Source organism: Mirounga angustirostris, unplaced genomic scaffold, assembly GCF_029215605.1.
Source record: "Mirounga angustirostris isolate CCGP_5_RB_7025 unplaced genomic scaffold, mMirAng1.0.hap1 SCAF_3, whole genome shotgun sequence".
NCBI classification, from domain to species: Eukaryota; Metazoa; Chordata; class Mammalia; order Carnivora; family Phocidae; genus Mirounga; species Mirounga angustirostris.
This window is the reverse complement of record NW_026991711.1, coordinates 55,719,616-56,007,973: the sequence shown is the minus strand read 5'-3', so window position 1 is coordinate 56,007,973 and position 288,358 is coordinate 55,719,616. Positions and strand designations below refer to the sequence as shown.

General features: G+C 41.5%; 4 protein-coding genes across 10 annotated transcripts; 3 read left to right on the top strand and 1 right to left on the bottom strand.

Annotated features, from left to right (window-relative positions):
- Positions 1–15,601: 15,601 nt before the first annotated feature.
- RUBCNL (rubicon like autophagy enhancer) lies at positions 15,602–53,944 on the top strand. 4 transcript variants are annotated; one of them, XM_064586097.1, is made up of 15 exons: positions 15,602–15,758; positions 23,625–23,760; positions 30,295–30,891; positions 34,138–34,220; positions 34,710–34,920; positions 38,196–38,297; positions 38,775–38,835; positions 39,280–39,412; positions 40,574–40,719; positions 42,281–42,345; positions 48,444–48,682; positions 49,643–49,704; positions 51,015–51,168; positions 51,705–51,795; positions 52,994–53,944. In XM_064586097.1, exons 3-15 carry the CDS (start codon positions 30,387–30,389, stop codon positions 53,104–53,106), a joined length of 1,965 nt encoding a protein of 654 aa, XP_064442167.1. In that variant the 5' UTR covers positions 15,602–15,758; positions 23,625–23,760; positions 30,295–30,386; the 3' UTR covers positions 53,107–53,944. The 4 variants fall into 4 exon arrangements, with proteins under 4 accessions (XP_064442167.1, XP_064442166.1, XP_045725415.1 ...); XM_064586096.1 differs by lacking the exon at positions 15,602–15,758 and adding an exon at positions 17,123–17,568; XM_045869459.3 differs by lacking the exon at positions 15,602–15,758 and having other exon boundaries at positions 23,158–23,760.
- Positions 53,945–91,772: 37,828 nt separating this feature from the next.
- LRRC63 (leucine rich repeat containing 63) lies at positions 91,773–138,451 on the bottom strand. Its single transcript, XM_045868560.1, has 9 exons — positions 138,367–138,451; positions 129,038–129,721; positions 128,496–128,564; positions 125,164–125,324; positions 105,719–105,817; positions 105,340–105,476; positions 102,386–102,469; positions 97,230–97,469; positions 91,773–92,016 (listed from the first exon to the last, which is right to left on the bottom strand). The coding sequence occupies exons 1-9, from the start codon at positions 138,449–138,451 to the stop codon at positions 91,773–91,775; spliced, it is 1,803 nt and encodes a 600-aa protein (XP_045724516.1).
- Positions 138,452–139,683: 1,232 nt separating this feature from the next.
- LCP1 (lymphocyte cytosolic protein 1) lies at positions 139,684–223,678 on the top strand. 4 transcript variants are annotated; one of them, XM_045869461.3, is made up of 17 exons: positions 167,860–167,992; positions 169,682–169,794; positions 190,546–190,632; positions 191,203–191,366; positions 191,535–191,664; positions 193,613–193,745; positions 195,991–196,072; positions 197,901–198,066; positions 199,408–199,550; positions 202,999–203,094; positions 205,283–205,478; positions 207,749–207,827; positions 208,607–208,721; positions 209,635–209,768; positions 216,045–216,168; positions 219,092–219,216; positions 221,960–223,678. In XM_045869461.3, the coding sequence occupies exons 3-17, from the start codon at positions 190,569–190,571 to the stop codon at positions 222,090–222,092; spliced, it is 1,884 nt and encodes a 627-aa protein (XP_045725417.2). In that variant the 5' UTR covers positions 167,860–167,992; positions 169,682–169,794; positions 190,546–190,568; the 3' UTR covers positions 222,093–223,678. The 4 variants fall into 4 exon arrangements, with proteins under 4 accessions (XP_045725416.2, XP_064442165.1, XP_045725417.2 ...); XM_045869460.3 differs by lacking the exons at positions 167,860–167,992; positions 169,682–169,794 and adding an exon at positions 139,684–139,755; XM_064586095.1 differs by lacking the exons at positions 167,860–167,992; positions 169,682–169,794 and adding an exon at positions 139,734–139,752.
- Positions 223,679–238,413: 14,735 nt separating this feature from the next.
- On the top strand, positions 238,414–288,104 carry CPB2 (carboxypeptidase B2). The gene is made up of 11 exons (XM_045867531.3): positions 238,414–238,533; positions 254,768–254,843; positions 257,179–257,303; positions 259,037–259,145; positions 260,899–261,000; positions 263,227–263,331; positions 270,817–270,927; positions 273,927–274,020; positions 279,908–280,110; positions 284,028–284,115; positions 287,920–288,104. Exons 1-11 carry the CDS (start codon positions 238,460–238,462, stop codon positions 288,102–288,104), a joined length of 1,272 nt encoding a protein of 423 aa, XP_045723487.1. The 5' UTR covers positions 238,414–238,459.
- Positions 288,105–288,358: the final 254 nt, after the last annotated feature.

Below are 288,358 nucleotides of genomic sequence, written 5' to 3'. Positions count from 1 at the left end.
TGTTATTGCACACTTAATAGAATACAGTACTTTTATATACGCTGGGAAACTAAAAAATTCATTTGCCTTGCTTTATTACAATGCTCACTTTATCATGATGGTCTGGAACTGAACCCTCCTATCTCCGGGGTATGCATAAGGCAAGCCGTGAGGTAGACGAGATATGAGTTCACTAACCTTATCCTGCTTGATTTCATGGCTTTCAATGATCAGTATTCTAGGAGACCCTATCTTGCCAGGAACCTCTGCAGGTAGGCTACTGACAAGTAAGATGTGTTCCAGACATCTGTGGAGGCCAAGGGACTTTTCTCCGCACGGTCCACCTCTGTGTACTATAAGCCCAGGACAACTGGAATATGGCAGCCATCCTCAGCAAACAAGAGAGAATCCAGTAGTATCCTCCAGCTTTGATGGGCTGTGACATGCTTCAAGTGGTATGTTAGAGATCACAGTGAGAACCCCAAACCAGAGATCTGAGGCTTCCTTGGGGAAAAGACAGCTGGCTCAGGAAATGGAACTGTGTGTCTTGAATTAAGAATTTTCTGGCTCTGAGGCCTGGCTTTGACCTGACATGTTCTCTAGAATCGAGCTCCAGGTCAGCAGCCCTGCTTGGAGTCATGTTCTCTGTTGGGCTCTGCCAAGCTTGGGCCCCCAACTTTGATAATGGGTCAAGGACCTCAGCCCCTTCAGGACTGGGCTCTTCTTAATCTTTCCAGTTTTCCCAGGTAGCCAGTTATCCTGGCCCTGAGCCGTGTTCAACAGCTGGACCTTAATCACAGATCTCATCTCTGCTTCTTTTCTGTATTTCTGCACTTGACAACTTTTCCAGGCTGTTGGTGACATCTCATCTCATGGTCTTTCTACTTGTCCTTCCTCCAGAAGAGGCTTTCTCAACATTCTTGAGTACCAGCCCCTCCCTGACCATTCCCCACTATCCTGTCTTATTTTCTCGATAGTCCTGTGTAGAATTACCTTTTAGTTGTATAATTACTTGTTTATTATCTGCCCCTCTTGCTCCTTCACTACCTCTTAGCTCGTAAGTTCTAGGAGGGCAGAGACTGTTTTGCTTACACTGAATTTCCAATTCCTAGGATAGAATGTGTCCCATAGTAGGCTCTCAATAAGTATTTGAATGACTGAATCCTTAGGTTAACCTGCCTTTCACTTACTCAGTCATCTCTTACATTGCCTTCCTCTGGGACCCCAAGAGCTACTGCCTTCATAGTAGGTATGTGTAAATTCGAGTTCCCACCCGTCTCTCCCTCCCCAGCTCTGTTGTGCCCATGGAAGGAGACTAAGCATCACATCTCCTGAGCTCTAAGTTTTCCTTCTGAAAACTTGCCAGTATTAGTAGATCAAAACCCTCTGTTTGAGTGCCTAGTTTTGATGCATAGCCTTGTTTTTTTTATTTTAACTTTTATTTATTTAAGTAATCTCTACACCCAATATGGGACTCAAACTCTCGATCCCGAGATCAAGAATCGCATGCTCTTCCAACTGAGCCAGCCAGGTGCCCAGATACATAGCCTTGTTCTTACCACCAAGAGCTCTGCCTTCTTGACCTTCGGTTTCCACTGTGACCTCTGGTCTCCCTGGACTATACTATGCCTTCTCCTTCATCTTGCTTCCCCATCTTTTGCTGGGCCTTCCTCATTCTAGTTCCTGCCCTTCCTGCGTGTGGTCCCCAGACTGCCATAGAGAAGTCAGTATCAAGGTCAGTAGCCCTTTCAGCCTCTAATCTTAAATATGAAGGGCTCTCAGGGATCTCTAGGTGAGATTTTCATACTAGGATAATCCGGAGTATACCAGTTACCAAACAATCAGTAGCTCCCAAATCTCGTGTTTATCTTCCTAGGGATGATTAACATTGCCTTTTTTTTCCATATTATTTTTTAAAAACGTGAAATAAAACATGTACTCAGAAAATAAATGTATGAAACACGTGTGTGTCATTTAATGAATCTAGCAAGGGCACCACCTGGATGAAGAAATAGAACGTGACCTGTAATCACGAACTACCTGGGCATAACCATCCTGCCCCATTTCCTATTGGGAACCACTACACTGACTTCTGTGTTTATTTCTTCATTTTTCTTTCTAACTATACTACTTACGTATATATCCCTAAAAAATAGAATTCAGTTTTGTCAACTTTGAACTTTCTATGAATGGAAGCAAAACATATTTCTCTTTTTGTGTCTCCTCCTTTGATGGTGACTCTTTTGTATGAGAAAATTGTTCTTAAAATGCATGCTCCTTTTTTTTGTCATTCTGCCTGTACTAACAGGATCTAGCAAGAATCATTATTGGTAGGTTTACTCTTGTGTCATTCCAGCCTTCTTTGGAATGTGACTTGCAGTTTCCAGACAGGGTTTATTGCTATGTTTTCCAAATTGCTTGGTAGTAAACCCAGTTCTGGAGTCCAAACCCTAACTCCCTCCGAGCTGCCTACCGCCTATCCCTTCAACCAAACAAAGAACGTAAGATGCTTTCTTATCTCTACATTTGCACATTTATAGTAGAGATGAAAATTCTTAATGATTTGAGTTGGAATGTGGTATGTAAATATATAAGCTCTTATTCTATAGAAGAATAGGAGAACTACTGAGGCCATTGTCCTGTAGTAGGAAGAGAACATGGAAGATTTGGCCAGTCCTGGATAAAAACAATCCACGTGGAACAGTGAGCCACTAATCCTTTGTAAAGAGAAGTTTTATCTAGAGCTTCCAAAAGGAAACAAACTAACACATTTTGAAGTACCCCAATTCTAAAGCACATTCATATTACTTAAAGAATATTGAGTAGTCTAATTCTAGAATATAGTGATTTTTAAAACATAGTGATATGAATGAGTCTTTTGATTCAAGCTAAATCTTTTGGAAAGCCAATCTGTGCAACAGTTTTGTAAATCAGGCCTGAATGTATTCTCTGCTTTGAAATGAGTCATGGAAGTCGTGTGCCTTGTTGGCATTGTTCCAAAGTTGGCTCTCTGAATCAGTAGTATCACCCAGAACTGATTTATATGTTGGGAGTGGTCATTCTGAGGCAAAGAACGAAAGAAGAGGAGAAAAAACAAACACCTCCCATTTTGGCAATCCGGTCAGAAGCTTCCACTGTGGTTCTGAGATATTGCATAAATCTACCCATTGTTCTGAGCTCATTCATAGTCCACGCTAGGGTGGTTTGGCCTCCATGTAGCTAAGTTACAAAGGGCTGCATCAGCAGGTTCTATTTCTTACCCTTGCTCCCAGCTGCTGAGGGCTGAAAACGAGTGCGTGCGTGTGTGTGTGTGTATGTGTGTGTATGTGTGTTAACAAAAAGGAATCTTGCTGGGACCTTTGGAGGGGAGGTGGATCTTAGCAAATTACTTTCAGGAGTTAAGTACCCAAGGCCCTGAATGCTCAGGCACACCAAAACACCCCAGTTGCCTCTGTGTTTCTACCCCTTGTACAGCAAAATACTCTTTTCCCAATAAGAGAGAGGAAGAGAGAAAAGCTGAGGTTACGTTCACATAACCATTTGAGGGCTTTCAAATACAGGAAAAAGGAGAAAATAAAATGCAAAGTTGATGACAACCTCTTGGTGCTCAGACCAGACCTCATGGCAGGACATTTCTTTCCCCAAGAGAAGTCCATCCAGGTGGCCTGGTGCTGGAAAGACCGGGTGATGGCAAAAAGCCGTTGAAAACTCTCTTGTGGACACTGTCACGTGACAGGGTCTCATGGCTTCTGGAGCTGGAGTGTCACACACAGAAGAAATTAGGGTAAAAGTACACTTCGCTGAGTAAGTACAGGGTGTGCAATTTTGGAACGGATTTTACTTGTGCAACCCAGCCACATACCACGCAAGGGGCTGTGAGGTGGTTCTTTTTTGTCCTCTTCTTGACTGCCATCGTAGAGAGAAAGAAAAACCCTAGCACAAAGTTGAGGTGGGAAACAAAGGCAAAAGAAATGTAGCTTAAATGAAAATCTCCTTACAGCTTGCAGCCCACAGATACCTGAACATGCAGAGCGTGACCTTCCTCGAGGAACTCATGGCTGCCTTGGTGCCTTCATGTTTAAAAGGAACCTTATCTTGGCATCCGCTGGCCCCTCAAGGTCCTGAGAGTCTTGCTTCCAGATTCCTTGGAGACTTTCACTATCCCTAGCCCCCACTAATTAAAAGGTATAGTCAACTCCTCACAATCCCAGTATAGCCTTTCTGCCCACAGATCTTGTCCCGTGAGTAGGGAAGGGGTTAAGGTCTAGGCAGGAGAGATAGGAGGCCCCTGACTCCCCTGACTGGGCTCCGAAACTATTCCTGGAAGGTGGAGAGGCTGAGACAGAGCAGAACAAGAGATAAGGGAACAAACCAAGACACAAGAACCTCAAGGCCACAAGTTTCCCAGCCAGTTCTCAAGAAAAGCCTGCCACTCAAAGCCCTCAGTGGCAGCGTGTTTGGACCCCTCTCACTCTAGAGAGCTTTTTTCTTTCCTTTCTCTCTCACCTTCACTTAATAAACTTTCACTTCACTTCACCCTTTCATGTCCTCGAGATTCATTCTTTGGCTCTGTGAGACAAGGCCCCTGCAATCCTGCAACTAAGTGAATAGATGTCCTTCCTCGGCCTCTCCTCACTCCGTCCTGTCCCTCCCCCAAACAGAATTCCACTTCGTTTCCAACTGCCCTCCTCAAAACCCAGTCCATATACATCCCTCTACCCCACCCCTCACTCCAGCATGTAGTGTGGCTTGGGACATGGTTTCTTCCAAGTGCTTTGGATCAGGATGCCGTCGGTGGTGGTTTATAGTCCATTATTCTTGCCCTCAACTGTTTCATTAGTAACATGGATCCTGATAACATGGGGGAAAGAAGCAGAAAAATATTCACCTTTAGCGCAGAAGACTGACCTATAGCCTGCATAGTTTTGATAAGGATCAAATACATTCTGGTTGCTACATTCTAAAAGGGTCTCATGACTGCCTGTACATCTCATCGATGGTTAATATCAAACTGAATGATAAGCACCAGAGAAATCTTGAAAAAGTCTTTTTACGAGTAGGAATTTGAAGACATTTATGATCTCATACTCCCTGCATGTCCCCTCCCCCTTGAGCACTAAGCATATAACCACCAGCTTCATACAGCCACAGTGTAGCTCTTTCTGCACACGGGTCCTGTCCCCGTTCTACTAGAGTAAATTTATTAAGATGCACCATAAAACATCTCAAGAATTCTTTCTCGACCGTCATACTCAGTGATCTGGCAACGCTGAGACCAACAGTGAGCAGAAGATCTTTCATAAACCCATCCTCAGAGAGCCAGGCGGAACTCACAGCTGGGGTGGCAGGGAATGAGGGGGTGGCATAGGCCAGGGAGTGTGTCTGGCTCAGGGCAAACCTGTGCAATGCCAGAAAAACATTTTTGATGGAAGAAAGTCAAATGACATCTCACCTTTGGAAATACAAGGAAGAGCTAAATATGTTTCAAATTTATGGGAGAACATAGGGGAAGGGAAGGAAAAACAAAATAAGAAGAAAACAGAGAGGGAGGCAAACCATAAGAGACTCTTAACTATAGGGAACAAAGGGGGGGAGGGTTGGAGGGGGATGGGGTAACTGGCTGATGGGTGTTAAGGAGGGCACGTGATATGATGAGCACTAGGTGTTATATGCCAATGATGAATCACTAAATTCTACCTCTGAAACTAATAAAAAAAATTTATGGAAGGAGTTTACATTTAAATTAGTTTGAATATCCCTTTCATACAGTTGTAAATACAGATCTCTTCTCAAATTAGAATTCATTTGTCTCCAGCCCGGCATGGCCAAGGGGAATAGCAACATATGGTAGGATTTGAGTTTATCGAGGGAAAAATAATTCATTTATAAACAGAGCTTTTACTTCTTTAGGATCCTCTGGAAATACGTGAGTGAACAGCTAAATATAGGAATCGAGGTAATGCACCAAGTGTTTATCTTCATAGACAAACACATCAGTGACCACATGACCTCTGTCAGGCAAAGTGTACAGGTGGTGAGAAAACAGAAGATTCGAAATTCTTATTTGCTGTCATTTCTTGTATATCTGCCACGTGAGGTACTTAAATCTCCAAGGAATTCTTTGATGTCTAGCAATATAAATAGAGCTTGTCCCACCCTTTATATTAAACAAGTGAATTGTTTCCCCAGGAAGATAATATATGCTAGGCAGTACCCAAGATGGCTTTCTTTCCCTTTCATAAAAGGGAGTCCAGCAGTGGGATGATAATTTTTTCATCTGAAGCAGTGAGCTTTGGTTAAATAAGTCATGGATCAGTTATGTGGTGCGCTATTACACAGACACTCAAAATCAGGTTTTTTGGAAGATATTTCATGAATTGTAGAAATGCTGATGCTATAATATTATTTTTTAAATCTGGGTCATGCTGTATATATGAGGTGATTTTCTATTTTGTAATATATGTGTGTACATATACATATATAACATATATGTACATATATATGCAAAAAGACAAAGGAAATACAGCAAAATATTAAAAGTGATTGTCTATAAGTTACAGGATTATGTATGATTTATAAATTTAGAGTATTTTTTCATTCCAACTATCCTACAATAAATATATTTTATTGAAAATCAGAAAAAAAGCCCTATATCTGAACATTTTTAAGAATTGTAACTTCCAAAGCGTCCAATATGTTTCCCGGAACATTCGCAAATATGATTAAAATAAATATAGGTGAGTCGAAGAAGATAGATTTGATCATTTTGCAAACTGACTGTTTACTTCAGTTGCTTGGCCACATTCTACCCCAAGTCAGCAGCGCTGTCTATAAATACCAGTAACTGATGACTGCCAGAAAAACAGCTCGAAGTCCTTTTCCTTTAGTGGGTCAATGGTGCCATCATTGCCAAGAGGGAACTGATGCTCCAGAGTAATCTGAAGATGCTCGCTTGCTTACAACTCCATTCAACACCCTCTCTAACGGTGAAAGGCCATGGGCTGAGGTTGTGGGAGTTCTTCCTAGGAAGTCTAGAGGCCTCTGTTCTGGCCCTGGCTCTGACTCGCACGCACAGTGTGGGTTTAGACAAGGAACCGCACAGACCTGATGACCCTAAGCTCAACTTCGGCTCAACCCGGACCCACACAAAGGAATGATGAGCACTGGAAATGGGGATTACATGGGGAAATACATGGCACTAAGCGGGCCAATAGGAAGACTTTCTTTCTTATGATTTAAATATCTTTAAAAGATAATCAGTTTGCGGGCACCTGGGTGGCTCAGTCTGTTAAGCTGCTGACTCTTGACTTTGGCTCAGGTCATGATCTCAGGGTCCTGGCATCCAGCCGTGCATGGAGCCCTGGGTCCTGCTCCATGCTCAGTGGGGAGTCTGCTTCAGGATTCTCTCTCTCCCTCTCCCTCTGCCCCGCCCCCTTCTCTAAAATAGATAAATAAAAGATAGTCAATTGTTTAAAGCAAAGCTAGGACTGCACTAAATATTCATATTGTCTCTTTAATTTTCATAATCGCTCTATTTGAAGTAGACACTCTTATCATGTACACTTTACAGACGAGCAGACTAAGGCTGAGGTCAAATAAACACATTCCCTAGACTCTTGCTTTACGTCACTGAGACAGTACACAGTTCCATTGCTAAAAGGAAGTGGCAAATGAATTGAGTAATTGCTATATTTAGTTGCTTGAACAAATGCCTCTTTGTTTAAAAAAAAAGACATTTATTGGGACACATTACCATGTTACTCATAAATCTAAATATGAAAGTCGATAAAAAAAATCATGTCTGATTCACAGAAAGAGAAATGCCCTTAGATCCAATGGATTATGATAAGGACTAGATGGGTTTTATGAGAATTTACGTGGCAAGCAACCCGCTTTTGATGGCAATAACTGGAGGGGAGGGAACAACACTATAAAGGAATCTTTGTGTTTCAAACAGATTGTGTCGTTTATAATTTCCATTTGGATTAGAAAAAAAAATGGATACAGGATAAATAGCTTCTGTCCCCCCTCCCCCACCAAGTAGAAGGCTATTCAAGGAAAAGAATACATTAAAAAGAATATTCATTTTAAATCTATCAATAAGTTTGATGGTACAAATCTCTATGACCGGACCTGAGCTTTTCAAGCAGTGCACAGGTTCATGAAACAATGTATAGATTTCTGTCTGCTTCAATAGTATATCAATGAGGACCAGTGAAAATCATGCGTGTGTGTGTGTGTGTGTGTGTTGTGTAGCCCTGGTGAAGCAACCAACCGACAGAAGTTTGTTTCAAAAAACTAACATTTATTAAGTTCTACAGTGTATCAGAAATGTACCACACATATTCTTAAATATGTACATATTATCTGCAATATAGTGGTTTCTAAGAAATAGAAATTTTGGTCATTCAGATGGCCAAATAGATTTCTCAGATGTATTTGGTCTTCATCCACAGTTCCTGAAAACACTTCGGAGGCATAAAGGTGAAATGGGTGTCTTATTATCAATGAAAGTGACTTTTGGACCCACCCAGGGGTGGGGGCTGGTTGCCAGGAGGACCAACCATGGGATTTAAAGGTTTGGAACTTTTAGACCCACCCCTGGACCTCAGAGTCAGAGATGGAAGAGGGACGGGAGGTTAAATCTGCCAATGGCCAATGACTTAGTCAATCATGATTATGTAATGAAGCCTCCATTAAAAACCCAAACTGGAGTTTTTTGGTCTTCTTCAGTGATTTTCTACACTTGGGAAACCAGAATGCTTCCTCGTGCTACCAAGCCAGCCCCCAGGCTCCATGAGGACCAAGTTCCTTTGTCCAGGACAGCCACCGTGTGCATCTGTTCATGGCTATTCATCTGTATCCTTACCATATTCTTTAACAAACTGAGAAACATAAGTGTTTCCCTGAGTTCTGCGAGCCGCTCTAGCAAATTAATCCAACCTAAGGAATAAGTCACTGGAACCTCCAGTCTGTAGGCAGCTGATCAGAAGCAGAGGGAGCAGCCTGGGACTTTGAGATTGGCATTTAAAGTAGGGATGGGGTTGTGGGCAGTCTTGTGGGACTGAGCCCTTAACCTGTGGAATGTGATGCTATCTTCGGGTGGATAGAGTCAGAATTGAGGAAATTCTTGGATGCCCTGCTGGTGTCCCAGAATTTCTTGGTGTTGTATGTGGGGAAGTCTGCCCCCATGTTGAAATCGGACTTAGGAACTCTAAAAGATTATCCCATTTAATCTTCATAAAAACCCACGTAATAGGTGTTATTATCCTTTTTTACAGATAGGAAAAATAAGTTATAATGAAATTATCAGCATTAGTAATAAATAATGTTCTAAGCATTTATTATATAAGTTGTACTAAATATATTGCCTATTTTAATCTTCATAATCACTGTATTGAAGTAGATACTCTTATCATGCAGCACACTTTACAATTAAGCAAAGCGAGGCTTAGAGAGCTTAAATATCTTACCCAATGTCATATAAACACTCATCATTGATACTATCTGTTGCTTTGTTTCCTTGGCAAAGTACAAACATTAGTCCCCATTAGTTCTAGCATATCTCTGAAAAATACATACCAATACCAAAGAGACACATTTCAGCAAGGTACTTTTTCATTTATGATCATCAGTAAAAGGCTGGCATAAAGAAGATCCCATGTCTTCACTCCTGCATCTCAGCCTATTAGGAGGGTGCCTCTTTTTCCTTAGTTTCCATAATGTGATGGAAACTAATTTGGGACCCTTGGAAGTTAGATGCTGGGAGTGAGGAAGAGTCTGATTGAACATGAAGTGCTTGGGGGATGGTCCTTAAGGAATATGAGTGTAGGGCAAAACCAGAACGTAGCTCTGCTGCACAAAAGAGCACAAGGGGAAGAAATCAAAATGGATTACACGCTACAAAGAAGAAAAGTCGATGAATCAAATGTGTTACATAAATTGTAGCTTGGAAAAAAGCAGTTAAAGTAATATGTAAGCTAAGAATCCTGGTGTCGCAAGGCTTCCAGAAACTATCTACCTGATCACCCTCTTTTCTGACAGAATAATCCAATGTATAATCGCACAAATGAAGGTCTTGCATTTTATTCAAAGACGTTCCTGGAACTACCAACCTTTAATGTCAGTAAGCTCATTCTTAAGTCTGACTTCGAACTGCTTGCTTAAAAAGGTTTGAAGGCTGCCTGGGTGGCTCAGTCCGTTAAGCATCTGCCTTTGGCTCAGGCTCAGATCATGACCCTGGGGTCCGGGGGATCCAGCCCTGAGTTGGGCTCCCTGCTCAGTGGGGAGTCTGCTTCTCCCTCTCCCTCTGCCCACCCCACCCCCACCCCCACTCATGCACATTCTCTCTCTTACATTTCTCTCTCAAATAAATAAATAAATAAATAATCTAAAAGAAAGGATTGAGAAAGAGGAGATCATTGCTCCTGTGGCTGGGAGGGTCACATGACCCAAAATAATGCCCACATCTTCATCAGGAGCTCACTGCACCGACAGCCAGTTTTCTTTCTGTGCTGCCATCTTTTTAGGGGGATTTTAAAAGCACCACTGAGACCTCTTTTTTGTTCTCTTTTACAAATCATTAGCTGGGAAAGGAACTGGTATTTTCCAATTGTAATGCATCTACGAAATGAATGTGAAATTTAAGGTTTTGTGTGTGAGTATTTGGATCCGGCTGAGTCGTCATTCACAATACATTGTAAATCTCGAATAAATACAAATCGTAGCTAATATAAAAGATACGGCTAGACTGTAGGTATTATTGAATATATTATTTCAAATACCAATTCTATCTTTTATAGTTAGCGCTTCCTGTGTCCTGATTAAGTAATCTTTACTCACCTCTAAATCACAAAGGTATTCTCCTATGTGTGTTTCCACCTTTCACATTAAGGTCTGTGATACCTCTCAAGTTAATTTTTGTGTATCTTGTGAAGTAAAGATCAAGGTTCAGTTACATCCCACATGGTACCAAATTGCCCAAGCACCAGTTACATGAAAGAATCGTCTTTCTCCCACTGAGCTGCAGTGGCCCCTTTGTTGCCAATCAAGTGGCCATGTATCTGAGTCTGTTCAAACTCTCCTTTGTTCTATCAATCTATCAGTCAATGAAAGCCTTGAGCATTAACTAGTGAATTATCCTGTCTTTCTGAAGTTGGAAGGAAGAGAAGACCTAAGTTTAATGCGGTTCAATATAGTAAATCATAAAGCCATACACTGGATGCTTCCTGAGTACCAGACATTATGCTCAGTACTTTACATTTATCATGTCATTTATACTATACAATGGTGTATGGATATGCTATACTGATGAAACAAAGGCTTGACAAGTCCTGTGTTTCTCTCTGCAATATCAGTTGAAACAGACCTAATTTATTTTTCTGCAACCTTCCTTCACATCTCTCAATCATCCAAACCAAGGCACGATGATCCTTTTTGAAGAATCGGATGTTCTTGGCTTGATGTCGACCTCAAGAAATGGAGAAGTCAATCCTGCTTAAGACGTTAGGAAAAAGGAATTCCAAAGCCTATTTGTAAAGAAGCACACAAAGAGCAGGACGAAGCAGGGAGTTCTGAGCTGAAAGTGCAGAGTGTCTGACTAATGGTCCAGAACAAGCGAAGGGCCCAGAAAGAATGACTAAGGATGTTGTCATGATGTTCTCTGCCCAGGCTATTAGGTCACCCCAGGAAAACACAGAGCTATTTGAAGATGGAAAAGAGCTTTATGTGTGCCCCCCAGCTGCTCCCTTGCCTTCTTCCAGGCTCTGAAAAAAATCAATGGTGGATGCTCACAAGTGATTCTGTTTAGGCCTTTGCTACTCAAAGCGTGGTCTGCAGCTCAGCAGCCCCGGCATCATCACCTAAGAGCTTGTTGTAACATCTCGGGCTCAGCCTGAGAACTGCTCGGTTAAAATTTGCATTTTTTTCAAGACTCAAGGGAATTCCCATGCACATGCAATTTGGAGAACTTGATATTAATATCACCAAGGAGGGAAAATGCCAACATCACCAGGCTCCCAACCTGATCATGTCCCACAGTTCAGAATCCTGTAATAGCTCCCCAGCCCTCAGGCTAAGGCTCCAACACCTTAATGTGGCCTTAGACTCTCAGCTCCAGCCTCCTCCCCTCACTCTTCCCTCCTGCGTTCCACCCAAGCTCAATGATGGACATTAAGAAAAGAGGTCCCATGGCCCAGAGGAGCCCAGTGAACGTGCATGTGGCTCAGTCAGTGCGTCAGCCCCATACACAGCTGAATTCAAGAAGCAGAGCTCTCCCCAGGGGGGTTCTTGAGTCAGCAACTTTCAACTAATGGCATTTTTCAAGGGACCTTTGTGTTTACACTGGGTTTGACTCTCTGACAGAAGCTCCAACCCCAGAGAATGACAACAGGACTCTTGGGAGCCTTTCTTAGTTGGCCAACTGTTGTAATGCTTCATTGAAATGCTCTACTTGTTCTTCCTTCTTCAAATAGGCCTAGTGTTGCTTGTTGTATGTGATATGGGTGTCAGCTGTGTTGACAAGAATGTCACATGCTCTCTCAGCAGCCAGCCTGAAGAGCTTCCTCACGCCACAGAGGAGAAATGAAGCTTCCTCTTGTGAGGGAAGTCAACTGCTATCTGCTAAGACTGGCATTGATTTTTTTTTTTTTAAGATTTTATTTATTTGACAGAGAGAGACACAGTGAGAGAGGGAACACAAGCGGGGGAGTGCGAGGAGGAGAAGCAGACCTCCCTCCAAGCAGGGAGCCCGATGAGGGGCTCGATCCCAGGACCCTGAGCCAAAGGCAGACGCCCAACGACTGAGCCACCCAGGCGCCCCTGGTATTGATTTTTAAATTGAATCCACATTTTCCTCTGTAAGCAGAAGAGAGAACGGGGTATTATCGTCACAAATTTCTCTCTTACTTCAAGTTCATATAATTTAACTACCAATTTCTTGATAGCAGAGGCATTTGTTCACAACTAGCTAGAGAGAGATGGTTATCCTTAAAGTTCCAGGCTATCAAAAATACACCAATCATGGCTCACAGACTCTATATTTTGCCAAAATTTATTTATTCAGCAGATATTTTTAAGAGTCTCTATTATGTTCAAAGCACTTTGATGATTAGACAGAAAAAACGGAGATATTTCCAATGGAATCCAGGAAACCACTTGGCAAGGATACTACCTTGCCACTCCAAAAACTGCATTTCATCAGTGAGACCAAAATTACTCAGTCTCTTGGGGTCTGTAACTTAAAACAACACAAATTTATTATCATGCAGTTCTGGAGGTCAGAAGTCTGAACTGGGTCTCACAGAGTTAAAATCAAGGTGTCAGCAGGGCTGTGTTTCTTCTGGAGTTTCCACAGAAGAATCTATTTCCTTGTCTGTTCCAGCTTCTAGAGATTGCCTTCATTGGCTCCTGGCCTGTTTTCATCTTCAAAGCCAGCAATGGGCTGGATCTTTGTCCCACTGCATCACTCTGACTCTCCTGCCTCCCTCGTTTACTTGTAAGTACCCTCGTGATTACATTGGAACATGTGAATGGTCCAGGATAATCTCATCTCAAAGTCAGTTGATCAGCAACCTTAATTCTATCTGCAACCTACATTCCCCTTTGCCATGTAACATGACATAATTACAGGTTCTGGGGATTAGGATATGGATGTCTTTGGAGGACCATTACTCTCCCTTTTACAACTCCCTGGAGTTGATTTAATTTAATTTGACCAAACTCACTGGAGATTACTATGTAAGGAGGAATGATAATTTCTTACTATTTACTATGAAAAATATAACTTTGGGGGAGTAGAGTAGGTGGGAATACCCTTGGTGGCTGGTCAGCACCTTCCTTCCCTGGAGGCGAATTGATACAGAAAATCTACTTTTACATAGAAGCCAGCATGGAGAGCATGAACTTAGAGCATCAAGTCAAGCTGAATGGCCTAATGGCTGGTGAAATGAATCAAGAAGAGAGAGGTTCTACTTGCCCAGCTAAGGGCATCTTCAAAGAGGAAAAGTGGGAACTGTGTACTGAGGAGAGGAGGAGGGAGACTAGGGACAAGGTTTACTGATTATCTGTCAGACTGAAGGCACATGCCCTTCATCTTGTCATCTCCACTGGAACAGGCTGACCCTGGGGGTCAGGGTGTGCCTGAGGCGGCAAGGTTGTATGTCTGGTACTCCTGGTTGACTAGAAGCAAACAACATTGTCACCAGAGTCCACAGGCCTTTTGCTTGTTACAAAAGGAACAACGGGCCTGAAAGGGAGTTGCTTGCCCCCACAAGAGGAAACCAAGACTTCATTACGCAGCGCCCCCCCTACTCCCCCCCCCCCATGTGTCCTTCAACCAGTCAATCTGGAAGGAACTGATCAGTGCTAGTGAGGTTAGTCTGCATGAGAAGTAAGTCCCCGCCTTCCGCCCAGAGGAAAGTGATCTTGCTGGAAATAATCTTTCCTTTGTTTTTGACTTCCTTGTCCCACCCCTGTTCTGCCTTTAAAAACCTCAGAGCTCCCTTCTGTTAGCAGGAGGGGCTGCTGCCTGATCCATGAATCATTGAATCAAGTCAATTTGATCTTTAAATGCACTCAGTTAAATTTTATTTGTTTGTTTTTTTCATCTGTTTTAGCTTCCTTTCTCTCTGAAAGGTTAAGAGCCTCTTGCAGGACATGGCATTTCTGAATGTGCCCCCAAGCTACCTTTCACAGGCAAAAGCAAGTAGTAAAATGGCAGGATTACTCTTCCTTCTGAATGACGAGTGCAACAACCCCAGAGCTAGGCCCTGTCACCCCTAAAGGAAAGCAAAATGAGGCAAGACAAAATTCAAGAGAAGAGTTTCCAGGGGCAGAAGCCATCTCTAAGCATATTGCTTTCACTTGGGCTTTTACTCCAAAGAAGTATTACATCATGATAACAGATCTTAAATACACATATGTAATATATATACTTATTATAATATGTATTTATAATATAGCACATATTATATTTAACTTATATAATATATTACATATGTAACATTATAATACATATATTTTCAATATATATTTACATGCATGTATATACAGATGCACATACATATATACTTCATTATGGTAAAATACACATAGCATAAAATTTATTATTTCAACTATTTGTAGGTATACAATTCAGTGCCATGAAGTACATTTACAATAATGTGCAACCATCACAACTATCCATCTCCAGAACTTTCTTCTCATCCCAAACAGACACTCTACCCATAAAACACAAATTCCCCATTTCTCCTCCTCTAGGCCCTAGTAACCTCTATTCTATTTTCGATCTCAATGAATTTGCCTATTTAGGTTCCTCATGTAAGTGAGGAACATACAAATTTGTCGTCTTGTGGATAACGGATGTTTCCAGCAGACAGAAAAGAGGAAAAGAACGAGAAACAAGCCAAATGCAGCTTCCCTGGTTTCTTTCACTCCCTGTCGCATGTGTTGACTTCTCTGCCATTGCAGGATCAGGATCATCCCTCCTTCCCTGAATGTCCATCATGATGTCAATAGGCTCCTTTTTGTAGCTGATTATGCCATTCATCTCATTTCCTTCCTGTTTTGCACAGAGACTGAGTTCTCCTTTGCTGACTTCATTTGCTGAGCTCAAAAACAGGGTCGGATCCCTGCTTATGGCACAAATCACTTCTTGTGAAGTCTGGCTGGGTTGGGGCAGGCAGCTGCCAGGCCTCTAGTCTCCTATGAGGCTGTCTTGGCCACAGGGGAGCCTGTGTGTGACCAGTGGGTGCTGGGCGCGAGCCTGACCAGCTGAAGTGGTGAGTTCCTGATGCTCTCACTGCCCTTGGGCCCTGGGGCATGGAGGGTACTGTGACCTGGAAGATGACCTTCCCTGTGAAAAAGAAAAGCAGCCTCTGCTTTTCCCCAAGTGGTTTTTGGCTGGTAATTATTAGTGACTTTCTCAGAATTGAACAATTGCTTAGGCAGTCTTAGAAAACCCATCCTCAGCATTGAGTACTTGGGGAATTCTATTTCCAGAATTCTAATCCCAGAGGTGACAGTAGGTTTCCAGTGAATATTTCTTATTTGAAAAAAATCTGTCCTTGAACTTTCTTTCTGAGTTGTAGAGATACTCTTCCAGAATGTGGGCCTCCTTTATCTGTGATTGGTGAATGTGTATGTTCAAGTTTATAGGATGTCCCCATAACAGGGCATAGGCCGGCCTATTTACCTATTGGTAAAGATGATTTCAAAGTGACTTCAAAGGGAACCGACCAAATCTTACCATCTTGGTCTAAAACCTCCTAGTGCCTTAACAAGAAGGCTTTTCTTATCTTGGACTTGTCCAGGCTACCACCTAGTACAGTTTGTTTTTGTATTTTGAGGGTTTTTTTGACTGGCAGACTGACTGATTTACTTTGCATGATATTCTTTCTCTCTACTTCCTCTTGATTCTTCTCTTTTAAATATTCCTGGGAAAGGCTCTTGCTTTGCCCCTCAAGTTCATTATTTTTCTGTGTCTTGCTAGTAGCATGGTGGAAAATGGACATAAGGTTTGGTGTTAGAGACACTGGTCTTTAAAGCCTGACTGTACTTTACTAGGGGGGGTGCGATGAGGTTGGTTTTACCCTGCAGAAGGGATTCTTTTAAGTAATCCCAGACAGGCTCACCTGCCTGTTGTTATGGGGACAGGTAACTCTGAGATTCTTAACCCACTCCGCTGCTGGAGTGCGTTGAAGCTCCCTAGGGGCGAAGGGACATCGTGCACTCTGCCCTAGTAAACTAAGTCAGGGCTTAGGTTTCTAGTTATGAAAACGTTGTTTTGGTTGGCAGCTTCTCCCCAGCATCCACCTAGATCTGGATGCCACCTGTAGCATAGCTGTGACTGAACTGCAAACCCTCGCTTCTAGAGTACAAGGTGACGATTACATGGGACGGAATCCAGGGAAGTCCTCGGAGCCGGGCTCCGCGTGGAACAGCCAGCTGAGGTCACGCTCCGGATAAGTTTTAGGTCCCCGCTGGGCGTGCAGAGTTCTATGCAGACTAATCCCAATTACTCAGGAGGACCGTTCCCCATTTCAGGCAGTTGCATGGATGCAAATCCCGCCGCTTGGGGCGTCTGGGGCCGGGAATTCGTTGTCCTCCAGGTCTGCGTTTTTCTCCGGGTTTCAACCCCTGACAGCGCGCTTGCGTCTGGGCCCCCAGCGAGGGCAGGGGGTGATTTCGGGAAGGAACCCGGGGAGAGCTGAGCACGGCTGCTCCCGGCTGTCCCAGCCCACGTCACCCAGGGCTCGGAGGTGGGGGCCTGGGGCACGGCCGCCTAGGGTGGAGGAGCGCGGGCGCCCAAGCTCGTGCCGGCTCGCGTCCTCCGCATCTCGCAGCAGGCAGCCGGCTCGGGGGCTGCGCTTCGCTTCCCCGGGGGCCTTCTCGGATTGCGGCGGTAGCCCGGGATTCCGACGGGGCGGGGAGGGGGGGTGGTGGTGGCGTGGCAGCGTCAGGGCGCCGCTTCCCCCTCCGCGCTCCCCCTTTCCGCCGCGGTGGCGCGCGCTGACCTGGCACCGCCGCCGCGAGCCGCGCGGACCCACGCGAGCCGGGAGCCGACGCGGTGCGCTCACCTGGCGAGCCGAGGTGAGGCGGCCGGGGCTGGGGGCGCGACGGGAGCCCGAGGTGGGGGCACGCCGGCAGGGGGAGGCTGTCGGAGCGGCGGGGGTGCGAGGGGTGCCCGAGGCAGGGGCTCGCCGGCGGGGCGAGGCTGCTGGAGAGGTGAGGTGGTGCGAGGGGCGCCGGGGAGGCTGGCGCGAGCCCGGGGCCGTGCGGGGGCTGGGCAGTGCCGAGGCCCCTGGGTGAACGTAGGAAGGGGCTCCTCTGCGGGGGTGGAGGATTTTTATGGAACTTGCAAGAGGGAGGGCCCCTGTGCTCCGCTTGGATGCGGAAGGCTCAGGAGCGGGACCTCCGGGCACTTTATCGCTTGGCGACTCTCAGGGAGCACAGAGCCCGCGCCCTGCGTGGACCCAGGTGCTGTGCTCCGGACGCGATGGCTTTTCTCGGTTCCCCAAAAGCGCGCCCACAGATGGCGAAGGCCCGCGGAGGATCTCCTCCCCAACACCGAACCTTGGATATCTGGTGACAAAAGCCAAACTTTTTGGTACTTCACCGAGCTAGGCTAGAGCGTGAGAGCGCGGCATATCGGGTGGTCGAGCGCCCGTGGTGAAGTCCACCTGCCGAGATTGCAGCGGGGAAAGCGGAATTGCTGCATTTCACCCCCACCCCCTCCAGCCTGCCTGTCGCCGCGCGGTGAGGTTTGCCACCCCCCCTCCTGCGACTACTGATGCTGTCAGCTTGGAGAATGTGGAAAACCTTCGGAAGAGGGGTTATTCAGCCCTAAGTGGGAATTAAGACTAACGGGAAGGGGTATATTCCATAACCGTGCTTACGGTATGATTGCAGTGGAACTTGGAAGGATCTTTGAATTGAAGATGTGGTGGGAAAGCTCGAAGGGCTGAGGGTCGGCAAATTTGGGTTTCGTAGACTCTGTCCTAAGGCCGAATAGCAGTGAGGTTTGGGCAAGTCAAGAAACCTCGTTGAACCTCAGTATGCCTGTGTGAGAAGTGGGGGGATAATCCCTGGCCCACCTCCCACCGGATGGTTTGGAAGGAGGGAGGGTGTTTTGAAAAGTATGAAGTGTGGTTTCTATAAATTAAGATTATCCCCACACTGCTGCTCACACCTCCCTCCTGGCCACCAGCAGAACCTCCTTTGGAGCAGAATTAAGGCAGCACCATCCGGGTAGTGTGGGCATTTTCCTGCTTCCCTGTCCAAAATGTCGCAATGTGTCTGTTTCTCGGTGTGTTGTTGCAGTTCCTCTTCCCAGCGCTACTACCTGACACGGCGCATCACAGTGTGCCATCAGGGGGTCAGGGGACAGGAACTTTGCCTTCCCCATCTTCTTTAGGGCCTGAGGGAGATGCTAAGAAAGTTGAGGAAAATTGGTAGTGGCCAGTGGCGGGGGGGGGGGGGGGGGGGGGCGGGTTTCATTATTTGACATGCTCTTCATGAGACCATTTAACTCTGAAAACATTGTTGGCTTTCCGAAGTTGGAGTTCTTGTTTTCTGATTGGGGAAGACTCTGTCAGAGCCAAGGATAAATATGCAAGAATAAGCATTTTTCATTCGAATGATCTTTAGAGGAAGATAGTAAAGAGCTAAAGAAAGAGTACCATTGCTTGCTAACAGGTTTTCCCCACCTGTCTGAGGGCACACAAATAATAGCATTGCCAAATTTAAATAGTTTCCCTTGTTACTAAATTTAGATTCATGTTTCTAATATGGAAAGGAAAGAGTCACAAGGTTGGGTGGTGTTACTGTTACAATTTAAGCAGTTCTTTTTAAATAAGCATGTCCAACCTTCCAGCCATTATAAACATGAGCAATCCTAATGCCTGTATGTTATATTGTATATATCTTTTCTAAAAAGATAAATAAGGTAAGCATGTCAATGTCACCAAACTCTCTGATTGGTTTTTCATTTTAATTAAAAGGAGTTGAGAGGTGACTCATTTATGAAGTTGGGAAATAAAACTAGCTCTCCTTAGTTGTGCTGTTGTATACTGAACTGTAAGTTTTTATTAAATAACACTGATGGTGATGATAAAGCTAACTTTTATTGAATATTGTGTGCCAGACTGAGAATTCATTTAGTTCTCACAACAGTCTGTAAAGAAACTGAAGCACAGAGAGGTTAAGTGCCTTACCCAAGGTCACACAGCTAGTAAGTGAGGTATTTCTCAGATTGACATAAAAATTATATTTGATTGGGACCCTGGTGTTTTTTTCTTAACTTCTGCACTGTGTTTTATCCCATACATACAGGCAGCATGATGATGAGATTGGGGTTCTGGAGCAAGGTTCCATGTCCCAGTGCTGAGCTTGCTGTTGAGTTGCTGTGTGGTCTTCACTTTACTTCCTTTTCCTGGGCCTCAGTTTTCTCATCCATAAAATAGTCATAATAATCCTATATTGAATGAATGTTTTATTTCTCACTGGAACATGAAGCGTGAACTGTGAAAGAGAAACACTTCCATTATGTAAAAGGAAGTGTTTTTGTCATCCTCAATGTAGGCTGGAAAATGACAAAGGAGAAAAAGCCGAAATAATCTACACACTTAAATGTGATCTGCCCAACAATTAATGTTTGGAAATTACTTTAAGAAAATACTTTAGTTCTGTTCTTGGATCCTTAGTTTTACACTTATTAAAAGAGATAAATGTAAATTAGACCTCAAAGTTTTGGGGGGGCAGGTCAGGTTGAAAAGCACTCAGGACCAGCAGATGCTTTTGTCTTCTTGATTTCAGGAGCTGAAGACTGGAGGGCGAGGTGGCCTTAAACTCTTCCACATTCTTTTATTTCAGCAATCTGTAGTGGGTCAGAAAACAACTGTCCAGGAAATACATGTAACGTACTTCCCTATTCTCTCCTTCTTTATTTGGAGATTTTTCTTAGAAGCCAGCTCAAGGGATGGCTATTTTAAATATGGTAGGTCAGGAGAGTTGAACTTTTGTTTATGCACATTTTAAGGGTATTTTAAGCAATATGGCTGTCGTCGGATCATTTGAACTGTCCTATGACATATATAAAATGTGTTTTTGTTTGTTGGTTTTGGTCTCATTCTTAGTTTAAACTCTTGGTCCCTGTGGAGATTTGGGCCCAGGGAGGTAAGCATAAGCATGTCACTAACATTGCCGGCAGCCCCTTCGTACTTGATCAGTTTTGATATTCTGGAGAGATGTTTGGATCTGTGAAATTTAAAGGTCTTTCCTTTATCCCTGTGCTGTCACAGGTAAGAATGTGAACTTGGGAGCAAGACTGCCTGGATGTAAAACACTCCAGTTACAAGTGGTGCCTCGGGTTCTAGTGTTGTTATATCTACTTCATAGATTGTTAGAAGGATCAAGTGCGTGTGAGTGTAGAAAATCTAGAACAGTGTCAGACACATAGTAAATGCCATGTGTTAGTTATGAACTGATAACGATGGCTAAGATAATAGAAGAAGAGTGCTCTGGGAAAAAAAAATAGGGCAGTAAATGAGGATAGCGTACACCTTAGGGATGCAGTTTTAAAAAGGGTGATGAGGAAAGTCTCATTCCAAAGGGAAATTTGAATAAAGAAGGGAGTGCAAGTAGAAGAGTATAGAGGGGTGTAGGGGTGCAGAAGGGTATAGAGGTGTAGGGATGGAGAGGTAGTAGAGAAGGTCAGAGAGGTAACTCAGGGATACATGGACAGATATAGCAGTGTCGACATTTTTTCTTTTTTTTGATTTAAAAAATTTTTATTTCATTTTATTATTTTTTTAATTTAAATTCAGTTAATTAACATATAATGTATTATTTGTTCCAGAGGTAGAGTTCAGTGATTCATCAGTCTTATATAATACCCAGTGCTCATTAGATCCCATGCCCTCCTTAATGTCCATCACCCAGTTACCTCATCCCCCCACCCCCATCCCCTCCAGCAACCCTCAGTTTGTTTCCTATGATTAAGAGTCTCTTATGGTTTGTCTCCCTCTGTGGTTTAATCTTGTTTTATTTTTTCCTCTCTTCCCCTATGATCCTCTGTTTTGTTTCTTAAATTCCACATGTCAGTGAGATCATATGATAATTGTCTTTCTCAGATTGACTTATTTCGCTTAGCATAATACCCTCTAGTTCCATCCACATTGTTGCAAATGGCAAGATTTCATTTTTTTTGATGACTGCATAATATTCCTGTGTGTGTGTGTGTGTGTGTGTGTATCACATCTTTATCCATTTATCTGTCAATGGAATTTTTCTTTTTTTTTAATTTGTTTTTTTCAACTTTTTTTTTGAGAGAGAGAGAGAGGGCACACATGTATGCAAGGTAGGGGTTGGGGGACGGGCAGAGGGAGAGAGAGAATTTCAAACAGACTCCAGGCCCAATGTGGAGCCTGGCCTGGGGCTCAATCTCACGACCCTGGGCTCCATCTCACAACCCTGAGATCACGACTTCAGCCAAAATCAAAAGTTAGATGCTTAACTGACTGAGCACCCAGGCGCCCCTACTTTTGTTTTTATTTTTTGTTTTTTGTTTTTTTACTTTTACCTAGGGAGTTTGCTTATGGAAAATTTCAAACTTAAAAGTAGAGGGACTATCTCCCACTCTCCCTGCTTGTGTTCCCTCTCTCGCTGTCTCTCTCGCCATTAAAAAATAAATAAAAAATCTTGAAAAAAAAAAAAGTAGAGGGAATAGTACATGTACCCTCCTCCCATTTTCAACAATTATCAAATTATCAACATGACCAATTGGCTTTCATCCATATCCCCGGCTGGCACTTCCTACTGGATTATTTTAAAGCAGATGTCAGAAATTCCATCAATGATTTCTACATACGTCTGTATATATTTCTCAAAGATAGGCTCTTAATCACACAGAAGCACAATACTTAACTGTGTTGACTTTGTTTCCCATCTATAAATTGGGACCAGCAGAACCTCCCTTACAGCCCTGGCCTGAAGATGAATGAGGGTGGATGCCTGGACTGCCCTGTAGGGTCCGGCAACTGGTGCCCAGGTGCTGGTTGCCATCATGTTCATGATGTTGTAAAGACAACATCTTTGTTGTTGTCAACAGACAACCAGCCCTTGGTTTTTGTTTTTTTCTCTTTTCTTTTTCCAGATAATTCAGTTGTGGCAATTTCACTTCCACTTCCCCTCTCTTCTCCGTACCGACTTTAGGCACCTATATTCTGTATTCCCTTTATCTACGCTCCATTTCCCCCTTAGCTTTCAGCACCTGTGTTTGCAGCCTGACTTACAGCCGGAGCTCTTCTGAACCCCCGACCCCGGAGCCTGTGCGATTCAAGCACTCTCTAGGCTTCCTACGCCTTTTTGAAGGGAGATGGGAACTTCTTCCCATTTCATTTTTTTGGACTGCATTATTGAGATAGAGATAGAATTCACATAACATGCAATCCAGCCATTTAAAGCGTACAGTTCAGTGGCACCTGGATGGCTAAGTTGGTGAAGACTCCGACTCTTGGTTTCAGCTCAGGTTGTGATCTCAGGGTCGTGGGATCGAGCCCCACCTCAGGCTCCACGCTCAGCTTGGGGTCTGCTTGGGATTCTCTGTCCCTCTGCCTCTGCCCCTCCCTCCTCCCGCTCAAATAAATAAATCTTTAAAAAAAATGCACTTTTAAAGTGTACAGTTCAGTGGTTTTAGTATATTCACAGATATGTGTCATCCTTTCCACAGTTGATTTTAGAACATTTAGATCCTCAAAAAGGTACCCTGTACCCTTTAGTTATCACTCTTTATGTTCTCATTCTCTCTCCTTCCCCCGAAATACCACTAATCTATGTTCTGTCTCTATGGATTTCCCTATTCTGGACATTTCATAAAAAAACATCTATCAATATGAAATATCTTTTGTGACTGGTTGTTTCACTTAGTATAATGTTTTCAGGGCTCACCCACACTGCAGCATGTCTTAATACATCACTTCTAATTGTGGCCAAATAATACTGCATTCTCTGGTGGTCACACACTTTGCTTACCCATCCATCAGTTGATGGACATTTGGGTGGTTTCCACTTTTTGGCTATTGTGAATAATGCTGCCATTTACATTTGTGCACATGTGCTTGTGTGAACATCTGCTTTCATTCTCTCAGGTATATACCCGGGAGTGGAATTGCCAGGTCAAATGATAACTGTATGTTGAACCATTTGAGGAACTGCCAGACTGTTTTCTGACATGGATCCCCATTTTATTTTACTCAAACATGGGAACCTCGCCATCATTCAAGGGTAGGTACCTACCCTTACTTTGCGTAAATGTTTGTATTAATATTTTTGTAAGTCTTATTCAGTTGTCTAATATTCATGGATACATAATTTTTTATTCATTATTGTTTTTATATGGAGAAGGTTTTACTTATTTGAGTGGTGGCATATAACTTTAGGATACAAGATGATTTATTGGAAAGGAAGAACAGAGTGCTATTTTTATGAATTTTTAAGTTACACAATATATTAGAATAGCTGTGCACATATAAGGTTTATAAATAAATAGTCCCATACTGGAGATGTATGTACAATGATTTTGTTTGTTTTTTTATAAATAGGTATAATCATAAAATTCCGGGCATGGTGTTCTAAAAACATGGAATCAAATATAGTGGTGTGGCTTTTAATCCTTTGTTTTGTGACAGATCTCATGGGAAAATTCTTAAAATTACTTTGCCAATGAAATTGCAATTATCCTAATATTTATGGCACACATAAATATCAGTGGAAGGAGCTTTGGATCAGGTGTCAGACTTGTTTTTTGTTCTACTTCCGGTAGTTATTCATGCTGAGGCTTTGGACAAGTCCCGTAACATTCTTTATTTCAGTTCCCAGATCAGCATACTAAAACCTGAAATATTTCATGTTATCATCATGTAGAATGAGAGTGGTAAGTGTGACATACGCAGTGACCACAGGAAGTTAGTCATCTGTGTATCTTGGGCAACCTTGCAATTTTCTTAGGCAAAATATCTATGTTCCTTGGTCTTTGCCTTTGTTGGGTCTTCCCCTTCTCACCACACCCATTTGTCATAATTGCTTTCTGTCCTTCCTCTGGGTTCTTTTGACAGCAGACCTTCAAAATTAGGGGTCATTTCAAAGATCAAGTTGGTTGAAGAGGAGTCCGCGCGATGCATTGTTTCCTTCCTGGTGCTTCTTGTGCCAGAACACAGAGTTCAGCATGTGTTGTGGTGAAATTGCAGCTGTATGAAAATGGCGGTTTACTCTGATTCCTGGATGCTTTGCAGAAGCTGTGGAGTCACTTGATTGGGCATCTTAATGGTTTCTCTTTGACAAATTATCGTGTGAGTCTGTCGCCATCCTTTGGGGATGTGAGTCTGTTTAAAGTCAAAGCTTGAAGGGAAGTAGATACGGAAAGATGGGAAGAGGACTGGGGAACTGCGTTAACCCCAAATAGCTGACACTCTGTCTGTTCACTTGCATTTGTTTATTATTGAGCACGCGCAGGAAGCCACCCGAAAATCGGCATAAATGAATTTTATCTTTCACTTCAACTCTTATTTGTGATTTCTATTCTCTAACTTCCTTTATTCTAAGGAAGTGGTTGACAGAAATTTTAGGTCGTGATCTCCAGTTTCTTCTAAAGGGTGACATCTATTCTAGACTTTCTTTCTTGGGAAACAGAAATAACCAACAGAGCCATACTTAGGTACTGTTTGTTCGTTCATTCTTTCATTCATTTTATTCACACTTGAAGGATGTATTTGCTGAGCACCTATTATGTGCCCCTGTTCTACGTTCTGGGAACAAAATCGTGTCCAGGTAGAATTTTTTTAAGAAGTTACCCTCAAGAGATTTTACATTCTAGAGGATGTTAATCTTTGAGATTAAATAAGATGGGGATTCGTGCTAAGGAGTAAGAAGAAAACTAGAGGTGGGTGGGGGAGAGGAATTCCTGGCTGAGGCAGTTGCCATGACTTATATGGGGGGACCATGGAGCCATTGCTGAGAAGGTAACATTTAAGATGAGTCTTTAATGCTCCCAGTAATGTATTCTGTCAGTAGTTCATGCTGGGGCAGAGAAAATCTAAAACCCTAAATCTGACCTGCTTGTGCCTATTCATAAGATTGTTAGGGGTCTTAGCAGCTAAAAGCTGCTCTTCTGCCATCAAAGTGCTGGCCGGTTATGATCTGAAAGACTTTTGTGAGGTCACTATAGAGGTCATGGTGGCTCATGCCCAACTGAGTTGTCCACAATACTCTGGCTCTGAGGTTGCCCTCGTAATGCAGTCCTTCTTGACAGAACCACTGACTTTGAGGGCCAGAGACCCATCCAGAATGACTTGGTTGGGGGGGTGGTCCAGGAGTCTCTCTTTTGTCTAGGACCGTTGCTCCTGCATATATGTTAACCAGTAATCTGGCCCGTGCTCACCCTCAATAGGAAAATCTCAATAGAAATGACGGTAAGCTTTGCAATTTGATTTCTCTTCCTTTAAAATGTTTTTGGAAATTGATTTTATCTTTGTATCTAAGCCTCTTTGATTCCCCATTTATGATAGTCGGGAACATTTTGGGAAGACGCCAGCCATCACTTAGGCCCATATTACCTCCTGCTTATCAGCACTGAAATGTATGAATGTGTAAGGTTAGTCACCATGTCCCCTCTACCAGAACATAAACTACTGGAGGAATCATGGAGCTTATTTTACTCCGGTGCTTCCAGAACAAAAACCATGCCAGTCAAGTAGTAGATGCTCAGTAAATATTTGCTTAGTCGAATAATTAACAAACTATAAGCAAGGTGACAATGAGCAATGCAATGATATGATGGTATCGCATGAATTATCTGTTGCCCCAAAGATCAAGCAATGGAGATGTTGACCTTGGGGACCAGGGCCTGGACTTTGTTTTGAATCATTACTCTCCCCTGAGAGCCTCCCTCTCAGAGAAACTCATGCTCCTTAATGACTGTCCAACCCTCCTCATCATCCTCTCTCTGCCACTACTCAGCTGGGTCCTTAGACATGGCTTTGAATCTCTACGGGCCTATTCCAGCTCTAACATGTTCTCATTGTATAACCCAGAAAAGCCAACGCCTGCTGTTTATTTGTGTGAAACAAGAACATCTTTCTAGAAGGAAATGGAGCAAGCACCTGCTTCTGAAATTACTTTTGAGAAGAAAGTCTGTTTTGTTCAGTGCAGTTAAGTCAATTCCATATGTGGAAGGCTCATAAACAACATCATTCTTTTTGAACTAAAAAACACAGGGATCACTGCTACTTACCATTGGTTAGAGGCTGTGCATTTTTATGTGATTTCACATCTGTACTTATCTCCCCCACACAAGAACAGCTATGACATGTAGGGAATTGAGCATAAAACATGACTCATAGCTTCATTCTCTTAGAAATACTGACATTATCGGGGCGCCTGGGTGGCTCAGTCGTTAAGCGTCTGCCTTCAGCTCAGGTCATGATCCCAGGGTCCTGGGATCGAGCCCCACATCGGGCTCCCTGCTCCGCGGGAAGCCTGCTTCTCCCTCTCCCACTCCCGCTGCTTGTGTTCCCTCTCTCGCTGTCAAATAAATAAAATCTTAAAAAAAAAAAAGAAAAGAAAAGAAATACTGACGTTATCAGGAACTATGGACTCAGAACTAAAATTGGAACTTGTAAGAGAAGAGATCTAGTGGGAGAAAATCAACAAAAAGCAACACAAAGATGTTCATTGCTGTATGTTTTATAATAGTGAAAAACTGAAAATAAATTTCCGTCAATAGGAGTCTGGCTAAGTAAATTTTGATACATTTATACTATAGAAAATGGTAAGATAGTGAAGAGTGATAAGCACCCTCAAGACCTTGTTGAGAGAAAAAGAAGGTTCATTATAGATTCTGTCCAGTATGAGCCCATGTGTATGGGTCCCCTCTTCTGATCTGACATATGTATGTTAACTCATAGGAAGAGGTTAGAAGGGATAAAGTGGTTACCAGTGTCCTTTCTGGGCATGAGGTGGGATTGGCGGGTTTGGGCCCATGTGTGTGCTTCACTCACTCTAGGCTTCTGTGTTTGGGGCATTCCATAAAAACACAGTCGTGGTTCCCATCTGTAATGATGACACCCAAAATTATTGGAGAGGAGAAGATGGGCGACGAGAAATCGGGGCACCAGGTGGATGTGAGGTTTGGAGAAGGAAGACGAAGCACTTCAGATGAATTCTGGCAGTCGCCACCATAGCCCGTGATACTTGGTGGGCAGTGATTTGGAGCTTATGCAGTACTGTGCAGTATTATGTGTATCTTATCTATGTGTATGTGTCACTTCAAAAGGTTTGACCTAGAAAGAAAGGCCCCCAAATCAAGAAAACCCAAGGAATTGTGGTACAGTTTTCCCATGTACCTTCCTTTGGTCTATTTGAAAGTGTTGGGTGAGAAAAATGTCCTATCTTTAGGAAACATGGATTCACTTCTATCCCTGTATGAATAATTCTGCCAGAGTAACAGAACAGGTGTATCTATCACAGAAATCTTCTCTCTAGCTCATGACACTATTTCCATTTTGTTGGATTTGCTCATTCAGTCCATAAGTTTGTTGAGCCCCCATAGGTGGCTCTGCATCTGGCTGAGAACAGACAAGGTCCCTGCTCTCATGGACTTATAGGGAGGGGGTGGAGGGGAATGACAGTGAAGAGGTAAAAATATATCAGGAAGTGAGGCGACTATAATGAAAATTAAGCAAGGTGATGTGATAGTGAGTAACTGGGGAACTACTTTAAGAGAGGTAGTTAGGAAAGACTTCTTTGAGGAAGTAATTTATAAACCAAAGCATGCAACAAGGCAGAACGGAACCAGATGTACAATCAGTTGGGGGAAGAGCGGTCCAAGCGGAGCACCATTAGGGTGAGCAAGAGCCCGTGGGACGTAAGAGTTTGCTGTGTGATCGGGACTTATTGGGGGTGGACAGAGATAAATGAGCGTGGTCTGCACTCTCATGTCATGCCTTAAGGACAAGGTAAGGATTTTGGATTTTATTCCAGATTCGATGGGATGGGGGTGGGTGGGTGATTAGGGGACTGACATCTGATGTAGGCTTATAAAAGATCTTTGCGTACCTCTTGATTATAAGTTGTCAAGAGTAGAAGCAGGGAGACCCACTGGGCAGATGGAAGGAGAAGATGGATGGGAGAAGATGGCAATTTAGATGAGGGTGGTAGCTATGGATATGAACTTGCTAATGGATTAAAGATAGAGAGCTACAGAAAGATAGGATCAGAGATCACTTCTAGATTTTGGGTTTCAGCAACTGGGAGGTATGTTCCCTGGGATGGGAAAACCAGGGAGGAGCAGATTTGAGGGAAATTAGGGTCTGTCTGGATGTGTTAGTTTGCGATGTCCCTTGGATGAAGGTCAGAAAGGCAGTAAGATATGCTAGTCTGTGGTCCCAGGGGAGGTCAGGAGCAGGGATCCAGGTGGGAGCCATCTGTATACATAACACTAGTATTTAAAACACTGAAACTGACTCCAGAGTCTCAGCTCACCACCTGGTACCTCTGTTCTCCACCATTTCTTTAAGCTAAGCTCACCTAAGCCGACTGCTTCCATCTCTAGGCCTTCCCCTTGCTGACCTCACTTTTGCTGTTGAAGGCTGCCTTGAGCCTCACAGGGTGAAGGACAGTGGGAACAGTAGGACACACGCTGGGCCTGTGATTATGGTGACCAGAGTGCTTCTCTTTGGAGTAGCTCTCAACATTTTAATCATGACTTATTTACTAGAGCCAAACACTGAGCTTAAATGTGAGCAAACTGGGACAGACGCCTGGGTGGCTCAGTCGATTAGGCAGCCGACTCTTGATTTCGGCTCAGGTCATGATTTCAGGGTTGTGAGATCAAGCCCTGTATCGGGCTCCATGCTGGGAATGGAGTCTGTTTAAGATTCTCTCTCTCCCTGTGTCCCCTCTCCTTCTCTCTTTCTGTCTAAAAAAAAAAAGAAAAAGAAAAGAAAAAATAAACCCTAGATTCACAGTGTGTTCTTTAGATATTATAAGCTAATCACAGATTTCTATACCTATTATAATTCAGTATTATAATCTAAATTACATGAAACAAAGTTTTTAGTGCTAGTGGTTGTCCTCAATTTCACATACCACTTGTCTACTTTGCTGAAATACAAACACGGACTAAATAGGAACAAGAAACTAAGAAACTGCGAAAATGTGTCTTTACTTCCCAATGGTATTCCCATTTGGGGTTTGACATTTAGTTTTATTGGAATAATGCACCGCTGCCTTATACTTTAATCTGTTTTATCAACAGTATGCATATATGACTTTATCCTTAAAAAAAGCAATCTTCAGTTATCTTTATGCCTTGAAAACCCTTTCCTGTCCCAAAGTCATGCCTCCTGTGTCTGCTGCCAGTTGTATTGCTGATTGATTGATTGATGATTGATTGATCTGTTTGTTTAGTTATTTCTTGTAAATCCAAGTGGAATTTACTGTATTGTACAGGGTGAAGTACAAACTTATTTATTTTTTGTTTCTTCTCCTCAAAAGATTTTGGAGTTAAAAATATGACTGGGGCCCCTGGGTGGCTCAGTCGTTAAGCGTCTGCCTTCGGCTCAGGTCATGATCCCAGGGTCCTGGGATTGAGCCCCGCATTGGGCTCCCTGCTCGGTGGGAAGCCTGCTTCTCCCTCTCCCACTCCCCCTGCTCGTGTTCCCTCTTTCGCTGTGTCTCTCTGTCAAATAAATAAATAAAATCTTTAAAAAAAAAAATATGACTGCGTTCTTATTTATCTTGAATGATTTTTGCTCATTGCAGATAAGCTGTCTGGCCCCCGGCTGGCCTCCTGGTGAGTTCAAGGCCCTAATCCAGTAGCACAGTGGAACTCACACCACCCTGAGCCTGGGAAGATGGTGTCACAGTCTACAGGCCGGCAGGATTCTCCCGTGGACTCGTGGGAAAGGGACGGCAATGACCCTGGCGACATTGATGGTTCTCCCAGCCTCCTGGACACTGACCAGTCCCCTTGCCACTCAGACGTCAGGTTCATGAGGCACAAAGCTTCCTGGATTAACCCCCAGTGTGAGCAGCAACAGCTGCAGGATTTGCCCCCTCGGGGGCCGACAAGGGGGTACAGTGGGAGCCACTTTGGAGGGAACACCGCCTCTCCCCTCGGCCCCTCACCATTGTCTCTTGGGGACTCCACGGTGGAGACATCACTGTCGAAGGATCCTGCAGACTCTGCCCAGGGCTCAGGTGACAAGAGCGGCGCCCTCTCTTTTACCTCCACAGAAGAGCAGGCGGTGCTCCTAGGACACTCTCCTCAGATGTCTCTGTTCACAAGCTCCTTTCCTGGTCCTGAAGCTGACCATGCTTTGCTGCAGCCTTCCCAGCTGACAGCTTCCACCGATGAAGGTAACTCCCGTCGGGAATTTACCTCATTCCCGTCTGTTCCCATGCTGGCCTTGGTCTACAGCCTGTCTTACTGGCTTCCTCATGAGAAAAAAGTCACGGCTTTCCACTTTGATCAGAGGCCAGTGCATTAGCTCATTTACTATTATTGTCCCCGGCCCAGCTACCCGGATGGTCACACTGGGTAAAATCAGGCATTTCCGTTCTTCGATTGCAAGGAGGTGCCATCTTTGCTCAGCTCAGCTGATAATCAGTGCCATCTTTGAGCTGGTGTGTGCCTTCAGGAGCTTCCAGCTCATGAAGTTGCCTGCAAGAGAGAGGATTGGGGGCGCTTTCAATTCAGTGTGGTGGGAGAAAAGTGTTTCCAGACAGAGTGGGCTCCATTTTACACAAGTACTTTCCTAGGAGATAAACTCACCTCACCTCTCCCTGAACGGCGTGTGACTAGAAAATAGTAAGATTTAAAAATAGTAATCACAATTCCCCCAAAGACTATACAAAACCTTTTTTTTTTTTTATTAAAGCCAGGGCTCCCATTGCTACGAAGTAATGCACATATTCTTAAAAACCTGGAATTCCTAAAATAAGATAATGCATGCAAAATGCCGCTCAAGAGTCAGTAAGTTATCTGTTACTGTTACAATTTGTGACATTCTAATTTTTTAAAAAATATTCATTATGTTATATTCACTGCGTTAATTTATATTTCTCTTAGAGCCCTAGTTCAGACAATCAATGAAGTTCTTTTCTTTCAAAACAGTTTGAAAGCTGCCTGCCTGCCTGTGTGTGTGTCTGTATGTAGGTATTTATTTATTTCTTACTAGCAACAACCAGTCCTCCCTCTTCCCTAAATTATGGGGTTTATTTGTTCTATTGGAAAAACTTTTGAAAAGTCAAAGATGATGACAATCTTTAACATATTATTCATAGCTTAAGAATAGCAGATTTGGGGGGCTCCTGGGTGGCTCAGTGGTTAAGTGTCTGCCTTTGGCTCAGGTCATGATCCCAGGGTCCTGGAATCGAGCCCCACATCGGGCTCCCAGCTCAGCTCCCTCTCCCTCTGCCTCTCGCCCTGCTTGTGCTCTCTCTCTCTAACGAAGAAATAAAATCTTAAAAAAAAAAAAACAGTTTACCAGGGGCGGCTGGGTGGCTCAGTTGTTAAGCGTCTGCCTTCAGCTCAGGTCATGATCCCAGGGTCCTGGGATCGAGCCCCACATCGGGCTCCCTGCTCTGCGGGAAGCCTGCTTCTCCCTCTCCCACTCCCCCTGCTTGTGTTCCCTCTCTCGCTGTGTATCTCTCTGTGTCAAATAAATAAGTAAAAATCTTAAAAAAAAAAAAAAAAAGAATAGCAGATTTTGGACAATCTTAAAATGGGCTAGTTTTGAAATAAGAACCAAATTTGAGCAAAATGACACACTCTACAGCAAGTGGTTCTGCAATTTAAAATTATCCTGTAGCTTTGTCTTTCTCCCAGAAAGAAAACAGGTACCCCAGCCCCTTTTGTCCTAAGCCAATAACCCCCAGCAATTTCTCTAAGTTCCTCCTTTAAAAACTACTCCATCTTAAACTTGGTAGGAGGATGTAGCCCATGGGATTAAAAAAAGAGGTCCCCAGCGATCTGGTCTTTCTTTGCTGTGGGACAGCATTGCAGAGAATAGGCATTTGCCTCTAAGACAAGGGATTTTTCCTGTGACTGCTTCGTCCCAATGACAGCAGCATGGTATTCCTTTTCTAGATAATATGGTAGAGGAAGAGCCACCCACCCACTCCCCCAGCCTAGAAACATTTCCTGAGGCCCCAAGAAACAAATCCACAGATCCTTTTGCTTGCAGAGGACTTACTCATTTATAGAGCACACTCACATTCCTGGTCTCCTTCAATCTCCTAATAGCTCCCTATCCCAGTGTGAAGGATGAGGACATTTCAATGCAGAGGCCCAGCCAGCTGGTGTAGAGAGAGCTAGAACTGGAATCCACAGTTTGACTCTTCTCTGTCCCTTTTCGTCTATACTCGGGGTCCAAAAACTATGACCTGTGGGCCAACTCCGGCTGGCCTCCTGATGTTACAAATACAGCGCTGTGCATGTTGCTCACAGCACCTCCCTCACCCCAGTGGCAGAACTGCATAGTTGCAACAGATGGCCCCTCAGATCCTACAGTATTTACTTCCCAGTCCTTTTCAGAAAAAGTTTGCCCACCCCTGATGGCTTCTGAAGCTCAGAGACTCAAGGTTCTTCATGGAACAGTCACTTTCTTGAAGAAGAGGCAAGGGATTGGGCGATCCTGCTTGCATCGCTCTTCGTCACCCTGAGAGCTGTATGATCCTGAAACCATCTGTAGCATTTTGGTCTAATTTGAACAACTCAGCTCTTGGGGCTCTCACGGAAATGTTTTGCCTTAAATGCTGCAAGAAGAAATCACATGACCAGAGTCGTTTTGTTTTGATGGTGTTCACTGCCAGTAATGGAGTGGTTTTGGGGTGGGGGGGCAGCATGGATGAGTCAGCTGAATCTACCCTCTGTAGTTTCTTCTAGTTTTTGTCGGCAGGAAGACCATTTTAGAGAAGCAATGCTGGCCTTTTTCAGACAGGTTTAGTTCTGTAAACAAGAAGTTTTGGGGGGCGCCTGGGTGGCTCAGTTGGTTAAGCATCTGCCTTCGGCTCAGGTCATGATCCTGGGGTCCTGGGATAGAGTCCCTCATCGGGCTCCTTGCTCAGTGGGGAGTCTGCTTCTCCCTCTGACCCTCCCCCCCCCATGCTCTCTCTCTCTCTCATTCTTTCTCTCAAATAAAAAAAAAAGTCTTTTTAAAAATTTTTAAAAAGAAGAAGTTTTGGGTCGGTTGCAGTGCATGGGAGAAGAGATCCCATAATTCTTATGGCCCTGCTTCTAGACTATTCTTTCTCATGCTTCTCCATCTCCTTTAGGTAGTTTCCATGATCCTCTTCTCCTTCTACCCTCTTCACCTCATCGGTCTCCTCCATTCCATTGGCTTTCCCATCCCTTCTCTGAGGATTCCTCCCAAGTTGCTCCAATAGGTTTTTGTAGAAATGACCCCCATTAAGGCAATGTCTGCAAAGCCTAACACCAGAAGGATCTGTCTTCTTCTGGCATCCTAATTTATTCTAGAATTGTGCTAATTCAAAAACAAACACCCTACAATATTTAAAAGCCACTTCCTAGCATTGTTTTGTTTTCTTAGGGAATCTTTGAACTTTTTTTTCTCCGTTTTTAATAACTTGCTGCATTGGCAGGTGCTGTTCAAGTCAGTGGAAGAACCACTTTTTCGAATTCCTTCTCTCCAGAGGTATTTCTACTCCCAGTCGATGTCGAAAAGGTGAACACAGCTTCTTTTTTCTTTTTTTAAAACCACAGAGAATGTTGATTCCTTGGATGGTGCTGTTGTGATTTAAATCTGGAAACTTCACTTGATGAAGCCTGGCGGATAGGTGGTTGCATTTCAGCCTCTGGCAGGAGCACTGAGCTAAGAAGGGCTCTGAGTCAGTGCCTGTGCGCGGCTGGGAAGTTTTCCATGACTGATGCCTGATGTCTACCCCTGGGCCACCACCAACCCGGGGTCTCATATCATGAAAAATTCAACTTGGGGTGTCTGTTGGTCGCAGTCGAGTAAATTTTATGTGTCTGGGAGATATGGGCTATACTTCATATAATGACCTGTGAGCACTCAGTTAAGTGAACATTTATATTTCTATGGATTAACTCCACTTAAATACAGCTTCTTGATTTTTCAATCCAGTACACCCTCAATGAAAAACAGTCGACTATGCTTGTGAGTATTTTAACAGGTACTTTTTTTTTCCTGCAGGAAAATGCCCACTTCTATGTTGCAGATATGATTATAGCAGCAATGGAGAAAATTAAGTGCAACATCCTGAGTCAACAGCACACAGAGCACTGGGGTGTGGAAGAAGCCAGTGGGGCGCTCGGGAATGACCACGCTGACTCTGAAGTCACCTTTTATACCAATGTAAAGCAAGAATCTGGGTCTTCCAATTCTTCTGACAGTGGCTATGAAGGCAAGTGGGGCAAATCAGAGAAACTTTATGCTGTGTTCTCCACTTACATCTCTTTTCCTGTCACATCCCAAAGTAGATCTTCAAATCCTTTGTCTAAAACTTTCTAAAACTTCCTGAATAACCTGCTGCACAGCTCAACCCCGTCTTGCAGGACCCCGGGTCCACTTTCCCAGGGAAGAGCGCATGAGGGGGCCTGCTTTGATTGGGTGTCCCCAACTGGTCAGCCAGCCATGGCCAGGGGAGCGAGGGAATGTGATTGGATCATCGTCCCCCTGAGGCCACCGGTGGGGAGAAAAGAAATGATTCCTATTTCAGTATCCCATTTCTGTGCTTTATCTTTGAGTCTTTCTTTTTTGTGTGTCTGTTTTTTGGCCCCATTCCTAGTGAACAAGTCATCCCTGACTTCTGAGTAATAATGACACATCCCCTCCATCCGTTCCCTATCCACCTTTGACCTGGACCATCACACTAGCCTCCGGCCAGTCATTCCGTAAGAAGTGCCTTTAGGTCCTCAAGACACATGTGCTGCTTTAATTTTCTCTTTACTTGCAGCCTCTTCCCCTCATCGATCCCACACACATCTGTCTTCCTAGAACAACTTCTACTCCTCTAAAATGGCCTGCTGAGATTGCTCCATATTTGATTCTGGGATTTTTAGCCTTGTGGGATACAGCTTCCCAACAGGCATCTCCTGATCTATGTTGTACCATGGGCTTTAGTTACACGAGCCTGGTAAACTTGCCCACAGACATTTCTCCCAAGCCTCTGCCTCCCACCCTTTGCTTTGGCTAGGCTCCCTGGAATGCTGGGTCCCCAGGAACTTCACATCAGTTCCTTGATTCTTCTCATTCTTTGCAAGCAGTCCCCCTCCACCAGCACTGTGACATGCTCCCAGGTTGCATCACAGGGCCAGGGCACCATTCATGTGGAATGAAGCCTAAGTTGTGCTCCAGAATGCTCTATGATTATCTGCGTGCATGCGTCACTCCCTCCTGGAGTTGTGCAGCATGGGGGCTTGCCTTCTTAAGGCCCATGGCATGCAGTTGTGTCTTCTCATGGTTATGTGTGTCTGTGTCTCAGCTCCCTTACGAGGTTTTAAACTCTGATGGATAAGCATTTGTCTCATTTGAATTTGCCTTCAGCATAAGCCTTGCCAGAAATAGTATTTTAGAGATATTTGTTGAATGGCTGAGTGGAAGCTCATGTCTAGCGGAAATTTTTTTTAAAGATTTTATTTGAGAGAGACAGAGTGAGCATGAGCAGGGGGAGCATGGCAGAAGGAGAAGCAGACTCCCCGCTGAGCAGGGAGCCTGGTGACATGCAGGACTCCACCCCAGGACCCCAGGATCATGACCTGAGCTGAAGGCAGATGCTTAACTGACTGAGCCACCCAGGTGCCCCTGAATATTTTTAATATGAATATAAATATGTTAAATGAAATTTTAAAATATTTCTACCACCCCAATAAAAATATGCATTTTTTAATCACATATCTCTCTTGTGACATTTCTCATGGTGGATATTACTCCTTTGAGGTAGGTCAGCATACTTTAAGTTACAGGTTGGTCTTGAGAGCTTTTAAAAACAAACAAACAAAAAGAATAGAAAGTATCAGCATTCAACTCACTTAGAGGGAGCCGTGCTTCCTGGAACTTTTTTTTTTGAATCAGTGAAATATATTTTTGTGTTTGTACTGAGTTGCAATGCAAATGTATGTTATTGTGGATCGTGGTCAAAAGAGGGCGGGGAAATACAGAGGTGGGTGAGGTTGCCCTATCATACCCAGGAGGAAACCAAAGCTGAGAAGTTGATTGTCCACAGTCACCCAGCTAGGATGGGGCAGTGTTGTTGGGGTTTTTTAAATTTTTTTTTTTAAGATTTATTTATTTATCTTAGAGAGAGAGAGAGCACTTGTGGATGAGCAGGAGGGGCAGAAGGAGAGGGAGAGAGAATCCCAAGCAGACCCCGCACTGAGCACCGGAGCTGGATGCAGGGCTTGATCCCAGGACCTGAGATCATGACCTGAGCTGAAACCAAGGGTCGAGTCAGATGCCTAACTGACTGCACCACCCAGGCAGTGCAGTTTTAAATCCTGGCCAGTTCCCTGTGAAGCGATTTCATGTAACCTCTGCATGACCTTGAGTACAGTTTCATTGTGATTACATACTTGTATTAATTAATTAATAATATGATTACATTATATTAACAGTATTTCATATCCAGTTTGTCAAGTTGCTACAGTTTTCACATTTTTCCGTGATGGTATTTCTGGAGTTAATAACATGATTTGCAATATCAATTTACTATTATTTGGCATGTAGGTAGCTTTCAGTATTTTAATATTTTAAATGGACTGCAGCTAGCTCCTTCTGATCAAAGCCTGCGTTTTTCACCTTTTTTTTTTTTTTTCTTTTTAATGACATTCTTAGGATAATTCCCCAGGCTAGCTTTCAGGATAGAAAAACATGGATATATTTGTAGTAGTTTCCTTAGGTTGCTGTAACAAAACACCACAAACTGGGTGGCTGAAAACAACAGAAAATGTATTTTCTCTCAGTTGTGGAGGCCAGAAGTCAACAATGAAGTTGTTGGAAGGGTTGGTTCTTTCTGGAGGCTCTGCGGGAGAACCTGTTCCATGGCTTCTGGTGGTTACCGCCGGTCCCTGGTGTTTCTTGGCTTGTAGACGCATCACTCCTGTCTCTGCCTCTGTCTTCACATGGCCTTCTCTGGATGTCAGTGTCTGTGTCCAAATTTCCCTCTTTATAATATAACTAGTCATATTGGATTTAGGGCTCACCCTGAACCTGTATAATCTAAGCTTAACGATCATATCTAATTCCTCAAGACCCTAATTCCAAATAAGGTCACATTCACAGGTTCTGGGTGGATATGAATTTTGGGGGGACACCTTTAACCCAGTACAATGTTTATGTTACCTCTACTCTTTGACTCACTGTGAAGCTGATTTTCACCCTCTTTCATTTTTTTAAAACTTTGCATTATGGAAAATTTCGAACACACATAAAAGTAGGCAGCTTACTCTTATGAACCCCCTCATCATCATAGATCCTCATCCGTCTGTTTCATTTAATCACAGTGAATGGAAGAACAACACAAAAATAGCTCCCTGCATTTTTTAATTCTTCAAGCTGGATTTTTAAACTCTTTGGATGTAAACTCTTGGCCCATTTTATTTCCCGGTTTCTAATTAGTTGGCTGTGACAGGTTTTCTTTTTTCTTCTTGTTGGTGAAACCCCCTTCATTTCCTTTTTTAGGTTGTGCGGTGCTACAGGGCAGTCCCGTGGCTGGGACACCCACTTACTGTGATGTGCTGAAAGAAGCCTGTAAATGTGACTTCGATGACTTTGTTATCATAGGTAAGATTTGGAAACTCACCAGCGACGGCTCGTACTTCCCCTCCCCCACACACATATGGACACGCATCCCATGCGGTACCACGTTATAATGGCTTTCAAAGAAACTTCTCCCAAGATCAGATTATGTCAGATTAAAAAAAAAAAAAAAAGATGTTCTTATTCCAAAGGTCTTCATAATCAATCTCTCATCTCACTTGTAGAATTGAATGCAAAAGCAGATACTCATTATAGTCTGAGATCTGTTTGGCCTCTCAATTAAATTTTGGTGGAATTTCAGGTGAGTGTATTTTGAAATCCCATCTTTGGTCATTAGCTGTAGTCTTGTAATAGAAACCCAAAGAACCTGAAGTATGGAGATGCTGAAGAACTAGTTCTTTCTGAGATGCAGGGATTTATTTTTGTGTTCTTATAGAATTGAGTGTGAGTTAGCAAAACAGACTGAAATACTTGAATACCTTTTCTTTGATTTACTTGCAGAACTTGGTGAGTTTAGCAGTATCACAGAAACCTGTGGATGTTCCTGCAGCTCCTCTAAGAGGTATCTCTCCTCCGTGTCCACCTGCCCCTAGACCCCTGGGCCATCACCTCCGATATATATATATAGTGTTTAAAGGCCTTTGTATACATTCTAATTTAATCAGGCTGGGTGGTTTTTAACCCCATTTTTATAAATGTGGAAACTGAGGCTCAGACTAAATGTGCCTCAGGACATAATGCTGGTAAATGAGCAGAGATAGGACTTGAACTCAGGTCTTCGGGTTCCAAATCCAGTGCTCTTTTTACCACATTTCCCAGTCTTGGTACCCTCCATAAATAAAAGGGGCTGTGTTGAGTAAGACAGCCAGTGGGTGGGTGGTGCATGCTCCCTCATGTGACACCTCTTCTGAGTTTTTGGAGTGGGAAGGATGATTGAAAACATGAAGACTCACAACATACTCCTCACGAATGTAGTTTTCCACTTTTTGCATCTCTTACCTTTCAGTGTCATTTATGAGCCAGACTTCAGTTCTGCTGAGCTAATAGCCAAAGAGTTGTACGGAGTATTCCAGAAGCGCTGGATGTTGTCAGATGTTAATCATCAACTGGCAGATTCTCTAAATGCTGCTGGCTCGAAAGTAAGTATCAAAATGAGTTGGCCTTGAATTGAAAGTTCCTAAACTCTCATCTTTCCTGCTGTTCACTTCAGACATTTATGCATTTCTTTGTATGGTCACTGGGTGTTGGGGGAGACATGAAATGAAGGATGAATCTGACATTTATTGAGTGTTGATTATGCGCCAGGGAATCCAGCATTTCACATTTTCATCATCAGTATCCTCTTAAGTGGATGCTGTCGTTATGTTTACTTTAAAGTGTTAGTTCCAGCCTCTCGGCAGGGCTGGTCAGTGGAAGAGCAGGAGTCATGCCCATCCTGGTCCCTTGTAGACACACCGCCTTCTGACAGCGCACATCCCACTGCGGGGAGAGAACTTCGCGGCAAAGCTAACCTAGGGGTAGGAATAAAGCACTCTGCAAGTGCAGAGAAGGAGCGTTTAATTTTATCAGGGGACTTGAGAAGGCCAATTGGAGATCTCAGGACTTGAAAACGGTAGCAGGTAGAAACACATGGAAGGGGAGCTTGGCAAAGGGCAGCAGGAGTAAAAGTGATGGGGGCGGGGTGGTGGTGGTGGCGTGTGGTATGTTTATTGAGCAGGGTGGCTTGCTGTGGTTGATAGCGTGTGTTTTTGTGTATCCGTGTTGAGCTTCCTGGGAAATTAGGTTTGAAGGATGTGGTCACATTGTGGAGGACATAGAATGCTACTTTGAGGAGTTTGCATGTTAAATGCGAACAGGAAAGTTGAATGGGTCAGAAGGAAGCCACTGGACATTTTTAAGCAGGGGAATGATCTTAAAAGAGCAGTTTCGGGGGAAGTCTGACAACAGCTGGGGGTTCTGGTGGGCAGCATCTGGCAGCCTATGGACTAAGAGCAGTAAGGCTTCTGCTGTGAATAAAAGCATTCTGGTCACAATGACCTACTACTTACAGTAATCTGAAGTCTGGAAACAAATGAACTCCCCAAAATACTAAGAAAAGTGATTTCAGCTGGATGGTGTTTCAAGCAAGTCTTCTGCAGATGGCTTTAGATACAGGGAGGGCTCCTTTCGTTCAGTCGAAAGCAGTTTTAATTTTTCATGGCAAATTTTCATGCTGGAGACACACTTGAATGTTCTTTTTCTTTCAGTTCCTGAAATATGCTTGTTTAGGTTGCTCTGCAATCCTCTTCTGTGTTATGCAGGTAGTGAATGAAGAGTGGGTCCAAAAAGACTTTGAATCCAGTGTGGATGTCATTCAGGAAATTACCCTTAAGTCGAAGATCAGAGGGGCTGAAGACTGGGAGCCCCCCAGATTTCAAATCATACTTAATGTTCATCCACCACTCAAGTAAGTCTGGGTTGTTGTGTGGGCCTCCAATCCAGGTAACAAGGTGTGTTGGGTCCCACCTCTTTGTGGAAGTAGGTGAGGGAAGAAAATTACACACCGAGGGATGAAGGAAAATTTGTTTTAGGAATAAGGAAAGTTGGGCATATTTTTCTGAGTTAGCTTCTTAGCTCCCTGTTTATCATGGGTTTTGGGGGGCTCTGTAAGTTTGACAAGTTGAGAATTTAACTATTTCCTTAATTACGTACATTACATAGCAATTGAAAATTAAGTAGGTTTAAAGGGGATTTTTTTTAAGTGGCTAATATTGAACCTTAAAAATCATATACAATAATTTTAAAAGACCACTCTATTCACCAGTACAATGTGAAAGAAAAATCAATGGATAAATTTTTTTAAAAGGGAAACTCTAATCCTGAGGAGGGCTCCTAATAGTTAAAAAATGCAACAGGATGCAAATAAAAATACCTTTGTTCTCTAAGAAGTAACAAAATCCTGAAAGACAAAACAACAAAAGAGGATGCAAAAGAAAAAAAGAAATAAACTCATTTTTATAAATGTATATGTATAAATAAAATATATAATAATTTAAGGTAGAAGTTTAATTTGTTTCTGAGAGTATATGACATTACAAGGGGACATTTTAACCAACTACAATTTCTCCATTCCTCTTGGCTTATATTTAGTGTGTTCCCAAACTGCAGCATAAAGAAGGGACTGGCAAAGGTTCTTGCCTTTGCCCCATGTAAGTGTCCTATAGGCTCTGTCTTGTGTTTTTCTTTTGAGAGAATGACAAGAAGGTCTCTGCGGTGCTTGGGCAGAAGAGCTCCTTCTCCAGACTTGGGGTGGGGTCACTCTCCTTAGCCAAGGCTATCTTTTCTCGAGAATTTCCCTATATCCTCTCTAAGGGAGACAGGTAGGGGTCCACACAGTTTTACGTTGGTCATTTTTGCTGACCCTAAGTTGTAATAAAATTTTGCAATTTCCTTTGTATTTCCAAATCACATATGAAGTTGTGGTGTCAACAGTTCAATAGAAGACACTTCAGTAGACTATCGCTCTCCAAATATGTTTGATACTTAGGTCTTACATGACCTCTTACTCATCCAAGTTTCTTTGGATCCATTTGTGAACTTCCCGGGCACATCACCTCTTGGTGTTTCATCTCCCTGAACTTTCTCGCACGCGTTGTGTGTTTCCAGTTTTCTCTGGTGGGGGTCCTGTGCATGCACAGTGAGCAGTCTCTAAAGATCCCATGGTGGAATAGTTATTCATGATACTGACTTCGGTTTTGGTGATAGCAGGGGTTTTTAAAAGGCCCAGAGATCTCAAAATAAACAAACAAACAAATAAATAAATAAAAATAAATAATAAAATAAAAGATCCAGAAATCTCAACTAAAAAACTCTGTTGAAGAATGTTATTTTTTTTTCCCAAATGAAAAATGACAAAATTAAGGCCCCGAGCCAAGAAAAGCACCATGATGTCGGTTTCTTTTCCAGTCAGTGAAAAATGCTCCATTGGCTACTTCTGAACTGTAACTGTGATCATTTTCTGTACTCAGGAGGGAACTCGTGGTAGCAGCCCAGAATTTTTTGTGTGCTGGTTGTGGAACTCCAATAGAACCTAGTAAGTATGAGCAGTGGATTACCTGTTGAGTATGCTGTGACGGGGGAAGAATAGCAAAGTTGGAGAGTGCACTGTTTTTGTGAACGATGCCTTTGATGAAGTTGTTACAAGAACTTCACAATACTGCCCTCTCTTTCATGAAGAGGCCATCGTGACCTATATATAAGGCTACATGGCTGGCCTGTTACCTCTTGGACCATCTCCTAGTTCTCTCCCCATTGGGCACTCAGCTCCAGCCACATGGCCTCCCTTCTGGTCCTTGAAGGAGGCAGGCTCACTCCTGACTTAGGGATTTGCATTTCTGCTTTTCTCGCCCTAGAATGACATCCCTATGGCTGGTTCCCTTACTTCCTGCACATCTTCACTCAGAATTTACAAGGTTTTCCCTGGCTGCCCTATTGAAAATGTCCACCTTGCCACACTCCTGGCCACAAACATACACGTGTACACTTTACCCTTCCTTATTTTTCATTCTAGTACTTATCTTCCTAAAATACTCTTTTAGATTCTACTAATTTTTCTTATCATTGGTCTGCGTCCCTGTCTAGATTCAAAGTTCCGTCAGGACAGACATGTTGTCTGTTTTATTCATTGCTCTATCCCCTGCTCTTTCAAGAGCACCTGGTGCACGGTTTCCTCTAAAGAGACTTGTTCCATGCTTGAATGGCTTATCAAGGAGCTAGCCAAACTCCTCTGAGAGGGTTTGAGGAGGTGGCCTAGAGGAATCATTCCTGGGCCAGCTGGGGACTAGAAAATCAGACTTCTTCCAGTCAGAAATGCAAATTGCCCACTGAAGACTCTGAATCACTTGTTCTGCTTATGAGGGCATCCACAGGTCTGACCTATAGAAGGCTGGGAAGAGGAGCTTTGCTGGAAAGGGTTCTCTTGGCCTTTGATAGGAAGTCTTGGAAGGAAAAAGACTTTGAGGACCTCCACCTCAGGAAAGAAATACAGAAAACAGCAATCTGTCTGGGATTCCTTCTATCATATTGAATGACAGTGCCCGCCATTCATCATAGTTGTAACTGGTTTCAGTTACAGGACTCATCCTCCCAGCTAGTCCGGTGGGGACCATGTTTGTTTGGTTAACCACTGTATCCTGGTTCCTCAGTATCGAGTGCATGATTGAGTGCATGAGTCAGAAACTATGAACACGTGACTGTGATTCCACCAACTTTTAAACGATCTCCTTAAGTTTGTTCAACTACGGAGATGTATGCCTTCCCTGGTGGCATAAACATGATCCTTCCCTCATGGAGCTTGCTTACAGGAAGGCAGAGTCATCAGCCAAGTGAACAGCAGGGATGATACTTGCCATGAAAGAGAAAGTCAAGAGTGCTGTGGGATTTACCGCATGGGAACTGAATCTGGGCTTGGGGGGCTGGGAGGGAGAAGTTCTGTAGGGAAGTGATTATCCCCAGAAGCATGTGCGTGTGTTTTGCGGGGGTAGGGGTCACCCCGAGCAAAGGGCCTGCAGCGATTGCAGAGAAGTCCTGTGTGACCAGAGAGTAATAAGGAGAGAAGAAAGCATGCTCACAGTTGCCCAGGGCACAGATGGTAGATGCGTTATCAGCCGCGGAGATAATTTTGGACTTTTCCTATGAACTTCCTATATAGTTCTTAGGATATATTTTGACTTTTTATTTCTTTAATTTTTTAAAAAAGATTTTATTTGAGAGAGAGAGAGCAAGCACAAGCAGGGTGAGGGAGAAGCAGACTCCCTGCCGAGCAGGGAGCCTGACTTGGGGCTCGATCTCAGAACCCTGAGATCATGACATGAGCTGAAGGCAGACGCTTAACCGACTGAGCCACCCAGGTGCCCCTTGACTTTTTATTTTAAGGTATTTTTGGACTTACAGAGGAGTTGCAAAAATGGTACAGAGATATTCTGTATTCCCTTCATCCAGCTTTCCCTTCTGTTAACGTCTTATAATCATCAGAGTATAATTACTACAACCGAGAACTTTGCATTGGTACAATCCTATTCACTCAGCCACAGACTTATTCAGATTTCACGCATGACCTTGATCTGCTCCCGGGTCCAATCCAGAATTGCACATGGCACGTAGTTGTCAGGTCTCCTTTGTTCCCTCCAGTCTCACACATGTTGAACCATTTGAAAAGTAAGCAGACAACATGACAGTTTACCCTTTAATACTTCAGCATGTTCTAAAAATAAGGATGATGAACAGTTAGCACACCAAAGGAAATTAATAACAATTCTCTAAATATTCTCTCATACTAGTCCATATTCGTTTGTTTTTCTCATGATGTCGTTTATAGCTAATTTTTCCACCCAGGTTCTAACCAAGTTTCATACACTGCATTTAGTTATTATTTCTCTTTAGCCATCTTTATTCTATACCTGCACAATCCAACATGGTAGCCACTAGCTCATGCGGCTATTTAAGATTTAATTTAAATTAACTAAAGTTAATAATCCAGTTCCTCAGGCACACTAGCGACATTTCAAGTGCTCAGTAGCCACATGGGACTCGTAGCTACCACATTGGATGGTACGGGCTTAGAACATTTCCATCCTCCCAGAAAGTTCTGTTGGACAGCACCGTTCTAGAATTTGTCCTTCCTATTTTTTTTTTTTTTTCTGTGACATTGACTTCTCCTCCAGTGAGAAACAGCTGTGGTTTTAGAGCAGGGCTTCTCAATTTCAGTACTACTTGACTTTGTTGTACGGCTGTCCTGTACATTCTAGGACACTCAGTAGCATCATCAGATGCCCCTGGTGGCTCCCCAATTACGACAACTGGAAATATCTCCAGATATTTCCAAATATTCTTAGAGAGAAAAAAAAAATCACCCCTGGTCTAGAACAGCTGGTTTAGGATGCGTCGTTTGGCTCTGTTTTAATTAAAGGACTCAAGAAACCGAAAGAAAGAGACATAATTTATTCTGTATTAATAGTGTAGTATTTAGTAGATAGTCAATGAAATTTGATGAATGAGTGACTGGATATTGAAATGTTAAGATTGTAGATTTTAGGGAAAGATGAATTACATCAGGAAAATTTATTGGCCCCGTCTGTCCCCCTTTCTCTTCCCATCTTGCTAAGTTTGATCAGAAATGTAGAGTGCAAGGGCCAGAGCATACCTTCCTTTGGGCCCATTTTATAGAAAATGTATCAAGGCCCTGTCACAAGCAAAAAAATACTCATTATCTGCCAAATCAGAAATCTTAATCCGGGGTGGGAAATAGACACATACAACTGACTTCTCAAGATCTGAAATTTAAGAACTCAGACATTAAGCACTTAACAAGTTCTTAACAATAATTCGCCAACCCTAGTTGTGTGTACTTATAGTTGAACCTGGTTATTTATGATTCCATATTTGCAGATTCATCTATTCGATAAAATTTATTGGTGACCACAAAATCATTACTCATGGTGTTTTCATAGTCATGCCCAAATATGCACAAAGCACCAAAAATTTGAGTTGCCTGAAATTTGAGTTGCCTGATGCACACGTTTCCAGCAGAAGGCAATGCTCTGCCTTGTTTTATTTCTCACACTTTAAATAAGGCCTTCTCATGGTTTATTGAATGCCTTTTTTTTTTTTTACAGTTTTGCATTTTTTGTTGGCGATTTAGCTGTTTAAAATATCCCCCACATGTAGTACTGAAGTGCTCCTAAGCACGAGAAGGTTATGATTTGCTTTATGGAAAATATACATGCATTAGATAAGCTTCATTCAGGCATGAGTTATAGATAGTTCTGTCGGCCCTGAATTCAATGATATAACTAAATATAACAAAATAATATATTGTTGGTAATGTATATATAAGATTATTATTGTTGGTATATTATTGGTAATATATATAAGGTTGTTAAAAATAAATTATAACAAAATATATTAAGTACAGTGTCTTTAAGCAGAAAACACACATGAAACAAGGTTATATACTGACCAGTTGGTGAAAATGTTGTTACCACAGGCTCACAGAAGCCTAAACCTGTATTTCCCTCAGGAGCATACTTCAGTCTTCACGAATTTGGTGTTCATGACAACTTTATAGAGCATAAACTATTGTAAATAATAAGAATCAATGGGTGCTACCGGGGTCTGAGGGATAATTTGGGCAAGCGCAAAGGCATTAGCTCCTCGCCCTTGCCCTCCGTCGAATGCGGCAGAGGATGAGGGGGCTATGATGGCCACAAGCTGGAGCTTCAGGCCAGACGTGGGTGGGAATCCCACTGGCCTGCTCCCTGTGTGTCTCTGGCATAAGCCGATTATTATTCCCTGTCTCTGCTCTCATCAGTGAAATAAGGGAAGTAATAGCCCCAGAGAATGACACAGCGTAGGTGAGACTTTTAACCAGAGCATGACACAAAGTAAGTGCTCAGTAAAGGATTGCTCTTGCAGTCACTCAGGCCCTGTTGATTGATTGATTGATTGATTGATTGGTTTTGTTTTATTTTATTTTTTTGGTAAACATATGTGCAGAAGCATATAGGACTAGCAATGTACTTAACTCATTGAAAGCTCACGTTATTCAAGTAACATCTCCTTTCATTAAGATATAAGTGGCCTTGTTTATTCTGGAAGCTGGTATGAGGAAACTAGATTTAGAATCTGCAGTGTCCCAGGTACTTTGGTAGCTGCTTTCCCACCCAGCAATTCATTTCATCTTTGCAGCATGTATCGTCTAATATTTGTATTATACCTTATGGTATTTTCATTACAAAGAAACCCGTGAGTCAAAGGGTGAATGATAAATATCATCCTCGCTCGTCTTAGACTCAGATGTTGAGGGAGGGACACAGGGGAGACTTAACTGAATTGCTGTCTTTTTCTTAAACTTGGTGGTGGGTACCCAGGGATTTGTTGCCTTTGTCCCTATACCTTTTGCTTGTCAATATATTTTGTTAGATATATTTCTGAAAGCAATGCATGCTCATTTTAGCAAATTAAAAAATGCAAAAGAACGAAAATCCTTTCTCCCGCGCTTTAGAAGTATTCACTACTGGCTTTTTAGTGAGGATCTCTTGGACGGTGTATGTGTATTTTTAAAAGCAAAATCAAGATCGCAGTATACCTATCTGGAACTGGATGTCCACTGCCCACACTCATCCATGAAATTCATCGGTTCTCTGTCATTTCATTGTTGAGTACACCATACTTGTCTAGCCAGTTGCTTCTTAATGTATCTTTAGATTGCTGTCCCCCGCTCCCACTATAAATGTGCTGTATGAACACCTCTCTGTATCTCCGTGTGTGCATGTTAGCATTTCTGTCTGGTGTCACAGAAGTAGGATTCCCACTACACACTGAAGAGTTAAAAGTATATCATGGAAATGTCCTCCGAGAAAGTCCCCTCCTGTCAGCCCTGAGAGTGAGTGTCCGCCCCTCTGCACCTCGCCTGCTCTGGGTCCTCTACCTTTGTGAGAGTTTGATGCAAAACCAAGGAGTTCACTCTTTCAACACGCACGTCTTTGTTGTCGAGATGGTTTTTCACATCATTCCTGGTCATCGGCATTCCATGTTTCCACGTCTCGCCTATTCCCATCCTTGGTGCATTTCTGTAATGTGTTTCCCATGGATTTATCCAGGAAGTCTTTGGGGTGCTACTCCCTAAGAGCGTACCTGGCGTGCTTGACAATTTACCAAGCACTTTCGGTCCGTGTGATATCCCAGAATCTAGTTCTGAGCTGCTTTTTATGGCCTCAGGCTACTTGGCCTGAGGAGATTCCCACCAGCGCTCAGGCTGCCTGCCAGCCCAGCCGGAGGCAGAGGGTGGCGCCCACCCGATTGCTAGACTCCAAATCTCATGTTCTTTTGGCTACAGCGCAGTTTACAATGCCCGTCTTCCAAATTCAGGAGTACTGGTGCTGGGGTGGGGGGGGCGGTGTCTCTTTTTTCTGACTCCTGTTTTGGGACAGCAACACTCGGGAGTGGCCATAACAGACGGCCTCCAGTCCCCGCCCCAGCCTTCGCAGCTGCGGCGGGTCCAGCGCAAGCCCAGCAGTCCGAGGCTTGAACCCCGGTGGGAATGGGAAGCGGGGGGCGGGGGGCGGAGGGCTGCCAGCCGAGGTGAGCTGTGCTCCCCTCCCGCCCCCCCCCCCCGCCCTTGTGCTCTTGCAGAGTTTGTGAAGCGCCTGCGGTACTGCGCCTACCTGGGGAAGTATTTCTGTGACTGCTGCCACACCTACGAGGAGACCTGCATCCCTGCCCGGATCCTGACCACGTGGGACTTCAGGAAATACTACGTCAGCCATTTCTCCAGACGGCTGCTGGACAGCCTGTGGCACCAGCCCGTTTTCAATTTGCTGAGCGTTGGCCCCGGCCTGTACGCCAAGGCCAAGGAACTGGACAGAGCGAGGGTGAGCAGCTGCCTCCGCGGGGGAGGCGCGGCCGGTGGCGCCGAGGGCCCTGGCCGCCAATGCGCCTCGCGCCTTCTGGGTCTCCGGGGGCACCCAGGCGGACCCTCCGCGGGGCGGGTTTACCGCCAGCCGCTGGAGCTTTAGCTTCACGGCCCCCCTTCCAAGGCCGCGTACCAAATTTCCTATTTACGCATAGTTTGGCATTTATACCTAGCTTTTGAAATTTATTTATTAGTAGTTTTAAAATAAACTTGTTTATGTTTAAGGTGTGCAGCATGGTAATTTGATATTCAAATGCAAGTGAAATAATTACTGGTCAAGATAATTAACATATCCAGCTCCTCGCAGTTACGGGGTGTGTGTGTGTGTGTGTGGGTGGGTGGTGGGAGCACCTGAAATGTACTCTCTTAGCAAATTTCCAGTCCTCAATACAGTATTATTAACTATAGTCATCATACCATATATTAGATCTCTAGACTTACTCATCCTACACAACTGCACCTTTGTTCCCTTTGACCAGCATCTCCCCATTTGCCCCACCTCCGCATCCCTGGAGAGCTCTGTTCAACTCTTTGCTTCTGTGTATTTGTCTTTTTTAGGATTCCACGTGTAAGGGAGACCAGGCAGCTTTTTTCTTTCTGTGTCTGTCTTGTTTCGCTCGGCACAATGCCCTCCAGTTTCATCCATGTTGCCACAAAGGGCAGGATCTCCATCTTTTATACATAGTTTTGTGTTTTCCTCAAAGAAGGCCCCCAGTGGTTGTGTAAGCTTCAGGCTCCACTCAACTTGGGTCCCTCCTGGACTCAGTCAGGAACCCCTGCTATATAGACTGTTTACTTCAAAGGCTTGTCTTACAGAGTTGTAGCATTTCAAAGTTAGAAATAACATTTAAATTTGATTTATACATTTTCTGTGCCGTCGATCGCATTAACTTTTCCCCCGTTTGGTTTCTCACATTAGGAAACCCGGGAGCAGCTTTTTCATATCAAGAAGATGTTGAAGACCTGCAGGTTTGCTGAAAGGTACTGGGGTTGGCTGGGCCAGGCCCGGCCTGAGGGGCGGGGAGGGCTCGGAGCCTCCACACATCTGCCAGTCCCCTGGGTGCCACCTGGTCCCACCTCCTCCAGTCCACAGGGCCCCTTAGCACAGCGACTCCCTCGGGCCTCTCCTTGGTGATGCAGACCCTGCTTTTGAATTAAATTTCTTGGGGAGGAGCATGTCTCCTGTAGTTATCTGGCCTTAAGCTCTACCTCATGGCGGTGGTGTGACAGGTTAATTACTTCTCAGGCTGTCAGTTTTCTTGTCTGTAGCATATAACATTCCCCACAATTACTGTCTACAAAAATTTCTTGAGTATCCATTCTGTGCTTCAGATAAACAATCCACAGTACTCATGTTACATCCAGGGGGAAAGCACACACCCATCACTGCCGGACTGTGTGTTAGACATAGATGCACGGGGCCCTGAGGACACAGAAGAGGCAACATTTAGGTCCTAAGGGCTGGGCGGGGCCCCTCTGTGGGTCACAGAGCTTCTTGGAGAAAAAGGCTGAGCTTGAAGAGCTAGTCGGACTGAAGAAGAAGTGTCAGGGATCCCCCAGCAGAAGGTGCAGTGTGAGCGAGCATCTCAGGCCAGATGGAGAATTCAGCCCAGTTTGGCATGACTGGAATGTCAAGTCCAGTGTAGGCAGTGGCTGGCTTGGGCATGCGTGCATGGTGATGCCACTAACTGATTTAGGGAATTCAGGGGGAGATCAGTAGGGGTTGGAGACAGTTACAATCAGTATGTGAATGTCCTTGGGGCACACAGGTGGCTACGATCAGCTCACAGTTGGATGCTTGGGTCTTGTGCTTAGTGCTGGACTCCTGGATGGGGGAGTCACGCACCTGCCTACAAGCAGTGCTTCTCCTGTTGGCTGGACAATAGTCAGCATGCGGATGGACTTGAAATTGAGCTGGAATGAATAAGGTAGTCTTTTTTTTTTTTTTTTTTAAATCTCAGTACATGTTTCCAAGACTTGAAAAATCAATGTGCAGTTGTTTTTTGCTCAGTATCTACATGGGCAGACTGCAAGAGATAGGTTTTTCTGCTGGTTCAGCTTTTTGAAATCCGCTTTTATGGAATTTTTTCCTGGCTTCCAAACAGACTTGCAAAATGTCAGACGGTGAGTCAAGTCAACTTGCTCTTGGGGTTTGGTTTTTTTTTTTTTTTTTGGAGTTCAAAAAAAATTAAGTGTGAGCGCCAGAGAAAACCACTGGCTGCTCAGCCTTCTTGTGTCATGGCCTCTGCATGGGTGGCTGTCTGAATTGCTCTTTGTTTCCTCCCTGGCAGCGAGCTAAAGGAGTTTGAGCAGGTGCCGAGGCACTTGACTGATGAGCTCCACCTGTTCTCCCTGGAGGATCTGGTCAGGGTCAAGAAAAGGCTGCTGGTGCCCTTGCTCAAGGACATTCTAAAAGCTTCCATCGCACATGTGGCCAGCTGTGAGGTAAGGTGCACCCGGGATCGGTGTGTCCCTGAGCTGTCCCTTACCCATCAGGACCTGGGATGAGTGTTCTGCACTTGACCTCATTTAACCCCCACCAACCAGGAGGGAAGTGTGGGGAACACTATTTCCAGATGAGAGAAATGAGGTTCAGAGCTATTCGGTAACCGCCAAGATCGTCGTGCTGGCAAGTGGCAGGGCCGGGAAGCAAGCCTGGGCCAAGTGACTTCTTAGTGTCGGTGCCAAGCCCTGCTCGGGGCCTTGCCTGACTCCCATCTGCCCTGACGTGCCAAGGACAGCCGTGTGGACTTGGGATCCAGGGCTGTGAAATCTCTCCAGGCAAAGCAGATGCACACACACTGTTCGCATTCGTTTACCCTACTATAGCGTGATATAGCATCCCGTTCCTTCTAGAGGCTGGGGTGCCGGACACTTAAAAACAGATGTTTATAAAGTTCTGTAAAAGTAGTGATTTGGCTTCTCCATCCAAAGAAACGTTGCCAAGGAGGATTTCAACTTTTTGGGCCCTTCTCTTGCAGCTGTGTCGAGGGAAGGGCTTCATTTGTGAATTCTGCCGGAGTACAGCCGTCATCTTCCCCTTTCAGACCGAGACATGTAGAAGATGTGCAGGTATCTTAACAACTTCGTAACGTCAGCTTGATAATAGCTTAGTAACTGAAGCACAAAATTAGCTTAATGGCAACTTAATCATTTAAGCGCAACGTTGTTTAAAGTATAATGATGCTGGTGCGTGCTTGCATGTTGGGTAGGAGCTCGTGGAGTTTTGGGTGCATGGGGAGGAGTATTTGGGTGGGGCGTGGATGAAGGGCGACGTCTCCCCATATAGTGTTTGGAGGCAAGAGTGGTCCCCCTTTTGCCTGTGCCCCCGTTCTTTCCCACCAGGACAGGCCACAGCCACCGCCCCAGTTTTAGAATAGGACCATGGTCATGCCTAAGGCCGAGGTGCTGTCTCTGGCACCTGTCGCACTCCAAGGGCAGTTTGAGTCGTTGTCACGGAAACCATGTACCCCGAAAGACCTAACGCATTTACTATGCGGCTCTTCACAGCAGAGATTTTCAGACCTTGTCTGACTGTGTGTATTCATGCTCGAGGAAATCCCGTGATCTCTAAACTGTTTCGTGGGAGAGATCTGACCGTGCATTTCTGCCTTTACCCTTGAGAAGAGCCATTCTTCCCCTGAGACCACACCAGCACTTAGGCAGGGTCCTTAGGCAGGATCGCAGGAGAGGCTCCGGGGCACGGATGTGCATGCAGAAAGCTCCTGGGGCGTGTTCGCAGGCTCCACACCTGTGGGGGGTGTGAAGTCAGCAGGACTTGGCAGAGGGAGAGGGGGAACCGTGATGTGGTAGCAGGCAGCAAAGGCTCAGCACATCCCACAGGGCACTCCGAAGCAGGATGGCCTTTCGCGTTGTCACGTACTGGGGACGGGGGCCAGCCAGACCTTTAAGCCCCACGTTGATCAGTCACCGGATGTAGGCCAGTGCCAGCAAAGGGAGATGACCTTGAGGGAGGGAGGGTGGGAGGCAGGTCTCTCCAGTTAGGGTCATTTCCAGTTAGGGCCGCCTCCTGAGAGTGGGATGGGGGGGGGGGGTACGGCAGCATCCACCGCATCAGACTCTCTCGGCCTCGTGTTCGGACATACCGGGGACTTCAGAATCCCGCGGTTTCCACAACCTTCCTCATTTCCTGTTGTACGACTGGTTTCTGGATTCAGACCACCTCTCTCCCCCGGGTGGGGATGAGCATCTGTACATATGTGAGAAGACGAGATAGGCCGCTCGCTGATGGCTGTCCTCCTACTCGTAGGGTGCAGAGCTTGCTTTCACAAGCAGTGTTTCCGGTCCTCCGAGTGCCCCCGGTGTGCGCGGATCACAGCTAGGAGAAGACTTTTGCAGAGTTTACCTTCTGCAGCAACATGATGCCCTGAGTGTCGTGGAAAAGACTGTTCAACATGCCTTATAACACCGATTCGTGTCTATTATTGATCATATTGTTTCAGATGCTGAGTATTGTATGTTAAGAAAAAATGGCCAATATCGTTTTTTATTATAGATATTTAATGTTTTAAAAAGAATGCACGTTTTTTTGTTATTAAGCATAGGTTTGTTACTGGTGGTTTTGTTTACAGATGTTCAGTGTTTTTGCTGCTACTGTATTTTTTTAAAGAGTTTTTTTTTTTTTGATACTTCTTAAATCGTATTTGAGTGGTTGTATGTAGCTAATATTGGAACCTATTTTTGTATGAATTGTAACTGACAAGACAAATTACTCCGTTCGTCTTTCTATAAAGCTTGTTTTTGTGAAACGGATTGGTACTTTCAATGAACAAAAATGCAACCATTGATCCGTTTACTCCCGGTTTTTTTCCGACTTAAATGCCATTTTGTAATTGTGTCTGTATTACGGATTTTCCTTATTCCAGGGTTGGTATAGAGAGTACACATTACTTCTGCAGGTGCATCGATTACAAGAGGAGCTTGAGTTGCTTAGCGGTGCCTGGAGCTGCTGGTTGAAGCTGTTGACTCTCTGTAGCTCTCTTCGAGGTGCACAAATCCACCCTGCATTTGCCATCTCTCTTCCGCACACTAAGTCAAGGGAGGCACCGCTGAGTAGAACGTCATCCCTGCCCTTTAGGATTTCGTCTCATTGATATAAAACTGAATATAAGGTATTTACAGACTTAAATTGTGAGAAACTACTGTTAATGAACAATGTGATTTTAGTAATAACAATAAAATCATAGACATCGATTAAAAAGGTAAGGTAAATCACTAAACCGTTATGAATTTATTTTTCCTAAGATTTCTTTTATTTATATGCTTTCTTGAGACATGTGAGTCTGGTTTATTTTCTCCTACCTCCTATATAGTGTCTCCTACTTGAGAAGGGTCCTGGGCCCGGGTCCCTTCCTGGCACATCTTCAGTCTGGAGCTTGGGGGTCATATCCCCCGGGACTCACATGCCCTAACTAATCCTATTCCAAATGAACTTCTCAAACAGTAGGGGTAGGCAATAGAGTGGTACTCGTTCTCCCCTAACCCCGTCCAGTTGTGTGTGTGTGTGTGTGTGTGTGTCTGTGTTATTCAGTGGGATAATATTGAGCACATGAAAGAAATGAGTGTCTCCTACCAATCTGGTATCTTCTCATCCTGTTACTTGTTTTCACATCCTGGATGCATCCAGAGCTGTGCTCCCATTCACTATTTAAGCCAGGTCTCTCTCTCTCTCTCTTTTTTAAGATTTTATTTATTTGAGAGTGAAAGAGAGACCACAAGCAGGGGGAGCGGCAGAGGGAGAGGGAGAAGCAGGCTCTCCACCAAGCAGGGAGCCCGATGCGGGGCTCGGTCCCAGGACCCCGGGATCATGACCTGAGCCGAAGGCAGATGCTTCACCAACTGAGCTACCCAGGTGCCCCTAAGCCAGGTCTCTTTTAAATAGAAATTTAGGTACATGGGATACGATAAATAAGATCAAATTTAAAGGAGTGTTTTATTCTTACCTGTAGCTTATAGTCCTTCTTAGGAATCAAGAGTCAGAGTGGTATGTTAATATTCCTTATAACATCTCTATGAATTTATGTCAACATCTTCATTTCACAAGTAAGACAACAGGCTGAGAGAAGAGAAATTACCTAAGTTCCCACAGGTCGTGCCCAGGAGAGCTGGCGTGGGCATCTGAGTCCGCCTGCCTCCAAAGCCCATGTTCCTCGCCCCTACCCATGTGCTATCTTTTTGAGATAATACAAGCAAAACCAATCCTGGCTTGTAAGTGCTGGTCAGACCTTAGCTAGCAGCATTGGGCTGAGGGCTTTCTCACTCATTCTCTCGTGCTGCTTTGAAGAAGTTTCTGCGGCTTCTGCCGTGTGCAGGCTGCCGTGTTTGCGAGGCACTGGGACGTGCACGTGTGAGCCTCCTCACTGGTGTTGAGGAGGGAAGAGAGCACCACCGCCGGGAGGAGGTGAAGAAGGTGATGCTTTTGATTTTTTATTTTGAGGAAGAATGAGTCAATATAAACAGCCACTCAATGGGTTTGGCTGAGACGTGGTCCCTCCACGCTGTGGTCATGGACGCTTCTTCCCAGTGAGGTGCCCCTTAGAACCCAGAAGCGGCCCCAGCATATGTGCAGCGCCCTGTGGGGAAGTGATTGGTTATGACATATATTGCTCTTTAACGGGACTCACTCACTCTCCTGGTTTTTCCGGGCAGCTCATCCCTGGCTGCCAGAAGGAAGATCGGGACTTGGTCTTTCCCATCAGACTCGTACCCGCTGTGAGGTATCAAGCTGCAGTGCTGTGGTCCCAATGATCAGTTTTGCCTTTACACTGTTCACTTGGGACATTCCAGCAACATGTCCCTTGCAGTCACGATTCTCAGCTGCAGTAGGGAGTTATACCAGGGGACGTGGAGCGAGGACGGGTGAGGCCTCTCGGAGATGTGCTGGTGGGTTGACCTGGGAGAGAATTATTGGATGCATTCCCAGATCTGCCACTTCGTATTCGTGTGACTCTGGGCAAGCTACTTAAACGCTCCATGCCTCTCTTTATAAAATGGGGGATAATAAATATATGCAGTTGAAATGAAGATTAGACATGAAAATGAAGCACCCAGCAGAGGGCCTGGTACAAGCAATTATCAAGTGGTAATACTTAGGTCTAGACAAATTAAAAACTGAGTCGTACCACCTATTTTCTGTGTATCTCTGAGTAAGTTACTCTGTGTCTCTGTTTAGTATGCAGATTAGAACAATACCTACTATTGTGGGTTGAATTGTATCCCTCTGCCAAAAAAAAAAATGTTGAAGTTCTCACTCTAGGTACCTGTGAATGTGACCTTATTTGGAAATAGGTCTTTGACGATGTAATTACGATGAGGTCATACTGGGTTGGGATGGATCCTGATATAATGACTGGTGTTCTTATAAGGAAAGGGAAATTCGGACAGAGACACAGACACAGAAATCACAGGGAGAATGCCATGTGAAGGAGACAGACCCTGGGGCCATGTGTCCAAAAGCCAAGGAACACGGGGTACTGCAGGCAAGCAGCAGATGTTAGAAGGGAGGCGTGGAGCAGTCTCCCTCGCGGCCTCAAGAAGGAACCAACCCTGTGGACACCTTGGCTTTGGACTTCTAACTTCCAGAATGGTGAGAGAAAAAATGTCCGTTGTTTTAACCCCCTCGGTTTGCGGTCATCTGTTGCCACAGGCCTGGGAGACCAATGCACCAATATTCGGGGTCATCAGGAGGGCTAAATGGTGAGTGAGTGGCACGGTTCCTGGCATCCTCCGTGTTCTCGATCTCTTACCTTCAGGCATCAAGACACAGAAAATGGACTCTGAACGGTAACAACGGCACGGAAACTATACCATCTCTCGATCTGTGGGCGTCTGTACGGGTAGAGATCCCCACACACAGAGCAATGGCGACTGAGGCTACCGCCGCCTCTCCTACTCCCGTCCTCGAGCAGCGGGGAGAGCCGCCCCCCTCGGGGAGTGGGGGTAGCCATGAGCTTGGAAGGTGCTGCTTTGAATCATTGTGGGGGTGGCTGGGGAAGTGGCTATTACTTCACATTAAAAAGCAAATGAATCCATCTTGATGTTCAGATTTCACAGAAATTGGAGTATACCTTCAGACCAATCTCGAGGGGGGCATCGATTGTGAGCATTAAAAAGGCCCCTCCTTTCCCTCGTTGCCTACACAGGGTGCTCGCTGCTGGCCACACTCATGGGCGTCTGCGTGTAACGGGGACAGATTCTAGCAGCCCTGCCCCATCCCAGGTCCCTGTGGAGGACCTCAGAGGGGGAGAGAGACTGCCAAATAGAAGGTGTTGTGGTGTCCTATGGAATAACTTTGGTTCTGGACAAAGGAGGTTACTTTCATAGACCTTTGCTCTAGGTGCTTAGAGTGTCAGCCTAAGGCTCCAACTTCAGATCAAGTCTGAGGCATCACTGGACACCCATCAGGCAGAGGAGAAGATCCATGTTGCTGTGGAGAAAGACCCATTACAAAGGCCATGAAGGAATAAGCAGAATATGGGTCAAAGTATAAACTGGAGCCGGAGGTTGAGGGCAGGCCAAAGTGTCCTCAGTGCCGCCACCCAGCCCCGGGCATGGGGAACAAGGCTCAGACTCACGGGACAAGGTGCCCACAGTCACCCCTAGGGAGGCAGGCAGGGGCAGGGTGGCAAGTAAAGTAAATAGAAGTCGGAGAGGCAGGTTTAGTTGAAACACTGAAGGAGTGGCAGGATCCACTTGGGACACCACCATGAGAGCTCATGGAAACTGATCCTTGAAGGCTCAGCCAGACTCCACAGTGAAGGCAAGGGAGGGAAGAGGCCCCAAGTGAGGAAGGGCAGCCCAGAGGCAGTGAGGCAGACCGCAGGCTTCTCTGGGGAAGGGCGCGTAGACGAGCATAGAACTGAGGGATTTGGTCGGGGAGGAAGCCAGAAAGGTTAGCAGGACCTAGAACGTGGAGCCTAGTGAGGCAGGAAGGAGGCAGGAAGCTTTGAAGGATTTGGGGAGAGAGAGGCTCACAACTCAACCTCTACACAGGAAGATAATGCTGGGTCCAGGTTGAGGATGGATGGGAGCCGGGAACTGTAGGCTGCCCAGCTGATGAGATGAGGCTCTGAGCCAGGGCTGCCATGGAAGAAATGAGAAGGGAAAGATGCTTGAAAAGGCGGGGAAGAACTGGCGGGAGGGGAACGAGGCACTCGTTCTCAGGCATAAACTTCGGGGGAACCTGAAAACTCAAGAGTCAAGAGAAATCATGTTTTGTGCAATATTTTTTAAAAATTAATGTCAAAAAACTCATGATGAACAAAATATCAACATTTCAAATACAGAGAGGATCCTATGGGGCGCTGGCTCACCTCGGCCTCATGCGGCTGCCCCGAGCCCCAGCCGGGGTAGGAATGGGGGGCACGCAGGAGACACTGTGGCCACGGGCAATATGTTGAAAATCGAGGCAGTTGGGCGGGAGGTAGGAGGGGAAAGGCCCCCACGAACTTTGCAGAACCCATACCAAAAAGCAAATGCAGGCCCATACACCAGATAGTTAAATATGTAAAAATTACACAAGATTTCTTTTATCCTCCTACCGTGATGAATTGCTCTTCATCAGGACCCGGGGAAGGCAGGTTCGAATTCAGAACATCCCACTCCTTGGTGCTGAGGCCTGGCCTCTTTCCCTTGCCCTCTCTGGCTCCATCCCACAGGTTGCTGCTCCCTGGTCTGGTGGGGACAACACAGTTCGCCTTCAAGAGACTGGACCATGGGCAAGGTCCTGACTGTCCTCTGTAAGTGGTCTGGGGCCACAGGGCATGCAATTTGGGGGTGCCCCGAGCACCGTCTGAAAGGGGAGGGGCAGAGGCTTTGTTCCATCACCTGTGGGGAGGGACAGAGCCAGAGGAAGGCACAGGGCAGGGCACACAGTGACCACAGGCAGGGGGTGCTCAGGCAGTCAGCAGCAGCTGGGAGGCAGGAACACAGCAAGATAAGGGTGGTAGGGGCAGCCCTGGGACCGAGAAGCCTGGAGACTCAGGCAGAGGCCTGGAAAGTGCAGAGGAAAGTGCAGAATGGATCTAAGCTCTATGGCTAATTCCTTGGATTCTTAGTCCTCTTGACTAAGAACTGCCCCTAAGTGTGGAAGCAGAAGAGGTGGTTTTTCTGTTTTACACTGAGGTTTCCCAATTATGTTTTCAGTCTACCTGCGGCGACGTCCCTCACAAAAGCACTATTTTAGTTTCTGGTGGAGTGAAAAGGGCCATTTCTCCTTTCACACCAGTTGGGGAAATGGTTTATTTAAAGATAGAGATCCTTCAGTGTTCGGTTTCAGGAAGCGTGCTTATAAAGATGTTGACAGATGAGACACTGTCATTCTCAACTTCATCCCCTTTTGGAGATGAGCCCAGAAGGCTCGTGACTGAGGGTTTCTCTATGCCGTGTTTGGCTGTTGTTAAACCAACTGAGACCTGGTGGCAGGCCTGAGGCCCCAGTTCCCCCCGGACATGTCTGCAAGGTTCTTTCAGCAAGAAGAGGAACCCGGGGTGTAGGGAGGCGCTGAGTGGAGGCATTAGATCACCAGACCTGGTGTCCAGAGTGCCCTTGCACACTAGCTTGCCACTCACAGACTTCTGCCACCACCCCAGGCAGGGGTAGAGAAGCTTCTAGTTGCTCATTTGAGGAGTGTCCCCTTCTGCAACCTCCCTACCCGTATTACATTGATCTCATCCTCAATCCCATTCACTTTAGCAAATTGCAACATTAAAGACAAAATAACGAAGCCATTCAGTAGCTCATTTATGGAGCAAATACCATTGCCAGACACATAAAGATGCCTTTGGCGAAGGGCTTGACTATAGATCTGAAGTCTTTCCCCTGTACTCTGCTTCTTACAGAGTCCACAAGGGTCAAACAAGAACACGTTGCCTTACCACCGAAGGTGGAAAGCTCTGGGGGACAGCTTCTCTATCAGTTTCCAACAGGAAATGGCTTATTAATAAACAGACCAGGGTGTGGGTAACTGGAAGGATGAACGTGTGTGTCGGTGTGTGTGTTGGGACGGGGGGGGGGGGGGGGGCGGTGGACACAAGCCAAACTCGCCCACGTGTAACGATTTCCTCGGTCTTCCCAGCTCAGTGAACTTTTGCTAACCGGTGATGTGCTCTCCCAGTCCTGTACTAACTTCAGAGCTGGGGGCAGGTGAGGACTGCAAACAGTAATTCTTTATGCTCATGGCTCTGTTTGTGTCGACGGCATCCGAGCCTGTGCTGTCTGGTAAAAAGAAGGAAATTAATATTTATCACATATCTATTATGCAGCAGAGACTGAGGTTTTATGTTTTAAAATAAATGGCCAGAAAAATGTCCCTGGGGAAGTGACACTGATACTAAGTTTTAAGTAACACAGAGTTGACAGACTGCAAATTTGGGTCCAGAGCATCCTTTTGGCAGAAAGAATGGCAAATACAAAAGATCCCAGATGCAAAGGAGCCTTCCATGTGCAAAAAACAGACAGAGGGTCATGGCTGCAGGAACCGAGGGAGCGATCAGAGAGCGGGCAGGAGCTAGATCGTGTAGGGCTGCCCAGGCCATGGGAAGAGTCCGCATTTTTCTCTGTGCGCGACAGGAACCCACCGGGGGATTACATGAAGGCGAGCATGTGCTCTGCCCTCCGTCGAAAGGGATCACTTGGAGAAGGACGTGTGTAGGCGAGGAAATGGTGGCAGGTGATCAGCTGGAGGTGGCTCGAAGTCCAGGGGAGAGAGAATGATGTCTGGAGTGTCAGTGGTGGCGGTGGAGGTTGAGGGAAGTCTGTTCTTCAAGCGTCAACAGACCTGGAGAAATATTTACGCTCTAATGTGAGGTGAACCAAAATTATGTCTTTGGCCATGATCACAAGTGGGCACCAACTCAACACATGCGGAGATGGGTTGAGATTGAAATCTCTCTCCTTTATTTCCACAGCTGTTAAATTTTCAGGAAAGACGAGGGAAATCATCCATTTCTCCAGCAGGTGGCAGCATTGCTTTGCGTTCCACACACCACGCGCCTCAAACAAAGACGGATGCCTGGTCTGGCTACCAAACCCCTACTTGTCCCCCTCACCTTGGTGTCCGTCCGCAAGGGAAGAGAAGCCGCTGATCAGTCTTTATCACTCTAGAATACCACCCTTTAGGAAGGTGGCTGATCAGATTCTGCTTTAACCGTGTCATTTTCCCATAAGGCCTTTTTAAAAGGAAGAGTTGGTTTTTCCTGTCTTTCCAGTCGTTACCAATCACAGACCGTGCCCTGGGAGGTTTCCTGACCAGTCCACAGTGTCTTTATCACCTTAATGGCAGGGCTCTCAGAGCTGTGCTTTCAGGCATGTCGGGGGGCTGGGTAGCGCAGAGTTTGAGAGCCTCTGGATCCAGACCACCTGGATTTCAAAGCTGGCTCTGATACTTACTAGTTCTGTGACCTTGTGCAACTTACTGAACTCTTGTGTCTCCGTTTCCTCGTCTGTAAATGGGCACAATAACAGAGCCTGCCACCGGAGGTTGTAGAGATGAAACGAGTTATAAGTGTAAAGCCTGCTGGGCAGTGCCAGCCCCATGGCAAGCCCAGTAGGGGTGACACCTAACATTGTCAACACCGTGTGTGTACTTGGTGGGTGAGAACAGCTTTGCAGAGCACCGAGTGGGCATCGCCCCAGACTGGAAGCCAACTGGCCCCGGACTATCTCTTTAGTCTTCCAAAGTTAACATCGAGGTGGTTGAAACCCAAGGCTGCAGTGGACTGAGAAAGGCCTAAGGTGTGTCCCTGCTTCTAGAATGATCCATAGGCCAGCCCATGCAGAGGCAGGGTGGGTACTAAATTTGTACCTAGTCCAACTTCCCCTCCTGTGGGTCCTCCTGACCTTAGGATTTGGCCTCTGCTTGAACACTCTAGAAAGCACAGCATTTGCTCTCTAAGACTCCATCTGACCCTCTACCATTTACACCCCTGATCCTAATTCCACATCACATCAGCCTCAATAAGTGGAAATCTGCCCCCATTCCAAAGGTTCTTCAGGGAGAAGAGACACAAGAGGTCAACTTTGGCCCCCAACACTACCATTGTTGGGAAATCCTTAAGGAAAGGGGACTTCAGAGAAATTGATTAAGGAAAAGGGATCCTCTCTGAACTTAGCCTCCCAGTGCTTTTGGTTGGAAAACAGAAATTCATTACAGTATGATCTTGACCGCAGGGTCAGCCATGAGCTGGTCTTTCTTTTGATGAGTGTCTAAGTGCCCTGGGTCCATGAGCTGCATCAAAAAAAGGAAAAAAACAGGGCTAGAGAATTTGAATATCTGCGGAACAGTGACCAAGATAGGGCTTTGCTGAGCTGAGTGAGGCCTGCCTCCATATTCCACCCCCCAGCCCCCATTGTCAGAGTCACCCAAGAGGTGCTAGGATAGGGATGAAGCCCCTATGGAAACATAGCTCTTACGTGCATCACTCAAGTTATATAACTGATGTGAGCAAGTAACCTCACCTCCCTGGGTCTTCATTTCCTCCGCTACAAGGTGAGCATAAGTGAACTAAAGTGGTGTTTCCAGAAGTGAGTTTCCTGCAACCTGAGTCCTTTGAGTTCCTCCATGAAGAAAAGAATTCTATGGCCTAAACAGGCGATTCACCAGGTGCATTTTTGCCACTCATGTGACATTTGGCAATGTCTGGAGCCATTTTGGGTTATCACGATGTGGGGGGAAGGGAGGTGTGCTACAGGCATCTAGTGGGCGGAGACCAGGGATGCCGCTAAACATCTTGCAATGCACAGGAACGTTCCCACAGCAATGAACTACCTGACCCGAAGTGTTCTGAGGTGGAGGAACTAATGAGAAAATAATGAGCTGGGGATATATGTGGAGTTCTATCACTTTCTTTCTCATTATTCTATCTCATTCTTTCTTCCACATTAGCATAATGAAGGCAGGGAGATGTATCACCATAAATTTTCTTTAACCCGGTATTTGTCCAACTTGTTTGATCTTGGAACATTCTGTCTCTTCACCCCCACCAACATACACCCACAACATTACCACAGCCTGTGAAACTGTCTCTAGATAGTGGGCCATTTGGGGAAATGTGGCTAGACGATCCCTAAAGTTGTTTTCCATTGTAGAAACCATTTAAAGACATTTTCCAGGGCGCCTGGGTGGCTCAGTAGTTTAAGCATCTGCCTTTGGCTGGAGTCATGTGTCAGGGTCCTGGGATGCAGCCCCGCATCGGGGTCCTTGCTCAGCCCCGAGTCTGCTTCTCCCTCCGCCCACCACCGCCCCGCCGTGATCTGTCTCACCTTTCGCTCGCTCTCTCTCTCTTAAATAAATGAATAAAATCTTAAAAAAAAAAAAAAAGACATTTTCCTCTGATCTGGCAGCATATGTTGGGTTCTGGATAAAGCTTGGAATCCCGCTGCTTGAGTTCTGGGAGCTGGGTGACTTTGGACAAGTGACTTCTAAAATGGCAGAAGTAGCACCACTCACTGCATGGGGGTGCTGGAAGGGTGGTGAGAGGTCATACTCATGCAGTTTGCTGGTCAGCATCCACGCCCTCCATCCAATGTCAATCATTATTATTTAAGGGTTTTGTTGTTATTTTTATTTTGTAATTTCCTAAAGACTCAATTTCCTGGCTATGTTAGGTGTCAGATCTTCCCACAAAAGGGCGCTGCCAACACAGCCTTGACTGAAAATGTTTTCAAATCTTGGAAGGCCAGGCAGCTTTGGGGTCTCCTCAGTCTGATCTCCCAAGAGCTGCGGAACCACAGATTGCAGAGCTGGAAGAGACCCTGCAGATGATATAATCCAATTATCAGATTTTGCAAATTTAAGCCACAGGAGGTTAAAGGTGGAGCCTGGTGGGTGTGACTTAGGAAACCAACGTAGTCCCAGGAAATACAACTTCAGGTATGTTCTCTGTGGAGTTGGATGGTAGGACAGAAACTCTGTTTTTCTGGAAGCAAGGAAGACATCAAATGGGTTAACAGCAATGCCAGGCTGAAGGGAAGGGAAGCCACTGGTGTGGCCTCAGGCGGAGAGGGGACCATGTGCCCTTGGACCACCTGAGGGAAATGCAGGGCTGCTGGTGCATAACTCCTCCACTTTCTTCTTCTTCTTCTTCTTCTTCTTCTTCTTCTTCTTCTTCTTCTTCTTCTTCTTCTTCTTCTTCTTCTTCTTCTTCTTCTTTCTTCTTCTTCTTCTTCTTCTTCTTCTTCTTCTTCTTCTTCTTCTTCTTCTTCTTCCTCTTCCTCTTCTCCTTCTCCTTCTCCTTCTCCTCCTTCTCCTTCTCCTTCTCCTTCTCCTTCTCCTTCTCCTTCTCCTTCTCCTTCTCCTTCTCCTTCTTCTTCTTCTTCTTCTTCTTCTTCTTCCTCTTCTCCTTCTCCTTCTCCTTCTTCTCCTCCTCCTTCTTCTCCTTCTTCTCCTTCTTCTCCTTCTCCTTCTCCTTCTTCTCCTTCTCCTCCTTCTCCTCCTTCTCCTCCTTCTCCTCCTCCTCCTTCTCCTCCTTCTCCTCCGCCTCCTCCTCCTCCTCCTTCTCCTCCTTCTCCTCCTTCTTTCTTCTCCTTCTTTTCTTCTCTTTTTGAAGCAGTTTGGGTCTCTATAGTTTTCTGCAACTAAGTTGCTTAATGAAGACAACAGAAAGTTTTGAAGGCCCTATCAGATTGGAGACCTCGTGACAAAGGCAACATTCAAGGTGTGTGTTTAAGGAGTGGGAGCTCATTGTAAGTGAGCCTGCAGGGGTGTGTAAGTGTTGAGAGGGAACAGAGCAGGAGCTGCTCCTCCTTCTCTCCCACCTCCTCCTCCTTCCCCTGCCCCTCCTCCTCTTCACCCTCTTCTCCCAACCCTCCCCCCTCCTTTTCCTCTTTCTCTTTCTTCGCTTTCTCTTCCTTCTTCTTAGCTCTAACAGTAAAACCCTTTTTATTTTGCAATAGTTTCAAGAATTACAGAAGTTGCAGAGACGGTATAAAGCTTCCCCAAATGTTGGAATTCTACCAACACTTCTCAGAGACGCTTGTGAAGAACTGCCAAAATGATGCCCTTTTACCTCCAAGCATTGAAGTGGATAGTTTCAAAAAAAATAAAGACATTCTCTTACATAATCAGAGGTCAGTGATGAAAATCAGAAAATGAATATTGATATAATGGTGTTCTCGTCTCAAAAACCTATAAACCCTATTCAAAATTTGCCACTGGTATTCTACTCCAGAGTCATGAACTGCATTTATTTGTCACACCCCTTCATCTCCTTTAACCTGGGTCAGTTCCTCCGTTGACCTTGACAGTCTACTTATTCTGTAGAATGTTCTTCCATCTGGGTTTGTTTTCTCTCAACCCCCACCGTGTTCTCTGTTTGTGGCGGGAAAATCACAGAAGTGAGGGTGTGTCCTGCTCAGTCAGGGAGACGCACACTCTCCTTTCTCAGCTGCAGGGGAAATGCAGCTTCACACTTTCCAGCCGAGTGCCCAGCGCTCTGGAAAAAGCTGGGTTTCCTGGAAGAATTGGCCCTTGAAATAAGTTTTGAGGAATAAGAAAAAGCTTTGAGATAAAGACTGAGGGGAAGTAATTCTGGAGGGAGGAAACAGCTCACTTGCTTGGGGGTGAGAAAGTGTATTGCGTTGGGGAGCTGCTGGTCATCTTGTGTGGCCTCTGCAGAAGCCTGCACACAGCACCGTCTCTCACCTCTGGGCTCTACCCTCTCCCTGCAGTCCAGGCCACCACCCCTGCCGCCACAGGGCCTCCCAGCCATCTGGCCGATGCCCAGGAGAGTCCCTGCCACCTCCAGAGGGAGGCTGGCCAATGCCACCGTTGCCAGGCTCGGGGAGCGGTGAGCTCCCTTGGCTGCTTCCTTCTGGGGCTCCCCCAACGTTCTACCACCCCAAAGCTTTCCACTGGGCCTCTGCAAGGACCTAAGCCCATGAGGGCAGGGACGGTGTCAATCCCAGGACCTGGCAGATACGGCTGCTCAATAAATATTTTTTGAAAGATTAAAAAAAAGAAAAAGAAGAGACCTGCACACAGCACGGTCTCTCACCTCTGGGCTCTGCTCACCCGTGCTCTCCTCTGCCTGCTACCACTTCCCCACCTCTTCCCTGGAAAATTCCCACTCAGCCTTCAGAACCCAGTATGTCCCTTCTCTGGCTGCCAGAGAGTGGTAAAGAGCATAGGTTTGGAGTCCAGTGGGCCTGGGTTCAAACCCTGCCTCTATCATTTTAGCAAGTGAATAATCTTGGGCAAATATTTAACCTCTCTGAGACCCAGGTCCCTCCTTGGACAAACGAGAGGTTGTAGCCGTCACAGGCGTGGCTACTCCGGACACGCTCCTCACTTCCAGGATCGACAGCTGGGCAAGTCCTTCTGGTGATTTCTGAAAGTTGCTGGGCCTTGGTTCTCCTGCTTTTCCCTTCTTGTAAATTTCCACACCTGTGTGTGCTGCCATTTGGCCTTGTGTTAAATCCAGCCATGCGGCTCAGCTCCTTCACCATTTTCAATCAGGAATTCAGCATACTCACCACTTTTGAGCTTAGTAAGGTCACTGCAGATTTGAGGGGCTGTGGGGAGATGCCATGTGGCCCAAGGACCCGCTTTCTGCCCTCTTGGGGCCAGTGAGCCAGCCCCCTTGAACTCTGCCTGCTCCCAAAGCCCAGGCATGCTGCCACTTTGGCTTAGTCGTCTAGCCAAGCTTCCACCTTCCCACAGAAGATTAGGAGGAAAAGTTGGATCTCAAGGTGGCTGATTTGGAGATGGCAGGACAGGTGGCCCCATCGTGGCCCACATGGCTGCCAGGCAAGCAGCTTGTAAGATTCATCCAGGCCCTGTGTCCCAGCAGATGACCCACCCTGCCCTTTACTTTCTCAACCCTCTTGACTACCCACTCTTTTTTTTTTTTTAAAGATTTTATTTATTTATTTGAGAGAGAATGAGAGAGAGCACATGAGAGGGGGGAGGGTCAGAGGGAGAAGCAGACTCCCTGCCGAGCAGGGAGCCCGATGCGGGACTTGATCCAGGGACTCCAGGATCATGACCTGAGCCGAAGGCAGTCGCTTAACCAACTGAGCCACCCAGGCACCCTTGACTACCCACTCTTAAAATCCTAAGACACTGTCATCACTAGTAATAGTGTCACCTCCGAAATATTTTTTTAAAGATTTATTTATTTGAGAGAGAAAAGGACTGTGTGCATGTGTGGGGGGAGGAGGGGGCAGAGGGAGAGAGAATCCCAAGCAGACTCCAAACTGAGTGCAGAGCCCATTCCAGCACTCGATCTCACGACCCTGAAATCATGACCTGAGCCAAAACCAAGAGTTGAACGCCAAAATGACTGGGCCACCCAGGCTGTTCTCACCTCTGAGATCTTAACTTCAAGCCTCCTGTTGTCTGAGCACCATCTTTTGACCCCCAGACCACTTACTCCACTGTAATGCTTAATTTTATGTGACTAGATCAAGAGATGCCCAGCTATCTGGTTAAACATTATTTTGGAGGGTGTCTGTGAGGGTGTTTCCAGATAAGATTAGCATTTGAATTGGTTGACTCAGTATGTTACGGAACCTGGGCTGGATCGCCCGATGGAAGAACCAAGCGACACCCGGAGATCTTGGAGGACAGGAGGTTTATTTAATGCCGGTGGGCTCAAAGGAGCATGGTCTCCAAAAGTCTGAGCCCCGAGCACAAAGGGGGAAATTTATATACTTCTACTTCCGCACACTCGGCACTTCTGGCGCGTGCGCAAAGCGGGGCAGGGAGAAGACCCCGGATTGGCGCGGGAAGCAGAGCAGGGAGGAGAACCCGGAAGAGCCCCGGGGCAAGGACTGGGACTCTCTCGCCGGCTCGGTTGGCCATCTTAGGATAAAGATTTCCCTTATCATTCCCCCCCCTTTGATGCCCCTCCAAATACCTACTTTAGAGGGCACCATCTTCATCTTCTAAGGGGTGATATAGTGAGTAAGGAGTAACTGGGGTCTGATTTTAGCAATTTGAGCAGTGATAAACCTAGTAAGGGCATTAAGAATACAAGGACCAAATGCCACTATGAGGAGAAGCAATAGGAGGGGGCCGACGAGGGAGGCGAACCAAGGGAACCGTTGTGAGAGGGAATCCCACCAAGTTGTCCGCTGGAGTGTTTCCCACTGGCGATGTACTCGTTCCTGTAATTGGGCCAGAGTTTCTTGGACCACCCCCGACTCATTAGCATGGAAACAACATTCCTCCTGTAAGGAGAGGCAGAGGCCCCCTTGCATGGCCGTGAGCAAGTTGAGCCTGCGCCTGTTTTGGAGGACCACTGAGGCCAGTGAATCGAGTTGGTGCTGCAGGACCAGGGCCGGCTGAGTGAGGGCTGAAAAATCCGCCGTGAGTTGTTGAGTTAGCCCACGGTACCGAACCTGAGACATCCTGACACCAGTGGTGCCGAGGGCAACACCTGATGTGGCCAGCAGCCTCATGATAGGAGGGATGGCCGCAGGGGAGCATCGAAGGTAGCTAGGAGGTCCCCATATGAGTGGGGCGTTGCTCCCAGAGGACTGAAAGATCAGGTAAGAGACTGACAAGCGTGCATGATTGATTGCGCAGGCTGAGGCAGATGTATACACCTTGATCACAAGCCAGAAAAGTGTTGTTTGGTGCACAGACCCAACTGTGGCCCGTGATGGGAGAGGAAGAGTTGCCATACAGTGGTACCGGAGCCAGAAAGGGATAATCTGAGGCCCCTGGTGCTGAGGTGGGAGGTGACATGGTAGATTGGTTGAGGATGACACCTAGGTATTGGACAGGACCGGGCTTTATGCAGATCCAGCAGTCAGACGCTAGGGGTGGATTCAAGGGGTTAAGCGCTTGGTGGGAGGCATTAATCATACCTAACAGTTGTGCTATAGATGCTTGCTGCGTGTGGATGGGGGACCCAGGGATGCACCAGGGTGAGTTATTTCCTGTCTGACTCTGGGGGTTGACTGTAAGGCTTGGAGTGAACATGGACTTAATCATAAATTTGGCCATGGGGTCGGTCCCCCTAGGGTGATATTGGCCCAACAGGAGAATGATTCCTGTAGCCCATGATGTGGCATTGGGTTCTAAGACTGAGAGGGTGAGCGGTATACAGTGACTGTTAGGGCAGGAGGATGGGGAGGTATTGCAAGACAAGGAAATCTGGATGTCACTGCACTGTTTGAGGCGCCACCAGGTGGACCATCGTTCCATTCCCGGCCAAGTCGCCACCCAAGACTCACATCCCCAGGCTTGCAAGCAGAACTGAGGGCAGGTGTTTGGCCGTTGAGGCGTAGGGCCCCCACAGATGTAGATATCTACCAGCTGGTAACCTGAGTGAGGGCCATGGTAGGAACACCGTCTATGAGGTTCCCAGAAGGAATCAAGAAGCTGGCATCCATCAAAATGGAAGTTAACCTTCGGTGTGTGCCCATCCCAGGTGGAAGAAGTCAGTGGGGGCGCTGGTGCAGGATTGAGGGGGATAAGCTGGTAAGTCCATTTGCCAGTAACGGTGATACGAGAGTTTGCCCCCCTTCCCTGGCCAGGCAAGCTAGAGGCAGTGAGGAGGAACAGCACACCAGGGAACAGAAGACTGGGACTGACTGGGGCCAGAAAAACCGTGGTAAAATGTGCTCAGGAGTAGACAGCAGAGGGCCAGTGAAAGTGGGGTCTACGACCTTAGTTAGAGGGAGCCATCATAGCTAACCTGACAGCAAATGAAACCTGTGGACAAGTAAGTGTAGTAATACACCCTAGGGTCACCCAATAAGCAATGACAATAATAAGCCTCTGGGGGAAAGTCCAGTCAGGAGGGGCAACAGTGTAATGTCTGACTCCCAAGATGAGGGAAACCACGCCGATGAGAGCCAGGGACCGCAGTGAGCAGGTATCCATCAGTTGGTGGGGTCTCGTCGAAGGTGAAGCTGGAGCAGGTTCATGAGGTCTGGCTGGACTCTCCACTGGTGTGGCTCCTCATCCAAATGATGAGCTTTCTTCACTCTCGAGTGGTGGCCCCACGGGGTGACACCTGAGACCTTGAGGGCAGTAGGGGTGGTTAGAATAACAGTGTGGGGCCCTGTCCACTGCAGTTTGAGGGGGCCTTTCTTCCAATCTTTGACCCAAACTGAGTCCCCTGTCTGAAAGGAGTGTACATGAGACCCTAAGGAGATTGAGACCCTCTCAATGGTGTACTTTTGTAATTTATTTAAGGTGGCCCCCAGGGCCTGAAGCTGCTCCTTTATCCTTTGATCTCCAACCTGATGTAATTTTCCTGGAAGGCTCTCCAGGCACGGGGGAGGCTGTCCATATATTAATTCGAATGGGGAGAAACCTAATGTCTCAGGAATGCAGCGAGCACGCAGGAGAGCTAGGGGTAGCAGATCCGGCCATGGGAGGTTAGTCTCCAGGCAAAACTTTGCTAAGGTTCCCTTGAGGGTGTGAGTCATTCGCTCTACTTTCCCTGAACTTTGGGGCTGGTAAGCGGTGTGGAGTCTCCAGGTGATGCTGAGAGATTTGGTCAAGACCTGTACAATGTCTGCCACAAATGTGGGTCCACTGTCACTATGGATTGTTAATGGCAGGCTGAAACGGGGCATGATCTCCTGCAAGAGGACTTTAGCTACTTCCTGGCTTTGCTCCGTCCTGGTCAGGAAGGCTTTGACCCACCCAGAGTATGTGCATACTATTACTAGGAGATATCTGAACCCCCTGCTCGGCTGCACATCTGTGAAGTCTACCTCTAGATCTTCAAAGGGGGTTGCTCTCATCCTCTGGACACCTGGCGGGGGCCGTGGTGCAGACTGAGCATTATTTGTAGCACATGTTATGCATCGTTGACTCGTTGCTCGGCATAGTGCTGGCAGCTGACTGATGTAGTGCTTCTTGAGAAGGGCTCTCATGCAGTTTTTCCCAGCTGAGTGAGTCGATGGTATTCCTTGACTAGATGCCCTTCAGTTGCTGTTGGAACAAAGATGCACCCATGTGGCATCATCTATCATCCCTTTTCAGTCAGGGTGGCTCCCTCAGCCATGGCCCATTCCTTTTCCTTTTTAGTGTAACTGGGCAGAGGGACTTCTTCTGGGGCTGTTAGAGCCATGATGAGGGGAAGGGGCTCTGTCCATGTCCTCACTGGCTGCAGTCTTGGCTGCCTCATCTGCCAGATGACTTCCCCGTGCTATGGGGTCATCTCCTTTCTGGTGTCCCTTACAGTGCAGGATTGCTACTTCCTTTGGAAGCCAGACGGCTTTGAGGAGTCTCAGCATCTCCTCTTTGTTCTTGATAGCTTTTCCTGCTGCAGTTAGGAGGCCCCTTTCCTTGTAGATGGCTCCATGTATATGTACAGTAGCGAAGGCATACCGAGAGTCAGTATAGATGTTGACTCGCTTACCTTCACCGAGTGTGAGGGCTCGGACTAAGGCATATAATTCAGCCCGTTGAGCTGACCATCCAGCTGGTAATGCCTTAGCTTCTAGAACTTCAGCGGTTGTGGTTACTACATAACCTGCTGTCCGGGCACCCTCTTGTAGGTAACTGCTGCCATCGCTGAATAGCGTGAGCTCTGGATTCTTTATGGCTTGATTCCACAAATCTGGATGGCTGGCATAGACTTCATCAGTCACCTCAGAGCAGTCATGGTCTGGTTCCCCCTCTTCCATGGGGAGCAAATTTGCTGGATTTAATGTCCTTACTGTTTCAAGGGTGACCTGTGGGTTTTCGCAGAGGAGCCCTTGGTATTGTGCTAGCTGAGAGCTGGAAAGGAAGCGGTGTCCCTGTGTGTTCACGAGGGACACAACTGTGTGAGCGACCTTGACGTTAAGTTCTTGCCCCAGGGTAAGTCTGTCTGCCTCCTTGATGAGTAGGATTGTGGCTGCCAGCGCCCTGAGGTATGGTGGCCATCCTGCTGCCACAGGGTCCAGCTTCTTTGACAGGTAAGCAACTGGCCGTTGCCAGGGTCCAACAGTCTGGGTGAGTACCCCAAGTGCTATTTTTTCCTTTTCATGCACAAAGAGATTGAACGGTTCTTCTACATCTGGTAGGCCCAGGGCTGGAGCCCGCCCTAGGGCGGTCTTTATCTCTGTGAAAGTGGCTTCTGCTTCCTCAGTCCAGGCAGGGGCCTCGATTTGGTCTCCCTAAGAGATCATAAAGTGGTCTTGCTATTGCCGAGAACCCAGGCATCCAGATGTGGCAGAATCCTGCAGCCCCCAGGAATTGTCATAGGCCCCTTTTTGTCTGGGGCTGTGTCAGGGAGATGATGACCCTTTTCCTCTCTGGCCCTAGTTCTCTTTTCCCTTGGGTGAGGAGGAACCCAAGATATCAGACCTGTTGTTGCCAGATTTGTGCCTTCTTCCATGACGCTCAGTATCCCGAGTCTGACAGGAGCTGTAGGAGGGCCTTTGTGCCTTTTGTGCAGTCTTCTTGTGTGTCACTGGCGAGGAGGAGGTCATCCACATACTGGAGCAGGGTGCATCATGTGGCCTCTCTTGGGAAGCTGGCGAGGTCCACAGCCAGCACTTCCCCAAAGAGAGTTGGTGAGTTTTTAAACCCCTGTGGGAGGCGCGTCCAAATCAGTTGCATCTGGCGCCCTGTATCAGGTTCAGTCCATTCAAAGGCAAATAGTGGCTGGCTCTGGGGAGCTAAGCAGAGGCAGAAGAAGGCATCCTTCAAATCTAGGCACGTGAACCATCTGGCCGACCCTGGGATTTGGCCGAGGAGGGTGTATGGATTTGGGACCACTGGGTGCAGGGAGATGGTCACCTTGTTGATGGCCCATAGGTCTTGAACTGGTCTGTATCTCCCACCTGGCTTCTTGACTGGCAGGGGTGGGGTATTCCAGGCCAACTGGCACTTGACTAGAATACCTGCTTCTTTGAGTTTGGTCAGATGTTCTTGGATGCTGATCTTAGGTTCTTGCGGAAGGGGGTATTGCCTTTGCCTCTGAGGTTGGGCTCCTGGGATCAGTTCAACAATGATAGGGGCCCGATTCCGGGCTAGTCCAAGTGTGTTATTTCATGTGAACCACTTCCTCATGATAAATTCCTTTTATATCCTATTGTCTCTGTTTCTCTGGAGAATGTTGACTAATACATCTCTATCCTCACTCCAGCAATTCTTCAACATTATTGAGTCCCTCACTATCTTGGCCCTAATACTTTCTCATCATCAATCACCCCACATATTTTAGTCCTCTGACCTCATCTTTCTCTCCCATGTCCCCAAGGGCTGTGCTTCAGCCACACTTGTTTCTCATATCCTGGAAAACATCTAGCTTTTCCCATTTTAAAGCCTTTGTGCTTGTTGTTTCCTCTGTCTACAATATCTCCCTGCTTTTTGTTTTTAACTAAAAGCAATTTTTGATGGATACAATACATATCATGTTTAAAGAAAAACAACATACCTTATATTCATCATCAGTCATTTACTGTCAACTCTGTGAGATCCTCATTGATCCCAGGCCTTCTTCTCCTCACTCTGAGATAAACTCTAGCCTGAATTTTGTATGGAGCATGCTCTTGCTTTTCTTTATGGTTTGTTTGCTTGTATCTCTAAACAATACAGTGCTTAGATTGCATGTTAACGAAATCATACTACTTCTGCCATTTGTTTTTTTTTCACTCTGCTCTATGTTCCTGAGGTTCATCATGATGTTGAATGAGGCTGTAATGCATTCCTTTTTGCTGCTATATAGCATTTTATTACATTAAAATATCAAGATGCAATTATCGATTTTTATATCCTACCATTGGTGGACATTGGAGCCTATCCCACTTTTTGCTATTACAACAAAACTACAAGCTTCCTCAGACATATCTCCTAATACACATGTAAAACTTTCTCTACAGTATATACTCAGGTATGGACTAGTAGTTTCTAGGATATAAGTATGTCAACATTTTCTAGGTAACACAATGTTGTTTTCAAAGTGGTTGTACCAATTTGTACTGTCTTCAGCAATGAATAAGAATTCCTGTTGCTCTATATCCTTGCCAATATCTGGTATCACCTAACTTCTAAATTTTTGCCAATCTGACAGGTGTAAAGTGACATCTCATTATGCTTTTAACTTACCTTTTGCTGATTACTTGCCCTGATCTCTGCAGGCTGGTTCCCTCTTGTCGCTCAAATATGAGCTTAAACAACCACCACCTCGAGCCATCTTTGTCACTCAGCTACATCTTATTTTAATTCTTACTATCTGATATTTTCTTTTCCCTCTTTTTAAAAAATATGTTTTTTGGTCCTTTTTACTTCTTTTGCCCCAGGGCTTGTACATTGTAGCTGCTGAATAGATTTATTGAATATTTGTTAAGTGAATGAATGGGCTAATTTCAATTCTGTTCAGACCAATATTTGCTGGTTAATGGTGCTGGCTTTCTTTGCGTTGGGTTCATGTCTCTCTTTCATATTGCTTTCAATCTCCTCTCATACCTTCTCCACTGTCTTTCTCTCCATTACTGTCTACTTTTCTCTTTGTTCTCCCTCTTGCTAAATTCTTTCTTCTTGGCCAGGTCTCTCTCTTGCTTCCACACTTGTTGCGGGTTTTCAACCTTCAGGAGACCTTACTCACATCTTTCAAAATACATAAGTCTGATCTGTACCCAGCTCCCTCCCACCTTATTTGGCATCCACTTGGGCAATGGTCAGTCAGAAGCAGTTTGGATTCTAGAAGACAAAGAAAATAAGAGTCACTTCAAGTCATCTGCAAAGAACCCAGAGAAGGAGCTCTGTGGGTCCATGTCTTTTATTAGACGTGATTAACTCCAGAGGCAAAAGTTACATGCTGTCTGGAACTCATTTTGACTTTAGCCTTCTCTCATATATGCTGTCAAATTTCACAACATTGGTATTGCAACAGCAGGAAATGAGGATTAATGTACCTGGAAGATAAAGCCATATATCACCCAACAAAGTTTTAAAGACAAGTGAGGTGAAAAAAATTACTCTGAGTAGTAGAGGTAATCTCAATTTTTTGTGTGTGATACTTTTCTGAAATATACAACCATGTACTTCTATATTTAAAATTCACTAGGACACAAATTCAGCTTTCATCATGTATTTCAAATGTGGTTCTAAAAAACAATTACTGAATGCTGCATAAGCATGGCAGATTAACAACATACTCCTTTCCCCTTCCCTCCCAGAATCCTATTAAAATGACTGTAAAGGAGGGGCGCCTGGGTGGCTCAGTCGTTAAGCGTCTGCCTTCGGCTCAGGTCATGATCCCAGGGTCCTGGGATCGAGCCCCGCATCGGGCTCCCTGCTCTGAGGGGAGCCTGCTTCTCCCTCTCCCACTCCCCCTGCTTGTGTTCCCTCTCTCGCTGTGTCTCTCTCTCTGTCAAACAAATAAATAAAATCTTTAAAAAAAAAAATGACTGTAAAGGAAGTAAGAAAATACATAAGTCCAAGAGGACAAAGTGAATTGGATACGAAACAGCATGAGATGAAAGAGACTTCAACAAAATTTTGGGTGCTGGAGGATTTGTAACTAATGTTGGTGGCTACTGAGAGGGAACATGATGGGAAGTCAGGGGTTCCTTTTTAGACCCTCAGAAAGGCTCTGCACAGGTGTGAGGTGCCATGAGGCAAAGGGCTGAGAACAAGGAATTACCTGGAAATCTGTCGGGAGCAGTTAGACACCCTCCCCTATCCTCGTGAAGTTAGGCAACTGCCTTCTCACTGGATTGGGAGACTGGAAGCTTGTTCTCATTGACTGGAGGCTTATTGTCTAAAGAAATTGAACTTAAGAAACTTGGGAGAATTCACAGTGAAGGGGGTGGGGAGAGATGGGAAGCTGAAGACAAGGGCATTAAGTGAACATCTGTCCATGGAATAGTAGGCTCTCCACTCCCTCCCACACTCTGCTTTCAGGAAGTTGGCAGCCAGGCTTCCAGTCCTCCCCATCCCTGGGGAGAAGATCAGAGGATTCTGCACTGGAGCTTCCTAATGAACCTAGAGGAAAGATGCCAGGCACTGACACTGGAGGATCCTCCAATGAAAAAGCAGACTTGCCAATGATCTCACTGTGGTGAGGCCCCCAGATACCCACAGCTGGGCTTCATGCTCAACTATGAATGAATAGGCAATATTGCCAGACATTTGTAAGTAGCTTCCAAAACGAAAGAGATGAGAGAGAGAGAGAGAACACTGAGGAAACATATTATGCTGAAAATAGGAAAAAATAACTTTAAAAAATCAATATTCTATGGTGAAAGAGGAAAGATAAGGCTAAAAAGGGGTAGCACAAGGGGGATCTTAGTGGCAATGCATTTTATGTGATAAAATGACAGAGAATTATGTACACACCTTGCACCAATGTCATTTCCTTGGTTTTGGTATTATATTACAGGTATGTAAGATGTAACCATTGGGAGAACTAGGCAAAGGGGAAACGGGTGCTTGGGACCTCCGTGTATTATCTTTGCAACTTCCTGCCAATTCTAGAATTATTTCAAAACAAAAAGTTAAAAAACTAATATCCCCAATGAGTTAAGAGAAGATACTGCATCCAAAACAAGAACGAGATACTATAAAAGTAAGCAAAGGAAGAAACATTTCTTTGAGGTTAAAAATGGTACTTTTCCAAAAAATTAAAGAGCTGCAATATAATATTGAAGAAATCTCACATAAAATAAAAGTGAAGTTACAGTAGTGGAAAATATGGGAGAAACATAAGGGAAATAGATCTGTCTAGAATGTCCAATATGACTTTCATACAAGAGAATAGACAGAACAGGAGGAGGAAGTAGTGAAATGAGATAAAGCAACACAATGAGATAAGCTCTTGGAACCGAAGGACTGGGCTCCAGGTGACAGAGTTCACAGACTGCCCAGCACAACAACTGAAGAAAGACTCATACCAAAGCTCATCATTATGTAGTTCCACAACGCAAGAGATAAAGATTCTAAAAGCTTCTGGAGAGAGAGAGAGAGAAAAAAAAAAAAGGCAACAACAACCATCTGCAAAGGCTCATGAGTTAGACCAGCATCAGACACTGGACAGCCACACCAGAGGTAGTAGACAAGGCAAGGAGCCATGTTGAGGGATGGTGCTCTTCTACCCTGAATTCTATAAACTACACACATTGAAGTTAGAACAAAGGCATTCTCAAAGCCCTCAAAAGAACTGTCTTCCTTTTATACTTTCCTAGGAAACTACCAGAGTCTGTGGTCCAGCAAAACAAAGGAATAAACCAAGAAAGAGGAGGATGTTGGTCCAGAAAAGAGAAGATCGAACACAGGAGAATGGCAAACAGAAAGTCCTGACATGGCAGTGGACAAAAATGGCGGGATAAGACATGTGCCCCAAGCATGAGCAGGAGACAGGCCAACTTGGAGCAGGAGAACAGGGCTCCAGGGAAAAACACTAAAATTAGCTGATAGGTTTGAGTGCCTGGAAAATGTTACTGATGAGCCCATGACAATAATAAGGGGCATTTGGAACACTTAGACATGCATTTAGTGGACCTGTTCTGCAGCATAGTGGTTTCACCTGTACCATTACTCAGTCTTGGAATTTTAGAGCTGGAAGGTGTCTTGGACATCATACAGTCCAAATCTTTCATTTAACAGTTGAGGATCCCAAGAACCTGCAAGTTTTAGCACATTGCCCAGTTCTGCAGTGGTTGCAATGCCATATGAAGTAGAGGCAAATTGTCCCGACTCTTTGTCATGGCTAGTATTCCTTGAAGATGAATTCCATGAAGATGAATTTTCTCTGAGGTTCCTGCTGAGGAATCTTTAGGCTCCATGTGGTGTAGGGATTCGGTAGAGGGGCCAGGCTGCCTCCTGGGGAGGAACATAGCATGGAGGATGAGCATGGGCTTTCAGAACAGATCTGGGTCATGTTCCAGCTCTGTCTCTTACTAGTGGAATACCTTTGGAAAAAGTACAAAGTGCTTAAATTCTCAAAGTTTCTTGGTAAACATTCTACCTTGAAGGTTGCTATGAGGATTAGAGACATATGACAGAGCTCTCTGGTGTTCTCTCTTGTGGTAGGCAGAATAATGCCCCCGCCCCAAAGATGTCACCATTCAAATTCCTGGAACCGGTGACTACGTGATGTTACCTGGCAATGGGGCAATTAAGGTTTCAGAGGGAATTAAGGTTGCTAATCAGCTGATCTTGAGGAGATTATCCTGCATTATCTGGGTGGCCCAGTGTAATCACAAGGGTCCTTAGAAGAAGGACATAGAAGAGGAAGAATCAGAGAGACGGCAGTGTGAGGATTACTGAGCCTGCCACTGCTGGCTTTGAAGACGGCAGATGGGGCCATGAGCCAAGGAATGTAGGCAGCCTCTAGAAGCTGGAAAAGGCAAGAAAATGGACTTATCCCTAGAGCCTCCAGAAGGAACATACCTTTGCTGACACCTTGACATCAACCCAGTAAAACCCATTTTAGACTTCAGAACCCCAGAACACTAAGATAATACAAGTGTGTTGTTTTAAGCTACTGATCTGTGATAATGTTACAGCTGCTATAGGAAATGAATAGACCTTTCATCTGAACGTTGTTCCTGCTCCCCCTGAGTGGTCTCTACATCATCATTTTTAGGAAGATGCAGCTTTTTGGAGGACACGCCTCATAGTGGTATTCTTTGGCAGAATGTTCTCAACACAAGCCAACCAAAACAGAAAGGCTGCTCCTTTGGACGGTGTAGCCTCTCTCTTGCTGCTTCTCAATTCCTTTTAGCTAGTTGGGGTAGAGCTGAACCAAAAGCAATGATTTGCATTTGGGACCCATCACACTCAGGAATGCAAATGTCCTCAAACATAGCTGGCAATCTGGTATTTTTTTCTCGTGCCTGATCATACATTCTAGTTAGAGCTGCAGTCTTTCCAGAAAGTGCTGCCCTCTTGCAATGCGTCAGATGTTATTTACCAGGAAAGGGTTGAGAGAGAAGCAACAGTGAGCTTCCGTGGTGACTGGTGGTGGTGGCAGACGGTTTGTGGTCTCTGCCCCTTGCAACACCCATCATCCTGTTTGACACAACCCTTTGATGCAGCGTGAAAGCCACTGCAGCAGGAGTGAGCGCCTCCGTTTGACCCACTTCCCCTATAGCCAAGTACAGCTATTGGGATTTGCAGGTTTGACGAGCACGTGTTCATTAAGATCCATACAATTCTCAGCATGCGGAGACACCATGACATGACCACTGCCAGTGAGGAGTTTCTATGAGGAGAAGAAGCGGAGTGAGGCTCCGCCTCTTTCCGTAGGTCCCTCCGGGCCCACAGGCTTCTGGTCACGTGGGTCAGCGCGCTCAGCTTCTCCATCTCCAGCGCTGCTGGTGCTGATGCGGGCGCTGACGTGGGCTCTGGAGAAGGGGGGCAGAGCAAACTTCCTCCTGGTTCCTCAGCGTGAACAAGCTGTTCCTACTTCTGGAACGAGCTGTGGAAACGTGGGTTGCTTTTAGCTTCTCCTTTTTCTAAATTGTTCCTTTCCTTTAAAAAATAAAATGGCTAAGGCTGGTTAAGGCTGGCTCCTGGTAGAAGAGGGAAGCATTTCATCATTTTTGTTGAGGATTTCTGTCATGTTGGCTCTCCACAGAATTCAGAAGGATTACAAAATTAAACTATTAGAAAATAGGGAATTTCAAATAAAGACCATTGAAATAACCACAATAGGGTACGGTTTTCCTCTGTCGACTGATTAACTACTTCAAAAGACAATCCTCCCTGTGTTGGTGAGCGTGTGGTGTGTACATAGGTGGGAGGTACAGATTTTCCAGAAAGCAAATTGGCTTCCTGTATCTGGAGCCCTAAACATGTTTATGTTTGTAAGCCTGAAATGATACGGTTCAGAATCCATCACTTTAAAACTCAGGCTTTCAGCTTCCTCACCTGTAAAATCAAGCTATTAATAGAAACTATGGAGTGATGTGAGAAACAAAATAATGGAGAACTGGCACACAATGTGTACGTGACAATCATTAGGCATCATAAGTGATGAAAAATAAGACTGTTTCCAGATAAAAATTACTGCAACATCGCGGCATAGTAATTTCAGGCATTGATCGAGCTGTGTGCTTGAGCAAAGTTAAAGCTTTGGTTCACCCACTTCCCATTCAGCTCTTGAAACAGATCACTTAAGATGTCTCAAAGTTATGTAAATTAGAGATCTTGATTTAATTCAGACATACTGTCATAAAAAAGGGTAAGGACTTCTTTGACATAAGAAAACTGCACATATTATTTTTATGGGATACTTCTGCACCAACTTAGTGTTCTCTTGAGGGAACATTCTGGTGAGCTCCCTGTTCCTGGAATTACGCGTTTAGCATGGGCTTACCAACCTTTCTCAGCAGACACTGCTATAGAGCTAGGATATGGGTCTATTTGAAGGCTTTCAAAGAGCTTTGAAGACGGAACTTTCTGGGCCCGCAAGGAAAGGGAATCCAGATTGGCTTTGGCTGGGATTTGTGGGCTGTTGTTTAGATATGGAAATCACGTTCTCTTATGAAGGAAAAGGAGAATACAGCTGTTTGGGAAGGCAGTAAAGATGGTGTGCCCCAGGAACTCACAGAGAATAGAGAAGAGAGAGCTCTAGTGGTTATGGGATGGAGACCCAGGGACTTGGGCCCTGAGCAAGAGAGAGTGGTCAGAATGGGGAGGAGAGACTGTCAGGGGGGTGAGAGGAAGGTCCAGAGGTGTAGACTGGTAGGCCTGTGCTAGGGCCCTGGCATGTACCCAGAAGCCACCTTGAATGGTATCTTCATCCCTGACCACCCAGCCTTCACCCGTATGGAGACCACTATCCCCTCCATCTCCAAGCTGCATGCAGGAGAAAGCTGGCTGCCCCTGCCCCTGTGCCTTGCCAGCTGCCGGATTAACAGGGGCGACCCCTAGCAGTGACACAGGCTTGCTTCTGTCGCTGTGCAGACACCTCCCCACAACTTCCCAGGATACCTGGAAACCCAAAAGGAGCATCAGGGGAGCTCTCTATCCTGTGCTTGGGCAGGTGTCCTGCCAGACTGAGCAAGATCTAGACCCTCAGGCTGAGATAGTGCTTAATGGCATCCCTGTTACCTTTATAAAATAATATTATTTTCCTACTTCTTTTAAGCTTGTTTGTCTTTACACAGGAAATACTATACACTCAGTGTCCACTGAGAACTACTAACAGCTGTAATTCTACTTGCTCAGTCAAAGGCCGGGGGGGTGGTTGGTCAGGCAAGGAGCTAGATCTAATAGTCATGATAACAAACACCCTCTATTATCCTAATGGAATGAGTGCAGTTGGAATCCAAATACAGGGACATTTGAGGGCTCCTTGAGCTTCACCAAAAGGAATACAGTAGATCATTTTGGCATATTGCCAAATAGAAGGGGAAATGAAATTGGAAAGTTCCAGTTAAGGCAATTCTTTCTATGATGTATGATGTTACAAAGAAATGCCCGTGTTTTAAGGACTGTCTATTATGCTTTCTGGGCCAAGAGAATCCTCGGTTAAGGTCAATTGGAAATCTGGTGTCTGAGCAGATATTTCCCAATTAGATAATGACTTCTTGTAAACTGTCTCTATATCTGTCCTAGGCTTTATGGAGACTATTGATCTGGTTGTTGAGCCAAATTTTGCATTACTATAAATGACTTGGGTAATCCTTACTTTTTAGTGCCTCACTTTTCAAATTGAAAGGGTATGACAGAGGCAAGAGTGACTCAGGGATCAAAAAATGCAATTAATGTGCATCTCTTTTTAGTACAAAAATGTATACAACCCCTAAGCTATGTGAAACTGAGCTAGAGAAAAATAAAGGAAGAACATCAAGCTGTTATTTCTACAGTTCTAAGTAAGCCCATTGTTCTCACCAAACTTTAAAAAATTATGATAAGTGCCTGGCTGAGTTCCTGAGGAATATGCCCATTTCTCCCATAAAAAATCAACTTAAGAGAAATCTAGTCATAATCCTATTTTGCACATATCCATGGCTTCTGCAGAATTTGAAACATACTGAAAATGTTAACTGGTTCAGATTTTCCCAGTGATGGAACATATCCAGCAAGTTGCTGTGGAAATGTTGAGGAGGGTCAGACATTTCAAACTTGATGTGACACTTTGAGGACGCTGACCCCTCTTCTTCTCATGCTCCAGGTGTCAGGAAACATCCATTCCAATTTTCAGGAGCAGCTAGGATAGAAATTCCCTCCAAAGGGACAGGTAGTTCCAGTGCCCTGGACGCGAGCATTGCCTGTGGCCACGAGGGGCCGAGGGGCCGGATGGTGAAGCTGGTGTGGCTGCTTTTCTGAGCAAGGAGACCCGGTGAAGGGTGGAGGCAGCTGGGGGCAGCATGGAGTAACTTGGCCCTTTCTTTCCCGGGCCCTTTATAACCTCTTCTAAGGACTGGTTCTTTCCTGCCTCTGCATGAAATCTCTGGTAGATGCTGGAAGTCCTTCCTGCCCTTTTGGGTCAGAAGAGCTTTGTCACAGCAAAGCACCCAGTCCAGTGTGACAATCACACAGGAAGCTCTTAAGCAAGTGAGAATAGCATTGGCTCAGGCCTGAAACCCACAGTGGGGGAAGGTTCCGGTCAACTGGGCAGGTCACCCCCTGGCTGCCCTCCTCCAGCATGCTCCCCCATCGCTTAGTGGCAATTTCTGACCCTTTCCAAAAGGGATCGGGAGAAGAGGACACACTCTTTGTCACTGGCACTGTCGTGATCAGGCATTGTGCCTTCTGGCCTTGGTGGATGCTCAAAGCTGACTCTGTCTGGGGCAGTTTTGTGGCTTTCTTGGAGAGTCCCCCACTCAGTAGGGATCTGCCACTGCAGCTGGAACTAGCTGTCACAAATCTGGTTTTGATTTGTTTTTAAAGATTTTGCTTATTTATTTGACAGAGAGAGAGAGAGAGAGAGAGCACAAGCAGCAGGGAGGCAGAGGGAGCGGGAAAAGCAGAGAAGCAGACTCCCCGCTCAACAGGAAGCCTGATGTAGGTTATGATCCCAGGACCCCGAGATCACCACCTGAGCCCAAGGCAGATGCTCAACCACTGAGCCACGCAGGCGCCCCAAAATTAGTTTTGTCCACCTTCTTTCCTAGCTCTTTGATTTGGAATGTTCTGTATGATACCTCAATTTGGAAACTTATCATTTTATTTTGAGCATTTAAAAATGGAAACAGCAAGAGTCCCATATTAGCATCCTATTACAGTTACTAACCAGCACCAAACAAGAGCTTAGCAACCTAAGAAGAGGTGATATCAAATACATGCATAAGGTGCTAACATGTCAACAAAGAGAAGCTGTCTGGCAAATTATTTTAACAAGAATTCAGAGGCAGAAAAGGGTGAGAACATAAGGGTTTTGCTTAGTAAAGTCTGCAGTGAGCAGGGACTATGATGAGGTGGGGCTAGGCATTTTTATTCTAGTAGATGTTGGACACTCAGAACAGAGCAGACCTTACATGCTTACATGCTGTTCCTAGGTTTTCTTGGTTTGTTGGTTTAGAAGACTTCCCCCCCCCCCTTTTCAGAGGTATACAGAGTACAAAAAGGAAAATAATTTGACCAGAAGTAGTTGATTTCTTCCTTGCCCATAGGGCATATAGACCAGTGTCTGACGAGGTTGAGCTTCTAATTCTTGGTTTTGGTCGTGATCTTAGGGTCCTGAGATGAAGCCCACATTGGGCTCCTCACTCCATCAGGAGTCTGCTTAAGACTCTCCCTCCTTCTCCCTCTGCCCCTCCCCCCTCTAAAATAAAGAAAGAAATCTAAAAAAAAAAGAGTAGCTAAGAGCAACTTGAAAGGAAAAAGAAATGAGCTAAAAACACATTACTCTAGTAGAGGGACTATATGACTCTTTCCTGAAGCAGTTGATGGGAGTGTATTACAAGCTGTATTTGTTAGATTAAGTTTGGCTGGAGATAGGAGAAAAGCCCAAAATATTGGTGGTTGGTGACTAAAACAAGATAGAAATTGGGTTCTTTTCACGTACAAGGTGGGCATACAGGTCTGATATTGAGGCTTATGATGTCATGAAGGACCTAGGCTCCTACTTTCTATTTTCAAGGTCACCTTATGGCCCAAAATGGCTACTGGAACTCCAGCTATCCTGTCTGCATTCTAGGCTGGAGGAACGGGGAGAGATCAAATCAACCTGTTCCCTTTAACCAGCCTTCCTGGTATCCTACCATTGCTTTCACTGACACTGCATTGCCCTAAGTTAGTGACTGGATCTAGCTTCAAGGGAGCCTGGGAAACATAGTATTTTTATACTGGGAGGCAGCTGTGTCTAGTTAAAAAAGCAGGATTCTATTCCAAAAGAGGAAAAGGAAAAAGGAAATGTGGCGGGTAATCCATCTTCCATGACACACAGGTAATAACTAAAAACATGATGGCTTTAAAAATCCCTTCTTTCCTTTGGTATATGAAAGTGCTTGGCAAATTATAAAATATTTAGACAATGTAATCTGCTTTACAATGAATAGTATGTAAGAGTCTGAAGTGATGCCAAGACATTTCACTATTTGATGAGAGATTAAGTGAGCAAATTTGGAGTATTCAAATCTTAGTGTCTTTTTCTCCTGATAAATAACTTAAAGACTGTGAGCAAATATCTGAATTGTTTTTTAAATGAGAATATATAGTCTGGCATCTCATCTGAGTCTGACAATAGATCAGAATATTTAAAATTGTGAAGTCATTTATGCAAGATATTATGAGAGTCACTTTCTGTTTTGTGGAGAATTTTTTCAATTGAATAAATATATAGAAAGCCCCTGCCATGTGCCAGGCACTGTGCCAGAAAATACCTTAAAAACCGCAAAAGGGAAAATAACATACCCTATTTTTTAAAAAGAAAAAAAGGGACAATTTATTAGAATGCAAATTCCATGAGGACAGGAACTTTTGTCTGTTTCATTCACTGCTACCGTTGGAGTGTCTAGGACAGTATCTGGCATACAATAAGAACTCAAAAAATATTTGTGAACTGAATGAATGAATAAATAAATCAACAAATAAATGAATAAATTCATCTGAGAAAATATTGACCTGCCACTTACTCTAAAACAAACAAACAAACAAAAAACAGTGTTGGAAAAAAAACCCACAAATCAACTCAAAAGTATGTATATGTCTGTTTTTATAAAAGAGGTATATTTCTGAGGAGCAGAATATTAAATTATACTTAGAGCAGACTATTTATTTTTAAAGATTTTATTTATTTGAGAGAGAGAGGGAGAGCACAAGTGGAGGCACGGGGTGGCATGGGGCGGGGTGGGGGGAGGCAGAGGGAGAAGCAGCCTTCCCGCCGAGCAGGGAGCCCAACTCTGGGCTCCATCCCCAGGACCCTGAGATCATGACCTGAGCCGAAGGCAGACGCTTAACCAACTGAGCCACCCAGGAGCCCCTAGAGCTGATGATTTAAAGGTGTCATATAAAGATTTATTTTACGAAACAAAGAATCCTTTTACAAAGAGAATAATCACCCTTGTTTTGTTGGACAGAAGTGACATTTGCCTAAATTAGCCTCAATTCCACTTTAGTGTCCAGAAGAGAACAGAACATGAATTAAAACCAATATGCAGTTTTGAAATATCATATCGGTTCTATAAAATTGGTTTTTCTTTTTGTTTTTTGGGCTTTTTTGTATGACAGTTATAGGCTTGGTGAACTGAGTGGAGTTAAGATTTTTTTCAAACTTCTTCCTCCCATGAAACAGAAATCAAGGGAATCATTCCAGGGGCTCCCCTTCTCCTTCATTCCCAACATCCTTTCTGCCAATTTTACATTCTAAATATTTCTGGAAAATTTTTCCTCCCTACTAGTACTGTCATGCCTGGTGGAAAACCCCAGCACCTTCTCTGAATTTTCCAGTCTATTTAAAATACACATTTCATCATGTTATTCTTCTGTTAAAATCTTCAATGACTCCTTAGCAGCTAATGACACTTCTTAGCACGTCGCGTGAGAGCCTCATGACCCACCCTGTTCATTTCTCTAGCCTTAAGCCTCGTCTCCCAAAATTCTCTGCTGTAAACTTTACAACATTAACCCTGTTCGCTTGGCTTGACAGATATCCCCTTAGGAAATCTTCCTTGAATCTCTATAACTGACTCTGTGATACTTCACTGTGCTCCCACCATGCTGGGTACACCTCTATCAAAGAACATTCCACAGGATACCTTATCCAAAGAGCCTATATTTCATGGCTCCTGGCATCTAGTAGGTGCTCAATAAATCACTGGTGAATAGAACTCAATTAAAAAAAAAAAAAGATCTCCAGGGAACACTAGTTTGAACGTTTTATTCAAATAATGCTAATGTGATTATTATTTTTCTTTCTTCCACTACAAAACAAAGCATCTTCAGGTCTCCCCAGAGGTATGCAGCAGAAGGGCCCTTTGGCCTCCCACACATATGTCCTCCAACTACCATTTTCTGATCAAACATATATCATTTCTTATTGGTGAAAAACAGGAATTCCTGATGTGTTAGAAAAGAGTGGCTAGATCGTCAAATGGGTTGGCATTCTTGATTTGTGCAGTTATGGATTTCTGAGATTAGTTGTCTTTGGAACAGTTGCGTTGTTTGCTAGCCAAAGGAATGCTATTTAAAGATTAGAAGTGCTTAACTAAGCACAACTTGGGGAAAATAGAAAAAAAGAATCAATTTTTGCCATTAATCTCTACATCCTCCCCCTCCCTTAAATGCAATGCAAACAACAAATAAAAAAAAAATTCAGAGATCTTCAATTGACATTCAATCCATTGGAAATGTCCTTCTGCTGATAATTTAAAAATAGAAGAAATTGGAGAAATCTGTGTTTAAAATCTATATAAAAAGACAAACCATAACACCCTTGAAGGCAGCCATCATGGTATAGGAGAAGGGAGAATTGGGTTGAGTCTGGGAAAATACACATTCTGACATTAAAGATATGAGATACCCTTTTCAGAGCACCTGCTCTGGGCCAAGGCCTGCACTAGGTACCTCGTTAGCCAGTCCTGTAATGCACCGAGGAGCCTCAGCCACGTCACTCCATCTCTGCTTTCCTTGACCTTATTGGAAGTAAGGACCCTGAGTTTGGGAGTTTGGTAGGGATGGAGCATTACCAAAGAGTGGTTGGCCTATAAAGGGCCCAGTCACCACTTTGAAACAGGACTCTCAAGCTTCCTGAGCAATCAACTCTGGGGCCTCAGGCCCTTGACCCCAGAGCCTGCAGGAGGTGCAGGTCCCAAGTGGTACCACCTGGAAGGCTCACTGCAGCTGCACCAGCCTGGGCTGGAGAATGCTCTGGGCTGCCTTGGTTGAGGACCGGTGCTCCCCCATTTCCACCTCTGGTATCTCTGGCAGACAGTGACACTGTGGAATCCTTCAAATTGTCACGGTGTGTTGTTGGAAGGGCAGTTTATGAGAGACAGACTTGCTAAGCTTAACAATATAAGACAAAAACATAAGGGAATAGATTGATTTTGACCAACATCTGCCCATTTTCCCTAAACCCCAGCCCCCGGTAACCACTATTCTACTCCCTACTTCTGTGACTTCGACTTTTTTAGACCCTGCATATATGAGAGATCAGACAGTATTTTTCATTCGGTGTCTGGCTTATTTCACTTAGCATAACATCCTCCAGGCTCATCCATGATTTTACAACCTAAAATTTAAAATCTTCATGTCAAAAAACTCCCCACTTTGAATAAAAATTAAAGGCCGGTAGTAAATGGAGAAAAAAAAACTTTCACCATACATGACAGAAGGTTAATATTCTCAACATATATAAAGCATTACAAACCAACAAGATGAACATATCAATAGAAACGTCAGAAAAAGATATAAAGAAAAAAATCACAAAAGATGATAGACTCATGACTATTTAGCGTGGAACTCAAATCAACTTTATTAGTAATAAAAGAAAGTAGATTAATCGTATATGTTTTCTGTCTATCTAATTGGCAATGAATATAGTTAATTAGTTAACTAAAATCAATGACGTTGTGGGTTTGGGGAAAAGGGCATCTCACACACTGCTGGGGAAAAGCTAAACTGATATGAGGGTAACAATTTCATCCTAAGAATAAAAAGCTTAAACCTCTGCACAAAGTCCGTCTAGCAATCTTAGTGTCAGAAATTTTTATTAAAATCAAACCCAAAACAAATCTAGATTTTGGCAAAGATTTAGCTTTAGTTTTTATTATATTTGTTAAATCCTGTTGTTGTTTACAATAGATAAACACTGAAGATAGTTTATTGAACAAGAGAAGTTTAGATAATCAAGTTAAGGCACTCCCATGACGACTTAACAATATTGGATATAAATAACCTCAAAAAATGTTTTCAATATATGATCGAGGGAAGAAAGAAAGAAAATGTCACCATTACATGATCCCATTAAAAATGAAAATATTTTTATGTTTGTTAGAATAATGCATACTTAAACTGCAATTCAAACAAACTGAAGTGGAAACAGTCACAGAGTAGAAAGTACAGGATCTTATTCCCAGCCCCCAGATTCCAATTCCCAGAGGTAACCAGAAACCCATTGTTTATCATCCGTACCGCTTCTCCAGCCCTCTTCTATGTATGCATGGATACATGCTCACACACGCACTTGCTGTTATAGGATGATTTAGGATTATCTTGAGTATTTACAGGCAAACTACTTCAGTGATCCCTGGTCCTCCTTCATGTGTCAATTGAATTAAGCACTCTCTACATCGGGAATGAAAACAGGGAAAAACAGAGGCCCAGAGAAAACAATGAAAGGAGGGAGGAAAGGGGAGTGGAAGAAGAAATGGAAGGCAAGGCAAGTGAAGGAAAGCAGAGGGACCAGGACCTGCTTATTGAGGTGTTTTGGACAAGGATAATGAACACTAGAGAGAGAAACATTCACCTGTCTCTGTTCTCCTGCCTCTGGTACTCATGGAGTTCTGGATGTCCAGTGGCTTACACTGATCAATTTTTGAATGTTAAGCTCATCCTGGGATAACATTCCTGGATTATTTTTATAGGATGAGATCTCAAGGATGACAGTTTATGGCTGAGACTAAATGAGAAGACAATAAAGTGCATTACACCAAAACCCACACCTTTTCTTTCTCCGACATCTTGGTGTGAGTCTTCTGACCTCTGGAGACCAGAGAATCTGAATGTTAGTGAGCGGCAGAATCAACTGGAGAGAGTGATTGTGAAGATTCCTGGATACCATCCCCAGAGATTCTGATCCTAGTACGTTTGGGGTGGATCTGAGATTCTGCATTTCTAAGAAGCTTACAAATGAAGTTAATATTGCTGCTATAGAAAATGATGCAAAACATTTCTTTTAAAAACATACTAGAGTAAGGAAGTTTCTTCTGTATACAGGTCTGTGCTTCTATGTGCTTAGAATTTCCCTGGAGGCAAACACAAGAAGCTGGCAGCAATGTTTGCCTCTGAGAAGAACTGGCATCTGGAGGAAATTAATATGAAATAGACTTAATTTTCACTCTGACCGAAATCTTATTTGAACTGGGTATGATATGTTAGTATTACCTAATCAAAACTGAATACAGTAAATATATATTCCCCCAACCCCCCACTTAAATATAAATGCACATGCCTTTTGATCCAGCAACTTCACCTTTAAGGATTTATCCCACAAATATATTTAAACATGTGCAAATGACAAGGTTATTCATGCAACATTTTTTTTTCATAGCAAGAGGTTATGAAAAGCTGAAAGTTCATTTGTACTGAACTGGTAAAATAAAGTATATATGTTTCTTGATGGAATAATATGCAATCATAAAAAATATTATAGGGTAATAATGGACTGATGTGGAACTACCTCTGTGACATCATATTAAATGGAAAGGTCTAGAAAGGAGTATATCTATTTGTTAATATTGTATAAATAGTAGGAAAGAAATATATTTACTTATTAGCTTACAGATATATAAAATATCCTGGAAGAATACAAAAGACTTGATATCACTGATTGCCTTTGAGATGGGAAATAGATGGCAGAGCATTGGGGTTAAAGAATTTTTAAGGTCTACTCTTCTGTACCTTTTGAATTTTGAATTATGTGATTATATTATCTAATAAATATTTTGCTAAAAATACTTGGAAATATTTTTCCACATCAGGGAAAACAGAACTATCTAATTTTTTAAATGGCTGAATGATATTACTTGTTGGATTTACCATATTTAACCAACTCTCTACTAATGGAAACGTAGAATGTTTCCAATTTTTCACTATTATAAATATCCTTGGATATATTTTTGTACACAAATGCAAGTATTCTTCAGCAATAAATTCTTATAATAATGATGATGTAAATATATATATATATTTAATTTTGTTACAACTATTTAAAGATTTAGTTCATCTTTTTGCTATTTTTTTTTAAGATTTTATTTATATATCAGAGAAAGAGCGAGAGAGAGAGCGTGCTTGCACACGAGGTAGGGTGAGAAGCAGAGGCAGAGGGAGAAGCAGGCTCCCCCACTGAGCAAGGAGCGTGATGCGGGACTCCATCCCAAGACCCTGGGATCATGACCTGAGCCAAAGGCAGACATGTAACCGAATGTCAAGATGGTTATCTCTGGTTTTCACTGAGTGGCATTACAAGGGGAACTTTGTTTTCTTCTTAGGTTTAGTTCTATTTTCTGTGTAATAAGTATGTCTTAGATCACTTAGATTCAAGGTTTACACTAACCATGAGGAAATAATGAGATTGGGCTCTAAATGTATTTTGCATTTGTTCAAATGTCTAGGTATATTCATTTTTCTGCAGCATCTCTAAGATATTGTAATTTCCTTTGAAACCCGTTCTTTCTTCCCTCTCTCAATTTATTTTATTCCCTATCTCAATATGACATCACCTTGTTACTCAAAGCAAAAATCAACATTTTTTAAATTAAAAAACAAATGTACCTTTTCCTCCAAGAATCATTTCAGGGACAAAGGTGAGTATTAATAGGCTATATGCCACTTGGATTTAATCTTATTTTTTATCTTGTTTTATAGTATGGATATATTACATTTTAATACATGTATTTGTTATTATGCTATAAATATCCCCTTCTGGATTACATGTGTGATATGGTAGTTACTTCTGTATAAATAATTTCATTCTTTTGCTGGTGAATATGGTGTATACCTCTCAAGCAATGTTTTCTTATTTCTGCTTAAAATCGAACTGAGTCTCAAAGAGAAGAATACAAGTATTCTAATTTATTGAAATCAGTAGTCAGAAAAAATATTTGCCTGGTTTATTTTATCTTTGATTTAAATATTACTAAATGAAACACACACACACCTGACATAATGTATATTTTCTGATACTCTCTAAAGATAAGATACCTGTATAAATTTCAATCATTTGTTTTTATCAAGTTTTGTCATTCGCAATGACATTCTGGATTTAAGTGCACATAAAAAATATGCCAAATATGAAACAATTCTATGCCACTCTAAAATTTCATTGTTTGTATATCAAAATGCTTTTACCTTTCTCTTACCAAACACGAATTCTTAAAGCCTCAAGTCCTACTGTATTTGTATGTTGCTTTGCAATGTAATTTTGTAAGTTTTACTTTATTTTCTTGCCAGGCTCTCACTGAAGGCTCGTTGAATGCTGGCACCAGTCTATGGAATCAGGCTTTGTAAGATGAAGGTCAGGATAACTGAGAGATTGTACCAGTTTTCTAAGAGCCTGGGTAGTGAATTCAAACAACTAAATATAGGACTGGAATGAATCTTTTATTCCCTAAAACAATCTGCAATTGAGACGATTGGCACTGGATGGATTTCCATAGAAATTCGCAAAGAAAACTTGACTTTGAACCCATCTGAGCCCATCTGAGACACAAAGCCCACTGATGACTTTGAAATGCTATCACATCACTTGGAATGGATGCACCAAAATGCAAGTTTTAAGATAAATCCTTTTTTGCAAAATTTTCCATCATTTCTCATTTTACAGCAAACATGCTCTAAAAGAAATTTTCTAGATTTTAGCTGAAATCCAAAGACCTTTACTAATCCTTCTGAAGTAATCACTCTGCAACAATTCCCTAACAGTCACAAACTTTCATAAGGAGCTGGGATTACAAAGAGGAGTCACAGAAGAAAGAAGCTGTACTCTCGAAGAAATGAATTACTATAGACATAAACCCTAATGGCTTTTAAAGTGGGACTCCAAAATCATTGCATGACTTATCAAATCAGAATTTAGAGTTACTCTTCTACTAGGAATACTCTCTGAAATAAAACTGCTTTCCTTTACTTTTCTATAGCAGGAAGAAGAACAGACAAGAAACAAAACAGGAAGGTGTGTTGTTCCAAAAATGTCACAGGACTGGATGACTCGAAAACCTTCACCAAACTTGGGACCTTGACACCATTCGCATCTAGATGCGCTGCAATGCAAGACACATCAAGTCAATATTTAGGAAATCTCTACCGAAGAAAAGACATTGTGCTTGATGCTATGTGAGACTCACAGTAGTATAAAATACGGCCTTTGTCATTATTGATCTTACCATCTAATTGAGCTAAAACATACACAAGTAAAAAATAAATGCTAAAAAATAAAGTAGATAAATGTATGTACAGCAATTCTAGTTTTCAAAAACAAAAAAGTATAAATGCATAGCAAGAAACACTCTAAGGATAGATTCCAAGTAGAAAATAGTAATTATTCTTGGTCAATGTGATCACAAGAAATTTTATATACCTTTATAATCTTTTTCTGTATTTTCCAAATTTTCTATAATAAATATGCATTATTTTTATAATTCAAAATAAATATATTATTTTTAAAAATAAAGGGACTATATTGTAGCCTCGTAGAGGATTAGTGTCTGTATATATTTTTAAATGCTCCCAAATCAGTTAAAAAAAAAAAAAAGACATCAACCCCTTAGTCCATTGACATTAGCACATGAACAGACTATTCAGAGAAGAAGAAACTTGAATGTCTAGAAAACATTGAGAAGTGGAGCTTCTCAATCTTATTAGTAATCAGAGAAGCCAGATACCACTTCATAATCATCAATGGGCAAAATGGAAAAGTCTGACAGTAAGAAGTTTGGTGAGGATGAGAACCACCAGGGAAACTCATACTTTCATGGTGGTGTAAAAATTGGTATAATTTACCAGTTTTAGATTTAAAAAATAAAAATGTAATGTAAAAAATGTATACATGTTCAATTCTATGTATAAAATCTCAAAAGAGAGATTTAGCAAAATGTCTTGGACACCTTTCTATTGCAATACATTTTGTTTCGCTTCATATTAATAGCATCATAATATTCCACAATATGGATACACCATAATATATTTTACCACTTTTTAATTGATGCACATTGAGGCTGCAGTTATCATCCCTATACCTAACTTTGTGTTCACTTGTAACTATTTCCATGAGACAGATTCTGAAGATTTACATTTCTATTTGAAGGGGTAAATAGGATACTGTCCAATTGCCTTCCACAAAGCTTTCACCAATTTATAGCAACTACTACTATTATCATATAGTATATGATAATCCAGTTTTGGGGTATCCAATGACAGCATTTAATGTCAATCTTTTTAATCTTAATAAAGCAGGTAAACAAAAAATCTGTTGCTGTTTGATATCACAGTTCCTTGATTATTAGTCAGATTTAACACACTTCATGTTTATCAGCGATCTCTGTGTCCTCATCCGTGAATTGCATATTCCTAACATTTATACACTTTTTATTGGTTATATCTTTTCTTTGATTTGAAGGAGACATACATATATATGTCAACAGCTATACCCATTGCAATATCTTCTTAATGGCTTGTCTCTTAATTTCATTGACAGTGTCATATTACATGGAATGATTCTACTTTTGTCAAATTTATGAAACTTGGCTCTACTGTTTATATATATATTTTAAAGATTTTATTTTATTTATTTATTTATTTATTTGACAGAGAGAGAGAGAGAGCACAAGCAGGGGGAGCAGCAGAGGGAGAAGGAGAAGCAGGCTCCCTGCTGAGCAGGGATCCCAATTTAGGGCTCGAACCCAGGTCCCTGGAATCATGACCTGAGCTGAAGGCAGACGCTTAACTGACTGAACCACCCAGGAGCCTCTACTGTTTATATTTTTTGTTTTGCTTAAAGTATCTTTCCCTGTCATGAAGTCATACAGATTAGTCTCCTATACTTGCTTGTAAAGGCTTTAAAGTTTTGCTTTTCATATTTAAATCATTAATCCAACTGGAAATGATTTTATATGTGATAGTGACAAACAGCAGGAATCTAACTGTACATTTTTCCCCTGTAGGTGACCGAAGATCTCAGTATCATTTATTGAAAAGTCTCCCCTTTCCGTACTGATCCACAGTGCTATTTTGTCGGATACCAAGTTTTCACATATGCATGAGAATGTAACTAGACTATGAGTTCTCTTCCACTGGTTAATTTGTCTTTCCTTGCATTTAATACCACCTGTATTACTTTCTCTAACTTGATAATAAGTCTTTATATCTGGTCAGCAAGTCCCTTCATATTAGGCTTCTTTCTCAGGCTTATCTTGGCCATTTTGGAGTCTCTGCTTTTCCATACATTTTATAACCAGCTTACCAAGTTTTTCAGAAGACTCTGTTGAGGTTTTGACCAGAACTACATTGAATATACAGCTCTTTTTAGGGAGAACTGATATATTTTGGCATTGAATCTTATTATACCTGAATATGTATCTTTCTCATTTAATTCAAACTTCTTTACCTTTTTGTCAAGCTTTAAGTTTTCTCTCCATAAATACAGAGTATATTTCTTTCTGCTATTATAAAAAGTATCATTTAAATATCACATCTCTCTTTTTTTTTTTTTTTTAGAGAGTGTGTGCACATATACGAGCATGCGGGGGAGAGGCAGAGGGAGAGGAAGAGAGAGAATCTTTTTTTTTTTTAAGATATTTTTTATTTATTTATTTGACGGAGAGACAGAGAGCACAGGTAGGCAGAGAGACAGGCCAAGGAAAAGGGAGAAGCAGGCTCTCTGCTGAGCAGGGAGCCCAATGCGGGGCTCTATCCCAGGACTCTGGGATCATGACCTGACCCAAAGGCAGTCGCTTAACCGACTGAGCCACCCAGGCGCCCCAAGAGAGAGAATCTTAAGCAGACTCCCTGCTGAGCACAGAGCCCAATGTGGGGCTGGGTCTCACAATCCTGAGATCATGACCTGAGCCAAAACCAGGAGTCAGACACTTAACCAACTGAGCCACGCAGGAGCCCCATATCTCTAATTTTTTGATGTCTGGTTTTAGTTAGACCTTCTTTTTAACACCACACCATAGGCATTGTTGTTACTACTATTTCATAGATCATAGAGATCATGTTTGTTTATCCACATATTTCTAATATATTTTCCTTCCATTCCTTCTTACATCCCAGGACCTGCTCCTGGAGTCCTGATGCACCACCTTTACAAGTTCCTTTAGTGAAAATCTAGGGCAAGTGAATTATCTGCTTTCTTTTTTCTGAAACGACATTCTTTCTCCCTTGTTCTTGCAGGTTAGTTGTGCTGGGCAAAATCACATGTCTTCAGTTACCGTCCCACTGTTGCTGGCAGCGGACTTGTTATTCTTTTAAGTGGCTTTTTTGTCCCTACATGATTTTAAGTCTTTGTCCTTGTCTGTGGTGTCCTTCAGTTTTACCACAAGGTGGTAAATAACTTAGCTTGTGTAGAGCTTTCAGCATCTGAATTCGCATCTTTCATTACTTCTGAAAATTTACAGAATTCTCAGGGATTATACGTCTATGTTAGAGTATGTATCTGTTTACCTCCTGTCTGCATAGATGCAAGACTGTCTTCAGTTCCCTCTGCATGTGTGTATAGTTGTCTGTTTAATCCATGCACCAAGTTAATTTCAACTGTTAACACTTACTTTCTTGAATTGAATTTCATTTAAAATTTCTTGTTCATATTTGCCGGGTCATATTTGATAGTCTTTTATTTCTTAACCACTTTTTTTTTCAAGATTTTATTTATTTATTTGAGAGAGAGAGAATGAGACAGAGAGCACAAGAGGGAAGAGGGCAGAGGGGGAAGCAGATCCCCCGGCGAGCAGGGAGCCCGATGTGGGACTCGATCCCGGGACTCCGGGATCATGACCTGAGCCAAAGGCAGTCGCTCAACCAACTGAGCCACCCAGGTGCCCTTAACCACTTTTAAAGTTAAAATTATATTTTAGGCTCAGATGGTTAAGCGTCTGCCTTCCGCTCAGGTCATGATCCCAGAGTCCTGGGATCGAGTCCCGAATCGGGCTCCCTGCTCCGCGGGAAGCCTGCTTCTCCCTCTCCCACTCCCCCTGCTTGTGTTCCCTCTCTCGCTGTGTCTCTCTCTGTCAAATAAATAAAAATAAAATCTTAAAAAAAATAAAAAATAAAAAAATAAAATTATATTTTATTACTTTAAACACGTAAAGTAGGTATTTCATGTTCTGTAAAATTCTAATATCTTAGATCCTTGGAGACGTGTACCTGTTGATTGGTTTTGCTGACTTTTACTCTTGGTGGCTTATTTCCTCATGTATTTGGAAATTTCTTTAAATTGAACTTGAACTTAATTTCCTGGAATCTCCAAAGTCTAAACTGAGGATGTTTCTTTTGAAAACATTTGTTTAACTGGAAAAAAGGCACTGCTTGAGGACACTTAGCCCATTCTTGGGTACAGAGTTGAGGACTGTCAGGTTCAGCTTTCCCTACTTTATGTGAATTCAAATCTTGTCCCATATCTGTTTACCACTCACTAGTTAGGTTTTACTTCTTTATAAAACTTTTTGGCCTTCGAGATTTTTCTTAGTTTTTCATGTACATTCAAATCTCATGCGCACTAACATCTCAATGCATTAAAATTGAAAACTTCGGGTCCTGGTCCCTTCTTTGTTGGTAGATTATTAATCACCTTTTTCAATTTCTTTGATGATTACTAGTCTGTTTAGGCTTCCTGCCTTTTATGGAGTCAATATTGGTAATTTATATACTCCTGGGAAATTACTTAGGCATACAACAAATATTTGTCAAATTAGTAATATAAGCACTGATGAGTGTAAAAATAGTTTTATACCATCTGAAGGAAATATGAGATAAGCTGAGTGGACTCCTAATGCATGGGGCTTAAAAACCCTGGTCCTGAGATTAGGCAATGATTCTCATGCTGGCCATTAATCCCTGAGGAGGAGAAATTGCTCTAAATAAGGCTGTTCTCTTCCTGGTCTCTAGGAAGTTAGAATATAAAGTGTTTCCCTGCATAGTGTGCCTGGGACTAAAGAACCCTTTTTTGGAAGAAACCACTTCTATGTCCTTAGTAATTCATAGAAAAGATGAATATCACAATGCTATAGATGTTGCCAGGTACACCTCAGCAATTTGTAACTCACACTGGAATTAAGTAGTAACTTGAGAATATTGGTAAATGGGCTGCATTTAGACGATATTATTATGTTTGAAGAGCCAGAAGGAGAAATTTAAAGAATTCTATGTATGTTCGAGGCTGTGGTGTGGGTGTGTTAAAACTGTCACCTGCCCTCTAATGAATAACATTTTAAATGCTTAAAAGTGTATTTTCATTAAAAGGGCTTTGGAATTTGCTCACCATTTTAGTAGCTTTTGAATTTCCACTGGGATCACATCATAATATTCATGTAGATTATTTTTTAAAAAGAAAAAAGAAGTAATCTGAGTAAGAGACGGTGGGCTATTCAAAGAATTCTCTTTCCAAAAAGCAGGATGTGTGAAAGTATTCTCAAACAGGATTTTTTTCAGGTTAAGCTTCAAAATTGCAGATGGAAAAGTCGTCAGTTCATTCCCATCAACATTCAGTTTTTCAAGTGATCTGCAAATAAAGGAAACTAAATTTAAAAGGTATTTATGCAATTTATAATACTGAAGTAAAATTTTTTCCCAGTGTTTCTGCAAATTGGCATCAAACGTAGTAGCAGTAAAATACAAGTGTTTAAGTATTTGCTTAGAATCAGAGAATTATAAAGCAAATGAAACAGTTTGTTATTATACAGATGAGTGCATTTGTGTGACTAGTAGAGTTACAGCATGTACTCTGGGTCTTTGCAACATGTCATTAGGAAAAAAGAAAAAATATAGTATAGTATAATGATACAAAGAAAGAATCTATTTTCATAGACAAATTGAACACCAGTACATATTTTTTTCCTTCAAGCCTAATCAAAACTGTGAAATTAACACTATCAAAATGTATCATGTGCTATGTTGCAACTTTGATTTTTCATCACCTGAATCCCCTTAGTTTTTACTGTGTCAGTTGCTTCTGATAATAGTGATTCCTTTGTTCAAAGAGAACCACCATTACTGATTTTCTCATTTTATACTACTTGTCTCAATGGTGTTTTTTTGTTTGTTTGTTTGTTTTACAGTCACTCATCCCCTTTCTACTTCGTGCTGAGGACAGGCAGAAAAGTATCTGTTTATGAGGGACACATAAATACAAATCAAAGGCTAGTCCAACTTGTCAAAGGTGCTAGGAGTGAAGTGGATGACATGAGGACTGTAGGTCATAAGTTGCTGGGAACTCTAGATTCTCATGTGCAGTGTAGTTTCTTCCTCACACAATTTAAATTCTTTGGTTCTGACTCCTGCTGACAATATTAAAACATGGTCAAGGAGGGATTTGAAACAATGAGGCTAGGAAGATGGCACCTCAGCTGTCTTCATCCCTCAGCCACAGTCTGACTACTGCACTTGTCACAGATTGGAAAAGGTGAGCAAGATCTCAGGCTTTACTTTGGTCCCAAAGGAGAGAGATGGCATTGTCACTTTGCTCCCTCAACACCAAACACAAGCCTAAGGGCCAGCAGCAGAGAGCCCAATGGAAAACCAGAATAAGTGTCATGGACTCTAGGGAAATGCCAGTGAGGGTCCTCAAATGCCCTGGGGGAGGCTGCCCCCGCCAGAGTTGCTTTATCTTAGAGGTTTCAGCAGTCTGGGCTCATCTTTCCTCTCGATGAGTTCTGCGGAGTTTGATAGGCTAAACAATCTTTAAAGCTGGAAGAGCTCCACGTTGAGACAGCCTTAGCAGCTGAGCATCCTAGGGGGCAGAGAAACTTTCTCCTGTCACACCACTGACACTCTCTGAATGGTGCTCGAAGACTGCCTTTGGTCCTGAGCAGAAGACAGATCAGCCAGAAGAGAAAAACTGACAAACACACAGAACAGTGCTCCTGGGGCAATTACACTCTGTGGAGGCAGAGACGTTGGGGTGGGGAGCAGGAGAAACACTTAATAAAATTCACTTAATAACACACACACACACACAGACTTTCTTGAACCCAAATACATGATTTGTAAAACTAAAGAATTAAGTGGATGAGCTGAAGAAGAACATGGTCTTCATACAGATTAGAGGTAAAGACAAAGTAGAAGAAATAACTCAGAGCAAAAATATAAAGAAAAAGCACAAGAAAAAACTATATAGATGCCATGGATGACAGGTCCAAGAGCCCTAACATATAAATAATAGGTGTTTCCGGAAGAGAAAATGAAACAGATGGAGAAGTGGTGATGGTTAAACATATTTCCTTGACTAAAAACAAAAAAGTTTAAGCTGGTGATTAAAAGAGTTCCTTGAATTCCCTGAAAGACAGATGTGATTTTGTGACTTACAAGAAATATATATTTCGTCTTCGTCCACAGTTCCCGGATCACAGCTCCCAAAACCCTTGAAATTTCCTGAGCAGTAAGAGCAAGGGGAACATCTTTTGTTATATTTTGTCTCTTGTTCTCACTTCTTGAATTCACTTCAGAGCCATAAAGGTGAAATGGGTGTCTTATTTTTCATTAACAAGCTCCTTTCCACCACAACTGGGTTTCTGTTAATGAAGTGACTTGGGGAAAGCACCTAAAGATGGGGCTGGTTTTTAGGGAACCGTTCCAACCATAAATGGCCATGACTTCCAGGGAGGGTAGAGGGTCCAGAGGTTAAATCAATTGCCAATGGCCACTGGTTTAATTAATCATGCCTATGTAATGAAACCTCCACATAAAAAAAAGAGAGAGAGAGACGGGTCAGAGACTTCCCAGGTTGGTGAATCAGAACACTTCAATATGCCAGTGGGCCAGGTCCTAAACTTCATGAGGACAGAAGCTCCTTTATTTGGGATTTTGCCTGATGTATCTCTTCATCTGGCTATTGATTTGTATCCTCTAATATATATCCTTTATAATAAACAGGTAACCCAGAGTGTCAACAGATTTCCTGACTTCTGTGAGCCAGTCTAGCAAATTAACAGAACCCGAAGAGGGAGTCATGGGAACCTCCAACCTGTAGCTGGTTGGTAAGAAGCACAGGTCTCCACCTGTAGCTGAAGGGGCGGGGGGGGGGGGGGGATGGGCTGCCTTATGGAACTGAGCCCTCAACCAGTAAAATCTGATGCCATCTCCAGGTGGATAGTGTCAGAATTGAGTTGAATTGTAGGACACCCAGCACATGTCCTAGAATTGCTTATTGGTGTGGGGAACATCAGTTTCCCCTAGCCATGGTAGAATTAGGTACAGAACAGTTTTAACAGGTTAAAAAAAAAAAAAAAAGACACACTCTTAAGCATAATCTGATAAAATTCCTGAAGACTCAGGATTATGAGAAAATCATAGTCTTTCCAGATAAAAGTAGGAACCACTTAAAAGGAAGAAGAAATCAAACCAGCATCAGGCACTGGAATCTGGGGGAGGCTGGGTTGCTGAGGACCTCTTATGGAAGGGGCTGCAATGCACGACCACCCACCTACTGGAGCCACCAGTTATCTGTTAGGATTAAAGATTCAGAGGAAAAAATGGCCCACAAACTCTAACTGAGGAACGTAAATAAGAGAAAACTCTAGACAATGAATCAAAGGAGGTATCTCCAGGTTCTGGATGAGACGAAAGAAGGGCAGTAAGCTATGGGTCTTGAAATACATAGAGTCAAATATAAATGGAGAATGACTGCAAATGCTTATGAGACCTCAGCACTAAATAAATATTCTTTAAATAAAAAGAGATGTAATGAAGAGAAAAATACTAATGAGAACATGAAACTGAAGTTTCTAAACCATCTCAGCAACACCTAGAATCAAATAAGGGGTAAGTGAATTTGGAGGAAAAGCAGGAAGATAAAAGAATTCTCAAGGTCTCAACTGTTGGTGGAAGGCAGCAGAGGGGGATGGACCACCATAGAGGGGGAAGTAGCTTTTATCTTGGTTTTATAAAATATTAAAGAAAAATGTGTTTTTGTGTTTTGGGGGGAAAAAAGATAGCCATTAATAGCCTGGGAAAGTACAGTAGAGTTCCAAAATTAATGTGGGAGGAAAAAAAGAGAACAAATAGCATCCTGAAAAAAATCACACACACACACACACACACACACAGAAGGCAAATAGGAAAAGAAAAATATAAATAAACAATAAATACACAGTAAAATGGAAGGAAAAAAATGGAATATATCAGCTACCAGCCATAACAAACGTGAGCAGGTTGAATTCTCCTATTAAAATATAAAGATTTTTGCACGGATAATTAAATAACTGGTACAAATATTAGAAAAGCAGAGAGAAAAATATCTTGCTTTACTGAAGATAAGACTATGCTCCTAGAAAACCAAAGAAAATCTAGTAAAAGTGAACCAGAATGAAGATAATTTTGGTTATATAGCTTGATTTTAAATTCACGTAAGGAAGGACATAGCTTTTCTCTATTCTGTACTGGCAATAGCTAGAAATAAAAATTAGAGAAAATGTTACATTCATGGTAGCAACACAATTATAGAATACTTAGAGAAGGTTAGTAATAAAGATAAAGGACTTATGTGAAATGAGTCATAAATTTTAAAAAAGATTTTATTTGTTTATTTTAGAGAGAGAGAGTATGGGGAGGAGAGAGGAAGGGAGAGGGAGAGGGCAAGAATCTCAAGCAGGCTCTGTGCAGAGCCTGATGTGGGTCTGGAGGTGGGGCTCGATCTCACAACCCTGAAATCATGACCTGAGCCGAAACCAAGAGTTGGCCCCTCAGCCAATGGAGCCACCCAGGTACCCCAATTCATAAATTCTTATGAAGGACATAAAACAAGAGCTGAACAAACGAAAAAAATATGCTATGTTTTAGGATGAAAAGATTTATTAACATCAGAAATGTAAATTCTTCAAAATTTATATATAAACTCAGGACAATTCCAATCAAAACCTCAGTTTTGTGTTTATATTTTTTTGGGGTGGAGGAGCTTCGAATTATATTAAATGATCTTAAAGCTCATGATCTAAAGAGAATAGTTAAAAGACTATTATTGAAAAATAATCTCCCTACTAATTATTAAAAATTATTCTAAAGTCATAATCAAAATAGTATGGTACTGACCTAGGAGGACATAGATGAACTTCAGAGACTTTTTAAAAATCAATGTGAGAAAGAATCAGAGCTTGGTATTAGGCTTACACTGTATATATGTATTTCCTTACCCCAAATAAATAAAACTGATAAGAACTAGAGGTGTACACACAGAAAAACGGACAAAATGATGCGTGTCATTCTATTAAGGAGCCATTGGTACAGCTTTTAAATAATTACTGAAAATATTGCGTCTTAAAAATACCAATCATTCAAATTATGTTTTTGTAAATGTGATGTTTTCATATATTATGTTTTGTGGCTATTAAATATATGAAAGAACTCAATTTTCTCCAACACAGTCATCACCAAATATATCCTTACAGGGCATACGACTTTGTGTACTTACGACTTCCAAAATACCTGAGTTTCTGGATTTCATTTGGAATGGAAACAATACTATTGTAAGAAATATCAAGTTCCTCAAGATGGGACAAAAAAAATAACCTTAGATAGAAAGAGAAAATGAAATTAAAAATGATTACATGTTTGTCATTACGAGGTATGAATAAAGAATTAAATACTTGAGCAAATAGAAGTATAGAGAAACTACATTTTTCTACGATCTTGAAATTTATGGACTTCTTTTCATTATAGGTAGTTTAATGACAACCAAAGTTCCTAAAAGGATTCATTTATCCTTTAAGACTGCTTTGAAATGTTTGGAGTGGATAAAGCCCCATACAGAAAAAGCCACCTGAGAAATTTCTAACACATTTAGAGATAATCTTTTCTTGGTTGCTGTATTAGTTTCCTAGGGCTGACCTAACAAATAACCACAAAGCCAGGTGGCTCAGAGCAACGGACACAATCTCTCACAGTTCTGGAGGCCGGAAGTCCGAAGTCAAGGTGTCAGTGGAGTGGGTTCTTTCTGGAGGCTGTGAGGGCCCTCCAGTTAGGCTTTAGGATGGAAAAAGACAAGAAACAAAAGAAAGGGGAAAACAAAACAAAACAAGGATAGGAGAGAGACACATTCTGGTGATGTCATTACCCCTTAAATGAACAAAATATCCCACATATTTCATGAACAAATGCTATCTCAAAGCTTTGGGAAAAAGAAGAAACCTTTTGGATTTTTGAAATGATCTATTTATTTTACAAGAAAATTAAATAGGCAAATCACAGACCTTTTCATGGTTACAAAACTTCATTTAATCTGAGAGAGTGGATTATACATTTCCATAGTATAATCAAGGGCATAACTGTAACTGTAGAGGGCCTACGTGTAAGGGGCATAGCTAGGATGAGAACCCAGGTCTTTGTGCCTAAGGAATCCGGGCTTTCCTATCTGCATTTGCTTTATACTCTATGCCCCAAGCAGGTCAAAGCAAAAATAGTAGCAACAAAAATTTAGGCCTTGGTGAATCTGTGCTGTCTGTCTCCCCTTGATATGCATACATAACCTATGTTATTTAATAAAAAAATATACTGCTTTAGGGGTGCCTGGGTGGCTCAGATGGTTGAGCATCTGCCTTCAGCTCAGATCATGATCCTGGGGTCCTGGGATTGAGCCCCGCATCGGGGTCCCTGCTCGACGGGGAGCCTGCTTCTCCCTCTCCCTCTGCCACTCCCCCGTCTGTGCTCTCTCTCTCTCTGTCAAGTAAATAAATAAAATCTTTAAATATATATATATATATATATATATATATATATATATACTGCTTTATTTTAGAAACACTAATATTTTTGAGAAATAGCTCCTTAAAACTTTTTGAATATAACCAATAGTTAACCAATAGTTCAAACTAATTTGCTTAATCTCTAAATAGTGAACAATGTTGACCCTGTAGTTATGAACAAGTTGTAGTTGCTTTAGGAATTTTTACATTTTGTTTAAATGACAGTTACGGTTATTAAAGTTTATAATTACAATTTTATAGATTATTAAATATAAATTTTATTTAGATGCACATATACATATATGCACATATACATATATATAAGTGTCTCTATATGCACATATATATGTAGTTGTGTGTGCATATATGTGTATATATACATGCAGGGTTATGTGTGTGCATATATATACACAAATATATATATATACACACACACAGAAATAATTATAGACATGAGTGTACACACAGATTAGTATACATACATATATTACTTAGCTCTGTTCCCAGGGAGTGTCTAGAAGCAATGTCGTCCCAATAGCATTGGAACATCTAGTACCCAGATCTCAGTTTTAAATACCATCTTCCAATAAAAAGGAAGCAGGGTTTACTTAGAGAAATAGCTGCTTCTAGTATCAAGGCAGGGAAAATACAATTTACATTACTGTTGAAAAATATAGATGATTTAAACAGAAATAAAATACACACAATGCAATATTCTTACTTTTAGTGTTGATTTCTTATATATATTATATGTGATGTGAAATGCATATATATATATATTTATGCAATATTCTTACTTTTAGTGTTGATTTCTTATATATATTATATGTGATGTGAAATGCATATATATATATATTTATTTATACAGACATGGTATAACTTTTACATGCTTTTTTGTTCTTTTAAATGATTGAATAGTTTTACAGTTTATGAATGTAGAATTTGTTGGATTGATAAATATGAACAATGCTGGGTGAACAACTTTATAAATGAATTTTGATGCATTTCCTTAATTACTATGAGAATCTTCTTTATAAAATGTTGTTCAACTATTTAAGAGTCCCTGTCCCTTTGCCCTTAAGCCACATTCAATTTGTTAAACTCTAACCTGAAAGATGTATCTTGTTTTGCATTTGGCTAAGGTTTTGGTTTAGGAATTAAATAATTACCAGTCCATATGTCTGGAAAAATTCCATCCCTTTTATACCCAAATATCAACATTCCCATTAAAGGATGTTACGTATCATACTGGCTAATTTCTTGATTTATAGATTAGGAAATTGAGAGCAAGAAGGTTAAGTGACTCTCCAGATAAAACAGATCATTATCAATTTTGAAGTTAAAAGTCTAGATTTCCTAATTCCATATGCAGTGTCCTTTCCATATGCACAAAGGCTGTCAAGAGATCAGTGCAAGTTTCTCACTTGAGCCTCCTTCTATGATTTGTGTTCATTTAATCTATACTCAAATAATGAATCTCTAGATGAGCATTCACTAGCCCCGCATTAGTTGCCATTTATGTAGCTGCTAGGATTACCTTTAACACAATGATAAGAAGCAAATCAGCTAATTGGAAGAGAATGGGAATCATTCAATGGCTAAAAAAGTTGCTAGCCATTTTCAAAAGGGAAATTGATCTCTTTCTAAATTATAAGCTCTTTATTTTCTGTGCTCATAATCTCAGGCTATCGACCTTACCCAGGTGGAAGAGTAGTAATCAAATTAAAGGCAATGCTGAATATTCTAAGGAGCTTAAGTTGTTGAATTTCAGAAGAGATTTCTTTGATAGGATTATTTCTCAGTAATAGTATTTGTAAATTTTTAAGACAAAGTATCTGAGGAACAGAAGGGAGAAACAAACATGAGTAGAATGATAAAGTATCACAGATCTCTATTTGGTACATTTTATATAAACCCTTTGAACTAATGTAGTAGAATCAGCAAAGGAACATTGATTGGCTATATCATCTATCTCTTTTTTTACTCTTTTCCAGGGTATCATAAATGTCTATTTTTTATTATAATTATTATTAATAAGAAATTAGTGTGATATTCACAATGATAAAAATGGACTCACTTCTGTGGGAAAGTAACTGATATCGTTAAAGGATAAGTTAAGATATATCAACTGGGAAGCCAAAATCGTTAAGTCTGGACATTTCATGATAAAAAAGCCCTAAAAGAAAGTGACAAGAGATAAAAGAGGTTAATTAACAATGCACAAAATATTTTATACAAAAGTAAAAAAACAAAATGAGCACATAACTGAGTGACAGTGCTTGACACAATACACTAGCAAACCTACATTCACCTTCCATTCATTTGTTAGTCTGCCATAATAATAATTCCTTAAATATGGAAAGGATAGAAACAAAATAGAAACACTGCTAAGTATTCATGTATATAATAAGTTTAGTGTTAGGTGTGTGACAGGAATTATTTTGATTAACCACAAGCAAACATTTATGGAGTGTCCGTTGCATGCTGAAATGTAAGTAAATATATTTTATATTTAATTATCTCTTTTATCTTATTTTTTTCCTGTTTCTCCTTCTATTTCTGTTATCTTTATATTAATCTAATGTCTATCTAAAACTTCTTGCTTAAGTATGCCAATTCTGATTGAGGAGAACTATGCCCTGATATGAACTAAATGTTTGCACTGCCTGCAAACTGTTATGTTAAAAGCCCCAAACCCCAATGTGATGGCATCTAGAGGTGAGGCCTTTGTGAAGTGATTAGGGTTAGATGAAGTCTTAAGGGTAGAGCCCTTATAATGGGATTAGTGCCCTTATAAGAAGAGGAGGGGACCAGAGCTCTTTCTTTCCACCAGGAGAAGATACAGGAAGAAAGTAGGTGTGAGCAAGAGACCTCTAACCAGGAAACAAATCAGCTGACACCCATCTCAGTGTTGGACTCCCGGGCTGCCAGAACTGTGAGAAATTAATGGTATTTTGTCATAGCAGTCAGAACTGATTAAGACCTGTCTGGTGCCCCCAGTATCTTTAATATTCCAGGAAAATTGAAACATTTGTTTCTTAAGGGTCATGGGATCAGTAGTGGTCAAGTGAATGGACCAAGGCCCTCCACTGTTGGAGGATCAGACAGACCTCAGCTTGGGGAGAAGGGGGACACAGTTGCAGGTGCATTAGGCTATGCCGCCTACCATATAAGAATGAAAGGCTCGGGCGCCTGGGTGGCTCAGTTGGTTAAGCGACTGCCTTCGGCTCAAGTCATGGTCCCGGAGTCCTGGGATCGAGTCCCACATCGGGCTCCCGGCTCAGCGGGGAGCCTGCTTCTCCCTCTGACCCTCTCCCCTCTCATGCTGTTTCTCTCTCTCTCTCAAATAAATAAATAAATAAAAATCTTTAATAATAAAAAAAAAAAAGAATGAAAGGCTCATGGCTAAAGAACCTTGACGTTGATAGTACTAGTTTCAAGACTGACCTTTTATTAAAGTATTACTATTTCTAAATGTGTAAATAGACAAAAGTAGGTATTCTTTTTTCCTATCATAAACACTTGTCTGCAGAACTAGTGCTGCACTTACATAGCAGAAATGTGTCTATTCTTTCCACTTAGTGCACTCAGACAGCTAGCACCTTTACATTTCCTTCTGCCTGGAAAGTTCTTTCCTCATCTCGTCCCATGAACTCTATAGTCTCACCTCATCAGTGGCCTGCACAGAGTCAGCTGTCTGCTCATACATCATCAGACCAGAGAGGCCTTTCCTAACCAACGTATGACAAATAGCAACCTCTCAAACCAGCGCTCCAGTGATGATTGCCTGTCCCTGTCACTTGCTTTATTTTTCTTCATAGTTCTTATAATCACAGGACAGACTATGTACAAATATATGTATGGTCTCACCCCACTAAGGTATAATAAGCTCCATAAAATAGGTATTCTCTTCCATTTTGCACACTGATATATAGTAAGATACATAGTTTACCATTGGCACATGGTGGGTTCTTAAATATTGGCTGAATGAGTGAATATCCAGAACCTTGATGTTGCCTCTTGTAATCCTAGGGACCTTCACTAGGAGGCTGGCCCACCACATGTACCCTGGATCTCTCTTTTACCATCCCATCATAAAACCTGTTTGCTGTAGTTATCATGTAAAGGCTGTGTAGAACTAAGCACTAAGAGGAGTGTGGTCCAAGATGGCGGAGGAGTAGGAGACCTGGATCTCGTCTGGTCCCAGGAATTCAGCTGGATAGGGATCAAACCACTCTGAACACCTACGAACTCAACAGGAGATCGAAGAAAAGAAGAGCAGCGACTCTCTGAACAGAAAAGCGACCACTTTCTGGAAGGTAGGATGTGCGGAGAAGTGAATCTGAGGCGATATTCGGGAGGATAGACGGCGGGGGAGGGGCCTCCGTCGGCCGCTTCTGGCAAGTGATAGAGCCGCGGAGCACAAAATCGGAACTTTTAGAAGTTGGCTCCGCTGAGGGATGTCACTCCGGTGGCTAAGCGGGGGGTGGAACCCTCACGGGACAGTGTGGTCTCAGGACCCTCGGGGTCACAGAAAGACGGGGGGTGCCTGAGTGCAGCAGAGCTCCCAGGTATCAGAGCGGGGAAGCCAGTTGCAGAGATGGAGCTGAGGCGCGGGCTCTCAGCTCGGGGTGGCCATAAACCGTCATCCGCGGCACAGTCGGGCCACTGCTCCTCCAGCAGGGACCCAACAAGCGGCAGATCCGGGGAGACTCCCCTTCCTCCCCCGGGAGGAGCCGCGCGGGAGCGCACCGCAGGGATCTGCTGGGTTTGGAGACTCCACCCGGGGTCGGGTGCCAGAGATAGAAATGCGCGGTCACAGGCCGGGCGAGCACGGAGTGTGGCTGGAGAGCGGGGAGATGGGAGTGACTGACGGCTTTTCTCTGGGGGCTCACTGAGGAGCGGGGCCCCGAGTTCTCGGCTCCTCCGAGGCGGAGATTGGGAGGCCGCCATTTTCACTCTCCGCCTCCAAAGCTGTACGGAAAGCTCGCAGGGAACAAAAGCCCCGGAGAGCAAACCCGAGCAGATTACTTAGCCGGGAGGGGGCAAGGGCGGGGCAATTCCGCCTCCGGCAGAGACATTTGGAAACCACGGCAACAGGCCCCTCCCCAGAAGATCAGCGAGAACAGCCAGCCAAGACCAAGTTTACCGATCAATGAGAACGGCAGAAGTCCAGCACTAGGGGAATACTGCACGTAGAATTCATGGCTTTTTTACCATGATTCTTTTTTTTTTTAATTATTTTTTTTAAAAGACTTTTATTTATTTGAGAGAAGGGGTTGGGGGAGGGAGAGAGAGGGGAAGAAGCAGACTCTCCACTGAGCAGGGAGCCCGATGTGGGGCTGAATCCCAGGACCCTGAGATCAGGACCTGAGCCAAAGGCAGACACTTCACGGATTGAGCCACCTAGGCACCCCAGCTTTCTTGTTTCTTTATTCTTTCAACTTTAATTTTTAAAATTTTCTTTATTTTTTCTTTTTCTTCTTGAATTTTTCTTCTTTCCTTTTTAAACCAACTGCTTATCTTATCAATTCCTTTTTCAAAATCTTTTTTAATTTTCATTTTTAGTCATATTCTATCCCTTCATTGTATTTAATGTTATTTTGTGTGTGTGTATATATATGTACATATATATATATTATAAGTTTTTCTTTCTTTAAAATTTTGGGATGCAGTTTCTTCTAACAGACCAAAATACACCCCAAATCTAGTGTATGGCTCTGCTCTATTCACCAGCTTGATCATATATTTTTTTTCTTTTCCCCCTGGTTTTGGGTCTCTTCTAATTATTTAGTGTATATTTCTCTGGGGTTGTTGTTACCATTTTAGCATTTTGTTCTTGTTCATCTGTTCTTCTCTGGACAAAATGACAAAATGGAAAACTCACCTCAAAGAAAAAAAGAATAAGAGGCAGTATCAACTTCCAGTGACCTAGTCAATATGGAGATTAGTAAGATGTCTGAACTAGAGTTCAGAATAATGATTAAAAGATACTAGCTAGGCTTGAAAAAAACCATAGAAGATACTAGAGAATCCCTTTCTGGAGAAATAAAATCTAACCAAGTCAAAATCGAAAAGACTATTAATGAGGTGCAATCAAAAATGGAGGCTCTAGGGGCGCCTGGGTGGCTCAGATGGTTAAGCGTCTGCCTTCAGCTCAGGTCATGATCTCCCAGTCCTGGGATCGAGCCCCACATCAGGCTCCCTGCTCAGTGGAAGCCTGCTTCTCCCTCTCCTTCTGCCTGCTCCTTCCCCTGCTTGTACACTCCCTCTCCCACTGTGTCTCTCTGTGTTAAATGAATAAAATCTTAAAAATTAATAAATAAAATCTAAAAAAAAAAAAAGGAGGCTCTAACTACTAGGATAAATGAGGCAAAAGAGAGAATTAGTGCTAGAGAAGACCAAATGATAGAGAATAAAGAAGCTGAAAAAGCGATAAACAACTACTGGATCATGAGGGGAAAATTCAAGAGATAAGTGATACCATAAAGCAAAACAATATTAGAATAATTGGGATCCCAGAAGAAGAAGAGAGAGAGGGGCAGAAGGTATATTTGAGCAAATCATAGCAGAGAACTTCCCTAATTGGGGAAGGAAACAGGCATCAAAATCCAGAAGGCACAGAGAGCCCCCCTCAAAATCAATAAAAATAGGTCAACACCCCGACATCTACTAGTAAAACTCACAAATCTCAGAGACAGAGAAAATCCTGAAAGCAGCTAAGGACAAGACGTCTGTAACCTACAATGGTAGAAACATTAGATTGGCAGCAGACCTATCCACAGAGACCTGGCAGGCCAGAAAGGACTGGCATGATATATTCAGGTACTAAATGAAAAAAATATGCAGCCAAGAATACTTTATCCAGCTAGGCTCTCATTGAAAACAGATAAAAAGCCTCCAGGAAAACAGAAACTAAAAGAATTTGCAATCACCAAACCAGCCCTACAAGAAATATTGAAAGGGGTCCTCTAAGCAAAGAGAGAGCCCAAAAGTAACAGAACAGAAAGGAACAGAGACAATATACGGTAACAGTCACCTTACAGGCAATACAATGACATTAAATTCATATCTTTCAATAGTTATCCTGAATGTAAATGGGCTAAATGCCCCAATCAAAAGACACAGGGTATCAGATTGGATAAAAAAGCAGGACGCATCTATATGCTGTCTGCAAGAGACTCATTTTAGACCCAAAGACACCTCCAGACTTAAAGTGAGGGGGTGGAAAACCATTTACCATGTGAATGGACATCAAAAGAAAGCTGGGGTGGCAATCCTTATATCAGACAAATTAGATTTTAAACCAAAGACAATGATAAGAGATCAGGAAGGACACTGTATCATACTTAAAGGGTCTATCCAACAAGAAGATCTAAAAATTTTAAATATTTATGACCCTAACATGGGAGCAGCCAATTATATAAGTCAATTAATAACAAAACCAAACACGTCGACAATAATACAGTAACAGTAGGGGACTTTAACACCCCCCTCACTGAAATTGACAGATCATTTAAGCAAAAGATCAACAAGGAAATAAGGGCTTTAAATGATACATTGGACCAGATGGACTTCACAGATATATTCAGAACATTCCATCCCAAAACTACAGAATACACATCCTTCTCTAGTGCACATGGAACATTCTCCAGGATAGATCACATCCTGGGTCACAAATCAGGTCTCAACCACAATATTGGGATCATTCCCTGCATATTTTCAGACCACAGTGCTTTGACACTCAAACTCAGTCACAAGAGGAAAGTTGGAAAGAACTCAAATACATGGAGGCTAAAGAGCATCCTACTAAAGAATGAATGGGTCAACTAGGAAATTAAAGAAGAATTAAAAAAAAAAATTCATGGAAACAAATGAAAATGAAAACACAACTGTTCAAAATCTTTGGGATTCAGCAAAGGCAGTCCTAAAAGGGAAGTATACAGCAATAGAAGCCTTTCTCAAGAAACAAGGTCTCAAATACACAACCTAATCCTACACCTAAAGGAGCTGGAGAAAGAACAGCAAATAAAGCCTAAACCCAGCTGGAGAAGAGAAATAATAAAGATCAGAGCAGAAATCAATGAAATAGAAACCAAAAAAAACCAGAACAGATCAATGAAACTAGGAGCTGGTTCTTTGAAAGAATTAATAAGATTGATAAGCCCCTGGCCAGACTTATCAAAAAGAAAAGAGAAAGGACCCAAATAAATAAAATGATGAATGAAAGAGGAGAGATCACAACCAACACCAAATAAATACAAACAATTATAAGAACATATTATGAGCAACTATATGCCAACAAATTAGACAATGTGGAAGAAATTGATGCATTCCTAGAGACATATAAACTACCAAAACTGAACCAGGAAGAAACAGAAAACCTGAACAGACCCATAACCAGCAAGGAAATTGAAGCAATAATCAAAAATCTCCCAACAAACCAGAGCCCAGGCCAGATGGCTTCCCAGGGGAATTCTACCAGACATTTAAAGAAGAATTAATACCTATTCTTCTGAAACCGTTCTAAAAAATAGAAATGGAAGGCAAACTTCCAAGCTCATTTTATGAGGCCAGCATTACCTTGATCCCAAAACCAGACAAAGACCCCACCAAAAAGGAGAATTACAGACCAATATCCCTGATGAAAAATTCTCACCAAAATACCAGCCAATAGGATCCAACAGTACATTAAAAGGATTATTCACCACGACCAAGTGGGATTTATTCCTGGGCTGCAAGTTCAGTTCAACATCCACAAACCAACCAATATGATACACTACATTAATAAAAGAAAGGATAAGAACCATATGATCCACTCAGCAGATGCAGAAAAAGCATTTGACAAAATACAACATCCTTTCTTGATTAAAACTCTTCACAGAGGAGGGATAGAGGGTACATACCTAGATATCATAAAAGCCATCTATGAAAAACCCACAGCGAATATCATTCTTAATGGGGAAAAACTGAGAGCTTTTCCCTTAAGGTCAGGAAAATGGCAGGGATGTCCACTATCACCACTGCTATTCAACATAGTATCACAAGTCCTAGCCACAGCAATCAGACAACAAAAAGAAATAAAAGGCATCTGAATTGGCAAAGAAGAAGTCAAACCCTCACTCTTTGCAGATGATATGATACTTTATGTAGAAAACCCAAAAGACTCCACCCCAAAACTGCTAGAACTCATACAGGAATTCAGTAAAGTGGCAGGATATAAAATCAGTGCAAAGAAATCAGTGGCATTCCTATATACCAACAACAAGACAGAAGAAAGAGAAATTAAGGAGTTGATCCCATTTACAACAGCACCCAAAACCATAAGATACTTAGGAATAAATCTAAGCAAAGAGGCAAAGAATCTGTACTCAGAAAACTAGAATACTCATGAAAGAAATTGAGGAAGACATAAAGAAATGGAAAAAGTTTCCATGCCCATGGATTGGAAGAACAAATATTGTTAAAATGTCTATGCTACCTAGAGCAATCTACACATTTAATGCAATCCCTATCAACATACCATCAACTTTTTTCACAGAAACGGAACAAATAATCCTAAAATTTATATGGAACCAGAAAAGACCCTGAATAGCCAGAAGAATGTTGAAAAAGAAAAGCAAAGCTGGTGGCATCACAATTCCGGACTTCAAGCTTTATTACAAAGCTGTAATCATCAAGATAGTATGGTATTGGCACAGAAATAGACATATAGATCAATGGAATAGAATAGAGAACTTAGAAATTGACCCTCAACTCTATGGTCAACTAATTTTTGACAAAGCAGGAAAGAATATCCAATGGAAAAAAGACAGTCTCTTCAACAAACAGTGTTGGGAAAATTGGACAGTCACATGCAGAAGAATGAAACTGGACCATTTCCTTACACCATACACAAAAATAGACTCAAAATGGATGAAAGACCTAAATGTGAGACAGGAATCCATCAAAATCCTTGAGGAGAACACAGGCAGCAACCTCTTCGACCTCAGCTTCAGCAACTTCTTCCTAGACACATCGCCAAAGGGAGGGAAGCAAGGGCAAAAATGAACTATTGGGACTTCATCAAGATAGAAAGCTTTTGCACAGCAAAGGACAGTCAACAAAACCAAAAGACAACCAACAGAATGGGAGATGATATTTGCAAATGACATATCAGATAAAGGGCTAGGATCCAAAATCTATAAAAAACTTATCAAACTCAACACCCAAGGAACAAATAATCCAGTCAAGAAATGGGCAAAAGACATGAACAGACATTTTTCCAAAGAAGAGGTCCAAATGGCCAACAGACACATGAAAAAATGCTCCACATCACTCAGCATCAGGGAAATACAAATCAAAACCACAATGAGATATCACCTCACAACAGTCAGAATGGCTAAAATTAACAAGTTAGGGAACGACAGATGTTGGCGAGGATGCGGAGAAAGGGGAACCCTCCTACACTGTTGGTGGGAATGCAAGCTGGTGCAGCCACTCTGGAAAACAGTATGGAGGTTCCTCAAAAAGTTGAAAATAGAGCTACCATATGGCCCAACAATTGCACTACCAGGTATTTACCCCCAAAGATACAAACGTAGTGATCTGAAGGGGCACCTGCACCCCAATGTTTATAGCAGCAATGTCCACAATAGCCAAACTATGGAAAGAGCCCAGATGTCCATCAACAGATGAATGGATAAAGAAGATGTGGTGTATATATATACAATGGAATATTATGCAGCCATCAAAAAAATGAAATCTTGCCATTTGCAACGACATGGATGGAACTAGAGGGTATTATGCTAAGCAAAATAAGTCAATCAGAGAAACAATTATCAGATGATCTCACTGATATGTGGAATTTGAGAAATAAGGCAGAGGATCATAGGGGAACAGATTAAAAAATGAAACAAGACAAAACCAGAGAGGGAGGCAAACCATAAGAGACTCTTAATCTCAGAAAACAAACTGAGGGTTGCTGGAGTGGAGCGGGGTGGGAGGGATGGGGTGGCTGGGTGATAGACATTGGGGAAGGTATGTGCTATGGTGAGCACTGTGAATTGTGTCAGACTGATGAATCATAGACCCATACCCCTGAAACAAATAATACATTATTTGTTAATAATAAAAAATAAAGTAACATAAAATTGAATTAAATTTAAAAAGAAAAGAAAAAAAAGAACTAATTGCTAAGAATATGGAGTCCTTCCCAATCTCCTTTATTTTTTTTAAAGATTTTATTTATTCATTCAAGACACAGAGATAGAGAGAGACAGCACGAGCAGGGGGAGAGGCAGAGGGAGAAGCAGGCTCCCTGCTGAACCAGGAGCCAGACATGGGACTCGATCCCAGGACCCTGGGATCATGACCCGAGCCAAAGGCAGACACTTAACCATCTGAGCCACCCAGGCGCCCCCTTCCCAATCTCTTGAACTGCTCTAGCACCCTTAAGTACTTATATCTTGGGTCTGTATTAGATTAATTGGTATACTTGCTTTGTGTAAGTTTTTGTTCATATAAAGTCTGCTTCTTTTAATAAGGCCCTGAACTAGATCAGGAATTATGACATTTAATTCTTTTATATCACGCTCCACAAAGCTCAGGATTCTACTCTGGAGTCAAATTTTTTTTTTTTTTTAAGATTTTATTTATTTTTTAGAGAGCGAGCGAGAGAGAAACAGCATGAGAGGGGAGAGGGTCAGAGGGAGAAGCAGGCTCCCCGCTGAGCCGGGAGCCCGATGTGGGACTCGATCCCAGGACCCTGGGATCATGACCTGAGCCAAAGGCAGACGCTTAACCATCTGAGCCACCCAGGCACCCTGGAGTCAAATATTTTTTAAAATAATATTAATGGCTGTGGAAATAAAGTTTTTCTTCACTAGCTCCACCCAACTCTTTATAAGCTACATTCTTTCTCCATTTAAAGCAAGAATTAGCAAACTACACTCTGCCACCTGTTTTTCTAAATAAAGTTTTAATGGAACATAGCCATGCTCATAAGTTTTAAGTATTATATATAGCTGCTTTTGCACTACAGAACAGAGTTGAGTAGTGACAGAGACCATGCAACCCTCAAAGACTAAGGTTTTACTATCCAGCCGTCTACAGAAAAACTCACCAACCTCTGATTTAAAGTAATTCATTCCTGGTGCATCTGGATGACTCAATTGGTAAAGCATCCTACTCTTGATCTCAGCTCAGGTCTTGATCTCAGCATTGTGAGTTCAAGTCCCATGTAATGAACGAACGAACGAATGAATGAATGAATAAAGTAATTCACTTCAAAGGGCACCTGGCTGGCTCAGTCAATAGAGTATGTGACTCTTCTTTTTATTTATTTATTTATTTATTTATTTATTTATTTATTTATTTATTTATTTAAGATTTTATTTATTTGCGAGAGAGAGAATGAGAGACAGAGAACATGAGAGGGAGGAGGGTCAGAGGGAGAAGCAGACTCCCTGCCGAGCAGGGAGCCCGATGTGGGACTCGATCCCGGGACTCCAGGATCATGACCTGAGCCGAAGGCAGTCACTTAACCAACTGAGCCACCCAGGTGCCCGAGTATGTGACTCTTGGTCTCGGAGTTGTAAGTTTGAGACCCACGTTGTGTGTAGAGATTACTTAAAAATAAAATCTTTTAAAAAAAAATAAAGTATTTCACTTCAAAACCAGATAATCTGATTATTCCCTTCTCCTAATGGTTAACAACCATATTTCAAACCAACCTCACTAAAACCAAAAAGGTAAACAAACACAGCACAATAAATGCTTGGTGAATTACCAAGGTAGCTAGGACTTACTAAGCCAAACTTCTAGAAAGAAGAGACTCTCAGGGTGGTAGACAGAACACTAATTTTCTCCCTAAGTCATTTGCCTAATCAAAAGCTGTGGACAAGAAGTTGAGAAGAATGATAGCCAGTCTAATAGGGCTACAGAGATAAGAACTGGAATTCATGGCTTACCAAGGACAAGAGGCCTCAGACTTGGTATGAAAGGGCTGAAAGGCCACAGCCCTAGGAGAAAAAGTTAACCGGAAAGCTCTATAAAGATTGAAGCTTGGGTTAAAATAAAGCACTTTTGAGGCTTCTGGTCCAAGACAGTGACATGGAAAGATCCTGAACTCACCTTCTCCATTCACTCACCCCATCTACACCTATTTATAGAGCAATTCCTCCTGAAGAAAAACTGAGGGCTGACTGAATGGCTTCTGCACAACAGAAGATAGAGAGACCATGCAGAGAACATCAAAAGAGATGGAAACACGGTAAGGCAGGGAACCCCACCCCCCACGCTGCCTCTGGAACTGCAGTGGGGAGGGATAGTACTGAGGGACCAGGAGCAGATTAATCTACCCCGAGGCACAGAGAAAAAGCCATGGTTTAAAAGAGCAACTAGAATATAAAAGACAGCCCTAGAACTCTGCCAGATGGTGGGAGAACTGCTGGAACTCTTTCTGTGTCAGAGGGGCTGGTGAACACCACGTTTAATATTTCCTCTCCACCTTGATAGAGCAGACAGGAGCAGGGTCTGGGCACCATAGTGAGTCTGCTTGTCTCAGGGAGCCCTGAGCCCCTAGCCCACACCAGCCCTAACCACCCCACTAAGGTAGCCCCAAGATGGTACACACTGGGACACTCCTAGTCAGTGCTCACTACAGCTCCAACCATCAAGGCAAGGTGACACAGGTGCAGAACACCCCAGAACACTCTAGGCCTGCACCACTTTAGCTCCAGATGGCTTGTCAGGGCACCCCTAGTGAAGAGTGCTCTGGGACTTCCTGGCTCATGCCTGCTATGGCCCCAGCAGCCCCACCAGGGTATTCCCTGTGCAAAACATCCCAAGGAACCCCCAGCCAGCCCCCTTCCTCAGCTCCAGCCACCCCACTAGCACCCCCTGCACAGAGCACCCCAGTACACCCTGGTCTGTGCCCCATCTCAATTCCAGCCACCCTACCAGAGTGACCCTGTGCTGAGCATGATAGGACCACTTGGCTTGCACCCACTTCAGTTTCAGCTGTCCTGTCAGAGGACCCTCTGCACAAAGAATCCTAGGACCACCTCAGCCCATGCCCACTTCAGCTCCAGCCATCCCACCAGGGTAGCCCCAGCTCAGAGCGCTCTGGGATCCCCAGCCCACACCAGCCATAGCACATGACAGGAAATGTCGAAAGGACACAGAAACCAACTTGAATGGGCTTTTACTAATGAAATCTGGGACAACTTCAGAATAAAAATAAATAACGGTTTAACAGGTTATACTCACCACATGAAACAATGATGTAAATTAATAAATAATTGAACATTTGATGAGAAATAAGATTATTTGCATAGTTTTTACATATTAAGTACAAAGGGGAAAAGAGTAACAGTGGAGAAGCTCTGAGGATACCACTTTAAACAAGTAATCTAAGTAAACCCTGTTAGTAATGGGATAAATTGAAATCATGCACCATGTGATATGATAGAATTAAAAAAAGCTTTTGACATATTAATGCCAAAGGTGAATGACCTATATCTAATCATTGGAAAATCTTTTTTTTTTTTTAAGATTTTTTATTTATTTATTTGAGAGAGAGAGAATGAGAGAGACAGAGCATGAGAGGGGGGAGGGTCAGAGGGAAAAGCAGACTCCCTGCTGAGCAGGGAGCCCGATGCGGGACTCGATCCTGGGACTCCAGGATCATGACCTGAGCCGAAGGCAGTCGCTTAACCAACTGAGCCACCCAGGTGCCCTAATCATTGGAAAATCTAAGACAAACCCACAATAATGCACATTTTTCAAAATAACTTGCCTGTGATTTTTAAGCTTCAAAGTCATGAAAGTCAAAGAAAGTTGGAAACACAACCAGCTTGAAAGAAACTGAAACAACTGTATTCAACATGTGACCCTGGATTAGATCCCTCTGTAATAAAGAACATTATGGCGTAAATCTAGCAACCATGCTAAATTTACTTAATTAGTAGGATTTTTTTGAGATTCCTTAAGATTTTCTACATAACCCTCACTGAAATGGACAGATCATCTAAGCAAAAGATCAACCAGGAAATAAAGACTTTAAATGACACACTGGACCAAATGGACTTCACAGACATATTCAGAACATTCCACCCCAAAGCAACGGAATACACATTCTTCTCTACTGCCCATGGAACATTCTCCAGAATCGACCACATCCTAGGTCATAAATCAGGTCTCAACCGGTACCAAAAGATTGGGATCATTCCCTGCCTATTTTCAGACCACAATGCTTTGAAACTAGAACTCAATCCCAAGAGGAAAGTCGGAAAGAACTCAAATACATGGAGGCTAAAGAGCATCCTACTGAAGAATGAATGGGTCAACCAGGAAATTAAAGAAGAATTAAAAAAATACATGGAAACTAATGAAAATGAAAACACAACTGTTCAAAATCTTTGGGATGCAGCAAAGGCAGTCCTAAGAGGAAAGTATATAGCAATACAAGCCTTTCTCAAGAAACAAGAAAGGTCTCAAGTACACAACCTAACCCTACACCTAAAGGAGCTGGAGAAAGAACAGCAAATAAAGCCTAAACCCAGCAGGAGAAGAGAAATCATAAAGATCAGAGCAGAAATCAATGAAATAGAAACTAAAAGAACAGTAGAACAGATCAACGAAACTAGGAGCTGGTTCTTTGAAAGAATTAACAAGATTGATAAACCCCTGGCCAGACTTATCAAAAAGAGAAGAGAAATGACCCAAATCAACAAAATCATGAATGAAAGAGGAGAGATCACAACCAACACCAAAGAAATACAAACAATTATAAGAACATATTATGAGCAACTCTATGCCAGCAAATTAGATAACCTGGAAGAGATGGATGCATTCCTAGAGATGTATCAACTACCAAAACTGAACCAGGATGAAATAGAAAACCTGAACAGACCTATAACCACTAAGGAAATTGAAGCAGTCATCAAAAATCTCCCAAAAAACAAAAGCCCAGGGCCAGATGGCTTCCCAGGGGAATTCTACCAAACATTTCAAGAAGAATTAATACCTATTCTTCTGAAACTGTTCCAAAAAATTGAAACGGAAGGAAAACTTCCAAACTCATTTTATGAGGCCAGCATTACCTTGATCCCCAAACCAGACAAAGACCCCATCAAAAAGGAGAATTACAGACCAATATCCCTGATGAACATGGATGCAAAAATTCTCACCAAAATACTAGCCAATAGGATCCAACAGTACATTAAAAGGATTATTCACCATGACCAAGTGGGATTTATCCCTGGGCTGCAAGGTTGGTTCAACATCCGCAAATCAATCAATGTGATACAGTACATTAACAAAGGAAAGAACAAGAATCATATGATCCTCTCGATAGATGCCGAAAAAGCTTTTGACAAAGTACAGCATCCTTTCTTGATCAAAACTCTTCAGAGTATAGGGATAGAGGGTACATACCTCAATATCATAAAAGCCATCTATGAAAAACCTACAGCAAATATTATTCTCAATGGGGAAAAACTGAGAGCTTTCCCCCTAAGGTCAGGAACGCGGCAGGGATGTCCACTATCACCACTGCTATTCAACATAGTATTGGAAGTCCTAGCCACAGCAATCAGACAACAAAAAGAAATCAAAGGCATCCAAATTGGCAAAGAAGAAGTCAAACTCTCACTCTTTGCAGATGATATGATACTTTATGTGGAAAACCCAAAAGACTCCACCCCAAAACTGCTAGAACTCATACAGGAATTCAGTAAAGTGGCAGGATATAAAATCAATGCACAGAAGTCAGTGGCATTCCTATACACCAACAACAAGACAGAAGAAAGAGAAATTAAGGAGTCGATCCCATTTACAATTGCACCCAAAACCATAAGATACCTAGGAATAAATCTAACCAAAGAGACAAAGGATCTGTACTCAGAAAACTATAAAATACTCATGAAAGAAATTGAGGAAGACACAAAGAAATGGAAAAACGTTCCATGCTCATGGATTGGAAGAACAAATATTGTGAAGATGTCAATGCTACCTAGAGCAATCTACACATTCAATGCAATCCCCATCAAAATACCATCCACTTTTTTCAAAGAAATGGAACAAATAATCCTAAAATTTGTATGGAACCAGAAAAGACCCCGCATAGCCAGAGGAATATTGAAAAAGAAAAGCAAAGCCGGTGGCATCACAATTCCGGACTTCAAGCTCTATTACAAAGCTGTCATCATCAAGACAGCATGGTACTGGCACAAAAACAGACACATCGATCAATGGAACAGAATAGAGAGCCCAGAAATGGACCCTCAACTCTATGGTCAACTAATCTTCGACAAAGCGGGAAAGAATGTCCAATGGAACAAAGACAGTCTCTTCAACAAATGGTGTTGGGAAAATTGGATAGACACATGCAGAAGAATGAAACTGGACCACTTCCTTACACCACACACAAAAATAGACTCCAAATGGTTGAAAGACCTCAATGTGAGACAGGAGTCCATCAAAATCCTAAAGGAGAACACAGGCAACAACCTCTTTGACCTCAGCCGCAGCAACTTCTTCCTAGAAACATCGCCAAAGGCAAGGGAAGCAAGGGCAAAAATGAACTATTGGGACTTCATCAAGATAAGAAGCTTTTGCAAAGCAAAGGAAACAGTTAACAAAACCAAAAGACAACCGACAGAATGGGAGAAGATATTTGCAAATGACATATCAGATAAAGGGCTAGTATCCAAAATCTATAAAGAACTCATCAAACTCAACACCCAAAGAACAAAGAATCCAATTAAGAAATGGGCAGAAGACATGAACAGACATTTTTCCAAAGAAGACATCCAAATGGCCAACAGACACATGAAAAAGTGCTCAATATCGCTCGGCATCAGGGAAATCCAAATCAAAACCTCAATGAGATATCACCTCACACCAGTCAGAATGGCTAAAATTAACAAGTCAGGAAACGACAGATGTTGGCGGGGATGCGGAGAAAGGGGAACCCTCCTACACTGTTGGTGGGAATGCAAGCTGGTGCAGCCACTCTGGAAAACAGTATGGAGGTTCCTCAAAAAGTTGAAAATAGAGCTACCATATGATCCAGCAATTGCACTACTGGGTATTTACCCCAAAGATACAAAAGTAGGGATCCGAAGGGCTACGTGCACCCCGATGTTTATAGCAGCAATGTCCACAATAGCCAAACTGTGGAAAGAGCCAAGATGTCCATCGACAGATGAATGGATAAAGAAGATGTGGTATATATATACAATGGAATATTATGCAGCCATCAAAAGGAATGAGATCTTGCCATTTGCAACGACGTGGATGGAACTGGAGGGTATTATGTTGAGTGAAATAAGTCAAACAGAGAAAGACATGTATCATATGATCTCACTGATATGAGGAATTCTTAATCGCAGGAAACAAACTGAGTGTTGTTGGAGTGGGGGGTGGGGTGGGAGGGATGGGGGGACTGGGTGATAGACACTGGGGAGTGTATGTGCTCTGGTAAGCGCTGTGAATTGTGCAAGACTGTTGAATCTCAGATCTGTACCTCTGAAACAAATAATGCAATATATGTTAAGAAAAAAAAAAAAAGAAGAAGAAGAAGGTAGCGGGAGGGGAAGAATGAAGCGGGGGAAATCGGAGGGGTAGACGAACCATGAGAGACGATGGACTCTGAAAAACAAACAGGGTTCGAGAGGGGAGGGGGGTGGGAGGATGGGTTAGCCTGGTGGTGGGTATTTAGGAGGGCACATTCTGCATGGAGCACTGGGTGTTGTGCACAAACAATGAATCATGGAACACTTCATCTAAAACTAATGTTGTAATGTAAGGGGATTAACATAAGAATAAAAAAATTAAAAAAAAAAAAAAAGATTTTCTACATAAGCAATCATGTTGTATGCCAATGAAGATAGTTTTACTTCTTCCTTTTCAGTATACCTTATCTAATGTAAGTGGCTAGAATCATCATTACAATGTAGAATAAAAGTGAAGTAAAAAATTTTCTTGCCTTGCCCCTAATCTTAGGGAGAAAGTATTCAATCCTTAACTGATTATGTATGATGCTGGTTGCAGAGTTTTCATAGATACCCTTTATTTAATTATGAAAGGTTTCCTTTAACCCTAGTTTACTTAGAGGTATATTTCTTTTCTTTCATCTTTTTAAAAAAGATTTTATTTATTTATTTGAGAGAGAGAGAGAAAAAGCACAAGCTGGGGTGAGGGGCAAAGGGAGAAGGAGAAGCAGGCTCCTCGCTGAGCTGGGAGCCCTGACAGGAAGCTCCATCCCAGGACCCCAGGATCATGACCCTAGTCGAAGGCAGATGCTTAAGGGACTGAGCCACCTGGGCGCCGCTTTCTTCCATCATAAATGGGTGTTGAATGTTGTCAAGTTTTTTTAATTTATTGAGATGATATTGTTGAGAATAACACTGGTTTCCAAATATTAAAACAACTTTTAATTTCTTGTGAAAACCTCATTTAGTCATGATACATTATCCTTCATTTTTAATTTTTGATATTGCTGAATTTGATTTGCTAATATTTTGTTGAGAATTTTTGCACTTAATTTATGAAAAATTGTGGTCTATAATTTTCCTTTCTTATAATATCCTTGTCTGGCTTTTGTGTGGGAGTTTAATAGGCATCATAAAATGAGTTCATGTAAACTGGTGTTATTTTCCTTAAATGTTTGATAGACTCACCAGGAAATTCCTATGTGCCTAGAACTTTCTTTGTGTGAAGGGGCTCTTAATTAAAAATTTTAATTAGATTTTGTTACAGGCACAAAACTGTATTGGTGTCTATTTCTTGTTGTGCCTGTTTCAGAAAGTTGTGTTTTCCAAGGAATTTTTCCATTTCATCACAGCCGTGGCACTTACTGGGAAAAGGTTATTCTAAGTGTTTTGTTATCTTCTATTTTAATGTCTGTGAGACATGTGGTGATTTCCCCTTTTTTTATTTTGAATTTGGTATTTAGAGTTTTCTTCCTTTTTTCCTTCACCAATCATATTATGGATTTAGAAATTTTATTAATCTTTTTAAAGAACTAAGTCTTAGTCAAATTCCTCTTCTACATCAATTAAGATGATTATGTTTTCTACCTTTATGCATTAATGTATATTGATTGATTTTCTTATGTTGAATCATCCTTTTATTTCAAGAATAAATGTCACTTTGTTATTATATATAATCCTTCTAATTTTTTTGATTCAGTTTGCTAGTATTTTGCTAAGGATTTTTATCTATTTTCATAAGGGGTGTTGGTCTGTGGTTTTCTTTGGTGTCTTTTGTTCCTTTGGCATCTAGGTTATATTGACAGCATAGAATGTGTTAGAGATTGTGATGTTCTAATTCAAAAGAATCTGTATTTGGTCACTCAGATGACCAAAATATATCTCTCATATATATTTGGTCTTCATTCGAAGGTCCTGGCTCACAGTTCCCCAAATTCTTGAAATTTCTGGAGACATAAGAGCAAGGGGATCATCTTTTGTTATATTTGATCCCTTGTCCTCAGTTCCTGAAATCACTTCAGAGCCATTAAGGTGAAATGCATAACAAGTCCCTTTCCACTACAACTGTGTTTATGTTAATGAGGTGACTTTTGGAAAGCACTGAAGGATGGAAGCTGGTTTCCAGGAAACCAACTATGTGATTAGAGGGTTGGCACTTTCTGCCTCACCAACTCCCCCCTCCTCCAGGGAGGGGAGAGGGGTTGGATATTGAGTTCAATCACCAAAGTCCAAGGGCTTAACCAATTATGCCTATGTAATAAAGCCTTCATAAAAACCAAGAGGACAGGGTTTGGAAAGTGTCCAGGTTGGTAAATACATGGAGATTTGGGGAGAGTTGTGCCTGAAGAGGGCATGGAAGCTCCATATCCTTTTTCCATACCTTGTCCTATGTATCTCTATATCTGACTGTTGACTCATATCCTTTAATTCCTTTAATATCTTTTGTAATAAACCAGTTATCTAGTAATTAAATGGGATTCCTGAGTTCTCAGAGCTACCCTAGCCAGTTAATTGAACCCAGGGAGAGGGTCATGGGAACCTCTAATTTATAAGCAGTGGTCAGAAGTGCAAGTAACAACCTGGGCTTGTGATTGGCATTCTGAGCTGGAAGGCATTCTTGAGGGACTGAGCATTTTACCTATGGAATCTGGTGTTAGCACTAGGTAGTGGCAGAATTGAGTTGAATTGTAGGACACCCAACTGGTGTCTGAGAATTGCTTGGTGGTGTGGGGAAATTACTCCCCCCACCATGGTGGAACTGGGTTCAGAATACTATTAGAGGTATGTTCTTATCATGCTAAATAATGAAAAAACACTATAATGAAAAACATCCAATTGCTTTGGATCTTAACATTTTAAGAAACTAGAATGAAGGCAAACTAGGACATAGGTTTAGAGATAAATCTTAATGTTTTCCTGGAAAATCTCTATTGCAACAGGAAAGATCCCTTCAATAACATGGAAACTAACCTAAATTAAGAAACCTAAAGCAAAAATAATTGATAATACAAAAAGAAGTTGCCATTAAAAAGATCTAGCATACCTTAAGATTAAGTGCATTTCTTCCATATATTTGACAGTTTACTATGGCGAGGTTGGTCATGGCTATTATTGTTTCATATTGTGTTGCATTAATAGTCTTAAGACCTCCACCACGAATGAGACATGCCTGTGATTCCTCTGGTTTTCTAGATTTCATGATACCTAAGTAAACAAAAGAAAACATGAGACTTAACTGTGTTAGCACTTAGAATGCAAGTTAAAAAGTATTTATGTTAGGGGCGCCTGGGTGGCTCAGTTGGTTGAGCAACTGCCTTCGGCTCGGGTCGTGACCCTGGAGTCCCGGGATCGAGTCCCGCATCGGGCTCCCTGCTCGGCAGGGAGTCTGCTTCTCCCTCTGATCCTTCCCCTCTCATGCTCTGTCTCCCATTCTCTCTGAGATAAAAAAAAAAAAAAACCTTAAAAAAAAAAGTATTTATGTTATGATAACAGTGAATCATAATAAATAGATTAGCTGTGTAAATCCTCTGGAAGAGATTCCTCATAACCTTCACCCACCCAATCTCAGCTGGTTGCTAAGCAGGGTGTTGTGTGTGTTTTTTCAAATATTAGTACAATTGTCTTTCAAAAAGAAAACCACATGCTTATAGATTTCTATCTAGATAAGTTAAATTCCATCAATCTCAGTCTTTTTGTTATATGTAAAAATATTTTTAAAAATTTTATTAATTTACATAAGCAACTTCTTGCTTCATAAAACTAATAAAGGACATCATATAATCATAAGGCAGATAGAGATCACCTCCCAAGGAGCAACCTTGCTTTTTCTCCTAATACCATCTTGATGCATATTTCAAGTGCCTTATGTAATTCAGCTTCCTTCCCTCAGTTTGAAGACCCCACACAAGAAGAGAAAAAAATCCAAACAACTCAGAAGTTAACCAGAGATCATCTAAATTTACTTTTCATGACCCTTGTGGGTTTCACCTTCCATCAAAAATGTCCTATCCAAGTATACACCCAAGTGCAGCAGGAAAATATATTGAAATTTTGTAACATAAATTTTATATTCACAGCCATTCTTGCTGCATTATTTGCAGCATCATATTTTATAATCTCAGTAATTCTTATGCCATTGCTTCAACGAAAGGATATAATGCATCCTAGACCAGAGAAAACAATGTTCAGTTTCTAGTTTCTAAAATAGGCCCTGTGTACCCATTTCAGATCAATAGATGTAAAAGTTAACTGCAGCAGAAAGATGTGTGATATGATAGAGTCCTTGTCTTGGGAGAGTGGAGCAAGAAGGAAAGGAGAGTGAGTTAAGACCTAAGTCTGTGGCCTGCTCCCAGCTCACCTATCTTCATGGACTAAGCCCAAGCAGTTGGTTTTTGAGTGGAAATGAAGGAGATGGAGGTGGAGAGGTAAGTACAAATTCCCTGATAGATCTCTGAAGGATCTGAAGACCCTTAAACTCACCTGAAATTTTTCAAAGAGGGAACCACCAGAGTGGGACAAACTGAATAAATCAGAAGTAGCAGCATGACTTGTTTCAGCTTATGATGCGGAAGAGACTGAGAAGTTAATTTATGTCACAGATAATGGTACAGAACTACTGGGAAGGATAGTGGGCTCAGAGAGTCCAATGGTTGCTATAGTTAACAATACTGTCCTATATATTTGAAATCTTAAAAATTCTCATAACAAGAAAAATGTGGAGTGATAGATATTAATTTATTGTGGTAATCATTTCACAATAAGTAAACTAGAAAAAAGAGAAAGTTCTATAGTTGGAGTGTTCTATGTTTAATCATTAATTGAATCATTAATTTGTTATATAATCTTTTCTGTTCTAGAATTTTATTTAACTCTTGTTTTTAAAAACAAAAATTCTAGTTCTCTAGTAAAATTCTCCAATTTATTCTTTATTTTCTTAAACATAGTAGTCACAATTATTTTAAAACCCTAATTTGAAAACTTCAGTATCTGATTCTATGGCTCTGTTTCTTTCTACTGATTTTCAGACATTTTATCCTGTTTTTAGGATGCCTTGTGATTTTTTAAATTTAATGCTGGACATTGTGGATGAGAATTTTAAAGGATCAGGATAACGCTATGTCTCTCCAGCAAGTGTTAAATTTTCTTTGATTGGGCAAAGAGTATCACTTTGATTCATTAAAGATTGGTTTTGAGTTTGTTAGGTATAATCTATTTTAGTTTTGTGCCTTTTTCTAAAACATCATCCTTATTTCTAATGCATGGGTCCTCTGGATCTTCAACTAAAAGCCCAGTGTATTTACAAGGCCCCTACATTTTGGCAGAACTTTAATTCCAATAACTGTCTTCCATGCCACTATGAAAATATATGTTCATTCTTTAGCATCTCAGCTGATATTTTCTGCTGTGTTTCTTAGCAGAAAATATCAGCTGATATACACCAGTTTTATCCTGCATATGCACAGATTAGAAATCAGCAGATATGTGTGCAGATATTTGGACTCACTTTTCTTCTCTCTTGAGATTTTGCATCTCAAGCCCCAGCTATATTGACAGCTCTGAAGTCTGATGGCTATCTCCTCAACTCAGTACTACCCCTTCCTACTTGTGCTCTGTTCTTTAACACCACAAATGACCTCAGGCAAAAGCCAAGGTAAATGTAGAGCTGATTTACAAGCTTCCCTTATTTCAAAGATTGTAGCCACTCATGTCAGGCCTGTAATGGTTACTCTCCAATACCTTCAGTAGCTATTTTATATATTTGGGGCAGCTTTAATAGTTGATTTTGGTGGGAGGGTTTGTCCAATACAAGCTACTCAATTGTAGACAGACCAAAAGTCTTCAAGTTATTTAAAAATCTGTATCTGATAATTCTAACACCTGGATCTCCTGTGGGCATGTTTTTACTGCTTACTTTTTTGATAGTTCTCATTCATTTTGTCTCTTTCTTCGTGTGCCTCACAATTATGAATTGTTTACTACTCACTGTGTGAAATTATTTGTAGAAATAATGTGAGTCTAGAATGATGTCATTTTCTTTAAAGATAATTTTTCATTTGTTTCTGCTTGGTAGCTAAAGTCAAAGCACTTAGAATAGTGCCTGGTGCTTGGAAAGTAGTTACTTTTTATTATTTCATGTTTATCTGCCCCACCCAGATTAAGGATACTTGAGCTTTTATGTTCCCAACATCAGTACAAAGTTTGGTTTATAGTCAATATTTAAAAAAAGTAGTTACTGACTAAATGGCCTAAAGAGCTGAAAATGAGGTGAGACATGCATGTGAATCACACACACATACACCAACACACAAAATCATGAATGCTTTTATAGAGAGATAAACTTATATACAGTTTTTTAAAGAATGATATAGCATTTACCTTCAGGCAGGTTTGGCATGCTGTGCCTTGGAGTACTTTCTACATTTTCAGATTCTGTTATATGAGTTTCTAGAAAAAAGAAAAAAAGTGAACCAACTTTTGGATTCTTGTGAAAATTCATGTTAAGGGTGTTATGATTTCATTATAATTATTCATCTTTTAATGAATTTGTATTATTCATGGAAATGTGTCCATGAAGGCATCCATTAGCATTGGCATTCTGCTTCTAAAGTTCATCTAGATTACCTTCTGAATGATTGTTCATTCTCACTGCTCTTTTATATTGACTTTTCTGATCCTTTGAACTCCCTCATCTGGTGCCCACTACCACCATTTGGGTAGAGCACCCAGTTTCACCTTGGAAGACCTTCAAGGTCAGTACCTCTGTTATTGCATTCTGGCTCATATATTGAATGTATAGGCAAAAAGTGATCCCATCATCCAAAGCTGCAAACCCAAGGGATAACTACCCTTTGCATGCCTTCTCTCCCCTTTGATCTACTTGATCCCATTATTACAAACCATATTCAGAATGGATTTACCTAACAAAGACTGTCTTCGAGGTTTTCTTGGCAAAATTGGTGTTGGTATGGACAAGAGGCCTGGAAAATGAGTAATACTTAGTACCATGGCAGTATTTGGTTTTAAATGTTTAGCCCATGGTCTTCCTGCTTTAGCACGCCTAAATCCTGGAACAGGGCTTGGCACTCTTGCGCGTGGCCCTATCAGAGATTGCCTGAAAGTACAGGTAGGTAAAGGTAGATACTCAGAGTGAACTTCCTCGGGTTTGGGAGGAATAGCTGGGGAAGTGGTATTTGGAAGCCTGGAGAACTTTGAGGAGAGAAACAGAATGTCTTTGAACAGGTCACCAAAATAAAAATTTATTATTTTTGATGCTTTTTCTTTTGATTTTCTTGACCTTTTCATTTGTCTTGTTTCTTTCCCAAAAACTCGACTTGAGGCTGAATGACAGGTTGGGAAAAATATGGAACCAGTAGCAGTCTCTGGAATGTGCCAATAGACAGTCTTAAAAGTTTTTCTGGGTATTGAAATGGTAGTCACTCTTTCTTGTATATAATGATCAAGAAAAAGATTTTGGATTTTGACAAGTGTTTGTGGTTGATTTCTTGAAACAACATCAGGAAAACTAGTTTTCTTTCTTTCAATTGAAGTGATTTCATCTTGAATGAACTTCACATGTTTTGGCTCAGTTTTACCAGTCTTGGCTAAACCAGAGGAAAAAAAAAACACAATTAGTTTATATTTATCAAGGTATCAGGGACAAAACTATTAATGTGTTAGCATTCATAGCTTTTCTTTATTTACTCACCCCTCTTTCACCTTCTAAATATTTCTGTATATGCTTGCTCAGCTCTCAGGACTTTTGTTTAGCTGACTGGGGTAAAGTTTGATCAATTGGAGAAAGGGAAAGACTAAATTGTATTTGGTTTAGAAAGGGTAGGAAGCAACTCTTGGAAGAACAGAATTGATAGAAGAGTAGGACATAAAGGGAGTTTTTTTTTGAGCAGTTACTACTAAAACTGGAAATATGGATGGGCAAAATGATTTTGATGAAGTTTTGTTATTTATCACTTATCATTATCTCTTCTTCATTTGAAACTTCTTCGAGCAAAGACATTTCTTTTCAATGCCAAATGGCAGACCAATGTCTGAACACAATAACATCCTGATATTGGCTACAAGGTACTGTTCAGTTATGTTATAATGGTAAATGTTCTTTTCTCTCAGGTCCAGAAAATGCACTAGGCCTGCATTCTTCAATACCTCACTACACCAAATATACTTTCTCTTTCCTATGTGACTGAATGTTAAATGACTTTTCTTCCATTGTCTCAGTTGAGTACAATAAATGATGAGGACCTCTACCTTCTAAGGAAGAGATAACAGACTCATTAAAGCAAGGCTCGCAAAGAGATGGCCAAAACAAATCCAACTCTCACCCATCTGTTATCTATGTATAAGAGATGGCTAGAGACTGACCTGAGTTCAGAGAGAGGAATTGTTCTGAATAGAGCTATTGGGGTGGTACGTGTTTTCCCTACCTTCCCCTCCCTGTGGTGGGTGGAAGAGGATGATTTTCCTCCCACCTCAAACCATGTAAGGGGAATTCTCAGAGAACCATTTATAGAGAAGAGGAGTGTATGCCACAAGGAGAATAAAACATCTCACCACTTCCCTCCTCACATCCCCCACTAATACAGAGTAGCAAAAAAGTATTAGCCCATCCAGTGCTCTGTTCCAGTTGGAGCAAGGCAAGAGGATCCTTGAAACTACTTGATCTGTATCTCCTGACATTTCAGGGGGTACAGAGACTGATTCTTACCTTCATTCCTTAACTCTTCCCCACCCCTAGCCCCACCTATGGAGGAGCAGAAACTATAAGTTTTGGAAAAGAAGTAAAGAACAAGGTGGAAGGACTTATCATGCCCCTGTTTCCTTTGATTTATCTAAAAATTAGCAGACCTAGTCTGAGCTGGGAGAAAGAGCAAGGTTTGATTTCATGCTAGTTAAAAGTAATGATTTAGATTGAAATATTCGTTTAATATCTGAAAATGAAACAAGGCTCATAGCTGAAAGTGATGAGAAAAGCCTGGTAAGAGAGATGTGTGCCATGTGAGTTTGAAGGGCTGTAGGAGGAGAAGAATGTTTGCTTCCTCTTTATGTGGAACTAATAAAAAGTAACTCATTCAATGAAATGGTTACACCACTATCTTCACCTTTTTTTTCTCTCTCCCATATTAAAACAAACATAGTAACACAAGCAAAATCCTCAACAAACTCCAGAACTCCTTCCAACCACCACCATCTCACCATATTTATCCTTCCCTTCAATGGCAAACTGAAATAATTTACACTCAGTTTGATGTCTTTTCTTCTCCTCTCTGTTCTGTTTGTTGTTTCACTTTATTTAATCTAACTTTCAATTAAATTAATGGACTTTGTTTTTAGAACAGTTTTAGATACAAAAACAAAACAAAACTTGAGCAAGAAGACATACATTCCCCTTCCCTGCACAGTTTTATCTATTAGTAACATCTTGCATTAGTGTAGGACATTTATTACAACTGATGAACCAATGTTGACAAACAATTAGAGTCCATAGTTTACATTAGGGTTCATTCTCTGTGTTGTACAGTTCCATAGATTTTGACAAATGTGCAATGTCATGCATCCACTATTAAAATATCATAAAAGGGCGCCTGGGTGGCTCAGTTGGTTAAGCGACTGCCTTCGGCTCAGGTCGTGATCCTGGAGTCCCGGGATCGAGTCCCGCATCGGGCTCCCTGCTCAGCGAGGAGCCTGCTTCTCCCTCTGACCCTCCCCCCTCTCATGTACTCTCTCATTCTTGCTCTCTCAAATAAATAAATAAAATCTTTAAAAAAATAAAATAAAATAAAATATCATAAAAAATTTCACCGCCTTAAAATTCCCCTGTGCTTCACCTATTCAACACTTCTCCTCTCCCTGAACAAATTTCTGGCAACCACTGATTTTTTTTTTATTGTGCTATTGTTTTGCCTTTTGGATACTTCTGAAAATTCATGTTGAGGGTGGTATGATTTCATTGTAGTTATTCATCTTTTAATGAATTTGTATCATTCACGGAAATGTGCCCATGAAGGCATTCATCAGCATTGGCATTCTGCTTCTAGGGTTCATCTAGATTACCTTCTGAATGATTGACTAGGATACCTATTCTTCTCCTTTTCTGGTTTCCTAAGGTAAAAACTTAGAGTATTTGTTTTAGATTAATCTTCTTTTCCTAATATATGCATTCAAGGCTATACAAACCCTCTAAGCCCTACTTTTGCTGTATACCACACATTTTGATAGGTTGTATTTTTATTTTCATTTAGTTCAAAACATTTAAAAATATCTCTGTGACTACTTTGACCCATGTCCTATCTAAGTGTGTTGTTTTATCTCCAGATATTTTGGGATTCCCACATATCCTTCTATTATTGATTTTTAGTTTAACTCCATTGTGTTCTGAGAGCAAACACTGTATAATATCTGTTCTTTTAAAAGTGTGTTTTGTGGCCCAGAATGTGGTCTAGCTTGATGAGAGTCTTATAGGAGTTTGGGAAGAATGTTTTCTGCTGTTGTTAGGTGAGGACAATTGGATCCTGTTGATGGTACTATTTGGTTCCTTACTAATTTTCCACCTGTGGATCTATTAATTACTGATAAGGGGTGTGGAACTCTTAAACTATAATAATGGAGTTATCTATTTCTCCTAACAATTCTAGCAGTTTTTGCCTCAGATATTTTGATTCCCTCTTTGGGGTACATGTCAAAGATTATTATGTCTTCTTAAAGAATTGACCCCTTTATAATTAAGTATCGCCCCTATTTATCCTTAATAATTTTTCTTGTTCTGAATCTGCTCTGTCTGAAATTAATATAGCTACTTCAGCTTTTTTTTGTTTAGTGTTAGTATGGTATGTCTTTCTCTGCACCTTTACTTTTAACCTGTGTTTTTATATTTAAGTTTCTTGTAGACAACATAGAGTTGGGTCTTGTTTTTTTATCTGCTGTAACAGTTTGTCTTTTAATCGGTAAACTTAGACCATTCACTTTTAATGAATTATGGGTGTTATTGGCTTAATATCTGCCACATTTATAAAGTTTTCTATTCATTGCTATTGTTTTGCTGCTTCGTCTTCTTCTTTTTTAAATCTTCCCTTCCTTTTCTTCTTTTTCTGGTTTCAATTGAGCATTTTATGATTCAGTTTCTCTCCTTCAGTTTCTCAGTTTCTCTCTTAGCATATCAATTATACTTCTTTTAAAAAAATTTTAAGTGGTTTCCCTGAAGTTTGCGATATACATTTATAATTCATCTAAGTCTACTTTCTTTTATTTTGAATTGGTATATACTTTATTGATTGGTATTAATACTTTGAATTCCAGCTATCTTGATAATCAAAAAAAACAAGACAGCTTACGTTTGATGTGCTGCAGTTAGAAAGGATATTTAATTTATAATAAAAATTTCTTTCATTGTCCTTTCAAAGTCTCCTCCCATTTACTTTTCAAACCATTATGACCTAGAACTTTCCACCTCTACTACCAAAGCTGTTATCACAAAGTTATTGATATCTGGTTGCTAAACCTAATGGAGACACATTATTACTAACTTTATTTGACCTCTTTTTAGCATTTGATACTTTAATCCACTCTCTTCATGAAATTCATTCTCTCCTTGGCTCTCATGAGAACACCATCATTTCTCCACTAATGCCACCTGGCCATTCATCTTTCTCTAGACAAATCTTTCTTTCTCAATTTACCATTTAGTATTCCCAAAGGTTCTATCATTATCCCTCCTCTCACTTTTAACTAATTTTCCATATACAATAATTCTAAGTCTGGGTCTGGAAACCCTAAGCACCTCAAACTTATCATGTCTACACCAAACTCATCAGCAGTTTCTGTTCTCCTTTATCTCATAGAGATACATCTGTTATCTTGTCATACATATGTGCGCGCACACACACACACACATAAACATACACATACACATACACATACACATACACATACTGGAATCCTGGATTTCTCTTGTATTAGCTTCCTCTAGCTGCTGTAACAAATTACCACATACTTGGTGGCTTAAAGCAACAGAAATTTATTCTCTCACACTTCTGGAGGCCAGAAGCCAAAATTATATCACTGAGCCAAAAATCAAGGTGTCAGCTGGGCCATGTTCTCTCTGGACTCTCTTGTGGAGAATCCATTCCTTGCCTCTTCCAGCTTCTGGTGGCTGCCAGCACTCCATGGCTTGTGGCCACATCACTCTTATCTTCAAGGCCAGCATCTTCAAATCTCTCTTTGCTCCATCTTCATATCATCTCCTCTGTGTGTGTAATCTCCCTCTGCCTCTCTCTTATAAAGATACATGTGATTGTATTTTGGGCCCACCTGGATAATCCAAAATAATCTTTTATCACAAGATCCTTAACTTGATTCTATCTGTAACCCCATATAACATTTTTTTTTTTTTTTTGCCATATAAGATAACATTCATAGGTTCTAGAGATTAGGATGTTGATATCTTTTTATGGGGTTATTTTTCAGTCTACCATACTTCCAATTCCTCAGTCCTCACATTTAACATATCCAATTAATCACCTCCAGGCTATACTCAAATTATATATGTCAGCTCCAAAGCTTCTAATTCCCTACTTCTTTTCCTTCCCCACTCCACTCTCCTTTCCTTTTCTACCATGAGAATCAATGAAGAAGTGAGCTATTGTTCTGATGGATTCACGTCCCATCTTCATTTGGTTTATAGTGGAGAAAAGGATTGAAAATCAGTGACCTAATTAAGTTCTGCTGTTTCAGAATAGAAAGATAAGACCCACCGACTGACTGACTTCCTAAAGCCATGCATCATATCAGTGTTGGAGCTAAGACCAGCATTCAGATCCCTGGACTCCCACTCTAGGGCCTTTTGCACTTTCCAGGTTGCTGCAAGTCAGTAAACAATTGCAGGCCAAGCAAGAAGTATTACAAGGAGTGTAACATCTCAAAACTATGCAATGATCTTATAGTTTATGAAGTGCCTTCACACAGGCTCTTGCATTTCAAACTTTTTCTATTGCAGTTAAGTGATATTTAAAAAAAAACCCAGATTTTCCCTTCTAATTGTCACTGCCATCATCCTAGTTGACGTTGATCTAACTTCACCCTTATTTTCTGACACAGTCTGATAACATTTCCATCACATTATCTGAATCTTATCAGTGATAACTCAGATTCCTTAGTTTGGTGAGTAAAAATCTATGTGACTTGGATCCACTTCACCTAAACTTGCTGGGTAATGACTCATTAATTTCCAATGGAAACCTTCAGATACTCTAATTATTACTGATGAACACAAAGCCCATACTGCTTATGTGTGATTTCATTTCTTAGGTTGATCACACTGCGTGGAATACCTTCTCTTACGAAAAAACGGAGATCATTTTCTTCTTTCCAAAGTCTACCTTAAACCTTATTCAATCCATCTTTCTTTATTAATATAGCCCACACTTACTGTTCTCATTAATTCTATAAACGTTTGACACATACCATGTACCAGATGTACACAGTGTGGTGGGTACAATCACACAGCACACACCTTACTAACAGCCAAGAGTTCACAATTTAGTATAGAAACTAGGCAGGTAAACAGTCACACCAGAGGGGGGCGCCTGGGTGGCTCAGTGGGTTAAGCGTCTGCCTTTGGCTCAGGTCATCATCCCAGAGTCCTGGGATGGAGTCCCACATGGGGCCCCCAGCCTGCTTTTCCCTCTCCCTCCGCCCCTCCCCCTGCTTGTGTGTGCTCTCTCTCAAATAAAATCTAAAAAAACCAAAAAAACAAAACAAAACAAAACAAAACAAAAACAATTACACCAGAGAATGATAAGTGCTTGGTAGGGGTAACCGTGGTATACTAACGGAGCTTAAAGGAAGGTACTCTGGGTGGAGGGCGAAGAGGTGCTTAGGGAAATCCTCTCAGTGAAGATGCTATCATCTTTTCAAGTCTATACTTCCCTAGTTTTTGATACGTTTCCCCATGATTTCTTTTCTTTTTATTTTTTTTTCCAATATATTAAATTTCTACTTTTCCAAAAGACTCTCCTCTGTCATCAGAAACGACACAGGTCTCCTCTATAAAACAGATTTCATTCCACTTTTACCAATTCCTCAAGTCCTAGTTCAAGCCCCATTCCAGCCCCAGTGCTCTCTCATATCTATGAACTACCGTCTGTACCATTAATTGGACATAAATTCTATGCTGCCTTATATTTTATGCATTATTTAAGGTTCTGATTTTATGTGTAACTCATCTGTAGAACGTTATTTATATTATGCGTTATTTAAGGTTCTGATTTTATGTGTAACTCATCTTTAGAACTTGATTAAAGGTCTTAAAATGTCCTGAAAGGCAAGCACCAGCTCATTCAGGTTATTAATTCCCTATAGTATCTAGAATCGTAGGCAAATTATAGGTATTTATTTCAGGGTTTTATTTCAGTGTTTGAATATTCATTTTTATAAACTGTACTTGAGTCGTTTTAAGTATTAAGGAATTCATTCAACAAATATTTTGAACACCTACTAAATGCAAAGTACTTTACCAAGAGCCTTTGGAAACATGGGATTGATAACAGTCAAGGTCATAGAACTTCTGAGGTGCCAAAAAGCAGGAGAGCCCCCCCCCACCTCCCTGACAAAAAAAGAATTAATCAGTCCTGTACTCGCAGATAAACTTCAACTAAAAGATGAATGAAAAAACTACAACAAAAGAACTGGTAGTGAGCAGTAAATCCACATAACTGTGTCAGCATTATTGTTCTAGAACAGATTGTAAATGTAGAAATATAGAACACAAAAGAAATGTAGAAATGATATAACAAAAGTTGAAAGGGAAAGTAGGATAGGAAATTGGAGGTTGTATGGCATGTTGATTTATATATCTTTAATAGCCGTGAATCAAAGGTAATAATTTAACATTGTAAATCAAGTTACAGACTACACATATTTTCATAGTATAAATGTTGACACTAAAATAAGGAAATACATTATAAAATAATATATCAACTAAAATTACAATAAAAACAATCAACTCAACCATTTGATTTTAGATTTTTCCCCTGAAAAGGGGAAAGAAGTGGAAATATGCTAATTTTATCATTGCTACAAGTGAGGAGTCAATAGATACCACATACGGAAATAGAGGATTAAGGGTATTATATAAAGTGATAGTTATTCAAGAGGCTCATCTTCACTTCATAGCACTTATCACAGGATAATTTTACATTTACTTATATGATTATTTTATCCAACCAGAGGGTAACCAGTGAAGAGGATGGACAAGGTCTCTTTTGCTCACTATTGCACCCCCAATTCCTAGCACTGTGCTCAGAAGTATGGTTGATTCTTGTTATTCCTGACAGTTCTGTTCTATAAAAATCTCAGTGAACACTGAATTATCCAACACTGAGTCGTTGCTTCTAGGAAAAATACAGGGTTAGGTTCCTCTAGGCCTCTGGTCTCAACATTATCAGCAAACAATCAATACACAATCTTGTATTATACGTGTTTCTATTTAGAGACACTTTAATATATATTGTTGATTCATTAATATTGAACAAACAGCCAACAACACTGCAACTCATACTTGAAGGAAGCTTAGCCAATACATATGTTTTTCTCTGTGAGGCACATCACAGCCTTTTCGTGCTTAGGAACACAAGGCAGCACTGGAACACTATGCCTGGGGGCTATTTTAGACAGCAAAATCACCAACAAAAAGCACAAAAAAATTAAAAACATGGCACTGAGAAAAGACTGAAAACAAACTGAGTAAGGGGCCGTTGTTTACAGTATGAGAGCTGAAACAAGAAGGCAGAGCATATGCCTTGCTGGACGTCAGCTGGGAACGCGTGTTTTCACTGCCCTGCTCATACTCATCCACTAATGACCAAGAGTCACCGTATATGCCACTCTCCTGCATACAGTGTCACCTATTACAACAGGAGAAAGAGTTCTCTCTGTGGCTCTGAAGTGTTCTTCATGATATATCATTGAGTTAAAAAGACAAAGTACAGCACAGGGTACTGCCTTGGGGGTTAGAAATAATTTTAGCAGTTAGGTAAATTTGCACTATAGAATCCACAAACAATGAGGATCAACTGTAATTGTAGAATTGAATTGGATGTTATCATCTCACAACAAACATTTGTAAGTTACTGATTATTAGTGAGTGTCTTTTTCACTATTGTGATTCTGAACTGTGCAGGTTGAGAAATTTCTATGAAAAATAAATAAACTTAATAACATATCTGATTAACACACATACCTGTATGGACTTTCTTCTTACTTAAAGGCAGCTTAGGGAATTTTGGAGGTAAAGGTCTTCGAAGTAGTTGTGGGTGGTTTTCCATTTTAATTAACAATAAGCACGTTTTTCATAGCTATTGGTTAAGTGAGAATTGAAAACGTTTTGAATATGTTTGAATTGTTGCTGAAAAATCATTCGTTAGAATCTAGATTACATCTTAGTGAAAATCATTCTGTGCTAATATTGTACTTATTGTACTGAGTCCAAGCAGAATTCCTATAAAAGAGAGGATAAGAAAGAAAATTCTTTAAAACTTCTAGAAAGAATCTAGATAAAATCTAGGTTTATAATTAACACAGAATTTTAAAATACATATACTATTACCAATCAGGATCATTCTAAAATTTCCCATGTTAGCAAAAATGCTCAGTCTGCCAATGTTAGATCATCTAGTAAATACTGATTTTCCAGAACAGTAGAAATAACACTCATTTTTTTTTCTCTACCTCAAAATGTTATCACTTTACATATTTGGAAAAAGATTTGGTCAAAAAGATAAGGAAATCCCTCCATGATAGCCTCTTAAGACCCACCATATCTAAGTATTCACAAGTAAGTTGTTTTCTTTCTGTAACAGTGACTTGTTATAAATTGCAACCACTACTAGTTGGGTTATACTATTTAATCAAAAAATAAGATTGTCTTCAATCTAATTAGATTTTCCAGGATCTCTATTCCAATTAGTACTATTTAGAAATGATGCCAGAAGATGGACCCCCTAAACATGCGCTTAGTTCTCAGGGCAACATCAAAGTGCCTGACACATCACTATTCCGTTGACAGTCCAGAAGGGGATGCTTTGGAGCTGCATAAATGGGCCGTTTTGTCCCCCAAAGATAACTTTGCACACTAGCGCTCAAGGTATGATCCCTGTTAGTACGTCCACTCGATGCTGGTAATTTTCCTTCCACGTTATCAGAGAAGATCGGTTGGACTCCTATACTACCCTCAAAGGCAACCAGCTGCTTCTCAAAATAACTGGCTTTTCCCCTTAGCCTCGGAATTCAGGCAGCGAGGTAATGGTCAAGGGAGGTGGTGGGTCTAGAGGCACCTAGGTTACCCTGGTCCCCTGGCAAGGCGCGGCCAGAGGCCACGGAGACTGGCCCTAGCAACCGGAAGCCGATACTGCCGCCCAGCCCCCTGGCCTCGCAGGCGCTGGAGGGGAGGGCGGGGCCGGGCGGGGCGCGTGCCCGAGGAACCCCGCGGAGCCGGCCCCGCCCCACGGCTCGGCGCGCGCGGAGCCCACGGGCCTTTCTCCGCCGCGGCATCCTGCTGCGGGGAGGCTGCGCGCCGTGGGGGCTGCAGGAGAAGTCCGCTCCATGTGCTGCTGCTGAACGGAACCCCGTGGTGACAATCGTTATTACTATTTTCATTCTTAATGACAATGACCACTATTATTTATTTACTCTTCTTGATTACACGACGTATCTGAGGGTCTGGGCTGGCAGTCTTTAATGCTGCACTTGGGCGCAGCCAGGTCCCGTTGCTGATTTTGTAGTACCCCGGAAAAGCGATCATGCTGTTTTCTTTCTCTTCCTTTAATGCAAACTGTTTGTCTTTCTGTTCCTTTCAAGTTCCTGGATGAAGAGAAACTGAGTAGGAATAGGGACATGAAGAGTCCAAGCTGGCTTTAAAAGAAACCCATTTCTCACTGTTAACAGTGATTTGTTTTGATTATTGTAGTATGGCTTGTCTCCTCTGTCATGGTGTTGAACCTGTACGTACAGTGGTCAGTACATCGTCTGTGTTTGCGTGTATGTGCATGTTTTCTCTGAAGATTTGAGGGGGAAAGAGTGCGAGAGAGAACTCATCAGTAGGTGTGTAAATCCCAACTCAGAAAGTAAAGCAGATGGAGCTTCCTCCCAGTCTCACTTTTTTTTTCCTTAAGTACAAGTGTAGGAACTTTAGTTAACAGGTGTTGGAAGAGGAAAGACTTCTGTATAAACCTGCCTAGCTTTGGGGATCTTTTAAGATTTACTCCCTACCCAAGTCTTCCTTTTTTCTCCTTAGGAGCAAGCATATATTTTATTTTACTTTTTAAAGATTTTATTTATTTGCCAGAAAGAGACACAGCGAGAGAAGGAACACAAGCAGGGGGAGTGGGAGAGGGAGAAGCAGGCTTCCCCCCGGGGAGCAGGGAGCCTGATGCGGGGCTCGATCCCATGACCTGAGCCGAAGGCAGACGCTTAAGGCGCCACCCAGGCGCCCCCAAGCTTGTATTTTAAAACAGTCAATGAAAAAAGTAGAAAAGTAAAAGAAGTAATTCATCAGACTCTGAGAAATATGCAGCTTGTTTTTCTTTAGAGTATTATTAGCACGTGGCTTCTTTTTCCTTGTAGGATTCCCGGGTCCCAATGAGACTGTGGCGGCTGCCATGGATTTATTCCTCTTTTGCCTATGTCTACTCCATAGATTGATTAGCCTCTCAGAAAGACAAGAAAGTTGACAGCAATTGGCAGATCTGATTGCTAGGTTTTGTCTCAAATAATATTTGTTGTGCATCTTTTGTAAGTGTGAAAAATGTTTGTTTTTAGGCATAAAAATGTGTATTTCACATACTTAATCTGTGTTCCAGTATTTAAATTGAGTCAGGTTCCTATGTTTTTTTTTTTTTTAAAGATTTTATTTATTTATTTGACAGAGAGAGATCTAGCGAGAGCAGAAACACAAGCAGGGGGAGTGGAAGAGGGAGAAGCAGGCCTCCTGCCGAGCAGGGAGCCCGATGTGGGACTCGATCCCAGGACCCTGGGATCATGACCCGAGCCGAAGGCAGATGCTTAACGACTGAGCCACCCAGCCCAGGTTCCTATGTTCTTAAAAGTTGTTGGAACCATGAGAACTACTGAGATACAGTTTTACTGACCAGTGCTTGGCTTTAAAATTTGTGCTTAGTGTCGCATGGTCACAATCCAGGCAATATGCTTATCAGTAATTTTTTTAAAAATGCTTTGTCACATGTGGAATCAGGCACCAGGCTTCATTCCCTGCAGATTTCTTCTAGCAAGTACCAGGCAGAACCTCGGGCTGTTTAATATGGAAATGATGTACAAATGCAGGCTGGATTTAGAAAGCACAAATCACATTCAATTTGGATTATTTTACTATTTTATATTACTTATTTAAATTTTTTTTTACTATTTTTGAAAATGTTACTACCTCATTTTTTTTTCCTTTAAAAAAAAAGCGTGTCTCCTTAAGGACTGTAGCTCTGTCTTTGATTTTAAGGGTCTATTTTACCTGTTGTACAGTATAGTCAGCCTATTAATTTGTCCCATTAGCTTTGCAGTTTGGCAGAACCATGAGATGAAGCTTGTGAAATTGAACCACAACACTTTGGCTCTTTTAGCAGATTGTATTAAGGAAGGCAGAGTAATGGTGAGCCAAGGTTATATACGTCCTGTGTTTTTGTGCTTTTTAAAAAAACTGTTGCTAAAATGAGATAAAAGCTTATTCAAAAGCAACCTTAGGCACCCAAAGGTAATGCTATTGATTTTCCTAATGCCTGGGGAATACTTGGGGAATCTCAGATTTGCCTGTTGGTGAAAGGGCACAGCTCTGAAGGAAAGGTATAGAAATTGTCGCTAGAAATCTTTACTATTTTCCATATACCTCTCTCCTCTTTCCTTTTAAACATAATAGGTTTACTGAACAGTTTCGTCAGTGTAGATTTAATCTAACATTTTACTGTAAAGAGATAACTGCAGTAATTTGTATTTTTATGCTCATATTAGTCTTTTAGAAGTTCTTTTTAAAAATGAAGAGTTATTTTTGAGTGCACATTGGTTAAACTGTTGAGTCCCCACAATAACCCAGGGCACCACAATGCTTTTGAGAAAGAAGTATTATCTTGGTCTGAATTTATCTATTCAATTATGTATACAGTACTGGGAAATGTCTTCACTCTTCACCAGTCACAGTGGCTTAAATTTATACATTTCGTGTGTTTTCATTATGCTACATAGAGAACAGGTTTATATTTTCTTAAATGGTAATAAAGATATTTTGAAGCTGCTTTTCTTTTTACCGCTCTCATATCTGAAAACTTCATTTCTGTTCTTAATTATTTTAATTATTTCTGGCCAGTTATTTAGTTATTTCTTTTTGTTTTTCAGGATGATAGTTATTTCCTTTCCTTTGAAGTAGAGATTGATCCTGAGATTCCTTTAAAGAAAAAAAATCATTACTAAGGAAATGATTTAAAAATTGTTAATAAGAAAATATCATGCAACCTGCATCATAGAATTAAAAAAAAGATCTTAAAAAAAAATATCCTAAACATAATGAAAGGACAGTGTCTGTTTTTAAAAGCATATTCATGAATTCACTCATTCATTCCAGAATGATTTATTGGAAACCTACTATGCATAAGATACTTTGTAGGTGCTAAACTTCAAGCTTTATTAAGATAACTTATAATGATTTGTTTGAGAATTTATAATTTTAGACATTGAAATGAATTTTTAAATCATTTTCAGAGGCATTACTTATCTATAACTACTTGAGGGTTTTTTTTTTTTTTTAGATTTATTTATTTATTTATTTATTTATTTATTTATTTATTTATTTGAGAGAGAGCACATGAGAGGGGGGAGGGTCAGAGGGAGAAGCAGACTCCCCGCCAAGCAGGGAGCCCTATGCGGGACTCGATCCTGGGACTCCAGGATCATGAACTGAGCTGAAGGCAGTCGCCTAACCAACTGAGCCACCCAGGTGCCCCTAACTACTTGAGGTTTTTAAAATTTTTTAACTTTTATTATGTTGTTTGGGTAGGATAACATTATTTATTTACACTACCCCAAGTACTTGGAAACAGTTGTGTATTTCCTTTGCTTTAGTGATGGTTTTAGACTGTTGGTCTGCACCCAGCAGATATTAGATATCTATGTATATTGTGTGACTTGTGTCCTTCACCAAAAAAAAGGTAAAAAATATTTGTTTCCTTAATGTTAGGTTGACTAAGCAACCTTGCCTTTGGTGCTGTGAATGATGAAATGTCAACGTTGATTACTTACTCTGTGGAAGGCACTATTCTTAGCTTTGATTTTGTTTTATCTTACTCCACAATTATCATGCTAATTGAACATTCTAGTATCTGCATCAAATTTCAATCAAAGGCTGCATAACATAGCTCACTCAGCTCAGCAGAGTTCAAATCCCTGGCTGCCCTTTCTTAGCTCTCTGCGCTTGGACGAGCTGCTGAACCTCTTTAAGCCCCTTTGGTTTCCTCACCTTTGAACTTGGGGTAAGATGGTACCTAACGCAGGGTATCGTCAGGATTTAAAGCAATAATCTGTGTCAAGGACTCAGTTTTGTGCTGCATACAGTGAGTCCTCCTTAGATGCTAATTGTTAGAAAACAAATGGCCCAGGTGTCCTGTCTGCATTGTCCCTGCTTTATGTGATAATAGTTGATGATAGGTGAATCCTGGGCATGAACCCATAAAATATCACACCTTGTTTGCTACCGTCTCGGGCATGGCAGAGAACCTCACCTGCGGCTCTCGGATTGTAAAACAAATGCATGCTGTAGGCAGGTTCTTCCGTTCTGTCACAGCCCCTGTGGGCTGCAGAGGACCTGTGTGTGGGACAGCTTGTACCTGAAAGTGTCCAAGTCAGTGATGTAAGTAAGGAGACCTTGTTTCGTCCTCCATGTGAGTTGAGTCTGCAAACTGCTGTCAGCAATGATCCATAGTGAATCTCAACCAGTGACCCAAGGATGAAAGCCGCCTTGTTGTCAACATCCTCAGGGCCAGCTAGCTGGTGAGCCTAACAGAGGTGGAAAAGGCAAAGGGGCTGCAATGTGACCCTCCTTCGAATGGCTAGAGGGAAAGGTGTTCCAAAAGCACAGAATCCTTCCCAGGTGTTTTCTCATGTGCACGTTCATCTACTGAGTCCTTGGAACCAGCAGGGATTTAGTCCTAAATTTATAAGGAATGTGTCCCATCCCCATAAGGTGTATGAGCTGCCTGCCCTCTGTTTAGTCCTCAAAAAAAGACATGTAGCATTTTTAGAATCAGAGGTGAGCGGAAATGCTTTGTGATGACACTCTTCATTCTAAGACACATAGCAATTTATGACCTTAAACAGTGTGATGACACTCTTCATTCTAAGACACATAGCGATTTATGACCTTAATCAGTAAACACAATGGCTTTGCTCTTCAAACCATCATTCTGCTTTATGCTCACAACCCTGACTACGCATATGTGTATTTTATTCTTAAGTGTAAGGAGGCTAAAATGGTATGTGGGGACCAGGGTAGGGAAGAGCACAGATTGCCTGGACATGTGATGGGTGCATCATATTCTCTGTGTTGATGAGGAACTTGCATTTCTTAGACCACAGCTGGACGAGTAGAACGCGGGCCTGCCATCTCAGCATCATAGTGAATCTAGCATGCTCTTGACAGCCCTTCAGGATTTACAACAGTCTCAATCCCCCACCCTTATGTTCTGATGTCAGAGACTTTATCAGGGTTGAAATGAAGGAGTTCCTGGACATTGCCTCTCTCCTCCCCCTGTCCCAGGAGTGACCTGCTTTGGTGGCATGGAGAAAGTGGCTTCATTTCCTCCACCAGTTATGCTAGGGAAGCAATATCCTCCCAGGGAAGGAGATGTGGTGTCCAGCTCCAGTCAGGAGCCATGGGGAAGACAGATTGTGATTCTTTACTCTTCCCCCCACTGCAATTCCAGCAGAACACCTACACTTTTATCTGTTTGATATATTAATGTGGCTCTGCTGCCTGGTTAGTACTTGGTTGGAAGACTTGCTTTAAAGAAAAAGTTCTGTAACTACAAGAGATTTGCATGCATACCACCAAACAAGATGAGACTTAGTCTATGGTCCTGCTTCTCACTGGATGGCACCTTGCTCTGAGCCATGGGAATTTTGCATGCCATTGCTGATGGGGGTCCCTTCCTTATGCTCAGGAACCCCACACACCCGTTCACTTACCAACCTACCCGGAATCAGACCCATAAGGAGATACCTCTAGTCGTCACTCCTTTCAGCAGGAGCTAAAGAAACCAGAATGTTCCCTCCTTCCTTGCCCCTTTTCCCAAGCCCAGACTCATGGCATTAAAAGGGATTGCTTCCAGTGGATTTGTCCAACTTGGTGTATCACTTTACCCAAGTGATCCTACTTGGGAGGAGAAAAAAGCATCTCATCCTGCACACTTACTCTGGTTATTCTCAGTACATAGTTGTGAGACCCTTGGTGTCCCCAGTGAAGGTAAAAGGGAGATGGCACTAATGGGGTCAGTGAGGAGCTAAAGTGATTGACCACAGTGATTGAAAGTGGATCCATTAATATAACAGTTCTGGCTTGCCACCATTTTCTTAGTAGAGATTATTTAGTTAGGAACCGGAAGGGCCGGTTTTGCTAATCTCCTATAAAACAAGCTGTGATGAATTAGAGCATTGTGCTTTTTAGACCCACACTTGACGACTAGACTTGGCCCAGAGTGTTTCTTAATACATATATCTCACTTATTGACCCTTATTTTCAAGGAGAAAAAGTCATTTTGAAAATGAAGTGTTTTCCATAAGGTGTAGAAGCTGAGAGCTTCAAATGCTGCAAGGATGTCCTACAGTAGTGGAGGTGTGGATTTTAAGAGCCCAGAATTTTCCATGAGTTATTGACATGAGCTGGCTGGAGGATAAAGGAGTCACATAAGGGAAGGGCTCTGGCTCAGATGGAAGGAAGGACTTCACCTCCTGCTTGACCTCCAGACCTCTCCCAAATGACCTCTGTCCTTTTGAAACATCCTCACAAAGACAAACAGGCACCATTCTAGTAAGAACAAGTAAGGGAACCAAAGCACACGCATATGGGCAAAATGGTAGCCCTCAGATGGCCAAGCACCATGTGGCTGGCTCAGTCCTCCACCATCGCTGAGTCCCCGGCCTGCAACCCTGCAAAGGTAATGCCTGGCCCTGCCAAGTAAGTCCACCTGGTACAGTGGGACGAGGAGGCACCCAACCCCAAAAGGGGAGGCATATGTCTCCCCAGCAAGACACCTCTGACGCTCCACCAGCAGCGCCGACCGCAGGGTGGTGGCTGGGAATGGTAAGTGAGGGACGACCTGGAGTGCTCCAGGGGTGCCAGGAGGTCCAGATGCAGCGCGCTTAGGCCCCAACGCTGGAGGAGCCAGGCGGTGGTTCGCCCCCCGCCATGGGGAGAGCCACTGGGGACACAAAGCCAAGAGGCCAGGAGAGTCCACTGTGTCAGAGGACCCAGGCCCAGCAAAGCTGCTGCTGAGGGGCAGAGGGCAGGAGGGACAGGGGGGATGGGGGCAGGAGTCCCCGGGGCAGGGAGGAGAAGGACGGTCCCATTCCCCGTCTGTCTGTCGGGGGCCTGGGCTGAGGCCCCCCAGGAGAGCTGACAGGCACCATATCGGGATGACAGGCACCTGTCTGAAGTACAAGCGACAGACTTTGGATGGGGTCAGGGTGCAGCAGAGGAAGTTGGTACCAGAGAGATCACATAGCCCTAATGAGAGAGAGAAGATCAAGATCCTGTCTCCTGACACCTTATATGCCCTTTATAGCAGTTTTATACTGTTTGTTTTTAAACAATGGGTGTGTTTCCTGAGTGTGTGATCATGAAGTCTCTATAAGAAGTATCATTACTGAGTCACTTCAGGACAGCTCTAGTCTGAATCTCCAATGGAAGATCCGAGAGAGTTGTTGGGATTGTCTGTGTTTTCAATCTAGGAAGTTTCTCAAACTGAACTGGGACTCAGAGGACTATGTCACCTCAGGTGGCTAACTTCTGTGAAGCTCAATTTCCTCACCTTTAATGCTCTTTCCATACTCCTGCTCTATGATCCTGTTACTAATTTCTATTCAGGAGCAATTGTTGATCAATAATCATAAATGTAGCCAAATATTGAATATCCTGACATTTCCCACATAGACCAGTCTTGGAGTAAGAATGTCTTTAAGTCTATTTGATTTTCAAGTACTCGACTGGGTGATTTTATTTGCTATTAAATAATTATTATCTGTTAAGCTTGGTGGATGTTAACACTGAGTTTAGTATTTCCTCAATTTAATGAACCAAAACGTGTGTGCTTTATGAATTTTGATCAGCTCCTCCTTCAACTTTCATATTTTTAATTGAGTGTTTCAATATCAAGGTAATTAATGCTTATTGGGAAAAAATAATAGAAAAGTGTAGAAACTAAATGTCTTCTCCCCAAACCATTATATTTATTATATAATATAACTAATATACAATTAATATATAATATATAACCAATATATATAATTTCATATATATTAATAATTTAAAATATATAATTATATATAATTTTTAATTAGAGATTACAGTGTCTATATTATTTGGTGGCTCAGTTTTTTTCATTTATTTTATTTTATCTTAGACATCCTATGGGACCATATTTATAGACCCATTTTACTCTTTCCAATCCAGCCTTTGATTGTACAGGCTCAGAACCCTGCTTTTTCAATCTGCCCAGGTATTGTTAAGAAATACTGAACTAGAAGTCATGAAACTAGTACGTGTTTATTGTAGGAAAATCAATTATACAAATAAATAAAAAAAGAAAAATTTCCTCTAGTCCTTTTCATATAGGGATAACTATTGTTAACATTTTGATATAATATATAAAACTAAAAGCATTTTATATACATACACATATATATGTACTCACATATATATTTTAATTTAAAAATATTGTTTCATTGCTATTTTATAACCTTATTGTTTCTTTCAAAAATGTAAGAATTTTTTTCCATGTGGCATGAGCATTTTATTTTATTTTATTTTAGGTTTTTTAAAAAGATTTTATTTATTTGAGATGAGAGATCACAAGCTGGGGGGTGGAGAGGGCAGAGGGAGAAGGAGAGCGATAAGCAGATTCCCCCGCTGAGTACAGAGCCAGACATGGGGACCCCAGGACGCTGAGATCATGACCTGAGCCAAAGTCAGATACTCGCCCAACTGAGCCACCCAGGCACCCCTGACATAAGCATTTTAAAGCTTTTTGATAAAATAATCCCCTGTTCGTCTTCTAGAAATCCTGATTTAAGTTCCCACCAACTGTGTGTGTGTATTTCCCTTCATGGGAGCTAACTCATCCTGGGAATTAATCATTTTTTAATCTTCTTCTGACAGGTAGAAAATAAATTATTTTAATTTGTGTTTGATCATTAATGAGCTTAAACATCTTATTCCTCTCTTTATAATTTATTGTAAATGATTTATCCTAGTCTCTTGCCTATTTTTACATTGTAGTGTTTATTATTCCCTCCTAATGATTTTTAAGGTATCTTTGTATATTATGGATAACTAAGATACCCAGTTTGCCTACCTTGGCTATTTAAGATGAGAGGTAAAGTGGTTACGTATTTGGGCCCTAAAGCCAAACAGACACGATTTGAGTGCTGGCCTCACCATTTACTAGATGAATGACTTTGGTCAAGTTACTCAACCCTCTAAGCTTTAATATCTACATCTGTAAAATTGGGACAATAACGGCACCTATCCCATAAAGAGCTGTGAAAATTCAGTGCGAATGTCCTTGAAGTGCTTTAACATGGTGCCTGGAGTATTAAAAATGCTCAGTAACGTCAAGTTTTTATTTTTCTCAATGACAATTCAGAACCTAATAGTAGAAATCGAATGTCACACCATGACCATTATTATTGTAATTGTATGTAACAGTGACTTTGTTGCTAAATTATACTAAAATGGAACTTGTGCTCTTAAAAAATACATACATATATAGGTATTTATATATCTATACATGTATCATATGAACAGCCATAAAGTTATAAAATACATACATATTTATTTATACATGTATATATGTGTATGTGTATATATGTACATTATATGAAGTCATAAAGTTATTTTTTTAATATTTTCTTTTTTTTTTTAAAAGATTTTATTTATTTATTTGAGACAGAGAGAATGAGAGACAGAGAGCATGAGAGGGAAGAGGGTCAGAGGGAGAAGCAGACTCCCTGCCGAGCAGGGAGCCCGATGCGGGACTCGATCCCGGGACTCCAGGATCATGACCTGAGCCGAAGGCAGTCGCTTAACCAACTGAGCCACTCAGGCGCCCCATAAAGTTGTTTTATACTTGAGCATGTGTAGTTTGTTTAATTGGTTAGAAATCGATGCTAGGAATTACAGTTTTTATGTGGCTGCCAGCGCTGAGGTGGACAGCCTCCTACCCATCCCAAATACATAGAAATGTCAGATAAAATATGTAGCTGAGGGGCGCCTGGGTGGCTCAGTCCGTTATGTGTCTGTCTTCGACTCAGGATCCCAAAGTCCTGGGATCAAGTCCCGCATCGGGCTCTCTGCTCGGCAGGGAGCCTGCTTCTCCTTCTACCCCGACTTGTGCTCTCTCTCTCTCTCTCTCAAATAAATAAATAAAATCTTTAAAAAAAAAATGTAGCGGAGATAAACAGAAAGGGAAATAAATCCTCGTGTTGGAAAGAAAAAGAACTCAATGGCAGTGAAGTCTGGTCAGAATGAAGCCATGGCAATCCACAGAGATGTCCCATTTGGACGTGGGCTTTTAGGGGGCCAGGCACGGGGATTGTACCACCTACATGAGAAGTGGGGAAGAACTCTCTGGTCTGCAGCGGGCAGAGAACTGAAGTAAAATACGCTGCATAGTGTTGAGAGCCTCAAAACCGAGATCCTGTCTCTGAAACTAGAAAATCCGCACCCTGGCCGGGAAAGTAGGGGGGCAAGGGAGCTCTCTGGGACCTCTTTTAAAAGCACCAGTCTCTTTCATGGGGGCTCCACCCTCATGACCTAATCACCTCCCAAGGGCCCCATCTCCCAGTATCATCACTCTGGGGATTAGGTTTGTACATACAAAATCTGAGGGCACATAGACATTCAGGCTGTGGCAGCAGGTGTCCTAGTTTGACTAGAGAAGAAGCTGGTTAGGGAAGGCTACCATTGCCAGATCTCAGGATTCGGAAGCAGTAGAGAGCCCCTGAAAGATTTGGAGCTGGGCATCTCCCGGATCTGCATTAAGAGATGAATCTGGAATTGACGGCAAGTCACTCCCTTAATTTCCAAGGGCTAGTGAGAAAAGAACCAGCTCCAAATAAATCATGAGTTTGTGCAACATGAAGGCCAAATGATGCCACTGTGGGCTGCAGTAGTTCAAAAGCAAGAGAAGTGAAGAATTGATCTCCTGGAGAACACAGTAGGTAGCACTGGCAGTGAACGGAATAACCTGCGCCCGCGGGAATCGACGCCCCACTCACAGGGCAGCGGGTGATTTAATTCCAGAAAATCACCGCTCTTCTCATTCAAAGACGTACTACAATATTGTCGTTTTTGTTTTGAATTTAATTTTTAAGCTAATTTTTTTATTTATAGGTAGGATCTGAGTGCATTAGCAGTTTATACCAAGTTTTATGCTTGCTTATTGTAACGGAAATAGTTAAAGACAACTCTGGAAGTCTGGGATCATTTTCCCAGATATTCATTCATGTTAGAGAAATTCTGGTCTAGTTGACTCCCCTCATTTCACAGTTACAGTTAAAATGTAAAATGAAGCACAGAAAGGTGATTAATAATAACAGTAACTATAATAAAAATCATTTTGTTAAGTATGAATACTGGCGCTTTTGGTGCGGATGCTGTGTATTGGTCATTATGCTAAGCGCTCCCCATGCATCTTCTCACGTATGTCTTGGAACTATGCTAGGATGTGCGTGCTGTTTACTTATTTTGATGAAGAAACAGGCTTACAGGAATTAAGAAGCTCATCCAAACTTACAAAGATCATAAACCCAGGAACCAGGTTTGGAATCCAAGCCTTGGTAACTCCAGAGCATGTGCTCCTAACTTTTTTGCTCCAGTGGCTTGATCTGGCCACACAAGTTGAAACTCGGGCAAATTTAAATACCTGATCCCCTAATTTGTGTTGCATATTTTCTATCTCAGCTCAGGCCTCCATGTCTTTGAAAATAGATAGCTGAGACCACAGTGTAGTTCAAGATCCCACTGTAAGAAAAATGTTTCATTAGGGACATCTACTATATCGGAAGTTCAGAATATTTAGTCATATTTTGAATTTCACGTGAGAAAACCTTGGACTTTTCGTGGAGTCGCTAGAATGTTTTAATTAGATATTTGACACATCTTTTATTTTCCCTATAACCTGTAGCAACACCAGGGGTTCAGGTTTTGGACCAGATATTGGCCCCCTAAGTATTTGTTGGTACTTGTACACTTGTATATAAGTCTAGAGGGACAAAAATTGATTTAAGAAGTATTTCCCAGAAGTATGCGCAAATAATTCCACAAAAGCTAGGTATAAATTAATCAGTGCCACAAAACTTTAGAATCAGGGCTGTTATTCTCCTTTGGAAGTCATCAAACATCCTCTTCTATAATTGCTTGTCTTGATCTACACTGAAAATCTATCGAAGCAGTTAACCTTTCTCTTTAATGATACAGGCAGCTGTTTTAGGTTATACCTAAACAGACATCAGGTGCTCCATGATACGATGCACTAAAAAGGACACATCACTTACGTGGCGTTACTGCCAAAAATGCATACCTGATTTAATTGTGAGGAGACAGACAAGCCCAAACTGAGGGACATTCTATGACTAGCTTTTTCTAAAGGGTCCAGGTGTTGAAAGACAGACTGGGGAAATATCCCGGGTTATAGAGGACGAATGAGACATCACAACTAAATGGACTCTGGGATCATGGACTGGGTCCTACTCCAGAAAAAGAACATTAATAAGACAGTGTGCTAAATTTGAAAAAGGTCTGTAGTTTAGTTAGTAGTGGTGTATCAATGCTAATTTCCTGATATTGCTGGTTGTACTGTGGTTATTTAAGATGTTAGCATTTAAGGAGGTTGGGCGAAGGGCATATGGGAATTCTTTGAACTATTTTTGCACCTTTTTTGTAATTCTGAAATGATTTCAAAGTGCAACGTTAAAAAATTAAAAGAAAAAGATTTTCCTAAAGTGTAATCACTAGCCATTAATGTTGCTCAGGCATCATACCAAATGCCCCTCAAGCAGCCTCTCTTCCAAATCCCTAGCCAGCTATTTCATACACTCTCCTTTCTTTACAGCCCTTCCATAGCTTCTTCCCCAAACTCATTCATTTTGGAAATAGAGGCAGTCAGAAGAACTTGCACAGGCCCACCTTCCAGCACCTGTGACCATCTACTCTGCTTTGTCTCCTGTCTTTGTGGATGAGCTGTCTCTGTTCCTTGACCAGGACAAGTCCCCCCCCACTTGTTTACTAGAGCTCATTCTTTCTTACCTATTTAAGACATTTGCTCCAGCAAATCTTCCCTCTCTCTCTTGCATGATTTTTTTTCTCTCTCTCTCTCTCTCTGATGGGTAATTCCCAGAATCATAGAAACTTACTGTTATTTCTCCCATCTTAAAAAAGACACTTGAGGGATGCCTGGGTGGCTCAGTCGTTAGGGTCTGCCTTCGGCTCAGGTTATGATCCCAGGGTCCTGGGATCGAGCCCCGCATCGGGCTCCCTGCTCGGTGGGAAGCCTGCTTCTCCTTCTCCCACTTCCCCTGCTTGTGTTCCCTCTCTCACTGTGTCTCTCTCTGTCAAATAAATAAATAAAATCTTAAAAAAATAAAAAAAGACACTTGAGGGGCACCTGGGTGGCTCAGTCGGTTAAGTGTCTGACTCTTGGTTTCAGCTCAGGTCATGAGCTCAGGGTCCTGAGATAGGCCCCACATCATGTTCCTCACTCATCATGAGTCTGCTTGTCCCTCTCTCTCTGTGCTCTCTCTCTCTCATAAATAAATAAAATCTTAAAAAAAAAAAAAAAGACACTTGAGCCCACTTCCCCCTTGAACCAGCTTCCACAAAATTTCTTTTCTTCCCTTTAAACAAATCTTTTGAAATTTATTTATAGTTTCTGTTTCCATTGTCTTCCCTCCCATTCTTTTGGGAAAAGAGTCCAATGGGACGTTGGCCCCACGTCTCTACCAAACTGTCCTTATGTGATTACTGATGACCTCCATGTTTCAGTGGGCAGTTCTCTAGCCTTATCTTCTGTGACCAGCAGCAGCTTTTCAGTTTGGTCCCTCTTCCCAACTTGAGATCTATCTCTACAAGGCCTCTAAGTCATCACAGGCACCTGGTCTATTTCCTATCTCTCCGAGAGTTCCTTCTTAGTACACTCTGCTGGTCCCTCTTCATTTTCCTAACCTTTTACATTAGAGTGCCTCAAAGCTCAGAGCTTGGACCTCTTCTCTTCCTTATCTGTATTCATTCTCTAGGTGATCTCATCCAATTGTACAGCTTTAAATACCATTGATGACTTCAAATTTAACCCTACAGAGTCGGCCTCCAGATACTATAGGCCACTGCCTACTCAAATCTCCTAACTGGGTCCCTAATAGGCACAACCAGTCTAAAACTGAGCTCGTGCTATTCTCCACCCTCAAGCCTACTCTCATCTAGTCTTTCCACATCGGTTAATGCAGACTTCATCCTCCCAGTGGCTCAGCTAAAGGCCTTGAATTCATCCTTGACTCTTCACTTTCTTATATGCTGCGAAGAATCTCTCAGTAAATTCTTTCAGCTCTACTGTCAAAATATACACATCATCGGGTGACTTCTTGCCGTCTCCACTGCTATGACCTTAGTCCAAGCCACCCCTGTCTCTCACAGATTCTTGCAACAGCCTCCCACTGATCTTACTGCACCCAGCTTTCTCGCCTTTGCTTTAATCAGGAGACTTCCTTCCCTGCAATGACTTCTTACACCACTTATGATAAAAGCCAACACCCTGTGCGATCAGGCCCCTCTGACCGCATCTGCCGCTCCTCTACCTCTCCATCTTTGCCTCATCACACTGGCCTTGCAAACAGCAGGTGCACCTTTCCCTCAGGACTTTTGCACTTATTCCTCCTGTCTGGAATTTTCTTACCCCAGAATCCGCAGGGCTTACTCCACTTCCACTCCTCACCGTCAGCACCCATTTCTCTCCTGTTCCAACTCAAATGTTGCTTTCTCAGTAAGACCTTGCCTGGTAACCTTCTCTAGAATTTCAATTCCCTATCACCCTTCTGTGCCTAAAGGGCACACACATACCACACACACACACACTCACACACATACTTCTATTCCCCTTCCCTGATTTCATTTTTTCTTCCTAAGATTTATCACTGTTTAGTGTATTGTATACTTTGTTATCTTGTATATTGTCTGCATCTCCCAGTGAGGATGTAAACTATAACAGGTCAGGAACTTTTGTCTGATTCATGCACGACTGTATATCCAGTGCCTCTGATAGTACCTGGCACATAGTAAGTGCTCAATAAATATTTTTGAAAAAAATGAATAAATGGATGCATGAATCTGCACCGGGCCCTCAAATTTTGGTGCAACAGGCTTTGAACCAATGGAATGTTCCATGCCTTGTGACAACCTTCAGCAGTAATTTGCCATGGTATTCCTCAGATTCCCTGCCTTCTTTGGATTAACGCTAGGCATCCAGTATTTACCACACCAAAGATTTTCCCCTCATCTCCAGCTAATGATGATGCCAACAATGATGATAACGTAGGTCAAGCTCATTTCAATACCTTGCATGATTTGTTACCAACCTTTCAGTATCATTTTTACCGTCAAACCACTCATCCCATATGTACAGTAATAGGCATTATTTTCTCACCATTATTAAGTCTTTCAGTTGTCTCTCTTTTTGCTTCCATTATAATGGTATGCCTCCTCTGTCAGGTGATCTCAACATTCTTGAGTCCTTTGCACCGGTTACACATGAGAACGTCAATCATGTTTATGACTCTGCCATGGCTTCCTTGTTTCTGTACAAACACAGCAAAACTGCCATAGCCCAGAGGCTGTAAGTTAGGGACATGACATTTAACTTTTTTTTAATTCATGGACAATATTTTAAAAATCAGATGATTTCACATAAAAACCCAGATTTCTGGTTTCTCTTAAGCAATCAGATTGGCATTCCTTCTGCTGCTACCTGTGGACAAGGCTTCTATTTTTCCAGCAGATGTCAGTTTCTGCCACTTATACCCAGCCCACGTCACTCCAGTTAAGTACCTGCCTGGCCCCCGGAGGTGTTTGGGATTGACTCAAACCACAGGCAGGAGAATGACTTAGAGATGAAAACAACCCTGTGTGCCCATTAATGCCACCTGCTAGGGTAGCCTAAGTTGGCACACTTACTCTGAAGCCTTGTTTTCCTGAACACTTACAAAATGAAAGTTTATAAATTCAGTAGCTTCAGTGAATCTAAAACCAATAGCAATTTTGGAGAATTCATGCTTCATTCATTCTGTGACTTTTTTTTTTTAATTATTATTCTTAATTTAAAAATATATTTTTTGCTTATCTTTCATTTACCTTTCATTTCCCTTGATTTAAACAGGAAAGGACAATGGGAAAGGAGATGGGATGACAAAGGATCCTTCTCCTACCCATGTTCTCATTCCTCCGACTGGAGTTTGTCAAAGACTAGGAGGCCTTTAAAGGCTGAAACCCTCATGGTGTAGATGGCTGACACAACCCACTGGAGAGGTACAGGAACCACTCAACTACTCAGGTTAAAATGTGTGACCACTTGGGCATATTTTGTTGCATTTTCTGGCTACTATCTAATTTATTTAAAAGAAGACCTCCATTTGCTTGTTAGCAAGCACTCAGCCTTCTTCTGTAAAAAGTTCGTAGCCGAAGGACAACGAGAAAAATGAGTCAATTAAATGTCACTGAGGTTCAATCCTGTTTACTTTGGATTGGAAGCAAAAAGGCAGGATGCAGATTATCAGGAGTTAGGCTATGAACTCTGTCGGGACAGAGAATGCGTCTGTTTTATCCACTGCTGTTGTCTCAATGTCTTGTAAAAAGTAGGATGAATGAGAAAAATAGCGAATGAATTTGGATGTTGTGATTTTTGCAGGCAGAAACAAGTTTTGAGATTTTTCTGGGCACTTCCAGGGTCTCGCCGATGGAAGCAGATCTTACACATTATTGTAAATGGAAATGGATTATTAATATTCTTGTTTGGTCCAAGAGACTTCATTTTGAGCCATTTCCTTCCCCTGAATAGGACTTTTCTCAAAATGGACAGAATTTAAATTGCACATGCCTTCTCCTTTATTGATACTTAACCTTTACTGGGACAGAAAAACAAGAATAAAATATGGTCCTTTATTATCTAATACAATCTAAAATAATCTGAAATCTAATCTCATATTACCTAAGTATATTCCTTTACATGCCAAAAAATTAATCAAATTGGCCTTTCTTCTTTCCCCTCCTCTTGATGTTGGAGGTCAGTCCTTGAACTTCTGCTCCTTTGCTTCTAAGTGCTTCCTGCTGGAGAGTTGACCCTGTCTCATAGTTTTAATTCTCTCCATGCTGATGAGGCTCAGATCTGTGTCTTTTGCCTTGACTTAGCCCCACACTCCAGTTACGTAGATTGCATTTCGCACAGGTGAGCAATCCTGAGCATTTGCAGTGTGCCTTAATGCCATTGGATCCAGTGGATTTCCTCCACGTCTTCCTAAAATGTCACACTTTGACCCAGGACATCCCTCTTCCCTGAATTCCTTAGCTGCTTGACCTCAGAGTCATCCTTGACTCATTTTTCTCATTTGTCCTCTACACACAGCCTCAGAAAGAGTCTTTTTTTTTTTTTTAATTTTATTTATTTATTTGACAGAGAGAGACACAGTGAAAGAGGGAACACAAGCAGGGGGAGAGGGAGAGGGAGAAGCAGACTCCCAGCTGAGCAGGGAGCCCGATGCGGGGCTCGATCCCAGGACCCTGGGATCATGACCTGAGCCAAAGGCAGATGCTTAACGACTGAGCCACCCAGGTGCCCCTCAGAAAGAGTCTTGTGTGTGTCTCTTGCTTCGGCTGCCCGTTGCCACCAGCCTCCTCCCTTGGTCGCCATGGCCTCCTAACCCTTCTCCTTCTTTCCAGTCACTGCCCAGCCCATTCCATCTGTCTGCCACCAGACTGATCTAATATAGCCTATTTCACTCTCTTATTCTCTAGCACATACGTTTCCTGGGATTCTGTGTACCTTTGTTTTGCATCTTATACACAATACATTCTTCATTAAACACAGTAAATACTTGCCTCGTAAAGGAGTGACTGAAATAAGGAAACGGTGTCATATGAATTCACTGAAGCTACTCTGTGTTTTGGCCGACTATGCAGAGAATTAGCAGCTGATTCATATTTCTATTTAAGGAATGGAGAACTTGACCAGAAATATTTTCATATTGCAGCTGCAGATACACAGTAAAAACAACAACTTTTCCTCTGGGCCTCAGTTTCCTTACCTTAAAATGGAAGAAATGCCGCTTACATCGTGGGGTTGCTGAAAGCATTTACATGTGATGTGTGAAGGCCTCCAGCACTGGGCACTGGCGGATGCAAAAGAAATTCCAGTTGAATTGTAATAAAAAAAAAAGATTGTTTGAATGAATGAACCTGACTTGACATATGACATATTTAGGTATTTTCTTTTTTTTTTTTTAAGATTTTATTTATTTATTCATGAGAGACAGAGGCAAAGGGAGAAGCAGGCTCCCTGCGGAGCAGGGAGCCCGATGTGGGGCTCGATCCCAGGACCCTGGGATCATGACCTGAGCCGAAGGCAGACGCTTAACCGACTGAGCCACCCGGGCGTCCCTGTTTAGGTATTTTCTATACATCACAACTTGCAAACTCGGATTCAACTGAAATTTGGCCCTGGCTAGGACCACTGTGTTAGCCGTGTTAGCATACCTTCTCTCATTTATTCTTCAAGGTAGTCCTGTGACGTAGGTGGTGTTGTCTCCATTGACACACAAGTTCAGCCGAGTAAAGGGGAAGCGCCTGGCACAGGTCTGTTACTTGCGCGGGGATCAGGATTTGTCTCTAAGATTTCGAATTTCAGGTCTTTTGCTTTTCCTGTGCACCGCGCTCCTTAAATATTTTTCTTATTAGCTTTTTCATTTTTATTTTTAGCTTTGCATTGTTAAAAGGCTCATGACTTTCCATTCCAGTACTTGATTCACACACTTTTTCTTTTATTATTTTCTACATGCTTATTTTAAAATCTTTGTCCTTGTATTTGTGGTCTTGGTGGCTGGAAACACCTCAAACACTGTCTCAGCAGCCACAGCATATCTGTTTACAAAAGTTGAGGAAATATTATCTTTCCAGCATGGGAAGCCAAAGGTAAGTGGCATACATTGCTTTCAGCCTGCATCTGTTTCAATGACTCTGTTAGTACAAAGGGGATGTAAAATGCCTGGGGAATAGTTAACGGCGTTGTTATAAACTAAAGTTATGCAAATTCCCTACTTTTGAAATGATCATAGCCTGCATTGTTGGCTAGATTCAACTTTTAAAATTTTTTGATACTTAAAAATATTGCAGGGATAACATTTTTATGTACTTGACGTTTTATGAAAATCAGAATCGCTGCTAGGAACAGCCCGCTTCCTCTTATACTCTACCTGGCAGTAAGAGCTATAATTAGCTTTTGCTGTGCTGTGATCAGAAAAAGGTAGTAAAATTAGCATTAAACAGATGTAAAATCAGTCTTTATATGGCAGCAGCATATATAAATTCTCTGGAAGACCCCTCATGCTTAGTGAATTTTAGATATATATTTAAAATTTCTAATTACTTTTGTTCTTTGGTTTAACTTTTAAATCCCACATTGTGTACGGAATCAGTTTGCCTCCTCAACTAATCAAATATTTATTGGATTTGTACTATGAGCAATGGATTGTATGAAGTGCTAGGAGAGGATGCAGTTCCTGTACTCCAAAAGCTGACATTTCAGTTGGGTGAGGCACGGAACATTCCCTCACGGTTTGTATATGCTGGTCCCTCTGTCTGAAATGTCCTTCACCGCTCTCTTTCCCCTGCTTGGCCTGGCCAGCTTCTACACACTTTCGGAGACCCAGCTACACATCTTCTAAGATGCCTTCCTGCCTGTAGCCCCACCCCACGTCACTGGCACCCTGGGCATCTCTCACAGTGTTTAGTGCACAGCATTATAATTGTTAGGATGTTTAGTAACCTTCCAGATTGTGAAATCCTTGAGCATATGAGAGGAGTCTTTTGGTGTTGTTTTCTAAGGGCCTGGCACATAGTATGGTCCTCATAAGAGCTTGATGAATGAATAAAGATGCTACCAACACATAGAGACATAGAGATTAATGGACGAAGAAAGGTAGCATGCAACAAATGTTGAGAATGGCTTGTAGACCTACTACAGGTGTTAGGAGGAGAATAAAAAATAAATTGGTGGTCAAGGAAGGATTCTTGAGCAGGGCCTGCTTTGTGGACATGTGACCCATGCCACAAAGGGCCCTTCTGCTCAGAAGGGCTCGACATTTGGCTTAATGTTCTGTTGTCAGCATCTAAAAATTCTTAATCATTTTTGAACATAGAGCCCCACATTTTCATTTTGCACTGGGACCTACAAGTTATGAAGCTGGTCTTGCTCTTGGTTCTCAGAGATGATTCAGATTTATAGAAATGGGGAGTGGGTGAGCAGGCAGGGAGAGAGAGCACAGGAATCTGATGGGCATATGAGAAATGTGCCAGGCAAGTTCCACAGTTAACAGACCAGCTCGAGAGCACCAGGGGGTTTATGCTGGTAGTATGAGGCTTGAAAGACGGGTCGAGGCAGCATTTGGACATTAAGCTAGAAGTGATGGGTAATCTCAGATGACTAAAGAGCAGGAGAATGAGGGGAGGAAGGTGTAGCTTGATGAAGAGGAGTATATGGTGGGGATGTGCAGGATGTATTAAGGAGCAGTGAGGGGGCACCTGGGTGTCTCAGTCGGTTAGGCATCCAACTCTTGGTTTCAGCTCAGGTCATGATCTCAGGGTCATGAGATCGGGCCCCGCGTCAGGCTCTACGCTCAGCATGGGGTCTGCTTAAGATTCTCTCCCTCTGCCTCTGCCCCTCCCCCCACTCTCATGTGCTCTCTCTCTCTCTCTAAAAAAAAAAAAAAAAAGGAGCAGTGAAGTAGGAAGTAGTGAATCGGGAAGCTGACCCAAAGTGCAGGGGTGTGGTGGTAAGGTCTTAAATAAGGTAGAAGAGGCACAGAAAGCACAAAATTGGCAACGACTATCAGGGAAAAATAGATGCAACTTTGGCCACATGTAAGAAGGAGGAAAAAGTAGGAGTCAAAAAGGACTCCGGACTGTCCTGGGTCAGTGATGCACTCCTGGCTGAACTAAGGAAGTAAGGGATAGGGTGTCCAGTAGCTTATTTGTCAGAGGAAGAATGAGTTCAGTTTTAGATAATTGAATGCTAGTGGGATTTCAATATAGAATGACTTATTTTACAATTATGTATAAATAATTGTTCATGGAGAAGAGAGTTCAAAAATGGAAAGGATGGTTAACAGCATCAAAGTCAAATGTTGCCTACAGGCAAGACAGAAACACTAAATAAAGTCTGTTAGGCCACAGTTTTAGAACAGAGATGAGATGAGCAGCCCAGTAAAGACAGGTGGGAGTTAAGAAATGGGATCATCCTTAACTGCTTTTTCTCCTCTCTATTCAGCCTCTTTCTTCCTCTGTATTCAGTCAGCTCCTTCTTGTCCTTTGTGCTTACCAGGTTACCAAGCCTCATCCCTGGAATCTGCCCACCTCTCTCTGTCCCACCACTGCTTATCCTCACCCTTCACAGGAGCTGAAGGCAGGGGCCTCTGGAGTGTGGTCTGACCTTTATCTTCTCCACCCCTACTCCTTCTCCTTGGAGGTGGGGAGGTTTTCCTAAAATATGGATCTGATTATCTGATTATGTCACTTTCTGTTAGGACACTGCTAAGCATTGTGTCCTCCCCAAAAGATCTGGAAGTCCTAAACCCCAGTGCTTATGAATGTGACCTTTTTTAGATACTGGCTATTTGTAGATTATGACATTAAGATGAGGTCGGAAGGGTTGGCCCTAATCCAATATGACTGTCTCCTTATAAAAAGGGGAAATTCGGCATCACAAAGAGCTGGGTGATGCCTTTACAAGAAAGGACTGCCAACAAACCCCCAGAAAGTAGGAGAGACATGGGACAGTTGTCTCTCACAGCTCTAAGAAGGAACCAACCCTACTGGCACCTTGATTTCAGACTCTCTCTCACAGACTCTCAGTGTTTAGCGCACGGCATTATAATTGTTAGGATGTTTAGTAACCTTCCAGATTGTGAAAGTCTTTAGACTTTTAGCAAATGAAGAAAAAGATACAAAAGGGAAATATAAACATTGTGCTCTATGTAACTCAGCTATGAATATTTATGCAGTCATTGTCAAGATGGAATGATTTCACTAAAGACTTTAGTCTCCAGAACCATGAGACGATAAATATCTATTATTGTAAATCACCCAGTGTGTGGTTTGTACTCTGTTCCAGCTGCCCTAGGAAACTAGTAGAGGCTTTAAAATAACTCCCCATTCCTTTCAGGGTAAAGACCAGACTTCCTAACACAGCTTAAAAGACGCACCATGATCTGGTCTTTGCTGGATTCTCCAGCCTTTTCTCTTTTTTTGCACCCCGCCCCCATCCCTACCCCCTTGCACTCTTCACACAGCACCCGTACTCAGCCCCTCTCAGGTTCTAGATGGAGCTTGCTTTCTCGCTTCTGTGGTCTTTAGCACAGGGCATTCCACAAAGGAATTTCTGCCTTTTCCTTCCATCTCCTCCTTCCAGTCAGCTGAGTCCTCTTCATTTTATTAAACAAACATTTTGAAATGGCATATAGAATGTTTAGAAGCTACTAAAACAGGCACAGCCATTGGACTTATGGGCTTCCCAGTCTAGTAGGAGAGCCCAGTATCAAATGAGGTAATAGTCGATAAGAGATGTGAGCCCAATGTTGGAGGCCATAAAATAGATGGATTGTGGAAAGTGCTTAAGCACACGCAACAGAGCTGGACCCTACACCTGTAATGAAAGCCTCCAACAAGAAGCAATTCAAATCACACCATGGACTCCGCAAAGCTCCAAACCCTGAAGCATCACATACCTTTGAAGGTCACTGTGCGAGATGGAGCTGGAAAACAGGAGGATTGGTAGACAGTTCATACAAGGAGGATGATATCAGACACTGGAACAATTCCTTCAGAATTTTGAGAGAGAATGATTTCCAGTGTGGACTTCCAAGAATGAGACTAGACCATACATGTTTTCAGCTATAAAATGTCTCAAGAAATTTATGTCCCATGTAATCTTTCTCAGGAATCCACAGAGAATTACTTTTTAAAACAAGGAAGTAGATCAAGAAGATGGAAGGTGTGTGGTACAGAAACAGGAGATCGGACCCAGAGGGATATAAGGGAATTCCCAGGATGATGACAGAGGGAAGCTTCTGGACGGCAGCTGGGCAGCAGGACCAGACAAGAGGACAAAGGACCCTAGGAAGCACATCTCCAAGAAGGAAAAAAAGAGAAACAGATTCATCTCCTGATTTTTTTTTTTTGAAAGATTTTATTTATTTATTTGAGACAGAGAGAATGAGAGAGAGAGAGCACATGAGAGGGGGGAGGGTCAGAGGCAGAAGCAGGCTCCCTGCCGAGCTGGGAGCCTGATGCGGGACTCGATCCAGGGACTCCAGGATCATGACCTGAGCCGAAGGCAGTCGCTTAACCAACTGAGCCACCCAGGCGCCCTCATCTCCTGATTTTTTAAGTCATATTTGAGCTCTGTTGGAGAGGTTGGTAAAGAATTAGTAATACGCACATGGAAACCTAACAAATGAAGAAAAAGATACAAAAGGGAAATATAAACATTGTGCTCTACATAACTCAGCTATGAATATTTATGCAGTCATTGTCAAGATGGAATGATTTCACTAAAGAGGTGTTATAACCTGTTTTAGATGGTGGGAGAGCTTGTGTGTACACACTGGGGGGGTGAGGGGTCAAATCTTCAACTCCCTAGTAAGACACACACACACACACACAAAATCTGAATCTGAACAATCCAGACACAGCATACGCATAGCATCTTCAAAATCTGGAGTAGCAGAAGAAATAGCTCAAACTGTTGAAAATAATTGTTTCTGGGGAACGGGAATTGGAGGTAAAGAAGATGCATGTCAGGAGACTGGTGTTTCTTCATAAGCCCCAATGTGATATTTGACTTCTAAAACCATATATGGTTGACCCTTGAGCAACATGGATTTGAACTGCACAGGTCTACTCGTACATGGGTTTTTAAAAATAAATATAGTACAGGACTGTAAGTGCATTTTCTCTGCCTTATGATTTTCTTAATAACATTTTATTTTCTCTAGTTTATTTCATTGTAAGAATTCAGTATACAATACATATAACATACAAAATATGTGTTCATTAGCTGTTTCTGTTATCAGTAAGGCTTAACAGCCAGTCAACAGTAAGCTATTAATAGTTAAGTTTTGGGGGAATCAAAAGTTACACATGGATTTTCAACTGTGTGTGGGGTCAGCCCTCCTAACCCCATGGTGTTCAAATATTGCTTTGATTAAAATATTAAAGAAAACATATGTCCACACAAAAACATGTACACAAACATTCATAGCAACATTATTCATATATCTGGAAAGTGGAAACAACTGTCAATTGTCTATCAACTAATGAGTGGATAAATAAAATGTGGTATATCCATATGCTGATATTATTCTTCTATAGAAAGGAATGAAGTACTGATACATGTTATAACATAGATGAGCCTTGACAATATTCTGCTAAGTAAAAGAAAATAGTCACTAGAGACCACATATCATACGATTTCACTTATATGAAATGTCTGGAACAGGCAAATCTAGAGACTAAATAAATAAATAAGTGGCTGGGGGCTTGAGAGGTGAGGATAAATGGGGAGTAACTGCTGATGGGTACATGTAGCGTTTCTTTCTGGGATAATGAAATGTTCTAGAATTATGTAGTGTGATAGTTGCCCAACTCTGTTAGAATACTAAAACCCACTGAATTTCAGTTTTAAAAGGTGAATTTTATGGTCAGTCATATCTCAACAAAGCCATTATTTATTTAAAAATTGAAGAGGGAATGAATTACCAGGGAACAGAGTTGGAAGACAAAATTTTTACCTTATAACTTAGTGCATCTTTAAATTTTAAGCCATGTGAATATATTATTAATCATGAAAGTAAATTTTAAAAAATTTAAATGAAGAATATTTAAAATATGATAAAAGAGAATTATCACAACCAACACTTTTTTTTTCCCCAAATCTGAACATTTTGCTATTGATATAGTTGAATTCACCTATCTACCCTCCTTGATCCCACTCCCTCCCTAACTTGCCAGAGGTAACTATGTTCTTAAATTGGCAATTATAATCCCTTAGACATATTTTTATTATAAACACACACACAAACACACACACATCTACACACACATCTATAAACCACACTATGATAGTTGTTTAAAATGCATACAAATATTAGTATTATTCTGCAATGTTTGTTTTTCCCCCAAGTTTATATTTCTAAGATTTATTCTTGCTTAGGCCATGTAGTTCACTTGTTATAACTGTTAGATACTATACTGAACCACAATTTATATATTCACTCTGGTGCTTCTCTTGTATTTTTGCTCTCAAGCAAAGGGACAGTAAGCTTTCACTCATTAATCCCATTCCCTATCTGAGCCTCGGCATTGCTCCAAGAGCCAGGAAGAAAACCGATAAGCATCTGCCCAGGGGCACCTGGGTGGCTCAGTCTGTTAAGCGACTGCCTTCGGCTCAGGTCATGATCCTGGAGTCCCGGGATCGAGTCCCGCATCAGGCTCCCTGCTTGGCGGGGAGTCTGCTTCTCCCTCTGACCCTACCCCCCTCATGCTCTCTCTCTCTCTCTCAAGTAAATAAAATAAAATCTTTAAATAAATAAACAAACAAACAAACATCTGCCCAAAGTTGAGCTTATGTTTTGGAGAAGACAATAAACTTTATGTTAAAATATTGCATGCTAGATGGTGTTAACTCTGTAGAAAACAGAGCAGAGTGAGGATGATTGGCAATGCCAGGAGCAGCAGAGTTGTAAATAGTTGGGGGGGGGGGGCAGTACTAGTCATGTGTTCTGGAACAAGCTTGCATAGGAAACCACTCCTGAATCTCACCTTTTTCACAACAACAAACCTAGGTTTATGGGTCAGCCAGGATGGCTCTGCTTCAGAATGTCAGCTAGATTTGCCCTGGGCTGTGGGTTGGGTTCGGGTTGGCCTCAAGCATCTCCTCATTCCACTTAAACAAGGGTGTGTTTTCTTCATAGTAAATGTCAGACGTGCAAGAGACCATGTCAGATCATGTAAGCATATTCAAGACCCCTGTTTGTGTCTCGTCTGATAACATTCTAATTAATGCTCTGTTCCCAGCAAGTTACATGAAGTAAGCCTGGGTGGGTTTACCCTACTTACTCTACCTTCTCTAGTAGGAGGTCCTGAAAAGTCTCACAGCAAAGATGTCAGGGTAGAATTCCATAGCAAAGAGGTACTGAAGAATTGGAAACTATACTAAAAAAAGAAAAAAAGAAGGAAACACAAAAATAATGTAATTGAAAGGGCCATTGTGAGGAATAAATGAAATAATGTAGGGGCAGAGTCTAGTCCAGAGACTGGTGTAAATATTAAAAGACTAGTTAATACTTAATATATCATTTATTATGTGCCAGGCACTCTGCTGTGTTCACTACATCTAACAATTTAATCTAACCCTCACAACAATTGTGTAAAATAGATGTTGTTCTTATCCCCATTTTCTAGATAAGGGAACTGAGGCCAGCGAAATGAAGTGATTGCCCAAGGTTACATGACAAGTACAGCTGTAGAGCTGGGGTTTGACGCCAGACAAGTAGCCCACCATCTTTCCTCTTAACCATGCCACTCTGCTCTCTGTGTGCCTCCCTGACCCCAAGTCTAGATTTAGTGCTGTGTGTTCCCACAGGCACTTTGCTTTTCATCTCATGGTTCTGAGTACTTCTTGCTTTTTCACGTGTCCTTGACTACAGGGGACATTCTAGAAGGGCGGGGATTGTGCCCATCTTATTTACTTTCATTCTCTACCCATCAGAGATGTGGGGGAGGGAAGAGGTGACAACGGAGTGAAGCAGAGGTGTTCCTCCCTTTGTACCCATTCCACAATGCATGAAGGGGAAGTGAAGGGAGTATAAGAGATTAAAGATGCCAGAAAAATATGCAGTCATTGACGGAGCAAGGTACTTAAGTAAACGGAAGATACAAGATTAGGATTAAAATGAGGAACTATTGACTTTGAGAAGACACAAGAACACCTCTTCCTTTACAGATGGAAAGAGGAGGGAAAGATAGATCTTGTGAGAGCAGAGGAGGCTAGATGAGGACTCTCGGGCCAGATGACTTGGATCATCTCAGTAAATAAGGGGCGGGAAAGGATGCAGGAGGGTGGAGTGGGAGGTTGAGGCAAGAGAGAGTTTGGAACAAATATGTAACTTTTGGGGTCTGTGATCTCTTTAATATTACGATAAGTAATATGATGAACCCAGGAAGAAGAACATACACACAAAATTAGGCATATAATTTTAGAAGTCAAGAGACACCTGGTTGGTAATGCTTGCTCTCAGGAACTAATGACATTGAATAAAAGTATTTCTGAGCAGTAATTTGAAGGCAAGCAGATTGAACTCTAAGTCGGTATTTCTGTGACTTGCTTCAGCAGCATCCAGTGCTGATGAGGAATTAGGTGTGGAATTAGGGACTGAGGCCATGGGCTTCTGAGCAGCCCAGAGGTGGGGGAGTAGGGGAGGGCAGCAGGGGTAGAGGGAAAGCAAAGGACAGGCCAGTGAAGAAATGGCAGAGGTGGCAGTAGAGGCTGATGGAGGGTGAGGGAGGTCCTCTTTGGGTGTCTGCCATTAAAGGTGCATGGTCTGTAGAGAACAGAAAAATAATAGTAAAACCAAAGTCAGTTTTCTGCTTATTATCATGATGTACAAACTGTTCTAAACACCGACAGTGATAAAATCTGGCCCTCTGAAAAAGCCTTGATCTGAGACCTAAATAATTGCCGGTATCTGGGTAGGCATATGCTGCTGGGAGGCAGATAAAGTGATTCAGATAGAGGGAGTAGTCCAGGATGTGGGTGAGGTGCTGGTGGGTGGCCGAGTGGAGCCGAAGCTGAGTTGGTGCTTGAGTAGAAGCCTCCCTCAAATGGGTGGTAAAGTGGCACAATTCAGTGGCTTTCATCTTCCAGAAACTAGATGTTGTCTGGAATCCTGAATCCTTCCTCTGATGGCTCGTCATCACCACACATGTTTCACCTTCTTCCCGTATCAGCTCTGCTCCCATCTGCACCTGCCACAGCATTCCGCGGCCCTTTGCACCCCTTTTCCTAAAGGTGGCATTCATTTACATACATGGTCTTCTTCTCTACTAGACTATGTGCTCCTTGAGAGCAGTGATTGTACCATATTCATCTCTGAAGCACCAGTGCCTACAAACAGGCACTTGAATGCTTGTTGAACCAATGCACAACTATATTGGGCTCTTCTTCACAAATTCCTCAGTTCTCCAATGACCAGGCACCAGTAGAATCAGGATGCAGCTGCTCTCCTTCTCCCAGGTAAATGCAATGAGTCTCTGTTCCCCTTTATGATGTGTTACTCCTGGGTCTTCATTCCGTTCATCATTCCAACCTGGGATGTAGAACCAGATTAGGGAGCTCCACGTTTCACATGTTTTCATCCTCAAACCATCAGGACATTATCTGGAGAGTCTGAATGCAGGGCCCAGAATGGTGATTGTTTCCACCAGAGTAGAAACCACTAGCATTTGGCTGCTTTGTAGTGGGACCAGTATGGTCACAATGATGCATGGGTGTTTCTTTGGTGTCCCGAAAGAATTTAGGTGCTTCTTGAGACCCCTCTGCATTCTATAAGTTGGGAGTAATTATGCAATGGAGAAAACAGGGTCTGATTCACCCTCTCAGTCTTCCTTGGGAGTCACAAGAGGGCTGATAGTTCTCTGGAGGTGAACCAGTTTCAGATTGGACCGAATCTCCAACATCTCTTCCATTACTCTGTCTACCCTCTTCTTCAAGATGGCCTGTGTGGTTCTGACCAAGAAGTTGCCACACCAGGGGCTAATGAAGTAGATAAATCAGAAATATCTTGGCTTAACATTTGAGGTCAGAAGCAGGAACTTTCTAGAGAAGAAATCAAAGAAGCAAAAGAAGTATAAGGGCAGCTCCCCAACCAGAGTACCCGCTGGTTGCGTCCCAGGCCCCCAGCAACTACAGAAGCATATAGAATGATCAAGCACTGTCATCAGATTGAAGCGCAGCCATAATCCTCATTCCTCAACAGCTGACCGTTGGAACCACACACAGTTTGGGGACAATCTGGAGATGATGCTTCATGTTTAGTTAACACGACTCCGGGCACTAACACGACCTTCACAGCCTCCATGAGGCCATGGATACTTGAGCACTTAACTTTTGAAAATGGAAATTTGCCCTCAAGACCCGCATCCAGGGTTTAGACATAGAATAAAGCTTTTTATTTTTTTTTTTAATTCTCTTGCTCATTTTATAAAATGTGCATTCAAAAAATAAATCTGGTCTGTAGGAAGGAATCTAGCTACCCATTGAACTCTAGCAGCTGCCTGTGTGATCCACCAGTGCTCTTTATAGGAAGCGTCTAAATAATTGAAATCTTTAATTGGGTTAAAGAGATCCCTAGCACATAGATGTTCTATAAATAAAAGAATGCGTAAATAATATAGCGGCCTCTCTTTTGTAGGTCCTTCCCCTTAAAGAGACCATTTTGTTTTGTTTGCTCGAATAAGATCATTGTTCAGGGACACTTAAGCAAGGTTAGGTTTTGGCTGGGGCGGGGCTTTCCCAAGGAAATCCTTTTTAGTTTGCTTCAGGTGTACCTGCCGCCTTTCCCCCCTGGCTACTCCACTAATCGTTTGTCTTTGCTCTAAGTAGCCAGGCACTTGGGCTTTGCATTTGCAGCCGGGGGTCAGAGCAACTAGTAAAGGTAGCAGGCTGACCTTGCCTTGTTATCTGAAATCAGACAGGTTTAAGCAGCCCAGAGCCTAAGAGACAGCTAGAGAAGAAAGAAAGGGAAGGAGAGAGAAATACTTTATAAAGAGGAAGTGGTAAGAAACTTCTGAATTTCAGTGTGACCTGTTCTGTCAGGTGATTCCTGTGGGGGAGGAGACATGAAAGAAAAAAAAAAAAGTTAGGTAAAATGTCCTTATAAAGACAAAATCTATTTCTTTCCTGGCTGATGATTTGTCATTCTAGTCACTTCCTGCCTTGTGACTGCACACCCGGGTTTGACAAAGTTGTTCTGCAGATCAGAAAGAAGGGGGTTTCTGGTCACACGCCGGTACCACTAAGGACAGTTCTTCTACAAGGTAAACTTTCTTCATGTCTTTTTGTCGTTTCTAAGCGCTTACGATGTTTTGCTCGTTGGGCGGCTCTGTTTCTGTGGATTGTGGGTTCTGCCTTCAGGGGCCTGAGACCCTAGCACCTGTCACCCGAGCCCTGTGTGAGACATGCCACGGGTTAACTGCCCCACCAAGCTGCAGCCACCTCGTGTGGCTGCCCAGAGTGGGACCCCTCAGTTCTCTGGCGGGGGGAGGGCTGCTTCTCTAGTTACCCACAGCTATCACCCCCCAAAACAATGATTCTTCTTTTTCCCCCCTTTCAAACCAAACCATGTTTTGATTTATTTCTCTTGCTCCATTTCAGGGAGGCTATTCACTGTGATTTTATCTACCTTAAAATGTTTTCAGGAAAGTGCATATTGATCACTTAGATTGTGCTGCTCGTTGGCCTAGTGGGAGTAGTTTAATTTTAGCTCCTGTGGTTCTGTTTTTCTAAAAGTTTCTTTACAGTACTTGAGTGGTTATATTAACATCTTGAGTCATACATTACTGAGTGTGTTACTCGGTATTTGTGTGATTTTGGCGCCAACGGTTTTTAATGGGTGTATTTAATAACCACAAGGCATCCGAGGTGCCTCTTCTTTCTTTATTCTGTAGAAATAAAAGTAATTTGCCTTGCTTAACTGTACTGTTTTTGCAGAATTGTCTCAACTATTGGTTAGGCCTATGACCAAATGACTGTTAAGGTCTGGATGAAAGGCTTCTGTCTACAACAGAAATTCTGATAGAGTTGATATGGGCTATTTACTCCAGAAGCTCTGTTGAAACATAGACTTTGGATCTTGTAGCATCAACCTTCGTTTAATTATCCTTATTCAACGGTATTAAGAACCGTCGACAGATGATAAACAGAAAAAGCCATTTGGGGTGGAAATGGATTAATTTATCAGGATGCTTATCAAAACCCAATTTTTCTTATTCAATAGAGCAAATTGTGTTCTAAAGTTATTTCCTCAGGACAACTTAAAAAAAAAAACTCAGTTGACAAGGGTGGTTTATTCGCCATGTCTTAATTTTAAATTTACATAAATTGATCATAAACTGGTCTCTATTAAATAAAAATTTTCAAAGAACATCTGCACAGGCAAATTTGAATGGAATTAGTCGTTTGCCTATAAATGCGAATTTCTGAAAGTTGCAAAATGTGGCTGTCCATATTGTTTTACACATCTTTCCTGAATGGTTTCAAACTAGCAAGAATGTGGAATTGGGAGAGGAGGACCTGAATCCCAGAAGAGAACAAATTAAAAAAATGCTCGGTCTTATTTCCAGTAAAAATGTTAATGAGAACAAAATAAATTAAAATGTGAAGGTATGTCAGTATTTTCCTTACTTCGGGAGGAAATAAAATGGAATGTGAAAAAGTTAATTCAAAATAAGAAAAAAACTCTCTTGATTTAAATCAAGTTTAGACTGTTCAAGTGTTACAAAATATCCATTTCTCTTCATCCCAGCTCACCCCCAGTAACATCAGGGAAAAATCTTCTGGGTCTTGTCCTTTGAACAAGCACTGCTATGGTGGGACTTTTCATTAGCTATCCCAGGGATGCTTTTCTTTGTCACATTTTAAATTTTGTCTCCTTTAGCTTATAAAGGGGAGTATGCCTCGAAACAATCGGTAACTTAGCAAACAATTTCAGTATTTTAATCTCATTTATAATTCTTTTTCCAATCCCTTTGAAGAAGGGGAGGAGGTGGACAAGTCTCATTCAAATATTACCTACTTAAAGAAGACAAGTGATAATATTATTATAATATTTATATGTACTTAATATATGCAGCCAGTCTTTATGCATTATCTCACGTAATTCTCTTAACCGCCCTTAGACCTGAGGCGTGGACTCACCATGGAAGGAACTGGCCAAAGGTCATTGGGCATTTGGAGGGTCGAGGAATGGTAGATAGCCAGGATGTTCAGCTCCATATTGCTTCTTTATAAGCAGCTGTTTATTTTAGATCCCCTCTTCCACACCAGCATCTTTTTCCTAGACGTAGATCATTAGAGGCTTTTATTTCTGAAGCTGACTGAAGAGATCTTGGCGCTCATTAATTTTAAGGGAGGGAGGGGGAGAAAGAAAGAGAGAGAGAGAGAGGGAAAGAAAGAAAAAAATTCACAGTAAACCCAGAAGCATTTTTATTTTTATAAGTAAGCTATATCATTGTGGGTTTCATATAATAATAAAGAAATATTCTCTTTTAATTAATGTATAATTTTACTAAAGAATTGTGTGCCTTCACCAGCTTGCCTCAACCACTTCCCCAACCTTATTTCTTGTCACTTCCTTCTTCTCTGGCTCTCCCCCATCCTCTCTTGGCCACGTTCTGGGTACACAAGACCACAAGCCACCAGAAAGTTCCATGCTCTTTCACTTCTTTTTGCTCCAACTGTTGCTCTGACTGCTTTCTTTTATTTGTAAAACTTACGGTCCGTTTTCAAGGCTCACATCAAGAAACGTGTCCTTTTTGAGATCTTCCTTACTGGACCCTTCCCCCATCTTCCTTGCCCCCACTAACGGTTTCTTCTGTGCATGCCTGCTTAGTGCTTTGATCTTAGAGTAAGTATAGCAGTAATCACACTGTTTTAGCGCCAAGTCCTTTTTGCTGACAGCCTGAGCCCCTTCTCTAGCTCTCCTAGCACATGGGAGGTGCTAATGACATTGACTGAATTGAAAAGTTGTCACTAGTATTTTCTCTCAGCTCCTGAGATATGCACAGAAGTCTTTTCTTTGACTTCACTTATTAACTTAATATTTACTGAGTTCCCGCAGTGACTGCCATGAAAGAAGCTACAGTAATCATATAATATTTTGCATTCGACCATGCTTCCTCTTTGCCAAAACACTATTCTTCATTTTAGCCTCAAAGCACTAAATGGACCTTGAGTTCAAGGTATTTAAGAAATTGTCCAATGACTACAGCAAACAGACAAAATTATAATCTCATTATTTTAATCTAAAAACATTCTTTGAGCTAAAACTTAACTACCCTTACCGAAATTATTGCACCGATAATGGGCTTCTTTGATGACAGAAAACACGGGAACAGATATCATTAACTTTTGCTTAATTACTTTGGATTATTCTAGAAAGTTCTCAAGTCAACTTCTCCTTGTTACTTACAAAATAAAGGCCCTTAATGTATACAGGAGAAAGGGCAAACAGATTTTTATATCAGCTTAGATGAAATAAAATTAAGAAACTTGCTCATGAGATTATATTAATGAAGAGTCACAATTTAGAAAGTAAGAGTGTGAAGGCTCTGGATTTTATGACTAATAGAAGATTTTATAGCAGAATGACATTATTTATATTAGTCTAATTGTCTCTTTAGGGTTTTTTGTCAGCTAGTTTCCCAACCCCCAGAAATCATCAACTGAAAAAAGGCTATGCCATCTGCATATTGAACCCTGCGGGCATAAAAATTAGAATTAGAGCCCCATCAAAATACAGAACTAACCATTGTCAACAGATTCCAAGAGTTTCAAGTTTCCCTATTTTGCCAGATGGCAATGTGCTTAAATCAAAAGTGTTCTTGTTTCGGGCCACCTGGGTGGCTCAGTGGGTTAAGCGTCCAACTCTTGATTTCGGCTGAGGTTGTGATCTCCAGGTCGTGGGATCGAGCCCCACCGGGCTCCCCACTCAGTGGAAAGTCTGCTTGGGATTCTCTCTCTCCCTCTCCCCCTCCGCACTCACTCTTTCTCTAAAATAAACAACTAAATGTTAAAAAAAAAAACAAAAAAACAAAAACAAAACTTTGAAACTTTAAGTTTAAAAAAAAAGTATGTTTCACACTGTTTCCATTTTGAAGTTCTGAGGAGTTGCCACCAGATTAGATATCCACATTCTAGGGCGTCTCCCCCCAGCTGCGGCAAACAAGGGGCTACCCAGATGGCGTCTCCTTTGGCTTTCCTCAGTTCCCTCCTCAATCAACTTCCTTAAACTGTCAGACTGTCCCCATTGTTTTGGTTTGCCAGTTTCAGTGATTACATCAGTCTTCCCCATAATTTCATCATCTCTCCATCTTATAAGACACAGCAAGCAGCAGAGGGGGGAATGGAAGAATTTCAATTTCTCACCCTAATAATAATAGCTAACACTTAACGTACTAGTCACTTTGGATTGAGTATTTTCCTAAGTGTTTTTAACCATACTGATGCATGTAGTCATCGCTACAATCTTGTGAAGCGGTTACGGGTGTTATCTTCATATTTGAAGACAAGTTAATGCATTCAAATATCTTATTACTTTAATTTTCCACAGCTGAATCAATTTTGTATAACTGCTGAATTCCAGGAGAAATAATATTCTCCCGGAATAAACAGGCAGCAGACCATGGTGCTTATTTGTAGCTCAGCTCTTGAGTTGAGCTCAAATAATCATAATTTATCCCAAATAAGTGCATCTATATTTTAATTGCTTTTATCAAACAGACTACTTCTTCGTCGATCATCCTCATCAGTATTTACCCAGCACCTCTATGCACTTGACTGAGTATTTAGTTTCTACCAAGTTATAGATCTCTGCGTTGGTCACAAAACATGACTTCTATCCTCAAAAGCTTGGAAAAGTTCTCAGTCTTAGAAGGTTGGAATACTTTCAGTCAAGTGGTATTCACATTTTCTGATTTCTGTGACTGACTGACATAAATAAATAATTTAGTATTTACACCAAAGCACATAGACCCATAATTATACAGTAATGGCCAAATACAGGTGTCCTACAAGTGAAAGAATGAGAGTGTTTTAATTGTGAGTTGAAAAATAGAGGGAAAAAGTGACCCACTTTTAAAGTTAAAATAAGTTTTGGTCGACTTCAGAGCCACACATGTGCGTCAGCCCCATTTATAAGTTAAAAGGAGGCTTGTTTCTCAAATATGGTCGTTAGTTTTTGTCTGGGGGAAAGACAAGCTAAAATGTTAAATTGAGCATCTAGTAAAGCCACAGTCCTGTGGTTGCAGCCTTGATTCTTGTTTCAGTCCAGCACCAGTTGTATGACGGATGGAGGTTCTCTGTCTCTGTCTCTGTCATATTCTCTCTCTCTCTCACACACACACACACACACACACACACTCTCTCTCTCTCTCTCTTCCTGAGTGGCTGAGCTAAAGTGGAGAAGAGATTATGTTCTCCACAGGCAGAAAAGCCAAGACACCAAATTCTGTAGGCCAATTAATTATGCATGTGAATTGCAATCTCCTGGATGATTTGTTTTCCTTTCTTCTCTGGTTGTACTTTGAAGAGGGAAGTGAATTAATGGAATAATTACTTTGCATTTAAACAAGAGCCTGCATTTTGATCCCTCAGTTGGGCAGTCAGCACCCAGATTTATGCAAGCGTGTATCCGAATATACGAAGTTAAGAGGCACACAGATGTATCTGTATAAAATTTACATCTTCCTTTTGTCATTTTTCAGGTAAAATTTAGAATTCAGATTGCATCTTTGTTAACCTCTGGTGTAACATTTTAGGACATGGGTCCTCTACACCTCCTTGACATCATCAGCTCAGGTTATTTTCACCAGGAGGGCCCCTAAGGAGAAATCTGGGTAATATGTGCAAAGTGAAAGTACGAACACAATGAGCGACATCTATGCTGTTAGGCATTACTGAGCCCGCCTTCTTCATCTTAAAAATGTGAAACGAACTTTCCCTGGTGTTTCCAGTGCTTTATAAACATTAAGAAAATTCTCCCTTTGGAAAGATAGAACACAATAGTCACCTTTGAGACATTTTTCAGATTTTTCCCTTTCCCGTTGTCTTTCAAATTAAGACTTTTTTCATCAAAATATCCTTGATTCTTTGTTTCTTTCCAACGACCTCAGAGAAAGGCAATTGCAATACTTCATCTGTCTGGTGATCATATAGAATGTATATAATATATACTGTATTTAACATTGTATATAATGTTAGTTTTTTAAACTTTGTGAGTCGGACTGTCCTTTCTGTGCGTGAAACGTGGTATTGGTATACAGAGGGAGAGCAAATTTGGATGCATTTTCTAGCCTTGTACTAAGTGTGGAGCCTGAGCAAGTCTCAGTTTCTTCATCTGTAAAATGGGGGAAAGTACTATCCGTTTCCTCGGTCTGTTCGTGGGCTCATTTTCCTCTTCACTTCTCCTTGCCATCAGCCATTGCTCACACTTCACTCTACTACACACATCACTGTGGACTGACGGGCCCTTGCTATTTACTATTTAGTAGGTGTCGTGCTAAACCCTTGACATATATTTATTCTTAACATTTTCACACAAAAGCTGGATAAGGTTGATGTGGTCCTATTCTTAGATGACCAAACTGAGGTTTGGGGAAGGTGACACCCAAGGTCCCAGAGCCAGGAAGTGCCAGAACCAAGATTTTACACCCTGCCTCTTTCCCATTTTATAGTCACAGGTTCTTAAAGGTGTTTTAAAATTTTGACAAAAGAAATGTTATCACAAATTCCGTTGTCACCTGGTATTGGTAAATATTTGCCAACCAAACCGTGGCTTCCAACAGAGCAAAGAGAAGTATAGCCCATCAAATTAATACAAATTTCCTGCCCCCATGTATCTGTTAGTCCTCATTTTGTTTTTTGTGAGAATGAGCTTGTCGTTAGAGATTCTAGAACAACTACTGCAAGGAGCCTACAGGAAAGGAGGTAGGTTCTATTATTAAGAATAAATAGAAGCCTCTGTTGTCATTGCTAATATACAAATGCGGGCTGCACATTGTCTCGGTATTTTTCCAGCTCCAGCGGTAATAGAGAAAATGCCTGGAGAATGAGGGAGCGGATAGAAGTAGAGTTGGGGCTGACAGAATCAGTCCCCGGGTACTGGTGCACCTCTAAGACTGAGGAGGCATTGGCCTATGGTCCTTCTCACACATACCCATAGGTCTCCTTGCTTTTTGTGACTCATGGTGGGTGTGGTCAGCCTTTTAAGATTGCTGTGCATTTTCCTCCTCTGTCCACACTTCCTCAACTGTTAGTAGGTACTTTCCACCGTCAGTATTTCAGGCGAGGCTAAGCCCAGAGCCCCTTGACCACTGAGATCAGCCAGTACCAATGCTGTCCGCTTCTCGTCTGTGGCATCCATCACTTCTGTAATACCTTTTGAAACTGCCTTCAAGGACTCTGGGTGAGAAATGTGGTAAAAGCCCAAACAAGCCAAGCTCAGTACATTTGAAGATAGAACATAGATGTAAAATCTAGATTTACACACACACACACACAACATACATACAGTTAAGTGTGGATTTTAGGTGGTGACTCTACATAATATTTGATACAATTTATAGTGGAAATTGAGTTTGTTCCCCAGGATAATTTTGTGAAAGTTCTTTTTTTTTTTAATTTTCCCCTTCATTTCTTAACTCCTTCCATCCTTCCTTCCTTCACCAAACACTGTTATATACAGTTTAAACCCTTTGTCTCATTGAATTCTAACCCAACCCTATGGAGTGAGCACTGTAAATTGCATTGCTAATATCCTTTTTTTTTAACATATGAGCATATGAAGAAACTGAGGCTCAGAAAACTTAAGGAATGCAGAAATACATAGCAAGAAGCAGTTGCGTAGAAACAACATTTTTTCACCATACCATGTTGCTTTTTAGTTTACTGTAGGTATACAATTATACATATAATTTCCCAAAGGAAGATAAGATCATTAGCATTTGGATGAGGTTTGTGGGATGCCTGACATGCCTTTTTGCTGGCTTGGACTGGGAAAAAGGCAGCTCCTGTGGTAGCAATAGGAGAAGTTGTAGATTATGGAGCCTAGGCCATCTTGAAAGGTGTGGGAGAAGAACCCCCTCCCATGTTTTCCTCTCCATCTACATACCTAAGATATAAAGCACATTTCATGGACTTTGCATCTCACGGGTTTGTTTGTTTGTTTGTTTTTAATCTGTTAGTTAGTTTAAATGTTAATGGACTTCTGTTTTTCCCATATCTTGACTCGACCAAACTAGCATTCTCCAGGCTCTACTTCTCTTTTCAGACCAATCACTGACTCACTCTGAGACTTTGGGGAGCAACTTCACTTTTCCGGGTCCCCATTTTCCATTTTGTAACATATCCAGTTCCCTCCTCACTCTGCATGGCTGTATTTTCTAGATGGGAGATGGTGATATGAGGAGGAAGCTATGTCCATACAAACAAACCAAAATGACTTCTAGGTGTTTTTGTTGCTTGAGGAGGTTGGAGAATGTATTACCTAGAGGGGATGCCATAAGCATTGTGACTGAAGATAGCAAGGAGAGCCTAGACCACCAAGGATTTTCTTCTGGAAACAAGAGCTAGTGAGGAAGGCAACTATGCTGGCTCTCGCCCAAATTCTTCTAGGAGCTGCCTCCTGGGCCAGTCATGCCAAACCCACAACAGCTTCCTTGGTGATCTTCTCCTGCTTGTCTCCTCACTTTGCAGGGCTCTTTTCTCTTATACAGTAGCCCCCCTTATCCGTGGTTCACATTCCACAGTTTCAGTTACAGTCAACTGCGGTCCTGAAAGCAGAATATCCTCCTCCTGACATTTTCAGAAGGTCAATGGTCAACAGTAGCCTACGGCTGCCTTACATCATTCCCCTCACTTCATCTGAACATCACGTAGGCGTTTTATCATCACCCATCTTCACAAGAAGAGTGAGTACAGTACAATAAGGTATTTTGAGAGAGAGACCACATTCACATAAATTTTATTGCAGAATATTGTTAGAATTGTTCTAATAGTTACTATTGCTAGTCTCTTACTGTGCCTAATTTATAAATTAAACTTTATCATAGTTGTGTATATATAAAGGAAAACATAGTATTTATAGGGTTTGGTACTATCTGTGGTCTCAGGCATCCACTGGGGGTCTTGGAACGTATACCCCATGGATAAGGGAGGCACTAATGTGGGGAGAAGTGGAGGGCCCTTTTCCATTTTTTTCTTTTTGGAAAACTCCAGCTGGTTCTTTAAGATGTAGCTCAATGAAGGTTAGCATCACCTTCTTTGGGTAGCTTTCCCTTCCTTCTGGGGCAGAGTTAAGTGCTTTCCTGTCTGTGCTCCCACAGCACCATGATAATAACCCCTTTCGAGTGTGAAGGTCAGGGTGGCCTCTGAGTTGCATAGGCATATTCCTTCATGGGACTGGGTGTCCTGTAAGAGCAAGGATTCATCTATTCATCTTTGCATCTCCAGCACCTAGAAGAAGGCCAGTGCTTTATGAAATGTGATTGGATGACAGGTGTGGAGTTCCTAGCGAAGAGGATCCCTTGTGCACCAAAGGCATGGGCAGGAACGGGCAAGACCCCCTGGTGGTGTTCTCGTTCTTAACTCTTTGCTCAAGATGGTGAGGAATTGAAGAGAAGAAACATTTAGAACTTCTCAAAAGAGCCCAGGAAGAGCCCTAGTCATAGGTAAAATCTTGCAAAGGGTGTGTGTCCCTCGTTAACATGAGGTCAGAGCTGAGTAACCCCAAAGGAGAGCAGAGAACTTTAAGATACAGAAACCCAGTGGTCACAGGCACAAGGAAAGGTTGCCTCCAGTAAGACCTACATTGTGTTGGCCTACAGCATGGGGGTAGTGTAGGGTGCTCTCCCCTACCCCCAGGCTCTGGTGTAAGCGTAAGGCTTCCCTAGTTCATAGCAAGGTAACCCTGGACCTGTTATTAAAATCTCAGTTCCCTCATCTATAAAGAGGAAATCATAATAATGCTCCATAGGATTGTGGCTAAAGTTAAATGTGATAATGCATATAAAACACTTAGCATTGAATAACCATTCAGTAAACATTAGCTGGCCTTCCCATTTGTCCTCTGGCTATTGTTTTCTCTGACTCCAACATAGATGGAGAGAACATTCTATGGAGAGAATAAGGATTAATCATCCTGCATGAATAAGAAAAAAGACTGATCTTTAAGCAGCTCCTCATCTGTGGAAATCCAGGTCAAATGTCACTTCTTATGGGGGCCATGCTTGGCTCTACAGGGGAGAGCTCTTTTCCCCCTTCCTGTGGATCTAAATTTCCCTCTGTATTCTAGTGACTAGAATCCACTCTCCCCTGTACTAAACAGACCGGGGCCACATCTAACCTTTGTGTTGCCAGCATCTAACCCAGGACCTGCACAGAGTAGGTATCTGGCAGATAATTATTGAAAGAAGAAATGTACAGATACATGCATTTGTTTCGTAGCAGATGTTTAGAATTACCAGAGGATGAATTTCATAGTCCATATAGTGCTATGCAAGTTATGTCCAGGGGAACTCTAGCACCCATTCCTCACTACTTCCTAGGTGCTCCTGGTTCTGGGAGCATCCCGGCTGGTTTCACTCTCCTTTTGGTCACTGATGTGTCTCCACAGTTCCTTTCCTCTCACCTCAGCAGGACTCTGCTCAAAGTCAGACACTGTACTTAGAGACCCACTGCTAAGCATCACAGGCAGCCAGCAGGGTTTATAGAAACAGCTTGAAGAGGCCTAGTGCCAGGCTCTGCTGCCGCAGGCAGAAACCCATGGCTGGCGGCTGGCGGAGCGGGTCCAGGGAGCATTCCATGGCCAGGTCGAAGACTGCCTAGGGACATTAGCCTCTCTTCAGTCCCCAGATCAACTCCGCAAAGTCATTCTTCCAGCAAAATGGTTTCACGAAATTCAAAGCACTCGCTTGCTTGCTGTAGGCATTTGCCCCTTTCCCCCGGACGGATATTTTTAGCATGTGCACAAGAATATTATCGGAAAACTCCTCAAAGGAGGTGAGAGTAGACTTCTCAAGGCCCTGTATGCCATCAGTTAGTGGGTTTGTTCATTCACCTGATTACCTGCCATGTGGCAGCTCCATGAGATGACTTCTGGTCCAGACTTCCAGCTTGTGATCTCATAATCTGCTGGAAGAGATGGGTGTGGAAGCAGAAGCCACGTGCCCAGGTCAGGACCAGAGCTCAGAGGTGGAAGAGCTCACTGATCCCCACCCAACAGCCAGAACAGAATGTCTGAAGCCATGCAGATTGTTTTTAGAAGCCTGAAGGTGTCATTTTAGTATTTGTGATTTGGGCATTTTATCTTTTGAACATTGTGCCTCGGGGTGAGTTGTTTTAATGTGGTTTGCTATTTTGGTTGCGAGGGAAAATCAGAGGGCCTCAATGCAAAGTCAAGAAAAAACACCCAGAAGAATTTGTTTGCCTAGCCTTGGTCATTATAACCTAGAAGGTGCCAATAGTACCTGTATATAGGATTCGGCACCTGTTGTTTGTAGCCGAGGACCTAGGACCTTTGTAGCCTGACAATGCCTTCTCAATACCTAGACTAAGTTCTTCTTCATGTACAGGAACCACAGGAAATTATATTTATTAAATATTTGAAATCATGGGAGGAATTACTCTTACTGTATATTGAGCAGGTCTTCCTTAAAGGACAGCATTACCTCTTAAGTTTGAAAACTTACAAGGAGGAAAAATAAGGAGGCCTGGACTCCAGTCCCAGTGAGCCTGGTGACAGCATCCTTTAACTGGGGTGTCATTTCACTCCTCTGTGGCCGGAAGAGAGTGGCCAGATAATCTCTATGGTCCCTTCACCTCTACATTCTATGACTCTGTTCTTCTTATGTCATCATTTAAGGAAGTTGGCAGAATATAGCAAAGAAAACTGTTAAAGGTTTGAAGATAAGCCCCCCAAAAACAGGTTAAAAGAATTTTTTTTAAAAGGCTTGGTGGTGAGCACTAAGGCATGTGACAGAATTTTTATGAATTGAACAGCTTCTATAATTCCCTCTGAGAATAGCCCAAGAGAGAGAAAGCTTTAATCGTATCAGAAAAGATTTAGGTTACAGGTAGGGATATGAGACACCAGAGAGGTTATAGGGTTTCCTTATTTGGATATTTTTAAGAAAATAGTAGATGGCTCTCTTTCTGGGACAGTTAGCATACAGTTTTGCCTAGAAACTGGGAGTGAACTGGATCAGCAGTTCTTAAGCTGTTCACAGTGACATCTCAGAAAGCAGGTCCCCACATGCTGCTTTGGTAACTTCCCTGCTCTGTGCTGAGCAGCCAAGTAGTGGGCATCCGCCTTGGTCAGTGAGCAGAATGCACGAGGACAGAGATTTACCTGCTGCTGAGGTAAGAGCAGGAGCCAGGAGGGGCTGGGAGATGCTGGGTCCTTTTCAGAGGCGACGCCTCCCAGAGAAGGCCCATCAGGGCGTCTGCCACAGCTCCTGATGACCCCTCCCCCTATTTCTGGGGCCATTTGAAATACACCTTCTCTGGGCTCTAACTTGTGCACTTACCAGCTAGTGAATAGATTTTTTGAACTTTTTATTTTTATTTTTTTAAAAGATTTTATTTATTTATTTGACAGAGAGAGAGAGAGCACAAGCAGGGGGAGCAGCAGAGAGAGAGGGAGAAGCAGGCTCCCACTGAGCAGGGACCCTGATGTGGGGCTCGATCCCAGCGTAAGGCAGCTGCTTAACCGACTAAGCCCCCCAGGCGCCCCCGACTTTGGGAACTTTTAACATGGAAGGAATTTCATCTCACAATTTATAGATGAAACAAAAGGCCCAAGGAGGCAAATCGGAGCCCAATATCCCACAGATACCCTAGGTCTCCCAGGCCCCCATACTGGGCACTTTGTCCCACTCCCTGCTGGTTATTTTGGTTATGGTTTCCTTGGAGGTGTACAAGAGTATAAATTATCTGGATACCTTTTTGCATGGCTGATTCAGATGTTTGCTCTTTTTATTTTTTGGTAAGTTTCTATGTTAATTTCTTACTCTTAGCTAGCCTTTTTTTTTTTTCCCCTCACAGCCCTGTTTCACTTACTCATTTTCCATCTTCAAAACTTTTTGTGTTTATTAACCATCTTGCAATAAGTGAGCTATAATTTCTGCATCACATTTGAAACCTGACCCTTAACTGTGGGCTTCCTGCAGCCCGAGGCTTTGTGACCCCCATGCTCATCGTCCAGCTACCAGAGCAGTGCTTTGCACATATACTCATAGAGGATGAGAAAGAATGAATGATTAAACAAACAGTGAATGAACGGATGGTGTCTGATACTGAGATAATTGAATAGTAGATAATCTGCTAGTCCGTAATAATATTCAGCTTTTTGAAACCATCCAAGGATACCCTGAAGTTTCAGTAGGGAAGCGTCTGGATCTTGAAGTCCTTGTGGTAGAATGTAGAATGAAGGGTAGCTGCAGATTTTCAAGACGTTAACACCAGGAGCATCAGTGTCTATACCCTAGGAAAGGAGAGAGATGACAAGGCATCGAGGGCCTCCGCAACCCCAAGCCTCGAGTATCCCCTCGGCTTGCAAGAGGTTTGCTCTGTGTCACATCCGTAATGGCTCTGAGCAACTCGGTAGAAAACAGGTGGCATCGGGGTGTGCTGGGGGAGGGGAGGCGGGGAGATGGGCAGTCCGTGGTGGGTGACTGAACCGAGCTCTATGTGCTATGCTTTATACAGCTTCCAAAGCCCCTCAACCGTGATCAGACCACAGAGGCTCCCAGAACAACATGTTCACTAGGTTTAGAGTAATCTCACCTGCAGGCTTCCCGTGAGGGTTTACAGGGCCCGAGATAGCTAGAGAAGAGAGCCACTGAGTCCGTGCCCCCACCTCACTCCTTCTGTACCTTTATCCCCAAGGCCACAGAGATACGAGTTCTGTGCTCTGGAGCAGCCCTTGGGCAAATCAGTGTATCTGCAGGGAGAAAAAAGACGATCCAAAGGAGATTTTGACTTGACAAAAGAACTCGTAAGAGCTCCTTTAAATGGGCATCTGTATTTGAGGCTATTTATCATTATTTGGCTTCTTAAAAACAAAGTCATTTTTAGAAAACATTTTCAGAATCATCCTTTATGTAAAACTTTGGAATATCTCTTCCACAGAGGAATGGTATCCCAAGAAGATACAGTAAATTACTGGTGGTGGTTAGATCCCCTGCAGTGGGCTACTTTGTAACATGAAGGGGACTGAATTACCTGAAGCAAAGCTGCTTCCTTGTCTCATAGAAGTTTATCATGATGGCTTCTTAAAAACCTAGGGGTATTTTGCTTCGGACTCCTATGTATTTTATGTTCCTCACTTCAGGCAGCATAGTCTAGCACTAAAGATTGCAGTATTAATGATGTTCTCGATTACATGTTGTTTTGGATTATTAACTGACTGTTTGGAAGTTGTATAGTTTTCTCCTGCCTACGTATTGAAATTATTGAGGTAGAGCTAGGAATCTGGGTCCTGAGTTTCCAGTTTTACTTTACCCAGTGTGTCAAGTTGCAGGAAAAGTAGGACACATTCAAAAGAGTCCCTAGGCAATGTGATGCCAGGTTACAGATGCCTCCCTGATCCTGGCAGTTATATAACTGGGCATCAATATAGCAAACCAAAATACTGACCAGCCCACCACTACCCCCTCTCAGAAAGGAATCTAGCCCTTGAGCATCTCACTCTGGGCCGATCACCTTTTCCCATCCTTTTCTGCAGCCTTTCATTATCAGTCGGGAAACTCCTCAGAGAAAATTCAGCTTACATTTTTGCATTTATTTTTAGAGAATGTATTTCCTTCTGTAAATTCCACAGCACTGTTCTATAGTAACCTCCCACCTATACCCTTGCTTCTGTATTCCAGCTTTAGGGAAGTTGAGTCAGGTTCCTTTAATCTAGTCATTATCAGAAATTCTCTTTCACTACTGATCTGGAAAATACCAGCCTCCTCTAAGCTGAGACTCAAAACTCACTGACCTAAAGAAATGAGCAGGTTTCCGGACGGGGAGACGAACCATGAGAGACTATGGACTCTGAGAAGCAAACTGAGGGTTTCAGGGGTGGGGGGTGGGGGGGTGGGGGGATGGGTTAGCCCTTTGATGGGTATTAAAGAGGGCACATATTGAATGGAGCACTGGGTGTTATACGCAAACAATGAATCATGGAACACTACATCAAAAACTAACGATGTAATGTATGGTGATTAACATAACATAGTAAAAAAAAAGAAATGAGCAGGTTTTGTGGCTTTTGCAATTTAGGGAGTTATTTTGTTTTCTTAGGACTTTAGAAATAATCTTATGAAAGTGAACAGCCAGTACTTTCTTTGGCCAAATGTCTTAGGATTTTATAGCTATTGATTTAATAAATCTAAGTGCTTGCAGGAAAACTAGCAGCCAAATGTGACTTAGATGAATGGTTTGAGTCTGTCTTCTTAGATTTATGATTTGGGCAGTGATTCAGAAACACGGTTCCAAAATTCACCACTGACTTGCAAGAGACCTTAAAATGGTTTCTAGGAGGGCATTAATAAGGGATAAAGAATATACAATGGAGTATTATTCAGCCATAAAAAAGGAGGAAATTCTACCATTTGCGACAACATGAATGGACCTTGAAGGCATTATCTAAGTGAGATAAGTCAGACAGAAAGACAAATACTGTCTGATCTTGCTTATATGTGGGATCTAAAAAAAAACATAAAAATAAAAACAAAACAACTAGAGCTAAACTTACGGAAGAAGAAATCTGACTTGTGGTTACTAAAAGTAGGTGGTAGGGGAGGGAAGATTGGAGGAAGGCGGTCAAAAGGTACAAACTTCCAATTATAAGATAAACAGGTCCTAGGGATGCGATGCACATGGCTGGCACCACTGTGTGGTATATAGGAGAACTGCTGAGAGCAAATCCTAAGAGTTGTCATCACAAGAAGAAAAAATAGTCCCTTTATTCTTTTCTTCTTTTTCTCTTTTTATTGTATCTGTAGGAGAAGATGGATGTTAGCCGAACCTCGTCTGATCATACGTAAATCAAACTATCATGCTGTACACCTTAAACTTACACAGTGATCCATGTCAATGATTTCTCAGTAAAACTGGAAAAAACAAAAGGGGGCCGCAGTTAACGCAGGAGCGGTAGAGTGGAACCAGGAAGGAACATGCCTTCCTCAGCCACTTCTTTCAGGCTCCAAACGGCTCAGCACATCCCATTACTGCAGCAAGCTCTCTAGAGACTGCCACCAACGTGGTACCAGTAATTTGCAAACTGAAACCCTAACTTACTATCCTTATGAATTTGACTCCCATTACTATAACCCGTACCTTCGAACGGGCATGAAGTGGGTATGTTTTTTCCAGAAAAACACATTAATAGACTGTGTAAAGTACCTAATAGTTGATTCTAACCCCAGCAATACCCTTCTTAGAAACGGTCTGATCTGCATGTTTTTAATTCCCTCCTCTTCCCGCTTCTCTGTTTTGTGAACATGCTGCCATTTGCGTGTTTGGTTCAATTAGTTAAAGGGTCTCTTCTCAGTTATGGACCTTAATGGCCCTATTAAGGGTACCTCCACCCTCTTCCTGCTCTGCTCACCAGCAACTACATTTAAAACTCCAGCCTTGCTTCGAGAACATGTACATAGACAAAGCATTTCATCTCATGAAAACTTTCGTTTTCTTATCTATAAAATGAAGGAGTTGTAATCAATTATTTCTTTAAGTTCCTTCTGCCTCTAAAAGTTGGTTTGTGTTTCCAGGACCTACTGCTCATTCTGATAGTAAATGAGACCCCCTCCAGATATTCATGCTTGCACCCCAAAACAACACAGTAGCACAGTAACTTGGGCTGTTGACTATTCCTTCTCCAATTCACCTTTTTAAAGTTTGTATATATGTATGAATCTATTTAAAGGTGCAAGGAGGGCAGAGGGAGGGAAAGAAGGTCAATCAGACTCCCCACTAAGCGTGGAGGCCCAGTGCATGGGGCTCAATGCAGGGCTCCATCTCACACGACCCCTGAGATCATGACCTGAGGTGAAACCAAGAGTTGGATGCTTAACTGAGCCACTCAGGCGCCCCGTCCAATTCACCTTTTCAAATAAATTTTCCTTTAGCTTTTAACCACTGAAGGATTTTGGATTTTTAAAATGTGACGACTGTCTGACTATATGGCTTCTCCAAGTTGATCTTCCCCATTTATAAATCTCTTAGAAAAATACAGTTCTCCGGATGCTCATGTTTATCATCTTGACCTACTTGCCATGGTTTAAAAATCACATGGTTTTAAAATAATGCTTTTTTACCCCCCTTTCTAGGTCTTTAATTTGAATGGGCCATGCAATTTCTATGCTAAAAGATTTCTCTACTTTTTCATTGTACCATGATCTTTAGATTTTCTTTCTCACCTCATATTATAACTCTTTTGTTTCTTCTTTGGTCCCGCTCTTGACCCTTAAAATGTCATCTCCTTTTTTACCTTTACTTGTGTTTTTCACCGGTCTCTTACCATGCTCTACAACCTAAAACTCTATGTCAAAGGATAGGACTAAGTTTAGGCTCAGAAGGCTCAGAGATCCCATTCATTCTCCTTACCTTTAACATTGCTTCATGCTTTCAGGGTAACTAGGTCAATGTAGATGTCCCTTGCCTGAAATGAGGGGCAGTACCTGGCTTATAGTAGACATTCAGAAAATATTTGTAAATGAATGAATTTCTCTCATAATCCCATGAACATCCATGAACAAAGAAGTGTTAAGTGGCTTTAGACCAGACTTTATCAAAGATCTTGCTAAAGTAGGATGGAGGAGAGCCTTCTCTTCATGTCTATAGGGAATATTTGTAAAGGCATAAGGGAGAGCCTGGCCAAATTAGTCACAAGGATCTAGTAAAGGGTACAAAGTTAATGTACTAATTTCTTAACCCAAGACTTGCTTTCCTAACACGTGAAAGCATGATATTCCTAAGCTAGAACACCTAGGTAGGCTCTCTGTTACAGTTTTTTAAATCTCCCATGGAGTATACATATTAGACGACTAATGAATAATTGCTAAGTGAGCGAATGAGTGGACAAAATGAATATCTAACACGAGTGTAAAGGCATTGAACCTGAATAGATAGCGTGAGTGAAGAGAAAAGATTTGAGAATTGGAATCCTGGCTGCTCTTCTCCCTGGCTGTGTGATCTGAGATATGTGTCCTAACTTCTCTGAGCTTCTGTTTCCTGTTATACAAAATGGGAATACATATATTTATGCCATCAGATTTCATTGAGAGACATTATAATAAACACAAAGCTTGTGTTTACTGCATCCCACAAGTGTCCTCTCCTTGAGGCCTGGGTGAAGGGATTGCCATCAGACCTCGGTTCTGTAGCCCTAAAAAAATTGGTTTCTTTGGCTTATATAGATAGAGTGAATTATGTAACTGATGACATTTTCCTTTTTGCATTAGCTTCTAGAGAACTTGGAGCTAGATTTTCAGCCTCCTTCTAGCAAAATGTGCAGTCTTAACTCTGGATTTGGAGGCATAAAGCTCCTCCCTGCCATTATCTTATTTTGCCCATGTTTATTTCTCCTTAACAATTGCATGATTTGGGGGCACCTGGATGGGTCAGTCAGTTAAGCATCTGCCTTCGGCTCAGGTCATGATCCCAGCATCGAGCCCAGCATCGGGAGCTCCCTGCTCAGTGGGGAACCTGCTTCTCCCTCTACCCCTCCCCCCTGCTCATGCTTTCTCTCTTTCTCTGTCTCTTTCACTCTCTCAAATAAATAAAATCTTTTTTAAAAAGTTATATTAGGGTGCCTGGGTGGCTCAGTTGGTTAAGCGACTGCCTTCGGCTCAGGTCATGATCCTGGAGTCCCGGGATCGAGTCCCGCATCGGGCTCCCTGCTCAGCAGGGAGTCTGCTTCTCCTCTCCCGCTCCCCCCTCTTGTGCTCTTTCTCTCTCTCACTCTCTCTCTCAAATAAATAAATAAAATCTTTAAAAAAAAAGTTATATTAAAAAACAAAAAAACAATTGTGTGATTTTATTCGTTTAATTCTTAGGTTTGGATGTAATTTTGTAACCTGGCTCAAATTGTTTTGGGGACAAGGCTTGGTGGGGGTTGGGGAGGAAGGAAGGATGGATGGAAGGAAAGGATGAAAAAAAGAAAAAAGGGAGGAAGGAGACAGAGAAAGGCAGACAAAAAAAGGAAAGGGAACGAAGATGGCAAGAAAGTCAGCTAGCCATTGCCTGTCCCCGAGGGTCACTGTGCTGTGTAACTCATGTTTGCTTGTATGGTTAAGTTCTACACAGTTTTACCTTCCTTCAGAGAACCAGTGAAACTTCTTAGATACATAAGGTAAATAATAAAATTTTTATGGATAATAAAACATATTTGCAGAGGAATTGAAATAGCAACAATCTGATTCTGTGACTTTCAAATCATGCTCCCTTGAGTTCCTCCAGGTACCTAAGGTGACAGGAAGTGGGCTAGTGGTGGCAGGGGGACATTTGGGATTTTTCAACCAAAGCCTCTCAGCGTTGTTCTTTTTATTTGTTCGCTTTTATCTACATGTAAAGCTTCTGGTAACAAAGGATTTGGAGGGAAACAAAAGTTTGAAGCCATTGCTCTATGTACATGACAAAATAGTTGGTGGCTAATAGATGTGGCTTTGCAGAATTGAACATAAGGCATTTTTGGCCTATGGGTGGAAGTGTTAAAACTGTTGTTTTTCTGTGGCTGTTGGTTGCCACTGAGAACAAGCACAGCACTAGAGAATGCTGTGAATGTATAGAAAAGGAAATTCATTTAAAACAATATCCTGCAACAAATATAAGATATTTTTAAAAAATCAGTAACTTCACTAAAATGCTCAAATTATAATTCCATGTAAAAATACCCCATCATCCACACTCCCACCCCACTCACTCATTCCTTCCCCACCAGGAAATCCAGCAAGCTTTAGTGGAACTCCAATTTGAAATATTCCGGTGTGAAATTAGCTAGGGGCATGGAGAATATGTTTTCTGTTTCATTGTCTTTCTACCCACTAGAGGGCAGCAATAAAGCTCAGGGAAAGGAGAATGAATAACTCCAGCGCTAGCCTTAGGTTTCTCAGCAAGACAAGCCTTTCTGAAAAAAGAACACTTCAAAGGTCCCTCAGATTCCCATATATGAATTATTAGAGGGTCAGGTTCCCTTCCTCCTTCTCTAAATATTTAGAGAACTTTGAAAACTCCCTTTGAAGTTATAAAAGTTATCTGTTGGCTTGGCCAACAGATGTGATGTGACATGACATCATCTCTAAAAAAGACATTTATGTAAAAGTTAAGTGTTATGGTTGTATATTACCATGTAACACACCACTCCAAGACTTGGTGCTTTAAAGCAACAATCATTTTATCATGTCTCTTGATTCTGTTGACTGGGCACATCTGGGTGATTTTTCTGCTCCGTGTGATTTGACTGGGACTGTGGACATCGAGGGTCTCAAATCAGTGGGAACATCTCCAATGGCCCTACTGCAGTGCATGGCAGTCGATGCTGACTGTCAGCTGGGAGCCCAGCAGGGACTGTTAACCAAAGTGCCCAGTCATCGGCTTCTTCATGTGGCTTGGACTACTCACAGCATGGCACTTGGTTTCCAAGAGGGAACATCCTAAGAACGGGCATTCCAAAAGGAAGGCGCCAGAAGATTCCAGTCCCAGACATGGCTTCTACTGCCTTCTCAGTATTCAAAGCAGATGCAGGATCAGCCCAGATTCAAGGGGGAGAGAAATCAGCTCCACCTCCTGATGTGAGGAGCATTCTATACACACAGGGAGAGGAGAAAGTGGTGAGAGCCAATTGGAGACCACCACATGGAGCGTTAAGCATAAGGCGATTTCTTACATATTGGAAAGATAGTTATAAATCATGAGGGATGCAGAGGGATATTTCTTCATTTAATAAATGGAGACTGCTGCTTAATGTGGTACTTTAAGAATTAAGATGCACAGAAGTCATTCCTTCTGTTCTTTTCCTTCTGCAGATCTGTTGCCTAAAGCAATAAAAATGGCAAGAGGATCAGTGTCCGATGAAGAAATGATGGAGCTCAGAGAAGCTTTTGCCAAAGTTGGTGAGTAGACCAGGCAGCTCAAGTCACATAATTCTCCTCTTTACTGAGTAGCTTCAGGACAGATTCGATGAAATGGTAATATAAGCAAATTGGTACAAGTGAAAGGAATACAGTGGTATTGGCCAGAGGAGCTGGGGGAACTTAATTTTGAAAGGTTCACTTTAGGAAAATTACTTCTTTCTCTATCAAAACATGGAATGAACACTTTCACACCTGCAGCTTTTCTCCTATTTTTATCTTGTCTGTTTTCTTTGGTTTCCTTTGTTTTTCTACAATTCCGTAGTTTTTCTTTATATCTCTAAGCTTGTGATTTATTTTCCCATCTGTTCCTATAAGTCTCTTCAGCTCCTGCTTCCAGAACCTCTGTTGTGACATGATGACTCGTGGATGTTGGAAGTGACACTAATGTCCATCTCTCATAGAAACAGGCCCCTCGTGAGACTCTGGCTCTCGCATGGGGTCAGGCTATGGACCCTAAATGATTGCCTCTCCAGCACACTCACCTTCCCTCACCTCTTCATCCTGTTACCCGAATTGCCCTGAAACTTCAGGTGGCTGCTTGCTTTGCAGATACCGACGGCAATGGGTACATCAGCTGCAATGAGTTGAATGACTTGTTCAAGGCTGCTTGCTTGCCTCTGCCTGGGTACAGAGTGAGAGAAATCACAGAAAACCTGATGGCTACAGGTGATCTAGACCAGGATGGGAGGATCAGCTTTGATGAGTTTATCAAGGTGAGTATGATGCAGAATACAAGGAGATGCATTTGAAACCTGGGGCTTTAATTTGAAAAATATCCAGAAATACATTCCCACCCTCCTTGCTTCAACATTACATATTCTTCCCTTTGTGGTTTTCTTGATCACAGATTGGGTTTCTAAAGGTACATTACATTTTGGCAGGTTTTTCATGGCCTAAAAAGCACAGATGTTGCCAAGACCTTTAGAAAGGCAATCAACAAGAAGGAAGGGATCTGTGCAATTGGTGGTACTTCGGAGCAGTCTAGTGTCGGCACCCAGCACTCCTATTCAGGTAGGATGTCCCAGTGGGTGCGTGGTGGAAGTGGGGTGGGGGCTGGCATGAGGGGAGACTGGCAGGGTAGTGGGAAAGGGGGCCATATGGAAAGGATCTGTGCCTTCCTGGCATTACAGAGTCTAAACCTAAATAATCCAACACAAGTTTATTGACTACTGCCTGTTGTCCTGTGGTTGGTGGGTCAGTTCCAAGGACATAAGGTAGGAGGAGCAATCCTAATCCTAGGTAGAGTCCAATACCAAATAATCTCAATAGCATTTAAAAAATACACCAAGGCTGCCAGAACTCCTTTGTTAAATCTTATGGATAAAATGAACTACTCAGGCTTCTGTCTCCTCTAAACTTTGTAATAATTCTCAATGCCTGCTAATTGGTCAAAAAAGAAAACAAAAAAACTGTGTTTTCACTGATTTGGAAAGAAGTTGTATATTTCTTCGGAAGGCTGGCATCCAACAGCCTTAACGGAAACTAAAAGTTCAAACAGGATGGTAATCCAACAAATCCCAAGCTGAGTTCTTCAAAACATTAACTGATCTTAAAGGTAAATTCATGATTAAGTACAGTCTGTGATTGTGGAGACACTGTTTAACCTTTTACTTTTTTTTTTTTTTAAGATTTTATTTTTTATTTATTTGACAGAGAGAGACATAGCGAGAGCAGGAACACAAGCAGGGGGAGTGGGAGAGAAGCAGGCTTCCCGCTGAGCAGGGAGCCTGATGTGGGGCTCAATCCCAGGACCCTGGGACCATGACCTGAGCCGAAGGCAGACGCTTAATGACTGAGCCACCCAGGCGCCCTAACCTTTTACTTTTATTTTATTTTATTTTATTTTTTTTAAGATTTTTATTTATTTATTCATGAGAGACAGAGAGAGAGAGGCAGAGGGAGAAGGAGGCTCCCAAGGAGCAGAGAGCCCGATGCGGGACTCGATCCCAGGACCCTGGGACCATGACCTGAGCCAAAGGCAGACACTTAACGACTGAGCTACCCAGGCGCCCTAACCTTTTACTTTTAAAGTAAAGACAGAAATTATTTAAATATGTATGATGAATCTTCAAGACAGTGATGTGCTACTGCGGTGCTTCTCAAACTTTTGTGACTCAGGATTCTTCTGAGGGACCCTATTGTTTTCAGTGACACACAATTTGGGAAACACGGTGCTGGGCTGTAAGGCATAACTTGAGGTTTTATTAAAACTTCCAAAATCAACTTCTGGCAGCTTTACTGATAGGAAAGAAAGATTATATCACAAAAGATTTTATTTCATAGCAATTTCATTATGATTGTATGAAGAAGCTCAAAGATATTACAGGGATTATCTGTGATCATCTCACATTTAAATTGGCTGGGCTTGGGGCACCTGGGTGGCTCAGTTGTTAAGCGTCTGCCTTCGGCTCAGATCATGATCCCAGGGTCCTGGGATCGAGTCCCGCACTGGGCTTCCTGCTCGGTGGGGAGTCTGCTTCTCCCTCTCCCTCTGCCTCTGCTTGTGTGCTCTCTCTCTCCTTCTCTGTCAAATAAATAAATAAAATCTTTAAAAATAAAAAATAAAAAATAAATAAATTGGCTGGGCTAAAGACAGCCTGAGTTTTATCCTATAAGCATGAGATCACATTCATATTTAAATTGTATCTAAATATAAATAAAATGTATCTATTATTTATATATATATAGTTATATATGATAGTTACATATTATATATATAATTTCTAAATCTGCCTGCCATATATTTTATGACTTGGAGTGAACAGAGATTCTGTGCCTATTCCTGAAGTCATCTGAGGGTTTTTTTTTTTAATGTCAAAAAATGTGAGATGATAGGATAAGGGACCAGATAATATCTCAATGTCACCCCTAGACATGACAGTCTGAGATCCATGTGTATAATTTTGTTTATGTCAGATTTTCACTTTGCAAGTAAGTCATTTTTATCATTTACTTGCAGAGGAAGAGAAGTATGCCTTTGTCAACTGGATAAACAAAGCCCTGGAGAATGACCCAGACTGTCGACATGTTATTCCAATGAATCCAAACACAAATGATCTCTTCAGTGCTGTTGGGGATGGCATTGTCCTTTGGTAAATAACACTTCCTTCTTGGTTTCCAGAGGTTTTCCTGGGATTTTCGGGAATACCAACAATTCATTGTGTTTATCCTAGGCCAACTTCCTTTGGTGCTCAGCTGGACCCGAACTGCTTTCTGGACTTTTACTTGGCAGGTCCTTGGAAAGCAAACTAATTTCAAAAGCAACTTCTAATGAGAAAAGTAAAACTGTTATTCCTTGGTTGGAGGAGAGGGATGTGCAGCATAGAGACAAATAAATACAGATAAAGATGCAATAATACAAGGCCCAAAGCAATTCTTTTTGGAATATATGCCACTTGGCTTCATCTGAACATGACCTACCGTGAAAATAGATTGATGATAGCAGCATGATAATTGAAGAAACCCAATGCAAGACCTTCAGCAAAGGGCCTTTTGAGTGGTACATACAAACATGCACTTCAGATGCTGAGGACACCTGGAAAAAGAGGAAGATTTTTGGTCTGCAGAAGACCTCAACACACACTAGTCATGATGGTGTCTTTGAAATGCTTCTGTAGCTCTTGCTTTTAGCAGCTTCTGAGACCACTGTCAGACATGGTATTAGTGAAGAGGCTTGAAATGCTCGCTCTCAGGTGGGCACAGGAGTTGGAGGGAAGGATGGGTAGATAAGACGTAGAACCCCTTCTTCCCTGCTCTGAGCAGAACAATTCTGCTTTTGGTATTTTATTTGAGTTCACCTTGAGAGTTCATTTTAAAAACTGTCAACTGAAAAAAAAAAAGACATAAAAAATGTAGCCTTGGGATCAAGTTCCTTAGGTTGGCATCCAACGCACTCCATCATCTTCCCTCAGTCTCCTTCTAGTTTTACCTCCCAGGAGCCCCATGACTCAGGTACCCAGCCCAGGCTACTGAGTGAATGGCTGCGTGAATAACTGAATGCATCAGCAACCACATTTATTCTTCCCCACACACGTCCTGCTCATAACTGCAACTGTGGCTTTGCCTTCTCTTCTTCTTTTTAAGAATACTCTTCCACATCCTCTCCTATAGAAATCATTTACCCTAACAGTTTCTGGTCTATTCCAGTTCCCCAGGGGTCTCTCCCTGCACTGGATTCTCAAAGCACATATTTGTAGTACTTTGGGAGCCATTATAATGCTCTTTTTTTGGACCATTAGGTAACTTTTCATATCCATATATTTTGTGTCTATAATTGCACCATAAGCTTTTCAAGAGCAAGGTTACCTTCTGCTTTCTAAAGTCACCCCTCCCTCCTACCAGCTCCCACAGCTTCTAGTTCACCAACAGTTTCATTATTTTTCAAATAATGACTTAAGAGTTTGTTTTGCCTGAATTGCAATAAAGCGCCTTTCATTTAAATATATATTAAACACACACACACACACATACACATACACACACACGACAAAGTTATAGAAATACATCTTTAAAGAACACCACAGAAAAGGTAGTTGCTTAAAAATTGTTAGGAAAAAATGTTAATGCCGATTTCTCATTAAAAACAAATAGCCACAGTCAAGTTTACTATTCTTTGAATTTGTTGTTGTTTCTTTGGATTTGCTTTTTCAACTTCCTTTCTTTAAATAAGATGGAGGTGACCTAAGGAGATTTATTTTCTATGCCCCTTTGGAGGTTAAACCAGTGCTAAGTGAATAAAAGCAGTTTTTTTACAAATAATAATTGCTTACCTTAGATATCTGATCAATGTATTAGAGACACTTAAGTGGGTGAAATTTCTCAAGTACTGATACAACAGTGACTACAGCAGGATATAAAACATTTTATCATCCACTTAGTTAAAAGTATAGTGTTCTACCAGGTGTCAGAAATTTAGACATTATACAAGCTCAGAAGCATACAGGTGGTCACTTACATAGTGTATATATAGTCATTTATATACAATTTTCACAGCTGAGAAAGTAAAGTACTTATGGAGGATTTGCCTTGGCTTTCTACCCAGAATTTCCTAATATGCTGAGAACACCAGGATGATTTTGCAGCTTCTTAGGTGCATGAAAAAAGTGGGCTCTTTATTTCATGCCTCAGTATATTAGTATGATTTCAGGAACCTTGACCTTTCCCGTAGAGTTTTAATCTAATCAAAATTGCATAACTGATTTTATATCTAAACACTGGATCACACAGATTATATTGCTGTCGTCTTTGCAGATGGTATTGCTAGAATTTAAATTCCATGTCACTGGACTCTGTTATTCAGAAGCCAGCTTTCTTTAATGTAATTGTTTCTTTTTTCAGTAAAATGATCAACCTATCAGTGCCAGACACAATTGATGAAAGGACAATCAACAAAAAGAAACTCACCCCCTTCACCATTCAGGTATGTCTTCTCTCTGTTGCCAAACTGTACGATTGTGCTTGGAATGAATGAGCCCTGGAAATGCAGAGCCAGCCTTTTCCAGGTACTCGGGCGCTATTCCCAAACCCAGCTCTGCGGCCGGTGGTTTGTCACGACTCGTGGGGACAGAGGGAGACAGTTTTGTTTTTTCTTTAATAATATAACAGGGAACCTGGGAGGGGGGAATGTTGGTGGGGTGTTAGTAGTTGGGGGGCATTCTTTGTTTTGGCCCCTTAGGAATAAAATTCACATGGGCTAAGTTTTTAACTCCACTTTCCCTAGCAATTTATCTTTGAGCTGACGCCAAATCCACAGCATGTTAACTGAAAAGATAAGCCTTTCAAAGAAGTGAGGGGGCAACAAAGGGGAAGTCCTCCGGCAGCCTAACAGTGGTATTGGCTGCAGCCACCAAATATAACTTGGTCTTATGCCTTCAATTTGTTGATTAACGGGAACAGTAACCAGTAGTAAGTAAGCCGTATTTCTGTGTTACGTTCCAGTGTTTCAACACTATTGCAATTCTCTTGCTCAGAAAGCATGTCCTACTCCTTAAGTCATGAACAGTATGTTATGCTGTTTGATTGTAAGCAGTGCTGTGTACTTTTAAAACGGAAGCAGGAACCAATGTGAGAACAGTGATTAAACCTGTATGAATGCACTTAATGGTAAATTTAATCTTGATGTTGAATTTTAATATCAGCCATGAATAGAAACGGTATTTTTTGCTCATCATTTGAGCTCTACACTCGGGCAGAAACCCAGCTGTCTGATAGTCCTCTTTCCAATTCACTGGTGGCCTGTCTTTTTTTTTTTTGGTTTTTTTTGTTGTTGTTTTGTTTTGTTTTTTAAAGATTTTACTTATTTATTTGACAGAGAGAGACATAGCGAGAGCAGGAACACAAGCAGGGGGAGTGGGAGAGGGAGAAGCAGGCTTCCCACCGAGCAGGGAGCCCGATGTGGGGCTCGATCCCAGGACCCTGGGATCCTGACCTGAGCCGAAGGCAGACGCTTAACGACTGAGCCACCCAGGTGCCCCCTGTCTTTTGTTTTTAATTTGTCGTAAACACAACTTCTATACGTCGCTGCCTCTAGTATCTTCTCCTTTGTGGACCCAAGAACAGTATATAGATTCTAGACTGAAAATGGCATTGTTTCTATTCCAACTGTGTATGAGGTGTATACACATTATATACATTGTTATTAGTGATAAGAACATGTATGTATGTGCGTGTGTGTATGTGTGTGTAGGTGTGTATATACTTAAGGCCCCTAGATATTCTGGATACTCAATAAATTGTCTCAGTAAAAACCACTCTATCTTTTCTAGGAATTTGATCTGTGTATTTTTCATTCTCTTAATACCCAGTCTGAAAGTCAAAAAGCTATTTTGTTACTCTTTTTTTATGACCTTGATTTATATCAACAGTTGTGCTGTTAACGATTGCCAATGGCAAGACAATGACTACCCTCAAAGGTGCCCCTTTATGTCTGGCCAGTGGGGATGTTGAGTGTGTCGGCTCCATCACAGGGCACAGTGGAAAACTGTAAGACTCGTTAGTTTGAACCAGGCCAGGATGGACTATCGACTCAAGGTGCCAGTTTGAGTGAACAGGCATAAGCCCAGTATCTGGGTGACCAGATGTTTTTCTTTCAGTTGTTGCTCACTGCTTTCTCTCAGTGTTAAAATTTAGTGAAGACCATGCCTCTAGACCTGTGAACTTTCCAGAAGCAAAGCATTGTTGTCATCCAGGAATCATTGTTTGACATCTGCAAAGTTAAAAACAACATTTGTACACTTTTTCTACCTCAGGAGAATTTGAACCTGGCTCTGAATTCTGCCTCAGCCATTGGATGCCATGTGGTTAACATTGGGGCTGAGGACTTAAAGGAGGGGAAGCCTTACCTGGTCCTGGGACTTTTGTGGCAAGTCATCAAGATTGGATTGTTTGCTGACATCGAACTCAGTAGAAATGAAGGTATGAGCAAAGCCACAAGTTGTTATTAGTGGCCTGGCTTTTTATTAATGCATGTGTTGGGGGCTGTAGGGGGAAGATGTCAGAATAGTCAAGCTCAGAATCCTTAACTTTTGAAAACTATAGTTACATCGAATCCATTGCATTAATGGTATCCACACTGACCAGACTTTTTAAAATGACAGAACAAAACCTTTTTAAGACCACAGACTAATCATAACTTAGAACCTAGAGCTCAGTCCTGGCTGTCTGGGATGCAACCTCAAGGGCTTTTCTGGGTTCACTTTGCTTCTAGATACTTAGTAACAAATAGACTCCTTTTTAACTTGTATTTGATGAAGCGGTTCACATTCATATACCAAAGTGATAGCACCAGATTAGGAGAAAGTTGATCTATTTCTTACCAAGACTATGGAAGATTACATGTAGGGTTTCAAAGTTCGCAACTAAATATTGTAGCTGTCAATCTTACTCCGTCTGCTCTCCCCATTCTATCTGCATTTAAACAATTACAGCCCTGTTGTTTAGATAAAAGAAGTAGATCGTGGTAAGAATCATAAAAAAACAGGGTTACCTTTTAGCTTTCCAGGACAGAGCCCTATGAAATCTGTAGCCAAATTCTAATCTTTAGTTATACATACTTTTTAATTTATATCTCCAAATCACAATAACCAGCAAAAAACCCTGGGTTGCCAATTTTAAACCAAATATCTATTAAACATAATATAGAGGAGAAAAAGCAAATAGGAAACTTAGAACCCATGACAAAGAATATTGATTTACAAATTATGACTGCAACTAAATTTAAACCTTCTAGCTGAGCAAAATATATTTATTCAGCTGGGAAAAATAGAGGAAAGAGTTGATTACAGTTTTTGAGATGCTGTAATTATGCAAGTAAGCATTTGAAATATAAAACACCTCTGGGAGTAGACAAGAAGACAATTGTCATTATTACAAAATTGATCTCTTGAAAACAGAACTGTTGTCGTATCGTAAAATGTGGTCTGACAGACCCGGTGGAGCCTTCTGAGCCTGATAGTCTTGGTTATTTCTGTGGCTCTTCCATGGCCATGGTCTTCTTCTTAGGCATAGCACTGAGATTCACTGGTGACATGTCTTCCCCACCTGAAAAATGAGGATAATAGATAAGCTCTCAAAACCTTACCTTCCTTTTTAGGGAATGATAATAAAGTGTTTAGTCCATGGGAGAGGCTGTAGGTCCCCTTACCCCAGAGAAACAACATTGCTCTGTCAGCTTTCCAGCAGAGCTCACTGAAGTTCTAACTAATCCCTTCAGATATCCCCTGTATTTATTTTTCTTCGGCTTTTGTCCTTCTTCAGCTCTGATTGCTCTTTTGAGAGAAGGGGAGAGTCTGGAGGACTTGATGAAACTCTCCCCTGAGGAGCTCCTGCTGAGGTGGGCTAACTACCACCTGGAGAACGCAGGCTGCAACAGGCTCAGCAACTTCAGTACTGACATCAAGGTAGGAGGAGTGTGCTCTGAACAGGACGAACTGCAGCAGAGAGGGGGAATTGGGGCATTTGTGGAGAAAAGACAGACTCGGCTCCATCACTTCAGAGGCTCTAGAGTTCGTTGGCGGGGGTGGGGGTGCGGCTGGTGCCGTGGGAGCTGCTCGCTCCTCTCAAGGGCCCCGGTGTAGATCTGTCCAAAGTCCTAGTGAGGCCACAGAATCAAAGGGAGATGGGCCTCCCCTGGAGTGAGAGCGTCAGCAAGTAGAGGGAGGAAGGGCAAGAGGTCAGACTGCTTTTCAAGGAAGAGTATGTGTAGGACTGGTGATGTCCTTCTGATTTTATCAAAAATCAGGGAGCATCTGTTGGGAGCATCAGATGGGAATCCTTTAAAAAAATTCAATGAGGATTCCTCTTCTGAGGACACTAAGAACACCAAACACGGTGTCTGCTGTATACCAGACACTGTTCTACCTGCTTTCTATGTGTATTGGCTCATTTAATCCTCACGATAAACCTTTGCGGTAAAGGTTATTACTTTCTCATTTTACAGATAAGGAAACTGAGGTAGAAGGGGAATTTAATTTGTTCAGGTTCACATAGCTGGGGAACGGGATCAGAATTCAAACCCAGCAGTCAGCCTCCAAGGTCCCCGTCCTTGAGTACCATACATACTGCCTCTCTAAAACAACCGGTGAATTTCTGGAAAGGTATTCATTTGTAGAAACCAGAGTGGTTTTTAAAAGATAATGATTCTGGAAACCGTCTGCAATGAGAATGCCCCCCAGGGCAGGTAGAAGGGCAGGCAGTCCTACAGCAGAGATCCAAAGGGGGAAAGACTGAGGGAAGCATGCCCTGTGGTTTTCCAGTTGGTGAAAAGTTCCGTGTCAGGGTGAAAGACAGCTGTTGGCACTAAGGACAGATGGGCCAAGACAGAAGGAGCTTAAGGAGTGGTGTGAGATGCTGGGATGCAGCATGAGAAAACCTTTTCAGTCTCCACTTTCTCAAAAGTTAAAAAGAAATCTTCTCCAAAGAGAATGAGTCAGAGGAAAGGTCACAAGACTCACCAAGAGTCACCTGGGCTTATATTCCTTTGAGTGACAGCTTCCCCCTGCCATGGACGCAATGGCTGCCAGGCATGGTGCTGGTTAGACGGAAGCTTCTAGATGGAAAATCCCCCATTCCTTAGCACCTAAGCTAATAATGCCAAATGCATTTTTCTAACTACACCACTTTCACTGGTTATTGATGGCCTGGCACCACCAACCAAGTGGGGATTTAACAGGAGCTGGATAGCAGCGTTATCTTCCTTGGTGCTCACCAGTTAAGCTCTGCACCTGTTTCAGCCAAAATTTTCAAGCTTTTCAGCGAAAATTAGGCTGCTTCGTCTGAGCCATAAATTTATCTGATTTCTCATCACTAAAAAGCTGTGTTCTTTAGAATAATAACCATAGGAGCTGGCAAGCTGAGCATAGATAGGGGCGGTGCCTGTCACCACGGGGCAGACAGCTGCATCCTGCCCAAGGTCAGCGCTGTGATGTATGTCTGAGCATCTGGCAGCTTTGGGAGGTGCCCTTAAATCACACAAAGTCTGCAAACATGGGGAGCGAGTGAGAAGGGTTTATTAGGGTCAGATAAAATGAGAGGAGACTTAGCAAAGCTAAGCAGATGTAATACGTGGTAGGCAGATTTGATTTGTGCCCGACACCTGCATGGAACTTTCACTGACTTCAAAATAGCTACGTTAAAAAGTAAGAGAAGGAGAGGGTGGAAGGGAGAGATGAAAAGAGAATTCCCCAGGTGCAGCGTCAGTGGCAGGCTTTCTCTGGTTCTAACGTCTCTAATGTCACAAGTGGGGAGCCTACCTCTGCTGTCCGCAGGCCCCATGCAGGTTTAAAAACAAAAAGAGAACTGCTGATTTTTCAGTCTTTAAGAGAAATTAAGATGCTTTTAAATTATTAAATAAATTACCTGATTATCTGTATGCTTTTATTGAATGAGCATAAATTACCATTTTAAGACTAGGATTCTGTGAATTCTTTTCATCAATAAGCATATTTGTAAATCTAGGAAAACATGAGAATTCAATATCTGTATCCAAGCTGCTATCACTAAATTTAACCATTTTTTTTTCCAACTTCTTGATAAACATTAAGTGTGCTTGTCATCTTAATATCTCCTTTTACATAAAGATTGCTTGTTAATGCTTCAACCTTCTGTCTTTGAAGTCCTTATTTTTCTTTTGCTGACTGTCCATTTAAATGTATTTTTAAACTCTGCCTTAAACTTCTGCTTCCTTTCTCCATCCCTTTTTTTTTTTAATTAAACCTTAGCTGACTGACTTCTGCAGCAATATAAAGGTATATATATTTTCCTGTATACAATTTAATACGTACAAATGAATTATTTTCCTCCCCTAAGAACAACAAAATAGCATTTGCTTCTTTGGGTTGCCTTTTGTATATATCCTATGTTTGTTATACGCCTTTAAAAGAGAAGGTCCGATAACGATATGTAAACAGAGAGAGAAAATTCAGATTAGTGAATGCTTCCAGCTTTGTTAATGAAGTTGCATTCTTGAATGACAGTCAAATAAGAAATATAATATGTTTGCTTTTGGGAAATTATTGGCGTGCTGAGTATGTGATTAGCTGTGCTGGTTTGAAATTGTAATTTCTTTTTTTTTTTTTTTAAATATTTTACTTATTTGACAGAGAGAGACACAGCGAGAGAGGGAACACAAGCAGGGGGAGTGGGAGAGGGAGAAGCAGGCTTCCCACGGAGCAGGGAGCCCGATGCGGGGCTCGATCCCAGGACCCTGGGACCATGACCTGAGCCGAAGGCAGACGCGTAACGACTGAGCCACCCAGGCGCCCCTCACTATGCTTTTTATCTGCATTTCCCTAATGATTAATGATGCTCAGCTTCTTTTTATGTGCTTGTTAACTATTTTAAGTCTTGTTTGGAGAAATGTCTATACACAGACTTTGTCCATGTTTTAATTGAGTTGTCTTTTTTTATTGAGTTATAAGAGTTTTTATTTTTTTTTTAAAGATTTTATTTATTTGACAGAGAGACACACAGCAAGAGAGAGAACACAAGCAGGGGGAGGGGGAGAGGGAGAAGCAGGCCTCCTGAGGAGCAGGGAACCTGATGCGGGGTTCGATCCCAGGACCCCGGGATCATGACCTGAGCCGAAGGCAGACGCTTAACGACTGAGCCACCCAGGCGCCCCTATTTTTTATTTATTTTTTTTAAGATTTTATTTATTTATTTGAGACAGAGAGAATGAGAGCACGAGAAGGAAGAGGGCAGAGGGAGACGCAGGCTCTCTGCTGAGCAGGGAGCCCGACGCAGGGCTCGATCCCAGGACCCTGGGATCGTGACCTGAGCCGAAGGCAGACGCGTAACGACTGAGCCACGCAGGCGCCCCTGAAATTGTAATTTCTTCATTTCTCGCAGGACTCAAAAGCTTATTACCACCTGCTTGAGCAGGTGGCTCCAAAAGGAGATGAAGAAGGTATCCCTGCTGTTGTGATTGACATGTCAGGACTAAGGGTAAGGCCACGTCCCAAGCTGTGTTGAGAGAACATGATGCCGCCTTTGTGTTGGCAGTTCCCTGGCCCCGCGTGACCTTGACTCTGCGCTTCCATGAGTGCATGTGTCTGCTTAGAGCCCTGTTAAAACTATTAACGACCGTTAATGGCTTCGGATGATAATTGTGGGAAATTGCATCTGAAAATAGACAGGAAGGAAGGAAAGAAGCTAATACCACTCAAATGCCACACACCATGCTCGGCACGTCTGTGTGTCTCATCATTTAAGAGACTCAAGGACCAAGAAGTATTATTATGTTTATTTTTAGGTGCCTGAGTATTATTTCTGGAAATCGGTGGGATATTTTTTTTTTAAGATTTTATTTATTTATTTGAGAGAGAGAATGAGAGCATGAGAGGGGGGAGGGTCAGAGGGAGAAGCAGACTCCCCGCCGAGCAGGGAGCCCGATGCGGGACTCGATCCCGGGACTCCAGGATCATGACCTGAGCCGAAGGCAGTCGCATAACCAACTGAGCTACCCAGGCGCCCTCTACGAGTTCTTTTAACTCCTTTTTTCAAGAAGACTCTCATAAGATTGGTATGTGTTTGTTTGGGTTTTTTTTAAAGATTTTATTTATTTGAGACAGAGAGAATGAGAGAGAGAGAGCACATGAGAGGGGGGAGGGTCAGAGGGAGAAGAGGGAGCCCTATGCGGGACTCGATGCCGGGACTCCAGGATCATGACCTGAGCCGGAGGCAGTCGCTTAACCAACTGAGCCACCCGGGCGCCCAATCGGTGGGATATTTATGCAAATAAATAAATTTTCACTTTATCAATGAAAAAACTGAGTCTCAGATGGATTAATTAATATGACAGATTACTGGAAGTTATTTGATCCAAGGCTGGGGTCCTTTTCCTCTGGTAGTAATAAGGAGACAACACCGCCACCTGCTGGTACTAGGTGCCAGGTACCATGTTAGGCACATTGCATACATGGCCTCTGACCCTCGCAAATACCACTAAGCTAAGTGTTAATAACTATTTGCTGGTTGAGAAAGCTGAAGGTCAGAGAGGCCACGGAGCCAGTACCTGACATAGAAAGAATTTAAACCCAGGACGGCTCCAACATTCACGCAGCCACACTCCTACCTCACTACATCACTGGGGAGGTAATCAGAGAAAAGGACTGGGTGGAATTGTGTGAGTTCTTAGAAGTGTCTGGTTTGAGGGTTCTTAAAAACAGCACAGCATGGATCTGAATGTTAAAACTGGTTTTGCCACCACTTTAATACTCACCTCGAGAGGTTGCCTCATTCATTCTTGGGCCTCCTTTGTTATCATTAGAATTAAATCCAATGAATTAATATTAAAGTCAACTCATTCCCGAATGACAAGTTCATGAAATGTGTAATGTGCAGTGTCATCTAGTAAAGCATTATGTTAATAAACAATTTAAAATTCTGTTTTCTGAAAATTGGTGGTTTCATAAACTCTTTAAGAGTTTTAAGAATGGTGGACCACATTTCAACAAAACTTTATGTTCTCATAAGAGTCTACTTACAAATGACTGGAGATTGTCTAGAACTATTTGAATAGACTTTTAACATATCAAGCCCTCAATCTGAAGTTTGCAAAAGCCAAATTGCTGCTGTAGATTCATGAATGACAATATGTAGCTCGACTAACTGATCACATTTATTGTGTTTGAGTCGCACGCACACCAGCTCCGTGTGGGAAAGGTGGCTATATGAATCAGAAGTTCTTACTGACAGGTGTAAATGTCTTCGATGAACGGACAATAGAGTATTATTTATGACAATAAACACACACTTTTGGTAGACGAATTCTCACAGAGTCTGTATAAGGAAATAATAAAAAGGAAGCTTCATCATTGAAAATAATTAAGATCAACTTAAATGATAAGCTTATAGAATCTACCGAATCTCTTGAAGAACAGGACAACCAGGCATTCATCTGACATGGTTCTGTACAGAGACGAGAGACTCAATTTCTCAATTTCTGAGATACCTCTTACTTGCTGATTTCGGTTCAGGCAAATACAAGTAATCGTATGCTGTGATTAAGTGTCGATCTGAGGTTAAACACCGAGGGGGTCAGTAAGATGCCCATGTCTTGTTCATGTTACCCCTGCCTCCTTTCTGCGTGGACAGCCTTGACCCAACCTTGACGTGCCCTTCTTCCTTACAGGAGAAGGATGACATCCAGAGGGCGGAATGCATGTTGCAGCAGGCAGAGAGGCTGGGGTGCCGGCAGTTTGTCACGGCCACCGATGTTGTCCGAGGGAACCCCAAGTTGAACTTGGCTTTCATTGCCAACCTCTTTAACAGATACCCTGCCCTGCACAAACCAGAGAACCAGGACATCGACTGGGGGGCTCTTGAAGGTAACTGGAAGCCTGTTGCTTAGAGGTTCGGAAAAGCTTCACCACTCTAATTCAAGGGCAGTTCGAAATTACCTGCTAAGCAGATATAAACCCCTTAAGTGCTGGGGAAGATTTGCAAACAGGTCATCAATTCTCTGGTATATAACAAAGAGAATAAATATATTAATCAAGTCAATTACAGCCAAGCAGGAATAATCAAATACCATTATATCACATCCATTATACATAAGCTTCATCCATTATCAGAATTAAATGTTTTAGGGAAGACAATGCATTTAATTATCAGGTGAAATAAATCCCGAGTTCCAAAAACCTAATTTATGTACTTAATGGCCTGAGTGTTAATTCCTCGCACAAGAGATTGCAGCCGCTCATCATCTAAAAATATTTTAACTTAATGCTGAGAGGTGCTTAGTGAGGTGTTTGTTTCTGTTTTGTTTCTTGGATTTGGATTTGGGAGGTGCGGTGGGGCAGAGTAAAGTTTTGAGGCAGAACCCCTGACAGTTGTATTTTGGGGGTTAGCGCCCTAAGATTGGATGAAAAGCGTGTAGCTATCGTCAGGTTCTTTTTTTCCATCATGAATTAGTCTCAATGTTGAGGCAAAAAAAAAAAAAAAAAAAGACAAAATTAATACTAAATGAATATTGCCAAAGAAAGGAAATCCAGATTTAAAGTATTGATTGATTTTTTTTTTTTTCCCTGCAATGCTTTACCCGAGCTGGAAGTGCAAAATTCAATCCGTATTGCAACAGTGCTGCATTTGTATCATTTGATAAATTGTGGTCAGGGGTCCAGGCATTTTGTTGACTACCAAGTATATAAATCAAGCCCTCTAATCACCTACTTCCAGCCGCCTCTGGAACATCCCCATTTGGTTCCTTTGCTATCACTTGAAATTCAGCATATACAAAACGGAAATGATCATTTCTCCTCCCTGTGGCGCACTTCTGCCCTCCCCGCCTCCCACCCATCTCCTGTAGAAACTCTCCATTTTCATTAATCATACCACTTTTTTTTTCTTCAATCTCCAAAACCCTGGGTCCCACTTTGATATTTTCCTCTTCTTCACCCCTAAATCTACTGAATTAGTAAATACTAACAATTCTTCCTGCAGAAGGGCTTTTAGATTGTTATTTTTCCTTACTGCTTTCTGGACTCTTACTAAATCATACACCAACCATTTCAATAGGTCTTAGGGGCCTGTTCCTCCATTTATCAAGCATTTGAATGTGCCCATGTGCGGGTGGACACACCATCCCCCTCTGCGTATTTAATTTAAATGCAGGGGCGCCTGGGTGGCTCAGTCGTTAAGCGTCTGCCTTTGGCTCAGGTCATGATCCCAGGGTCCTGGGATCGAGCCCCACATCAGGCTCCCTGCTCCACAGGAAGCCTGCTTCTCCCTCTCCCACTCCCCTGCTTGTGTTCCTGCTCTCACTATCTCTCTCTCTCTGTCAAATAAATAAATAAATAAAATCTTTAAATGCATATTGCCCTTCAGTAATTTTGCACCCTGCTGCCAGGCACATCACACTTCCGCCTTCATTATATCTCTGCCTTGCTCAAGAACTTATTGTTGTAATAACAAAAAGAGCCTATGATGACTGGCATTGTCTAATATATCAACCCAAATCTGGTGGTTGGCGTTCAGAGAGCCCCAATTCTGGTTGCAGCCACCAAGCAGCCTTCTCTCCGCGAATCACACAGATTCTGAAAAATGACTTCCTGATGGTTTTAATACAGACCTCGTCTGTCACTCCCTTCATGCTCCTATGTATGCTGTCTTCTCTTCCCACTACTTCCTGATGCCTCAAATCCTCTCCTCTTTCCTCCTTCCGGTCCGGGTTTTACTAGCCCTATAAGGTGAAGCTCAAACTCCACTCCATTCCAAACTGTTCTCTCTCCTATTTCAACTCAAGGAGCAAATATGTTCACCTCATGTGTTGGCCCTGGGGCTTGCATGATCTCGCTTTGTTGACTAAAAGTCTTGTTTCTCCTGAAAGAATGTAAGCTTTTGGGGGCCGACTGTGAACTGCTTCTCCACACAGGAACTTGTGCCCTACTAACATGCTATAGAAACACTCGCTGAGTTGGACTAGGAAAGAAAAAACGAACACAGAATAACGGTCCTCATCCAAATCCATTAAGGTTTATTGAAAGAGGTTTTTTCATTTTAGATTCAATTTTTATTATAGCCTCTTTAGTTAAACTTTGGTCATAAAAAAGGCATATTTTCTAGGGGCCCGAAAGATAACAGGTCTTCATTAATTTAGGTGAGACAAGGGAAGAGCGGACATTTAGGAACTGGATGAATTCCTTGGGCGTTAACCCTCGAGTCAATCACTTGTACAGGTAAGAGAATGTGGGGACTCATCTTTTTTTTTTTTTTTTTTAAGATTTTATTTATTTATTTGACAGAGAGAGACAGCAAGAGAGGGAACACAAGCAGGGGGAGTGGGAGAGGGAGAAGCAGGCTTTCCATTGAGCAGGGAGCCCGATGCGGGGCTCAATCCCAGGATCCTGGGATCATGACCTGAGCTGAAGGCAGATGCTTAACGACTGAGCCACCCAGGTGCCCCGGGACTCATCTTTAATGGGAGACACCGAGACCTTGGAAGATCCCCGTGATTTCAAATATCTCTGTAGTGTGCAGTTCTCTTCACAAATGTGTGCACCTTGATGAGAAAGGGGCTAGTGCCAAATTGAGCTGCAGGTGTTGGCTCTTTAGCTGAGAAACTCACTTCAGTACAAAATCATAACCCAGCAAAAGGACAGATTTACTACACGTTGTAAGCCTGTGATCTGCTCCTAAGCAGGCAAAACAAAAAAATACTAAGTTTATGGTGACGTGTCTCCTGTGCCATTTGTTGGAGTCATATTTCTTTTCCTGGAGGCAGCATGCTCCAGGTCCAGGGGCATAGATAGCCACAGCTGGGAGAGACCTCGAGTAAGTTTCTTCAATTTCTCTAAGTCAGAGTTTCTTCAGCTCTAAAGATGAAGCTACGAATACCAATTTCTGTCGGGTTGTGGCAAACGTTCCTTGTGCTGATACATAAGGAAGTGCCTGCCCACCGTAGGCCCTTAATAAATGGTGGCTATCTGAGAATTCTTTTGTGTTTGTTTTTGTCCAGTGACTTATCAGATGCCCTGGTCATCTTCCAGCTCTATGAAAAGATTAAAGTCCCTGTTGATTGGAACAGAGTAAACAAACCACCATACCCCAAACTGGGGGGCAACATGAAGAAGGTAAACAATGACTCTTCAGATGTTCCAACAGGCAGGTGAAGTCATAAGCCTGCAAGGGCACCCTGTGAATACTTTATTAGGAGGCCAAACTTAGATAAGTAATGTTTATCCAGGGATTAAATTACAGCACAGCAATCAGAAGCCTGAATGGTTTCATTAAAGTGAGTCCATTATTTCAGTTGATTACTTATTTATAATTCCATGTTGGATATCTTTAAACATTATGATGTAAAAATTCTAATTAAGATAATTAGTGCAAGCAGAGCCACAGAGTCGCTTTTCCACCAGCACGATCCTTATTCTAATTTCCTAAAGAATGTAGAGCTTTGTACTGACAGTTTGACTTGTACAAATAGTTTGTCTAATGTCAACACAGTGGGAACATACTGTTTTGTAAAAGCAGCGATGGGGTTGGCACACATATTTCTCACCATTCCTTGTCTTTTTGGCTCTTAATGATCCAAGCGTAGCCACGGGAATACCTCCCTGTCCCACATGTCAGCCCATTATGTGCATGTAGGATGGAGAATCCAGATTTTCCATGACAATCTCCATGCATTCAGCTGTTTCAGGAATACCATGAACAGGTAACTGAGCATGGCCCTCTATTTCTGGAGTGTGATATAGCCATGACAGTGTTCATAATAATTCATTTTGGTTTTGCACTTAGATTACACTATGACTATGTTTTGGTGGAAGTGAGGGGTTCTATTTAAAAAAAAAAAAAAGATGGGAAATTCTTGGACTAGTTTAGAACCCTAGCATTGCAGAACCAGGCAAGACTTGAGAGATCATTGAGAGATAATTCAGCCTGACAACATTTATTTCATTTTGTGTCTTTATTTTTAGTATCTTGTATTTCTCATCATAGAGATGATGACATTAGAATGTTTTCCTTCTTGCTCATTAACAGCTTGAAAATTGTAACTATGCAGTGGAGTTGGGGAAGAATCAAGCTAAGTTCTCCCTGGTTGGCATCGGGGGACAAGATCTCAATGAAGGAAACCGCACTCTAACGTTAGCCTTGATTTGGCAGTTAATGAGAAGGTAACGTAACTCAGGGAAATGACTTTTTATTGAGTATATTATTGACCTGGAAACATACTAGCAAATGTTCAAGAATGTGGTTTGAACCAGCAAAATGATATTTTAAGCTAAACTTAAAACCAAAGGAGTGTTTTGTTATTTTCCTGTTCTGTTTTGTTTTGTTTCTTTTCAGGTCGTTTAAGTTTTCTTTCAGGTAGTTTGAAGCTTTTTTATTAGATTCCTAAACATTTTAGATGGTTTTGTCCTCTTAATGAATCACCCCATTTTCATTATGGTGTGACCCTCTTTATTCCTGGTAATATTTTCTTTGAAATCTACTTTTTCTAATGTTAATGTAGCCACTCCAACTTTCTCTTGATTAATTTTAGCATACATGTCTTTTTCCAACCTTTTATTTTTAGATTTGTGTAAATAGTCAATTATCTTCTAAAGAGGCTTTCCAAATATGAGGGAAATGTGCTATATGTACTATACTTACCCATTTGCCATTTCCAGTGCTTTTCCATGGTGTAGATACAGATTTCCATGATATCATTTGCCTTCTCTCTGAAATATTTCTAACAGTGTAGATCTGCTGGGGAGGAAGCATTCTAGCTTCTAGGTGTCTAAAAAGTCTTTATTTCATTTTTCATTTTTGAAAGATATTTTCTCTGTGGAGTTCTAGATCGATAGTTTTTTTCTTACAGTTCTTTAAAGATAGTGTTCTTTGCCTTCTGGCTTGCATTGTTTCCGATGATAAATCTGTTGTCATTCTTTTTTTTTTTTTAAGATTTTATTTATCTATTTGAGAGAGAGAAAGAGAGAGAGCGCATGAGGGGGGGAGGGTCAGAGAGAGAAGCAGACTCCCTGCTGAGCAGGGAGCCCGATGCGGGACTCGATCCTGGGACTCCAGATCATGACCTGAGCCAAAGGGAGTCGCTTAACCAACTGAGCCACCCAGGCGCCCTCTGTTGTCATTCTTATCTTGATTCCTTGGTATATAATGTCTTTTTTCTCTAGCTTTCAGATTTTCTCTTTACCACTGTTTTTAAGCAAGTGGATTATAATGGGCTTTGGTCTTTCGCATGCTTGAGGTTTGTTGAACTTCTTGAATCTGAGGGTTTGTAATGTTCATCAAATATGGAAAACTTTTGGTCTTTATTTCCTGAAATATATTTCCTGTACAACTCACCCCAATTTGTTCTGGGGGGACTCTGGGTACATACCTATTTGGTCATTTGAAGTTGTCCCAAGGTTCATTGATACTCTATTCATTTTTCCCCTCTCTGTTTCATTTGGGATAATTTCTATTGCTTGGTCTTCAAATTCACTAATCTCTTCTTCTGTAATGTCTAATCTTGTATCAATCCCATCCGGTGTATATATTTTTTTTATCTCAGACGTTACAGTTTTCATGTATAATAATTTGGGGTCTTTTCAGTGTCCCCCATGTCTCTTTCTTCCACCTTCTTGAACATATAGAACATAATTATAGTAGCTGTTATTTCTGGGTCTGATTCTATTAATTGATTTTTATCCTCATTTTGGGTCATATTTTACTGTTTCTTTGCATGCCTACTGATTTTTTATTGTATGTGAGGCATTGTGAATTTCACCTTGCTGTGTGTGCTGGTATTTCTGTATTCCTTTAAATAGTCTTGAATTTTGTCCTGGGATGCAGTTACTTAAACACAGTCTGACCCTTTTGAGGCTTATTTAAAGTTTAAATAGTCTTGAGCTAATTTTGTCTCTCAGTACTGAGATAATCTCCTCTAAGTATTGAACTTGATGCTCCAGGTATCGTGAGGTGTTTCTACTCTGACTGGTGGGAACCAAATTATTTCCAGTGCTGTGTTTGTTCTGAGAATCATTCTGCTCATTCGTTTCTGACAGTTCTTGTCCCAGTCTCTGGTAGTTTGCTCACACACATGCATTGAGTAATACTCAGCTAAAGACTTACGACAAACCCTCTGAAGATGTCTGGAGCTTTCTTTCTAGATTACTCTTTCCTCTCCAGGCAGCTCTCTCCTCTCTGGTATTCTGCCCCACAAATTTCAGGCACCTTGGTTTCCTTGAGTTCTCAATCCTGTCCTCTCAACTCAGGGGGACTGCTATGCTCTGCTCGGGTTCTCTCTCTCTCTCTGCACAGTCTTAGGGCTCACCAGGTTTGCTTTCCTTCTTTCAGGGACCACTGTTTTGTGCTTACTTTGTCCAGTAAGGCAGAAGGGTAAGGCCGGTCCCCGTTACCACACCATGGCCAGAAACAGAATTTCCTGCTAGTTCGTCACAAGACTATTTTAGATACCTTTTAGAGTTGAATTAATGTGAGAGCCTTTGACAAGGTAGAATATAATATATAAATAGAAAAAACAAGAAAAGTAAATGATTTTTGGTGCAAAAGCATGAGCTTGGGAGGAATTTAAGATAGCAAATCTTTAAGTGTAAAATAGTTTGCTTTTAAATGCTTCACTCTTTCCCCCTATCCTGGTGGCCTTGACCAGGCAGAAATCTTACATCCCTTTATTAGAGCCTATGTCACTGTGACTTAATTCATTTTCTACCTGGAAGGAAGTTCCAGAAACCACATGTCACATTACATGATGTCTCACAAGTGAATGGCAAAGACAAGGTGTGTAGTGTCTCTAGGCACTTCAGCTTTATTCCCAAGCCACTGTCTCTAGGTCCTGATACTCATAATGGTCCTCTAAGTATGTCAGTGTTTCCAGGTGATGTGGTATAATCAGAAGTGATCATGATGGAGTTTGCTACCTGATTCACACTTGCTTTACCAAGTATAGCGCTCTACTACTCATCTCTAAACTGGGGTCTCCTTGAAGTTTAAAGGCAGATGTCATAAGGCTTTTCTGGGACAGAAAACTCCAGAGCTAAAGGAACTTGAGCCCCATCTTCTATCTTGCTGCATACTTCTAGGATGTTACTGAAAGCCCCTAAGGGCTGCCGCACCAGTGTATTTTCAGAAACGTGTGACCTAGCCTCTATTGTCTTTCATGTGTGTTTTTAATTCTTAATAGACTGACTTGGGCTACTGATTGCTTTAAAAAACAAAACAGATCTTTCTAGTTGCAATGGTTAAGTTGACTTTTGGGTTTGGATATGAGATAATCTTTGATATTTTCTCTTTTAATGATAAAAAAACCTCTCAGGCCAACTCTAAGCTATTTTGAATTTCATAATACCTGAAAAATCACCTTGTAATATCATCTTTGTTCTGTAATCTTATAGAAACGTGGCCCGATGTTGTACTTGATAGCTGGTTTATATACGATAAGGTCTAGACTGCAGCCTACTGTCCCTACCTGGCTAATCATTCACATTTCTCATGAGTGTTTACTCAAGAATGGTGCATATAAGAAAGTGGACAGAGAAATACATTACTGTTGAAGGCGATGGAATGACTGATAATTATGTAAATGCCACCAGAGGGGATCTTTTTCCTCTCTGTGCCACACATTAACAGATCTATTAAATTTAGAGCTAGTTCTAGCTGGAATTTATTTCATTGGATTGCACAGATGTGCTAATTTGGCCATTTATCTGGACAATAAATGGTGTGTCATTTTTTCCCCCTAAGAACAAATGAGAGATGTGTGCTTAAGCCTCCGTCTCCCCTTCAGGAGCCTGGAAATCGTTCTCAGGTTAGAAAGCTGGCAAACGGTGTATGTATAAATTTGGAGACAGAAGCTAGAAAGAAGGAAGCTGCCAGCAGACGGTGGTGTCAGACTCCAGCAAATGAACAAAGAGGCAGGCAAATGAGAAATTCACCCCAGATCAAACAGGCTGTGGACCATGAATTTGGGTTAGGTCCTTGCAAAACAAAACACCATGGTTGGTCCCTCTGGGTCAAATGTTAAATAAATCAAACAAGCAGTGGAAGGCAAGAAGGCAAGCAAGTAATAATCGCAGCCCCTCCAGCGCTGCGCATGCACACCTCATCCATCCTCTTCTGTTGAATCAGGCACTGGCTGAAGCTAAGGCTCGCGACACCCTTTCACTGTGACCGATGGTTTCTCAGCACAGGGCAGTGTGCAAGCACCAGTGATACTGGGGATCCTGTCTGGAGGTTCCAGTTAATAAAAGCACTGTTGCCCCAAAACATGTTTGATGGTATGGAGTGATTATCTCACAAGGAAAATCCTAGGTAGACCTGGGCCACATTGATTTTTGTTTTACATTTTGAATCTATAGCTAGTGCTTTTAGTGGACTGTCCAGAGTGGAGACTCCAACCTAATTCTGTCCTTTCTTCCCTTTGTTTTTACCGTTGTACTTACAGGTGGGTATACGATTCCATTTAAACCGCCACACCTCCCTTGAGGTGGGCAAAGGGCAATTTTGTACTCACCAGAACCCTGTGCCACCATGAGGGACCGTACTCAGACCCCTAATACAGCCAGCTGCCTCCATGCTTTTCTGTATGTCTCTCAGTTTCCCTGGTCCTCGGTGGCTTTTTGTGTTTGCACAGATAGATTTTTGTATTGAGGTGAGCCTGTGTATACCGGTTTCTTCCCTAGCTTCTGTCCACTTGAGAGTGTTGTCAGGGAGGAAGAATTTACTCTGCCTTTCAGGGTCCTTCTAGCCAGCATAGGAATCAAACTGACATGAGACAGATTAATAGGAGAAAAGCAAATTTAATTTTGTATGAACAGGAAACCACACAGACGTGGAAATTCCAAAGATGGTCAGGCGAAATGAAGTTGTACATCATTCTGGACTAAGGAGAAGGGGTAGGGGTCTGGGACTTCAAAGGAAAGGAATGTAATTCACAGGAAGATGAAGAGAGTAAATGTTTGGTAAACGGATGTTTGGTGGGGCCACTCAGAAACATGGGACATAGAGAACTTTGATCAAACAGGCCTTGCTAGGTTCCCCCCTGTCTACCATACGTCATTCATGGTATAATGCAATTATCTATGTTGATAGCTCTCTTCCTGGAGTAGGTCCTCTATCTAAATTCTTTTCGGCAGGTCTGGAGGGAGGTAAAGAGCTTTTCCTGAATCTGCTGGGTTTTGATTGCTTTTAAGTCAAAATAATCTTCATGCCCTTGGCCCCTACACTGTCAACAAAGCAGTATGGACATCCTGACAAAGGGAAGTAAGAATTCACCCCGAGACGAGTGGAGCCTCTAGCAGATCAGACTCCATTTGTCCCATGAGGCAGTACATAGACATGACCGATGAAGTGTGCACTCACCTGCCTTTTCTTACCACGTTCACCAGGCGGAAATGCTTCACTGTTAACGGTAAAGGCTCATAACTCAATACCCATGCTTCCTATCAGGAAACAAGAAGCCAGTGATGCCATAAAACATTATCTCAAGAACTGATCAAAACTGGGGCCTTTTTCCAGGATAGGATTATTTTGAAAATCTACCTGAGCCTTATCCCATTCATACCCATTAATTCCTTAGGCTTTGGTCCCATCTCTGGGCCCAAACTAAGTATTTCTCACCTTGACTTTCTCCTTGCTTTCCCTGGGAGAAAGTTATACTAGTTATTGCACCTACCACTCTGCTCTTTGATTTACTAGAGCTTGAAGCATCTTCTTTTTTTTTAAGATTTTATTTATTTGATAGAGACACAGCGAGAGAGGGAACACAAGCAGGGGGAGTGGGAGAGGGAGAAGCAGGCTCCCCCCACAGCAGGGAGCCCGATGCGGGTCTCGATCCCAGGACCCTGGGATCATGACCTGAGCCGCAGGCAGATGCCCGACTACTGAGTCACCCAGGCCCCCCTTGAAGCATCTTTTTAATCTTTTCCCCAAAAAACCCAATTCTCATAACAGTATGCATCTAAGGTGATTCTTAGGCTCAGACTAAAGATTAACTCTGGTCTGTGTATTCCTGATATTTCTACTTTTATGGTATAAGAAGGGAACTCTTTTCTCTTTTTCCTTTATTATGTTGGCCCCTTGGGTTTTTCTAACATTGACTTGTCCCTCCATTTTTGTGGTTCCTTTAAGAAAAGTGTCACGGGTTTGAATCTTTGCTTTGCTTTCCCTCTCTTCTGCTTTCCCTTCCTACTCAGAGCAATGACAGTGCTTAGAAGGAGGCATTTGCTCTGCATCTCACGATAATAACCACAAAGCTACATTTTAAATTATATTCTAAAAGGAAATAATGTTGTTTTTATTTTATTTTTTCCTTGCAAATGTAATGGTGTCCAGGCTGTCTTCTGAGGCATACCTAGAAAGAAAGGAACATTTGTACCCTGGCTACTTTTTCTGTGTTTACCGAATTCCTTAGCAACTTTTTTCCAGAAATCATTCTTGATTTTGTTCAGGTACACGTTGAATATTCTTGAAGAAATTGGAGGCGGGCAGAAAGTCAATGATGACATTATTGTCAACTGGGTGAATGAAACATTGAAGGAAGCAGCAAAAAATTCATCCATCTCTAGTTTCAAGGTAAAAAGTCTTAGTCTACTGCTCACGGCCACCTGAGCTCTATGCTTATCTTTATTGTTTTCACTCTGTTTTAAAGTGACCTTGAGTGTGAGGTGTCTGAGGCTCCCCCTCCAATTTTGATTTTGCTTGAATGACCCATTACTGTTTTGGTGTTCACGGGCCATTTCATTGACAAATTTCTTGTCACTTTCTCCTGTAATAACTAATTTTAAAAACTCATCATTTTAAACCCATTATTTTAGGCATTTTTCTTCCAAAGTAACATAAAATACGATAATATTTTTTAAATGCACACAGCTTCATGATTCAGATTATGATCTTAATGATGGTGGAATATAAAATGCTAAAAGATCTCCCACGTGGTGTTTTTTGGGGAAAAGCAGTTGTGTACTTGTATCCAAATCCCATTTTTATTAAAAACTGCATTACACTTTATTAAATTTCTTAACTCATGTTTCATACATTAGCTGGATCCTTCCTCTAGGGACTTGCGCACTTGATTCATGTCATCATGTCTGTGCCATCTTAACTATGGTTTTTTTGTTTTGTTTTAAAGGTCAGGAATTAGGGGGAGGGATCCCTTCAGAGTTTGTATTAACATGATTGGTGAGGCAGTTTGTCATGATTCAGTCTTCTGCTTCAAAGTCAAGAAAAAAAAAATTAAAATTTCACCCACCAAAAAGAGCAGACAGTATTTCTGAGTTGTGCTCTGCCAGGAGCGTCCACTCCCTGTGAGCTCATCACAAATAATGACCGCCTTTGTCTCTCCTCTAGCTTACCCTTCAGTCTGAAGAGCTGAGCAGAGGTAGGAGCAGAGAGGCTGGTGAGAGGCGTGAGCAAGTTCTTCCAAAAAAAAAAAAAAAAGATTTGGAAGGGCAGACTTTGTCTGGACTCTGCCCTTGCAGCAAGGAAGCAGCTATAGAAAGTATATAAATGAATGGGCATGGCTGTGTTCCAATAAAACTTTATTTATAAAAGCAGACAACATGCCAAATCTGGGAGCACTCTCAATAGGGACTGTGCCCTGAGCACCAGGGGCTCCTTGTTTGTAATGCCTCGTGTCAGCTCACCAACATCGTGAAGGCAGCTTTACTGGCTACCTCATTTTATAGGTAAGGAAACGAGCTCAAGTGATTGAGGTTACAGCTAGTAATTGCAGGAGATGGTCCATCAGTGAGCAGAAAGCGCCTTTACCTGCGAGGGCAGGTTACAGAGCAGCGTGTAGCCAGGGTCACTGAAGCCTTACCTGCAGCGCTCGGGTAGGTAGCCCGGGGGTGCAATCTCTCCATACAACAGCGGCCACTGCCGCCCATTAGGGCGCCCTGTGGCTTCCAGGCTGTTCTCGTGGGGACTCCCTCTTGAGAATGTTTGACAGCTCTTTTACTTCTTGTGTCGCTCTGGGCTAATTTTCTCCTGTCTTCTCATAAAGTCATTACAGAATTGATTAAGTAAAAAAAATAAAATAAATAAAACACAAAAGGAAAATGTCCAATTAGCCCCACATTCCTTTTAAGTGAAACCCTTAAAAAAAAAAAAAAAAAAAACCAACACAGTTCACTCTTGATTAACCATTTTGGAACTAGTCCTGGTCCCCCCCGCCCCCCAATCTATGCTAGTGAGCTCTGCCTGTCAGCGCTTTGACAAGACTGTGGGCAGAAAGCAGGGGAGGAGGCCAAACTCAGATCCCTCCATTTTGCTTCCCTCGTGGCTCTTCAAAAGATTCTGTGGAGATAGAAGCTCAGGCTAATGTTGGAAATTAGATTACGGTTACATAGTGATTTTAATTTTGTAATAGTCCTCACATTACCGAGGAGTAAATAAAAATGGACCCATTATATATATATTTTTTAAGATTTTATTTATTTATTTATTCATGAGAGACAGAGAGAGAGAGAGAGAGGCAGAGGGAGAAGCAGGCTTCCTGCGGAGCGGGGAGCCCGATGCAGGACTCGATCCCAGGACCCTGGGATCATGACCTGAGCCGAAGGCAGACGCTCAACCATCTGAGCCACCCAGGCGCCCGGACCCATTATATTTTTTAAAATATCATTCCTCTCCTCCAGAGGACCGATGCTAGAGACCTAGCATCTCGCAGGGGTCCTGTAGCTTGTTCTTGCTAAGAATGCATTCTGATTTGAACCCTCAAGTTGTGCAGTGTTTGGATTTGACTGTGCTCAGAGGGTCACACGCAGTCGCCTCTCCATGCATGCGCTCAGGTGCCCAGGAGAGGGGACAGCAGACGGGAGCACTCGCAGCTCTAGGCGTGAACATGAAAATGTTTTCAATGCCAAAGAAAGAGCTCACGCTCTTAAGTCGGACTTCCTAGGTTCAAATGCCAGCCCAACCACTTACCAGTAAGTCACCGAACCTCAGAAACTCCCTTTACACACTGTCCGTTAAGAGGAGATGCCTAGACCTGAGGCTGGTGGTGACACATGAGGTAACCTACGAGAAGTTCTGGGCAAACCATGAGGCACTGACCGGTACTAGTTAGTGTCATTGCATATTAATCACACTGCCGTAACCACCTCCTTGGACCTACAGACGCTATTCTTTCCCTGAGGTCTCCAAGAAAGGAGCATGTGCTTCATGAAGCTCCTGCCCAGCTGGGTCCTCATCACGATCCCTGCCAGTCAGCTCCGGGATGTCCTACAAACTTCCTTCCATTCACTCCGTGAGAACCACTCCCTGCCTGTTGGCAGACAATGGGTTTCCTCCACTTACAGAGCCCCTAGGAACTTGGTGACACCCCTGCCTACAGAAACTACAGCTGACTTGAAACCCCACGTGGAACGCTGTGGCATTTCCCAGACCAGGCTATATATCTTTCATGTTTAAGAGGGGAGAACCGCCTACTTCCTTTGAGCTGAACAGAAGTAACTGGGGGACATACTGATGAAACTAACTCTTTCTCTCTCTGCAGGACCCAAAGATTAGCACAAGTCTGCCTGTTCTGGATCTCATTGATGCCATTCAACCAGGTTCCATCAACTATGACCTTCTGAAGACAGAAAACCTGAATGATGACGAGAAACTCAACAATGCAAAGTACGTAAATAAACCGGAGGCCAGGGAGAGGAGGACCCAACTGGCAACTGGATAGCTGTAAAGTCTGTTGCTTGTGTCTTTGTGCAAATAGTTTATTGCACTATTTGCTTTTTCTTCTCATTACTTAATGTGTCCCATCATCATTACTTTAGATATTGTACAATAGCAGTTTAAGACTCCTCGTGTTAGAATGGGAGCAAGACAGAGAACAAGAATATTCTTCCAGTTGATAAGCAAGCCTATAGTTTCATAAAACCCATTTCCTAATTGTAATCTATCAGAGACTTCCTAAATAAAGTCCATGCCAGGCCCAAATATAAACACCCCATTTGTGATTACCCATGGATGTGACTGGGCAGGCCTTGGGTTCAAGACCAGTCTGTATGAGCTTGGGAGCAGCTGCTTGAGGACAGCCTTACCATATAGAGTGACGATCAGCATACTACAGTCTGTGAGCCAAATTTGGATGGTTGTCTGCTTTTATAAAGTTTTACTGGGATAGCCATGCCTGTTCATTTATATATTTTCTCTAGCTGCTTCCCTGCTAGAAGGGCAGCATTGAGTAGTTGTGACAAAGCCCACAAAGCCTAAAATATTTACTACCTGTTTTTTTATGGAAAGTTTGCTGACCGATATGCTGGAGTGGTGCCTTTCTCGGAGCAGGTTGTATTATTTGCTAGAGTTGTCCTAACCAAGTACCACAAACAGGGCAGCTTAAAACAACAGAAATGTATTCTCTCATAGTTGTGGAGGCTATAAGCACAAGACTGAGACGTTGGCAGGGTTGGTTCCTTCTGAGGTTGTGAGGGAGAATCTGTCCCTTTCCTCTCTCCTAGGTTCTGGTGACGGCCAGAGTCCTTGGCTTATAGATGCATCACTCCAGTCTCTGCCTCCATCTTCACATGACCTCCCCTATGTGCCTGTGACTTTACATGGCTGTCTTCCTTCTGTGTGTGTGTCTGGGTCTCTTCTCTTCTTTTATGGGCACCAGTCATATTGGATTAGGGCCTCACCCTACTCCAGCATGGCCTCATCTTAACTATGAAACAACTTTCTTTCCAAAGAAGGTCATAATCAGAGTTACTGGGGGATAGGGCTTCCATATATCTTTTTTGGGGGGAGATGCAATTCAATCCATCAGAAAGTTCCAGAATTAACAAGTTGAATAGTGCCCAGCAGCCCTGTATATATATAAACTCAACAGTATTCTTCTTTCTATTCCTAATTTGGGAAAGTCGGGGGCCTGTGTTCCTTGTATGCTGGAATTATAAATGGTAACTACAACAGATGGATGGGATAGAGGGGGGATACAGGGTGCTATGGAAGAGACAGGAAGGGAAACAAAGCTCTACAAAGCAAATAACATCTAAGGTGAGATGAATTGAAGGGACAAGTAGGAGGAGGGTAGAGGTAGACAGGTGAAGGAGGCAGAAAGAATACTCCAGGTAGAGGGAAGAATACGTAATGAAGACCCAGAAATTTAAAACAAAACAAAACAGAACAAAAATGGGCCTAGTTGTTCAAGGGGAATGTGATTAGGTTTAAAGAACTTAAAGTTCCTTAAATTAGTTTACAGAGCCCAAGGTCTTAATATTGCTAAGTGGTTCAGCTGAGGTTCAAAGTCTGACATCAGAGCCCAGCCTCCCAAGCACTAGTCTCTATGGGCATGATGCAAAATTCCTTAGAAAAATGGGTAAAAGGGATTATACAAGATGCTAAAAATGGTTATGTTTTGGTGGCAAGGTTTGCATGATTTTTTGAAGCTCTTTTTTCTAATTTTTCAGCAACTTCCCTCCTATATTTTATAATAGAAAAGTACATTTTTAGTTCATTAATAATTAACATAGAAGAAGTGATTGAGAAATGGGCAAGGAGAAAGAATGGGGACTATGCCTGCCTGATGCTTTTCATTTACTATGATCGACAGAGGAAGAATAAAGTTAGTTTACAGAGCAGAGGGAGTAATGGGGCTTTGGGTAGAATGGAGGATCTCTCGAGTAGTCATTGTAAGAGGTTACTAGATAATAAATGAAAGTGAATAAAAGAATTGCCAGGTAGTAGTGTGGGCTCATTTGAAAATAGATTACAACTCATAAAAATTATCTTCATATAATTAAAAAGCGAGCAAAATGTTCCAATGGAGCCATAATAATCTTATGTGGAAAATGTGTAGTATAAAACTCTGGCTATACTAATATTATAGTAACATAAATAAATACATGCCTATGTGGGCAAGGACTGGAATGGAACAAAGAATAAAGCTGATGTGTGAGGTCGAAGTATGACAGATGCATCTCACCTCTTTTCTTCCTTGTAAAAATGTTCCTGTGGTGGAAATGGAGTCTGCCAACTTTTCCCCGCGCACATTCTGATTCAGTTCTATGACTTTTTCTGCTGTTCTACAGCCCAAGAGAACACTCATGGTGAAGGCATCAAAAGTGGCAAGAGCTAAGGGGGTCTCTACAGACAAATAATAAATTTGGTAATTATCATGAGTCTAGACAGCAAGTCTGATAGAGTCAGGAGCTTTGTTGGGCCAAGATTTGCCCACAAAAGTGGGAGGATGCCATGACTGACTCCAGCTATTGCAAGAATGAGTTCTGCAGAGTATCTACGATGGGGTATGTGGTGTGTGGTACATGGTATGTGGTATGTGGAACGGCAATAACTATGATCCTGAGGGATCCCCATTCACACTTTGTTGCTCAGGCTCTCCTCATTCTTCCTCTTTTCTCCCTTTTAGGTATGCCATTTCTATGGCCCGAAAAATTGGTGCCAGAGTGTACGCCCTTCCAGAAGACCTGGTCGAAGTGAACCCCAAAATGGTCATGACAGTGTTTGCTTGCCTCATGGGGAAAGGAATGAAGAGGGTGTAAATCCCAGTGGGGAGGTGACACGCACATTCCTGATTGCTCAGCGTGGGATGCCTACAGGAAGCATGGGGATGATTGAAGCCGTTCCAAAGTTTTCAACTTGGTGACATTATACAGGATTCCAAAAAGTGTATGTTTATTAAGCCAGTTAGCCTCTCCTGTATTTAACAAAAATGCTTCATTCTTTGCAAACAAACAAACAAAACCCTCTTACAAATCTTTCTTATTGTTGAATTTATTGCTTCTTGAAAATCTAGAGGAAAAAGAAAAAAAAAAACTTATCTTCCAGGCACCCTTCCTGCTTTTGCCATTAGTCAAATATAGAAGCTGCAGTGTTACTAATTTTAACAATATTTCAAACCAGTTTAATTTGGCTGCCTTTTTTGTTCAAGATGAGAGCCAGGAGGCGGGAATCATCCAACCAGTCCTAAAGCCTGTTTCTGGAGGCCAGCATTTGATCTGTTACAAGCCTCTCCTTCTGTCCCCCTTCTACAGTCTGTCTCCCGTGGCTTTGCTTTACACTCGGTCAGAACTATGCCTTCTCTGTGGCCCACCTCTGCTGCCCATCCTCATGCCTGAGTATCTGACAGATCAGTCAGGCTGTTGGGGTCCCAAGAGTCAGTGGTGACTTGCAGAAGTAAGACATCCTCAGAGCCTCTACTCAGAACTTGTGTCCCAAATGTCATAAGTTTTGGTTTTATCAGCCAATAGGAAGCTTCTGTTTTTTAACTCTACGATTTGGGCTCAGACCAGGTCTAACATCTTGAATACTGTGCCTCCAGAGAGATTCTTTTTTAACTAGGCAGGTTACATCCAAGGAGGGTGTAATTGAGTATCATACCACTAGGGGGCAGTGTGGAGCCACAACAAAGCCTCTATCCTTCCAGGTCCTGCCTCTCCACGCTAAATTTAGCCCTGCATGTTAGATCTCCTTGTGGTATGGCTATGTAACTGGTGACTGGAAGCAATTCGGCTCGGCTTTCATTTGCTCTTAGATCTTAGTACATCTGATTGCTGCAAGGCCATATTATCAATGTTTACTTTTTTGGTAGTGTAGAAGCTTTTTGCCACCCCCAAGGTCAGGGGGCCACATGTGCCAATGAACAGCGCCCCCACCACACCCCCTGACACCCCCCCCACACAGAGTCATATACATATGACATTTAAAGAATTCTGAAACAAAACCAGAGGAGCATGAATTTGAGCAGCTGTAATAGATGATACGAAGCAACAGAGCCTTGTGAACCAACACTAGACTCCCTCCGTCACAGAAACAGGGCTCATCAACGAGGTGTCCTCTTCAGGGACGGCATTAATGGAACTTAGCCATTTTTCAAAGCAATTGAGATGCCTCGCCCTGGCTCTTTTTCTCCACAGCACATTCGAGAAGCCAGTCTGTGGCCTCTCCTAGCCCATAATTTGTATTTCTTCTGTATCTGAATACAAAGTGGTTGGCTTCATCTTAGACTGAACTTAATGTAGCCTCAGATGATTCTCCCCCACCTGCCTCCAGGAAGACTGTTACTGCCTTAACGGAAAATGAAGATAAAGTAATGCTCAAGATCTCTCCAAATAAAATGTTCCCTTTATGAGATGTCTCTGGATGTTTGCTTTTGAAAGTTCCGTTAGAATGTAGTATAACTTACTAATTACTTCATTCAGCCAACACGCGTTGAGTGCCTAATATGTGGTAGGCATTGTGCAAGGTTTTAGAAATATGCCTCTAAATAAGACAGGCATTGTGCTCAGCTGATCAGGTTCAATAAACTGTCAGGTGTGATAAGTGATAGATAAGGGCAGGGTGAGCTTATAACAGTCTAAGGAGAAATATTTTAGCTAAAAACGGAAGAGTAAGCTGATATTAGACACATTGACCCCAGTCATGAACAAAAACCAGATGTGGGGATTGGTGCAAGATAACTTCTAGAGAGATTGGGGAAGGAATCTTTTTGGCTGGCAGTAACTGATGTCCGCTCTCTAGTCCTCACTCGGGGCGGCAGGCACCATGGGGGAGGAGCATGGGGAGAACGCTGAGGAATTTCGCACCTGCCAGTATCCTTTCAGGTGGGCCACTGTGATGGAGAAGCATCCATTTGGTTACATCCTGACCAGCAGAGGATCCACACACCCACACGGCTGCTAGGAAGCTGGGTTTTTGTGCTTACACCATGAGTTGCTTACACCGTGAGTCCCAACTTCACCAGCAGCTTCTTTCTGGAAGTGGCTCTTTCCTAGCCTGAACATTCCTGCAACTTCCACACTTAGGAGGTAGCTGCCTTCTCTACTGATCAAGAGGCTACAAATCTTCAGTGTTCCTTTTTTGTACAAGATTGCCTTGATACATCACTAACAGAAAGACTGACCAGGTACAGGTGAGCAGAAACAGGTACTCTCAAGGAAAGAAAACAAGGATCTTGGAGAAGAGAAGGCTAATGGAAAATTTTTCTAAATTTAAAAGTTTGTTGGGGCGCCTGGGTGGCTCAGTCGTTAAGCGTCTGCCTTCGGCTCAGGTCATGATCCCAGGGTCCTGGGATGGAGTCCCGCATCGGGCTCCCTGCTCGGCAGGAAGCCTGCTTCTCCTTCTCCCACTCCCCCTGCTTGTGTTCCCTCTCTCGCGCTCTCTCTCTCTGTCAAATAAATAAAATCTTTAAAATGTTAACAAACTTTTTTTTTTTTAATAGTCAATCCAAGTATGGCATCAGAAATTCAAATTGTACCAAAGGGGCTACAGTGAATAGGCCACCTTCCCACCTCTGTGTCTGGAGATACGCTTCGAAGCCACCTCCTATCACCTCACTGGAGCCAACTTTGTGAGCCTATTGTTGAATCATTGTGAGCTTGCAATTGGCCACAATGGAGGTATTTACATCATAGCTGTGATCAAACTCTACACATAGGGTTTTTTCCTTATCCCCAGAGAGTTGGTTTATCAACCTACCACTCCCCCTTCCCCATCCCCCAGTTGTCCTCCTGATCAGCAGCCACTGTTACTAATTCTTTCTGTATCCTAGAAATATTTTATGCACATAATGCATACATACACAGACTTTTTTTATTACAAATGCTAGCGTTCCATACCCATCATTCTGCATCTCACTTTTTTCACTTAACACCATATCTTGGTCACTGTTCCATGTTGGTATGTATAGACAGGCCTCCATCCTTTCAGTGGGGTATAGTATTTTATTATATAGTATCCCAAACTGCATTTAACCAGGGGCTTATAAATAGATATTTTAGGCTGTTTGCCTCAGCAATAAGGCCACTTAACAATACTATCTCCACTTCTTACACACAAAATGTTCATTTTAACTTGACAGATATTTATCAAGTTTCTGCTCTATCAAAGGTATTAACATCAGATAGTAAAACATAGATCCTGAAGTTCCTTCAGATTATGTGACAAAACAGACCCTCGAGCTGATCCCAACTTCTCCATTTTATGCCTTTAGAAGCCTACTGATCCAGCAACAGGCTTCTCCATTTTATGCCTTTAGAAGCCTACTGATCCAGCAACGGGCTGGAGATAACGGGCGCACACATGCACACACAAAACAAATTCATAAAGTATGGGAGCTCAGGGGAAAATTCATTCTGAATGAAGGGTTACCGAAGTTGGCAGAAGAAATGAAGTCCAACAAACGTGAAGGCAGGAACCATGCTTTACACACAATGCCAAGTGCTTTTCTAGATTCTTAATAACATTTTAAATATTATTAAACATAATAAATGTTTTTAAAATGGATTCGTTTTAAACATAAATGTTTCCTGACCAGGAGAGATGCCAAACAGAGAGAGGTGGGGAAATGTGAAACAGACTTACCTACCGAGATTTTAGAACGGAAGGGATTCCTGTGAAATTACGACATTAGAGTCTGTCTGATGCAATGTGTTGGACTAGATGAGCTTTTAAAGTCTCAGCCAACTGAGTGATTTTATCCACCTACACAGACACAATCTAGTCTGTCTCTGGAAGCAGAACTGTGGTCTTGATTGTAAAAACTACATAGACTCAGCCTGTTGTACACAGCCCGGCTCAGAGAGATGCTTGATACAGGATAGACATTTCCCTGGATGGCTCCCATTCCAACCTTCTTTACAGCTACTGTGCCTGTTGTCACATAGCAGCTGCTGAGATATTATGGACTTTTCTGTTGTCACATAGCAGCTGCTGAGATATTATGGACTTTTGTTCTCTGTCTACCCCAGTGACCCAATACACTTGGATTAAATGCTGGCAGCATTCTCTGTGAACTTGATGTCTTGCCCAGCACGTCCCTGCAAGCCTCATGATCCGGAAACCAGAGCTGATGCTCAGGACAAGTTAGCATTGACTGATCCTCTTGTGAAATCTAGTTACTTTGACAGTTTCCTAATAAAATTCCAGTAATAAAAGCAGCTGCCAAAGACTACACTTTACTCAGTGTCCTGTCTCCCTATTTCTGAAAGACAGAGTTTACCATCTGAGTTTGTACATGAGTGACCACCCAAAAAAATCAAAAGGAAAGAAAATTGTGTAAATGTTTTCTCATGTCTAAAGTCTGCATATATTTAATATCCACCTTTGTCAAGCACAAAAACAGATAATCTAGTCAATACCCACTATCTCAACCTTAACAACTTGGGCTTGATAAAACAGCAATAATTTTTGTGATCTGGTATGTCAAAATTGGGGATTTCCATTTAAATAGGTATTTTGGTTAAGAGAGCTATCATATCATCTTTGGAATAGGAGCTTTTAGAGGATTAGAATACATACAAATATTTAATTTTGAAGCTATGTGTAATGCTCAAAGATAAACTCAAAATGGATGAAAGACCTAAATGTGAAACAGGAATCCATCAAAACCCTAGAGGAGAACACAGGCAGCAACCTCTTTGACCTCAGCTGCAGCAACTTCTTGCTAGACATGTCTCCAAAGGCAAGGGAAGCAAGGGCAAAAATGAACTATTGGGACTTCATCAAAATAAAAAGCTTTTGCACAACAAAGGAAACAGTCAACAAAACCAAAAGGCAACCGCCGGAATGAGAGAAGATATTTGCAAATGTCTTATCAGATAAAGGGCTAGTATCCGAGATCTATAAAGAACTTATCAAACTCAATACCCAAAAAACAAATAATCCAGTCAAGAAATAGGCAGAAGACATGTACAGACATTTCTCCAAAGAAGATATCCAAATGGCTAACAGACACATGAAAAAATGCTCCACATCACTCGGCATCAGGGAAATCCAAATCAAAACCTCAATGAGATACCACCTCACACCAGTCAGAATGGCTAAAATTAACAAGTCAGAAAACGACAGATGTTGGTGGGGATGTGGAGAAAGGGGAACCCTCCTACACTGTTGATGGGAATGCAAGCTGGTGCAGCTACTCTGGAAAACAGCATGGAGGTTCCTCAAGAAGTTAAAAATAGAGCTACCCTATGACCCAGCAATTGCACTACTAGGTATTTACCCCAAAGATACAAATGTAGTGATCTGAAGGGGCACCTGCACCCCAATGTTTACAGCAGCAATGTCCACAATAGCCAAACTATGGGAAGAGCCAAGATGTCCATCTACAGATGAATGGATAAAGAAGATGTGGTATATATATATATATATATATACACACACACATACACACACACAATGGAATATTATGCAGCCATCAGAATGGATGAATACTTATCATTACATCAATGGGATGGAACTACTGGGTATTATGCTGAACAAAATAAGTCAATCAGAGAAAGACAATTATATGGTTTTGCTCATATGTAGAATATAAGAACCAATGCAGAGGATCATAAGGGAAAGGAGGGAAAACTGAATGGGAAGTCATCAGAGAGGGAGACAAACCATGAGAGACTCTTAGCGCTAGGAAACAAAATGAGGGTTGCTGGAGGGGAGGGGGTGGGGGGGTTGGGGGAATTGGGTGATGGGCATTAAGGAGGGCTCGTGATGTGATGAGCACTGGGTGTTATGTGCAACTGTTGGATTACTGAACTCTACATCTGAAACTAAAGATGTACTATATGTTGGCTAATTGAATTTAAATAAAAAATAATAAAGCTATGTGTAATGTAATGTAAAAGTTGATAATTTGGTAGGCATTCCTGGACTTGGCTATCCCAAGGGCCCAATGATGAGTCCCAAATGTTCCAACTTCCTTGCTCTAAGGGTAGTGTTCCCACCACGGGCACCTGGACACTGCTTAGCCCTTGCCACAAACACTATTAAATCAGAATCTGGGGGCGCCTGAGTGGCTCAGTCATTAAGCGTCTGCCTTTGGCTCAGGTCATGATCCCAGGGTCTTGGGATCGAGCCCCGCATCGGGCTCCCTGTTCTGCGGGAAGCCTGCTTCTCCCTCTCACACTCCCCTTGCTTGTGTTCCCTCTCTTGCTGCCTCTCTCTCTGTCAAATAAATAAATAAAATCTTTAAAAAAAAATCAGAATCTGTATTTTAATAAGATTCCCAGTTAATTCATGTGCACATTAAAGCTTGAGAAACACTGTCCTAAAAGAATAGAAGCCTTCTTAAAAGACCTACAGTTGATAGGTAGTTAATTGAACCAGCTTCAAATTAAATTATACTTTCCCACTTACAGCAGACTCGAGAGATTAAAAATAACTTTCCAATAACATTTTTCCATTATCAATCATTTTTTGAGGTAGCCAGAGTGGCTTTGCCCTTTATTGGGGTGTATTCCCCACCACATAGACTTGCCCTTTGCTGTCCCTCTCTCCATTGACCCTTCTTTTCCCTGTGGCACCCACTCCCAGGCACAGACCCAAGCTTTATCTCCTGGTCCTCCTGGGTACCTTTAATGTGCCTCTGGGCACAGCCTTCTCTCACTGAATGCCTACCGCTGCCATTTTAATGCATCTGACCCAGTGCCATATCACTGGTCTTCCCTCCTGTTCCTTCACTATCTACATCAAGCCTACTGGCTTTTCTCTCTGAAGCAATCTCTCTGTGGTTTCCAGTAACAGCAAGTAACGTACGAAACCAAACTGTCCCAAGGGGAGGGATCACAGCCCTCCAGAGCCTACTCTTTTCTCCCCCAAAACTTTGAAATGCACTTTGAAATGACTTTCTGGGGATATAGCTTCATCATTGTTATCTTTGCCAATTTTCTAGTGGCAAAGAGAGAGGAAAGTACCTTCCAAGTGAGCAACTACAATGTGCAAAGGTCCAGTGGGAGGAGGAGCCTATTATCCTTGAGGAACTGAAAGACTAGTATGGCTGATGGGGAGACCCACCATACCACAAGAAACCAATGGTCTAGGGCGCCTGGGTGGCTCAGTTGGTTAAGCGACTGCCTTCGGCTCAGGTCATGATCCTGGAGTCCCTGGATCGAGTCCCACATCAGGCTCCCTGCTCAGCAGGGAGCCTGCTTCTCCCTCTGACCCTCCCCCCTCTCATGTGCTCTCTGTCTCTCTCATTCTCTCTGTCTCAAATAAATAAATAAAATCTTTAAAAAAAAAAAAAAAGAAACCAATGGTCTAGCAAAAGTTTAGTATGAGCCTCAGATATTTGGGGCACTTAAGAAACCCCTGGGGAGCTTGTTAAAACACAGATCTCCCAGATCCCACCACAAGATTCAGTGCCTATAGAGGTGGTGGGCCTGGGAATCTGCATTTCCACAAATACCCTAGGAGAGTCCATGACTCACAGACCACACTTGGAGAAGCACTGGTCCAGAGCTGTTCTCAACCCTGGCTGCACATTGAAATTATCTTGGGGGCTTTTAAAAAATGCTGATGCTTATGCCCCTCCCTCCAAGATTCTGATATAATTGACGTGATGGTGCAGCCTGGGCAGCCAGATATTTAAAAGATCTCCAAATGACTCCAATATGGGGTCAAGTTTGAGAAACACAGGTCTATAGCCTGGTGTACTCTTCAAAGGGCAGGGCTGGGTGAAGCATGTTAGAAAGTGGGGAGACCAATACAAGGGATGATGATTTATTTTTTAAGATTTTATTTATTTGAGAGAGAGAGAGAGCTCAGGAGGAGGGGGAGAGGGAGAAGCAGGCTCCCCACTGAGCAGAGAGCCCAATGCGGTGCTCTATCCCAGGAGATCCCAGGACCCTGAGATCATGACCTGAGCTGAAGGCAGACGCTTAACCAACTGAGCCACCTAGGTACCCCAAGGGATGATGATTTAGAAAGGGGGGAATAAAGGGATGGAAACTTCCAAAGACAAACCTTGCTCTGTTCACAATTTAACCACCCAGCCAACGTGCATTTGCCTGTCTGGGTGCCAAGTAAGCCCCTCGGTGGCCCAGGTCACTCACAGGCTCTTGCTAGCCAAAGCAAGGGAATAGGAACCTGAGATAGAGTTCTCTGTCTTCACACCTCAAATCCCCCTCTTCAATGACTTTGGAGATGGCATCATCCTTTCTCCCCTTTAGAAAGGTTTGGCCAGATATGCCAAACCTTTGTGCAAATTATAAAACTGCTTCACTCTTCATGAATAAACATGAGAGATAATGTATGGAGAGAAAAAACATTTATCAATTAAGTGTCTTCAAAACCTCCCAAGATTATGCGGCGTTAATGGCTGAATGATTTTGAAAGGAAAACTTGTAAATTGAAGTGCACCTGAGCTCATAATAAAAAGCCATTAAATTAATTGACTCTCTTAGCGCTTACCTAACAATAAGCCTGAGCTGTATATCCGAGTGAGGCCAGCCGAGATCTCTGTGGCATTTACCCTGATCCTCAGGCTGCTCCAGATGAGAGAAAGGCGAAGCAGACCAGTCCTCACAGGGGAAATTATCTTACACAGTCTTAACAAAGGCTGAGGGTTAGGGCTCTTGAAGAAGCACTTGTCATTATTATTTTTGCCAGCTAATGTTCCGAAATGGCTGGAGAACAAATGTATAAATTAGATGGGTCCCAGGGGACATGATTCAAATAAATTGATCCCGCAGAACTAGATTGCCTTCTGGTGAGGTAACTCATCACCTAACTCTCTGGGAGCATCCAAGGAAGAGGAAGAGCTGTACCCAAGGTCACGATAAGCTAGATAAAGCTCCGGGAAGAGAACATGTTGGCCCCCACCAGCTCCCTTCCTGGTTTATCTTTTTAATATATGTGGGACATTTTGAGCACCTGTTTCTGCCAGTTACTTTCACATGTTATCCTACTGAATCCTTACAACAGCCCTTTGATGTAGGTTATTATTAATCTCATTTTTCAGAAGAGGAAACTGCACCTCTGAGAGGCCTTATAAGAGATTTGCCGGGTGCCTGGGTGGTTCAGATGGTTAAGCGTCTGCCTTCGGCTCAGGTCATGATCCCAGGGTCCTGGGATCGAGTCCCGCATCGGGCTCCCTGCTCCTTGGGAGCCTGCTTCTCCCTCTGCCTCTCTCTCTCTCTCTCTGCCTCTCATGAATAAATAAAAATAAAAAAGAGAGAGAGAGATTTGCCTGTGAGCAAAGGGTGGAGTCCATCTGTCCAAACTTTGTGTTCTTTTCATTCTTCACAAGAGGTGCCAAGATCAGAAATCTCAAATAGAGATGCAGAACGAGGAAAAAGAACTTGTCTCCATTTTTTTTTCTTTCCTCCCTCCCTCATTCCCTCCCTCCATCCCTCCTCCCTTCTCTCCTTCCTTCCTCCCTCCCTCCCTCCCTCCCTCCCTCCCTCCCTCCCTCCCTCCCTCCCTCCCTCCCTTCCTTCCTTCCTTCCTTCCTTCCTTCCTTCCTTCCTTTCATCTTTTTCCTTACAAAATAAATCCAACTCTTAAGTGTCAAGTTTGAGGCATTTTGGCTGTAAACAATCGTGTAATCACCACAACTATCAAAATACAGAATCTTTCCACCACTCCAAAAAAATTATCCTGTACCTCTCTGCAAGTTGATCCCTTCCTCTCCACCCCCAGCCCCTAACAACAACTACCCTATTTTCTGTCTCTATAGTTTTGCCTATCCTGTGTGTCATACACACAGGATCATACACTATCAATCTTGTACTATCTGCCAGTTTTACTTGACATGAGGCTTTTGAGATTTATCCATCTTGTTGCATGATCAGTAGGCTCTTCCTTTATACTGCTGAGGAGCATTTCTTTGTATGGATGTACCACAATTTGTTTATTCATTCCCCAGTTGATGGACTTTGGATTGTTTCAAGTTTTCTTTTCCTTTCTTTCTTTCTTTCTTTCTTTCTTTCTTTCTTTCTTTCTTTCTTTCTTTCTTCTTTCTTTCTTCTTCCTTTCTTTTTCTTTCTTTTCTTTCTTTCTTCTTTCTTTCTTTCAATTATGAATAAAACAATTATGAAACACTCAACTTTTTGAATACACAGCTGCTATGAACATTCAGGTCTTGGCATAGACATTGTTTTCCTTTCACTTGGGTAAATACCCAGGAATTGAATTTCGGGGACATATATAGTAAGTATGTTTAACTTTATAAGAAATTACCAAACTTTTTCAAAATGGCTATACCATTTTGCATTCCCACAAGCAATGTATGAGAGTTCAAGGTGTTCCACATCCTCACTATTACTTCCTATTGTTCGCCTTTTTTCATTTAGCGAACTCGAGAGAATATATAGCCTGTGATCCAGTGGGGCACTCCAGAGGTGAGGAGTGACATATCATTGTGGTTTTAATTTGCATTTCCTCAATAATTAATGATGTTGAGTGTGTGATTACTGGCCATTTGTATATTTGGGAAAGTGTATAATCTGCTCATTAAAAAAATTGTTTTTGTCTTATTCTTGATTTATAAGTGTTCTTTATATATGTTTGATACAAGTGCCTTACCCAATATGTTTTGAAAATATTTTCTTTCAGTTCATAGCTTGTCCTTTCATTTTGTTAAAAGTGTCTTTTGAAAAACAAGTGCTCTTAATTTTGATGAAGTCCAGTTTTTCAAATTTTTCTTTTGTGATTTGTGTTTTTTTATGCTCTATCTAAAAAAATCTTTGCCTGACCCAAGTTCTTTGGGTTCAGCATAAGAAGCCCCCATAGGAAAACAAAGGAAAGGAGGAAAGGGAGGTCAGAATTATTTTTCTTTCTATAAAAATTATTTTTCTCCTTCCCTGCAAGATTAGGAAAAACTGGTTGAGTCTCTCAATGAGAAGTCACAGTTCCTGTCTGTCAGCCCTCTGCATATGGCTCTATTTCCAGGTTCTTATCTTTTCAGTGCCTTGCTACTACTCGTCTTGGTGTACTCAGTGATCTTTTGTAATTTCCCTATATCCCGCCCACATCAGTGTAAACAATACTTTTATTAAACTCTCCACAAATCAACCAAATTGAGTGTACCATCTTGCAATATTCACCAGGAAGTCTTCTTAGGTTCCACAAAACATTCTGACTCACAAAACCTTCACCAGCCTCCTTCAGCACCATACACTCAGAGATGTATAAGATAGAAACCAAAGCCTGACACAAGATGATATCAGTAATTCCTGTTGCATTTGAGTAGGTCTTGGAGCAGTCCCTGAAATGCTCTACACAGCTTCCCAGGCTCCCCAAATGACATTTCAGATGTGAAGGAATGAGATTTATAGCTGGCAGGTGTAAGAATCACCCTGACTTAGAAGCCCCATGCCCCCAGTAGCCAACCTTTTGTAACAATTTCACAGGTCTGGATTCCTGGGTCCCTGTAGAGACATGCCCAGATACAAAAGTCATCACATTCACAGAAGCCTAAGGCTATGATGTCCCAATCAGCTCATTTATGGTGTCTCCTAACTCAGATACAATTTACCCAGCAGGGGTTATTTCTACCATAAACAATATTAGCTTAAACTTAGTTGACATGTTACCTTCCTCAAGTTCTTAGGGGAACAGAGTGAGAAAGATAAGTGACAGTCACATTTTCATGTAGAAACATCTGTTCCCCACTGGATCACAGGCTATATATTCTCTGTATCGCCTTTTGTGTAAACTACCGTAGAAAAATGGTAGTATGCTAAAATCTTCCCTATGTTTTTATGCACCTGTGCTTGGTATTTCTATCACATTTTGCTTTTATATTTTAATGGTATTTTTCAACTCATAAAGTTTAATGACTGTTGTATATTAATTATACCTGTTATTGATCCCAATTGATCTTTGTCCTCTTTAATGCTTTTGTGTTGATTAAACTTGCTTTGTCTGATTTCAACACTACCACCTTTAAAAAATTAATAAACTATTTTTTAGAGCAGTTTTAGGTTTACAGAAAGTTCATCAGAAAATACAGCGTTCCCACATATCCCTCCCTCACCACACAGTTGCCCTTATTATTGCCATCTTAGTGGAGTTCGATTTGTTACAATTAATGAATCAATATTGATACAGTATTATTAACTAAAATCTACAGTTTACATTAGGGTTCACTCTTTGTGTTGTACATTCTATGCATTTTAACAAACATGATGACATGTGTCCATCATTATAGTAACATACAGAAGAGTTTCACTGCCCTAAAAACCCTCTGTGTTTCCCTTATGTATCCTCCTTTCCTCCCCTCAGCCCGGTACAACCACTGATCTTACTGTCTCCAGCTTTGCCTTTTCCAGAATGTCATATAGTATGTAGCCTTTTCAGATTGGCTTCTTCCACTTAGCAACATGCTTTTAAATTTCCTCCATGTCTTTCTGTGGCTTGATAGCTCATTACTTTTTATTGCTCCACACTAGCTTTTGTTTCTGTTTTGTTGATGTCTCATTCTACATACCTCCTATTTTTAGCTTTTATAAATCGTTTTACTTTAGGTGTAAACATTATAAAAAGTGCAGAGTGGCTACCTGCTACTGGGCGAGAGGCAGGAGATCTGAGAGCTCTCTCCTATGCTGCTGAAGGCTGAGGGCAGAGAGGAGAGTTGAGGGCAAATCCTGAGGCAATCAGACCCCAATCCCTGCTAAAGAGAAGGAATTGCTCCTGTTTTTAAGTAATTTGAGACTGTGGTAAATAAAATCTAACGAAAATAACAGCAAAGCCCAAACCCAGAACTGTAAGACACAAATGTTTGCTGTTTAAGCCATTCAGTCTATGGTATTCTGGCAGCAACACCCTGAACTGACTAGGACGATATATGATTCCATGTAGTTCTAAAACAAGCAAAATTAATCTATGGTGATAAAATCAGAACAGAGGCTGCTAGAATAGAGGGGAAATTGATTGGGAGGGATATGAAAGAACTTTCTGGAGTGATGGAAATTTTCTATACTTGATAGAGGTGTGGGTTACTCAAGTATATGTATTTTTCAAGACTAATCTCCTTAAACACTTAAATCTGTGCATTTCAATGTATGTACCTCAATTTTTAAAAGATAGTGCCCACTGCTGCCTAGGCCTGGTTTATAAGTATCTGCTGGTTTGTAGGAGACAGAGGAGTAACTAAGCCAGGAGTGACTAAGCCAGTACCTAAGTTAAGTCTTCCTGACTGGTGACTAGATCTTTGAAAACCATGATATTATCATGATGTAGAAACTCCAAAAACCAGTTTAAGACGGTGTTCTGGACTGGAAACCCAGGGGCTGCTTGGATGCATGTGCAGAATGGAGAAGAGTAACCATAGAAGGAGAAAAGCAGGAAAGGAAAACAAAGGACTTCAAAATGAGCCTGCAAACTAAGGTTCCAAATCACAGAAGAAATCAAATGCTAAGAGAGGCAGTCAACAAAATCAATACTCAGAGTATGAATTCATCTCAAATACAATTAATCCTTTAGAGCAAATCTAACACAGACATTAAAATAGGTATTCTAAGGATTCTCAGCAAGAGCTCTGAAGGAACATATCTATTAAAAAGTAAACAACAAAATGCTTTAAAATTATATTTATAAAAGCAGAATGGGGGCACCTGGATGGCTCAGTCGATTAAGCAGCTGACTTCGGCTCAGGTCATGATCTCAGGGTCCTGGGATTGAGTTTCACCACAGGCTCTGCACTCAGCAGGGAGTCTTCCTCTCCTTCTCCCTCTCCCTCTGATTCTCCCCCCACTTATGATCTCTCTCTCTCTCTCTAAGAAATAAATAAAATCTTTAAAAAAATAAAAGCAAAATGGATAAATGTGAAAAAAAGCAATTGTAAAAGTTGGAAAAGATTCATAAAGTTATTGAAATTTTAAAAAAACACAGGTCAGTTGACTATGTAGTCTAAACTAGACACAAGGAATGAATTTGTGAATTTGAAGGTGGTACTGAGAAACTCTCGCCCACAATTCAGCATACGGAGACACAGACCATGATTTTTAAAAACATGAAAAGACAAGACATGGAGGGTAGATCAAGGAACTCCAAAGGGAGCCCCTAAAAAGCACTAGCAGATAGTAGCTGGAGAAATAATAAAATGGTTTTCCCAAGTTGAAGAAATATCTAAAATCCTCAGATCAAAATGACATTCCGTGTACCAAGCTAGATAACAAAAAATAATTTCACATCTAGACAAGAGTAATGGATCTGAAGAGTATTAAAGATAAAGATAATCCCTAATCCCTTAAAAGTCATCATTAGAAAGAACAGCTTTGTGTGTGAAGGGATTTTTTGCAGGGATTATTTTGCAGGGAAACAAGACCTGACAGCAGATTCCTACCTTACCACAGTAGATGCCAAAGGACAATGGAAAAACTGTCACACTAGAATGTGACATTTGGCTAAACTGGTCTTTGAAAGCGAGGGCAGGATGAAGTTCTCGTCAGACAGAGCACAATAGAATCTACCACCAATAGATCTTCACTAAAGCAACTTTTCAAAGATTGCTTCAGCAAGAAGAAGTGTAAACCCGGAGTGGAGACATAGGATACAACTCAATAGGGAGGACAGAAATTGATAAAATTTGTCAGTAAACGTCCACCATTGACTGTATTTTATTTTCATTTTTATTTTTTTAAAGATTTCATTTATTTAATTGACAGAGAGAGAGAGAGACAGCTAGAGAGGGAACACAAGCAGGGGGAATGGGAGAGGGAGAAGCAGGCTTCCTGCAGAGAAGGGAGCCCGATGTGGGACTCGATCCCAGGACCCTGGGATCATGACCTGAGCCGAAGGCAGACGCTTAATGATTGAACCACCCAGATGCCCCCACTGACTGTATTTTAAAGTTACTTTTTGTGTTTTAAAAAAACAAGGTGAAAGTCCTTGGGTTAGGTTTTCCTCTCTCCCTTTCAGTGTAGTTATGTCACTCATTACAAACACATTTCAGTTCATGTGTTTTTCCTTGTATTCAGTTTATTTACTTGTTTGTTTTGAGTAAGTGAAAAAATGACGTAGTTCTAAAATTCTGTAGTATTTTCTAATTCTGAAGTATTCAAAGATGTTTACTCAAAAAAGCGTCCCTCCTCCCATCTCTTCTACACTGTTCTTATTCCTGCATCTTTTCCAATCAGCTTTCTACCCACCTGCTGTAGGTAACCACAGTCAAATGGATTTCTGGTCTATTCTTCCTATACATCTTTCTCTAAAAGTGATCAGATATACATGTATATTCTTTTTCTCCTTTCTTCTTATACAAGAGGTAGTTCCAGTGAAGTCACCTTAATCCATTAAATATGTCTCAATAGCTTTGAATCTCAGAGAGAGAAGTTTGAAATCTCAATCCTTTCCTTCTCAGAAGTCCATTGTGGGAAGGTTGTTTTATTTTTCAAATTTGCCTGCCCTGACCTCAAGAACATTCTAATGCATTGACCAGTGGGAATTTGAGGATAATACCTGGGCTTCAACCACTTACAGAGGTAAGATGTAGCCTCATGCCAGACAAAATATTATAAGTAAGATGCTACCTTCAGAATGACATGTGATGAGCTTTGATTGAGATAACGGCCTTATGGTGACCTTTCCTAAATAAACATGATTCAAAGCAACCTGATTTTTTATTGCTCAGAGAACTCTCTAGGATATAACATTCCTATTCTCTTACAGGTGGGCCGATCACTCCATATGACCAAGGAAAAATTTATTTAAATGGAGAATCTATAATCCTCTATACAAGCTCTCCTTCTCAGCCTTGTAAGAGCCACAAAGTTGAGAAACTCACCTTCTATGTCTTCATCTAAGTTGAAAATGTTGAAAAAGACAGAGACAAGGGAAGATCTCTTTAGTACTCCACTGGAGACCTCCCTCAGCATGGGTTACGAGCCATTAGTCAATACTCTAGGGCTATTTTTCTTAAAAAAAAAAAAAAAGACACATTTCTGCAACTTCACTATACTTTTAGTCTTGGCCTCATCTTCCCTGAGCAGTTAAATATTTCCTAGATAGTAGAAAGTAAGAATGACTCTCATCATACTTTATCTTTTAAAGGTGGAAATAGAAGCTAAGTCAATTGATCACAGAAATGAGAGGGAACATGCCGTTATATTTTAACCAGTGTGTAAAGAAGGCTCTTATGTAACCAGCCATCTGGGTCCTTCTCTTTGTTTTTCAGCAAATTGCTGTTGGGATGAAGCTTTATAGCTTTGGAGTTCTTGTAGCCATCTTCCTCTTGTGTGAGCAGCATGTCTTCGCTTTTCAGAGGTAACCCAATAGAATCTTAAATGGTGGGGGGCCGTTTTCCTCACTTGTTTGCCCCACATGGAATCTAGTCAGTGCACTAACCTGGGGGGCAAAATGTTAGAAGTTTGAAGGTCAGCTCTTTCAGAAACTTTCCATGTTGCCCTGACAAACAGTACATTTTAGTGTAATAAGGATCTCACTAGATCTAGGGTCTTTTTTTGTCTTTTCTGGCTCTACTTTTATTACTGAGAGAAACCTGGATGATATGTATGTCCAGTGGCTAGGGAGATTAAGAAAATAGAAGCTTTTATAAAAATAATTATTTACACTCTAACACATCACATGACTTACTTTTTTTTGTCTTCACACACAAAATATATTAACTAGGTAATTTGTATTAACCATGAATAATGTAACTATGGGTAACTATGAATATTTTCCTCTTGTACATGGAACACAGGAAGAAGAGGAAGGTAAAGGTATGAAACAGGAGGTTTAGGTTGGGCATGGGTATTCACAAGGGATATGACAGGAAGAACGCATATATGAACGTATTTAATTCTTACTTTGCTTAGTTGAATGATTCCCTGGAGATTTTCTACTATAAACCACTTAGAAGAGTACAAATGAACTTGTGTTCTAACACATATAATATATGGCAAATAGTCCCAGGCTACATGTAAATTGTAATGTATTAAGTAGTGAACTCGTAGACTTTTAAAATTGATATTATTTCCTTTGGAATTATCTTTTTTTTCCCCTGTGTTTTGCTTCTGTGATTCTTCTCTTCTCTTCTCCCATTATCTCAATTTGTCTCAAGACAAATGCCTCTCCCCATTTAGTAAATAGTAAAGAGAGAAAAAACGTACCAGGGACAGGAAAATTCTGTCAAAAATACTTACCTTGGGGCACCTGGGTGGCTCAGTCTGTTAAGAGACTGCCTTCGGCTCAGGTTATGATCCTGGGGTCCTGGGAACGGTGCCCTGTGTGGAGGTTCCTGCTCAGCGGGGAGCCAGCTTCTTCGTCTCCCTCTGCTCCTGCCTCCCCTCCCCTCTTTGTGCTCTCTCTCTCAAATAAATAAATAAAATCTGTAAAAAAAAATATTATTCTGAGTCAGAAAGAACCATGGGACAGCATTTAAGAAAACAGAGCTTGACTTGAGAGCCTGACGCTGTGTTTATACATCATCACTGATTCTTTTTTGTTCAATATGATTGTCAAGTGTCATGCAACAAAGTCCATCACCAAATAATGATTGTTACTGATTCGACATGGCAGTCAAATTGCTGGAATAATTGGTGACTTATATCTCTATGCGTTATCAATAAATAAGATGACTATAATTTCTAAGGTCCTTGCCAGTTCTAATATCCCATAACTTGGTGATTGGCTTTAATTAAAGGTGGGGGAGAGGGAAAGAGGAAAACTGGTATGAGCATGTCAGGTGGGTACTGTAGACAGCGGCAGTTATCATCCACCGGGAGGGGAAAAGGAAGGGACACATGGCTGTATAGTACCAGTGTTGTCTCATGCACTGGGCCCCGCGCTTAGAAATGTTATCTCATTAAATGCCTGCAATCCCACACCCTAGGAATCTTGATGGCGACACCTTACAGAGAAGGAAACTGAGCCCTAGGAAGGATAAATCATTTGACCCAAATCAAACAATAAGTGTAGAGTTTGGATTCGAACCCATGTTCGCCTCATTTCAACTCATTTCACTGAATAGCATTGCCACTAAAAATCTAGAAATTAGGACGAAAGCTAATCTGATGGAGGTCAGATTTAGAAACAGTGAGCCTGCAGAGAAGACAGGTGGTCCAGAATGCAGCCTGGGAGAGGGATGGGCTGGAAGTTCAGCGTCAGGGTCCTCACCTGCAGTGGGTCTTTGGTGGCGTGGGGCCTGCCCCTTGGCAGCCGGCGGCCGCAGAGCATGGCGGCTCACGCACGTGCCACCGCCTGGATCATATCATGAACTGAACCCCTAGATAAGACAATCATTAGTAAGGTACTTCCAAAGCTTTACCATGTCGCTTCAAAATGAGAAAGCATATAACAGTTTAGTGGAACTAAATATTACACAAATAAAGGACTTAGGCAAAAAAATAGCAAAGAAATGAATGAAGATATTCCTTCAGGCACGGCTTTTCTTACTATTTCTTGCTTCAGCATATACTTTGGAGTCTGATCGATATCTATGCTTGAAGAGAGGAATAAGAATATGACTATATTTTAACCAATCACATGGTATTGAAAATATTGTCCGTGTGTATTGAGGAAGGGCGAGCTGCAGCTTTGTGGGCAGATACATATCTGATTCCTCTCTCCCATCCCTCCACCAGAAAGAACATTCCAAACTCTTCTTTCTGTGAGTAAAAATATATATATATATTTTTTTCCCAACTGTTTCTGAGCTCTGCTTTTCCAGGAAGAGCCTATTACTGAAGCTAGAACGGAAATCTAATTTCATTCAGGGCGAGAGACTTTGATGAATTATTTCTGGGGGCAAGAATACAACCCCTTCTAAAAAGAGCTTACAGTCTGGCTTTTCCCTAAAGCTGTTCTCTGTTATTGTTTTTTTGTCATGATCATTTTCCTAATAACACTTTGTATTCAGGCAATCTCTTACTGGCTGATTTGTAGGTGCATTTTGATACATCTTATCAGCGAAATGCCCCAGAACGAGAACGAGAAAAGTTTTAAAGGCATTAATACCATATGCCAAAGAGAAAAGCAGCCAAACAAACAAACAAAAACCAAAGCATGTCTCCGAGGTCACGTGCTGTTAAAGGCCAAACACCATAAAGGGCAAAAATAAAATCCTAGCAAGAACCTTGTAAACAGAGACATTAAATGTATTGTGCTCTGATGACCTAGGAGCAGCCTGTCAGCGGAGGCGATTTATTTGAAACAGGGAAGGCGGGGGTGGGGGGGGGGTGGGGGGGGCGGGGGGGGCGGGGGGGAGTACAAAGGGAAGAAGGAAAAAGAATTGGGAGAGTGGAGAATGGTTGAGGAGCGAGGGCTTCTGAATTATTAATAGACCACAGGACTTGTTCCTTCTGTCAACTTCATACACGATCTGCCACCTGGAGACCAGTTTATTCTCTTTCCCTTAGCTCCCCCTGATATATTATTTTCATCTTAAAGAACAGGGGACTGGCGGCCTTAAAACACTGTAATGCATAAAACAAAATTGCAGCCTCGAGCGCTGTTCCATTGTTCAGAGGCATCTCACCAGCTTTTCAAATTCAAAAATAATCTTTCAGAACTACGGCAAATGTGAACCTTCTTCTGTAAACCATAGCAGGGGACAGAGCTTGATGAGAATAATCATATTCTTAGAGGGGAAGCAACAGAGGAAAGCTGTCAAGTATTAAAATCTTGGGATCTGGAGATAGCCCCAGAGCTGTGACTTACTAGTTATGCAGCCTTGGACAATTTACTTGTCCTCTTGGAAATTCAGTTTATTTTTTGTGTAACATGACCTGTTATTTCACTGTGCTTACACTTTTCACTCGATATTTGGTGCAAGACTATTTTTTTTTTTTTAATCTTCAATTGGCTATCGGTTAAATCCTCTAACTGTATCACTTCAGAGATGCAATCAAAACATTTCTTTATTTTCTCATCTCCCTTTGCCCTATTATGTTCCATGTGGTGGAGTAATCTTTCTTTGCCCCTACATGGAAAGTGTGCAAATACTGACTTTTTAGTCCACTCTTTTTTTTTTTATTATTTTAAAGATTTTTATTTATTTACTGACAGAGAGAGAGATAGCTAGAGCAGGAACACAAGCAGGGGGAGTGGGAGAGGGAGAAGCAGGCTTCCTGCCAAGCAGGGAGCCTGATGTGGGACTCGATCCCAGGACACTGGGATCATGACCTGAGCCGAAGGCAGACGCTTAACGACTGAGCCACCCAGGCACCCTTTTTAGTCCACTCTTAAGTAACTGATAATTTTGGGGTCGTGTTAACATGCAAACAATCTCGAAGTAGAAACTAGAATATTGGGTCCATTCAAGGTATTATTCAAATGTCAGTTTCTATAGGAAAACAACTCCTCACCCCCTCTCCATACACACCCCTGACTCTTTTTCTCATTTGCCCTTTTCTTGGGTTTTAACTTCTTAGGAATTTTTCAGATTCCTTTGCTGAGGAATTCTCCAGACCAGGGATAGATGCTTCTCTCACTAGGTGGCCATTTGTGACTCCATGTTTCACCCCTAGGAATCTTGCCTTCACCCCCACGTTCTTGCCCCTGTAGGCGGCATCTGAGTTATAACTACTTGCCCATGAAGTATTTCTTCTTTTGATTTTAATCACTGTCCAACCAACTGGAGACCAGCCACATGCATGTTTAGCTGGCTTGGGAGCAAGCCAGGCACCAGTCCCCGTGTCCCTAAGCTTGAGGAAACATGTTCAGACTTTCTCATTACCCCTTGAAAGTGCCCCCTACTAGCTGGAGATGAGGGAAGTAACACCTCCAAACTTCATCCTCTTTGGGAGAAAGGGTACTGACAAGACTGCAACAACTTCCTGCAAAGAAATATTGTCACAAATCTTCTCCCTTTCTCCACTCTGACCAGCCTTCAGAGCCTCTTTCTGATGAAGTAAGGGGGCGCTGAGTCAGGAAACTGATTTTCAGAAACTATGTAAGCTCTACATAAGGTGACCTGACTGACCCTCATCCCATTTCCTAATTCTATTGTGTTGGCGCTTGGGCCAAACGGGTGGAGACAGGAAGAGTCTGGCTCACCACAGTTGGAACCTGGACACATTAATATATTTTATGGTGCAGTTTTACCCTCATCATTTTAGTCCTCCACACTTCCTGATTTATTTTTCTATAGTTCCTTAAATTTTTTTCTCCTTAAGAAAGAGGCCCATTGGGATAACACATTTTTTACCTTTACTTTTTCTTTTTTTCTCTTTTCTGTTGACTAACTTTGGTCAAATACATTAGAAAAATGCCCTTACCTTCTAGTCAACACAACACTTCCCTTACGTGGGATTGAAATGTAGCCTGTTGGAATAATGGAGAGCGCATTGCTGGGTAAAAGGCATCCCATTTCATTGTTAGCTTAAGCTAACACAGTTAGCTTAAGAGTGAACAGAGTTCACTCTCAAATTATGATTTACTTATATGAGTCTCCACTTCTTTATACTTCACATCAAAAGAGAGCTTTGAGTTTTTCACTCTTTGGCTCAAATACCCCAAATGGGGCCCAACGACCTTATAAATAAGGGCCACAATCCTGACCCCAGCTTTTAAGACTCTCAGTGGTCAGATCCCATCCTGCCCATTCATCCTGCTTTTATTTCCTGGTACATCCCAACAGAAGCCCTATATTCCTGCCCATGCGGATCACTTGCCATTCCTTCAGCTCTGCTTTCGCTTTTCCACTTATGTACAGTACTTATGCCATTTCTTCTCCAATTCATCTGCCAAACTTCTACCTATCTCAGTCTAATATCCCTATATTTACCATATCTTGCCCATCTCAGAAGTCCAGCTCAAAGTGTCTCCATTCTCTGATGACCTCAGCCCCCAATAACTTCTGACTTTGTATTCTTAGAGAATACAAACTCATAGTGCACTTCACATGTTTTATCCCACATAGTAGACCCCTGTATCTGTTGTGGGTTAGTTTCCCCAGGAAGCAGGCTCTGAGATAGAGATTTGTATGTAGGACGTTTCCTCGAAAGCGATCTTGGGACCAACATTTGTGCAGGAATGAAGGAAAGAGAACTGGATGAGGAGAAACTGAAAAATGACACAGTCACATGAAGCCCTGGGATCCCTAAAGCTGAGTTGTCCGTGCAAAGTTGTCCCACGCTGGGGCAAGGGCATATATATATATATATATATATATATATATATATATATGTAGTATATAACCCATACTTATTAGTCAGTGGAGGTGGACTATACCTGGGAGGGGGCATGACCTTGGCAACATGTCCTTCTTCAGTCAAGGAAAAGTCCTAGAAACGGACTCGAGTGACCACAGCCAACACCTGCAGAAGCTGGGGAAACGAGAGTTCCTTCCTGCGTGGGGACCTGCACAGCACAACATGGCGTCTCCTATAGTCCAGCCCTTGTGCCACTCAGATCAATCTGCTTCCAAAATAAGCTTTGGGAGCAGCTCCTCTGGATTCTGGTTGCTCTCTTTTGCTGGAGGAAACACACAAGAGGAACATTAGTGGGATTAACTGCAGCCCACCATAGCTATACCTCGTCTTGAGACAATAACCAATACTCATCTTTTTTCTTTTCTACAATCCATTCTGCTTCCCTCTCACCAGGGCTTACCGTGGTCTAGGTGACTTACCTGGTGAGATGACCCAGCCCCTTGACCTTCAAGGGTCAGAGCCTCCAATCACCATGTCCTTTTGGGCTATGACTGTTGCATTTGTCCATATACATCAAAATTGGACGAGGGAGTATTACAGATGCCTAAGTTTATCATCTACGTACCAAATGTGTTCTTCCCTGCCAGCGTAACTGTATGTGAATGCAGCCCTCAATATCCTCCTGATGATCAAGGTCACTTACCCCTTCCAGCATAACTCCTCTCCTTCCTGATAATCTTTTGGGACAAGGAGACTGAAATGACTGGGTAACTGCAACAGCAGTCAGCTTAATAAGACTCTTGCCATGACCCCTGTGGGAGTTGTTCCTCTTCTGGGAACCAGAACTTTTAAATTTATAGAGCCGTATTTGTAGATTGCAAGTACAAATTCCCCTAATTCACCTGGAATGGTGGTGAATAAAGCCACTTCAGCTTGGTTCCGGGAACCCTGTATTCTAACTTGTGGAGACACCACACCATATAATGATTATTGGTTTAAAACTGCATCCTGGAAGACGTTGCCCCTTTCCAAGCTAGCACCTCAGATAATCCATTCTAATTGCTATATGTGGCTAGCTGCTTCTGGGTGATGTGGTATGTGATATGTCCAGTGGATCCCATGGAGGTGCCCATTCTGCACCTCCATTGTTGTAAAGTGGATTCCTTAATCGGATACAGTGTTAGGTGGGATCCTGTGTGGATCAAACATTATATAAGTCCTGCTATGGTAACATTAGTTGAGACCCTGCAAGTCAAAGAGGCAAATCCAGACCCGGAGTGGAAGGGGACCAAAGTAGGCAACGTCTCCCCAAGTGGTTGCTTGGTCTCTTCGTGGAATGGTGCTGATTAAAGGGCTTGGTTTCGGTTTCTATTGCTGTCAAGTTGGACATTTGGCAGCAACAGTTGCTCTATCAATCTTGGTGAGTAAGAACCCATCCTGTTGGGCCATGCAAAACTTCCCATCCTCGCCATCATGGCTATTCTGTTCACGCGCCCTTTGTGCCAGCATTGGGGTGACTGTTGACAGAGGCTGGCTGACATCAACTGCCTAATCATTTTGTTTACATAGTTAGCTAGTGCCTGTTGTTTGGTGGGTGCTCTCTGTTAGGGGTTACAATGTGATACAAAGATCTCCACACTTTCTTCCCACTTCCCTAGTCCTCCAAGAAGCAGACACCAAGTTAGAATTAGACATACAAGAGATGTATTGAGAAAAATGCTTGAGAGGAAGAAATGAGGAGGGGACAAGAAGAGGCTCTTGGGAGAGACATAAAACTGCAATGCTGATTTAATCCCTGTGGAGGAAAAAAGGAAGGAAGGAAGGTGGAACACAGAAGGTCTTAGATTGTAGTGCAGTTCTAAGAAAGTTTTTGCAAAGTTGATAAGACGGTTCTTGAGCTAATGTCATCCATCCGAAGAGCCCCTCCCCACCATCTTTCAGTAATGAGCCTGCCTTGGTATCCCCACCTTGCTCATTATTAGCTGTCCACTATGGACCCATCTGGTTTTTGTGAAAGCCAGACTAATGAATTTAAAGTGGATTTGTAGAAACCACCACCCTTGCATCTTTAGGTCTTTAAGGGTGGCACTAATATCTGCCATTTCCCCCAGAATGCTTCTTGGTTTGTTTGGGACTTTTTTCCTTCTCCTGGCTGAGGGTGAGGGCTTCATCTTTTGGCTTTTCCCACTATGATAGCTCTTACTTTACAGGCAAGGAACTGATGTGGGGGTTCTACCAATTACCAAGTATGTCCATCTCAGTTTTACATTTGGGGACCAGGGATATGATCATTGGTGGGTCCATAGACCCAGTGCCTCCACCAAGAGCTGGACCTAGACTAGCACTCCAGATCTCCAGGTGTCAGTGTCAGCTTGGACCCTGCATCCAAAAGACCTCAGAATGATCGAGTATTCCCCTTTCTCCAGTGTGCAGAGTTCCTGAGTACATTTTCATAGGTTGCTTTGGGAAGGGACAGAGGAAGTAATGATCGTATACCCTTTCTATACTGTTGCAGGGTCTTTCCTTGGGGGCCTCGCCTCCCCACTTCAGGAAAGAAATTCTGGGTCTAAGAACCTACATCTGGAAACTGGGCAATGGATTGTGACTCTTAATTGGGATAGCTGGCCTTAGCTTCTCTCATATTCATCCTTGATTTATTTCGATTGTAAAGATTGAACAATGCTTTTGTTGGCTGCCATTTATCTTGCCCCTGAGAACTCTATGTTCTTTTAACTAACTCTATAGCTTTCTGTGGATCATGTTCTTCTGGGCCCAACTTGTCAAGGATGGTTAAACACTGCCACCTGGCTTCTATTGTATAACGATTTCGCCACCCCCATTGCTATGGGAGAGCTCAGTTCTGTAATGTCATCTCTTACTTTCAGCCCTCAGAATCTACTCCCACCTCTCCTCCTACCCTCGTAACTGGTAGCTAGGGTTAAGTCATGACATAATCTGGTGGCACAAGTGCTGAGTATGTTAATAAAGGAGAGGGATTATATCTCCAAAGAGGTACACTCACCCAAGATACAGGATTTGACATTCTAGTTAGATCCTTGGGAGGTGGTGCTAATTGCTGCTAGGATTTTTTTTTTTTTTTTTTTTGGAAGCTTGGAGAAAACAGTGGCCTACATTTAGTGAACTAGAAATGCCAGAGCTATTATGGCAGATGGTGAAAGAAAAAATAAAAAAAATTTTTAGAACAGGACATGCTAGAATGAAAATACTATGAAAGACTAGAAAACCCACTATACTCCCCTGATGGGCTCAGAGAACATTTAAAAACAACAAGGAATGTTCTAGCAAAAGGGTCATCAGCAGTATAAGAAGCTTGGCAGTGATTTTTTCACAGTTAGAGTAACATTTTAATAGTTTCCCCCCCGATTAAATAAAATAAGAGCTTTTTTTGGTTAATTAGTTATACGGAAAGGCATAAAATTGGGGAGAAAAAACACCGAGATTTCATCACCCTGAGAAAACATCATTAACATTTTGGTGATCATTCTTTCCTGTGTTTCTCTATACATTTATATACACCCTTGTATAATTTTATATTTGTCGAATATCAGATCTTCTATTGGAACTGTAGAGTCCTTTCTTTTAAAAAACAATCTTATCACCTCCCCCCACTTCTCTCACCTACCCAGTCTTTCAATGGCCATCCCCCACCATCCAAATCAATGTTAACTATGTGCTGCTTATTCATTCATCACTTTTCTCCTGCTTTTAACACATGTAATTTTCCTTTTTCTTTCTAATGTATTTTTTTTTTCACAAAAATGGGATATTTTATAGACTTCTCCATATCTTGTTTCTTTCTCTTAGAATGTCATGTAAGTCTCCTGCAAGTTAACTGTTATAAATCTAACTCATTCTTTAGGACTACAAAACATTCCAGAATGTGCAGACATCACCATCATTCAACAATTCTGTTACTGAGAAGCATTCATGTGGTTTCCAGGTTACTATGAATGATCGCAGTACCTACCCTTTAATATATTTCTTCAAGCACTGGTTGAATAATGTACACTAACACTGTACCAGGGATTGACATAAAATTTCCTAGTCTCTTTTTTCTGTGAGCTGGTCTTTCCCTCTTCTGAAAATCAAGTCTCCGTAGACTTATTTCCAGAATCTAAATCTTTTAATTAGGATTTCTAAAATAAAACCACCCTCCATTCTGCTGTCAAAGTTATTCTTATAAATCACAAGTGATGTCCTTTTCTTAACTCCTAATTGCCTACAAGATAAAGACCAGATTTCTCAATGTGCATTCAAAGCCTTCTCTAGAGGAGGATGAAAATAAGTTTTCCAATTAATTTCTGTCTAGCTACTATCCCATCCTACACTTGGCAACAAGGAACAGCTTGCTATTTCCCCAAAAGTGCCTTTTTGTCTCCTGCCACAGGGTCTTTCCACACTCTAACTTACCCAATCATCTCTTCCATAATGCCTTCGCTAATAATGACAAGCATAAGTTGTCATAACCTCTTTTGCACTTCCAGAGCTCTTGTTACATTTTTTTAATAAAAATTTTATTTGGAATAATTTTAGATTTACAGAAAAGTTGCAAGATATTACAGAGAGTTCCTCAGTTTCCCTCACTGTTAGCATCTTACATTACCATGTTATATTTGTCAAAACTAAAAATCCAACATTGTTAACACTATTACTATTATCTAAACTCCAGACTTTGTTTGGATTTCATCAGTTTTTCCACTAATGTTCTTTTTCTGTTTCAGGATCTAATCTAGGATACAATGTTGTATCTAGTCATCATGTTGCTGATATTCAATTTTTAAGTGCATATATATACATATATAGAGAGAGAGAGAGAGAGAGAGTCCAGTTTTTTATTTATTTCTGGCAGGAGAGTAAACCTAGTCCTTGTTTCTCCATCTTGACTAAGAGCAAAATCTAAGATTAGTTTTGTTTTGGTTTTGTTTTTGTTTTTGAGAGAGGGAGAGAGAGAATCTCAAGCAGGCTCCATGACCAGTGCAGACCCCGATGTGGGGATGGATCCCACAACCCTGAGATCATGACCTGAGATGAAATCAAGAGTCAGACACTCAACCAACTGAGCCACCCAGGCACCCCAAAGTCTAAGACTAGTTTTATTTTTTTTTAATTTTTAAATGATTTTATTTATTTATTTGAGAGAGAGAGAGACAGCATGAGCAGAGGAGAGGGGCAGTAGGAGAAGGAGAAGCAGACTCCCCGCTGAGCAGGGAGCCCAATGTGGGGCTCGGTCCCAAGACCCCAAGATCATGACCTGAGCCCAAGGCAGACACTTAACTAACTGAGCCACCCAGGCGCCTGCTAAGATTAGTTTTAAATAAAGAAAGAGCAAAACATTTTCTTTGTGATCAAAAAAATATTTAACCCACATTTCAAGAATAATATTTGTCTGAAAATAAAAGAAAAACTTCTTTAAGTTAAAAAATGGGCCCCGTCTGGCAAATGCCACCAATATAGCTTAATGTTAATGTAAATAAAATCGTTACTTCGAGGCATACTAGAAATTTGAGAATGCCATTGTTGTTAACAGATTCCACATATATCTGCAATTCCTCACCTCACTGCCTCCATTCTCTATTTATCCAAATCTCCCTTACCTGCAAAATGGATAGAGAGCTGCAAGAATGAGAATAATTTTTAAGAAATTCTTTCCTTTCTGATTAGGTGGTATGTAAAAATAAAGTCAATCCAAATCTTGGCTTTGCAAGAATTGCTGAGCATCCCTTATGGCCCCAGCAAGCATTATAAGGTAGAAAGAAATATTACAAAGCAAAGGTGAGAAAACAAATTAAACCAGGTGTCTACTTAAAAAAGAATCTATTATGTAATTCATCACATTAAGAGATGAAACTAGAAAACACTGTGCTCACCTCATAAAAACATAGGATAAAATCCACATCCATTCCTTATAAAAACTCATAGCAGAGAGTAGGAGGAAACTTCTTTACCCTGATAAAAGGCACCTATAAAACCCTGCCACAAGCATTCTAATGGTGAAACATTATAACATTTTCTTAAAAATTATGCATCATGCATTTTATTTCCACTTCCGTTCAACACTGTACTGCAGGTCCTGGTCAATACAGTCAGGCAAGAAAAAAAAATTCTACAAGCTTTGAAATGAAAGAAGCAAAATTTAGTATGTACAATTGTAATGATTTCTTGCAAAGAAAAAAACCCAAAATATCTACATTAAAATGGTTGAAACTACCAAGGGATCTGGATAGAAAATTAATATCTAAAAATTTATTTCATTTCTGTGCCTCAACAAGAAAGAATGAAGAGATGGAATACTAAAAATCACTATTTATGAAAGAAAAAATTTGCTAGAATAAATATAATAAAAATATGCAATATATATATATTTTTTTAAATGGAGAATGGTTTATTCAAGTGTTCAAGCAGGTGAGTAAAAGAAACCAAACCATACACAATGCAGAAACCATTTCTGGAGGGCCGTGACCTGCCCGCGTTCTCCGTGACTAGCTGTTTGGTGAACGGTCAGGACGAACACGAACAATACACATTAGGCTGGAGAGAGCTGCCCGTTTTCCTAAGAGAAGACAAATCTCATTTTTCACTAACTTCATGTAGAAACTCCCCATCACCAACAAGCCTTTAGGTCACCAACTTTGTTTTGGCCCTATTAAAATTCTTGAGAGTATCCCGAATTGGTATTTTTTTCTAATACTGCCCAAATAAACCTAGCCTTTAGTAAACCTAGAGATCACAGGCATCGATGCCCATATGTAATATTTTTATGGATAAAATTATAAAATATTTTTGACGGTTATTAAAGAATGCCTAAACTGGGCGCCTGGGTGGCTCAGTTGGTTAAGCAACTGCCTTCGACTCAGGTCATGATCCTGGAGTCCTGGATCAAGTCCTGCATCCGGCTCCCTGCTCGGCAGGGAGTCTGCTTCTCCCTCTGACCCTCCCCCCTTCATGTGCTCTCTCTCATTCTCTCTCTCAAATAAATAAATAAAATCTTTAAAAAAAAAAAAAAAAGAATGCCTAAACTGGTAGGCAAATCTATTGTATTAATGATAAGGAGACTCAGAATCAGGAGAATGTCAATTCTCCCAAATTATTGATTTATAATAATACTAATCAAAATCCAAACTTTTTTCATGGAACACAACAAGCTGATTTTTTAAAAAATTCAAATCCAATTAATTAACATATAATGTATTATTTGTTTCAGAGGTACAGGTCTGTGATTCATCAGTCTTACATAACACCCAACGCTCACCACAACACCTAGCCTCCCCAGTGTCCATCACCCATCCCCATCTTCCCACCCCCCTCCCCTCCAGCAACCCTCAGTTTGTTTCCTAAGATTAAGAGTCTCTTATGGTTTGTCTCCCTCTCTGGTTTTGTCTTGTTTCATTTTTCCTCTCTGATTTTTAAAATTTATTTGGAAAAGCAAAATGTCAAACCAAGAAAATCTCTAAAAAGAACTAGACAAGGGAGAGGGGAAACAGGAGCTTGTCCTATAGGTTGTTAAGATTTAATATGAAGCTACAATCACATGGATGAATGGTATCAGCCCAAAGATAGACAAGTAAATCCATGGAACTTAAAAGAGATCCAAGAAATAGACCACACCACATCAGTAAGGGTAATCCTTGATTATGCTATATAACTAATGCACCCTGAAATAGCTTTACTTGCCACAACACAGGTTTCTTTGTCACGTATATCATCAATTAATGAAGCCATCCGGCTCTCCCTGGTCCTTTCCTCCAACTTGAAGATCTGGGCTGCTTCCCTATTACAACTCCTTGGGGTTCTTTGCTTCTAGCCCCAGGGTAAGAGACCACATAGCACATAAAGACTCCCACCTGCTCTTAACTGTGGCACACCCCTCCCTCCCACATTTCCGTTGTTGAGAACTCAAGCACATGGTCTCAATACAACCACAGGGAAGGCTGGGAAATGCATTTTTTGTGTATCCCCAGAAACAAAAAATGATGTGATGAACCAGCATTGTCTCTGCCAAAGAGTATGAAAACTTATACATGACAGAATTGGCATAGCTGATCCCTGGGGAAAGTATTAATGATTAACAAATGACGCTAAGAAGAAAAAAAGGAACTCAAGTCCTTCTTTACACCGCACACAAACAAATAATTTTCAAATAGATTTAAAAACTTAAATAAGAAAGACAAAAGACAAAACTAAAAGACAGCCTAGGGAATGGGAGAAGATATTTGTAAATGACATATCTGATAAAAGGTTACTATCAGAAATATATAAAGAACTTATACAACTCAACATCAAAAAAATAGAAACCCAAAGAAACCCCCAAATAATCCAATTAAAAATGGGCATAAAGACATGAACAGACATTTCTCCAAAGAATACAGGTGGCCAACAGACACATGAAAAAATGCTCAACATCACTCATCATCAGGGAAATACAAATCAAAACCACAGTGAGATACCACCTCACACCTGTCAGTGGTTAAAACAAAAAACACAGAAAACAACAAGTGTTGGCGAGGATATGGTAAAAAAGAACCCTCATGTGCTATTGGTGAGAATGCAAACTGGTGCAGCCACTGTGGAAAACAGTATAGAGGTTCCTCAAAAAGTTAAAAATAAAATTATCATATGATCCAGTAATTCCACTATGTATTTACCCAAAGAATACTAAAACACTAATTCGAAAAGATGTACCCACCCTTATGTTTACTGCAGCATTATTTACAATAGCTAAATTATGGAAGCAGCCCAAGTGTCCCTCAACAGATAAATGGATAAAGAACATGTAGTATATATATATATATATACAATGGAATATTATCTAGCCATAAAAAAGAATACAATCTTGCCATCTGCAACAACATGGATGGATCTAAAGAGTATAATGCTAAGTGAAATAAGTCAAACAGAAAGACAAATACCATAGATTTCACTCATATGTAGAAACTAAACAAGCAAATGAACAAAGGAAGAAAAGAGAGAGAGAAAAAACAAGAATCAGACTCTTAACTATAGAGAATAAACTGATGGTTATCAGAGCAGAGGTGGGGGGAGGGAATGGATGAAAGAGGTGAAGTGAATTAAGAGTACATTTATCATGATGAGCACTAAGTAATGTATAGAATTGTTGAATCATTATATTATATGCTTGAAACTAATACAACACTGTATGTTAACTATACTGGAATTCAAATTAGAAAAAGAAGAAAGGCAAAAGAAATATAAGAGAATATCTTTAAGACCTAGGGATTGGGAAAGAGTTCTTAACACACAGTAAAGCACAAACCTAGAAGGAAATGATGGCTAAAAATACATTGTACAGAGAGCGAAAAGAGAAACAAACTGGTACAAGATATTTTCAATACATTTAACTGCCAAAGGGTTAGTATCTAGATTATAAAAAGAAATTCTACTAGTAGATTGTCACAAAAAATAATTGAATGGAAATAATTGCACTTCATTAGTAAGTCAGAAAATTAAAATTAAAATTACATTAAAGATTCCATTTCAATTCAACCATTCAATTGGAAAAATTAAAACGTCAGGCAGCATAAAGGGTTACCAAGGAGGAGGAGCTATAGGAAATCATTTCCACTACTGGTGAAAATATAAACTGGTGTAAAAAGTTTGAGAAATAATTTGGTACTATTCTTTGAAATTAAAATATGTGTACCCCCAAGAAATAGCAATTCCACTTGTAGGCAAATTCCAACACATGGGGACTATGGCTACATTTTTCAACACAGATGATAAACTTGAAAATACAATGTTGAGTGAGAAAAATAAGACACAGGAAGATATATATAGTACACCATTTTTATAGAGTTAAATCAAGCAGATCTAAGGGTATCTTAAGAATCTACACATTAAAGAATCCAAGCATGTATTTAAGAATCCATACTATTGAGGAAAAGTAAGGGAATGAGCAAAATGAAAATTTAAGGTAGTGGATACCTTTGGGATGTGGCGGGGAGACAGAGTGGGGACAAGGACACAAGGAGCTTCAAGGACATCCAATAACAGATTTCTTAAGTGGCATAATGGGTTCCCAGGCATTCATCTTATTATGTAATCAGTGAATGTTAATATAAATATTCCCTTATGCATCAAATATTTAATTTTTAAAATTAAAACCACCTAGGTATGCACACGCACACAAAGGAGAAGAAAGAAGTAAGTACTCCCATTCAACAGAGTTATTGATTTGGCAGGTGCTCAGGAGCAGAAAGAACGAGAAAGTGCATGTTCTCTTTTTAACACTTAGTCTGTAGCAAGATCCTCTTTTATCATTTAAAGTTTGTTTCCTTTTCACAATTACCTAGAAGCCCCTCCCAGTATAATTTATCTCATTTTCACTTTTTTATTTAACATCAAAATTCTGTGTTATTTTTTCCCAGTGGCCAGGTTTTATCTGCTCTTCCTAGAACCTCCAGGCAAGTTCAGATTCTGCAGAATCTTACTACAACATACGAGGTAAATTCTCCTTCATTTATCTTTACAGGCTACCCTTGAATAACACTGATTTGAACTGTGGGGATCCACTTACACACAGATTGTTTGTTTGTTTGTTTTTTCTGAGAAATACAGTATAGTACTGTAAATGTATTTTCCTTATGATTTTCTTAATAACATTTTCTTTTCCCTAGTTTAATTATAAGAATACAGTATATAATACATACAGCACATGAAATACATGTTCATCAACTGTTTATGTTATCAGTAAGGATCCAGTTAACAGTGGGCTGTTAGTAGTTAAGTTTTGGGGAAATCAAAAGTTATATGCAGATTTTCAACTGCATGGGAGTCGGCACCCCTAACCCCCACATTCTTCAAGGATCAACTGTATGTTAGCCTCACTAGGTGTGACTTTTGTGTACGATGTTCTCTCATATGTTGTCTGAATTACATATAGTTGGTATAACCCCCCCCTTTTTTTTTTGAAATAGAGAGTGAGCAGGGGGGAGGGGCAGAAAAAGAGAGAGAGAGAGAATCTTAAGCAGGCTCCATGCCCAGCCAGGAGCGTGACACAAGGCTCGATCTCACGACCCTGAGATCATGACCTGAGCCAAAGTCAAGAGTCAGACCTTAGCCAACTGAGCCATGCAGGTGCCCTTAAACCCCTCTTCTTATAGCCATCTCGCCCTTCCCATCATCACATGATTTTGCTGGTTGCTAAAATCAAAACTTCTTCATTTGTGCTATTGGCTTTTCAGCCAATTTCATAATAATTGTACTTTGGGAATTAAAGTGTGTACTTACAAAGATGTTGTGATAACAGAAGTCCAATAGAACTTTGTTTATAAAACAATGGTTTGTAAAAGGAATAAGTATCAAACCACAAGGGAACATTTATTAAAGTCTTCATGCCTGGGACCCATCTCCCCAGAATGCTTAATGTGTAGAAAGCTGACAAGAGTTACAAAATGTCATGGTAGAAAATTGATGTCTCCCTATTTGTCAGTTAAGGTTCTCCAAGAAGCAGACATCAAAACCAGATTAAAGATGCCAGGGAAGGGGGTGCCTGGGTGGCTCAGTCGTTAAGCATCTGCCTTCAGCTCAAGTCATGATCCCAGGGTCCTGGAATCGAGCTCTGCACCGGGCTCCCTGCCCAGCAGGAAGCCTGCTTCTCCCTCTCATACTCCCTCTGCTTATGTTCCTATTCTCACCATCTCTCTCCCTCTTTCTCAGATAAATAAATAAATAAATAAGATCTTAAAAAAAAAACAAAGATGCCAGGGATGGACTAGGAGGGGAATGCTTGTGATGGATGAAGAGGAGGAAGCTAAAGATGGTAGGGGGCACTTTCAGACCATGACGCAGCTCTGACGCTTGTGCAGAAATGGAGGTTCTCTAGGGTAGTTCTGATGAAGGTTTGGCTGGACCAGTGGTGCGTCCTTAGGCCAAAGCTACCTGGAAGAGGAAACCCAGATCTTGCAGAAATGGGCCTACAAGAATATGCCCTCGGTGCTCAATCAGTGGCTGGCTGCAGCCCTAGGGCAGCTTGGCCTCAGTCTCCAGTGGACCAAGAGGTACAGGGGCTGGGAAGGGCACTCAACTGTGCTCCTCTCAACAGAACTGAGCGGTGCGTTTTCATGGCCACCACACCACGGCCAGAGGACATACCACCAGAGGAAGCATCAGAGTTCTTGTTCTGCCACTTCCTACATGTATGATTTTAGACAAGTTGGCTATAAGCATTAATTTCTTCATTATTTCCAATGAAATAATAACAATGGAAATAATAACACCTGCTAGCCCATAGCAAAGTATAATTATAATGGTCAAAGGAAATGGGTGTGAAAGTGCTTGGAAAAAGCCCAGTAAAACAGAAAAAAGTGTAAGTATTATTGAAAGGCATTGCCCAAAGTCCATAATTAGATTAAAGAAAAGGAATACTGAAGGATAATAATATCAAGGACATGGAATTTTTTTTAAAGAAAATCAACACTTAATTAACTTTCTAGACAGAAGTGCATTTCTCCTTTACACGTCTGACATACAGAGCCAGCTTTATAGTTGGGTCAAAAATATATTCATTCACTCATTTATTCTTGTCTCACCAAATATTTATTGAGTGCCCTATATGTCCCAGGCCCTCTCTAGCAACTGGGGTTACAGAGAAGAATAAAACAAGCCCCCTGCAAGATAAATGTTTACACTGCCACGTGTGTGAATAGTGACTGGTTACCAGCGGCCAGGAAATGTCTTTTTCATTTCTCCTAGGGACACATTCTTATGGCTTTCGCTACAGATGAGAATGACGTAAACAACCATTTTTGTTTTCATTTTTTGCCCCTTGAAAATGCAGATTGTTCTCTGGCAGCCAGTAACAGCTGAATTTATTAAGAAGCAGAAGGAAGTCCATTTTTTTGTGAGTGAGTCTGATGTAAACAATGTGAAAGCCCATTTACATGACAGCACAATTCAATTCAGGTAGGCATCATTCAATATTTATTGAGTAGCCATTATAAACACCTATGATGTATTTTGCTAGCAGACGGTATAATTGCTTCCTGGAAAAATGAACACTTACGTTGAACATGGCAACATGGAAATTTCTAAAGTGGACTGGTGATGAGGCCCCAGTGGCTAGCTCTGTGACCTTGGACAAGTGGTTTAATCTCTCAAGATCTAGGTCCCTTATCTGAAAATGCCTCAGACTCAGCGATCTGAGGAGCCTCTTAGAGTTTCTCCTTATTCCTTCCTTCTTGTAGTTTTTCTACTCTGTGCCTAGACCTGGGGAGCAAAATTGTCATTCACCTTAGTAGGTTTTGTGGTATCTCTTGAAAAAACAGCGCTAAAGGGGATTTGGCTTCCTTCCTTGCTTCACAAGGTCAGTGAACATTCTTGAATGTCTGGCCCTAAACGAAACACTGTATCAGAGGCAATTTCTGTTCAGACTCCATGTCCCTTCCTCTTGGATTCTCCTATCCAATGTCTCCTTCCTGCATCCACTGCCCAAGAGCGGGTCTTCCATAAGCTACCCTAGGACTTCCTGGAGGCCATGCTCTCTTCTGTGTATCAATGGGCAGCCTTTGGGTAATGTGCTATAATAATTATTTTGTAAAAATATTTTATTTATTTATTTAATTGACAGAGAAAGACAGCGAGAGAGGGAACACAAGCAGGGGGAGTGGGAGAGGGAGAAGCAGGCCTACCTAGGAGCAGGGAGCCTGATGCGGGGCTCAATCCCAGGACCCTGGGATCATGATCTGAGCCGAAGGCAGTCGCTTAACCAACTGAGCCACCCGGGCGCCCCCACTGTAATAATTATTAATAATATGTTATAGGTGTTTACTGCCTTCCAGGGACTGTGCTGAGCCTTTATATACATTGCTTCATTTAACTCTTAATTTAACTCTGTGAGAGAGACACTATCCTCATTATAAAGATGGAAAAATGTTTCATATTCACAAAGGAATTTTGCAAGATCATACCACATAGAACATAGCAGAGCTAAGAGTTGAACTCAGACTCTTCTGGTGTCAAAGCCTTGGCTTTTATCTGTTGGCCTTAAAGAAAAAGGAAAATGATATTAAAATGATAGCTAACTTTCAAACTGTTCATCCCGAGTGAAGGAACAGCTTAATTCAGTTACAATGTTTGCCTAGTTAACAAGGGGGTACTTCTGAAGAGAATTAAACAAGATGACTTTCCAGTACCTTCCCTTTCCCTGTGCTTCTGTTTCTCTAGAGATCTGATCTTCTTTGGCTATGCAGAACATCTGGTATAGATCAACGGTTGTCACAATGAAAAACAAAAAGAAAAGGCTTTCCGCTTCTCCTTTGTCCTTAACTAAAACCAGAATAATACAAAGTTACTCTGGATTTAAGAAAGTTGCCCATTAATCTATACATTAAAGACACTGATGAATCACAATCAAGGAATGTTGGTAATGGTGGGGAAAGGGTGAGCTTTTGGAGGCCCTGAAAACATACCATGTAGGAGCCACTTTCTCTCCAGCACCCATGTGGGGTCTCCCAAGAAGGTTTGTGAATTTCAGCTTACTACAATGTTCTGGGTTATTGTTTGCACCTTGATGAACTTTTGCTTGTTCGATTTCTCCATGATTTTTCCCCATGCTCACCTGTTGTTGTGCCTGCAATGGGCCATGGGAAAATAAGAGTCCTGTTTGGAAATCAGCTCTCCCTCTGTTTTGTCCCCAGAATCTTGGTGGAAGAAGTGAAAGATCTTATCCAACAGCAAACTCTCAATGACACGGTCACCCCCCGGACTTCCTCCTCATACTATGAACGGTATCACCCACTAAATGAAGTAAGCCATTACATTTCTCTCCAAAATTACTATTTTCTTTTAATTAGCATTGCCATTTCAACCATGGGATATTATTAAAGAAACATAATTAGCGGAAGAGGATAAAAAAAAATCATGATTAGGTTGATTATATGGTGGTAACTTACCCTCTTGTAGATATCTGCCCTGAGAAGATTGCATCATATTTAGTAAACTGCTTCTAAGCAGGCTGTTTGTCCACAGCTAAGAGTATCTCTAACTGTTAGCAGTAATACTGCATGCTAAGGAATAACAAGAAATAAAAAATAGGGCCCTTTTTATTGAAACTGCTACAAAAAAATTAACAATCCAATTAATCATGTCTCTTTGGACCATTACCCTGATTGTACTCTTACTGAATAATGGCAACATTATCTCACTGAATTAAAGGAATTTATACACTTACATTTAGTGCACTGTAAACAAGTGCATTTTATTCCCCTTAGGAGGAATTTATTTAAACTAATAATAATAATAATACCACCACCTGTATTTTATTCTTTCAGCACCTGTACTTTAATCAAAAAGTTGATTTTTTTTCTATCAGTTCTTACAGGTTCCAATTTTTCTAGAGGGAACCTGAGAAAGATGCTGGGGCTCAGTTGATTGGTGTGAGCTTTCATGTAATACTCTAAGAACCATATCCCCATATTTGTTAGTTGAAAGGGTAAACTCTTTGGAGGACTTTCTTTTTATGTAGTACGCTCCAAGTAATAAAAATCCCTCGATACCTTTTTTCCTTTCATAGGAGTATGCTGCTCTATTGCTTAATATAAGTATTTTTATCATCTTTGGCTAGGTGCCCAGAAACTATTAAGGACCATATCCATGTTTTTAAGACATCTAAGACTTAAGAAATAAGAATCAATTTTCTATTTAATCTTCAAAAACATCTGTTCCTTTCCAGTTAAACCAGAACTCAGTCTCCTTCTAGAATCAATGTGCTTGGCTGATTGATGGGGAAGCTTAAAACTGCACCCCCCTCCTTTATCTCTCTTCCCTTGTCTCTATTCTGCCGAGACCTCTTCCCTCCCACATTCAAACCCTGCTTTGAAGTGGCCACTAGCCTAAAGTCAGGGCCAGGAGGTTTTGTTTTGTCCTCCCACTGTAATCTTGACAGAATCACCAGTACCACTAGACTTCCAGCCAGGAGAATGGTCCTGAATCACACTTCTCGGAGAAAATGTTTTCCCTCCAGATTGTCCTCCCCTTTGCCTCCTCTCATTTTACACATCTTGTTGTGAGTACACAGGTCTCTAGTGGGAAACAATGGCACTGCTATTTATCCTGTGCAAAGATAGTGCCCAGGATTTCCTTAGGTTACTCTTGAAAAGTGAATATTAAAAAAAAAAAAAAAAGTCCCATAGAAAAGTGAACTCAGGAATGAATGGTAAAGAGGATTTCATACATGGAGGCAGGGATTCGATATGATGAGCTTTTAAAAATAACTTTCAGGAGATCTACTCTAAAGATTAACTTTTCCTGCTTTGTCGTAAGTTTCTTAGTACTCTTCTACCCCTTCTCTAAACCTTGATACTTTTGAAAACTTTAATTTTACTGATTTTCCTAAACAGCAGAAGAAACACCCAGCCCCAGCTTGCTTTGGTTCCTTATTCTTTCTTTGTACAAAGGTTTTAAAGGGATTGCCTTGCCCTGAAGAAATTTTCTGCTTTCTTTAGCCAGGGAAATGCTTTGAACTTGCTCTGTGACTGACTGCTGGTTTCTCTTTTGATAGATCTACTTTTGGATGGAAGCCATAACTAAGAACTATCCTGAAATGGTTGAAAAAATCCACATTGGATCCTCATACGAGAAGTACCCACTTTATGTTTTAAAGGTGTGTTGTGGGGAGAGTCACTGATCTCTCAACTTCGGAGAATGTATTAATTCTCCACTGCTGTTATTATAACTTGGATTTTTTTCTTTGAGCTATGGAAATATTTGTATTACAAGTGTTCCTCAATTTTAATATCCAGCTATTTGGGGATTGGTTATTACCCTTACATTCTTTCCTTTACTAATGCAGTGTTGGTGTAACAGTGAAAACCCTATTTTTAGAATTTACTCTGTCTATGGGACATAGATAAGCTATTTAACCTTCCTAAGCTTTGGTGGCTACCTTCATAAAAGGAGCAGAGCCATCTGGATTATTTTTCAAGTACTTTATTTACTCTCACCACCACCACCTCTGACTGGCTTACCTGGCAGGGAGGAGAATGAAGAGGAATCTTTTGTTAGACAAACACTGATACTGCTGTAATTTTTGGAAGCAAAGAAAGAGCTGAACAGTCAAACCCAGGGTAAGATAGGAACCAGGGCAATGTTGGGGGCCTTGGCAGTAGGGTTGATATGATAGCTTCTGTTCCAATCCCTGTCCATTTGGTTATTTATTTTTAGTTGAATAAATTTGCCTTAGTAAAGGTCTGTGAATACGGCCAAAGAAAGAATTTTTGGGAGCCATGAAACCATACTAATTCCTGCTGTTAATTTCTAATTCTGCATTTTTTTTTAGCAGTTCCCCCTGCCCCCCACCCAAATAATTAGAAAGAAGTTCTAGGAAAAAAGTAAGCATCAGAAAAATACCTTTGACTTAATAACATTTAATTTACGTATAGTTTCCCAACATTATCTATCTAAATTGTGAGAGGTGAGCCTCTTTAGTCAGCCAAAGATAAGATTTCGAGTCGGGGTTCCTGGGTTTTCATTTGTTTTGACAAGAACCTGCAGTGCAAACTCAAGGTAGATGAAACATCAGGTCTTCTTGACAGCTGAGTTGGTCCATCAAATTGGATCCATGCATTTGTGGTCTACCTACCCATGCCGTTTGCTTTTGGCCGTAATGTATGTGCTCTTCAGAACCTGTGTTTCTGGGACCCAGATTTACACATTAGAAGATCATGTTTCCTGTGTGCCTTAGTTCCAGTCTTACTTGACCAAGAACATGCACACGATGGGAGTCTCTGGGGTTCCTTCATCTTCCCAGTGTCAGGACCGGTACCAAGAGAGTTTGCTTGGCACCATTAGACAGAAAATTGAGTCAGGCAACTAGTCCAGACAACTCAAGATTTTCTTTTAAATTGAGTAAATTAAATCAGCCACATAGTTCTCCTCTGTGTACTATTTTACTCTTTGACGCCAATGCCCTTTGATTTTCTCCCTTGCTTTCTTACTGGATTATCTCTAGCTCCAGGTTGGTTAAGAACAAACTTCCCTGAGTGCTGGTGAATGGCAATAAAAATCTAACTCTCTCCTTTTCTTGTTTTGGAATTTCAACTCCACATATTTGTTTAATTTTATAATACTCTTCTCCCTCCCTTCCATACCCTAATTGTGTTGAAACTAATTTTTAAAAGCAAATGAACCAGGATTCATTTTGTGTGGAGGTGTTTTTGAGGACACTTCTGAAGGCACCAAAGTCTATCACTGAGGACAGATTAGGAGCTCTTATTCCAGAATTGGCAGCTTGCACTAGCTCCCCATACAATGAATCAAAACAAGGCCTCTGTCCCCACACCTGGTGGCAAAAAGTTTGTGTGAACTTAAATGTGTGCTTTTTTCTGTGGGCAATGAGGAAATAGTCTATACGTAAAAAGTATGCACCCTGGGAAAAACGGTGAGGGAGTCCAAGTTGATCTTCAGCACCACTGGCTTCCCTTCCCCAAAACTTGCTTTGTTCCAGTCTCCTACAGAAAGCTGCCCACGCCACACATACCTATTTACCTCACAGAAGGTGTCAAGATACAGCTGAAGTACTAGTGCTCTGGTCTTTATTTCTACACTTCCACGTGCAACTCTGGTATGACTAAGCAATTGTGGAAGAACAAAGAGGGCTCTAAATCAAAGGTCCTGAGTGCAAATGTCAATCCTGATTCTCACCCGCTATGTGACTTTAACTAGTATCTTTTAATCTCACCAGCTTTTAATGTCCCTTGAAAACCCTCAAAGGAATGTAGAGAATAATGCGTGTTTCACAGATTTGTTGCAAGAATTAAATATAAGCACTACATAAATGGAAGGATTATCCTGAAGCTTCTTGTTATTGTTGTGGGTTTTCTTTGGACAGGTTTCTAGGAAAGAACAAACAGCCAAAAATGCCATATGGATCGACTGTGGCATTCATGCCAGAGAATGGATCTCTCCTGCTTTCTGCTTGTGGTTCATAGACCGTGTAAGTATTTACATTCTCTTAAACTGGAGTTTCTCAGTGCGTGGCCTAAGACAACATGCGCAGAATCAACTGGACTGTTTATTAAATGCATTTTCCCAGGTCACATTCTAGAATTCTCAACTTAAACTCTCTGGTGGTAAGGTCTGGTAATCTACAATTTTCACAAGCTACCCGGGTGATTTTGTGCATATTAAGTTTGAGAACCATAACTTCAAGCATTTAAATTACCCTAAAGATTGTCCACCTTTTCCTTCCTACATTTCTGGCTAAGGCTAAACACTGGAAAATAATCAAGAAATATTTTACAGTTGTATTGTGTTTACTAAGGGCCATGGTCTGCCCATGGAAATTGCACATGAAGTACATTACAGAGCAGATCATATTTTCTCATATGTTATAATGGGGGATTTTTGTTCCTGAAGAAGGCCTTGGCAGCAAAAAATCCATATATCCATATATAAGACCAAGAGTCTGGCATAAAAATCAAAATTATAATGACTATAAACCTCTATCATAAATGAAAGCATAAAAATTATGCTTCAGTTCCTATAAAATGGGCATAAATGTTCTCTCTATTGATTTATACAAAGAGCCTTTACCACTGGAAGAGTAACTTAAAATATGTGTCCTTCTGTTGATGGTTCTTGTCCCTCTATTCACAGGTATGCAACTATACAAAATAGATTTGTTTTTAAAAATTAAAAGATAGTCACCTAGATTGATCTGATCACATAGATTAACAAATGAAGTACATCAAAGGTAAAAACGTTGTTGTCTTTGCTGGGTCTTGTCAAATACAACATTTCTACCTACCTTCTCCTGCCTTGCCGTGTGCTCTTCCCCCCGATGGGAGCTGCAGCACCCCTGAGCCTTCTGCAAAGTTCCCAGCCCACCATCAGTACTACCTTGACCAAATGAGGATAGTTCTCAACTGACTAGATCCTTAACACAGCCCAGCCATTTAAGGATCCTTCCTGAAGTTGGGTAGTTTTATTCATTTTAGGTAATGAATGGAGTACCAGTTAGTGGAGAAAGAAAGGTGCAAAGCAAGCAAGAAAGAACACTTCTTTTTCATTCCAACACTGAACCTGGAAAGGGCCAGAAAGAAACTCTAATTCATATTGACTCTAATTCCTATTGGTGAAGTTGTCCTTACTTGCTATCCTTCTCAAACTGACACGTCTTCTCTCCTATTACACATGTTCACCTCCACCCTGCCCCCTTGCTGAATCTTTGCAAGTTTCAATTACTTATTCCACAAATATTTATAAATTGCCTATGAGTTTCCAGACTCTGGAGATACTAAGGGAAACAAGATAGAGATCAAAAACCTTACTGTCAAATATTTTGCCCCAACAACATGAATCTGATTTTTGTAACCCAAAGCAACACAGTCAGTAAACTCTTTTTAATGCACATTTCAGGAGCTCTAGCCTTGCCTGCCTACAACTAATTTAGATCATCTTTCATAATGATTCAAACAATTGTAGAAGGAAAAATAAAAGATTTAGCTTTAAAAATTTTGTGTGGGTAGATTTTATATTTAAAAAGTAAAGAACCCAGGGCGTCTGGGTGGCTCAGTTGGTTAAGTGACTGCCTTTGGCTCAGGTCATGATCCTGGAGTCTCGGGATCGAGTCCTGCGTCGGGCTCCCTGCTCAGCAGGGAGTCTGCTTCTCCCTCTGACCCTCCCCCCTCTCATGCTCTCTCTCTCTATCTCATTCTCTCTCTCAAATAAATAAATAAAATCTTTAAAAAAAAATAAAAAGTAAAGAACCCAAAGATGAATTGAAGTCTTAGCTTTTAAGTCTCTGTAAAGAAAACCTACACCATCCCTGTGTTTCTCCTTTCCTCTTGAACAACAACCACACACACAACACTTCTGACACCAGATACATGGGCACTTTCCCCACCCCACGCAATTCTGTGACACCTGTTGTGTGTCCTACAATTTAACTAAATTCTGACACTATCTACATGGAGATTGAGTCAGATCCCCCTGGGTGAGGGCTCAGTCCCACAAGACTGCCCCCCTCACGCTTCAGATGCTGGTTGAAAGTCCAGGCTGTTATCTGTGCTTCTGACTAAGCAGCTACAAATCAAAGGTTACCAGGACCATCTCCTTAGGTTTGATTAATTTGCTAGAGCAGCTCACAGAACTCAGAGAAATGGTTCACTTACTATTTACCAGTTTATTATGAAACGGATATGATAAATGATAGAGTTGAACATTCAAGTGGAAGAGATGCCTAAGGCAAGGTATGTGGGAAGAGGCGTGGAGCTCCCCAAACCCTCTTCAGATGAGCCACTCTCCCAGCACCTCCACATGTTCACTAACCCAGAAGCTCCCTGAACCCCATACCTTTGGGATTTTTAAAGCGCCTTCATCATGTAGGCATGATGGATCATTAACTCAATTTCTAACCCCTCTCCCCTTCCTGGAGGATAGGGTTGGGGCTAGGAGTTCCAAGTTCCTAGCTTGGTCTTTCTGTTGGGCAGTATTCTTCCAGGAGCCCACCAAGGGTCACCTGAGAGAACAAAAGACACATCAATCACCCAGGAGATTCCAAGGGATTTAAAAGCCCTGTGTCAGGAACCTAGGTCAAAGACCAAATACTAGACCAAAAGATGGTCTTTATTGCTCTTATCATTTAGGAAATTACAAGGTCTGTGCCAGGAACCAGAGGGGCTGTGGGGTAGAGACCAACATATATACATATTTCTATCTCACAATTCTCACTCTCTTCTCCAACTCAGTATGGTGCAGTCTCAGCTTAAGGAAACACATTGCTCTACACTTTGGGGACCCTGAGGCCAGTCATTTCTTTCTATGCCTCTCATTCATCCGGTAGAGGCCAAATTTAGATCCCTTCTACTAGTGCAAAGGCAGGGGCTGAGCCTGGCTTGTGCATGACTGCATCACTAGGACCAAACTCAGCACAGGGTATGGCACATCACTGGAGCCCAAGGGACATGTATTGGGCATCACACCTAGCTCAGGACTTTGTCTGCCAACTGGCTTTTCTCAGTGCCAACCTCCCTCTGAACCTCTGACCCGGAGAATTCTCATGTAGCTGCACACAGAGTTGGTACCCTGCAACCTCAGGGCCTCCACAGAATTCCTTCTGCTGCCCCTCACCTTAGCTGACACGTGACTTGTGAAGAACACTGCTTCATAGAAGCTCCATCAAGGAGAGGGGCTGCTCTTCCATATCTCCACATGCTGAGGGACCAGAGTAGTGGATCAATGTTCTCCTGTCCTAGTACAGGTATCCCCTACTTTCCAAAAGTTGGCATGATGCCACTTCACTTTTATGAAAGACCTACATTCGTATGGGAATGGTTTTCTTTATTAAAGCAAAAAAAAAAAAAAAAAAATGTCCTTCAGATTTCTTTCAGTTAGCCCAAACAGGTACTAATGTAAAAGTGTTTGGGAAGTGGGGATACTTTTCACTTTATGCCATTTTGGCTTATGGAAATCTTTCATAGGCACGCTCTGCTTTCGGATAGCGCGGGAAACCTGTACTGCTGTTTGCCCGTTTCTCCAAATTCCTGATCTGATCTGGTTGAACCACCCTTGTCTTTTCTTTTTACTGTCATCTAATGATCTCCAGATAATTCCCTGGAACCTGGCTCACGGTTCTTTATTCCTCTCCAATTCTTCTTGCCCTTATTCTGAGTGAATTCAATTCCCATATGTGAGGTCCATCTACAGAATCATCTCAGCAACTTGAACTCTACATCACCAAACCTAACCTCAACTCTATTTTAGTGTATTTCCCCCGTGGCTGTCCTCTGGATCTCAAAAATAATTCTCTCCCTGACCTTTAGATCCAGAATATGGCCAAGGAGAGTAACCAGGAACCATAGGAGGAACCACTTAACAATCTGACCACTTAATTTCCTCTTTCTACTTCTGTCCTTCCTCACACCTGCTCATCAACCATTCACCCATATCCTGAATGTCTTGTCCCCGTGATGTGCTCTTCAGGAGTTCTAACCCCAAACACCCCACAGAATTAACTGTCCTCCTTCTAAGCTACCTTGTATCTCCTGATTTTATTATCATACTTGTAACATTGAATTGTTGTTCTTTCCTTTCCAACTTGACACTTTTATCAGTTTGTTAGGGACAAAGACCATCTCTAAAGTCAGTTTTTGTTGTTGTTACCCATAACTCAGTATATTATTTGGTTCATAGAACCAGCATTCAACATCCTCTCGTTATATTTAAAATTTAAATTAATGCTCAAATTAGGCTCAAATACAACTCTGGGGTCCAGAGAGTACCTACCATTGTGCCAAATGCTTTATTGCCATTGTAGAACAACTGGGACTTACAGCTCTTTGCTGTATTTCTAGTGGTAGCGGGAGTAATGGTTTATTTTAAAATCTTCTGTTCATAGCATCTTATATGCCTTTTTGTACTAATTTATTCTGTCAAATGGCTACTGGTTAATTTGTTGGTAGGTATTGTTGTTATTGTTTAGGGCCAAAGACAAAGCTTTGGTGTACCCCAGGAAAAGATTGGTGAGTAATCATCTGCCACAGGCCGAGCTGCTAGGAATCAGACAAACCATTATTTCCCACCCCCTAATCTCTCACTCCTGTGCAGTCCTCCCTCTATTCTCATCTTTCTTCTCTTGTTTTTATTACTAGGACAGTGATTTCAACGATGTTACTTGTTGGTAAATCATTCCTTCAACAAATATTTATTTGTTGTCATTTGTGTGTCAGGCATAATTTCTTCAGCTACCTACCTGATTAAGAGTGATATAAAACCATGACTGTAAACATATTTACAAACTACCATGAAAACTCAGTGGATAACACATGCTTGGAGAGCCCCATGATACACAAATCACAAATTAATGGGTAAAGAATTGTTAGATTCATAAGCATGTTCAAGTTTGGTTGAAAATGTTATTTAAAAAAATCATGTCTTTAAAACACAGGTGATATACCAAGTCAGAATTATAAGGCTTATAGAATTTTAGAAGTTGTATTTCTTCAATGATATGATTATATATCTAGATTGTATGCTTTTGAAATACAAATTACTGGATAAATATCAAATCTGAAAATGTTTTAATGAGTAATAACATTATTCACAAAGTTAATTGAGAACATTTCTTACATTTCTCTGTATCTATGTATCTCTGCCCTTAATCAGCACAATGCCTGGAAAAGAATACAGGTTTGCCCAGTTACCAAGTACCCAATCTTACCCTTAGCCCATCAGGAAAATACCCGAAGTCCTGAGGATGCTATAAAATTACCTAGCTGATCCATTCAGGTCACCCTCCCATTTGGGTCCATGTCTCCTCTTATAGATAGGCATTGAGAAGTCCCCTTAATATGCAATTTCCCCTGTCTTTCTTTTTTCTAAGCCTCACCACTGAGGTCCTGGTTTCATCCTGTTATTTCTCTTCAGATCACCAATTCCCACTTATTCTGGGCCCTCATCTTCTTTAAATGCACCCAAACAAGCCCACCACTAGTCCAGATGGTGTCCTTGTGAAGGATTAAGAAAGACATCTTTTGCTGAAATAACTAGATATCCACATGCAAAAGAATGAACTTGGACCCCTACCTCATACCATGTATAAATATTAACTCAAAATGGGTCAGAGTCCTAAATTTAAAAGCTAAAACTATAAAGTTCTCAGAAGAAAATTTAGAAGTAGTAAATCTTTGTGACTTTAGGTAATTATTTGTTAGATATGACACCAAAAGCACAAGCAACAAACGAAAAAAGAGATAAATAGAGCTTTACCAAAATTAACAGTCTCAGTGCTTTTCAAAGGATGTCATCAGGAAAGTGAAAAGACAACCCACAGAGTGGGGGGAAATTTATATGATAAGGGATTTTCATTCAAAATATATAAAGAACTTCTACAAATAAACAATAAAATGACAATCCAATTTTGAATTGGGCAAAATATCTGAAAAGACAAGTCTCCAGAGAAGATATACAAATGACCAATAAGCACATCAAAAGATGTTCAGTATCATCAGTCATTAGGGAAATATTTGCAAATCAAAACCACAATGAGATACCACTTCAGATCCACTAGGGTGGCTAAAATTTAAAAAGGTAATAACAAGTGTTGGTAAAGATGTGAAAAAATTGGAACCCTCATCCATTGCTGTTGGGATTGTAAAATAATTCAGCCACGATTTTACAGTTTGGCAATTCCTTGAAAGGTTAAGTATAGAATTACCATATGATTCAGCAATTCCACTACTAGGTATACACCCAAGAAAAGTAGACACATTTGTTTACAAATGTTCATGGCATCGTTATTCATAATAGTCAAAAAATATGCCCATCAATTTATGAGTAGACAGAATAATGTGGTATATCCTTATAATTGAATATCATTCAGCAATGAAAAGGAATGAAGTACTGACTCATGCTACAAAATGGATGAATCTTGCAAACATTATGCTAAGTGATAGAAGCCAGATATAAAAGGCCACATATATTATGATTCCATTTAAATAAAATATCTAGAATGGGTAAATCCACAGAGACAGAAAGTTGGTAAGTGTCAGGGTGAGTGTAGAGATAGGTGAGTGTAGAGATAGGTAGAAGGGGAATAACTCCTAATGGGTAAGGATTTTTTGGTGGGGGGAGGGCTGATGAAGATGTTTTGAAGTCAGATAGTGGTGATGGTTGCACAACTCTGTGAATATACTTTAAAAAAAAATCACTGAGTTATACATTTCAAAATGGTGAATTTCTTTTTATGTTAATTGTATCTTAATAAAGCTGTTAAAGAAAAGAGGGGCACCTGGGTGACTCAGTCAGTTAAGTGTCTGACTCTTGATATCAGCTCAGGTCTTGATCTCAAGGTTGTGAGTTCAAGCCCCACATTGGGCTCCACAAAAAATTCTTGTTGGGCTCTGACAGATGATCCACATTAGCTCTGGAATTTCTTATCCAAAAAGCAGGACTCCAAACAGAAGGGATGAGTGAAGGTTGGAATGTATGTTTCATAGATTTGTTGAAAGAATTAAAATTAAAAATTTAGTTCCCTGGGTAATAAGGACAATGTAGAAACTACCTAGTCATATCTGGGCATAAGACAAGGTTAGTTTAAACTCTGATCGATATGTGTTATTGAAAAAGGAGTGGAATTGTATCTAGGTTTTGTTTCTTTAAATCTCTGACGTGAGCTGTATTGCTTTAGTAAAGAATTTTTTTTGTTTCTTGAAGAAAATTTTAGAAAATATATGGTTCTATTTTCTGCCTTCATTAAATAAGAAGACCATTTGTCTCATGTCCAAGGCATTGGCCACCATTTGACAGGATAGTGCCCTCAATTCAGACTTTTCAAGGAATTAATACTCTTCCTGAAAGTTAAATACACTAATCTAAACATTCCAAATGACTTCTTAAAAAAATAAAACACATAAAAGAAACAGACTAAGTTTAGAAGGACTTAAAAGATATTATTAAACATACTTGGTTTAATTTGTAGGTAACTCAATCATATGGGAAAGAAACACCATACACCAATCTTCTGAGGCATGTGGATTTCTATGTGATGCCAGTAGTTAATGTGGATGGTTATGACTTCACATGGAAAAAGGTAGGTGAAGGCGAAGAAAACAAAGCATACCCTATTTGGGGGTACAGGATGCACAGGCTGAATTATTCAAAGAATGGTGGATCTTGGCACAATGGTTTTGTTTAAATATACATATAATTATTTTTTAATTTTATTTTATTATATTATGTATACATATAATTAAATTCTTATTATGGAAAGGCTCAAACATATGAATGGAAATCCTTGCACAGTAAACTCCTTTGTGCCCATCACACAACTTCATCAGTAATTAGTTCATGGCCAGGGGCACCTGGGTGGTGTAGTTGGTTAAGGGGTCAGCTCTTGGTTTTGGCTCAGGTTCTGATCTCAGGGTCATGAGATCGAGCCAAGTATCAGGTTCTGCACTCAGCATGGAGTCTGCTTAAGACTCTCCCTCTGCTCCTCCTCCTGTGTTGCGCGCTCTCTCTCTCTAAAATAAATAAATAAATAAATAAATAAATAAATAAATAAATAAATCTTTAAAAAAATAAAATAATCAACTCATGGCCAATGTTTTCTCACATATATCTCCAAACCAATTCTATCTTATTATATTATTTTGAAGCAAATCTCAGACACCATATCATTTCATCAATAAGTATTTCAGGATGCATCTCTGAAAGAAATCTTAAAAAAAAAAAAAACAACATGGTACAACTGTATCTAAGAATTAACGATACTTAATATCATAAAATGTCCATTCGATATTTACATTTGTAATTGCTTCATAACTTAAAAAAAATTTTTTTCTTTGATTCAGGATCCAGTTAAAGCCAATATATTGTGATTGGTTTAGATATCTTTTAATTCTATTTTAATCCATAGATTCTCCTGCCATCCTTCTCATTCTCTCTCTCTCAGTTTTTTCTTTGCAATTTATTCATTGAAGAAAAGGTTTCCCATTGTCTGGATTTGCTAATTGCATTGCCATGTTTAAATTTTACATTCCTCTGTCCTCTGCTTTCTAAAACTTGAAATTTGGATTGTAGAGGATAAACCAGATTCAGGTTTGACTGTTTTTGGCAGGACTACTTCATTGTGATTCCGTATTCTGCATAATGTCTGATTGTATCTCCTTTTGTGATTTTAGCTGCCATCAATACACAATGCCTGGATCCATCCATCCTTACTAGGAATCCTTTGCATAGCATTTTGATTTAAAATCATAAATTGCAAGATTTAGAAAAGCATCCTAACTGCACTTGCATTCTGGTAGAATTGCATTCTAACTGATATGTGAATTTAAGCCTTAGGACCCTTTAATTTAGTGATGAGCGTCTAAATATGAGTAAGTTTCCTGGTCAATCTAATCTATACTGGAAACCATTATCAATGGTTATTTCTAACCCATCAACATCATGATTCAGGAAAATTACTCAAGCAATGTAAGTGATGTCCTTCCTAATGTAATGAGGAGCACATAAAACATAATTGAGCATATATAAGTTCAGAAAAGCCTCCTTGAGCAGCACGTGTAAACACCGAGGAGAATAATCAGAGTGATTGGAAACATACAGGATTAAACAAAGTTGTTTTATGGAGGAGGTAATTTTTGCAAAAGAAATGGGAATGGTGAAGAAGATTGGCTGAAAAAGTCATCCCAAGTGAAAGGAATACTGTGAATATAAATTTGTAGGGAGGAGTGGGCAAATCCTGAGCTAAATAAATGAGAAATCCCTAGCATAGTTCCTAACATAAATCTGGGTTCAGTAAATGATCATACTGGGGCACCTGGTTGGTTCAGTTGGTTAAGCCTTGGACTCTTGATTTCGGCTCAAGTCATGATCTCGGCTCAGGTCATGATCTCAGGGTCCTGAAATCAAGCGCCATATCCAGCTCCATGCTCAGTGGGCAATCTGCTTGAGATTCTCTCTCTCTCCCCTCCCTCTCAAATAAATAAATAAATAAATAGATAGATAAATAAATAAATAAATAAACAATCACATTCACAGGTTGTTGGTATTACAATAAATTTATTCTTTCACTGAATCATGGTAGAATTCAGCCACCCTTTAGATATTTGCTACTCCCCCACTGTCCTTTGTATCTTAACACTGCCAATTAGTCCCTGCAGTTTGAGAACCTAATTTCTCCAGGGCAATTCTTGCTACCAAACCACAGGCCAGGGGTTGGAAGCAGACTGGGAAGCTTTCCAGAGAGTTGGTGAGAGCAGGGAGAAAGTTACCACATCATCCCAACCCCAGGATTTAAATGATGTCTGTGCAACTGTTTACATGGTCAAATTTCTCAGTTTGCCCCAAGAATCCAATGGGGGAATTTTGCTTTATGTTTACAAATGAGGATTGAATTGGTATGATCAAAGGAACCATCAGGCTACAGGTGTCTTCACAGCTCCACCTCTTGAAGCTCTTAAATGAGAGAGTTGAATTCAGTCTAAAGGGAGCACTGAAACTCATGACTCATAGTTTTAATTTTAGTTGAAACACAAAGTTATTTTACTTTTCTCAGAAGGAATTAAAATTAGACCAAATAAGATTAAAGAAAACCAATAAGCAGCCTACCAAACCAAATGAAATTTGTGATATAGGTCAAAACTGATCAAATATTACCATTTGATTTGGTTCAGACTGAAATAGTTTTGAGGGAATGTAATTGAGACCTGGATGGAGACAAGGGCTGTGAGAAAGGAATGCTGTGAAGATCGTGACAGGTGGGGGCGCCTGGGTGGCTCAGTCATTAAGTGTCTGCCTTCGGCTCAGGTCATGATCCCACAGGACCCTGGGATCCAACCCAGTATCGGGCTCCCTGCTCAGCAGGAAGCCTGCTTCTCCCTCTCCCACTCCGCCTGCTTGTGTTCCCTCTCTCACTGTCTCTCTCTGTCACATAAATAAAATCTTTAAAAGAAAAAAAATCATGACAGGTGGAGTGATGGGTTTTCGGGAGAGACACACAACCCTGACCACTTAGGCTTTAGAAGTCGTGTCTCTGCTTGAACTAGGAACATGGCCATCCTAGTTATCAGTATTTTGTTTATTTAGAATCGAATGTGGAGAAAGAACCGGTCCTTTCATGAAAATAATCGTTGCATCGGAACAGACCTGAACAGGAACTTTGCTTCCAAACACTGGTGTGGTAGGTTATTTGCTTCATTTCTAGCAATGTTTATTCATTTAAAAAGGGATATTCATTAAAAAAGGCTCATAATTCAAAGTAATTAGAGAGGAGGCCTATCTGAATCAGGATATAATTTAATAAATGTTTTAGTTAAATGTGATGCTGTGAATGTGCACGGCTCACCTTAATCTCTCTGCCCCGCCATTTCATCTTTAAAAAAAAAAAAAAGGAAATTGGACCAGTTCCTTAAGGTCCTTCTAGTTTCAGAATTCTAAAATTCTACTTTTCTAGAATAGTAAGGAAGTGACTGTTAAAAGTCCTACTTCAATGAACAAATAACATTCATCATTAGGGTTTCAAAGTAGGATTGGGGGTGGGTACCTCTCCTTAATTGCATAAGAAAATATTCACTTCGAACAGCATTCAAAAACATTTTCTTTGGGTTTCACTATTTACTTAACATGATTTTTTCTTTTATGAATGTCATAAACTTATGTCTAGCATAGTGGGAGCTTATCACTAATTGTTTTGAATGAGTTAAAGTACTCAGCGGACATTGATTTAGGCATTCAAGAATATTGTCTACTTTCAGGGAGGTAGGTGGTGGTTTGCCTTTCCCCCACCGTATTTCATAGTTGCTACATTTAAGAACGAGCTACAAAACAAAACTAAACCTAATAATGATCTTGAATCATCTTCATTTTTTTTTAAAGATTTATTTATTTATTTATTTGAGAGAGCGAGAATGAGAGAGAGTACATGAAAGGGGGGAGGGCCAGAGGGAGAAGCAGGCTCCCCGCCGAGCAGGGAGCCCGATGCGGGACTCGACCCCGGGACTCCAGGATCACGACCCGAGCCGAAGGCAGCCGCTTAACCAACTGAGCCACCCAGGCGCCCCGAATCATCTTCATTTTTGGAAGTGGGTACACATGGCTTTGTGGGGACTACAAGATATTGAAAGCGATTGAAGCCCCAAAACCCCACTTCTAACCACTCCTTTGCCTTACACAATGCTATGTACGTGATTGTACCTATTCCCTTTTAAAAACAAGAAGGGAAGTTTTGTGATTTTGAACATTTCATCATTATCTCAGAATCCACATGAAAACCTCACAACAGAGTACTTACCTTATTTCCTTAATTCCTTCCTTCTCTAGGTTAGAAACTCCGTGAGGGAAGGGACCATTACCCATTATCTAGGGCAATGCCTGGCACATGCAGAGTTCCCAGAAGTTAATTAAATGCATAAAGGAATGAATGAGTTGTTCTAAGAGAGCTGCAGATGTAATAAGCAAGCAGAGGAAAGGGCAGTTAATCCTGCCTCGGGCTCACTCCTTTTGTGACTAAGGGAATTACTTAGTGGTTTCTCCGTGAGAGCCATTCTTAAGATTGTCCAATAAAAGTGTCCACTGCAGCCCAAAGACTGCCACAGCAGTGATAACTGGGCAGGGAGTCAGAGGAGAAGCAATAAATATGAAATAGGTCTGAATAGAGCTGATGGTTACTAAGTGCTGAGCTGTTTATATATGTCTCCCCCTAGGTTTCATTATCTATGTATCCTGGATGGAGAATTCCAGACGTAGAAGGTCAATCCCATGCTTAAGAGCACAGACCTAGGAAGTGGCAGAGCTGGGATACAAAGCCAGGCTGACTGACTCCAAAGTTATTGCAATTCTTCTTGGAAAATCACCCCTCTATTATAAGTTCCCATCTGGAATTTCTTATTTTATCCTCATGCTCTTTCGGTGCTCTGTTTTACTTAATATTTTTTTATGGTGAAGTCAGTACCACCCAATTTGAATAATCAAGATGGCAAATATATTCTGTTTTTGCCCTCAAGACATATGGTAGGCCCTCTGAGGCATGGCACTATATTATTACCTGTCACAAGAGTTAAAAACAGAAACAGAAGCAGCAAGCATATAGACAAAAGAGAGTGCCAAATAAAATAAAAAGTAATTGCAAGAATTCTTTTTTTTGTCCAGTGCCCCAGTATCTCTTTTGTACTATGTAAGCAAGCCAGTGAGAAAGAATTAAATCTTATCTCCTCCTGGTTCCTGCACCTAGAACATGCCTTTATGATACTTTTTTTTTTTTTTTAAAGATTTTATTTATTTATCTGAGAGAGAGAATGGGAGACAGAGAGCATGAGAGGGGGAGGATCAGAGGGAGAAGCAGACTCCCTGCCGAGCAGGGAGCCCGATGCGGGACTCGATCCCGGGACTCCAGGATCATGACCTGAGCCGAAGGCAGTCGCTTAACCAACTGAGCCACCCAGGCGCCCTTATGATACTTTTTTAAGAATCTAAAAGAGCACCTTACTTATTAACAAGAATTGGCATATCAAGGCTGTTTATTTCATGTTCATTTTCCCCTTCCTCTGTATTAAAATTGTGTGCATGTGCATATGCGTGTGTGTGTGGGGGGGGGTGTTAGAGACAGAGAATGGGGGTGAGGTTGCCTTGGACCGCTCAGGCGGCCATAACAAAATATCACAGGCTGAGTGGCTTCAACAAGGGAAATTTATTTCTTGCAGAGCTGAAGGCTGGAAGTCTAAGATGAAGGTGTCAGTTGGGTGGGTTTTTCCGGAGGCCTCTCTCCTTGGCTTGCAGATGGTCACCTTTTCACTGTGTTCTCACATGGCCTTTTTCCTGTGTGCACATCCCTGGTGTTTCTCTCTCTCTTCTTAAAAGGACACCAGCCAGGGCGCCTGGGTGGCTCAGTTGGTTGAGCGACTGCCTTCGGCTCAGGTCATGATCCTGGAGTCCCTGGATCGAGTCCCGCATCGGGCTCCCTGCTTGGCGGGGAGTCTGCTTCTCCCTCTGACCCTCCCCCCTCTCATGTGCTCTCTGTCTCTTTCATTCTCTCTGTCTCAAATAAATAAATAAAATCTTTAAAAAAAAAAAAAAAGACACCAGCCATATTAGATCGGGTCCCACCTTTATGACTTCCTTAAACCTTAATGACCTCCTTAAAGGCCCTATCTCCAAACCTAGTACATTGTGCGTTAGGGCTTAAACATATGAACTGGCGGGGTGGGGCGCAGAATTCAGTCTATAACAGGGAACATTTTGTGAGGACGTCTGGTCTCAAACTTCCCGAGAGAGATCCACTTATTTTCTAAACTGTTAAACTACGAAGTGTTTATAACCAGTGTACAGTAGAAAATCCTTTATTTCTTTTCCTATGAGACCATAGTGTCTTTTCATCATTTTTATGGTGCTAAAATATATATAACATAAAATTTGTCATTTTAACCATTTTTAAGTGTACAGTTCAGTACATTCAGGCATTAAGTACATTCACAGTCTGGGAAACCATCACTAATATCCATTTCCAAAACTTCTCATCATCTCAAACAGAAACTCTGTGACGATTAAGCAACGTCTTCTCATTCCCCCCTCTCCTGCAGCCCCTGGTAGTTTCTACTCTACTTTCTGCCTTTATGAATTTTCTTATACTAGGCCTATAGATCAGAGAATGCTTGAGCTTGAAGGGACCTGGTAGACCAAGTGTCTCTTGGTACAAAAAGAGTGCCTTCAGCTGAGAGAGATGAAGTAGCTTGTCCAGATGAACATGCCTGTTTCATGGCAAAGCAGATCTCAGACTCGAGTTTCCTGACTCTCCACGAGTCTTCCTACCAAAATACTTGAAATCTCCAGAATGGCAGTCACAGAACAAGAATTCTGCGACTGTGCTGTGTCTATTACAGTAGTAACGAGTGGTGGCTGAGCCCTTGAAATGTGGCTTGTCTGAATTGAGATGTGCAGTGAGGGTAAAATACACACCAGATTTCAAAGACTTGGCCTAAGAAAAGTAACATAAAACAGGTCATGAATAATTTTTATATTGATTACATTTGAAAGGGTAGTACTTTGTACATATTGGGTTAAATAAAGTGTATTATTAATATAGGTTCACCTGTTTCTTTCTTTCTTTTTTTTTTTTTAATGATTGACTGAAAAATCAATCCTGTGACTTGCTTCATGTATCTATGGAAGAGCTCTGGTCTGAGGATTCACATTAGGGCACCACCTCCTCCTTCATTTCTTTCATGTCCTCCCCTGTCTCTACTCCTAACATATAATCTCTGTTCTCTAGAACTATATATCAGGGGGAAAAGGGCAGGAGAAATCAAAGGGGACAGAACTATGAAAATGGGTCATCTGATCACATTATTGGTTAAAAATTAATACAAATGAAGTACTTGGAAAAGCCTTGGATGTTTAGCACAACATTTTCTTGTAGGGAAAAGAATGTTTCACAAACATTAAGGTTGTTTCTATTGTAAATAAAAGGAAGAAAGCAGAGCAAGCTTAAGTAAGGCAGGCAAGCCTGGAAGGTTAATGGAGTAGCCCATGGGACCTGAGGACAAGGATGCAGCTGAGCCTCAGAAACAGCCTGGAACTGGGCCTCAGCACTGCAGTGGGCTCCGTGACTCCTTTCTCTCCCCATTCATCACTATGAAGCACACTGGATTCTTTTTTATTCCAACCTGGATGATGATGATGATGATGATGATGACGACGACGACGACTACAAAGGGGAGAAACAGTAGTCACTGAACACTTAGTCTAGACAAGGCACCATGCGAAGCACTTCATATGCATTAGCTCATTGAATCCTCATTAAATATATAATTTTCCCATTTAGCAGATAAAAAAATCAAGGTATAGATAGGTTTACAACATTTTATCTAAGGCCATATCTATTAAATGGCAGCGCCAGGATTAGAATCAAGTGATTGGACGACTAATAATATGCCTACGCTGCTTAGCCTCTTACTATAAAGGGCCATTACTACTGAGAATGTTCACTTCGCATCTCCTGAAATAGCAGTATTTCCTTCATAGGGTTGCGTGAGGATTAAGTGAGATATTGCATGTAAATCTTAGAATTCGTGTCATCAGGTGATGTTACTGGTATTGTCTTCTTTGTCCTGGAGAGCAGCTAGACTGACACCAGAATCTTCATCTCAATTTCAAGTTATCAGTGGAGGGATTCAGATTGACAGAACACAAGTTAAGGATCCAGCTCAGGATTAATCAACTGTTTCCAGGAGGGAATAACGTTTGGGGTCAGAGATGGCTCCCTGGGGCTCCACCCCGGCGCATTAAGGAAGAAAACTACCATCTGAAGTGATGTATACTATAATCTCTCAAAAGTATGAATAAATATTATGCTGGCACCCAATATCACCATTTTATTTTGTTTAAGGACTTATTTATTTAGCAAGTTAGAAGTAGCACTGAAGGCAGACTTCCATATTCTGAATTCCCAAATGAGACTTTTCTTTTATGGGCTATATTGATTAGTAACTTTTAAAATACAAATACCAGAAAAACCAAACTCACAAAGGATTAAAGAAAATGGGGTTTCTAAAAAAATGTGTTTTTTTTCTCTCATATAGCCACAAGTTTGGAGGCAGGACTGGCTGACGTCTCTGAGATTTCCTTTCACAAAGGGTACAAGATGGCTGCCCCCAGACAGCAACTGTTGGGGTGTTTGCTATGAGGGCATAAAAATACTTACTTCAGGGGAGCCTGGGTGGCTCAGTTGGTTAAGCGACTGCCTTCGGCTCAGGTCATTATCCTGGAGTCCCGGAATCGAGTCCCACATCTGGCTCCCTGCTCAGCGGGGGGTCTGCTTCTCCCTCTGACCCTCCCCCCATCTCACGTAGTCTCTCATTCTGGCTCTCTCAAATAAATAAATAAATAAATAAATAAATCTTTAAAAAAATATTTACTTCAAAAGAAATATAAATATGTTCTTTACAGAGTTCTGTCTAATCCATTTCTCTAAAAATGTTGCGCGACAGATATTCAGAAAAGGCACTGTCAGGGAAATCACAAATTACAATAGCATATGCATCTCTTCTAATTCCACTCTATCAATTTCACTTCAGGGGAAGGTGCATCAAGTTTCTCATGCTCAGAAACCTACTGTGGCCTTTACCCTGAATCAGAACCAGAAGTGAAGGCAATGGCTAATTTCTTGAGAAAAAACATCAACCACATTAAGGCTTACATCAGTATGCATTCATACTCCCAGCAGATACTGTTTCCATATTCCTATAATCGAAGCAAAAGCAAAGACCATGAGGAACTGGTAAGTGCTACTTAATTTTTTCATTGGCATTTCAGAAATAAAATAATACCTAGCTCAAGAATAAAAAACTGTGGGAAAAAATTTCTCCTTTGGAGGACAGAGGCAAAGATGGTTTATATTTTGGTCTCACTCTGCTGGGAGTCATCCTGAGTCAGGGTTCACTGAGGGAATGTAAAGAACAGGTCCTACCCTGTGGACGTGAACTTTAGTCCAGCAGATGGGTCCCTAAGAAAATGTCAGACATATTGCTTGAAGGTCAGGTTTGAACCATTCCACATGGAGCCGAACTACATATAAAACCATAAAAGCAAGGACAAGAGTCTCTGGAATTGTGGGTCTGCTTTGTGGTAACTAGCTTTCTACAACAGCCTGACATAGATCAAGTCCTGGTACAACACTCATCAATCTAATACCAACATCGGGAATTGTGTACACACTCACCTCCCTAACCCCCAGAGGTTTGGTCCTATTAAAAGCACCTCCAGTGTCAACATTTTGGAATGTAGTAGAAGATACAGGAAGTTCGAAGAGGACTCATATAACCTGCTAACCCCTCACTGCTTTTTGGTCCCAGTTGTTCTACGTTTGGGTTGATGACAAAGAATGTAAGAGTTCCTCATGTATTATAGCTAGGATGGGCCACATTCTTACCCCAGATGCTTTCCAGACAATGGAAGGGTTATGGTGACTGTCTGACTCTTGGCCAAGGTCTGATCTTTATGTAGTGGTTTGTTTCTTACTAACTCCTTTTGTTCTGGTTGTCTTTTTTTCCTTTCTCTCTCCTTTTATTTTAATTTTTATTTGTTTGTTTTTCTTATTGAAGTATAGTTGGCATACAATGTTACATTAGTTTCAGGTGTACAACATAGTGATTCCACGGTTCTATACATTATGCTCATCACAGTAAGTGTAGTTACCATCTGTCACCATACAGCATAATTACAATATTATGACTATATTCCCTATGCTGTACTTTTTATTCCATGACTTATTTATTTTATAACTGGAAGTTTGCACCTCTTAATTCCCTTCACATATTTCATCCATCCTCCCAATGCCTCCCCCCTCCTCTGGCAGCCACCAGTTTCTTCTCTGTATTTATGATTCTGTTTCTGTATTTTTGTTTGTTTGTTCATCTGCTTTGTTTTTTAGATTCCACATATAAGTGAAATCACATGGTATTTGTCTTTCTCTAACTTATTTCACTTAGCTTAATACCCTCTGACCCATCCATGGGTCATCCATGTTGTTGAAAATGACAAGATTTCTATTCTCATTCTATTATATGGCTGAATAATATTTCATTGCATATATGTACACCCCACATCTTCTTTATCCATTCGTCTATCAACAGATACTTAAGTTGTTTCCATAACTTGGCTATTGTAAATAATGCTGCAATAAACAGAGGAGTCATATATCTTTTCAAATGAGTGTTTTCATTTGCTTTGGGTAAACACCCAGTGGTGGAATTACTGGATCACATATTTTTATTTTTAATTTATTTGAGGAATCCCCCTTACTGTTTTCCATAGCAGTCACACCAATTTACATTCCTACCAGACAGTGCACAAGAGTTTCATTTTGACCACATCCATACCAACACTTGTTATTTCTTGTATTTTTGATAATAGCCTTTCTGACAGGTGTAAGGAGATATCTCATTATGGTTTTGATTTGCATTTCCCTAATGTTTGGTGATGTTGAGCATCTTTTCATGTATCTGTTCGCTGCCTGTATGCCTTCTTTAGCAAAATGTCTATTCAGGTTCCCTGCCTATTTTTTAGTTAGATTATTTGTGGATTTGCGTTTTGTTTTGATTTTGTTTTTGTTGTTTTGGTGTTGATGTGTATGTCCTGGTTCTCTTACAAGAATAAACTATAGCCACATTAGGGGCTAGCAGTTGCTGATGACAAATATAAGGTTATTTGCATTTTCTGAAAATAGCTCATTTAGAACATAAACACATCTGATACTTGCAATTCTTTCTTCTTCTCAAGAGAAAACTTTTAAGGAAAGCTCCTTTATTGGTGTTATCCTTGAAGAAATGAGAGGCTATTTATCCTGATTTGGAAATAAAATTGGTCTGATTTCCCTTATTTTTGGATTACTGTTATCACCAGCAGTTGTTGAGTTATTTTGTGTAAAATATTGTTTTTGGTGGACATTAAAAGAAGCATTAGGTGGGACCCTGCCCTTTAAGAGAACATGATATGGTTAGGGAGCTCAGTCATTAGCAAATGTTACAAACAGCTGTATCCTAAGTGCAGTAACTACTAAATAAGTGGCACAGATGGTAGAACTCAATTCTGACTAGGATAGCAGGGGGTGGTCACATTAACTGATTCAGAAGGAAATGCTAGAAAAGCCAGGGGATAAAGTCCTTGTTCTTGAGGGATTTATCATCTATTAAGTGGTGACATATTGTAAAGAAAAAAAAAAAATAATAAAGCGCTATTGACATCAAAGAACAGATCCATTTCCAGCCAGAAATTGAAATATAGGAATTCTAGAGACAGACAGGGAAGGGAGGACATTGAAAGCTGAGGAAATGTGTTCCCCACAGGAAGTATGTTCAGGTGTGGGGGTGTGAAAGTGGCGGGTGACATCATCAGAAAGTAGATGTGGTCAGTTTGTTTGTATGTCAGAATGAATTTGTATTTCATTCTGTAGACAATGGAGTTCCATTAAAAATTTTTTTAACAAAGGAATGCCGCAACGTAATATGCGCTGATATTCCTCTAAGTTATTTAAGAGAGTGTCAGTGAGTACTAGCATCAACCTCATAAAATATCTGGATAAGCTAGAACCAAATGTAGTAGAATAAGGGTTTTATTTATTAGCCTATCCCATACTGGCACATGATCCTTTTTACCTGATGAGTCTTTAGGAGTTATTAGACATTTTACACATGAAGACAATAGTCTGTGAGAAGGAAATGATCTACGCATTAGGTATATGTAGTATTTTGAGAAGTCACATTTAAAGTTTGGTGATAATTTTGGGGTGCCTGGGTGGCTCAGTCGGTTAAGTGTCCAACTCTTGATTTGGGCTCAGGTCATGATCTCAGGGTTGTCATATTGAGCCCATTGTCAGGCTCTGCGCTCAGCGCTGAGTCTGCTCCAAGATTCTCCCTCTCCCTCTGCTCCTTCCCCCCCAATAAATAATTTAATTTAATTTAATTCTCTAAAAAAATAAAGTTCGGTGATAATTTTGTGTAGGAATAGGGTAACCCCAGGCTGTTTGCTTTTGAAATACAGTTGTACTTCATTTTACATGATAAGTGAATTCCTGAAGACCAAAAAGCATGTGAGAATTATTTTTCCTTCAAGTTAAATAAAATTTTCAATGTATTGGAAGAGTCTGTGTTTAAAGCCACCCAATTGTGATTTCCGTAAAGCAAAAAAATATTTGTTAAAGTTTATTTATTCTTACTGTGTAGATTTTTCATATGCACAGTTTTCTTCTAGCTCTATTGAGCTATAATTGATGTATAACACTGTATAAGTTTAAGGTGTACAATGTGATGAATTGATACACATTGTGAAATGATTACCACAATAAAGTTAGTTAACACAGCCATCACATAATTGCAACCATTTCTTTTGTGGTGAGAACATTTAAAATCTACTCTCTCAGCAACTTTCATGTATATAAAATAGTGTCCTTAATTATAGCCACTATGCTGTGTTAGATCCCCAGAACTTATTCATCTTATAACTGGAAATTTATATCCCATGACCAACATCTCTGCATTGCATTCACACCCCAAGGCCCTGGCAACCACCATTCTACTTTCTATTTCTTCCTATACACAGTTTGATTCAATTAACATATGATTGTTTTATTAAGAAACTTCTACCTGTCCAGCTTCAAAGCTGCACATTAACTGAAATTCCATATTCTATTGATTTCAGTCCCTAGTGGCCAGTGAAGCAGCCCGTGCTATTGAGAATATTAATGAAAATATCAGATACACTCATGGCAGTGGTTCAGAAACTTTATGTAAGTATTTCTTCTTAAGATCTGGAGAATTGTGAGGTACTAAAGAAATCTGTGTGTTTGGTTTTTCTGTATGGGTTTAATTTTTCTAAATGGAATCTTTAAACAAGGTCACATGTAAAATAGTTGGATTACAACAATTAGAAATGGAAGCATAATAGCTATGAGAGCACCAAACAAGGTTATATTAATAAATGAATACCCTCAAAAGAAGCCAAAATGATATTTAAGAAATCATGTTCATTGCTATAGAGCAGAGATTATAGAATTGGCATCACACTGGTTGAGTGAAGCAGGAAAGGTCATAAAGGGCCAAAAGAATGTATAAGATGTCCAGGGTTCCCATGAAAAGTTGTGCAGGTTGAACACTATACAAATCTAGGGAACATTTTTACATTAATGCTTTATAGTAACAGGCTGTGCCCACTAAAGCACACTATATAGTTAAGTGTCTTTTGTTTGTATAACACTGATAACAGCTTGTATGTGGCAAACTCTTAAGAAATATTTTCAAATTTAATTTCTGCTGGCAGATATTTATCGAGGGACTCTTTTTAGGATCAGACAATGATTTTTTTCTTTTGAAGTTGGAGGAGGAGATGGAAAAAAGAGGAACAGAAAATAAACATGTAACCAGGTGTCAGCAAACTATGACCCATAGGCCAAATTCAGCCCACTGCTTGTTTTTGTATAGCCTGTGAGATAAGAATAGTTTTTCCATTTTTAAAAGATTTTTTTATTTGTTTATTTGAGAGACAGAGAGAGCAAGTGGGGGGGGGGGGCAGAGGGAGAGAGAGAATCCCAAGTAGTCACCATGCCTAGCGTGGAGCCCGATGAGGGGCTGGATCTCATAACCTTTAGATCATGACTAAGCAGCAATCAAAAGTCTGGCACTTAACTGACTGAGGCACCCAGACACCCCAGTTTTTCCATTTTTTAAAAGGTTTAAAAAAAAGATTTTGTGACATGTTAAAATTATATGAAATTCAAATTTCAGTATTCAAAAATAAAGTTTTATTTGAACACAGCCACACCCATTTATTTATGTATTGTTTATGATAGCTTTCACGATAGTAGAGTCAAGTAGTTGTGACATACTTTGTGGCCCACAAAGCCTAAAATACTTACTACCTAGTCCTTTGGAGAAAAAGTTTGCAAATCTCTGATGTAAACAATGAAATAGTCAAATATAATCCCATTGAGAAATGAAGAAAATAAAAGAGGCTTAAGGGTTTGAGAATGACTGCAGGAGAGAGAGGCTACTTAGCTAGAGTGGCCTAGGAGGGTCTCTCTCTGTAGGTGACACTTCTGGGAGACCTACCTGATAAGTGTCTGCCAAACAGTGATATACGAGGAAAACCAGGAAGAGAAAATGGGCTGTGAGAAGGCCCTGAGACAATATTCAAAGCCCCAAAATTTTCTTTAACGGGTATGATCTACAGGAATATAAAAACACACTCATCTTAATAATCACATTCATATTATTTTCAATAAATTGCTTGAGCACCAGATGCCCTATTAGTAGAAAGTCCAGAATCTTCCTCTTCCACCTCAACAACCCCAAAATGTCTCAGAACAAAGCGGAGCCAGATTGGTCCACATGGTATCTCTGTCTCTTGGTATCACTGGCCCACTGCTGCCTTTGCTGACCCAGGTCCTCGCTCTGTCAGAGAGGGACCCTACAGCTTCCTTTCACAATTCAGAGCTTTCTTGATTCTCCTCCTCTTCTCTACCATTGCTCCCCAAAGCATAACCACAGGTGTCTCAGGGCTAGAGAGCTTACAAAGCAACTTTCTGGTGTGATGAAATTAGTCCATCTCTACACATTCATTCAGTCAGTCAGTATACATCTATGAGAATGTGTTCATAAACATGAGAAAATGGCTGGAAGAAGAAATGCCAAATATTGATAGTGGTTGTCAGAAGTATTTGCTGAATAACTCATTAATCCACTGCTGATGAATATTTTTAGTATTATAAACAATGCTTTGGTAAACACCTTTGTAGTTCATTTAAGTATAGGCATTAGAAAGAGGCAAAAATGATCACTTCACATATTATATGATTGTCTACCTGGAAAACAGTAGAAATCAACCAAAAATATTAGTAACAATCAAAAGTTGAAGGTGGCTGAATATGAACTAAATATACAGAAATCTAAAGCTCTCTTATATACCAAAAATAATCAGGTAGAAAATAAAATGAAAAAAAGATCCTACTGCCCCTCTATATGTACATATATACACATTGCACACACATATACATACAGATACATATATGTGGATTCATTGTTAAATGTATGTGTGTGGGTACACATACAAATCAATATATTTATATGAAAAACCTAGAAAATTTTACTGGTATACATAAAAGAAGATAAATAAAAGGAGGAACCTACCATGTTTTTGAGTAGGAAAGCAAAACAAAAATGTGTCAGTCATGCTAAATTAATCTGTATATTTAATGCAATCCCAATGAACAGTTAAATGACTTTGAATTTCTTTTGAAAGAATGGATTTGGTAGAAGAGCTTGTAAAATTCTGAAAAATGAGACTAATAAGAGAGAATTTGCTCCAACCAGGTATTAAGGTACATTATAAACATATAGTAATTAAGATTGTGGAGCTGAGTTGGGAAAAGACAGATTAACAGGACGGAATAGTGAGAACAGAAAGACACTTAAATATATAAGGGCATCTTATTTCTCATAAAGGAGGCATTTCTAGGAATGTTAGCTATTCAATTAATAGGATTGGAAAACCTGACAACTTACTCAGAAAAAGAAATTAATTGATTTACTAACATACATTTCTCTAAAATAAATCCTAGATAGATAAAATATTTTAATATAAACACTGCCATAAACCAAGTTGAAAGCTAAATAACCAAATAAGAAAAAAATGCAAATATTACACAAGGCAAATTCGAATTTACACTAATGTTGCTGTTATAAACAATCTATAAAATCAATTGAGTAGAAAAATGAGCAAAGACAACTGATAAAAAATATAAAGATGGACAATAAATATACCAAATAAAATGTTCAACTCAGTGGTAATCAAATAAACAAAATAAGATGATTCAATATTATTTTTCACCCATAAAACTGCCAGAAATGCATAATTCCTGTGCATTGTATGGGAGGGGGAAGTGGGCAAATTCATACTCTGCTAGTATGGAGATGTAAATTGGTTCAATTATTTTGAAGGTTATTTGGGAACATGTAGCATAATTGTAAAAAGTAGATACTCCTAGGCTAGTGAATCTACTTCTAGGGAAGAATATTCTAGAGAAACAAGCAATTAGTAAAAACAAGAAAGGACATTGTCAAGTTGCTTATATTGATTAGAAATTAGAAAAACAATTCTAAATGTCTCCAAGTAAATATTGAACTTAATTATATCCAGCTTTACAATGTAGTGCTATGAGATCATGAAAAATGATAATGTAGATTTGAAGTTATTGACACATAAAGCTGGTCAGATAGATTATGTTTAGAAATATCACAAAACTGCATGTATACGATGATCTTATTTCTGTAGGAAAAATTTAAGGATGTTAAAGCATGCACTGAGGAAAAAAATAACACTAAAATGTTACTGGTGATTATTACTCTTTGGCAGAGATATGGGTAATTTTTATTTTCTTCCTTAACCTGTTTTTCTTCAATCTCCATTTTCTACCAGTAACTTAGATTACTTAATAATCAGAAAAAAGCAGAGCTATTTTTAGGGGGAAAAAATCCATTTTGTTAGTTAACTTGAAACATCTGTATTTCAAAAAGTAATTTCTTTTTTCTTCTTGTAGACCTAGCTCCTGGAGGTTCAGATGACTGGATCTATGACTTGGGCGTAAAATATTCGTTTACAATTGAACTTCGAGATAAAGGCAGATACGGATTCTTGCTGCCAGAGCGTTACATCAAGCCCACTTGTACAGAAGCTTTCGCCGCTCTCTCTAAAATAGTTGGGCATGTCATCAAGAATGTTTAATGCCGTTAATTTTTTCACTCTTCTCCCGTATTTAGTTTACTGGTTCCAACAGGACCAAATCATTGTACCCGTTCTTCTAAAATTTTATCAGTAGTTTTGAGAAAAGGTTTTCCTATTCCTTGCTTTTGTCAACGAACAAAATAAATGTTACCTTAAAATTAAGGCAGAGAAAGGCTCACATTTCTTTTTCCTTTTTAAAAAAATTTGTAAGAGGCTAGATACGGATTTTGATTCAGGGTGTTTGACTACCCACC

What these genes read in the sequence shown, in the direction of transcription:
- RUBCNL (XM_064586097.1), top strand. Translation starts at nt 30,387, where the DNA reads ATGGTGTCACAGTCTACAGGCCGGCAGGATTCTCCCGTGGACTCGTGG. An exon ending in GACAGCTTCCACCGATGAAG is followed by an intron (nt 30,892 to 34,137) that starts GTAACTCCCGTC and finishes CTGCATTGGCAG; the next exon opens with GTGCTGTTCAAGTCAGTGGA. An exon ending in TTCTGACAGTGGCTATGAAG is followed by an intron (nt 34,921 to 38,195) that starts GCAAGTGGGGCA and finishes TTCCTTTTTTAG; the next exon opens with GTTGTGCGGTGCTACAGGGC.
- LRRC63 (XM_045868560.1), bottom strand. Translation starts at nt 138,451, where the DNA reads ATGGAAAACCACCCACAACTACTTCGAAGACCTTTACCTCCAAAATTC. An exon ending in TCGAAGACAGTCTTTGTTAG is followed by an intron (nt 128,565 to 129,037) that starts GTAAATCCATTC and finishes TCTTTTTTCTAG; the next exon opens with AAACTCATATAACAGAATCT. An exon ending in CATGCCAAACCTGCCTGAAG is followed by an intron (nt 125,325 to 128,495) that starts GTAAATGCTATA and finishes TTGTTTACTTAG; the next exon opens with GTATCATGAAATCTAGAAAA.
- LCP1 (XM_054506323.2), top strand. Translation starts at nt 169,665, where the DNA reads ATGATTTGTCATTCTAGTCACTTCCTGCCTTGTGACTGCACACCCGGG. An exon ending in GCTTTGATGAGTTTATCAAG is followed by an intron (nt 191,367 to 191,534) that starts GTGAGTATGATG and finishes ACATTTTGGCAG; the next exon opens with GTTTTTCATGGCCTAAAAAG. An exon ending in CGAGTCAATCACTTGTACAG is followed by an intron (nt 207,828 to 208,606) that starts GTAAGAGAATGT and finishes GTTTTTGTCCAG; the next exon opens with TGACTTATCAGATGCCCTGG.
- CPB2 (XM_045867531.3), top strand. Translation starts at nt 238,460, where the DNA reads ATGAAGCTTTATAGCTTTGGAGTTCTTGTAGCCATCTTCCTCTTGTGT. An exon ending in GACAGCACAATTCAATTCAG is followed by an intron (nt 257,304 to 259,036) that starts GTAGGCATCATT and finishes TTTTGTCCCCAG; the next exon opens with AATCTTGGTGGAAGAAGTGA. An exon ending in ATGACTTCACATGGAAAAAG is followed by an intron (nt 270,928 to 273,926) that starts GTAGGTGAAGGC and finishes TTGTTTATTTAG; the next exon opens with AATCGAATGTGGAGAAAGAA.